Source organism: Rhamphochromis sp. 'chilingali', assembly GCF_963969265.1.
Source record: "Rhamphochromis sp. 'chilingali' genome assembly, chromosome: 2".
Lineage (NCBI taxonomy): Eukaryota > Metazoa > Chordata > Actinopteri > Cichliformes > Cichlidae > Rhamphochromis > Rhamphochromis sp. 'chilingali'.
The window spans coordinates 10,238,034-10,445,145 of NC_137930.1; the positions used below are offsets into that span (position 1 = coordinate 10,238,034).

The 207,112-nt window shown below is 40.8% G+C and overlaps 6 protein-coding genes and 1 long non-coding RNA gene across 8 annotated transcripts; 3 read left to right on the forward strand and 4 right to left on the reverse strand.

The window, feature by feature from the left end:
* Positions 1-16,166: 16,166 nt before the first annotated feature.
* On the forward strand, positions 16,167-31,196 carry det1 (DET1 partner of COP1 E3 ubiquitin ligase). The gene is made up of 9 exons (XM_080861822.1): positions 16,167-16,339; positions 16,958-17,280; positions 17,433-17,699; positions 17,791-18,003; positions 18,086-18,309; positions 22,158-22,287; positions 24,852-25,042; positions 28,229-28,420; positions 30,359-31,196. Exons 2-9 carry the CDS (start codon positions 17,032-17,034, stop codon positions 30,546-30,548), a joined length of 1,656 nt encoding a protein of 551 aa, XP_080717948.1. The 5' UTR covers positions 16,167-16,339; positions 16,958-17,031; the 3' UTR covers positions 30,549-31,196.
* Positions 31,197-40,587: 9,391 nt separating this feature from the next.
* On the forward strand, positions 40,588-51,290 carry map1lc3b (microtubule-associated protein 1 light chain 3 beta). Its single transcript, XM_080874841.1, has 4 exons — positions 40,588-40,846; positions 44,058-44,113; positions 48,670-48,776; positions 49,419-51,290. Exons 1-4 carry the CDS (start codon positions 40,807-40,809, stop codon positions 49,594-49,596), a joined length of 381 nt encoding a protein of 126 aa, XP_080730967.1. The 5' UTR covers positions 40,588-40,806; the 3' UTR covers positions 49,597-51,290.
* Positions 51,291-52,391: 1,101 nt separating this feature from the next.
* Positions 52,392-80,606, reverse strand: zcchc14 (zinc finger, CCHC domain containing 14). Of its 2 annotated transcripts, XM_080868522.1 has the most exons (14): positions 79,216-80,605; positions 76,878-77,102; positions 68,278-68,506; positions 63,788-63,858; positions 63,575-63,646; positions 63,073-63,137; positions 61,142-61,314; positions 59,525-59,561; positions 58,902-59,415; positions 58,664-58,761; positions 57,219-57,316; positions 56,754-56,906; positions 55,276-56,520; positions 52,392-54,647 (listed from the first exon to the last, which is right to left on the reverse strand). In XM_080868522.1, the coding sequence occupies exons 1-14, from the start codon at positions 79,708-79,710 to the stop codon at positions 54,592-54,594; spliced, it is 3,531 nt and encodes a 1,176-aa protein (XP_080724648.1). In that variant the 5' UTR covers positions 79,711-80,605; the 3' UTR covers positions 52,392-54,591. The 2 variants fall into 2 exon arrangements, with proteins under 2 accessions (XP_080724648.1, XP_080724649.1); XM_080868523.1 differs by lacking the exon at positions 56,754-56,906 and having other exon boundaries at positions 79,216-80,606.
* A 1,695-nt stretch (positions 80,607-82,301) lies between these two features.
* Positions 82,302-138,335, reverse strand: jph3b (junctophilin 3b). The gene is made up of 6 exons (XM_080874892.1): positions 136,342-138,335; positions 117,907-118,393; positions 116,364-116,729; positions 101,159-101,283; positions 97,923-98,899; positions 82,302-84,549 (listed from the first exon to the last, which is right to left on the reverse strand). Exons 1-6 carry the CDS (start codon positions 136,721-136,723, stop codon positions 84,469-84,471), a joined length of 2,418 nt encoding a protein of 805 aa, XP_080731018.1. The 5' UTR covers positions 136,724-138,335; the 3' UTR covers positions 82,302-84,468.
* Positions 138,336-149,364: 11,029 nt separating this feature from the next.
* On the reverse strand, positions 149,365-159,706 carry klhdc4 (kelch domain containing 4). The gene is made up of 13 exons (XM_080876655.1): positions 159,495-159,706; positions 159,222-159,313; positions 158,099-158,177; positions 157,296-157,394; positions 156,779-156,915; positions 156,561-156,653; positions 154,982-155,144; positions 154,817-154,895; positions 154,510-154,718; positions 152,024-152,237; positions 151,726-151,914; positions 151,349-151,465; positions 149,365-149,585 (listed from the first exon to the last, which is right to left on the reverse strand). Exons 1-13 carry the CDS (start codon positions 159,591-159,593, stop codon positions 149,413-149,415), a joined length of 1,743 nt encoding a protein of 580 aa, XP_080732781.1. The 5' UTR covers positions 159,594-159,706; the 3' UTR covers positions 149,365-149,412.
* Positions 159,707-180,812: 21,106 nt separating this feature from the next.
* slc7a5 (solute carrier family 7 member 5) lies at positions 180,813-195,773 on the reverse strand. The gene is made up of 10 exons (XM_080871066.1): positions 194,823-195,773; positions 193,163-193,288; positions 187,299-187,404; positions 186,946-186,990; positions 186,720-186,843; positions 185,732-185,835; positions 185,479-185,575; positions 184,934-185,083; positions 182,495-182,672; positions 180,813-181,333 (listed from the first exon to the last, which is right to left on the reverse strand). Exons 1-10 carry the CDS (start codon positions 195,415-195,417, stop codon positions 181,278-181,280), a joined length of 1,581 nt encoding a protein of 526 aa, XP_080727192.1. The 5' UTR covers positions 195,418-195,773; the 3' UTR covers positions 180,813-181,277.
* A 545-nt stretch (positions 195,774-196,318) lies between these two features.
* On the forward strand, positions 196,319-200,355 carry LOC308389591. The gene is made up of 3 exons (XR_013970310.1): positions 196,319-196,836; positions 196,958-197,976; positions 198,570-200,355. It is a non-coding gene; the product is annotated as an uncharacterized lncRNA (long non-coding RNA).
* The last annotated feature ends 6,757 nt before the right edge of the window (positions 200,356-207,112 follow it).

Below are 207,112 nucleotides of genomic sequence, written 5' to 3' on the forward strand. Positions count from 1 at the left end.
AATTGGATTCAAGAACTCAGTGGGGAAGCATCTCACAAATTTATAACGTTTTACCTGCACATGGCAGTATCCAGTTTTTTGTTGTTTTTTTTTAATGGTAAGATTCTTTCAATTTTATTTTTGCCGAATAAATGTAAAAAAAAAAAAGCATTTTGAGACCTTTGCATTGTGCTTTTTAGGACTCAACATGTTGCTTGAAGGCTTTCTATTGTCATCTTTATTTATAAAGCTGAATATGAGATTGCACTTAACTACAGTTCAGTACGCTTGAAGTAGGTCCAAACATAATTTCAGGGAGACCTCCCAAATTTATAATTCTGTGTTAGAGGGTACACAGGGTCCCGTTAGCATGGCAACCACAACAAAAAAAAATCACACACTCCCACACACACACACACACACACACACACAGACACTATCATGTACATATTGTTCACCTACGCTCTCAGTCACACAGACATTTGCACCCACACGCTCAGCATGAACTCCTCCTGAAAATGTAAACTAAAAGCAAAACTCATATAAATTGTTGATTGACTAACTGTGGGTCAAATATAACATAAAAAAAATTAAACAAGCATTTGTTTGTCAGTTCAGATTCAGGTAAAAAAAAAATTTACTTCCTGTAAGTTTCCTGACAGAAACAAGTCCTCCAATCAAAAACACCACAAAGGTGTTTTATTAACCCAATGTCACGGATTAACTGTTAAAAATCACTGCTATCGCTGCAACCAAGTGAAATTCTTCCAGTAGGAAACAAGAAACTAAGGGAAGTCTCCTGTGATATTGTCCAACATTTCCTAGAATTTGTTCATTAAAATTAATTCACCATGACTTATCAGTATCCTCAAACTTTGGGAACAAACCGTTCCTTAATTATTACTTGAATCCTCAAGCTGAGCATATTGGCTGTTTTACTGGTTTGAAACCTAACAAGATAAATGAGGGACAGAGCAGACCGAAATCGTGATCGCTGACCAAACAGCAATGACTTGTATGTGGTGGGTAGAAACATACCCTGCTTTAGCATTGTTTCTGACTGATGTATTTAGTAAGACTTAAACTAAGGAGTGTGGAAGCTCGTTTCTGCCACTGAGATGTTTTTTGGTTTACAAACTGTAAGCCAGAGTTTTAGTTATTTTGAAATTCTGACTTACTCAGAAGTAACAAAATTTTGAGTCAGCAACTTAAATGTTTGAGATGCCAAACTTGGAATTTGGGGGTAACAAAATCAAAATGTCAATTTAATGCTGCCTGGCATTTTTTTTTTATTATTTTATTTTTGCTATGAGAAAACAAGTTTCCCAGAAGGAGACCATAAACTGATGATGAAAATAATCAGCTTGAGTGAGCAGTAGCAATGTGTTCTCTTGGGCTTCTGTTTGAGGAGTCGCTCCCTGCTAGCTAGCACAAAGATTCATAGTTCAAAGTACTTTTGCATGTGCTTCAGTTTCTAGACACAGATATTTAAAAGTGACATGATTTTTCTCCAGTACTGGGTTGTTGAACTAATAATTATACAACTAATGACAATTTTAGCTGTTCTGTTTTCCATGCTAATTACAATGAACGCAATTAGCTTACAACGTTAAGCTAGGACGACCACCATGTTAGCATACGTGCTAAACTTTGGTAGGTTAACGCTGTCATTTTGCAGTGGGGCACAATGATGTGCATGAAGACATGCTTCCAAGTTTAGAGTAAACAATAAAGAACAGTATGAATGGATTTTTAAAGGTGGCTTGTAGTCTAAAGTGGTAAGACTAGAAAAGCGCTCTATGAATCCAAACTCTCTTTTAGCTCTTAGTCCAGGTATGCCTTTGTCTATCACCAAGATCAGGCTTTAATAATATGAATAGGCTGTAATGTATCAATACTTACCCTTTGTTTCATGTTTTCTGCTCCTGTTTTTCCCGCTGAAACAGGACAATCTGAGAATTAAAAAAAAAACTGTGCAGGCACATAATGCAAGTCTCAGTCTTCATTCAGTTGCCTCATTTAACCTAACTCCACACCTCACATCTAGACTTAGCCCTAATTTTAGCCTGAGCCCACCACCCAACCCTTCTGTTTTTTTTAAACCATTGTTCAGAAATCACCTGCATAGACAAATAGTGAGGCACATGCACAAATCCACACAGACAATTGTAAAAGTCCTGATGTTTTTAATCATCTGTGGGGCCCCACCCTGCCAGATAAGCGTCTTGTTACGTGTCTGTAAAGAGCAGTAGGGAAGGTAGAGCCACCACGGCAGATGGCCCTATCAGTGTTGGGTAAACCAGCGGCCAGCGAGCCGTGTTTGGCTTAACGGCCTATAAGTAATTCATTGTGTTCACTGAGAAGGAGCATCTGTCGACCCCTCAGCCCCTGGAGACGCACACATACACACACACACAGTTATGCATAGATGCATAGATAAACATACTTACATGAGCATTGGGTCACATGCACAAATGCAGGTATACCATACACAGTTGTGCACACACACACATAGGCACATGGGTTATTTGTAGTAGGCAGTGCAGGTGGCTGGAGAAAAAGGAGAGGTCTATGTTCCATGTGACTGTCTCTGATCAGATAACCACCACTGATCTTAGTTAATACTCACTAAGAACTCATTTACCTGCTAAAATGAAGTCAGGTCTGAAAACAGAAGAGGGAAAGTGAGATGATGTCGAGAAAAGGAGGCGGAAGAAAGACAGCCGTGCGCAGCTGCAGCTCGACAAGAGAGCCTGAGCTTAAAAGTCCAAATACTGGATTTTATTTATTTATTTTTTACACTAATGGTTCAGTCAATTTATGTTGTCTGTCACTTACAGTCCTTATTGAATAAACTCTTGTACACTCACACCTCCCTTTCATGTTGTCGTCTCAGCCTGTAAACAATTTTATGCTTCGACAGCCAGCGCTATTATAATAATGACATGCAAAGGCTATTCCTTTTGACACAAACATCAACTTGTATTTCATTTCTTAATTCATAAGCATGGCTGATAATACCTGCAGCATGGCAAGCTGGAGCACTCTGCGATGTGATAGTAATTTCATAAATTGCTTTTAATTGGAGTTGGAGGCTGAAAAGACTTCCATAAGCTAGATAAAACAGAGTGATGGTGGCTAATAGATGTAAAGGCTCTTAAATAGGGACATTAATATAAACAGCCTGATGTCATGATACAAAAAAAAACCAAACCAAAAAAACTGTTTAAATCTGATAATAACCTTTTTTTATGTTAAGTGCTGCACTCTCAAATGATAACTAATCATACTATTGTTATGTATTTATTCTTAGGGACCTTTTGTGAAGACAGTTGTTTTATATAGAGACTAACCATATAGTAAATGAACAATTTTAGACTCTGATTTTTATTACTCAAACAAAATGCAAATGTAGCAGTTGCCAGGTGGAGAAAAACCAATGTGGGCCAAATTCAGCGGTGGTTAATCACCAACGAATGGGAGCAGTTCCAAAAGGTGGACTGGCAACGGGCAAAATCCAAAAACTAGGCAAAACAATTCACACAAATCACAATGAACTTGAGAAAATAGCTGGAAAGTTGTACTATTATATAAGGTTCACATTTTGTCAAAGGCAGTGAAAGTTATAGAAAACAGTAACAGAAAGGTTCTCTTATAATTACATCATTTGAAAAAAATAAGAACATTGCAATACGACAACTGGAATTAACAAAGTAAAATGAGTAAGATGCTGTTTTATTCTCCTTGATTTGTGTGCTACAGTACAGCATGACAATTTACCATTGATTATCTGCAGTAAGCTCAGCTAGGTAATCTAAACAAGTAATACAGTCTATTTATATTCAGTTAGACATTATATATATGATAATTTGGTCCCTGTTCTTTTAGCATTTATTGTGCTTCAAGAAGAACTGTAGATGGTAAATTCAGCCCTAAATGTTAAATCAGTGTTTGGACTTGTTTTAACATCAGAAATTGTTGCTTTCTCCACATAACTTTTGAATATAAATATCCTGCTTTTTAAGGCGAATAATTCCATGCAAATACCCAGTTAACACTGCTGCTATGTTGCTGCACGTCCAAGTAATAAGAACTCTCTTGAGAACCTGTCGACACTGGATCTTAAAAAAGCAAACTCTGCCGTTTTGCAGCTGCTCCCATATAATGCAGGAGGCCAGGGAGGCAGATGCAGGGTGGGATATTATACTATACTATAACATGTGCAACTGGACATGCTTTTCAAAGCTAGCGATACAACACAGCAGAGTTACTTTTACAAATACCATTTCCAAATACTGCCAGTGACTGATGGACATGTTCTTAAAGCGTGGTTGTTTCCTTCAGCTAGCACTCCACCAAAGGAATAATAACAGAAAAGTGGCCATCACTCTGCTTTTCAGCTCACACTCTCAAATGGCAGAAATTACAGACCTGCTTCGGCTCTAGCCGTTGAGACGCGGCTGTAATGTGTACAGCCGCTCGGTCCCCCACCAAGGCCATTCGCCCCTGACTGAATTGGGAAAGTGAGAGGGTAGTAAGGCAAGTTCAGGTGACCTTTTTAAAGCTCTTTCTTTGAGCATAGTCTCTTTTTCTTAGGGGGAGGAAAATGGCACGATAATTGTGTCCCTGACTTTTCATCCTGCGCAGGTAACCTCAGTGAGGGAAAAGTTTGACCCTGTGGAAGGAACTGGCTGCGTCCTGTTCATGATCAGTACTGCCCTGATGTCTCGTGCTTCTTCTCTGCTCTGCCCACAAACACAATGGAAAAACTGGGACGCATGCCTATCTGAGGAAATTATAACTGTCATTGTAAGATGGCAATTTCCTGGTATATGCAACAATCAAGAAAAATCAATGGATAATTGGAAGTTTTCACATTACATAAGCATGTAGCCTGGTACGTATACTGCATACTGACAAAGAAGCACCAGCTGCATTTTCACTATGCTTCCTTTACCCCCCTGTGCTAACCCACATCTAAAATTATGCCTCAGTTGAAGAAAATTGAAATTGAAAATGTGGAACATTTAGCAGGAGGGTTCCTCATAACCAATTACACACGAGAACCAGAACGCAGCTTCCCGAAGCCGAGGAGTTATTTTCGGCTAAACTAAATAACAGAAGGTTGGAGAAAATGTATGATTAATTGAGAGAGATGTGGAAATTAATTAAGCTTAATCCCCCCCCCCCCCCCCCTTTGAAAAAAAGAAGAAGTCACGTTCAAAGATGATTTTTTATTTTTTATTTTAACCAAGTATCTGATCAAAATTGTTCATGATGGATAAAAAAACAAAACAAAAAAACAAGTGGAGACAAATTCTGTGGTAACCTAAACACTTCTATTTATTTATTTTATTGTATTGTCTAAATGAGATGTGTTTGTGGGTGGAAACAAATTTTCCACTAAATATCAAAGTAACACTTGGCCTGTCCCTCCCCACGCCGCAGGCTGGATGGAATTTGTGTGGAACCAAAATCTTGCAGCAGGAAACACACTCAGATTTACAGCTTCATGTCAGTAAATGTGTCTTTTATCACATGTGCTAAAATACTCTTTGTAAACACACCCACACCTTCAGCCACGAGGCCGAGGGTAGATGGTGAGAGGCATTATGTATCAGAGTGGGTTGTAATTTATTTGATTGCATTTTGCTCCCAGGTTGAAATCAGCAGTGTGCTTTTATTTTTCGGTTTATATGTTCTATTTTTGTATCTGTTGCATTGCATTTATTTTTATTAACAACACATATCACTGCAGTCTTCGTGTAGTTCAATCACTCTTTATGTTAGAGTGAAAAGTGTGACTTTACACTCCCAGCCTGTTGCAACAGATAGGAAATAACTGTGCTCTTTACTGGATGTTGTCTGTCTGACAAATATAGAGTTACCAAAGAAAGCATCACTCCATAAAACACCAAAAATAGCTTCCAAATTGCTGTTTATTTATTATACTAATAGTTTATTCCAGCTGCCGTACTTCAGTTAATGTGACTTTTTCCCTCTGTGTGTCAGACTAACTTTGCACTCTGCACAGAGATTTGAGGACATGAGGAGCTGCTTTTAAAACAATGTGTGAAAAACACTTCTGTTTAAAAAATAAAAAGCTTTTTTCCATTTATTTATTTATTTTACACCAATCATTTGAAATGTTTGCTTTGGTTCGATTGACAGTAAACATACAAATCAGCTGCTTAGGAGAATTACCCGACGTATGACTGATTGTGTACGTGTCTTTTCAGTCTCTCAGTTAGATCCAGCCTTCAGTTGCCACACCAAGATGAAAAAGGTGTAAGTGGGATTTTGGCAGGTGGGGGAACCCTACGATTGAGTGTAATGTGGTATTAATTTGTGAGTGCTGGTGGATTAGGTAGAAAGATGTGATGCTGCTTTCAGCCGACGTCTTGAATTCAAGAAGATCTGTGCAGATGTTTCAGATTTACGGCTGATTTCCGACATATAAGACTGGCATAAAATTTAAAATTCAGCAAGTGAATCTAATCAGCATCACCTTGATTATAAACTTGTGTTTGCTAACCTTCCTGTAATCTTACATTGAACACCATCAATCCAACATGCTGCATTACCACAAAAGAACCCGCTTAGCCTGCACTAACATGCCTATTACAGTATTTTCATACAACTTCAGAATCAGAATCAGAATACTTTATTGATCCCTGGGGGAAATTATTTTTTGTTACAGTGCTCCATTTTAAACCAACATTAAGACAAGACAGACAATACGCTAACTAAGAATAGTACAATATATACATATATATACATACATACATACATAAGTCACATATATATATATATATATAACTTTTGCTTTAATGCAATTTTATCCAAGCTTTGAAGGATTTCTTTTTCAAAAACACATCACGTATAGATCCAACATCTTATTTAAAAACTCTAAAATGAACTAGAACATTACAGATAAGCTTTAAATTTCCAGTTTATGAAATGCTGTTTGCTGAGCCAGGCCCCACCTTTGAAAATAATCTCTCATCTTCCTCTCCTGTCCGGTCTTTCTCTGCGTCTCAGGGGACATAAACCTTTTTTTCCTCTCTCTTCCTGTGAAATACAGCAGCTGTACATTTAGCTCACAGACACACTGTGAGACAAGCTGTGCACAAGTTGCTAGTTGGACTTGTTTGAAATTACCTGACACTTAAAATATTACTCCCTTTACGATTTCTTCTCTTCTGTAGTTCTAGCCAGATGCTGAACCACAGCTGTGACCACAACTTTTTGCAAACGCATCACAGGGACGAGAAGGAAAAAGGGATGTAATGAGCGGGCTGTGGGATGTCATTATTTTCTTATTACCGTGCAAGTATCTTCATGCCATCACTGGAAGCAATGCCAGGCTGCAGAACACAAAAAATTAAATCATTGGACTGTAATATGCATTAATCAGATTTTCTTGTTCATTAATTGAAGGCGCTGGAATGCCGCCCACTTTAACCCCTGGTTACCTCCATCTTTACATGCAGTCCATAGTGGTACTCACCTCGGTGATCAGCTTCTCCTCCATTGTGATACAGATAACCTGCACCCTGCCTGCTCTATCAGGATGTTTTCATATGGTGGTTTTATTAGCTGGTTCTTGAAAAAGTTAAACATGAAGCCTGACTTTTTAAAGGTCAATGCAACCCCTGAAGTTTCTCCAGGCCTGCTTTGGGACACCCTGAAGGCTTACACCCGTGGACTGATTATATCATATTCAGCAGGCCTGAAGCGGAAAAATCAGATGGAACAACGGAAATTGGAACTGGAATTGCACGAACTGCAAGCTAAACATAATGAATCACCTTCAGAGCAATTAAGGAATGAAATTCAGGTGGTTAAAACAGCTTTGGAGGCACTATTGACAAGAAAGGCTGAGAAATCTCTTTTCTTCATGAGGCAGAGGTTATATGAGTTTGCTAATAAACCTAACCGCTATCTGGCCAATCTTCTTCATAATAAGGGTGCTGGTTGTAATATCCCATGTGTTAGAGACTCATCTGGTTTACCTAAATATGACAATTTAATTATTAATGATACTTTTAAAACTTTTTATAAGCAGTTATATACCTCCCAGTTTAAACCAACATTGGAACAAGGTATGCATCACTTCTTCTTAGGACTAAATTTACCTAAAGTTACTGAAATCCAAAGGGATGATTTATGTAAACCTATAACGCAAAGTGAAATTTTGAAAGTTATTCAGATGCTTCCAAATAACAAAGCCCCGGGTCCAGACGGGTTCACGGGGGAATTCTTTAAGAAATTTAGTAAGATTCTGACTTCCCCACTGTATAAGATGCTTCTGTCCTCTTTTGAGGCAGGCACTCTCCCCCCCCTCCTTAATGGAGGCTAATATTTCGCTAATTCTGAAGAAGGGGAAACCTCCAGAAGAATGCGCCTCCTATAGGCCTATATCTGTTTTAAATCTTGATTTGAAGATACTTGCTAAGGTCCTGGCTGTACGTCTTGAGCCAATACTACCTTCGATCGTTGAGAATGATCAAACTGGTTTTATACGAGGGCGGTATTCCACACATAGCGTGAGGCGCCTACTTAACATTATTCAGCACTCATCTTTGTTTAACCCTGAGGCTCTAGTCATCTCACTTGACGCTGAAAAGGCCTTTGACCGTCTGGAATGGCCGTTTCTTCTTTTCACACTTCAAGAATTTGGTTTAGGTGACAACTTCGTTAAATGGATCCAGATCCTTTATACTTCCCCTCTTTCGGCAGTGATTACCAATGGTTATAGGTCAGACAATTTCAGTATTGAACGTGGCAGTCGACAGGGCTGTCCGCTGAGCCCTTTGTTATTCGCCCTGGCTATGGAACCCCTTGCCACAGCCATTAGGAAGGATGCTGCTATTGAAGGACTCTGTTTGAACAATTCTCAACATAAGATTTCACTTTATGCAGATGACGTCTTAATTTTTCTAAATTCTCCTGCTCACTCAATTCCTAGATTAGTTGCGTTAATTTCCCAATACGGCTCCTTCTCAGGCTACAAGATCAATTTTTCTAAAAGTGAGGCTATGCCCCTCTCTGTTCTAAATGAGGTTGATCCAAACATTTCTCAGCCTTTTCGTTGGTCTCCCTCCGGTTTCACTTATTTAGGGGTAAAGATTTCACCGAATCTAAAAGAAATGTATAGTCTGAACTACACCCCTTTAATTCAGACCATCAATCGCGATTTGGGTAGGTGGTGCAGCCTCCCTCTGTCTCTCTTAGGTCGTATTCATCTGGTCAAGATGAATATCCTCCCTCGCCTCTTGTATTTATTCCAGATGTTACCGCTTGCTCTGTCCAAAAAGGTTTTGTCAAAATTAAATGGTTCAATTATTTCTTTTATATGGCGTAAGAAAAGACCTAGGCTGAGATACAGTTTTCTGTGTTTGCCTGTTCAGAAAGGCGGTCTTGCCGCTCCCTCCTTCCCACAATACCTCTTGGCTGCACAGTTTAAATTTCTTACAGAATGGTTTATGGACGATCCGGATTCCATTTACCTCAGCGCTGAGTCCGCTTCTTTAAAGGGCATTCCGTTGCGGAACCTGCTATATATTTCCTCAGGTAAAGCCACAGTTCTAACACAAGATAATATGGTGCTAAAGAATATGCTCGTTATTTGGCGCAAAGTCAGGCGCCTGGAAGGATATTATAATTGTTTCTCCCTTCTTACTCCTATTCATGAAAACCCTGACTTCTTACCTGGTCTTCAGGCTGGTTTTGCGGACTGGTCTCAAAAAGGGATTAATACAGTGGGTGATCTTGTTCATGAGAACTCTCTTCTTACTTTTAATCAACTGAAAAGCAAGTTTGGTCTGACCAATAAGGATTTTTTGAAGTACTTTCAGGTAAAGCACTATATTACTTCTAAATTGAAGGATTTGAATGGAGGGTTTGGTCTTTCTCCTATAGAATCACTCATGGTAAAAACTACCCAACTAAAATGTATCACTAAAAAGATTTATAACATTCTCTCTGATCTTAGAATGGATAACTCTAACAAAATCAAGGGCCAATGGGAATCAGACGTAGGCGCTATAGATGCTGAAGCTTGGGATGAGTTGTGTTGTCGTCCTTTTAAAGCCTTGGCATCTAATTCTATTTGGGAAAGGCAGTTTAAACTTATAAATAGGCTTTATATTACACCCGAGAAGAGACACATAATGTATCCAGCTTTGCCTAATCTCTGTAACAAATGTCAGTCTGCTGTTGGTTCCTTTTTTCATTGTCTGTGGAGCTGCCCTGTTATTCTACAGTTTTGGAGATCACTTATAGACAAGCTATGTACTATATTTAATTGCCGACTGCATCTGGGTCCAAGGACTTGCCTGTTAGGACTGAACGATGAGCTACCTGCCGGCTTTCGCAGCAAAGATCTCCTTCACATACTGCTGCACTACGCTCGAAAGTGCATTATGGTACTGTGGATTTCTGATAAGGCCCCATCTGTCAACCAGTGGCTACAGTCTGTGATATGTATCATGCCAATGGAAGCCTTCTCTACAGCACTTAAGGACAAACCTTTCCTTTTCTATCGCATATGGGACCCTTTTTTGGCCCACCTGAACACTCCTTCTGCTCAGAGGTTGAAATCGGGCTTACGGGATTTAGCCTGGCAACAAAGGGACGATTGTTAACCTTTTTCATTGTTTATTAATATTGCTGTTGGCTTTCTCTTTCTGCCTCCCACGTCCTGCTATACATGTAGATGCATCTTTGTCCTGTGTATGTATATGCTGGTGACTGCTGTTTTCCTGCTTTGCAATTAAAAGTTCAAAAAAAAAAAAAAAAAAAAAAAAAAAACGTAATGAACATCTGCATATATACAGAATGAAAAAAAAAAAAACATGAAGCCTGAGATGCATACAGTACATGTGAGTCCAGTCTTAGGGGTCTGGTGGCTCCTTAAGCACCTGAGCATGTACCGGGTTTGGTTCGTTGAGCAGTCCGTGCATAAAGGAGACACACAAAAGTACATCCCTCGCCCATCTCTCCACTTCCACCTCTTACACAGTCCGGCAGCTTACACTTTGCAGCACTGAAGAGGCTGCAGCAAACTGGTCCACCATAATGCATTTGTGATCACTGTAATTTCTCAGAAAAAAAAAAGCAGAAATCATCCACTGTCACAAAAGACATGAAAAGTTCAGGTGCATAAGGATTGGAAAGTTACAGTGTTTAAATGTCCTATTGTGCTCTGAAATTACACTGGATCGAAAAGTTAAAAGCTTTTGTTAAATGCCAAACACACTTGTCGAAGTTAAAAAAAAACAAAAAAAACAAAAGCTGGAGGAAATGGTAAAACAATGTATTTCTCTTTGCTCCCAAAGATTCGAATAACCTTTTCTAAGTGCCATTATATAGGAGCTTTATCAAGCCAAGGAATTTGCTCTATAGTTTTCATCCACATGTCCTTTAATGCAAATGCTCTTTTAAAAATTTCTATTATAATGATGATAATAATGGCAAATGCATTTTGTTCAGCGCCGTTACTTTTTTGTGCCAAAAACAGGGTGTCCTTTCCCCCTTAAAAAAACAAGTTTGTGCAAAAGTCTTACCCTAGTCGTGATTTATTTATATATATATATATATATATATATATATATATATATATATATATATATATATATATATATATATATATATATATATATATATATATTTGTACCACTATGGACTGCATGTAAAGATGGAGGTAACCAGGGGTTAAAGTGGGCGGCATTCCAGCGCCTTCAATTAATGAACATCTGATTAATGCATATTACAGTCCAATGATTTAATTTTTTGTGTTCTGCAGCCTGGCATTGCTTCCAGTGATGGCATGAACATACTGGAACAGGAGCTGGAGATCGACCCACTGACCTTCTGATTGGTAGATGACCTGTTGTACGACCTGAGCCACAGTCTTGCTTTCCGTGTTCATTACAAAATCAGTTTTGGATGTCCAACACCAAAACATGTCAGAACCTCCACCATGTTTTACACATGTACAGACTCACTGCTGTACCTCTCTCCTGGCTTCCTCCAGACAAAATAATGATGATTTGAACCAAAGACTTCAAATTTTCATTTATGACCTTCATTCATTGCATCACGTGTTATACCTCAACCTTTCTCCTGTTTCCCCTCCTTAGGAATGGCTTCTTAACAGCGACATACCCACTGACACCATTTCATATGAGGCTTCACTGAATAGTAACTGGATGGTAGATCAACTGAAGGGGCAGATGGATGTCTCAGGTCCTGTGTTGGGCCTTTACTGTGTTTTTTCCAATTTTTAAGGACATGACTGTCAGATTTCCTCTCCTGTGGATAGTTTTTTAGGCCTGCCACTTCTTCTTTTGTCCTCTTCTTGTCCCGTTTCATCATATTTTTTAAGAATACGCTGCACATCAAGTTCTTAGTAACTCTTTGGGAATCAGAGAGTGCAAAAATACTATTTTATGTCTGTCAAACTGTGTTTTCTTTTGGCATTTCTTACAGATTCAGCTAAATAAATCCAAACAAACAATGTGCTTTTGTAACAGGCTGTGAGTAATAAGAGTGCCTAAAATTTTGTTCTTTGCAAAATTATCTGTTATGTGCAGTTATGTACACAACGCTAGTCCATCCCTTGAGTTAGGTGTCTTTTTCATGCTTTAATTATTCATGGGTGAGTGGTAAGAGTTCCAGATTTTCCAAGTCTATGTTGTTGAGTGGCTTAAACAAACAAAAAAACATTCTAAAAATGGTCGGCTACAAGGCCTGGACTGAAAATAAGTGAAAAAGCAGCAAACACACATAGAAAAACTCTGATAGAAATCCAAGACCATTTTAAACCATTGAAAGAAAATCTGCCTCCTTTCGAAGCCAAGTGTAAAGAAATGAGGGGTGGCTCAAGACTTTTGCACAGTACCGTACATTAGAATCTTGTTTTCTTACTCCCCATCATTTTCCCCCAGTCTGCTGAAAAGAGGACAATTTAAAGTTTTCACATTTCTTGAATCTGAGGTAGGTTGATTGTGCCGAGAGCATGCAGTTAAGAGCAAAATATCTGTGCTGTTTCACCTGGAGAAAGAGATGTGGACAAAAGCAGGAAAAATAGTGACCATCCATTTTGAGCTGTAAAAAGCCCAAAGGGATGAAAAAATGATCTTAAATAAGCACTGTGTCTCCTCGTAGCGAGGCCAAAAAAAAGTGTATAAAAACACTCAGATGCACACTCACCATCTCCTCTCTACTTCATGGGCTGATGCTAAAAGCTGAGGCGAGTGTCCTGTGTACTGCGCTTTATTAGAGGGAAAATAACAGAAGAACAACCATAGCATGGTACATAGTTCCTATTTTGAATTACTCCCGTGTGGATTTTTTGCTGCAGCACACAAAAACCTGTATATATGCGGGCGTGTACAATTTTCAGGCACACAAACGCGGGCGCCGCTCAAACACGAGCGCTCACGGACGCAAACACCACACATACAGACACACGTCTTCCACATCTTGAAGCGAAGGTTTAATCAGACATAGCTGAAAAGGAAAATGCCATTAGATTTTAAAGTGGATAATTTCACATTCTTCTCTCCATTCATTTTTCGTTTTTCTTTTCAAACTGGCCTTTTATGCCCACTACATGTGCTTTTATGGAAAATTACAACATTTAATCGAGACTCTTTGGTCAGAGATAATTGCACAAAGAACCATTAGCAGTCTTCCAAGACCAATGTGCTCTGAGCATTTTTCTTTTTCTTTTTATAATGCTATTCTCCATCCTCAAGAACATGCCTCATTGAAAGAGGATAATCATAATTTAATTATCTATCATTATGGGGAGCAAAGCACAGGTCACCTTGGGTTCACGTATGCTACGTGCTGCTATAAACAAATCAGTTAAATGACATAGGCTAAACAAACAGGACAGTTATATACACTGTAGGTTCAGTGGCCAAAGGTCTGTTGTTTTTCCCTGCCAATTTAGTCAAAGCAATTATAATCATGTTCAAAGTCTTTGGGAGCACTTGCTCCTCACCTGCAAACCCACCTACCGATCAGCAAATTGGCACTTCAGTGAAATCAGCAGGTGTGCATTTGGCTCATTTTTGGCCACTATAAGGTTCTCATCGAAATGCAGTCCACTGCAATTACCCACTTAAAAATGAGTTCAGTGAAAGGATACACTGGGATGCTCAGAAAAATGAAGTAGTAATGGTGGGACAAAAATATCGATACCGACTTCCTCTCGTAGTTCGCTATCTGATGCTAATGTCCGCATTAGCACGTGCAGAATTATCAAAAGAGTGAGCACCAGACAGGCGGGAGCTAACTAAGCTGAAGAAAAGGAAGATGCTCACAGAAGGAAAGCAGCGGGCAGCGGGGGAAAGCAAATCAAAAAGCTGATAAAGTGATTTTTTTTTAATCTATATGAAATGTTAGTGAGAGAGTATGTTCCAAATCATGCTAATAGGTTTTCTGAAACAACAGGCTATTGAAATAAAGTCACATTTAAAAATTTTTTAACATGATTTATACAACCACCGGTTTGTTTTGGTGTTTGTGGTTTTGGTTTTTTGGATTGTGTATTTGTTTTTTGTCAGTGGAGTTTTTTTGGAGTGCTGGCCCCACTAACATTAAAGGAAAGTGAATTTAAAAATGTGTATTAAGGACTGAAAGTTGGACTTTTTGATTAGTAATTTAATTTTCTCAGTAAAGTTTTCATTGATAAATGTAGGTATTTGTAAACTAAGCCTATTTGGAATTATTGCAAAAATGACTTAATGCCTTTCAGTCAATCTTTAAAATGAGTAAAATACAAAAAGAAATGTTATAGAGTACAAGGCACTATATTTGCTTCTAAAATACAGTAATGGTAAAATAAACAGCACCGTTTTTTATTTTGTTGCATTTCCTTTGTTTTTATCTAGCTGGCATTGGAATATTTTTATACTTCAGCTTGTGTTGTTGCTCCTTTTGTTGCTTTTGACTGCTGATCGGCCCCTGTATGTTTTCTATATTGTTAATAAAATTTGGGGAAAAATAAACTGTCATTTGATTAAAGACATTTAAGTTAAGTTGGCTACACTTTAGCTTATATAGTGTAATCACAAACGTGTCATTTGATAACAATAATCGATTTATTTATTTATTTCACAAAGGTATGTCTGTTACTGCCATTTAATAATTTTTAAAAATCAAAGTGAACTTTGTGTTTTAATAAGTAGCATTGGTATTCTGTATAGTAAAATCTTACAATGACAAATATAGTACTGTGTACTCTGTCACTTTCTTTTTTTACATTTGTTGTTACTTTACTTATTTAATGCTACAAAGCAGTAAATAAGTAATTATGTACTGCTTTGTTTATGGTGATTACTGGCTTATTAAATCATGGACAGTATCCCCAGTATAATTTGACAGGAAGACAGCAGTAAATCAGATATAAACTCTTGCAGAAAACCATCTCTGAACAAACAATGATTTGGTCCTTCTTGTATCAGATGGGCTACATCAGCAGAACACCATGCTGGGTTTCCCTCCTGTCAGGTAAGAACAGAAAACTGAGGATACAGTTTGCACTGAGTCACCAAAACTGGTCAGTAGAAGATGGGAAAAATGTTGTCTGGCCAAATCAAATGGCTTCCACAGTCACCAGATCTCAGTCCAACAGAGCACATTTGACATGTGGTGGAACACAATTTGCATCACTGATGTGCTAGTACTACCAATAAAAATGCTACAACTGTGTGACGCTATCATGTCAATATGGTCCAAAATCTCTCAGGTGTTTCCAGCACCATGTTGAATCTGTGTCATGAAGAATGTCATGAAGAATTAGGGCAGTTCTGAGGGGGCCCAACCCTGTATTAGCGATTTGTACCTAATAAATGTCAATGAGTGTACACTGCATTACATTTATTAGAGGGTTATGACATTCTCTTTTCTAGAGTCTTGCAAAAAAGTTGTTAAAAACCAAATAATTTTCAAGCTTTTCATGTATGCTAATACATCTGTATTAGGGCAAAGATCTGAGCAAGTTTTCTACACTGTACAAAAGTATCACTACAGCCATGTCAAAGATTAGCTTTGCACAATACTCTTTGCAGTCCCTCGTTGTCACAGACTGCAATATCCTCCTTCACCTTGGAAGGACGTGGGGGCGCTGTTTTAAATGGCAGCCCTTTGGCGTCTGCGGTCTTCTTCTACGTTTCCTGATAAGCTGTCTAACAACAAGCACAGCGGCTCATGAATCCAGAGACTCCTCGGGCTTTCTGGGATTTGGAGAAACGTGGCAGGTTACAATGGCTGAATGAAATTATTTTAGCGTATGCGAATAAGAGGAGACTCACGTTGGTGGCTAGTTGTGAACGCTTCGGAGGTAAGTTAAACTCGATCTCGTCAGCCAAACTTAACGCTGTTGCTAACACAAGCTGCTGGACTTGGAGAAGACAGAAAGCTTCTTTTTAGACATGCAACAGTTTATTTTTATTGATCATTTTATCAAACGTCCAGGTACGCAATTTACGTTAAAGGCTCAAAGAAGGCGCAAAAAAGAGAAGAAACCATGTCTTACAGATGGTTTACTTAACTTAGCCCATTCTTTATATGTCGTATGTTTTTCTTAAAATGTTAGGACCCATTTGTTAAGTTTGCTTTTTGTTAACCATCTGTGTTGTCCTAAATGTGACAGCTACTGATGGTATGGGCCATACGTGGATGTTAAAGTGAAATAATCACTCTTGTTTTAGTTTGGGCATATATCTCCAAAATCTCACACAGTCTGTTTCACAGGCCTGAACATGAAGACAGGAAGAAAATTTAAAGGTTTTACAAGTTCTTGGATTGCGTAGTTTGCTATAGTCTATCTTTCTGTCATAATAGCAGGTGCACATGTAAAAGTAAAACTCGCCATCTCTAAAACTTTGACACTTTGACAGATATCAAAACCATTTAACACTTTCATCTCTCACTTTCCCTTAAAACACACATGTAACAGGTGATGTAGCTGCTTACCTGTAACTGCTAACAACCCAACTACCTACTGTGAGGGGGTTTAAGAGTCAGACAACTATGGATGAGGACTTCCCAACCTTGAAACCAAGACGCATCCAAAATCAGAATGTGGTCCATCGTCTTGAGAAGCGTAGGATCTGCTCCGGTCGACCTGGAGCTCACTGGTACCGAGTGCGCTGTTTCCACCAGAACCTGTTCCCCAACTTCACTGTGGTTAATGTGGAGAAGCCACCCTGCTTCCTCAGAAAATTTTCACCAGATGGACGTTGTTTTATCGCCTTCTCCTCTGACCAAACCTCCCTAGAGGTAAGAGGAGACAAACCCTCTATTATTTCACATTCCCTAAACCAAATATCTTGTGTGATTCTTATCTTCCATCTGGTCCAGAGTGTAACTCACACAGTCTGTTGAAATACGAAATTCACCAGAAAATATTGTTGTTGTTGTTCATCATACAGATATACGAATACCAAGGCTGCCAGGCAGCTCAGGATCTGCTTAGAGGCCAAGAAGGAGAGACTCTTCTCACCACCAACGATCAGCGCTCCCTCAACATACGAGGACGCCTGTTTGAGCGCTTTTTCTCTTTGCTCCACGTTACAAATGTGGCCTCGAATGGAGAGCACCTGAACCGGGAGTGCAGCCTCTTCACAGACGACTGCCGCTATGTCATTGTCGGATCGGCTGTTTATGTTCCCGAGGAGCCGCCCCCATTCTTCTTTGAGGTATCAGCTTAGTAAAAAATTTAAAAAAGGAAGATGCAGAAATGATTTATTTTTCTCCTGCTGCTCCTTTCATCTACATTTCTCCCACCAGGTGTACCGCAACAATGAATCCGTGACTCCCAACCCCCGGTCTCCTTTAGAAGACTACTCTCTCCACATCATCGATCTCCACACTGGTAGGCTATGTGACACCAGGTCCTTTAAGTGTGACAAAATCATCCTGTCACACAACCAGGGCCTCTACCTCTACAGGAACATCCTGGCTGTGCTGTCGGTCCAGCAGCAGACCATCCATGTCTTCCAGGTGAGTGCTTAAATAGCATGTTGCAGTGATGGGACAGTCTGTGATATAAAGCGTTAATAATTTGCTTTTGTGGCTGTGTCAGGTGACTCCAGACGGAACTTTTCTGGATGTGAGGACTATCGGTCGGTTCTGTTATGAGGACGACCTCTTGACTCTTTCAGCTGTTTATACGGAAACTCAAGCTGAGAATCAGCCAGGCTTCGCCCGTCTGTACACCGACAAAACCATCAACTCCCTCAAGCACAGACTGTTGGTCTACCTCTGGAGGAGGGCAGAGCAGGACGGCAGCGCCACAGCCAAGAGGAGGTAGTGATCATGTTGGATCAGTCGACTTGAATGAACTGCATATAGTGACAGAAAGCCCTTTACAGTTATTTATCTCTAGTACTCACTTACTTATAACTTAAAACTAAATCCTCAGCCACATAAAACATTAGGGTGGAGAGCTTCCTGTTCCTGTGCAGCATTTCCTGCAGAGATAATAATCTTCTTCTCCAATATGTTGTCAAACTGTTGACAGACTCAAACTTTATTGCCTGTTCTGCAGTTTTGATAAGCTGAGTGTGGTGGCATCAGATCTCCACCTGGTTGTGGTTAAAATGGTTGTCTAACTTGTAGCAGATGTCGAGAGGGGGTGAATAACTGTGAGCTGCTTTTCTAGACAGTAGAGGTGGAATCTCCGCTAAGTGTAATTTGCTATTTGCTTATTTATTATTAAGTTTGTATGTGGGGAAAATGCTGCTGTGCACTGCTAGGAGAGCAAGATTAGGCACTTTTGAGTGAAAGGGATGTCAAGCTCAAGTTCAAGGGCAATCTGATATTGTATATACTTCAATATTTAGACCCAATTAATTTATATCCAAACAGCCAAATATTAAGGACCGCTCCATAATTTAAGATCTGATAAAAAATAACCTTTGTTGTGGAGAATAATGGCATACAAATGTGGACAGGGAAAAATGTATATCTATGTGGATATGCTGCCGTGGATTTGCGGCAGATGGCCGCCCCTCCCTGAGCCTGGTTCTGCTGGAGGTTTCTTCCTGTTTCCTTCCCACTGTTGCCAAAGTGCTTGCTCATAGGGTCATATGATTGTTTTTGGTTTATGGTTTTTCTCTGTATGTGTTATTGTGGGGTCTACCTTACAATATAAAACGCCTTGAGGTGACTGTTGTTGTGATTTGGCGCTGTATAAATAAAATTGAATTGAATATGCTGACAGAGCCTTGAGGCCTTTAAACACGGACACTAAAAAATCATGCAAATGTTTTGTGTGTCACAAAGATCTTTCAGACTCACCTGTTCCTAATGCAGCTGTTCACACTAACTGCATAATTTAAAAGAACAAATTTGTGGCTTTTTTTTTTTTTTATCCTTTCAATATGCGAATAAACCAATCGGACCAATCAGACCACTGCATTTGGCAACAAGCGCAGTTATAACTCAAAATGCGGACTGCCACTGAATATACATTGATATGGAAATGGTAAAATAACGCTGTTATAATCCTATGTTACCTTAGACACACAGCTAGATTCTGCTCCAGGACAGTTGGCTGTCTGAAATTATTTCTCTGCCTCCTTAGATTTGGTCCTAACTCTGCCAACAAAAGCTCAAACTGCACCACTGACATCCTGACATATGTACGCACTTTTCATGATGGGTGTGTTTGCTTGTATGTTGTTTATGGGTTCTGCATCTACTTCTGGGAAAGCACACCAAAGGTGGATGTAGAAGGAGCTGCGAGTATAGGACTCGCCGTGTTTATGTTCTTCTTCTTCAAACGATAAATTGTTTGTGCCATCTCTCAGTGTTGGATTTTGCTGAATATGGAGAAAGAGCCCGATTGTCATTCACTCCAGCCATTCTTCACTCACTTATGTCCTCAATGCATGCGAGGCACTCCGCCCTTCTATAAATGGGCAGCAAAAGATGGCAGAGGAGAGAGAGGCAAAAAAATCAGATGCTCAGCCGGATGTTGAGGAGGCTCCACATTATTGGATGTAATTATCAACTCAAATTCCATTATCAGAAAAATAATTCAATTTTCTTGATTATTGGTTGCCATATTTTGTATCTCTATGCCTGTATGGACGAATAAGAAAGCCTTTGTTGTCTGCAGACGGAGTTGTACTAAATGTCATCACAGGTTGTGATAGATGTTTATGATTGTTTCCAGGCTCTCTAATGAGAACATTTCTTTAATCTTAGATTAACTTAGAGTAAAGATTTTGGGGGTATTTTAATTTTGGTTCAACGTTAAAATCAAATGGTATGTATGGCTTTGGAGAATTGTGATGCGCATTTTTAAACTTTATCTATCAAGTGGTTGATTTGAGTCGTAGTCAGTACTGAAAAACTAATCATCAGCTGTAGCTCAAATCTGAAGCCTGAAACAGCACCGTCTTATCTCTTGGCTGTCACAGAGTGACACAATTATCTCCAGTTCCTTGGCATGTATTTTCATCTGTTTGTCAATTCCATTTTGAATTTTATACAAAGTCATGGATGTTGATTCTGATCTGAAAAGTAAAGCCATTGTACACTCGATGTATACTATAATTCCCAGAAACTAGGGCTGGGCCATATTATACCGGTATAATGTTGGGCAACGATAAGAAAATGAAATATTGCGATAGAATATGGGTCAAACGCGCAGGGCCTTTGTTTTCATATGCACATGGCAGAAAAAGCATGGCGGCGACGGAGAATGAGGAGGGCAAAAGCGGATCGTTGAATGAAACAGATGAACCAGAATTGATTTGTAAAATTGCTGCAACTTCAGTGTGGAACTGGTTTAGCTTTCGTCCGTCAGATACACAACAAAGCACAATTTTTGGTAGAGCATGCTAGCGGGCCGTCGTCATTACCGTGTTTTTTGGAAAATACGGCACACTTAAAATCAATCCTTTGATTTTTCTGAAAATCGACAGTGCCCCTTATAATCCCGTGTGCTTTATGTATGAATTCTGGTTGTGTTTACTGACCTCGAAACGATTTTATGTGGTACACGGCGCTCGAAAATCTGTCAAATGTTTTAGTACGACTTTGCTGAGCTACGAACCCGCACCGCTTGATGGATTGTCGGAGCATTACGGCTATCATAGGCAGGAGCCTCGCGGAGTGATATATGCTGTGCTTCAACATAATATTACCGTATTGTGTGTGTATAACTTCTTTTTAACCTCAGTGGATATTATACATGGTTATGCTGAGGATATGTCGGCCAGTTTCCACTGGAAATGCCTTTTGGTTAAACTGTCAGCAAGGAATTTGCGTTTGCACTGTTAAATTTTTATATTACTTTAATGCACAAAAAACAGCTGCTTGTTTAAATAAAGTTGTGGAGTTGTAAAATATTTTGTCCAGTGACAATTATGTCGTCAGTTCTATCGTTATCACAAATTTTCAAATGTATATCACGATAAATATTTTTTGGTCATATCGCCCTGCTCTACCAGAACACCTCCCTCATTGCTCCTGTGATTTGTTTATATCCCTCTTCACAATGAGTCACATCAAGGCGCTTTATATTGTATAGCAAAGATCTTACAATATCAGAGAGAAAACCTCAACAATCAGACATTTGTCTTTTGAACAGGCACTTGGGGACAGTGTGAAGGAAGAACTCCCTTTTAACAGGAAAAACACTCAGACAGAATCAGGCTATCACTGAATTCATGCATGTTTTTCTGATTGCCAGACAGATTTAAAAAGAAGTAGGGGCGGCCTTATACATACATGGCACACATGCCATATATCTGTTTAATTCGTATTCGTGTGACCTTTACTGCATGCCAGTCCACTTCTTTTTCTACCCAAAATTTCCTCTCTGGCTCTTCACATTTACTGTCTAATAAAGTGTAAGATGGTGACTGTGTTAAATTTAAAAAAAGAAAGAAAGAGCAGACAAATATTCATATTTAAAAGTTAAATTAAATTTGCTTGGCAAAATTCTGACTTGTGTAATTGGCAAGGTTTTTCAGCTCAGCTTATTTAGTGTTATCTTATTTTCTGTGTAATGCTGTGTGAGTAAATTAACTGCTGAAGCACTGAAACTCTTCATGATTTTGTCCACTGTGCATCTATGATTAATTAAAGGCCATCCAGCATGTAAGTTTCCTTGTTTGTTTGTTTTGGGGTTTTTCTCGCAGGTTTTTCCAGTTTTTTGATCAGCTGAAACGTTTAAGGATGTGGAAGATGCAGCTGTTGGATGAGCATCACCTCTTCATCAAATACACCAGCGAAGACGTGGTCACGCTCAGAGTTACCGACCCCTCGCAGGTAGAGAGAGCACACAGAAAATATGATCTGAGTTTGAATTCCTCCCTCTCCTCTCTTTGTTGCTTTCCCCAGCCTCTCTCTCTCTGTCCTTTGTTGTTTGTGCTGTGTAACAGGAATTCCTCTTTCAGGTCTCCAAGGATACGCTTGTCCTACAGATTCTGTTCAGTTCTGAATTCACTGTGGCAACAAATAGACCTAATTAATGCTCAGTTTATTTTCAAGAAATGTCACATTTGACTTCTGAGCTAATCAGCCATTTTTAATTTACCCTTGAAGTAGGGCTGCTCAATTAATCGAATTTTAATCACGATTACGATCTGGGCTTTCAACGATCATTAAAAATGACTGAGCCGATTATTAGCCCCTCCCTCATTTATCCGCGACACCTTAAAGGCCGGTCCGTGAAAATATCCGGTTGTTCAGTGATGACGCGACGAATCCTACTTCCGGGTCTAAAGTAGTCTGCGTTTAATATGGCTTTTGTGTTGTTAACATGTTTAATGTTATGTATTTTCTTCTATTTGATCTCAAAAAGCTCCTAAAACAGTCAGCGACCACTGTTGACCTCCCTCGGCTTTTATTACCGCTAATCATTTATTTAAGCTCAGTTTTTAAAACCTTACGATGTAACTACAGCCCAGCCCATGCAGCAGTATATGAATGACTAACCTCGTATTGTGGATGGATTATCTCAGTTGTTCTCCTGGCTGAAGTTTGGTCCTTTTACAGCATCCTGCCATGCGATTACATTTGTTCCTGACCACCGAGAACACTCACATTAACTTTTATCGAGTGGAAAAAAAGTTAGCTTGTTTATATTATGCTAACATAGCTGTGTCGCTAGCGGTCACGTAGCACATCATTATATACCAGCTAGCCCAACTTCAGTAACCCTACAAACGTCACTGCTGTTTAGTTTTCTGTCTTCATTTATGCTGGAAGTGATAGCAGAGCTGTACGTTTTAATTTGTTTCCAAAACCCCGCAGTCAGGACATGCTATATTGTATTTAGATAGAAGCTAGCGAGCTAACTCCCTGCTAACTTCTAACTCCGTTAAATGTCATAAATTCCGTTTTCATGGATGCCTGGATGTTAAACTCAATTGTTACACCTGGTAGAGGAGAAGGCTGATCATTTTATTAAAGATGAAATACTTTAGACAGTTTTTCAACTCTCAGTAATGCCATAGTGATCGTTTGATATATGGACCTGCAGCGGAGTTTAGACCCAGACACGGCTAGTGACGTCAGACTGAACAACCGGATTGTCGGGCATAAACTGGTCCGTGGCGCAAAAAAGGTTGGAGACCGCTGATTAAGAGGACCCGAGGGAAGCTCGGAAAGCTAAGCAGAAGTTATTTGGAGAGTGACTGCCGTTGGTTGAAAAGAGAGTTTAAAAAAAAAAAAAAAACTTCAGTGGTGTTGCACACTATTTTATATTATTTTTTTAAAGTCATTGTTAACCCTTTAAAGCCGGTCAGAGCAGCACGCTCCGTTTTGCCTAACTATTTTTAAATCCCTGTAGAACCTGAACCGTGTAAGCTAGCGCAATAATTTGTTTTGCATATGAAACCGGAGGAGTTGTACTTACATCTTATGCCATCAGCTTGTCCTCGGTCATGGTTTCCTTCCACATATAGCTTTGCAAAAATTGCATAAAAAGCGCTTGCAGGAACAAAAACATAATATTCCAGAAACACGCTTTGCCGATCCGATCAGCTGTTCGTAACACTTCCCACAGTGAAATGATGCACATGCTGTTTTCTTTGCAAATTTGCATCATAGGATTGTTTTTTGTTTTTCCTGCAGTATATAAAAATTGGTGTATCTCCAAAATAAAACTATGAAGACACTCAAAATAAATTTCCTGTGGTGGGAAACTATTTTTTGCAACTTTATTGTATTTAAAGTTTTGAGGGATAAACCTCTTAAATTTCTCCAAGTAGAAATATATGTAAACAAAACAAAAGCGATTTTCAATTTTTTTTGTAGTTTATTGCACTTTTTTGCAATTTATGTAATTACTATGGACTTAATGCATACATATTATTAAAATATGGGCTATAACAGTTGTATTGATGTATAGCAACTTGAAATGCTCCCACAAATGGCACTACAGCATGTAAAAAAAAAAAATAAATAAATATATATATATATATAAGCTCTGGTGGACTTGGTTCCATAGTAGGTCTTAAAGGGTTAAATAAATATCGTCAAATAATCGTGATCTCAATTTCAGTGAAAATAATCGTGATTATCATTTTTGCCATAATCGAGCAGCCCTACCTTGAAGACTTTATAAACATTGCCATATTCAACTTGCAGTGACCCTGTAATGTAAACATGCTGAAGCTTTCAAAGCTTTAATGATGCTAGAATGAATGTCTCGTGTCTGACTATGTTTTTTTTTTTTTGTTCTCTCCATTAAAGGCCTTGATCATGGTTTTGAAAAACATAGCTACATCAAAGTATTAATTACCGATTAAATTAATTAAAGTAAATAATTACAGAATGATTTGTTGTGTTTCTCTAAATTTCCACTCCCCTGTTTGGATCTCTCACAGCCATCCTTCTTTGTTGTGTACAACATGGTGTCCACGGAGGTGCTGGCTGTCTTCGAGAACACCTCCGACCAGCTGCTGGAGCTGTTTGAGAATTTCTGCGACCTGTTCAGAAATGCTACCCTGCACAGCCAAGCTGTCCAGTTCCCCTGCTCTGCTTCATCAAATAACTACGCACGGCAGGTCCAGAGAAGGTACCGACTAAAAAATAAAGTGAAATGATGAAAAAGTAGCCACATGGTGATGATTAACAAAGTCGGTGCATAATGCCAAAAACTACATTTTATCTCATTTGAAGATTTCTGCCAAAGTGAGTCTTGCAGATTAGGCTTCAGTTAAGATTAAGATTCTTACCTTAGACTGTATATATAAAACGGCATAAGCCACCATACCATCACAATCTAGTTTTGGACTCTTGGAGCTGTTTTTTAGCATTTTGATCACTGCCATATTGGTTTCTTCTATAACCAGAAGTAACCATATTTTGGACAAGATGATGATAGATCATCTAGCATTAGATAGCTAAGTTGCCATCTATTTCTAACGTGCCTGGTTAGCGAATACAGATTGTATTGGTCTAACAGAGAGACACAGTAACAGACAACAGTAACAACTGCACCACACAGTAAGCTGTATTATTTGGTGGATAATATACCAGAAGATGACATCAGAGATTGCAGAATAAATCTCGACGAGGCCAGGCCAATGATCGCAATGCATGGAAACGGGTTGTGAAGGAAATTCGACAACCATTGGCACCCACAGCAGCGCATGAGTCGATCCAGACCTAATGCCAGCAAGGGATCAAAGAAGAGAAGAAAGATACCAGAAAGCACCAACAGTACAAATACAACCAGTTCAGTGACTCACATTAATGAAGATGAGGCCAAGCTACGAGCTATTAGCTACAGCTCTCTGTCAGTGTATAAGACATTTACCCACCATACAGTTGTTATGAAGGAAGAAACTGTTCATACAGGCCAAAACCACTTTTTGTTCCAGGCTGTAATGTTGGCATTAAAAAGCTGTGAATCAGGTCTCTGGACGTGTCATGACATTTTTATTTGTATTTTTATTTAATTAGCCACTATCTGTGTTATGTACCCATAATGCTATCTGTGGACACTGCTGCTAACCAAGCTTACTAGCATTAGCTGACAACTAGTCCAAATATATTCATGTTTGTCTTCAAAACCCAAGCTATAAACAGATGTTCCTAATGCCACACAGCATCAAATGTCAGGGAGGATTTTAAGACAGTGGTCAGGAAGTGAAGCAGATCAGCAACGATCGCCTAAAGGAGGGAGGAAAGGAGTTTTAGGACTTAATCTGGATATAGAAGAAAGACATTAAGACGGTTAGTGTGGCTGGAGGAACTGTGATTGAATTTGGTGGTTTGACTGGCCAGCATAGGTGACAAAATCCTCCTGTGGAGGGTAAAGCAGAATGGGGTGGCAAGGAAGGGCGCTGGAGAAGGAGGAGACGATAAAGGATAGTTTGAGTGAGGAAAAGAGCTCAGAATTGGATTTTAGAGTGGTGAAAATTGATGTCAGACAGGAGGAGGGGAGAAATTGAAAGCTGGTGAGCACATTCCGCAAACCCGATTTGTACCACTTACAACTAGAGATGGACCGATCCGATATTACGTATCGGTCCGATACTGACCTAAATTACTGGATCGGATATCGGAGAAAAATAAAAAATGTAATCCGATCCATTAAATATCACGAAAGCACCTCGCAAAACTTGCAACACGCTGTAACTCACCTCAGAACGTTAGCAGTCGGAGCAGTATGCATCACGTGATAGAGCGGCTGTGGCATGCCGGACCTGTTGGTGGTCTGGATAGCATTTGGAGCTTCGCTAGCAACCCGGCATTTCATCTCCGACAAAGTTATCCCCGAGAGAAGTAAAGCAAGTGTGTAAGTCCATCTCTGAATGTTTGTAAAGCATTCCTGCGTTAAGCTTAACAAGCGACTGCCTCTCGCTCTCCGGCTGCTACTTCAATCGTGAAACTGCTTAAATGATCAGCTGATCGGCTTTTCTGTCGCGAGTCCGTCTCTCTTGTTTGTTTTTGGCCCACTTTGCACCAGAAAGAGGAAACCAGCGGCTGAACAACAGCAGCACGTTTAAGCTTGATAAGCTGTTGTTAGAATTTATTTAATATTACTTTCTACTCCAGGATCTTTTTCTACGTAGCTGACGCTGGTAACTGTGCAGGGGCGGATCTAGCAAAGTTTAGCCAGGGGGGCCGATAGGGCATGAACAGGGAAAAGGGGGCACAAAGACATACTTTTCTTTCTTATTCTCATTTAAAATGTCGAGCTTTTAATAAATAATTATCTGACACCCAAAGTTTTAATTTGATGTAAAATGAATAGAAGTCAATTACTGTATATAGTGACTATTAAGTCTAATATATACCCTAGTAAGCTATAGTACTTTTTACTTTGGGAAGGTACCATCTGTGCAGTCTGCAATTTTGTTGAAGAAAGATGTTGAATCTATTTAATATTTCTTGAAAAATAATTGATTTCTGTGCATTTTTTTTTCACACTGCATCAAATTAAGGTTGATTACGTCGATTAAGCATCATGAGGTGGCGCGTGAGGGGTGGTTCCTTATTTTTTATTTATTTATGTTTGTTGTTGCTAGGAGTTGGAACCCTATTAGTTAGGTTGCTTAATATTTACGCTAAGTACTCTTTAAAATACCAGAATAGGGAGGATGGTGTAGGTCTAAGTTTATTAGATTGATCAGTATTGCTGAACTATGAAATATTTTTTTTGTATACAGGTATAACAGAATAGCTTTAGTGTAGTTGTTGTTTTAAACTTGAGTATGAACTTGCAGACTTGCAAAATGCAGCAAGATATTTTAAAAAACAGTTTTGTTGATTAAAAAACACTATATCGGATTCATATCGGTATCGGCAGATATCCAAATTTATGATATCGGTATCGGTATCGGACATAAAAAAGTGGTATCGTGCCATCTCTACTTACTGGCAGTGAAGCCCAGTTCAGAGGGCTTCAGTCTAGCACAAGCCAGGTAGAGTGAAACAGACAGGCCGGTAAGACTGGAGATAATGTAGTATGAAACAAAGTGAGAGCACGTCTGAAAAATATGGATCCCGAGCTTAGAAGAGTGAAGGGAGAGAGGAGGAGTGAGACCACTGAGTCACTGCTGAGTGCTGGAAATATATAGTGAGAGTTTGGAGACTACAATTTATAAGAAGTTCTCAGAAAAGTGTTTTTTATTTTAAATGCCATTTATGGAAATCTATTCAATAAATGGGGAATTTGCACATAAACTCAGCTGCAGTGGAAACGAGACAATTCAGGATCAGCTAATGTTGAGCTGTCTGTCTGCCGCTTCAGATTTAAGGACACTATTGTGAATGCCAAATATGGCGGCCATACCGAAGCGGTGCGTCGGCTGCTGGGTCAGCTGCCCATCAGCGCACAGTCCTACAGCAGCAGCCCTTACCTCGACCTCTCCCTCTTCAGCTATGATGACAAGTGGGTGTCAGTTATGGAGAGGCCTAAGACCTGCGGAGACCACCCCATCAGGTATGGACTTCATCAGGATGACCAGTCCTCTTGTAATCTTAATGCGTGACGCGATTCATGCTAATTAATGTCCAGAAATTAGGCTTTCTCCTTCTTGACTGCGATTTCCACTACTATCTTGTTTTAATTTATCCTGATTGTTTTTCATTTACATATTTAAAGAAATCCAGTGCCAAAGGACATTTTTGTGTTTATAAACGTAATAAATAATTGTGATAAACAATTGAGATTAACATTTTTTTGACCAAATAATTGTGATGGTGGTTTTTGTGCCGTAATCCAGCAGCCTTACTGACTATGAAACTTGGGTAGTGATGTGGAGGACACACTGTCGCTTAACTAAATGGTTAATCAGCTGTAAATTAAACATCAACGATTTCGATAAAATGTTCTGGAAAAATGCAAAACAACCAAAATATGAAAGAAAATTTAACAAAACTTCTCACATGGTAAATTTCTTTTTTTGTTAGTTTAGAAAAAAATAATCATTTGAGGCCATTTTTGTTGTTCCCACTGGCATTATCTTTATATATCCCAGTAATAAAATGAAAACATAGGCGTGAAAATAAAACATTACTCAAGATAAAAAGGGAATGGCTCAGGGATCTCAATCTGTCTGGTTAGAAACCATAAATCATTGTCAGCCCATTTCACCTGTGTGAGTAAATGAAGTGACAACAGGTGCACTGCAGAATGTGCAACAGGCAACGCACAAAAAGGCAATGGCTTTGCAGGTGCTGGCCATAGACTACTGCGGTGTCCTTATATGTCCTGACTGATTTTTCTCCAGTTCTGCTTTTCGCTGGTTCGCAGGTTGCCCAGGTAGTTCAGATCCTCCAGCATGGCGTGGTTTGCTCTGTTTCCTATCATAGTCTCAACAGTGTGGAAGAAATGCAAGGATACAGAGACAAGAGGGAGCTGTTGGGGCTATAGAAGGCCATCAACACAGCAGCAGAAACCAGTATTTGCTCTTTTCTGCGAGGAGCAGCACTACCAGACCCCTACATAATAACCTAAAACGGACGGCTCACGTGCCATGTGTCTGACCAAACTGTCAGAAACAAACTCCATGAGGCCACAGTGAGAGCCTGGTGTCCTTCAGTGGGACCTGTGCTAACAGACCAGCACCGTTCAGCTCACCTGGCATTCGTTAGAGAGCACCAGAGCTGGCAGCAGTAGCAAACTTACACCTGTGTTTTTCCTGTCATTACACATCAAAATGTCTGTTGTGGAGAACTTAGAGCTAAAATCACATCCGCATCATTTCTCTAGATTTACCATTCACTGACCTATCAGCAAAATGTAACAGACTGTTATTATTTACAGCGTATGAAATCATTTTCAGTTATGCACTCTATACTGAAATCATTAAAAACAGCTGACTGGCACGCTCTGGCCAATAATTATAAGAGTTGTAGAGGTGCCTTCATAACCAGCTTCGTTCAGTTGTAGCTTCTGTCTTAGAGGCGCTGGATGCGGTGATGTGCGTGCCGTTATAAAAACCGCTGTTAGATCAGACACTTTGATTCAAAAAATATGAGAATTAGCAAATTTTAAATTCTTTAATGTTGAGCTGTGATATGCTGTCACACCAGTCAATTCTTAGTAAGACTGGAGCCAAGTGCAGAAGAAACATTCACTGAAATTTAAAGTCATTTGAAATAAGCAATGGACACTGTTGTTTTCACAGCTAGGCTATGATTGCCTGACCCATTATTAGGGCCATTTGTCACCTTTTTTTTTTTTTTTTTTTTTAAGCTTATCAACTGATTAGCAAAATTATTGACAGGTTAATCAGTCATAGTCTTAGCCGCTTGCTCCCCAAAAAAGATGAAAGAACAATACTTTGGATTTTCATCATAGAGCGTTCTAGAAAAGAAGAGACTGGACTAAATGAGTTTAACGCCGCTTCTGTGTCTCTCATCTCTGACCCACCAGATTTTATGCACGTGACTCCGGCCTGCTGAAGTTTAAGATCCAGGCGGGCCTGCTGGGACGGCCGGTTAATCACGCTGTGCGTCGCCTGGTCGCTTTCACCTTCCACCCTTTTGAACCCTTTGCCATTTCTGTCCAGCGCACCAACGCAGAGTACGTGGTCAACTTCCACATGAGACACGTGTGTGCGTGAGGAGCTGGCGTAAAAATGGACTCACACTTGGAGATAAACTGCGGGCCTGTTGGGCTTCTGTTAGCAGCTACTGGTGACAATACAACAAACATGTCCTCCATCGGGAGGCACAAAACACTTTGTTCTCTTAGTCGCCGTCTCCTCCTCCAGAGAAATCAGCAGCCTTCTCTCTGCATTCTTCTCCTGATGGAAACCACTGTTCCTCTCCTCTTTCCCCTGCCATCACGCAGCACTCACTGCACCTCAGCCCCTCTTCTCTCTCGGTGAGAAGGCTGCAATTCTGCCATTTCCCTTTTGCCTTCTCTTTGCCCCTTCCTCCACCAAACAAAGAGCGACCTGTAGGGAGGAGAGGGTGGAATAAGTGTAAATGGAGATGTGTAGAGAGTGATTGATGTGCAGCTGAGGTGGGAGCTGTAGGTAGCCGGACCTCTTAGAAGGAACCAAAGGTGTTTTCTTTTTCCTGCTGTGCACATTCAGGTCCGAATTTCTTATCCAGTCGGTGAGCAGCAGTCAAGAAAACTTTTTTTTTTTTCCTCACATGGATGTGGAAAGAGGTCATGTTATTTTAGATTAGTTTTACAGTTTGTTTTTTAATTTACATGCTACTGTTTGTATATATTTTATGGCAATAAAATGATCTACATTTTGGGTAGTGTGTGTGTGTGTGTGTGTGTGTGTGTTTTTGTGTGTGTGTGTGTGTGTGTGTGTGTGTTTTTGTGTGTGTGTGTGTGTAGATTTAAGCAGCGTTATTGTCCCCTATAAATAATTGCCCTGTTTATTCTTTGCTTCAGATTCTTCTATATGAATTCATTTATTCACACACTTTAGAGTGCAGAAACAAGTAATCTGCATCGTTTCTCCAAATGAAATTTTCTATATTTTTTCCTTTTTCATCTCTAAACCTGAACAATTTTTTTTTTTTTTTAACTAGCTGTGCCTTTAGAGGCTTTATAAAGCACCAGAAGTGATGCTGGCACTCGTTGGACCTGCGTACAGAGAGCAGACAGGACACAGTGTAAGTGTCATCATATTTAATTTGAAAAGCTGATCCCTGCAGTCTGTTCTGCTGCACTGTATGGGATCATAACGATGCCATGTTATACCCACTCCATCTGTTCTCCGCACTACAGCGCTGGCCATGTTTTTAAGCTTAAACGTATCACTAAAATGCACGGATACAAACAAATCTACAAATATGCAAATTAATTAACACCTCTCTCCTCCTTCCTGGCACTGATATGAACATGTAAAGGCAACAAGGCACACACCGAGCCAGCTGCGGAGAGGTCACAGTAGTATGGAAAGCAGGTGCTGAGGGATTAAGTGTTCTCATAGCCTCTGGTTACACGTGGACATGGGAAGCTTGTGTGTGTGTGTCTTTGTCTGACAGACGGACTAAAAGGGCTTCGAGGGAAAGGGAAGATGGATGATAGAAGCAGTGAGCAGAGGAGTGACAAAACGGTAGACTGATACTTAAGGAGGCTGTGTTATGTCATTGTCATTATAGCGTGTTTGTGTAAGCTTGTGTGTGACGACAAGCTGTGATAATCAACTAATTACAGGAAGAGCACGCAGCGGGCACACACAGGCCTACATATAGGAGGACACAATGTGTGCTCTCCTCAGCTCTCGTAACAGATTCCTTCCCCCTCGTATTCTCCGTGTGTTTTAAAGCTTGCACTGACAGTTAGGCTGGAAATTGACGCAAGCTCTATTTTCTGCACAGATGAATTAAAAAGCAGTCAGGTTACTGTGGTGCTAAAGTTACAGTCTTCAGTGCAAGCAGGGAAAATAGATGACTGCATGAATCTGACGCCTCCCAGTACTTACTACAATGACAGATGTGTTGTATCTGTCTCCTTCCTCAGAATCAGGTAAACACAGAGCCTTCTCCCTGACCTTGGTTGCTAAGGAAACATAACCGCTCTCTGCTTGGTAACCTAGTCTTTTCTAATTACTGTTGTCTAGGCAACAGCGCAACCAATGTAATCCAGAAAAGGCCACAATCCTAAGTGTTTCCTGTTGCAGCACTAGTCTTCACAGATCTAACTGCACACAGCTGCATTTAATGTTTCGGACAGCAGAACCCAGTGAAAATGTGCAGGCTGGTGCAGCACTGTGCGTTACTCTGTTGTTTAATCTGAGCCCTTCACTCCATGTTCAGTGTGGTTCACAGCAGTCACAGATGCACAACGACCAGATTCTCTACATTTTTTGTTTTGAGGTGATGTTATTTTGTTAGCTCATCATCAAAGCAAAAATGATTCAAGCTGTGTGCGCTTTGGGATGTTATGAAAGCATTAGGAAATTCATGCACAGAGATGTGTTTCCATCACTCCAGAGTACGTTCTTTCTTTTGTTTCTAACTCGTGATGTAACCCTGATGCTGCCCTTAAACCACGTTTTGCACCTCAAACTGAACTGGACCAGCCTCATGTCTTCACAGGACTCAAGTGTGAATGAAAACTTGAAGTTTAAAACACATTTTGAAGATGCCTGACTGTACACAACGACGGATTCCAAAGTTCAATATGCAAAATAGAACTTATAAACTTTGATAACTATTAAAAATGTTGCACCTAAGAGCAAATAGGAGTTAATAGCTCAGGTAGATTTGAGGCCAAACCAGAGATATGGTAGTAATCGTCATACAAAGTTCTCCACTTTGCTTGTGGTCAAAATTGGTGCTTCCAATTCATTAAATGTTTTAGGACTGTACACCTCCTTCCACACTCAATCCCTAAATGTCTATACTACTGGTGGATAAATGAGAAGAACAGCAACAGCAGGTAATATATTAATAAATGGTGAGATATTTATCTTAAAATAAAAAAAATGGATACATTGTTAAAACTAAAAAGATTTTAACAAATGGTTCAAATAGTTCGCTTATAATAATTAATACAGCATTGGACAGATTGATGGCTAAATGGTAAATAATTAACTAAAAGGATAGAGTTAGTTTAACTTCCAAAGATTAAATCTGAAATCTGACAAGTGGCAATCGGATGCTGGATTTTCTTTTTTTTCCTTCTTTTTTTGACAGGACAGGGAAAAAAGCTGTGAACTACAAGTGTGGGGACTTTCACATATGCACAGCTGGTTTAGAGAACTGCAAAAATGTAACTGACATGTAGAGGAGGAATGAGATAATTGGTGCATGAGAAAAGATGGATATGGTGTCTGGTCCTGTTTCAGCCCGGGAGGCTGTTAGTCAAAGAGAACATAGCTCACTGCACATATCATACAGGCATGTGAAAAATAAACTCTTCACAGGTCTCTATGCAGTCCTGTGAAAAACTAAGTACACACCATACACACCATGATTCAGTAGCTTGAGGAACCACCTTTAACAGCAATAACTTGAAGTAATTGTTTTCTGTATTACTATCAGCCTTTCACTTGGTTGTGAGGGAATTTCTTTACAGCGTTGATTTGATTCATTGATGTTTGTGGGAATTTATTTATGCACAGCTCTCTTAAGGTTCTGCAACATTTCAATCAGGTTGAAGTCTGGACTTTTAACTGGGCCATTGCAACACCTCGATTTTTTTTACTTTTCAGTCCTTCTGCTTGCTTGAGATCATTGTCCTCCAATTTGGGCCAAACTTTAGCTGTCAGACAAGTTGCTTCACATTTCTCAGGAATACTTTTCGTATTCAGAGGAGCTCATGGTCGACTCAATGACTGCAATGACTCGATGACCATATTCTGGGGCCAAACATCTCCACTTTGCTCTCATCTTTCCAAAGGACATTGTTCCAGACGTTTTGTGGTTTGATCAGTTGCAACTTTGTAAACCGAACTATTGCTTTTCAGAGAGGCTTTCCTTTATTGTTTAATTGTAATGTCATGAACATTAACATTTAACATGTTCTGAGGCCCGTAATTTTAAATTTACATGTTTTTAGTTGTTGTTTGTTTGTTACACTTTCTGGGAGTATTGCACAATCTGGTGTTGAGGTGAATTTGCTGGGACATCCACTCCCAGGTTGTGACATTGTGTTAACTCACAACTAAATGATCCAGACCAGAAAAGTGCCAAAAGTTCTGCTTTTACAGAGTTGGTGATACTTGCTTATAATTAGTTAATATATTTACCCTCTTAATTCCTATAGAAGCAGTAAGGACATACAGGGAGTGCAGAATTATTAGGCAAGTTGTATTTTTGAGGAATAATTTTATTATTGAACAACAACCATGTTCTCAATGAACCCAAAAAACTCATTAATATCAAAGCTGAATGTTTTTGGAAGTAGTTTTTATTTTTAGCTATTTTAGGGGGATATCTGTGTGTGCAGGTGACTATTACTGTGCATAATTATTAGGCAGCTTAACAAAAAACAAATATATACCCATTTCAATTATTTATTTTTTACCAGTGAAACCAATATAACATCTCCACATTCACAAATATACATTTCTGACATTCAAAAACAAAACAAAAACAAATCAGCGACCAATATAGCCACCTTTCTTTGCAAGGACACTCAAAAGCCTGCCATCCATGGATTCTGTCAGTGTTTTGATCTGTTCACCATCAACATTCCGTGCAGCAGCAACCACAGCCTCCCAGACACTGTTCAGAGAGGTGTACTGTTTTCCCTCCTTGTAAATCTCACATTTGATGATGGACCACAGGTTCTCAATGGGGTTCAGATCAGGTGAACAAGGAGGCCATGTCATTAGTTTTTCTTCTTTTATACCCTTTCTTGCCAGCCACGCTGTGGAGTACTTGGACGCGTGTGATGGAGCATTGTCCTGCATGAAAATCATGTTTTTCTTGAAGGATGCAGACTTCTTCCTGTACCACTGCTTGAAGAAGGTGTCTTCCAGAAACTGGCAGTAGGACTGGGAGTTGAGCTTGACTCCATCCTCAACCCGAAAAGGCCCCACAAGCTCATCTTTGATGATACCAGCCCAAACCAGTACTCCACCTCCACCTTGCTGGCGTCTGAGTCGGACTGGAGCTCTCTGCCCTTTACCAATCCAGCCACGGGCCCATCCATCTGGCCCATCAAGACTCACTCTCATTTCATCAGTCCATAAAACCTTAGAAAAACCAGTCTTGAGATATTTCTTGGCCCAGTCTTGACGTTTCAGCTTGTGTGTCTTGTTCAGTGGTGGTCGTCTTTCAGCCTTTCTTACCTTGGCCATGTCTCTGAGTATTGCACACCTTGTGCTTTTGGGCACTCCAGTGATGTTGCAGCTCTGAAATATGGCCAAACTGGTGGCAAGTGGCATCTTGGCAGCTGCACGCTTGACTTTTCTCAGTTCATGGGCAGTTATTTTGTGCCTTGGTTTTTCCACACGCTTCTTGCGACCCTGTTGACTATTTTGAATGAAACGCTTGATTGTTCGATGATCACGCTTCAGAAGCTTTGCAATTTTGAGACTGCTGCATCCCTCTGCAAGATGTCTCACTATTTTTGACTTTTCTGTGCCTGTCAAGTCCTTCTTTTGACTCATTTTGCCAAAGGAATGGACGTTGCCTAATAATTATGCACACCTGATATAAGGTGTTGATGTCATTAGACCACACCCCTTCTCATTACAGAGATGCACATCACCTAATATGCTTAATTGGTAGTAGGCTTTCGAGCCTATACAGCTTGGAGTAAGACAACATGCATGAAGAGGATGATGTGGACAAAATACTCATTTGCCTAATAATTCTGCACTCCCTGTACTTACTGAGCACATTCAAAGTCTGTTAGTGTTTCTGAGTCATAACTATAATATGAACAGCACTGTGTGAAGTACAAGTCTGTTTGTTGCACCTTTCTGAGCAAAGTCACCATGGTGCACATTGACAGGCTAATAATTAGCAATAGCAAGAGGCTGTAAAGTTTACGTTTAGACATGTTATTTAAGGGACTGTGTGAAAATTTATCAGGAGTTAGCTTGTAATGTGAAGGACGCAGTGGACTCATATTATTTGTATGTTCTATAACCTGATAGATATTTTAATGGGCTTGGAGATCTGCTGAAGAAATATCATATTTTCTGTCTTATGGATAATTTATTTTAAAGTTAATAAATAAATATAGATAGATAATTTTTGTAATTTGGGGTCAAACTTGGAAGTACTGAGTTGGGTTCAGGAATAATTTTCTCTACTTTTTTATTGATTAGTGGACAGATATCAATTTCAAATATATAAAATAAAATATTCTTTTTGATTAATTATGGAGCCTCTCAAATGAGCTCAACTTCAAACTTTAGACATCAGATGTGATTATGACACAACTTGCATTTAATTTTATTTATATAAGTGTTCTTGTTCTGTTTCACACACCATATATCTAATGACCACGTCCACAGTCTGAAACCTGGACCGAATTTCCTGATGCTGTGTTCCACTGAAAAGCTTGAATGCCAAAAAACAAAGGAGGCAGCCACTTGAACGTGGGGCTCAAGTTTACTACAGACTGGTGAAAAACATCAGCGGGCTGGTGAAGAAAAGAACAGATAATCATATGGATACTAGGTGAGTGGGGGAAAAAAGGTCAGAACAGATTTACCAGGAGGGGATTTCATTATCCTGTGACATATAAAGAGCAGACTGAATGCCCAATGATGAGAGAAGGGCCACAGTTTTATTACACTGCAGATGACTGCTGCATTTCTCAACTGTATTACTCTGTTTTAGTCTCTTACATAGCCATGTTTTCCTTCTTTTAAAGAACTATAACTTGCAAATAAGGTGGTAACAATGTTCTGGTTTCTCTAAATAATCATACATACATAGATAGATAGATAATGTGAACCGACAGTTCTTCTTGAAACTGGCTGTCTCTACTGTCTGTGCTTATCTTTCTGAATTAATATAGTAAATCAATGAGGTTTAGAGCCCACCACACAACCTCTGCCTTTGCACCTTTCATATCCTTCATCTGTCATGTTATTGACCACACTCATATTGTCCCTCCTTGTAACATATAACACTATAACAGTGTCAACATTTCATATCACACAAATTAGCACTTTATCCGTCTGTACAGCAGACTGAGACTTTGCGAAGGCCTCCTGGTGAGAAGCATGAAATCACACCACCACCACCTAATGAGTGGGGGGAGCAGGAAGGAGGTCCAAATATTGACAGCTAATACTTGATTGAAAGGTCGGGGTGTCCCCCGGCTCGTAGATGTGTGCTCACACACACCTTCATGCGCTACAGCCGTCTCTGACGTGCACAGAGAGAGGTGGATGCCTCACACACAGTCCTCAGGCCCGGCACCCTGCTGAGACAAATACACAGCTTGACTGTAGGAGATCATTTCTAACTGACTTCATTTCTGGCCCAGACACACCCAGTTGGGTGCCAACACGTACACATACACAAACACTGATTTGTCTTCATCCCTATAACACAAACACACCTGACTGAGCAACGGTTGGGGGGTTTCAGGTGGAAGTCCGCAGGGAAGGTTTCGCAGTATGGTCGACCTAAAAATATAAAGTACTGGGAGGTACTTTGTGGATAAGCTGTAATCCTCTGAACTGGGAAAGAAAGATAAGAAACAACCTCTTAATATGTACGCCTTCATGCTTGTGATAATATGGCATAAAAAGTAGCGGAGGGCTCTTCCGATATAAGATTTATATTATTACAGTAAAAGGAAAACTGAGTGTATTCACTTCAGATTCAGCTGGAAATACAGAGCGTCGATATCCGTGAATCCAGCGCTGTTCGCTTTCACGTTACAATCAGCAACAGGTGATCAGAGTTCTCCACCTGCTGGACAAAAATAACACCTGCAGCTTCTTCTTGATCTCCTCGGTAAGTAATCGGGTACTTTTACCCAAGCACTGCATTTATAGGCGCTCCTAACATTAACTATCAAATCACTTCACTGCACGCAAAATGACCTGTTGTTACTTCGTGGATCTGACATCTTCATGTATGTCCTCGTCTCACAATTGTGGCAGCAGCTTTTGTAAAACCCACAAAAACAGCTAAACACGATCCTACTGCTAGAGGCTGAAAATGTAACCTTAACATAATGGCTTCTTCATCCAGGTTAGGTTTGGCATCAATATATACTAACAGTGACAATCAGGTAATTGGCGCCTGGGCACAGACATGTGGCCTCATCAGGAAAACCCATCAGTCAAATATATTTAGGGACGTTTTCAACTGAAAAGTGATTGACTGAATTATTTTTGTGCTTTTATGATTTTGTTTTGTCTCTTTGTTGTTTTTTTCATATCTGTTTTTTTTGCCTGTAGCAATCACATTTTCTCTTCCTTATATTTAGTTTTCAAAATCTTTTATGGTTATGCTCGCCCTTCAGTCTGTAGTATGGTGTCAGTTTAGTACACACTGTTTACAGGGGCTGTGGGTTTATAACACAACAGATACATAATAATACACCATCACTACAACAACTGAATAAAGTATTATATGTGTTGGAAATTTTGTTGTTCATATGATTTGGCTGATTTGATGTGTTTTAACCACAAGATGGCACTAAATGTTGTGGCTATTAAAGCAGTGGTGGAAAATCTATTTGTAGTCTTTACAATAAGTAAAAACTCCATTACATCTGTTTGCACTCGTTCCTTTTGTGTAACATGGAACCAAAAAATTTAACACTTTCTGAAAAATTCCTAATGTTTGACTTTCTCCTATTTTGGCTCCTCCACAGTTACAACATGCTTGTTAGTGTACAGTACCAAAGAAAAGGCTGCAGAGGTGCAGCTGCTGACTGAGATGATAACATTGCATGCGTGTGGCAGGGATACATACGATTCATCAGTTAATGTTATGGTGATTTTTCTAAAGAGGTATTCTTTTTCTTTCTTGTCTCGTGTTTGCTGCATGTGTTCTGTATAATTACTGTGGATTACTGAATAATTTATGTGGATTTTACTTCACTTATAAATCAGCACGTGCTCCCTTAATTCTTTTAAATAAATGCTATGGATCAACTACTTAAAAGAGATCAGACAAAGCATTACTGGTATGAGAAAAAAAGGAGGAGGAGCAGGTAAACCAGTTTTTCAACAGGGTTGTTAAAAGACTGAACCAGCCTTGTGGTTTCTAGTGTCCCTCCTTAGAATACCTTTCTCCAGCACTACAAGGCCATGAATGGCCGTCTCCTCCCACCAACACTCCCCCAGTCCCTCAACAACAACACTGAAATACTTCCCAGAAGCAGGAGGGCACCTCCACTCATTTCTCCTATGTTCCTTTTATAGACTGCTCCTCTATATGCCATATACTCATCAAATCCAGCTTTCCTATACAGTTCCATGTTTTTGACCTCTCTCTGAGGCTGAAAAAGATCCATGCTTAAGAAGTCCCCACAACTCTCAGTAACTTCAGTGGCTTTTATGTACAATGCTATGAAGTCCTTCAAAAGTCAATTCTACAGCACTTCAAGCTTTTGGTATGTAAATATTTGGACCTGCTGAGGTGTGTGGACTAGAATGGCATCATTGTGAAGGATGCTTCACAGAGCAGAAGTGTTCAAGAAGTATGGTCATTAACACCAGATAAAGAGGACCTATTCTGCTCATTTCCTGCTCTATACTCCATTGGAGTAGCGTACACTTGCATTCTTTTTCTTTTATACTGGCCTCAAGGGCCCAATATAAAAGAAAGGTCGTCGACTGTCTGAATGGGGCTGTTTTAGCCCCCTAATCCAGCTTTCTTCCGATGGGCTGCCCCCTGTTAAAAATCTTATTATTATTATTATTATTATTATGTTAATTTTTTTGTAAAGCGAAAATGGTCAGATTTCTGAAACTGAAGATAAACTGTTGATATACAAATTAAATTTGTGGCCATTTTAACAATGTTTTCTTTCCATAAACATTTAAACATTTTATTTTATTTTATTTTTTGATAAAATAAGCGTATTTTTTTTAATTAAATCATACGTATTTTTTAATAGGTTGGTTCAATTTTAAATATCGTCCGTGTGGAGACAGTGGCCGTTAGGGGGAAGAAAAAATAAATTAAAAAGAGGAGGCAGAGGAGAGGAGAGGGGTGGTGCGTGACGTCATGGGTCATGTGACTGGTTTGTTTTGCTTGCTCCAGCTCGCGCTGACAAAAACAGAGGCAGAGGAAGGAAGCGACGACATCAAACCAGATAGGAGCTCATCTCTATGCGTTGGTGTGTCGCCAAGAAGCTGCCAGCACCGCGGACACGGATAGTTTAATACGTTGTTTTTAGCTTTTATATCGCTGCTTCGAAACAGACACTACCTCCGCCTTCACCTACTGCCAGCTGACCGACTTTGGTGCAACATGCCTTCAGAAAAAACCTTCAAACAAAGAAGGACATTCGGTAGGTCTTACAGTTTCCTAATTTTAACATGTCTCGCTCTGCTTTTCCGCCTTGGGTCGTGGGTTTTCGGTTGTGCCCCGAATTGTCCTCTGAACTGCCCAAAAGTGAATCACAGCGTTGGCGTGCACAGGCCAGGTGGGGGTTAGTTGTTATCCCCGTGCCGAGTATCAGCCTACATTTTGTCAGACTGCTTCTACTTTCTGCTGCTGCTGATTAACAGAATCAGCCTCCTCGTTGGGCATGTGCTCCTTTTAACTTATAGATGAAAGACAGTTGCTTCCACTCGTGGACTTTGAGCTTTAGATGTAGACGAATATGATGAGGCTGTGAGCTGCTGGCTCGTGTCTCTGTAATGTTTACTTGTGCGAGAGCAGTGCGAGGAAAACAAAGTGGTGTCGAAACGCAGGGCAGAGAGAGGAGAGCTGCAGGATTGGGGGATGGGACAGTTTGTGGAGGAAAAGAAAAGAGTTTAAAAGAGGAGAAAATGTAAAACTGCAACTGAACACGTGGAGTTTACGTGTCCTTCTTTATTTTCTTTCTTCCTGTTTTTCTTTTTTCTGTTTTGGTTTTTGGTTTTGGTGCACAGGCCATATAGCCTCGATGCAGAGGATACTTTCACTTGTGTTTCCCAGCCAACAGAGCTAAATGTAAGGCCTGCAAACTCACTGCCGAGTTTCCATAACGCAACGATTATTTAACATTCTTATCCTGTTTATTGGGTTTGCTGCTTGTAACAAAACAATGAAAATCATAAACTAAGTTCAACAGACTTGATGGCCAGAACTTAAAAATATGGAACTTTTTTTAGTGTTGTCGTTCTAGTTTTTGTTTGGTGTAGTTAGTTTTGCTGCTAGAATTTTGAACATCTTTTCAAATCATACGAATTATTCAAATTTGATTTAAAAATAGCATTTTTATCTCAATGAAAAGATGAAATTTGGATGAATGTATTTAATATTTAAATAAAATAATAATGATACCAAAGAGTGACGTTATAAAAGTAGATAACTTTTTAACTTATGTCCGTATCATAATTACTACCTAATAAACAAAGATGTGTACTTGCTGCCTTCAACGTTAGAAGTATGTTTCCCAGCATGACTAAACATGCATGTGCTTCATGTTATTGGTCTAAATATACACAAACAAAGCGTGTGCGTTCCAGCCTGCTCTGACAAACGTGTTATGTGTACATATGATGATGTTAAAGTTGGCATGAAGCTGTGACAGTCCAACAAGTCTGGTCCAAAAACTACTGGTTAACGTGGTCATGTGAAAATTTTTGTAATATTGCCATTTCAGAAACAGTTTTGTGTGTATACATGAATGTTTACTCAGTGATAAGGGTCACTAGCTGGTAGTCATGTTGCCTTTTATCTAATCTTTGTGTTACTGTCCTCTGTGGACAGAATAATCTAGCCCCATGTGTTTAGTTTTGTTTTTTAACATAAATGATCCGTTACGTAGTTACTAGGCTTGTCATAGAATGACTCAGGAACTTAAAGGGAGTTTCCCAGTGTCCCCTTGAGGTAACTGACAAATTCCCAATATTACATAACAAAGATGTATTTAAAAAGCACATCCTTTTAACCTCAAAGTCATTTGCTTCCCATTTAGTTGGTTTTTCTCTCTCCCTTCTTGGTCTGGTCATGAGAGACTGACGCATGCAGAACTTCCTTGTTTCTGATTGAAACGCAGTTATGGAAAAATGTAATAATAGAATTTTTTTTTTTCAGTTTTAGCATGAAAATAAACATTTGTGTTTTGGCCGCAGCATGTTAATCAGTTAATTTAGTTAGACAGTCTTACAGTGGCCGCACAGTTTTCTGAACAACAACTTCTTTCAGCGGTGGGTCACAGGGACACCAGAGACTCAAAGCTTCAGTTTTTTTTTTAATTGTCTCTACTCGACTCCATTCAGGTAATTCAAGGTCCAAAATCTGATGTTTAGTTCAAGTAGGTAGTGCTGCTGCAAGTAGAAGGTGATATTTTTGGTCATATGTGCTGGTTGTAGACTGTGTGTACAAAAATTATGTTGCCACCTGTTGGTTTTGGACTAATTTTTATCCCTGTTTTCTGGAGTCAAAAGCATTAGATGACCAGCTGACGCCAACAAGCTTGGTTAGCAGCTGTATCTATAAGCTGTACAGGTGCAGTGCAATGACATGCATATCTGCTAACCATTGCTAATAAACAGACCAATTAATAGTAGAATTTCAATCCAGTCTTTGGGTTATCACTGTGAAGAAAAAACCCAATTATTAGTTCTGCTTTCAGCCAAGATTTCCAAGGAACTAGAATGCACATGTCCGATAAACGCACACAAGATTTGCAATCCCAGTAATCAGTGCAGACTTTGAATAGATAATAAGTGGATCATAATTTTTTGCCTAATGATCTGCTAATCACTGCAGAACAATGCTGTTGCACCATGAGTGGATTTTAGAAAAGCCCATCTTGTTTTCACTCGAGCGCTTTACCCCAGTAAGCAGTTTGTTCCCGTGTGATTCTGTGCTCCATGTCTCTAATCCTACTTTTTCTTTTTAATTGAATTGGACCTATTATGGTTTTCGTTATGTTCTTACATGTATGCACTGTTAAAATAGTGGTTGCTCATACTGAACGTGACTAAACTTTCAACTTTGAGGCACGTGTGTACAAGTTTACCCTGTGCTCTGAAAACGCACTCTGTTTCAGACATTTTTTTTCTGCTCTTGGCTATGTATGATGTCAGTAAGAGCAGGTATCAGATAATATGCTCAGCAACAGCACCCACCTGCTGCCCTCTTTGTTTAGGACAGCCAGTAAGGATTCCTAAAACAGCTTGTACCAAATGAGAGAAGACATATTCTAAACTATAGATCTGTCTAGTACATAAAGCTTACCGGTGTTATGAATGTTTAACGGGACGCTTTTATAATCTGTTTCAGAAATTAGTAGGCAGCCACTTACAGCTGTGACATTGTTTGGTCTGATGTGCATCACCTCGCAAACCTGTTGAACCACAGGTTGTAAAAACAGTCACAGTCACCTGATACGAGAACCAAAGATATTATTGTGCAGATAGGGATATGTAAAACAAACAGCATGCAAATAGGATAGGATTTGCTGCCAGCTTTTTTCTTCTTTTTGCCTTATTTGTCATTGACCGTGTTTGTCTTTTATCAGCTCATTCCGGTTGATGCCCACTGACCTTTTTTCTGCTCCACAGAACAGCGAGTAGAAGATGTCAGACTGATCCGGGAGCAGCACCCCAACAAGATACCTGTGAGTTCAAGTACATGTTTAAAATGTCTGAAGCTGACAGTGATGTTGGTGTGGTTGTGGACAAGTGTGATGTGCAAAGCAGCACACAGGAACTTTCCGCAGTAGAAAATGTTACCGCATATTTCCTGGTTGTAGCTCACAGCGACTGATGTCTTTTTGTCTGAAAGAGCTTTCTGTTCCTCGATGGGATTTTCCAGTCGACTCTGTTGGAGATGCATTTATCATTTTAGCAGTTGTGATGTAGCAGCTGTTTTTTTTCTGGAATGTTGTGTTAAAAGTGGTTGCAGCTGCATTACCATGTAAGTGGCCAGCACCTCTTAGCAACCACCAATAAACAAACGCACACCTCGTGTTTCACCTGCTCATTTTATCAGTGAGATAGAGTATCAGCACAGCTTTGCACCTGTCGTTTCATGTAAGGGCTCTTCTCGTCTGTGTGTTTGTGCATGCTTCCTGTGTGCTCCCCGGGGTTATAAACTGCCGTGTCACAGTAAGTATGAGACCAGAGGCAGATGTGCTGTGTCACTGTAATGTAACTCCACCCAGACAGCCACAGTGGAGCCTGAAGGAGGTGGAGAGGCAGACTGCTAATAGCTTTCACATTAGGGTCAGACTCAGTAGTGTCCTGCTTTCACAATACACAGGGGTCAGCACATGTCTAAATACTTCAGGTGATATAGTAGTCTCGCATCACTCTTTCGCCACATTTCTTTATGTTTTGCTGGGAAAAGGGAAATGTGTTCAGTGATTTTAGGGCTGCACGATTAATCATTAGAAAATCGCGATCTCGATTCATACTTATGTGCGATCTCATTTCCAAATGACAACGATTTAAAAAAAAAAAAAAAAAAAAAGACAACGACGATTGTACCGCATTTTGATCCGGGACGTAATCTGCATGAAAACAAGCGCTCACTCTTCCTGCTCAACAAATGACAAGGGCGGAGCCTTATACCACCTGATACAGAAACTGTGCCGTGTGATGCTAAAATTAGCAGGGAAAAACAACGGAGAGCACGTGACAGGAGAAAATCCGTCCCGGTCAACCACCCAAACATCAATAACGGAAACCTCATACCCTATACACGCCGAACTCCCGCAGGCACAAAGAAATTACGGAGGCTATTATCACCTGACCAAAGATATGGCTCCCATCAACACTGTGCAAAACCAGGGATTTAGGAAAATGATCAACACCCTAGACAAACGCTACACAGTGCCGTCCCGCAACTATTTTTCTATTGTTGCACTACCTGCTCTATACACGCAGCGCCGAGCAACGGTGGAGACGGAATTTCAAGCAGTACAACATTTTGCGGCAACCACAAAACGTGAGACATTTGCTGTTTTGATGTTCAGTTTCAACTGTTACGAAGTTGATGTGCAGTTAATAAGTGCAATAAATATTTATATTGGAAAAGAAAATCGTTAGAGAATCGTGATCTCAATTCTAAGCCAAAAAAATCGTGATTCTCATTCTATGCAAAATCGTGCAGTCCTAAGTGATTTATTGAAATGTGCAAACATATGTGTAAATGGAAAACAGAGTGTAGAATTCTACTGAGTCCCATCTGTCTTTTCAGGCCAAGATATGACTTTTGGGATCCTCAAAAGAGTGTCCTTTCAGGTGCAGGTGTACAGCAGAGTGCTGTCCTGTTGAGGTGGCCTCCTACCTGCTCTGTGTCATGCATTTGTGGAGTGATTGTTGGGTTTGGTTGTTTTAGAACTGAAGGCGCTTTTTGGACTTTGCTCCTCCCTGCGCATGTTGAGGTTTCGCCCTGTTAAAAGGGAGTTTTTACTTTCCACTATCAATTGCTTGCTTATAGGAGCTTATCTGATTGCTGAGGTTTCCTCTGTGTTATTGTAGGATCTTTACCATGCAATATAAAGCGCCTTGAGGCAACTGCTGTTGTGATTTGGCGCTAAATAAATAAAGTTGAATTAAATTAAAAAATTGTAAAATGTCTTCATAAACATAAAGAACCCACTTATTATCTTTTCAAGCACTTGAAACTGCCACGACCTGGGTGATTGAGAGCCCACACAGACATGCTGCCTGCAGACAATTTTAAATTATAAGTTTCTTCTGTGCAAATATTTGAATTACCAGGTACTTTGTGCAAGCAGGAGCAGGTTCAACTGTGGGATGAAATCCTCTCTGGGAAAGCAACCGAATGAGCTCTGGCCAGTCAGCCAGCTGCACAGTAAACTTTTAAAGACTGAAGAAGTTGTGCACTAGTAAATCAATCATGGATGACATTGGCTAAAAATAATAATGAAATGCTCTTTAAAAAATTATCAAATATTCATGGTCTGTGTGGAAGCAGACAAATAGTATTTTGTTATCTGAAATAATATATGAACCAATTACTTTGAAACAAAACAGCAAACCAATTTCCAATGTCCAAAACTGATTGCAGCTTCATTTTCACTTGCATTGCTTGATAAACAGCCCCTAACACGACAGTATTGAAAGTCTGGAGAAAGAAAAACAGTACATTTTCTCATCTGTGAGGCTTAAATATTAGAATGTCTTTATCTTGTACTTACTAATAAAATATAAAGTTAGGATTTCTGAACTAAACAGCTGCTCTAACCTTTTAACTTAATTCAAACAGTAAAGTCAGTCTACACATCACTGGCCTGTGAAAGCAGCCTTGTCATTGTCTTGTGGCACTTTCAGCAGAAATGGTGAAGAGGTTTACTGAGGCCGCTGCTTTTCTGCCCAGATGAAATGCATTAGCATGCCAAGCGAAAGCTGAGGAAGCTCTGGGTCAGCAGGTCTCACTGGATTAGTGCTAGAACCCCTTAGTGCTGTGGTCTGGACTGTAAATCTGAAGTTTCCCTTTGTCAACAGGTGATCATCATGCTGGTATTATACTCACTTCTGGACATGCATACAGACAAGTAATTGTTCTCATTAGACTGTTTTCCAGTTTGCACTTGGTGCCCTTGTAGTGCAGCGTCTGCACACTCACAACTTATCGAAGGGCACGCAAGCATTCACACAATTTGTGTTCATGTGATGATAAAATGTAGGTCACTCAGACCCAGGCAGCCTCTCACACACTCATGGACTTCTGTGGGTTGCACTGGGTGGGTCAAGCATGTAGGACACTCACTCAGTTGCAAGAATTTTGTGTAGCTGACGCCTGTTCTATCACACAGTCCGCTAATGTTGTGTAACGTCAGGTCGCAGTTCATCAGATGTTTGCGTTGTCACAGGGGCCTCCGCGGGGTAGAGTCTACAAACCTTCAGTGCTGTGGTGCATGGCTTCATTAGTACCAATGTGATCATTACAAAATGCCATAACTTTTTGAAGGGTTTTCCTTCGCAAATACATTCGCTCTGATTGGTTAGCTGACCCAGGAGAAATATGGCAAAGTTGGTTATGTACTATAACCTTAACTATATAAGCTCTAGTATAGCCGTAACCTCGTAAGAGCTGTTGGTTTGTAACAAAAACCAGAAGTTCAACCAGGTTTCAATCAGAATCCAACAAAGGACACAAGAAGATTTGCACTGGACTATTTGTGGTTTTAAACCATGTACCATCAGACAGTGCGGTGTTGCCTCGGTACATTTAAGCAACACTGAACAATAACACACAATAACACCATAATATTGGTTTTTCATTTCCTGAAACGCGAGTGCATGAAACATCTTGTTCACTCCTGCAGCCGACAACAGAACATTGTTTGTGTTCTGCTCACAGTGAGACATGTTAGAATTAGCAGCTTTCCTAAAGTGGAAAGAGGGAGTAATGCCTGCTGCTAGGCAGGCTCTAAAAAAAGAAAGAAAGAACAGTGTCTACATTTTGAATAAGACACGTTAAACACAGAGAAGTGTCTTAAATATTTGCGTAACAAACGAGGAAAGTTGTGCTAAAAAAACACAACCCCACTGCTATATTAGTTCTCCACAGCTATCCAGTCATTCATCATCATTGTCACCCGAACTGGGCTGGATTTGCATTCTTGTTTTCCCTTGTAGTTGCGCTCCATCAGTTAAAACAGCTAATTAAGACAAAACATGTGATCGGAAACTAAGATTGTGAGTGCGGCCTGAGTGACAGTGATTGGTTGTTTTTTGTTAAGAGAAGCTTTGATTCGTTGAACTTATAGGCCGCTTCAGAGCGTTAAGTAGAGGCTGACAGCCTTTGTTTAATCAGCACATCACTGTGAGTTAAATTGGGTTTTGCCAGCCTTTAATACAGAGTCTGATTGTGATTCTTTCTGAAGTGGAGTCTAATCCTGTGGGTTTGAAACCCATCTTACATATCTTAGTAAAACAATGGCATTCCCTTTCAAGTCTAACGCAAATCTTGATCTAGTAGATGTGGATTTAGATTCACAGGGACCCGACTGTGAGGCAGAGAGCTGTGTTCTTTTATTTAACCTCTCCATCTGATATTGGCAGCTCAAGCTTCCTTATTACATCTCACTGGTCTCAGACACACAAAGGGCACAGGAAATGCACCATTCATGGAAGCTGACCAGCTAAAAGAAGAAAAAGAGGAGAAATGAATTGCTGATAAAGTTTTTGCCTCCTGCAGGTGATCATTGAGAGATATAAAGGAGAAAAGCAGCTCCCCGTACTGGACAAGACCAAGTTCCTGGTGCCAGACCATGTCAACATGAGTGAACTCATCAAGATCATCAGGTAGACGCTGACCTCTTCTCCCCTCCTCACCATCTCTCCTTTACATTCATCATTTTCTCCTCTTCAGTTTTGTTTGCTTTTCTTAAATATCTCCAACTCCTCTTTTGTCTGTCTTTTCCTTCACTTTCACTTCTTTTAATTTCCTTTCATCTCCTCTTTCTTTGGCTTTCCCTTTTCCTTTTTTTTTTTAAAAAACGTCTTCATCCCTTTTCCTGGCATCAAATTTCCTTTCTTCTTTCTTTCATCTGTTTTGCATATTTGTTACATACAAAACATATTTGCATATATATTCTTCTTACTTACTCATTCCATGTTCTGTATTTTTAATGACCTCAATATACCAAACCTTTGTTGCACTTTTCTGAGCTAGCAAACATATGGATGGATGGATGGATTGAGGGAGGAAGGGATAAATAGATGGATGCCATATTTTTTCCATATATTTCCTTTTCTCTTTCTTTCAATCTCATATTTTATTCACTCTCCTTCCCCTTCTTTCATTTCCTTTCACAAGTTCTTTTCCACTTCTTGATTTTATTCCTCTCCTATCCATAGTTTATACTTAGGATATTTTTTCCCTCTCACTTTCTTCTATTGTCTCCCCTTTTTCTCACTCTTGTCATGTCTTTCATTCCCCACCAGGAGGCGCCTCCAGCTAAACTCCAACCAGGCTTTCTTCCTGCTGGTTAACGGTCACAGTATGGTGTCTGTGTCGGCCGCCATCTCTGAGGTGTATGAGCGAGAGCGCGACCAAGATGGCTTCCTCTATATGGTATACGCCTCCCAGGAAACCTTCGGCGCTGCCACGACTGCCCAGTGAACAACCTTCCTTCATCCCTCAGTTTCTTCTTCCACTGGACCCGGCGACTGGACAGTTGTAGTTTTTAGTTTCCCCGTCCCCCCTTTCATGTCTCTTGTCACATTCTTTTGAGTATTAACTGTAAGAACTAAAACACAGACACAAACTGCTAAATCTAAACACAGCATCTGATCGTCTGTCAGCTCATTTTGGTCCTGGTTATTTGTCTGTGTGCCGCCACTCTCAGTCTGTAGCATAAAGCCGCAAGGGGTGACCAGAAACAGCAGAGTTTAGGTAGAGAGATCCCCACCCCACCTAAAATGTAACCGACTCAGGCCAATAAGAGTCTTTCCTCTCTGGATAAATCCTGTCCTCTGGCATTTACATGTTGATGGCATTTTCAGTTTCCAGTGTTGTGGCTAAACGTCTCCTAGGCTGTATTTATGTTAATGTATATATAAATTTCAGGTAGTGATGTTACATAAAAAGGTGGTGAGGCTCACCACTTATCTGTGTCTATATATACATTAGACAATGAACAAAGCCAGCCTTCTGTTGCAGTTAGAAGATAAAGCTTGGGGATTTCTTTTGCCAGAGAGATTTGAAAATTAAGAAGAGAAGATCCTTAAGCGTCACGTGTCGTCACATTCCCTTCACGGTCTTCCTTCTTTGCCGTTTTTACACCTTGCTGCATTTTGTAGTCTGAAGCATCCTCGCTGTATGATGTTAGGAAACTGCTTTGCTCTTGAAACAGATGATTGTAGTCCACCGAAAAGAGAAAAAGAAAAAAAAAAGATGCCTCGTTTGTTGGTGTACAGATATTGTTGACTTTGAATATAAAAGGGGTTCCGATGTGAGTGTAACCAAGTTGATTTTTGGACACACTATAAGGAGCGTGGTCTGATTGCACGAGTGACTGGAGGATTGATGGTGTTGCTGGAAGGAAAAAAAAATGCAGAACAGGGGAGGAGTTTGCCATGTCCTCATCCTTTTTTTTTCTTTTTTTTTTAAATTCATTTTTTTGTTTTTTTGCAGAAACGATGATTGGAGAGAGCAAAACACAGGCAGGTTCACGAACATCGTGTCTGGCTGTGGGTTTTTGTTTTTTTTCCTTTAACCCACAGGGCTGATTTTTCCCAGAGCTGTCACTGCTGTTCAGTTTCACTTCACTGAATTACAACAAGCACTGTCACTACAGGGGAATTTAGGAATTTACACCTGCCCAGTAGGTTTTTAAAGGGCGGCACTCTTTCACAGATTTGAGTTTTAGCTGCTTTATATCACAGTATTTTTATCTTTTTGGTTCCTTTATTTAATAGGCTTTGTTTTTTTTGACTGTACGATGCGTTGCGACTATTCGCTGTCTGCAGTACAAATAGTTTAAGCTACTGTGTGTTTGTAACAGAGGGGTGGAGCATTTGTGTGTGTGGGTGTGTGCATTGTCCTTTCCGCCTGCTCCTCTGTTTCACACACATCCACATACAGCAATATCACACAGCCTCCTTTATGTATTTATGTTGGTATTTTGTAAACAATAAAAGGAGGGAAAAAAGGTTCCTGTATTTTGTTTTGTTTTCCTGACCATTAAACCCTAAATTGACTTCATTACTGCTACATATGTGAAAGGACAGCATTAAAAGGTGATGCTGTAGTTTAAACAATAGAATGCCATATAATGACGTCTGTGCTTACATGTCCAACAGCTGATCACCGATTTGTATAAAAGATGCACATAAAATACGTGATTGCCCGACTGACTAATCACCTTGTCTGTTGCTTGTTTTAATGCTGAAGGGCAACCCTCTTCTGAGTTCTTTACACTGAAAATCAATTAGATTGAACCAGAGCAGACAGGATCATAGCAGTAACAGCAAAAATGCCAAATGTTAGGCAGCTTAGAGAATTCTACTTTTAAATACCACAAATAGGAACCACAAATAAGCCTAAAGCCTTAGAGTAAAGTGCCCTAATATAGTGATACAATATTACGAGATAAGATGGGGCCTGATTATTTAAGACCTTGTATGTGAGGAGAGGCATTTTATATTTGATTTTGGATTTAACGGGGAGTCAATGAAGAAGTATGCCCTCTCTTTCTAGTCCCTGTCAGTACTCTTGCTGCAGCATTTTGGATCAACTGAAGGCCTTTCAGGGAGTTTTTAGGACATCCTGATAATAACTGCATAAAAGTAATTCAGCCTAGAAGTAATAACTGCATAAACTAGCTTTTTAGCATCACTCCGAGACGGGATGTTTCCAATTTTTACAGATATTCCACAAATGGAAGAAAGCAGTCCTGCATATTTGTATAATATGTGCCTTGAAGGACATATTCTGGTCAAAACTGGCTCCCAATGTTCCTCAGTGTTACTGAAGTAGTGAAGAGTTAGGATCTGGTTAGACAGCATGCTATTCAGCTTAGGTAAATCCTTCAAATAACTAGAAAAACAAGATTTTGTACTTCCTGATAAAACAAGGAACAGACAATACTAAATACTGCCAAAAAAAAAAAACCCCAAACAAACAAAAAACAGCCAGTGCAGATATTCAGAGGACAATGGAAAAAGATGTGAAAGTGACTCATACCTTTGACTGCATATAAATGCCGATGCATGTCTTTGACAGTCGCTTAGCCAATTACCGTGGAGCGTGTCCACTGTGTCATCGTCATGTTTCGAAAAGCTAAAATGACGGCAACAAAAACTTTCAGCTTGAGGCTCCGCCTTTTGTTTGTTTTTTTGTTTGTTTTTTTACACATTGTATTGTACATAAACATTCACCTTCAACCTTTTAAGGATTCTCGGAGCAGCCGGTCCCATAATAAATAAGCCACACAGGCACTGTGATAAAAGGGAGAATCCAAAATTATTTAATTTTAAGCCATAAAAAAATCTTACCAACAAAGACCTGGGTAATTAAGTCCAAACTTTCAAAACACACAAATATTTTAAAAGCATATTTAAACAAAGATTTTGGAACATGCATGCATCAAGTTACCAACATCCTTAAAGAGTAAGTAAAACCTACAAAAGTGGAACTTTTTCTGTCTACAAACCATCTCTGTTCTTTGGTATAATCTATATAAAACAATGACAGGATAAACTAGCAATATAAAGAAATTTCCCTCATCTATGTAACTAATGGAATAAAACACAGAACAATTTATTTTACATTATGAAAGCGAATTGCCGATACCTCAAACAAACGCGTACATACTTAATGTTCGGATTTCTTATTTTAAATAAACACCCCACACATCCCTGTGCTGTGCCCTCCAGGGGTACAAAGAGAGTTTCATCTGAAGGACCAGCTGTCCTTGTGTCTGTGCAGCTCTGGGTCCAGCTCAGCAGCTTCCCACCCGCCCAACCCCACCGGGTCAAAGACCCGAACACAGAAGCACTTCCTATTGCTTTCTTAAAATTCCAACATGCTCGACATACTTAGACCTGTACAAACAATGTACAAAAGAACAACTCCCGCTTACACCACAATTATGAAAAGAGAAAATTGGCACTTTGAATGTTCGTCCTGATGTAAACCACATGATATTTTCTGATTGTCGTTGCTGCATTTGTGCACAGAGGGTCATTTCGCCCTCTGGCATGCTCAGAGGTAGAAAGGCTGCAGATCGCCAAGAAGTGAATAAAAATGGCTGACAGGTCCCCAATGCATGCCACTGCATAAAAGCCCAACTAACATGGAATTTGAGTGATGGTGATGTTATCTGCAACCAGAGTCTGTGCAGTACCCATCAGGGGTGGAAACATGGTATTGAGGTCTAAGCACAGTGCTCTTAAACATCAAGCAACCAGAAGAAAGAAGATGCTTTCCAGGCAGTCCAGAATTCACAGCAGCCTACAGACCCAAAAATGTTACATATGAGGGGTAAACATGTTTCCACCATGTTTTTCATAAAACAGTTTGAAACCTTAGATATCGTTCCATTTTCTGTTTTGTATATATGGGTTTAATTATTAGTAAAATCCCTTTCTCCCCCATTAGGAAGGTCTCGGCACTTTGAGACACTTTTTGGCGTTCATCATTTTGATTTAAGGCAAGTCAGCAGTGGAGAAGAAGTTATTTAGCAACACTTTCTTTTAGGAGAGTCCTCAGTCAACCAATCAGCATGCATTAGCAGAGTCCTAGCATTTTATGGGTAAAAACAACAGCGTTGTAAAAAACAAACAAACAAAAAACTAGAGGACATAACTGGCAGTTTACTTCAATCAGGCATATTATTAATGCTGCATTTGTGAAAACTAAAATAAAGCATGTTCTTCTTTGTATAGAAGCAGGTGAAAATAATTATTTTACCTATTTAGCTCCCCTGGGTTTGCAGGAAGTGAAGCTGTTCCCTCTAGATCTGCTCTGACGTAGCCCAGCAACCACCACCTCCATTGTGCAACTTTACTGCAGCAGAATCTGAACTGCCCGTCTTCTACACTGGTTGGGTCGTTTGCTTACCATTCGAATCACCCATTTAACACAAACTTAACTTCCTGAAAAAAATTCCAAAGTCCCTCAAGATGTGTTAGAAGATTCGTGCAGAAAGTTCCTGTGTACACTTCCTGAACAGTGGCCAACAGGTGGCTCAGAAACTAATTAAAAAATCAAAACAAACTGAGCAAATGGAAAAATGAACACTCAAACATCACCGTGATACAATACGCTTCAAAGAAACTATTTTGGTAGTCTTGGATGAAGTGCTGTGTGATAATGTTTAGCCAGCAGTGCTGAGAAAAAGGCATGCACTCAATACCACATGTTCATCCCCTGGTTGTTACTTTGGTTGCACATTACATCAACCATCAGATTTTCCATCTTTACATACAGACTCGGGCTGAAGATGCACAACAGACACCAGTTTTCCTCTTAGATCTCCAGTTGCTGAAGGTGGTTTCCAGTTCATGCAGTCTGTGTTTGTCTCCTGTCCCTTTTGGGGTTTTTTTGTTGGCTTCAGCAGGACCACGAGGTACAGTTTAGTCTGGAGTTCAAATCCAAAGCCGCCTCTGCTGCTTAGTCTCCTGAGTCCTTGCTGTCAGAGTGAGGTGTGTACTTCAAGCGAAATGTCCCTGAGAAACACAGCAGAGTTGTTAAAGTGATGCCTTGGAGATGTCCCAATCTATGGCATCCCAAAGGGTTCAAAATTATATAACTGACACATGACATTATGAAGGAAGTGGGTAAAATATGTAAATGAAGTCACAAATATGTTTTTAGACTCTTAAAATTTTAAGTAATGAATGAGAAATTTATTCAAAACAGATTTTAATTTTTAGTAACATCAAAATCTGTTTTGAAATATTAAATTATACTGAAATAAAGAACTCCATCTCACTAAACAGGTCAAGTTTTACTTTTGTATATTACACATCATCATTTCAGTTAATCCAATTACACATTCAAATTAAATTTTGTAATACCTATAATTCATCTTACAAATTCACCATTTTAATTCCTGCATAATTGTTATACTTTTGTGCATTTGGGCACAGTTTGCAAACTAAATCGTGTGAAGAAAACGACTGAAAACTGAAGTAACATTTGTTAGAAACAAACATTTTATATTTAAATACAAAATGAAGTAGAAATATCAGTTATTATATTCTCAAATGTACTGTCCTTAAAGCCAATTGCATTTATAAATGTATATCACACCTTAAATATGGTATTTTTCACACTCCGTACTCACTGACTCACCTTGCTGTGTCGCATCCATGGGTGGCTGTTTGCAGTCCTCGGCTCTGTGTCCGTGGGCACCGCAGTTATAACATGACAGGTTCCCTGCTGTCCTTTTTTGCCCACTGTTTCCCATGATGCCATGGGGCTGGTAAAAGCCGAACCCCTGCTGCTGGTCATGTGACAGCGGGCTGTGGCGGTAGAGGGGCGGCGGTACCATCATTGGGTAGGAGAATGGTGCAGCGCCTGTGCCGGCGTTGCTGGACGATGCTATCAGGGGGCTGAGATGGAGCAGAGGACCCAGGGTGAAGAGTGAGGGCCCGGCTGAGAACGGCTGCAGGTAGCTGGCTGCGGCGTATCCAGGGAACGCCCCGTAGGCGCCGCAGTTCCCTCGACAACCGCAAGAACTGCAAACACATACGGAAGGACTGTGACCAGAACTTTGATCCAATGAAGAAGCAGAGGAGGGCGAAGGAGAGGGGCTGGAGGTATGCTGGGGTGGGTAGTAAGTGTTGCCCGGGACTGCAGCCACAGGAACTGTGCTTGCTGTTGCCATGGGAACATAGCTACCTCCACCACTGGAGCTGCCAGTCTGAGAGGCGGATTTTGAGGAGGTGCAGGAGGAGGAAGCGGAGAAAGACGCGAAGGAGGATGAGGATACAGGGGGGTAAGAGTAAAATCCAGATGGAGAAGGGGAGGAAGAGGATGAGAGGTGGAAGTGGACAGGGGGGTGGGAAACGTGGTGGTGGCTGTTGGAGGTGGAGGTCAGAGCGCAGCTGGTTTCTACCATCAGACTAACACCACCTCCCGCAAGACCACGACAAACCACAGAGTCCTGGAGTCCAGACGAGCCATCCATGTTGACCCTGGAGAACAGGTTTTCCCGTCTTACCCCCACCCCAGCCCCCACCCCGAGCCCTGAACTGAAGCTTGCACCGGCCACAGGAAGGCTCGAGCCCAACGGCTTAGTCCGGTCCTCTGTGGCCAGCGGAGGGGGCCTTGGCTTGCGAGGGGAGGTGAGGATGCGTGCTGGGTTTGAGACCGGGGAAAGCAGCGTCTGTGGGTAACCGCCCTGTGGGTGATAAGCAGATTGCGGGAGGCCGAAGGGGAGGTGGGAGGAGCATGTGGGAGGAAGAGGAGGAGCTGGATCGGTTTGGACGGGCAGAACCTGGGCTGTGGGGCGACTGGAGCCTGTCGAGTTCAGAATGAACATGCAGGGCCGATCCTTCTCTGGACCACTTCCTGCTGTATCTGGAGCCAACACACCTGAAAGAGATTTGTGTTTATATAACATTTGCATATATATTTGGATATAAACGGTATGGAAAAAGCAAAAGTCTCTAGTTTTGCGTCATTGATCTTATCGTTTTAACAAACTTCTATTTCTAATTTTGTTGACCTGTTTCTCCTTAACGTCAATCTAGACTTTAAGAATTGTTCTTCGTAAATCGTGCTGACGCGGTTTGAATTAATTCTGCAGTCGTGAGATAAAAACGTACGTCTGTGAATGTCTCTGGTCCTGTCAAAGGTGGAGTCGCAACTGTGTGGGGTGCGAGGGGAGCAGGAAGAGCTGGAGTAGCCCGAGGACGAGCTGCTGTCTGTGGAGACAGGGTGGTGGTGCGGCACGGCGTCCACCTCCACTCGCAGTTCTCCTGCAAAACATTTGAATACAGTTCAGTTCTGAACTGTTGTAATCCTTCCTGGGTCCAGTGAAGTGAGTCTGCTTCATTATCTATATCTAGTACATGTCTAATGGAACCTCATAGTTCTGGAGCACGTTTATGAAACCGATTTGAATTTGAAACCAAATTTTCTTGGAGAGAAGAGCAGGTCGGCAGCTCGTGATGACCATATTATTACACTCCCTCACTATGACATCATAAAGACGCAAAAGGGAAACATTTAAAGCAATCTGAAGCCTGAGAGTGATTTGGCCATACTTGGAAACAACCCTGCTCTCTTACCTGCACCGGAGGTGGAGTGAGCTGAGGGTCCCATGTGACTGGAAGGCGTCACCCTGGCAATGCCACTGCACGGCCGCTTCTCCATCTTCATCTCCCTGCTGGGAACACGCAAGCATTCGAGTCAGAAACACAGTCTTTATCAAGTGTAGCGAATACTTAAGATAAGTATGTACTATACTGTGTTTATTAAAGGTCAATGAAACAGACACATACGGTGGCTAACTAGACACCCAGGCGGTAACAGTCTAACAAGACTCAGTTGAGGAAACCAGCAGCCATGAGCAGAGAGGTCAAGACCTAAAGCCGACTGACTCATTGGCTTTGTGCCATCATAAGTGGACTAAGTGAAGTATTTTCTGAGATCCTTAAACAAAGGAAACATGCAGCTTCCCATGTGTACTTCTTTTAGATAGCTCTTTTTGACCAGAAATTCTTTCCATCATGTTCCCACACCAAAAATGTAATATTCTCTCTGTGAGCATTAGGGACATCCTAGCAACTTGAGCCACTTGTGTGCATCTTGAATCAGTATTTCAGCCATGAACAGTAGAGAGCAGCAACTTCCTGATAGCCCAGCTAGCTGCTTCTTACACACAAGTTTCAGCTGTCGTTTAACTAAGCTTCACTGAAAGAAAATATAAAGGACTTTTTGTCTAGAAGCAGGTGCACTTATTTTAATCATAGATCTTCATTCACTCCTATTTATTAAGGACTATCTCACAAGCGCCCCCTGCTGTGCCCAGCTGAACTGCAGGCAATTTCTGTGCTACAAAAACAACTAGTGTCTTTTACTGACCACATGGGGGAGACATTACCCACTTAACGTGCTCCTCGGGTCTCAGCTGCACCTCTACAAACACAACTATCTCTTTGGAAAATCACCACAGGAACTTTTCCATTTTCTGAGTCTTTTTCAAGCACGTACACACGCAAATACACAAATCGCCTGCCTAATGGGAACCTGTTGATTCTGGGAATGGAAACACAGCTGAGAGAAAACAAGTTCACGCTCAGGTGTGCGTGTGCATCCGGGGTGCGCAAGTTCAGATGCTTGTGTACTTAAATCAGAGCCTGTGTTTTTGTGCTTCTGCACGTAAAACACATCTTATCTCTCCGGCCCACCCTCAGCTGGTTAACCATTGATGCTGTATGGACCATTGGTGCAGGATGTTTACCGGGGAGAGCAGCAGCGGGTCAGTCTGTTTGCCAGTTGTTAAACAGGGTAAGGCATCAGTCAAGTCAAAGAGGTGATTTTGGAAAACAACTGAACTGCAGAATCAAAACTATCAGTGCCACAAGCACACAAACCAACTTCGGTCTGTATACTAATATTGGAGATGGTAGAGAGACAAGTTTGTGACAAATCTGAGTGACTTCTCAAATATTTTCTTTCTTTCTTTTTTTTTTAAAGACAAAAAAACTGAATTTTTGTTATCTGCCCTTACTCTGCAGACTTTTGGAGTTCTAGTTGGGTCTTCAGTTTCTTCTTTGCTCCTTGGGTGAGGTCGTACTTGTTCAGGTCCTCCTCTGTCAGAGCTAAAAACTGCAATTTATACAGAGGAACAAATTCAGAAGCTTTCAAAGAATCAAAACGTTGATCAAGAAATATGCAAATACATTATACATGCACAGGAGTACGACGTTTTATACACACAACGTGATGTAATCTAAAGATGTACCCACCTCCTCCATGGTGAGCTGTTTGAAGACGGGGTAATACTTATGGAGGCGGAGCCTGCGGAGCCAGTCCAGGATGCCGTTCTGCTCTGGCGTATTAGGCTGAGACTGGGAGAGCGATTGATTATGGGACTGGGAGCGGGACTGTGAATGTGAATGGGACGATGGTTGGGAATGGGACAGGTGCAGAGTCTGAGGCTGCGTACTGGGCTGGCTGCTGGTTTGTGCATGAAGGTGGTGCTGGGAGGGCTGTGGGTATAAATGAAGCTGACCATGCTGAGGATGCGGTTGGGAGGAGCTGTCGCCCCCGCTTCCTGCAGAGCCACGTGCTGGCAGGGCTGGCACGGGGGGAGGGAGAGAGGAGAGCTGTGGGGAGTGCTGGGGAGGAGGAATGGAAGGTAGGAGAGCCGGAGTCGGAAGAGGAGGGGAGGAAAGGGAGGACAAGTGAGGAGTGGAGCGAGTCAAGATGGAGTTGTGGGTGCTGATGACGGGCTGGACGCTGGCCACTCTGTACACCACCCTGAGAGACAGCAAGAGCCAATGAGCGACGTTGGTACAAGTGCACTTCTAAGACTGTACATGTAGATGTGTTTTAATGCAACGAGGTCAAAGAGGGGCAAAACTCGTACCTGTTACCTCCTTTGTACTGCATCATACAGCCAAGATCTGTGCAACAGATTCACAATACAAACCATCATCACCATCAGGCGATAGTCACACAACACGAGGCTAACAGTCCACAAAAATCTGAAATGTCAGTCAACTGGGCGAACATTTAAGTAGTAAATATATAAGATTTATTTTATTTATCCCAAAATAGTTATATTCACTTGTTACAGCAGAAAAAAATATTAAGCATAAGATACAACAAATATCTTAAATAAGAGCTAGCGGATATGCAGGTCAATAAAATAAAATAAAATTAGAGAACGATGAGAACAATCAGTATTATATGCACAAACAGCCATAATGATAAAGCTGAGTTAAAATGACTCACTGAATTTAGTAAAAAAAATGGCAAATCTCACAATGATGAAGTATGTTTAAAGGAGTAAAAGTAAGACTTATAAACCTAAGAACATTATTTAAAAGCATGGTGGTGGTAGCATCATGCTATGAGGCTGTTTTGCCAGTGATACTGGGACAAAGTGGATGGAATAATGGAGCGCCTCCTCCAAATTCTCAACAGCAAAACAACTGCAATTTGGACACAAGTGGGTGTTCGAATAGGACACTAATCCCAAACACTCACCGAGACTGGTTTTGGAATGGATCAAGCAGGTGAACATCAAACCTCTCAAACCAATTCTACCAAGAAAATATTCAAATGTCCAGCCAGAATAATACCAGAAGCTTGCTGATGACTACCAAAGGTCAAGGTGCAACTTGACAAAGGATATTTAAGCAAATACAAGTGTATGTATATATTTGAGCCTGTGTATTAGAGAAAAATCCAGAATAAATTCAAACAGTTTTTTTAAAGATGTATGCTGTACAATCATCCCACCATAGCAGAACAGTTCAAAGGAATCATTAAAAGCCCCAACATTACCGTAACATTCATGCCCATGACGAGTGTAGGTACATTTCTGATTGCACCTGAATGGACTAAATATATATATGTAGGCAAAATGTTAGAAATGCTGTGAAAACATGTCCTTATAGCTAATTCCAACTGTTGCAGTCTGTGCAGAATTCACTGATGGGTATGTTTGTGGAGCAAAACCGGACACATTCATTTTAGCCTTGCTTCTCCTGTGAGTCTGATACCCACTCACAGAGGAATAAACACATGCACAAAGTACAACCACACATAGAAACACACTGCACTGGTGGCTATAAATACCCTCTGGGATGAAGTCACACTAATAGATCGAGCACTCACACACACAGCAACATGAGGTCACCACACTCTAGGCTTCCCAACACAAACATGCCATGCTGAATTCCCACACCGGACTAAAATAGACTGCGTCCGCGCCCTCCAACACCTCAGAGGCACACACTGAAAATCCTGCCTGCAGTCTCACCTCCTCACTACAACCAACCAGGGCTCAGACTTGCAGCCTTGTCCTTTCCATTACCTCTCATTCCTTTCTCATCCCCAAAAACCGAACACAGGCATAATATCTTTTATCTTGCTGTTCTTGCCTTTGATCTTTCATCATCGTCTATGAATAAGAATGTCTCCGCCTTTATATCTCTGTTGCTTGCTATAATTTTTTTGCAATGAAATAATGACTTACTGGAGCTGGAGGTGAACGGGCAGGATGGAGCTATAGGAGAGGTTGGTAGTGAGGATGCAAGTGGGGAGGAGAGGGGTGAGGAGGGACAGTTGGGTGAGAGAGGCCTGGTGGAGGTAAAGAACAGCTGGACACTTTGGTGCTGGAGGACATGGCAGGGCAGGGCTGTTAGACACCTGAGTGGGACAACAGAAAGAAAAGGAAATGAAGTGGGAAGTAGATTAAAAGCTAAAGGAATAGATGCTCTGCTGTCAGATTTAAACAAACGCATATATCTAACTGCAATAGGAAGAAACTTTAACATAAAATCTATATTTGTACAGACAGACCTAACATTTCTAATCTAAACATATCTCTGGTCTGTTTATAAGAAAAAGCCACAGGGTGCCTTTAAAGCAGTTTTGCCAGGAAAGAGTGAGACGAAGAACAAGCAGAGGACAAAACTTTATAACTTGATGGGCCTTTCAAGCGCAGGTGCAACAATAGACTGAGTTTTAAAAAGGCACTGAGCCATGTCAGGAGATTGTTTATGTTTTTGTAGACAATAAAAAGCCAGAATGCAAAACATTTGGATCTGTACGAGGATTTCAAGTTGATATGTTTAGACGTTCACTTATCATCTATTAACAATATGTTAACATCCTGAAGTGCTGCCAGTATTTTATGTGAATTTGGAAAACTAGAGTTTACATAGCAATGCTTCACACAAGACTTGTTTAGGCTAGCATAGTGATGGATTATACTGTAAGAGTACTTCTAATACATTAAGGTTAATTTAACACGAGTAGCTTTGCTAACCAAAGTAAGATACTGTGCAAAAGTCTTGAGCTAACCCTCATTTCTTTATATCTTGCTTCCAAGGAGCCAAGCTTTCTTGTAATTGTATTTTAAGCAGTCTTGGGCAATAGCTCTCCAGGCTTCTGAAGGTCTTTTAAACAGCTGGATTACACTAAAGTGTGAAATTTCTCACTGTAACTTCTGAAGCTGATATGAATTATCACACTTTTTCTCACAGACTGTAAGCTGAGGCTACGTCTACACTAATCCTGATAAATTTGAAAACGGCGTTCTTGTCTAAAAACGCTCCACATCCACACTATCGTGGGGCTCAAGAGTTGGGAGTTCGCCTTGTAATCGGAAGGTTGCCGGTTTGAGCCCCGGCTCGGACAGTCTCGGTCGTTGTGTCCTTGGGCAAGACACTTCACCCGTTGCCTACTGGTGGTGGTCAGAGGGCCCGGTGGCGCCAGTGTCCGGCAGCCTCGCCTCTGTCAGTGCGCCCCAGGGTGGCTGTGGCTACAATGTAGCTTGCCATCACCAGTGTGTGAATGTGTGCGTGAATGGGTGGATGACTGGATATGTAAAGCGCTTTGGGGTCCTTAGGGACTAGTAAAGAGCTATATAAATACAGGCCATTTACTATCGTTTTCGAACAGTTGTTCATCCACACTGACACGACTGAAAACGCTTACGTTCCTGTATTATGCATGCGTGAAACGTAAGACGATTCGACCTGTGTCATTTCTCTCTGCCGCAAAATGTCGAGGAAAAGCACAGAGTTCTTTAAATGGACTGACAATGAGGTGGAGTTGTTGCTGCGAGTAACTTTGCAAGTACAAAGTTGCAAAAGCGAGTGAGAATTAAAGAATTTGAAGAAAAGCTATCTGGAGCATGTACAGACTGATATTAATCTTTAATAGGGCTGTCAAAACTGAGAGCAAACAAAACAACTGTTGTATAATGCCCTCCGCTATCTTTGTTTGATTGGTCACATGACTGCATCATATGACTAAAATGCATCACTGTTTCCGAAAGCCTCCGTTTACACAGTCTACACTGTGACGCGAAAATGGTGTTCAAACGAAAATGTGTTAGTGTGGACACGGCCTGAAACAAACAAAACACCACCTCAAAAGGATGGGGGTTCTGGGACTAACCTGGGATCCAGTTCCATGGACTGAGGCGGGAACTTCTCCACTCCATCAGGAAATGCTCGTGACAGCTAAGTGAGAAACATTTTTTTTTTTTATAAAAACAAAGTAAATAGAGCTCTTTGTGTCATTACACTGCTATGCTGATGATACCAAGCAATGCCTGACTGTTCAATCGCAGCTGATGATTTCTTAATTTATAGGCACAGTTGGAAAAGGTCAGGCTCATAAGGTTTAATGTGCACCTCAAAAACACAAAAACATCACAAAAAGATTTGTAATGATAAAATACGATATTTATCATGTTTTATGAGAAAACATAAAACATTTTTTACCATAAAATCTAGAATTACACCAATCGTGTAATGATTGATTTGATTTGATTTCAAACAAAGCAGCTCTATCTCCTACTCACTTTGAGACACATATTAGTTTTACTGTGCAATAAAAAGTGCCTGAATGTAACTCGGGCTCATTTTCATTCGTGTGTTGAAATGTTGGTCCTGACCTGAGTCAGCAGCTCTGCTACCTCCTGCTGAGTTCTTACAACAGATACTACCAACCCATTGGTCCAGCTAACCTGGAGGAGGAGAGGAAAGGAATGGGAAGAAGGCAGTGAAGGAGTAGGGAAATGAGGGGGAAAAATATTTAAAGAAAGTCTAAAAAAGTTAGGAGTCAAACAATACATGCCGGCATGTACTCATATTTATAAGGTACCCACCTCAAAACTATACTCGCTGGAATCTTCAGGCTTGTGAGGAACTCCTTTCAGCACCACCCTTTCAATCACCGCTGAAAGAAGCACAGATCGTTCCGCAGATGATTAACCACATGTCACATATCTGAGACAGCTGCTTCAACACATCACTCACTCGGGGTTGATACTGTAGGTTTCAATGGCCTAGAGGAATTTAAACAGAGCTTACTCTCGCAACATGATGAATCAGAAAAGGACAGAATGACAAGCTAGAGGTGAAGCAGTTTCGAGTACTATGGTGTCACTGGGCCTGTTAACTACATTGTCTCAGCAGAAAAGTCAAAGGTCAAGGGTTGGGGTGAATGTTGTAGCGAGAAGTTTAGCATAAGATTGCTGAGAAATCTCTGTGACTACTTTCTTTTTTTAGCTCTCTTTGTATGAAGTTGTAAAAGAGATTATCCCCCTGCAACAATGAAACGTTTAAATGCTTAAAAACAAAGTAAAACGCTGTACAACATTATATAAGTGTTATCATCTCTTTATAGGAAGGTTTGTAGCTACTTTAGATTTTAGTCCAGTTTATGAAAGTTTAAAAAAGTGAAACTAATAGTCAGAAAGTTAGTGGTGAAATGAGAAAGACTATCTCACAAGAATTTAATCAACAGTTATTGTCAGCGAGGCTTATTTAAATCAAAAACAGCAAACATTTCTTCTCTTTCTAAATGTGAAGAGTTTCTTTCTTTTTTCTTTTAATTCGTATAATTAGAAAATGAATATATTTGCAGCGTTATGTGAAGAATAACTGAATCTACCAGAGTCCAAGCATCAAATCAAATATGTAATGCTGGCACTGTGGAATATCAGAGGCTATAAAGCCTCTGATATTCCACAGTGCCAGCATCTGTGTTACATATTTGTGCAGCATTTTCTATATAAATAGAAAATGCTTTCATTACACTAGCACCCAAAAACTATTTCCTATTAAAAGACAGAAAGGAGAATAAGACAACAGGCCTGAATTTTCTGACGGTGAGTCCTACGAACTGTTTACTGGTTTTCGGTTTTGGTCCGATTTGTTCTGAGATTTTAGAATCTGGGGCTCTGATTTAACATCCAGTGAATACTCTAAGACCTTGTTCATGCCTCAATCAGGGGATTAAATCCAAACTCCATTTTTCACTCCACATAAGCTAAACAAACTCCCAGTTAGAGGTGGACAATAAAGACTTTTAAAGTAAAACCACAAGTATGATGCTGGTTTTACTATAAACAAGATAAATGCTTACAAAAATACTGCAATTAAACAGTAAGTAAATCTTTTTGCCTCACATCAGCATTGAAAACATCCATCCATCCTCTTCCCCTTATCAGGGTTGAGCCTATCCCAGCAGTCATAAGTACACCTTGAACAGGCTGCCAGTCTATCGCAAGGCTAACACATAGAGACAGACGACCATTCACACCTATGGGCAATTTAGAATCACCGGTTAATCTAAACCCACTAACTGCATGTCTTTTGACTGTGGGAGGAAGCCGGAGTACTCAGAGAGAACCCGTGGGGAGAACATGCAAACTCCTTACAGAAAGGCCAGTTGGTGGATTCGAGCTCAGGACCTTCTTGCTGTGAGGCAACAATGCTAACCACATGCTGTCTGCATTAAAAAACACTGACACAAAAAACAGTAAAGCTGGCCTCAGTGATAATACTAATCATAGAGAGTATAAAAGATGGACGTCACTTCAGGTTTTGAAACGTAAACGTCTTTTTAAGGGTCACTAGAGTCTCAATCATTCACTCGTTTTGGGTCATACTGCATTGAGCTTAATTTTGATTAAGGCTGATTTAGGCTGATTCCTGCTTTTCTTTATCAGAAAATTGGGGTCATTCCTGAGCCCAATCAAATAATAAATATAACTCTACTCATTTTATCCATAAATTAGATATAAACTATGAATACTGTCTTATAATATAGTTCAATTTATGAAGCGCCAAATCATAATAAGGTCTCAAGGTCCTTTATATTGTAATGTAAAGACCTTACAATAATACAGAGAAAACCCCAACAATCATACGACCCCCTTTGAGCAATCACTTGGCGACAGTGGGAAGGAAAAACTCCCCGTTTATAAGAGCTTCCCCCGCAAATGCTTTAATAATGAACTACTTGACAAATAAATAACAGATAACAGATTAATATAAGCAGCTGACTCTCCGGTGAGTTTTTCATCGTGCAGAGGAACTGTAACTCCATGCTGTTGGACTGCAGGTGGCGACAGTAGTCCTTGTTGTGCTTTGCAGGCTTGGTGAGCTCATGCAGCACCATACGAACCAGTTCTCCACCTGATTATACTCTGTTGTGGATACATCCAGCTGGAGATAAAACAGCCAAGCAGTTATTCCTGTTATACTTCTTTGAAGACCACTTGAAGCCCATCACCTGGGGACTTGCTTCATTGTAATGTAAAGTCTCTGCAGACGAGTCTGTTTGGTCCTGAAAAACACTGGCAGACATGTGGACATCTGCACACACACTTGAACTCTCCATCTGATGATGATATTTACATCTCTGGAGAGGAAGCTGTATAATATCGAGGACTATATCCAGTAGGAGAACACAACACTGAAATGGCCTCAGGGTAGCTGATTAGCTAGGTGTCATTTTCTCATGTGAAATTAAAATGTTAAATTACTGGCGAGCTCCTAGTAAACACACATTAGACACACATATTTTAGCAGATACACCCATGCTATCAATTTGAAACTCTCACGCTGCGTTGTTCACGATTTATTGCATTCACAAACTTGGGTGTCCACGCTGACCTCCCGACTAGGAGGGTGACAACAATACCCCACCAACCTTTTACAGCTGAGGGGTAAAGAAAAAAAGAATCTCTCTCCAAGCAAATTCAAATTGTGGCAAACTCTGTGATAATGCTTTGAATATTTGCATATGTGCACACATGTTGGGTTTTTTTGGTCTTCTTTTTGTTGTGGATACATGCCTCAGGCACAGTGGCAGGTTAGAGCTGCTCCACCGCTGTTAGATCAGAATTGGGTTGAAAAAGTTGAAAAAGACATTGAGGTGCATGTGTGTGTGTGTGTGTGTGTGTGTGTGTGTCTCTACATGCCAGGCCTTCAGGTATTGATTTAGGACAATTTGAAACTGCACCTACGTGCGGAGACAAGCAGTGAGGAAGGAGGAGACATGAGCAATATACAGAGAGATAAAGGAGTCGCGCATCTCTCATCACTCTGTCGGGAGTGAGTTGGCAAGCAGCTGTGGAAGGCCTGCCATTCAAACTAATCTGGGCTGCCACACACACACACACACACACACACACACACACACACACACACACACACACACACACACACACACACACACACACACACACACACACACACACACACACACACACACACACACACACGAACCATGAAACCCAGCAGTGTCAACGTCCCGATGAAGAGTCTCATTTATCCACTGAGGAGACATGGCACAGATAAATATCCTTCATGTGGCCTCTCGGTCTTTATTACTTTACAGTTGCAAAAAATTTTTTTGTGCGAGCCAGAAAACATGCTGCAAACCAACACGTGGCCTACTCCGTCTGGCTAGAAGTGGAAAAAATGCAGAGGGAAAATAACAGGGAAGGTTTCACTGTGTGTGTGGAAATATGCACAGTTCTCTGCAAGTATACTGAACACACACAGTATGTGTATGCTAGGTGTGTGTGCGTGCACGTTTTCTGCTGGTGACAGCTATGTGGTGTGACCATGATGTAGAGAGATAGTTGAGTATTGTGTTACGGACAGAGGCGAGCACCCGCCCTGTAGAGATTCATCCCACCTTAAACCGTACCGTACACCCCAACACACCAGCTGCTCACTGGGTGACAATGTGGCTTTAAAACTGTACGACAGCTCTTTGCTCCCCCAGCTTCCTGTGAAACACTTTCCTGATTATTTTATGGTCTCAGTCGGTATTTTAAGGTCTTATTCAAGACAACATGACATAAACATTTTAAATTCAAGTCCCCACTAGAGGGAGAAAGCACCATAAAGGAGGGCATGCCCAACGTGACTGACAAGCTGCTAACCTGTGAGCGTGCACAGTCTCTTACACCTAATCATATCTGCTCCGCATCTTTATAAACATATTTGTGGAAGAGGATGCGCAAGAAGGATATATTGCTGGGTTTTACCACAATATAAATGTTTTTTTCTACCCGTTTGGCGATAGTACCGCCCACCCGAGCCTGAAACCAGGTGCATCTCCACTGCAGCCTACACACACCTGAGCCTTAGGGCAGCATTCTTTCAGTGCAGTCAAAGTGTTTAGATGTGCCAGCATGTCACGTCTTGTTTGGCTGGGTTTAACTGGGTGTATAGCGTGACACCCAGTTAAACCCAGGGGGCAATATATTCATACATATTCTTAAATCCATGCAGTGGGTCAGAAATTGGGCAATTTAGAAATGTAAAACACAACTTTTTATTAATGCCGGCTCACCTTTTCCAGAATTCCCCTGCTGGCTCTTAGTTGCCGCATCCTGACTTTTCCCAGCAGGTGGAGAAGAAGGCAGATGAGGGGGCGGCAGAGGAGGTGGTGGAGGAGGGGGAGGAGGAGGTGGTGGTGGAGGACGGAGTTCTTGGTGGGGAGAAGTCAGGTCCTGGCTGACTGTTTGGTCTCCTTGTCCCAAAGCAGCTCCTAATACTGTGCCGGTCTCTCTGGTCTGGCTCTGGAGGGGCAGAGGTGAGAGGTCACGACCACAGAGCGAAGATCAGAGAGAAGCAGTTACAGTTCGGGTAAATATTTACTCCTCAGCTTTAGCCATGGTTGGTAACCACACTGAAGCATGACAATAATTTACTACCAAAGAAAGTACATGACTCACTGTCACATGACTGCCATGACCCACACATTTTCGGTCTTATTTAATGAAGCTCGTAGCTTTTTTTCTTTATATATTTTCTTTCAGACGATACACAGCGAAATAAAACAGAGTTCAACTGACAAATTAGAAGTTTGAAAAAGCAAACAGTGAATCAGCTTCCTCACAACGCCCCCTCCCTTGAGCTGTCGCCTTCACGGGCTCACAAAACACACGACGTTCGACGAGCATCGAGATGGATGCAACGCTTAAAACTCTGTGCTGTCGCCGCGCAAACAAACTCTGAGCGATGCTCTCTCTCCAGCGGCTGGCACGATGCTAAAACCAAGTGAGGAGAAAGATCTGGCAGCGCCAAGCAAACCAATATTTAACGAGGCCCGTCGAATGAGAGGGAGTTCTTATTTATAGCAATGCCCTCGAGGGGCAGTAGTAGGGAGGAAGAGCTGACATCCAAACATCTACTTAAACTGGAGCTGCTGGCTGAGCTGCTGCTACGACTGCTATGACGAGAGACGCCCAAACAAAGCTTGCTAAGCTACTCCGCAACATGCAAACTATTGCATGTTGGTCACATATGGATTATTAAGTTATTATGAAAACAGTTTTTCTGGTAAAAGTCATTTCAGTTATGTTTAGTTACCTTTATGTCCTGAATGCCTCAGAACAAAGTCCACAATGCAAGCCAAGACTGTCAACTAAGTTAAGACTCGTTAAAGCCACTTTAATCAACAACGATAAATACTTCAGATGAACAACAGATGAAGTGATTGTGTCTGACATCAAAGGGCTTATCTTAAGTGGGAAAGCATAAGAGACTTAATACCCAACTCTAAAGTATTTTGAAGTAGTTTACAGGGATGGCAGGAAGCCATTTTCAGCTAAGAATCTGCAAACAAATAGCAGGGAGGACAAAGAAGTTAAAGAGTGTAACGTTCGCCTCAGGAGCTGCTTCAGATATATTAAGACTGTATATAAATAATGGCCGATGCCACTGTGGACTACAAGCCTTGAGTTTAGTCTGTGCCCATCAACATATTTGCTTTTCAAGTCTAAGGTGACAATATCTGTAAGAGACCATAGAGTTGGAGGGTTATTGGCTAACGGTAGCATTGGCAACCAAGGGGGCGGGGATGCTATTTTAGGCTACCAAAAAAGAAAAAACAGGCTTAAAACACAATGTAGTTACTAGCAAAACTTAGCAGACAAATTTTGAACAGTGTCTCTTGGCATAACCAAAGCTGAACAAGATGAAACCTGTGCGACGCTAATTACGAGCAGCTTTAAGGCTCCCTCACAGGGAACTGAGGCTAAATTATGAGTGTTTATGAGAACAGCAGTTTTGGCATTTCCATGTTGGTCATTTTCTTCAACACAAGTGGCTGCACTTGGTTAACACCAACGCAACCCCGATAAACAGAATAAATATTAGACATGCCTTCATCACATGGCCTTTGATGCTCATGCTAATGTCATCTGCTGGACGTGAAAACGGGCGAATTTGTGCTAACAAGCTAGTCGTAAAAATGTTATAAGGTGATAACAAATTAATGATGGGTTTACAGCTTAGCTTTGGAGGTTGCCTACAGGTTTATGGAAAAAGAGAGGAAAAACATTTCTATGATTACAACAGATCCTCACCAAGTCTGCTGTTTATAAGGTGACGTTAACGCATGCTTTGGTGAAAGCAGAACTTTAACATGCACCATTCCTGCGCTACAAACTGTCAGCCTCGAACACAAACAACACAGTTTGTGAATCCCAGCAGAACCCTCGCGGTTATGAAATATTACCCCAGCCCAAAACCAGCTTTGCAGTCTGTCAGGATAATGCACTGTTTACGTGTTTAGCTGGAGAACTACGTTATTCTTTTGTGTACACAAAGCAGGGAACTCACAGCTGCTGAAGATAACTGAGTCACAGAAGTTCAATCACCAGACTTGAGGCTGTTGTTAAGTCGTTCTTCCCAGTAAAATAAGTTATTGTGTAGTAACAAACCAGTTAACACCCTCACACTCGCCTTTATTTTAAGGTCCTGCACTTAAGGCCAAGGAGGAGTATTTTCAAGTCTGAATTGACGGGATGATCAAACACCCATCAGACTTTTCACTTAACCAACTTAATTCAATAAAAATGCCCTGAGAACCATCCAAATCCATTTAATGGGATAACACTGTAGCCCTTATTGAGGTCAAGTCCTATTTGGTAAATAAGGTTACAAATAAAGGTTTTTTCTTAAGTATGACCAGGAAATGTATTAATGCACTAAAAGGAGAAGTACTCATAAGAAAAATGGTCCCAGTGATTGTTCTATACTTTCATAGAGTGTTTACCTAGTTTACTATAAGCTGCAGCTAATGCTAATGGCTAATGAATTGAATCAGAGAATCAATCCATTTGTATAGAATTATATTAAAAAACTTCCCCATGAATTGTCATTTTGAGGTTTTGCAGACACAAACAATGCAACATTAACTTGACCCCCATTTTTGGACATGTGACAATCATAGTGACAATGTAGGATCAAGTTAATGATCTGGCAACCACCTGTTGCTAAGGAAAACGACATATTCCCCAAATGGGTGGCAGAAACCTCCTTGTGATTCCTTTGGTCACTAGCATATTGCTGCAGTTGCAATTTGATTGGGAGTTACAGACGTGTCCACAAACACTGTCCAGCTACTCTGCAAGCTGCAGTGAAACTGGATATGAAGACGTTTCACCTTCAAAGTAAAAGCTGTCCCTTATGAAACATGTTGGCTGCAGATTTATTATTGCCCGACTAGTAGTTAGCGAATATTTGCAGACAAACATGAAAAACTACAGGCAATCAGTAATCGCTGTTCAGGCCTCTGAGTTCCCTAAACTGTTTTTTTCTAGTATTGGATCTGGATGATGTCAGTTAGATGGGCTATCTACAACATGGTCATCTCGGGCCCTACCCACATCCTGTTCAAACCAATCAGAGGGAGGGTGTGTTCTGGTTTCACAAGGAGGATAAACTGAGGTTCCAGTATGAGGTAAATAAGGATTACTTTGAACTGTGAATCATGCAAAGCTACTGTGATAGAATCCCAGAATAAAAATGTGAAACTGTAAATTAGCATGAGAAGTTCATTTTAAGTACAGTAATGTGAAAAAAAAAAAAAAAACAGTGGGAAGCATCAGCTCTTTAACTGCTGTTATGTCTCCCGGTTCCTCGGAAATTCCCCTTATAATGCTGAGTCATAAAATGAAACACAAAAAGATTAGTGTTACGAGACTTCAGCTGATATGCTCTGATGATTCTTCAAAGGGAAAAAGCCAAAACATACTATAGCCTAAAATCAAACAGGCGGTAGATCTGAAAACAATTAAGTGTGCTACTGCCACATCCGCATGCTACTCGGCCAACTTCTGCTCCATCTGCAGACTGCAAGTGAGGGGACGGAAACTCAGACTGGAGGTACAAGAAGCAAAAGCAGCACTCACGAGAACAACAAGAATAAGCAAGATTATGAGGCAGGAAAGCAGAAAAACAAGGAGTGTGGAAAGAGACCTTCCAAGTAATTCAAAAAAGCTGCAAGTAGCACAAAAAAAAAACAAAAAAAAAACACCCTCCTGAAAACTGTAAAACTCAGACTGGGAGCTGACAGCTGCCCCTCCTCCCCCTGCATTCAGAAACCAGCTCGACTCTGCTGTTAATTCTGACACTAGCTTTGTTTTTATAGACGTATAAAGCTCTCATATAATGAGGCAATTATTCAGGTCTGTGCAGGACCACCAGATGTGGGCAGCATACTGCATTTGCTGTTTATACCAATGAGCAATTGCTGGATCCTGCTGGAGAAAATCAAATTCCCGACCACTGCTCCCTCCCCGGAGTTGCTCAGAATCCAGCTGCTTTGTGTTAAAACGAGATCATGAAAGTTGGCTTTAAATCCTGGAGGAGGAAAATACTGGAGTGGCACTAAGGTCTGTCCTATGTGTAGTTGAGAAAAGCAGAAATGCTGTTAATCTCACTAATAACAGTTTTTCTGTGCATTCTGTGAATTTCCCAACAAACATTCATTAAATTCAATCCTGTTTTTAAAGCTTCATTCATTTTTGGCCACTTGGGGGCAGTAGATCAAGTTGTAAACAAAAGAGCAACAAGTTAGTTACCTGATGATTGCAAACAATCCGAGTCATGTTAGCTTTATTCTCTGTAGATGATAAAAGCTGCACTTTGGGCCTTTTCACACCTAACTCGCTTAGTGTGGAATTTTCTTTGGCATGAACTGAAAATTATAGGTGTGAAACTTACCACAGACCATCAGGCACCAAACAGCCAATCCTGAGACTGACAAAGAGCTGGATCAAACTGAACCAGGGTTTAGTTTGTTTCCAGTGTCAAAACACTCTTGGATGGTTTGGAATTTTGGACCAATGACAGGAAGAAGAAAAAGGGGCTGTCATCAGCACTAAAAGAAAAGAAATGAGCCATGGCAGCAGAGGTAGGTCATGTAAAGTCCTTCAGTGTGCTCACATAAGCTCTTTGAACTAAAACTACAAGGATAAAATCTATGCAGTGTAACAATAAATAAATGAATAAATAATCATGGTATGGACTTTCAGGTTCACCAACTAGTGGTTAATTATGTAGTTGAAGTTTGATGTCAAGCACACCAAAGAACTGTAGCATGCATTGGTTTAAAATGTCTTTTTTATTTCAAATAATTCTGCCTCTGGAAATAAAGTTGATGAGAGCTAAAAGAATAAATAAAAACAAAATAGGTTTTGGAACACACGATCACTGGAATAAAGGTGCTGCACCAAAAGCTTCCTTGTGCTTGCTAGCAGACTGCCACGATTTGCCTCCAGTTTGAATGGAATACACCCACTAGCACTAGCTAGTTTGCTAGCAGCGCAGTAGTAATTGAAAAGTTGTGATGTAAACTGAAAATGGAGACAGGTCGCCTTCAAAAGGCACTACTCTTACCTTGAAGGCAAACAATCTCCATCTTTATATGTGTCGCACATTTCAGTTTCGCCACAATTTAGAGAGTAGTTTGCAGAAGAGTCTGCATCTTCCATGCAGTCTGCAGAAAAATGCACATTTTTCCCTAGCAACCAGCGGTTGCCAGTTGGTCTCTAGCCCTTTGCTACTGGGGCTTTAATCACTTGAACCCTACACTGTGGTGCACAAAAATGGCTGACAAGTTAGCGTCACATGACTAATGGTCATGTGACAACAAAAGCCCCAAGAGCATGCTGGCAGGCTTAGCTTCAAAAGCTCAGCAGACACAGTGCAGTTCTTATTTAATCTGTGCACAGCATTAATTCACTATATTAGTCTTCCTATGCAGCAATAACCTGCAACATCTATGTTAACACTGCATCAATCAATAAACCACCCACCAGGTGGAACACACAACACATTAAGTCTCTGTTTAGTATAGATATAAAGACAGAACAGCAGTCTTATGCTGTGCAGTTGTAAAACTGAAAGTACAGAACTGGCTTTAATAGTTTTGTTGTATTAATTATGAGTGTACAGCAGCTGTATTAATAGGCAGTACTGTTTGGGGTTTTTTTATTGTTTCTTTTTAAGAGTTACCAAAGTATATTAGAGCCATAACCTTTACATATTAATAAATTCTTAATGAAAACTCATATTAGTGCAGATCAGAGCTTTAAGTTAAGGTTTTGTGCATTTTCCCATACCACTGATTATGTGGAAATTTGGTAGTGGTTACGTGTTTTTGTGCTCCTAGCATCGTGGCTAGCATAAACCCTGCTTTCAGCTATTGTGTCACACGTGGCAATCCACACAAGGCAGCAGCAGGCTCAGCTGAAAAGCTGCTATAATGTAGATAATGCACATAAAACGCCATCATTCCCTTCAGAGCGCCAAGAAAAGGAAAGACAGACAGAGAGAGAAACAGAAAAGAGGAGGGAGAGAGAGAGGGAGAGAGCATTTATAACTTCCTGGGGATTCACTGGAGAAGCACACACACACACACACACACACCACAGAGGGTTGATTTCAGCATAGAGAAATGTGCTGACCTGCACTAAGCAAGAGCCAAGGGCAACAAAACACTAAATACAAACGCTCCTCTCTGAGCTGGGTACTTTCCCTTCAGTGCTTACACATGTTTAAAACGGAGTGTCTGCCTGCTTCTGAGAGAGCGTATGCTGTGTGTGTGTGTGTGTGTGTGTGTGTGTGTGTGTGTGTGTGTGTGTGTGTGTGTGTGTGTGTGTGTGTGTGTGTGTGAAAGAAAGAAACAAAGTACCCAAACTACACATTTATGATTCATTTCAAAATAATCCCTCAAATCTCTGCAACACTATCTCAGTTGTTACTGTATCAGCTGGTTAATGAACCATTTTGGGAAATCTCCTCCAACAGACTCCACCTTTCATTGCAACACATCCAAGCTGACAGACCACATGCTTGTAATCATTTTAGCACCAATATACAATATTTATGGCTTTATGAGTGTTGTTAAGAGATACTGTTTGTTTTACACAAAGTGCACTTTTCCAATTTCTAATCATTTGTCACTGGATGGGGTTTGGTCCATCCTCAAAAGCCAGGTTGACGGTTCAAACTCCTTGTCCTGCTGACTTGAAAACTAGAATATAACTGACATGAAAATTGATAACACATGTGCTTGATTTCCTTAAATTACTATGCAAAAGTCTCAAGCCACCCCCCTCATCTCTTTATATTTTGCTTCCAAGGAGCTAGACGGTCTTGTCATGTTTTAAAGTGATGTTGAACAGTATTTCTCCAGGCTTTCACGTTATTTGTTCCCATTTATTTAGTTGACTCTATAAAAAAATGCCAAAGACAACAGAGTTTGACGGGCATAAAACAATATTTTTTCACAAACAAGGTGAGAGCTACTAGTGGAAAACATGACATGTCTCAGCATGGTGTGCTATGTGTCCTCAGAAAATCTGAGCAACCTGGACAGGTGGAGGACAAAATAAGTAGCAGGCCTAAAAAAGCCATCTACACCAGACGAACAGTATCTGAAAGTCATGTCCTTAAAAAACTGAAAGAAAAAATCCAGCAAAGACCTCAAACAAGACCTAAGAGATGCATCTGGCCCTTCAGCTGTTTGACAAGCATCAGAAATGTTCTCAGTGGAGGATGGCTGTGACAAAGCCATTCTTCAATTCAATTTATATATCGCCAAATCACAACAACAGTACCCTCAAGATACTGTGTATTGCAAGATAAAGAGACAGAAAACCCCAATAATGAAATGACCCACTATGAGCAAGCACTTTGGTGACAGTGGGAAGGAAAAACTCCTTTTTAACAGGAAGAAGCCTTCATCAAAACCAGGCTTAAGGAGGGGCGACCGTCTGCTGCAACCAGTTTGGGGGTGAGGGGAGGAAGACAGGACAGTCAGATTTTGATCCACCATGCAATGCCATGTGGAAAGCATCTGCAGCTTCAAAAAAGTAAAAGTGCAAAAAACACACAACGGGACACTATCAGTCAGACTGGCCTCCCCAGAGCCCAGGCTACAACATTAATGAAGCAGTGTGGGATCATCGAGAATTCAACATAAAGGCAGCCAACTTCAGTCTGTGTTAAAGAATAAATGTGATCATATCAAACAACCTGTTAAAATTATACAAACTCTGCTTTTGACTTATATACTGTATTTCACTGAACCTATTTGCCATTTTTCTAGCACAATATTAAGAAACTGTATATTGTAACGTGTTCTTTCACAGCTTTCACCCTCTTTGTTCAGCTCACAGTGTGTATGAGGGTTGATGTGTACAGCCCGGCACATCAAGCCAAAGAAAACGAGCTAGGATTAGCTCGACTGGTCTCAACATGAAAGATATATTTTATGCCTTGAGCGTCAAAATAATAACATTCCTATGATAAACCCTGAAGCTGCATTTAATAAGACTGTTATATTTATTTCCAATTGCTGAAGTTAATAAATAAATATTTGCTGAATGTTTAAACTTTAACAAGTTGATATAAATCTGATTGATATTGTGCTTATAAAAAGAACATTTATCATTAATTAGTTAGCGACAGGCTAGCGACCTGTCCAGGGCGTAAATCCCTCACCCGGAAGTGAATGGATGGAAAGTTATAGTTAAGTAGGCGTTCACAAGGACAAGTTCGCGTTTGGAGGCAAAACCCCCCTCCCCCCAAAAACAAACTCAAATACATTTTGTGTTTGAACTGAAGCTTGGTGTAGTGTTAAACTATTCCTACCTTGTGCCAGCAGGTGCAGTGTGTGAGGCAAGCTTGGCAGGCAGACAGAGGCAGGTAGGCAGCGCTGGCATCAGGCAGGGAGCAGGCAGTGGGAGACAAGGGGGACAGAGGCAGGGACACCGACTGACGGTGATAGTGGTGATGCGGCTGAGCGTAACAGATGGCAGCTCGTTCACCGCTCGGCCCTGCAGCTTGAGTTTCTCCTCCTCCTCCTCCACTGCTTGCCTGGAACAACAAACACACACAGTACCAGGGTGAAGAGCACAAATATGACTACCTGCAACATGCTGAGTGACAGCGTGATCCATTTATCTATTCATCTCTGGTCTGCACAGGACACAAAAAAGAAATGTGGAACTACCCTCCTGCTTATTTGTAGGAGATTTTCCATCATAATGGAAGTAATTAAATTAAATTTTAGTCATATATAAGAGTTTTTCTGGGAGGAGATGTTTAACTGTGAGATTTTTCTGAGAGAATGTGGAGATACAGAAATTCTTTTATTGCTGCCATATAATCTGCATCATTATACCTGCATTAATAACATTCTTTACAGCATTATTTCATCTAATAATATTTCTCACAGTATTGATACTGCATTACAGTTGTTTATTGAAGATGTCCATTTGAGGATCCTTCCATTATGTTAACTTTTATTACAAGTACGGTTAGAAGTATTTTATACACATTGCATATCTGTGCTTATTTTGAGTTGATGTTCAGTTCATTAAGGGTTTTAAGCTTCACTGGCGTGACTGTCCAGGTGATACATGCTGAGGGAAACTAGAACATAGAAGGATAACTGCAATGCATGCTTATAGTACATATAATACATATAATCTAGGAATGTGTCTGGCCTGAGGCCTCAACTCATTTGGTGTCTTAATATATTTTATTCTACTTGGTAACAGACAATCAGAGTCAATAATTAGGGCTTGAAGTTTATTACCTTGTATGGAAGGTGTTATAGAAAAGAGAAGTTGTATGTCTGCTTATAGCTATTAAAGATGTACGATTAACTGTGACTAATGTCTGGAACCTATTTTAATCTGTCATTGACGCCATGGGGGGGCGTGTACCCCACTGCTTTATAAGTGTCCACAACATGTATTTTGGTCAGAAGACATATGTTGATGTTTTCTCCGGGCTGTTAATAAACTCATCGTTTGATTGCACTTTTCTGGGGCTTCCGTGGTTTGTGACACTGCTCTACATTGATTGATTTCGCGACAGAGAATAACATTGTTATCACTAAAAACGATAAACTAATTCCTGCTCCTCAAAACCTTCAGTTTGCAAAGGACAGCCAATCCCAGCAGAGATAGCTTAAAGAGATTTTAAACGGCTCATTTCAGATGATTAAAGATTATCTTCAATTTTAAATGAAGCAAAGTAAAAAAAAAAAAACAGAAAGAAAGAAAGAAAGAAAGAAAGAAAGAAAGAAAGAAAGAAAGAAAATATTGAGCTTGAAATAAGCACAGGTAGCTCCTCTTCAATCTATTCAGCACTGATAACCCACCACTTGTTGCTTTCACCTACAACCATGTAATTTACCTTGTTCAGTACTGAACAGCACAGACCAAGGTCTGTAGCATTCACAGGCAGCCTGTCATTTACAGTATCTCACCTGTAATTTGCTGCATAGGTAACATGAATGTGCTGCACACCTGTAACCAGCTGGTGTTTCACTTGCTGTAATCACACTTTCTTTTCTGACCAGAAGAGAAACCCTCACCTCTGGCCACGCACCAGTAATAACCCTGGATGGCGAAGCTGAGGTGATCTGAATTTCCATTTTCATCTTGTTTAACTATTTTTGCAGTGGATAATCACAGGATCTTAGTAAATCCCTCAACTGGACTTACGTTATGTATTTGGGTTATATCATTCAAACTTGGTACTGTTTTCTGAAGTGCCTTTCACTTCCTCTTTTTGAGGAACCACAGAAAAATCTCACTGAAAGTCTCTTCCTCTGTGCAGGCTTTTTCCATCTGATACATAAACTGAACCTCCTGAACAGCTGTGTCAGCACCTAAGTGGGAGAATTCAAGTGAAATAGCCTCATTTCCTGTCTGATAATTGTGCATTTTCCCTCCAGAAGTTAGATCCCAGCATGTTTTGCCAACGTTTCTTGAAACAGTTCTCAGTCTGCCAAAAAAGTTGGCACACGATTTCATATCACACTCTGTGCTGTTTTAATGCACCATCTGCCAATCAAGCCAGAACTTCCTCTGACACGTCTACCAATAAATACGGCTCTTGTAAACAAATAAAGTGTGAATCCCCCTCCCCAACTAATTTCTCTCCCTCTGAAGGAGTTATAGGTGCACTTTCTCACCTGCAGGATGTCCTGGATCTGGCTGAGCTGCTGCCTCAGCACCTGCTTCTGGTGGAAGCTGAAGGCGGGGTGGTTGGATGCCATGGTGAACAGCAGCAGAAACTGCTCCTCTGTCCTCCCATCGTTCAGCGCCAGGCCGTAGTTATTGATCACCGTGTCTATGTGGGTCAGGGTCCGGTACAGGACCCCCGCAGCCTCCCGGTTGTCTGAACCGAGCAGTGCGAGGGACACCAGCAGCTTGCTGCGCACCACCTCATCTGTGATGTTGGTAAGGCCCGACAGGTCGACGGGGTTGTTGGCTTTGATCTCCGCATCCCGTAGAGAGTGGTAGTCCTTGCGAGCCAAGTCCTCCAAGCACGAGCCGAGGAAACGGAGCTCGATGGGGACGCAAAGGTCCAGCAGGCCGCACAGGAACTCTGCCCTCTGGGCTGAGTTGAGTGAGGAGAACCAGCGGTACACCCCCTCTCTGTGAACACAGCTCTGGCTCTCCACCATCCTCACACACGCACTCACACTGTATGTGGACCGGTACAGTAACTACAGAATTCACTTTAAAAACGACTTGAAGGGAGCGCGCTCGGGTGTGCGCACAAATTGCGCAGGCGTCTTGGCAAACTCAGTCCTAATTTACCAACTTAGGTTTAAGCGGCTGTTTGCCACTTCAACGTTCTCGGTGTTTGTCTGAGAGCGGCCGCAGGAGTGAAATTTAACAAGCAACAGTCGTTTCCTTTGTTGTCGGAGCAGAGACGACACCTAAGCAGGCCTTCCCGAACCAGAATATCCCCAAAGTCGTCTCACATGGAGCCAAAGTGGACTGGTCTGCATTCACCACGGAGCACGGCAGCCCAGAGTCCCTCCGCCGTGTCCCCCTCCGCCGGTCGGACCGCGGACCCCCTGACGGCTCAGAAACAGTGGTTGCACAAAGGCAAGCGAGATCAAAACACACCGCCCCATTCAATGATACCCTCAAACACACCGAGACTTTTTGATCCGAGCCGCCAAGCCAAAAGGCACAACAACAAGCCCTTCCTGTAGAGTTGCTCCACCGTCCTCATGGCTTCCCAAAACTTGTACGAGGAGCCGCGGGCACCAGCCAAAGACTGCCGGATTTCAAGTTTGTAAACACAACTAGTAGATCCCGAAGCTACTGCTGGTTACCAGTGGAAATACCACGAGAACATTTCTTAGACATTACCTCATCAAAAGCAGCTGTGGATTAAAAAGAAATCTCACTGACGACTCTGGAGGCGTTTTTTAAAGAAGCCATGAAGGAATTTGGTGCACATTTTACTTCTAGGTTCTTCTCATTCTGCCATGAATCTTGGAAGCGAGAAAAACAGCTGTATATAACATTATCCCAACTCTGGTAACAAGACAAACCTACCACAGAGAACGGTCTGCTCTGATTGGCTGCGAGAGCTGTCTTTAATCGAGGCTCCTCCTGCGATTGGTTCAGAGCGATATCCGTTGCCCTTTTATTCCACATCTTTTTCTCATGCGTTCATACTCCGCTTAGTTATTAGGTATTTAAAGTGCCAGACACACACTCAACTGATGCTTCCAAGGCAGTTTCAGCTTCATGGAATAAAGAGAACTGCAACAGTTGTCTTTATTCCAATATCGAATCAATAATCTCCACGGAAGAGAATATGCAGAATAGTAGTTTCCTGTCAGTACTGGTTCACTTTTTTTTTTTGGGTAAATTCGGGGATTTTTTTTGGTAAAGTTCCCTTTAGTCGTTTATTTAGTTATTTATTTCAGTATGGCATCATCAGTGTATTTAAAAATGCATATCATGACTTATAAACTGTCACTTTTGAGGAAGTCCTGGCACAGTATTTTACATTTCCCCTCCACTTAGAGGTGAGTTTTGCTAATAGTTACTGATATTTGAGTACCTCTGAGCAGAATGATGTGTGTTCAGAGTTTGATACTACTTCATGTGCCTTTAAAGTCGTGTGCTGGGAGTAAGACCTGAGTTAAAGATGTGGGCAGTTTGGTGTTCTTCTGAATGAGGCTGCAGTCGTCAGGGAGTGCAATTTAAGTGTATGGCGGTTGAACTGGCATTAATCTTTGGGAATGCACCATGTTTTTATCCCTTGTGACCCGTCCGTAAATTCATGTCCCACAAAAACATTTTTTTTTAATTTATTTTAGTATATTAGAATCTGGTCATGCTGTTTTGAGCTGGTAATGTGTCCAGCGTTTCCCCCCTGACTTTCGCCCAGTTTTAGCTGGGATAACTATCACTTAACTACTTATCCAACTTAGCTAAGTGGATCTGGTCGTCTCAGTGTGAATGTCAGGACCTAAGACTTATAATAGGATAAATCAGGTTTTCCACTTCATGTCTGGGTTCCTTTTTTCCTTTTAACTGTTGTGGCGGAACAGTGTATATATTTAAACTTTACAGCCTTTTTGGTGTAGTTCATATATAGGTCCAGAAGATGGCAGCAGATGGCTATGCTGATGCCTGCTGCAGCGGCACATTGCCGACGGACGTGGTGTTGTGTCCAGCGTAATATTTGCCTCCTCACAGATGATAAAAAATGTACACACACCCTAAAAGTGCTGCTTAAATTCTGATTTACGTAATAATAAAATGCGCTAACTCTAGTGCACTGTGTCCCCTCACCTCGCCCTACAATGTAGTTCTAATCTTCTTTCTCCTCCACCTGCAGTTCTCCCTTGCTCCATCGTCTCGACTGTTTCAGCACATTAGTCTCTATAGGTAAGCCCCGCCCATAAATAAAGACCCCGCCCTCTGCTGACGGAGGAAAGGTCTAAGGTTGCTATAGTAACCATACCCCTCCCTCCCAAGCAGGTTCTGTACCACTCCCTCTCTGCATCAGGGATGCTGCAAAAACTGCACACACAGAAAGTATGAAAACACAACGCAACGCAAAGAAAGAGAGAGAGAAACCAAAAATACAGGAGCCAAGTCGTTTTCTTTCAAACACTTTCATTATTTTTCTCCACACAACTGAAAAACAGAGTAACTCCCAGAAACGGAAAGAAAGAAAGAAAGAAAGAAAGAAAGAAAGAAAGAAAGAAAGAAAGAAAGAAAGAAAGAGGAGAGTGAAACTATAGAGAGAGAGAGAGAGAGCTTGGCATGCTGTAGCATGCTGCAGACTAACGGGGTGGTGCAGGGCATCGTCACCAGGCTGATGACATACAGCAGAGCTTCTAGACCGAGGTGTTGTCAGAACATGGGGAAACGCCAGAAATGAGCCTACAGCCTGAGAAACGCTGTCGGACAGAAAAGCAACAGCAAACCTCTCTGCCCCTCCTGGAAGTTGTTACTGATGGTGAGGGTTTCAGCCATCCTGCCATCCGATCATGAGGAAGGAGAAGGACGAGCAGACACGCACATGCACACACACACACACACACACACACACACACACACACACACACACACACACACACACACACACACACACACACACACACACACACACACACACAGATGTTCATATACGGTACTCTCTGAGCAGTCATGTGCACACATGGAAAGAAACAGAGGGATTGTACTGGGCGGTTTGAGAGAAATCCAGTTGATTAAAAAGCACGACAGCTGTCTGCGACAGTCTTGCGTGTCAGTAAGCGTCTTGCTCAGCAGAGGAGAAGTGAAGGAATGGAAAGGATAAATCCTCACTTGGCGCTGGCTACTGCTTACTACAACAGCATTGCATCACCTAGCTCCAACTAGGGACTTCAATCTGTGTCGCTTAGTTGAGTAAAATCAATGAGAAAGAGGCCGCTCTCCAAACTGTGCTCCTGTCAAAACCTAACATGTTGCTTCTGAAGCTTCTGAAGCTTCCAGATTCAACGCACAACTAAGATATTACAGCACATATGCATGCATTGTTGTACTTGGATCAATTTGCTCTACAAAAGCAATGCAGTTGGGCGACTAGGATTTTTTTCAGACATCTTGCAAGTATAGTATAAAAGATGTTGTCATTATCTTCAGGTTAGGTTTTAACAGAAGCAGTCGGAAAGCCGTATTTGTGAGGCTTCGATGGAAGCGGTATTTTCCTTTAAATACCTCAGCTGGTGGTACAGCAGGCGCAGGGCTCTGCCAATACGCTGTGCTGTGAATGTCCACCAACTCAGAGGAAGTTCCATCCTTTGACCGGTGTGTGTGGAGGTGGGGTTGAGTGGGAGGGAGAGAGATGGAGCGAGTGCAGCTGTCAGCTGATGCTAGTCGGCTAGATGTTGCTGTGCGCCGACTCTGTCCTCGTGAGATGCTCTTGTAAAGTTCATGAACAGCATGAAAGGCCACTGTGCAATTTTGAGACCACACACACAAACACACACACCGTCACACCTACACACACAGGCATACACTGTGATGGCAAAAACATCCAAGCTTGATAGAAACTCGCATTTCACTGTGAACATGATATCCAAACATGCTGCTCCTCACACACAGTATGCGATAAAAATTAACCAGATAAAGAAGAAGAAGGATGGGGTAAAAGCAATGAGAGTGTGTGTGTGTGTGTGTGTGTGTGTGTGTGTGTGTGTGTGTGTGTGTGTGTGTGTGTGTGTGTGTGTGTGTGTGTGTGTGTGTGTGTGTGTGTGTGTGTGGACAGCGCATACACACTCTGCAGCTCTTGAGTGTGTCTCAGCCAACACAATGGAACATAAGCACACAACCATCAGTAACAACACCGGGGCAGGCGGAAGAACCAAAAGGCAGGAGTTTTAGAAAGAAGGGGAGGAAGGTTACAAAATAAAGAACATATCCATCAATGTATTGTACATGAGAGAAAATGTTAATAAATAAATTTTAAGTTACAAATCTGTTGAAAACTATGATTTGAAGATGAAAAAGTCTGTCTGGTCAGTCCTGTCTGTGCACTTGCTGTAAATGCCAGCTGCAGCTTTCGTGCCTGAGAATCAGGCAGCCCACTCGAGTCTTGACGTGAACCTCTGAAGCTCACTTAAGTCCAGTTTCTGGACTATATTATCTCACTGCAGTCCAGTCATCTGGACTGCTTTACCCCTCCTTTGTCCACCCCTTTGGGCTCTGCACTTCAGCATTTCTTCCAGGACGGCCGGACCAAGCTCTGCTTAGTTTGGGTTAGCCACCTTTAGCCCAAATGAGGGTGGAGCCTTCCTTGGTCCCAGCTGGTTGCAGTAATCTCACCAGGAACACGAAGGGGCAGCAGATTCGCCGTAATACTCATATGAATTTATAGTTGTTGTAGCATAGGTGGGCTGACTCTGAAAGCGGTGCTGTCTTTAAATAAAAAAGTGGATAAACAAAATAGCCACTCCAATGTTGAGCAGAATCACCATGACAACCAGGATGGAGCTGTATGCCTGCGTGGGAGAGAAAGAGAGAAAAGAGAGAAAGTGTCAATAATAAAGACACACACACACACACAGAGCTCACAATAGAGGCTGTTTTCAGTACATTCAACCTGAAAACCACTCACATTTATATTCATCCTTTTATCTCCTCAGATATATATATATATATATATATATATATATATATATATATATATACACATACATATATATACACACACACATACGCCTTGAGGTAATTGTTGTTGTGATTTGACGTTATATAAACAAAACTCAATTGAGCTGAATTTACAGTGGTGCACTTTCACCCATCTCTAAAGCCCTAAACTCACTCCCCAGCAGGATATGGCAGGTTTAATTCAGCTTCAGCCAATATGACAGAAAGTGTGACTTTGGTCAACAAGAAAATGAGAATTCCTGGCATCAGCTAAAATACTCTAAGGCTTGGTTGAACTGGAAAACCTTTTCTTAACAGTGCAAACCCTTTGGAGGCTATAGTGGAGATCCTGTTTTCATTATTGCCATATTTTTAGTGCTCACACGTGATTGTCTTAAACAAAACAGTATTCATTATTCTTCTGTTTATCCATTCATTCATTTTCTTATCTAATTTATTCTTGTTCTTTTTGGAAACTGTGTTATTGCACTGCTCACTGCATAACTGCCGCTGTCAGATGAATTCTGGTATTTCATCAAGGCATATTACTAGTTTACAAATCCTGTAGTTCTGGGATTTTCAGTACAGATCATCTTGAACACACAAGTGTCAAGTTAAATACAGTGTTGTGACATTTTTGAAGACCTAGTCCTAAATCTCTCCAGGACAACAGAAGGAACTTGGAATATCTCTGCTTTTCACAATAAAAGCCCCTAGTTAGTTATGGTAAGTTACCATATTCATTAAGGTATGTTGGACTGGCACAGTAAACAACTCCCAGTTAAAGCGAGCTTAGGATACTGACTTAAAATATGCAATACATGTTGGTTTCTTAATTTAAGCATTTCTCTCAAAGACAAAATTTCAATATCAGATCATGGAACTCTTTAAACAAATGTGAGTATTTTGTTTTTTATACTATTCTGCTTTCCTCTAAAATATATTTAAAAACTGCTGTTAATTTGCTATTTTATGATGTTGTAATAAAAGTCTTAAAAAAAAGTATTTTAAGGTCTTTTTTGTATCCATCTCTAAGCTCAGAATATATTGTTTACAGAAGAATAATACACACACATACACCAACTAATACAATATTATTACTTTTCATTCTTGTTATTTGATTTGCAGTGGAGGTGATACTGGAAAACATGACACACAAAATAATATGTTATCTAAAATATCCATCCTTTCTTTTCTTCTGTCGTTATCAGGGTCACAGGGGGGCTGAGTATATCTCAGCTGTCATCAGTGACGGGAATAACAGCGTTACAAGCAACGGCGTTACTTTTTTCAGTAACGAGTAATCAAACTAATTGCTATTTCTATCGTTACACCGCCGTTACCGTTACTAACAAGAAAATGCGGTGCGGTCGCGTTACTATTTTTCAACAAACAGATGGTTGAAGCTGTGTTCAGCTTATCGCGTCTTATATCAGTTCCACTGAAGTAGCTGTCTACGTAAGTAATCTGGGCGCTACAGTGATTAGCAGCTCCACGCGCTCCCGCAGGCAGCAGTTACTTTTTGGCACAACACCTGGAGCTGAGGGGGCAAAATAATCGCATGAGTGCTGCTGTTTGACTGAGAAATACTAAAGTTGTCGTGGTAAGCCAATCACATGACCACTTCAAGATGACAAAGCAACAAGGTGATATATACCAGTTTTTAAATTGTGTCAATAGGCCACGTAAAGCCAGAGTCATGATAAACAATATATACGCGGCGTTTTTTCCTCAATAGTTTCGTCACGTTTACTGTCTAAGGACAGCGCAGCGAGCACTCTCTGCTTATGAGCAAAAAAACTAAAAACAAAACAAAAATCAGCCTGTTCGTGTTGATGGAAAAATGTAACATGTCGACCAATCAAAAATGATATGGCAACATGACATTTGGTTGTTTAGGAAGAGGGGGAAGTTTTAGGAGTGACGGCGAGAGAGAGAGAGAGAGAGAGACAGCAGAAAAAGAGAGAGAGCGAGTTTTGAGATGTGACAGATTTGCGACGTTTAGCATGTTTGGAGTGTGTAGTTAATGTGTTGTCTTGTGTAGTTAGTGTGTAGTGTTGTGGATAGTTTTGTGTTGTGTGTCAGAACAATGAGGCGACTGCTGTCTCCAGGTAGAAACAGGAGTGATACACCTGCTGTCAGACCTGCAGGTATCAGGCTGTGATGTTCTCCTTTATAGTGGACAGAAATTATTTTTTTGGAGTGGCACAAATAATTTGTGTTGCATCTTATTGAATGCAGAACAGCTGATTGTTCTGTAAATAGTTTGAAATGGTTATTTAAAAAATCAAGGTAAAAGGTAAATGGATGCAAATAACTTTGTTGTTTGCAAAACTTGTGCATAGGATTTTTAAAACTGACAATTTATATTTGCATTTAAAGTTATGAAATATGATTCATTAAACATGTTTGTGGTTGTTACAGTAAAAAATATAACTTTTTCTACTCGGATTTTATGGGTTTTTTTTTGTCTGATTTTAGATCAATTGTGTTAACACAGTATGTCAAAATGAAAGAATAACTGTAAATTCAGACACGTGAGGTTGTGCTTAAAAGGATGATACCAAACAAGGCAAAGTAAATAGTTTTTAAAGGTGAAATGTAGAGGAAACATCAAAAGTAGTTAAAAATGGCCAATTCTACCCTGGACCCCATGGTTAAAGTTTTTTTTTTTTAAAGTAACGTAATAGTTACTTTTTAAGTAATTAATTACTTTTAGAATCTTGTAACTCAGTTAGTAACTCAGTTACTTTTTTGAAGAAGTAACTAGTAACTATAATTAATTACTTTTTCAATGCAACTTGCCCAACACTGCTGTCATAGGGCAAGAGGCCAGTACACCCCAGACAGATCGCCAGTCTGCTACAGGGCTAATACACACAGACAGACAACCATTCACACTCATTGGTAATTTAGAGTCACCAATTAACCTAATGCCACTAACTGCATGTCTTTGGACTGTGGGAGGAAGCTAGAGTTGATGGAGTTAAACCCAAGACCTTCTTGCTTTGAGGCAACAGTGCTAACCATTGCACCCCTGTCCATGTAAAATATGTAACCTAAAATAAATGTCACAGAAAAGAAACAATTTGAAAGGGCCAAGTTGCCTTTTTGACCAGCAGTACTTGAGAAAAGACCAGCAGGAGTGGTGATGCATGTAAAACTCCAAAGACAGCTATTGGGTTTTACTTACATAGCTTCTGTTAACTGTTTTAAGCCTACCAGAAATTTTTGTGATCTCTTTGTTGCCTTGCATTGTGTTACCTGTCTTCTTGTTAAAGACTTTCAATAAACACAAACAGGAAAAAGATCGAAGGCGAAAACTGCACGTGAATATAAATACTCCATTTCTGCCTTTATCGAACAAGGAAGCCTAAATTCTCTGAGAGAGTGAGGTCAGAGGTGAAGCTTGGCTGCACTACAGAAGCCTTGAGCTGGTGTCACTGTGGTGTCTTGCTCAGTGACACTTCAGCAGATGCTTGCTGACAACCTGGGTCATGTGGGTGAAGGCCAGTCTTTCTGACCACCTGTACGCTGTGGGTAATTATGTGCAAGTAAAACGAGTATATCCACTGACACGACCACTTTTTGTCTTTTGCAAAATAACGCACTGCACTGGCATTAGCACACACAGAGCGGATTTTTACTCTTAATAAAAGATTTACCGAAAGAGGAGGACCTGCAGAAGACCTATGGTTTTAATTAAGTCTACCTCTGAAATAATTTTAACAATCGCTGCAGTGGGAGAGGGAAAATAGGACTCCGTGAACCTCTACACACACTTATTAAGCTGCATTAGTGCAACACAGTTGTAAATGAATCCGTCCAGAGGCTGCAAACAAGGTTTGTGCTGATCAACACAGCGATAGGCTTATCACAGATCCGTGTCATAAATTATTACCAGACCACAAGTGGATGATTCATCTGATGGCCTGTTTTTGTGTGTTTTATTTAACCTAATTTATTTAAAAAATGAGGTCCTTATTTGTGTTATCACACCACTTGATACTAATGACTTCCATATTGACACCCAACTTCTAAGAGCACCCTTTTAAAAAAGTGGGTACTTGATTATATAATAGATTGGCCTTAAGTCTAATTCCTTCATTGGTTCTGGAGAACGTTTATTTGTAACTAGTATTTTCAATTAGTAAAATATATGGAACACACACCACAAACATATATCTTCATCCGCACAATATTGCTAAAATTAGAAATTTCATGCACTGTTTTCGCCAAGGCTGGACTATTCTAGTTTCTAATTATCAGGCTGCTCTAACAGCTCCCTACACAAACCTCAGCTGATCCAAAATGCTGCAGTGAAAAGACTAACGGGTACCAAAAAGAGACAGAGCATATTTATCCCACATTGGGTTCTCTTCATTGGCTCCCTGTTAAATTTAAAATCCTTCTCCCAACAAAGAAAGTCTTAAAAATTTAGTCCCATCATGTCTTAAAGATCTCATAGTATCATGTTATCCCAACAGAGGCCTTTGCTCTTACACTGCAGACTTTTTTGTACTCTAAGTAGAATGGGAGGCAGAGTTTTCCGCTATTAGATCCCTCTTCTGTGGAACCAGCTCCCGGTTGGGTTTCAGGAGAGAGAAACTCTCTCTAAGCTCAAAATAATACTAGATCAGATGACCATCAGCCATGTCTTAATTATGCTACTATGGGCTAAGACTTCTGAGGGACTTCTCATGCTGCACTGAGCATTTCTCTCTGACTCCTAGCATGTTTACATCCCACTTAACTTTTACCTGTGCTCTCCCATAGTTCGTGTTTTCTCTCCTGAACCTGTTCGCTCCCAGAGCCTGGTTTGCCTGGAAGTTTCTTCCTGTTCAAAGGGAGTTTTTCCTTCCAACATAAAGAACATTGACATGACTTTTATTGTGGACTGGTCCAGTATAAATAAAACTGAAGTGAATTGGGACTGAGCTGGATGCTGTGTGCCTCTCAAATGAATAGCTGCACTTTGTGGAAAACACAATTACTTGCTATCATGCTGAGAGTTAGAAGATTGATGCAGCTGTACTATCTGTGCACTGAAAACACCAGCTAGCGTGTCTACATTACAATATGTTTTGGTAGTAAAAATTTAGCATCAGTATGCATGGTGCATTCCAAATTTAGCCTCAATAAAAAAAAAAAGAAAGAACTGGACTTTTGTTTGAAGTCTTGTTATTTACACCATCACGATGCCCAGCCTGAAAAAATTAGTTTTTCAGACCTGAAATATTAACACTGGAGGACACAACAATTAAATTACCGTAATGTTTTTAATTAAGAGAGTATCCATATAGCTATAAAAGTCTGCATTAAAGGCACTCGCTTGTTGGTAGACGCAACAAGTCACAATACGACTGTTTTTATCCGTCAAACAGTCCTACACGGCATCAAAGACAGAGGTTCTGATAATTAAAGCAGTGATTCAGTTTTGAGGTGACTTTGAAAAAATCCTTAACACAAGCACACAACATACGCCCCAAGCTAGTAACCTTGGTGTGCGTTTTGATCCTCATCTGAATTTTGAAGTGCACAGACAAAATATCGCAAAAACTGCCTTTTTATCATCTTAAGAAATGCTGCAAAAGCACAGCCATATCTCTCCCACGCAGATACAGAGAGACCTGTTCGTGCTTTTATCACTTACAGGGGTTGACAACTGTACTGTAATGGTTTCTTTTGTGGCCTATACCAAGGAAGATTTGGATGAACTGCAGAGAAGCCAAAATGCAGCAGGTGTGCTGACCAGGATTAGCAGGAGAGGACAGATTATTTTCTGTAGTAGATTTGTCTTTTTCTGCTTCTAGTTTACTTTAGTGACTGATTACACGTCTATTTATGCTTTTTATTACACATTCCTGCTAATTTTTCTTTCATCTGTCTCGGGCTTTTCACCTGTTCCTCCACAATCTGCAACTAAGACTAATAAAGAAACAGTCTGGGATCCTCCAGAGGCAGCTAATCTTAAAGATATTTTCATCGCTTGTCTCAGATGTATCCGCTAATATGCTTTTTATTTTTAAATGTAACTTTAGTTGTTTACTTTTTAGATATCTTCGTCATCGAGTTACTAATGGTTGTTGTAGGACATGGGCCATGGGGATGCAGCTTCATGTAAATATGAGCCTATGGGATGCACAGAGGTTGGCTTCTGTGTTACATGATGCTGAGTTGATGTTCTTGAGTGACTATTTCAGTCCAGAGTATTCATGTTAGAGCAGACACGGTAAAGAAAACACATCTTTTTTTAAAGTAATTTTATTGTATGCATCTTTCTGTTGCAAACTTGTACGAACACTTCATGGACGGATGTAAGTGATCAATCGACTGATTGATTTTGAGGGCCTGTGTTTGTGCTGCTGCACATCTGCATGCGGAAGGGGCCCCGGTGTCCATTCCCATGGCGTTCTCGCTGTGTATTTATCTGAGTGTGATAGTATCTGTGCATGCTGTGAACCTGTCTTACACAAATCTCACTTGTTTCTCTGCGGCTGCAAACACACAAACACACACACAAGCACCCTACCTCCACCCCCCCCCCCCCCCCCTTTGTCACTGACACGCGCCCACTGATTGGCGCCGTTGGAGCAAGGCATACGCTGTTCCCTAGCAACAGAGCGCTGGTTAACCAATAGGGGGCCGTCTGTGAGGATGGGGCTAGTTTGCCAGTCTGCTGTTACTAAGGTGCAGAGAGGATTGCTGGGGTTCTGTGTATCTCTATCAGTGTGTGTGTCCATGTGTCTAAGGCTTTGTGTTTGCATGTAGCAGGTAGCAGCACACACTGAACTGATGAGCAACCGGCCTCAGCCACTAAAGCCATCACACTGCTGCAGAAAAATTCTGATTAAAGTGAGCAAGTTGTTTGAGGAGCGAGGAACTGTATTTAGCAGTTTACACACAAGCAAAGTGAGAGTGCGAGAGGGAGAAATGGGGTGCGTCCTTATGTGCTCAGTGAACGTCTGCGGCGTACGATGTGTGGTTTTCACTTGGTGATTTTCCTGTTGCTTTCATTAGCTAATGCCGCGACCATATTATCACCCAGGATTAGCGTGGATGGGGCCATCCACCAGCCTAAGTCAAGATGAAGCCAAAAAATTATATTACAGCAGCATAATCCCTCCCCGCTCGCTCACAGTACAAAAAAATCTTTCTTTATTTCATAAGGTTAAACCTTGTGCCTCTCCACCCGGATTATCTTAATATGTGGGATAACATTGTGTTATGTCACTGGGGATGGGATGTATCCTCATGACAGTGGGCAACAAATCCTTTTAGTCAAATCAATGTGTGGCAGTGACATGACAGATATGAAAAATGCTCCATTCAGCTGCTGTCCACTGATACTGAAGCCAAGTGGAGAATTTCATGCTAAAATTCCGAGTAATAACTTATATTTTATGTAAACAACTTTATATGAAGTCAAATTGCTTAATGTAAAGTGTAATGGGTCACTTATGTTATACCCAAAGTTGTTCAGTGCCTTTTGGCTTCATACTTACTTGCATAAAACGTGTTTGAGCAGCAGAGTGTTTCCAGGAAATAAAAGTTTGATAAAATCTCTCTTTACTTGCCCAGCACTAAATTGCAGGCAAAGTTAATGAACAGCTGGTGAACTCAGAGCTACCATTCCACTTTCTTTAGGGTTCAGAAACTAGATTCAGTTCAGACTCGAGGACAGTAGAGGGCGCTTGGAAGATAGTCCTCAGTGAATAGAAGTGAAGGGAGCTAAAAGGCTATAAAGACAAATAAGGTATCAAAACAATCTAAAACCAGAATAATGTTTATTTTCTACATGCTTTTTATGAAAAAGACAGATACAATTTCCAGAAGAAATGGTTATTTTTGTAAATATGGCAGGTCCATGAGTCACTAACTTACTACAAGTCCTGTAACTGTAAGAGAATGAGTGTTCCTGACGATATCAGAGCTTATCTCGTTACAGCGTTACAGAGTTATTAAGACATGCTGTCTGAATGTGTTCATAAAGGCCCTGAACCACAGACTGTACATAAAATATGGACTTGGCCACTGTGGCATCACTTAAAGCTGCTCTTATGGAGAACATCATCTTGGCTTTTATGCAGCTAGCAGTCGGAGTGTTTCCACAAGAAGGTGAAGTGCTACATTATCAGCAAATGCTACACTGGTCAACAAGCATTTTTCTACTTGTGCTTTTACAAATTTTACTTGGTGACCCCAAAACTGACAACTATTTTTTATCTAGCATCAACAAAAAAAAACATTTTTTCTTTTTGTTGTTGTTATGATCTTCTAGTAATTGGATAACTAGGATGACCAGGTGGGAATGCTGATGCATTTTAGCATTTAAGAGTTACATTTGGTCTCCAGGTTTGGTCTTTGTGGATTCTGAAATTCATGAACTGATGCGTGAGTTCAAAAAAAACTGAAGCCAACTACATCAGCAGCATAGGACGGATCCGTGCAGGTTGTCCAGAATTTTCTTGGCAATCACAGAGCAGAGAATTATGCTGAGCTTGTGGATAACATGCTGAAATCATATCAGCTAATGAGTGCCAGACTGTCACTGAAGAAGCAGTTTTTACATTCTCTTGTTGACTTTTTCCCACTAAATCTAGATGACAGCGATGAGCGTGGGGAAAGATTTAATCAAGATATGAAAGTGATCGAAAACTGATATAAGGGAAAATTTAATTTGAGCATGGTGGGTGGCTACAAAAATACTCAGTACCTCAAACATCTTTGAGCGCACATTTAATTTTGAGCTAAATAGACAGAAACACGCTTTAATGCATCTCTGAATAAAACACCTCAAAAAAATTTTGCCAGGAAAATTTCAGCCATAGTGTTAGACATATATTATATTGATTAAAGTTTCAAAACGCCAATGATGTGTATCTCAGTAGCATAACATAAAAATAATCTAATTTCAGCAACCTTTAACTTTAATAGGTTTACATGCATGTGTTCTTAGAAAAATTCAACCCCATACAGTAAAGGAAAAATTATCTGCAGAGACTTTAACCATTGTTTTAATCACACACTACATACAGTGGGGCAAAAAAGTATTTAGTCAGCCACCGATTGTGCAAGTTCCCCCACTTAAAATGATGACAGAGGTCAGTAATTTGCACCAGAGGTACACTTCAACTGTGAGAGACAGAATGTGAAAAAAAAATCCATGAATTCACATGGTAGGATTTGTAAAAAATTTATTCGTAAATCAGGGTGGAAAATAAGTATTTGGTCACCTCAAACAAGGAAAATCTCTGGCTCTCACAGACCTGTAACGTCTTTAGTAAGAAGCTTTTCTGTCCCCCACTCGTTACCTGTATGAATGGCACCTGTTTGAACTCATCATCTGTATAAAAGACACCTGTCCACAGCCTCAAACAGTCAGACTCCAAACTCCGCCATGGCCATGACCAAAGAGCTTTCGAAGGACACCAGGAAAAGTATTGTAGACCTGCACCAGACTGGGAAGAGTGAATCTACAATAGGCAAGCAGCTTGGTGTGAAAAAATCAACTGTGGGAGCAATCATCAGAAAATGGAAGACATACAAGACCACTGATAATCTCCCTCGATCTGGGGCTCCACGCAAGATCTCATCCCGTGGGGTCAAAATGATCATGAGAACGGTGAGCAAAGATCCCAGAACCACACGGGGGGACCTGGTGAATGACCTGCAGAGAGCTGGGACCAAAGTAACAAAGGTCACCATCAGTAACACACTACAACGGCAGGGAATCAAATCCCGCAGTGCCAGACGTGTTCCGCTGCTGAAGCCAGTGCATGTCCAGGCCCGTCTGAAGTTTGCCAGAGAGCACATGGATGATACAGCAGAGGATTGGGAGAATATCATGTGGTCAGATGAAACCAAAGTAGAACTTTTTGGTATAAACTCAACTCGTCGTGTTTGGAGGAAGAAGAATACTGAGTTGCATCCCAAGAACACCATACCTACTGTGAAGCATGGGGGTGGAAACATCATGCTATGGGGCTGTTTTTCTGCCAAGGGGACAGGACGACTGATCCGTGTTAAGGACAGAATGAATGGGGCCATGTATCGTGAGATTTTGAGCCAAAACCTCCTTCCATCAGTGAGAACTTTGAAGATGAAACGAGGCTGGGTCTTCCAACATGACAATGATCCAAAACACACCGCCCGGGCAACAAAGGAGTGGCTCCGTAAGAAGCATTTGAAAGTCCTGGAGTGGCCTAGCCAGTCTCCAGACCTCAACCCCATAGAAAATCTGTGGCGGGAGTTGAAAGTCCGTGTTGCTCGGCGACAGCCCCAAAACATCACTGCTCTCGAGAAGATCTGCATGGAGGAATGGGCCAAAATACCAGCTACTGTGTGTGCAAACCTGGTAAAGACCTATAGTAAACGTTTGACCTCTGTTATTGCCAACAAAGGTTATGTTACAAAGTATTGAGTTGTATTTTTGTTATTGACCAAATACTTATTTTCCACCCTGATTTACGAATAAATTCTTTACAAATCCTACCATGTGGATTCATGGATTTTTTTTTCACATTCTGTCTCTCACAGTTGAAGTGTACCTCTGGTGCAAATTACTGACCTCTGTCATCATTTTAGGTGGGGGAACTTGCACAATCGGTGGCTGACTAAATACTTTTTTGCCCCACTGTATATTATTTATATACATTCATTGCTCCAAAATGACCAGAAAAACTGGTAATGCTACTAAACAGGTGGACATTAACCTCTCCATAATCTTAATTGGTGTGGTTAAGATGGGCATTTTGGTCCCTCACATTTACTCTTTTTTGGGGGAGGTCTCCACTTGATCTGAACAGCCACACTGGAAGGCAGCGTGAAAAGGTGGTTGTCATTAAAGCACTGATGGGGATGTGATGGCATTTAGCACACATTTTCAGAAAGTCTCACTGGGGACACACTCATGGTGCTTTTTTGGCTAGTACACACAAAAAGTGGCACAAATAGTTGAGTGATAAATGAAAGAAGAGTACTGTGGCGTACAATACTGCAGATAACGGGTGACACAAACACCTTTAAGGGTGATGTCACCCTTAAAGGTTAGTTGCCTGGATCCAGCCACTCTTACTGGATTGTATCATGTCATCTCAACAAGAACAAATTAATTTGCTGAATTTCATGCAGATGCTACATGATTTAATTACGTTCACCATAGAAACATGGAATTATTTAGTTCAAATTACAAGTTTGGATCTTGTGCATGTAACAACCACCCAATTTCATTTTTTGAGTTGACTCACGAAATTCACAAGATCACGTTAGATGTCAAACCACTGGAAAATCACTGGGGTTACAAGAGGCAGACAACCACACCGCGTGTATGCTGTTACTATTTCTTATGGTTTAACTTGTCAGGGACAACAACATAAAGCATCATCAAGCATAGCTTTCCTACTTTTGTTAAGTCTGTATTGACAGATTAATGCCGTGGTGATTCGTGCTGTTGCCTCAGAGCAAGAAGATCCTGGGTTCAAATCCACAATGTGGCAAAGTTTGCAGTGGGTTCTCTCTGCGTACTCTGGTTTCCTCCACAGTTAAAGGGTAACTGGTTATTCTAAATTACCCAAAGGTGTTGAAGTGCAAATGGTTGTTTGTCTCTGTATGATAGACTAGCGACCTAGTGTGTACCCTGCCCTTGTTACCCTATCACTTCCGCAGCCCAGATAAAGATAAGGAGATGGGTGGATTGGAAGTTGCTGTAAATCCGTTGAATTCTTTTGTTGAACATTATGTAATATGAATACAACATGTACTACAGACATAAGTCACATTTCATTCATTCAACAAGATTATCGTTGGTGTAACAAACAAATATTTTAGTTCCTGTAACAAGACTTTTGATGTGCCAAAGTGTTTAAACAATATAAGATGAATTTAAATAAATCTAATTAGACTAACGTGGTACAAACATGTTGATTGAACAAAAATCAAATTAATTGAATGTTAATGTTAATATTATGTTAAACCTACACACATATATCGTGTTGACACAACACAACCAAGATGGATTAATATAACATGATTTGTTTAGATGGAATATAAGAGGCAAGATAAAATTACGTTCATCCAATGAATTATTTTTTTGAGTGCAGCCTTTCCAGATGTTGTGTTTTTTTAAATGGGCTTGTTTAAGTCATGATTTATGTCATGACTTTATTGAGACAGGGCTGCAGAATCCTTCCGACAGGTTTAAACACAGTATTATATGAAGTTAAGCTTAAGCACATTAAGGCAATTCTCCCAAACAGACTTAGTGGAGGAACTGCTTCCACACATATATAATTACTGAAACAGGTCTGTATGTTTCTTTCACATGGCCACATCCACAGGAATACGACAGTATTTATTAAGACGACCGGATTCAAACCAGAGGAAAGGTTTGTGTTACTGTTCAGTAAAACAAATCAAACTAATTAAAGAAATTGCTGACTCTGCCAATCTGCTCTGCAGCTGTTTGTTCCTGAGAATAATAAAAATGCTTTCAGCACAAATTTATCAGCACAAAGCGTGATAATAAATGAGAGAGCTCATCACGGTCAATGTGCATCAGGCACAGCATATGGCCACAAAATGCACAGAAACCAGAGTGGTGTACTATTGAGCAAGTTTGGCATAGGCAGGATTTCTGGGAGCTAAGAGGTTTAACTAATCTTAACTGAAGCCCAAATCATACAAATTTATAAAACTCTTGCATAAAAGCCCTGTGACAGACTGGTGACCTGTCCAGGGTGTACCCTTCCTCTTATCCCCTGTGCCTGGGAATGGTTCCAGTCCCCCCTTCCCCTCCCCCGGATGGATGGATGGATGGATGGATGGATGGATGGATGGATATTGCATATAGCTGCTTGTGTCCTCTCTCATGCAATGCAACCACACACACATTACCCCAAGAAAACTACTTATTGTTGTTTTCAAGGCAAGGAACATAAGAGCTGAGTTTTGTGCCATCAGAGGTATTTGTGTTGTAACAGTTTAACTTTCAGGTCTGATTGCAACCTTAAGATTTAAAGCTGAAAAAAATGGTCTGAAGAATCATTAATCTAACATTATAGCAGTCAGCTGTTATATTCCAGTGGCTAGTGAAGCGCAAGTGATGATTTAGACGTTAAGTGCCAGAAATCAACAGCTCTGTGGGGAAAAAATCCCTTGTGCCGTTTTGACCTCGTCTTTTAGAGCTGGTAAAGTGTCGGCGTGTAAGAGAATAAGACGGTCTTACCGAATTGCCTTTGCTCTGTGTGAGGCTGTGGTCCTGCTGCATCGGTGTGATGGGGGAGGATTTCAGAGGGGGGGAGAGGGTGAGGTCCCGGCGCAGAGGCCGTGAGTCCAGCTTCTCCCCCTGTCTGTCCAGCTTGTGCGCTGAGTCCTTTCCCCCTTCCCTCCCCTCTTTCCCTTCCCTTCCCTCCCTCCCATCTCGGTTCTTATGCCTCTGTCGCTGTACGGCGTGTGAACGCCCCTCTCCGTGACCGTGCCTCTCCTCCCCGTGCCCATGGGGCTTGTGGGTGGTTGAGTCTCTGGGCTGTAAAGGCTTCATCTCCATCTCGTAGTTGCTAATTTTCTCCTCGTCCTGCTCCAGCAGCCGGCCTCCCCTGCCGTGCACGCCCCTGTGGCTGGACGTCCAAGAGGCAGATGAGGATGACTCTGTCCACCTGGCCTGTCTGTGATTGGAAGAGCTGTGCTCCCGCGACTTGTGATTAGAGGAGCTGTGTTTGTGTCCGTTGGTCCGGCTAGTGCCTCGCCCACTGACCCCACCTCCTTTTGACAACATTCCCCGTCTTTTGTCTTCACTCCAGCTGTTGGCCCGTGGATACTCCCCCTTCCCTCCTCCACCTCCAACACCTTCGCCTCCCACACTGCCTCCCTCCATCAACACCTGAATTTCTGTCTGCACCACCCCCATACCTTTCTCACCTCTTTCTCCCCCCTCCCTTCCCCTGTCCCCATGGTCCACTGCGCTCTGCCGGTGGAAACGGGCACTCTTGGTGCGTTGCGACGGCCGGGCAGGTGGCGGCGGAGTGTGGGGTGGCGAAGACGAAGGCGGGCTGAGATCAGGGGTTGCAGCGTCGTTAGAGGGGTCGTCAGAGGCTGCGCTCTTCACATACAGGTCAGGACTGTCGGCCGTACCAGCGCTACTCGACAAACCCTCGCCCTCCACTTCACTGGACACTTGACGTTTGGGACGCTGCACTTCCATACCTGCAGAAGACATCAGAAAGGCATTCAGGATGAGAAGGAGGAGATGAAGGAGTTTTACTTGTTGGAATTACCCAATCTGGGTTTCTAAATGATACACCAGTATCACTGTAGAAAAAAATAACATAAAACTTATATAAATAAAAAGTAAGGGCCTGTTGTAAAAACATGATGGGGTTAAATCTTACAATTACATAAAATATATCATTGCAATTCCAATTATCACATGCAACTGTTTTAGGCTGGTGAGTAAGTGTGACAACACCCACAGAAAATAATCCCACAAGTTGCACAACACTGCATAAAATCTCGTTACATGTGTAAAAATGACTGGGTTAGAGTGGGGGCTGAATTTAACACTGTCAAGAAAACAATACAATTTTCTTTAGACATTATGTTTGCAGTGTTTTCCCTACTCCATCTGCTTACAGGATTAAAGCCACTGGGCCAACAGAACTCTCATTTCTCCCACATCACCAAGAAGCCAAAGAGGAAAACATAATGATCAAAGCAAAAATAATTCATTTGATTTAATTAATTTGTGCATGTGCAATGTGGGGTAGACAGAGCACAGAGCACATAGGAGAGGAGACAGAAGAAGAAGAGAAGGGAAGTCATCAGACGACTGTAGCATTTATGGTACAGCAACCTCCAGCTGCTCCAGTCAGCATGTTGAAGTATTGTTGGGCAAAATACTGAACCCCAAATTCCCCCGATTCAGTGTATTCATTAGAGTTTCAGTGTATATGTGACAGAGGATAAGTGCTCAAAAGCCCAGAATAAATGAATAAATGTTTGTGTAAAATGTGAAACTTTGGCTTGTAGTAAAAAAGCATTATTAAGTAAGTCTCTGTTTGTGCAGATCTTTGGGATTGTGGGAATTTAACAACACAAAAACACCAAAAAGCTTGCAGTGTGTAGCCCAATCACACAGTATAAGAGATGGTTGTAGGTAGATGTCACCCACTGGTTTGTCAGGTTCCTTTTTGATGACTATATAGGTCAAATGCTGACTGATTAAAAAGCTGGCTTGAACAGAAAAGAGTTGATGTCAAGATCTCTGCGAGCAGTAAAGACTGTACAAAACATTTTTCAAAAAGCATTTGTGTAAATTGCAAACAATGGTTGCAGTATTTGATAAGTATTTTTTGTAAATTATGACTTTTCTCCATAGCAGCCCCTAAGTGACAGGCCAACCAGGACACTGCCCCCTTCTGACAGTAAATAGCTACAACATGGGCACAGCAACTACGGACAAGCCACGCACAAGCATGCCGGGTTTATGGCTAGTGTATCACATTTGATACATACAGTTTTTGTGAGTTTTTGAGACTTTTACAAAAATAAATAAATAAATAAACTTAAAAAAATATCACACGGTAAATTGTGAATATTCTAGCTACTCTCCATGTTTTTCTGAAACTGTTACGTAAACAGTGAACAAAGCACAGTAGGGAGTTCTGTGTCTGCTGAAGGACTTGTGCACTGCAGCAGTTTCCCTCCACTCAAAGTCCACTTGATTAACATTAACAAATCAGCTACATGGCGCCAAAGTTGCCTGGCAATGCCTTCCAAATAAAAAAAAAATATGTCAAGTATAAAAACACAAGCCATCTCACTGATTTTTTATAAGCCTGTTTAAAAAAACATTTACAAAAATTAAACTGGGAGGAGAAGAAGTGTAAAGATCCTTCCATAATCGATCTTCTCATCCATTCCACCTTTACATCTTTCTATACAGTCCTTTATTTTTTGTCAGAAAGCAGAAGAGGCGGCAACAGTAAGGTAGATGATGATTATCAAAACAGGTTATCAAAACAAACATCCTGCAAAATGTCAGCGCTGATGCTTGTTGACAAAGATGCTCTCACAACTCTGTGTGTGTGAGGTTTTTTTTTAGCTGTGCGAAGAAGCAGACGAGCAGAATTGACGGCAAAAGAACAATCACTGTCATCTCAGCTCCGTGTGTGTGTACAGCGCACGGCATGAAGTCACTGTGTGCGTGTGTGTCACGCTGCATGTTGGACTGTGTAGGCTACCTGCAGCGTTCTACAGGTATGAGTGACAGTTGCAGAACCGCAAAGCTGGAGGGTGGTTGGCGTTGACCTTTACCACACACACAGCTCTTGATGTGTTTTGTGTGTTCGGGGTGTATGCTTACGTATTGCTGCCTGCTTGGCTTGGTTTCTGGATCTCTATAGAGACGGATATGAACATGTGCTATATATAAAATTTTTAATCAGTGCATGTATGGTTGCCCACCATTTCCTGGGTGCTGGAAAGAAGGGGAGAACTGCTTGGCAGTGACCCTCGCGATGCGACTCTCTTCCTGGGCCTTCTGAGCTGCTGCTACCGCCGCCTCAGCTTTACCCTGTGCGTGAGCCGTCCTGAAACACAGAATAGTAAAAATAATAACTTTAATTTATATAGCATATTACAAATTTTCTGAGCAAATTTTCTGTTGCTGAGCATTTTGACAGCAGCAACTAAATGAAGCAAACATTTGAAAAAAACGCATATGAGGACAGCTAAACCATAGTAAAAGTAAAAGAGAGAGAAACGGTTTGGGAAATGTATTTAAAAAAATCAGGAATGTTTTTCCCCTAAAAATATATTGAAATATGAAACTTAAATATAGTAACTGACTCAGCCCACTCAGCCCTGACTGTAACCATTGTTCCCTTCACTACATTCTGGTGTATATGGTTCATGAAAACCCTTTAAAGTCAGTCAATAAAATCTTAAAATCTATTTTAAAACATACCAGTTTAACATAAATGAATACAGCACAAAAGGCCAACTTTAATCTTTAATCTTTAAGGGGGACCTATTCTGCTCATTTCCAGTTTCACGTTTTCATGCTTGGACTATACTAGAGCACATTTGCATGAACTACAGCTCAAAATTTCAATTTAATTCAGTTCTATTTTTATATAGCACCAAATCACAACAGCAGTCACCTCAAGGTACTTTATTTTGGACAGTAAAGACTCTACAACAATACAGTGAAACCCCAACAATCAAACCACCTCCTTTGAACAAGCACTTGGTGACAGCGGGAAGGAAAAACTCCCTTTCAACAGGAAGAAAGCTCAAACAGAACCAGGCTCAGGGAGGAATGGCCATCTGCCACAACCGGTTGGGGGTTAGGGGAGAGAGACAGGACAAAAAAACCCCAAAAAAACCACACACTGAGGAAATCGAGCCACAAAAATAATCCTTGATCCTCTGGTGCATCTCCTCAGCTCATCCACTAGCTGGAATAATCAATTGTGTCTCCTTTCCCCTTCCTTCAATCAACCATATTATGATTGGCAGACCATTGCAAGAAGAAGGTTTGACCAGAGAGTGGGTGGGGCTTTTGCACTTATGGCTTCAACTGTGCGTACAAATAGACACAGTTGAGGCTATAATTCTTTTATTTTTATAAAAAGTTTGTAGAACAGTGTTAAGTAGGAGTTTTTAGCTATACATGTCTAAAAATAGGGAATATAAAACAGTGCAGTACATTAGAGGGAGATAAGGAAAAGAATAGAATAAAAGAAAAACCACTGTCCAAAAATACTGTAATTTTAAAAAAGTCATTAGAAACTGACCTTTCGAACAATAAAAGTGCCAACAATGCTCCACAGTGTTTCAGTTTTTCACTGATACAGGGGTATTTGTGGCTGAGCCCCGGCTTATTCACACAGCACCTACAGAACACACCAACTTTGCTCCATTAATTAGATCCCGGTGTTTGTAGCCCAAAGGGTGATGTCGCACTGTAGTAGCTTGAACACTTGCATAGTTAAAAGGAAGGTTAAAATCTGTTTATTGTCACAGTTATTCTAAACAGGGACTCCCTTTAATAGATTTTTTTTAAATAAACATTGCTAAGTATCTAGCTCATTATATAAAAAGCGAAGACACTGTGAGCAACCTTTTTGGCTGACTGTTTCTCAAACTAGCAGAAAAAGCCAACAGCAGTCATATTGGGCATCACAGCATCACGGCACATTTTTACTGATTCTGTACCTTCCTGGAAATCCAATGGAGGGATTTACACCACTCTTTAAAAAAAAAAGAACTTCATTTAGTGCTTTAAATGGCAGAAAGCGCTGTCTGACACGCATGTCCAAAACCTACTATAACTATTTGAGTGGTTTGAAATCTGATAACCAAGAAAGTCACAACATAAGACTGATACGTTTTTCATATTCAACAAACCATTCAGTAAGGCCTTGCCCTCTGTAGTTACTTTGCTTCTGCCACTTTGACATATCTTGCATTAAAAGAAATGCTATTCTGCATACCTTGGCTGTATGGGTATTTTCCCCCAGAGAAGGTGGGTTATCTGGGTTTCCAAGGCAACAAATGTTCATATTAAACATGGATAAAGTTTAGAAAGTGAGGTCAGTGTATGTACAATTTCCCAGAGGAACCCACCTGAGGGATTAATAAAGTTTTATCTTATCTTATCTTAAGTATCTCTCTGAGCCAAATATTCAGTTCCAGGCAGTTTATTTTCCTACTGTTGGCATCAGCTATAACCACAGAAGCTCCACCCACCTGCTATTAAAACATTTTGCTTTGCTCAGAAGAAAGCAGGCTTAAAGGCTGTGCTTTAAAGAAGAGAAGCTAAACGATTAATTTTAGAGAGTGAATGAACTGAAGTGCTGCAGTATAAGACAATCAATGATTACTTTTTGAGATGTGAATCATGCACAGCACCTCTAGTAAAGTCCAAGAATTGAATAAATAAATAAATAAACTGAGGTGTAAATGAGCATAATAGAGCGTCTCAGAGCCAAGCAGGTGATTTTTGTCATTTTTACTCTGTGCAGAAATTACGTCTAAGTAGGAGAAAATTTATGAATGCCAAAAAAAACACAACTGGAGAAAAGGTCATAATGCTTTGGTTGTATAATAACATTTTTCCTGTCATTATGGAAGCTTGACTAACACACCTACATCAATCACATCACTGCTGTGCCCATATAAAGCATTTATTCTGGGGTATTCTTATTAACAGAACCGGCATTATTCATTTTGTGTTTATATGGAATCTCTTTCATAAAAGACACCTGAGCCAGAAGGTGACAAACACGCGCAGGCATCAGCATATTACATGATACCTCAAACAGAAGCTGCGGAGGGACAATTACTACAGAGCCACAATATGATGAGATAGCATGCATTCATCTGTTTACAGGCGCTGTAATCTTCTGCTTGAAAATGTGTTTACTATCACAAAATAATTCATCTCACTGCCTCTCAGGCTGTCAGGCTTTTCACATCCCCTTCATCTCACTAACAGCCTCTTTTTCAGTCTCCTTTTTAAAACCACTCTCTCACTCTTTCTGTTATTCCTCATTTTTCTTTTTGCCTCTCTCTAATTGCCCCTGCCTTCTTTATAACAAACCCCTTTTCATGTACCTCTTGTCCCACCCTCTTTTCTTTCTCTCTGGTAATATCAAATAGATCTTTTCTCTCAATTACAACCCTCCTCTCCCCATCATCTCTATATTTCCATTCACCTATCTTCCTCTGTCTATCCAAGGGCTCTCCACTCGTCTACAAAAGCGTCTCCATCCATCCCTTTTCCCTCTCTGGGCAGTAACAGTCTTGATGCAGTGTTGCATGTCGATGGCTATTGATTTTTTCTTCTCGGCCTCTCTGTTTCTCTTTTCCCCTCTGTGGACTCTCTGCCAGCATCCACTGTGTCAGGCTCACAGCATACACAACACCACCATGTGAGTGCACGCCTCCTGGTTGTAAGGGAGGTGAGGTATAAAGAAAGGGAAAAGACTGTTTCCTTAATTTACACAGCATAATCAAGGATAGTGCTTTTTTAATAAATAAAAAAATCTTCATGTGGTTTAAATGTCACGAACACACAAGCCCACTCTTAAAAAAGTCTCTCTGTCTAATTCTGTGTCATCCTTTCCTCCACAACTTCCTGTCCTGCTCCCGTCTTCCCAGGGAACAACCTGTTTCTGGATGAATCAACTGCCTGGAGAGAAAGGAGCTGCCTTTTCAAAGAGGGCTCGATTATACAACACAGCATCCTGTCCAAGAGAAGACGAAAAAAAAGAGCTACAGATGGAGGGCAGGAAGAGGAGAGGAAAGGAAGCAGAGCTGGAGGGAGGTGATGAGGAGGAGGGAAGGAGGACAAAGGACAGGTACAGTGTGAGGATGGAGAGTGAAGAAGATTGGTGTGAGACTGAAAGAAAGATTGAGTTAAAAGATGTTACATATTCGACGTTACCAAATCACTGTCGGGTTAATTGTGGGAAGGAGGATAACCAGTGGTATCCTAGTCATGGCAGGAGTGGACAGGAGGAAACAAGCTAGCACTGTTGCTGCTATATTTTTATGCAGACCTGGATTTTAGTACTATCATAGTCTTATCATATTCAAAGCTCAGTTAAGAAAATAAAAATAAATAGGATACCAAAGGTTTTGTTGTGCTGTTGGGAAACGTAGCTGACCGCAGTTCCAGATTTCAAAGTAAAATTTGAGATATCAAAATAAAAGGATGACCAAAATGAGCAAGTCGGACAATCATTCACACTCCCATTCATACCTGTGGCCCATTCAGAATTGTCAGTTAACCCAATCCATGCATGTCTTTGGACTGTAGGTGGAAGCAGTCTGCACAAGAACAGGGACAACATGCAAACACCACATAAAAAAATAAATACAATGAAAAATAATTAGGGGCAGCTTGCCATAAACTTGAAGTATGTGTAAATGTGAGTGTGAATGGCTGTCTGCCTCTGTGTGTTAACCCTACAATAGACTGGTGATCTGTTCAGGGTGTACTCTGCCTTTCAGCTTTTGAAAGTGGCGATAGGTTCCAGCACTCCACCCTGTAGGCCTGAATTGGATAAGTGGAAGAAAATGGATGAACAAACAATGTGTTAATAAAACACAGCAACAACAAAACTGACAATAACTCTGCTGAGAAAGCAAGGAAAACTGTGCTCACGTGTTAGTGACAATCACAACAGAGGCCAGCCTGAAAGCTTATCCTCATATATCACCTATTTAACATCATACTGTAAGACTTCAAATTAGCATTTGAGACAATAAATTAATCAAGAAAGTTTTTACTGAGGTCACATATTGCATGAGAAGTAGATATATTTCCTAATACACGTCTATATAAATAAACTTCTTGTTGCAGCCGGAGGAGTCGCCCCCTGCTGGTGTTAAAAAAGAACAAATTTTAAAGCCATTTCAGCATCGGCTTCACTTTGTAAACATGGACCTGTCTAAACCTGTCTACATTCATCATTTGTATACAGTCTATGATCTGAAACAAACCGGTGGCCTGACTTAATGCCAGACAGCAAATCTTTGGGTTTGGGGCTGTTGCTAGGGAACAAAAAAGCAAGTTTCTCAAAACGTATGATGGCTACTACAGATACAGTATCTGCACCACAGAGGTTGTGTAGAGCACCTGCTGTGCACAGTAGTGCTAAAATAGATCCCTAAAAGAAAGAAATAAGGCTTAATAAAATATTGTATATTCATACAATCCCCACCCCCACATCTAACTTACATCTCGGAGACACCTTCTAAATGTTCCTTAACTGACGGCACACTTTGAGAAAGCCGCATTGATGCTTAAAACGTGACACATTCAGAGGACACTAAATGAGCAGGGATATCAAGGCCAAAAGGACAGGCGAAATAATAGGACAGGGGACATGAGGAGAATGAAAACAGAGCGATGCAGGAGATACGGAGGAAGACAACAAAGTGCAATGAGATGAGGTTAGGAAAGAGACAGGAAGAGAAAGTCTAATCCGGGGCTCACGCTCTAAGCTCCTCCATCATCTCTGTCATCGCTCTGAACCAGTTGATGATGATGAGGATGATTCATATCTCACAAAGCTTTCCGGTTTGCATCACTGCTAATAGTGTGTGTGTCTGTATTACTCATGTTGTGGGGATATAAATCTGTCTAAACAGTGCCGGGACTCCAACAAAAACAAGCCCCCATAAGGTAAATCTGTCAATTTCAGCATGGACACTTCCGCTGTGTCTCAGTTGGGATATTTCTGTTCCTAAACTTCCACGTATGGAGGCCAATCCATAACTTTTAGTGTTCCACTGTGGGTTTTTTCTATCCAGGCATGCTTTTACGGCATTGGGATTTCCACACTTTGCACAGAAGATGTCAACTTGTCTGCAAATGCTTGCTAGCTACTAGCTGAGCTGGAGTAAAACAGCTTTAAAAGCCTTAAAACACGCCAACCAGAAACAGAGACCAGTGGTTTCCAGGAGGTCACTCGTCTCTAGGCCTGTGTGACCGTTTCAAAGCAGCTCTTATCAGCCTTTAGCAACGACTTGCCAGGAAATGCGCATTATTCCCTTGTGACTGGTGCTTGCCGAGTAGTCACAGGCAGTGTCTAGGCCTTATTTATTTGACTCTATATTGTCACACATCCAAATTGGTAGAGAGAGGCTAAACTCATGCGGTTAAGCTGTCGTGTGACTGCAAAGCCCCAGTACTTCATATAATCATGCTCACAATAGTAAGTGTAAATACTGGAGTACACAGTATGAAATACAGTTTTGGATTAAAGTTAGAATAAATCACCGGCAAATGAATGTAAGTCAGTGTAACGCCCTGTGAAGTGATGGAAACTCAATGTGTGTGTGTGTGTGTGTCTCTGTGCTGAACTTTAGGCTTACCAATGAAACGAGGTCACAGAACTTCAGCGACTGGAGTCCTGTGACACAGTGAGTCACTGGTGTGTTTATCTGGTACTGACTAATCACAGGTAGCCTGATGAGAAATCAGTTACATCAGCACATGTGACAGCAGTAATCAGGGCACATGAGCTTGGTATCGCACACACACACACACACACACACACTCACACATATAAACAAATCTGGGATTTACTGTAACATCAGGCACGTGGACAGCTGACCCTGAATTTCTACCAGCTGTTGGATTCTCTTCAGGAGATAAACCTGACCCCTGACCTCACTGCTTGCTGCCCTGCCTTTAGGAACAAGTAGGATGTACATTCAAACTCAGCCTATGGACAATTTTAGACGCACATACACACAGCAAGAAATCGACGAAAAAGGGCCACAAATCCTCACACATTGTGCTTTCATTTTGCTCAAAGAGAACTGAAGCAATTATCCTGTGACTGTTTCACCTCTCAGGGTTTCTCCTGGTGTTCCACAAGGAAATACCCTGCTGTTCTGTTCTGGGACGCACACACACACATACATACAGAGAGGCTGTTCTGTGCTGTGCTACATTGCTGCCCGAATCTGGGTTAGACATTTCTGTGTGTGTGTGTGTGTGTGTGTGTGTGTGTGTGTGTGTGTGTGTGTGTGTGTGTGTGTGTGTGTGTGTGTGTGTGTAGGAGAGCGGAGAGCTAGGCCAGGCTAAAACTGTATGTACAGTTAGGTTATTCTGGGCAAGTAAAGTTGTGCCGTTATCCTAAATCAGCAACCTGCTCTGAGCAAATATTTAAAGCATCACCACTTTGTTACTCATCAAATGAGTAAAATCTGCATGTTACCTCAGCAATATGCCGACAACTTCATGCTCCAGTCTCAGAACCCTGATGTTAAATGATGAAAAACAGGCCAAAATAAACGTACTATACTAATAAATTGGACTTTACCATTTTGTTTCCACAGAAGCATAAATATATATATATTTATGCTTCTGTGGAAACAACATTAAATGCTTAATACATCCTGAATTAGGTTGGAGCATTCACTAACAACGCAATCAATTGACATCATGATCTTTTAATGACCCAACTCAGGATGATATGTTTACAAATCCATGCTTTCAGAGGGGTTTATTGTCATATTGTTGCCCCTTACTGCCCTTGAGCTGGCACATCTTGCCCACAGCTTTGACAACAAATCAGCAAACCAAAGAACCCCCCCACAGTTTTGCACCTATGTGCCAGTTATGTGTGAATAAGTGATTTTAAAATGCCTTACTTGTATAAGCTTCTACATGTTTACTAGAAAATGGTTCTTTCATACACATGTTTACCTCTCTGTGTAATTTCCTGGGCCAAACATAACCAAACTGTGAGTAAGAATGAAAGTAATCAGAAAGTAAAACCTAAAGGTAAAAAACTGGTTCCAGATGAGTCTGGGATTTCAGGTGTGTTTGTGCCAACACTGCCCTTCCTATTGTGGACTGTGGGCTTTGTAACAGTGGAAACACTCAATCACGCTAGAGTAAAAATAGAACAACAACCTCCTTATGACTAGGAAAAATCGGTTGTTGCCCAGTGATTGCATTGGATTTATTTTGCAGTCCAATTACAAGTATTTGCATCAACTGTTTTTGATCTCAAGGCAGTCAAACAGTTCTTCGACTCAGAATGACTGCTTGATTCAACTGATTGTACTCTCATTATACTCCTATATTCATTTATATATACTTTCCCCCACAATCCTTATCTGGTCATAGCACATAGCTGAGCTTGGTTCTGCCAGCGGTTTCTTTCTGTTAAAAGGGAGTTTTTCCTTCCCACTGTTGCCAAGTGCTTGCTCAAAGGGGGTGGTTTGATTGTTGGAGTTTTCTCTCTGCTATTGTAGCTGTAGAGGTTACTCCTGTTGTGATTTGGTGGCAGATACATAAATTAAAATGAATTAAATTGAATATTAAGTGCCAGTGCCATTTTGCAGTTACATTGTCATCCTGATGAAACTACGTCCCATTTTGTGGAGGAATCTTTGAATCCCCGTATAACATCTATGAGGTTCTAAGGGGCTGCCACGGTGATGCAACCCCGAGATCATCTCCAGCTGAACTTAAACAAGGAACCCTTTAAAAGCCATGTCAATGCGTAAATCACTAAATTATGGAGCCGTTCTTATTGCATTATTGTGAAGCACTTAGGTATACCTTTGGTTTTAAATGTGCTATATAAATAAAATTGTATTGTTACAGCTCAGACTGGACTCTGATTGTAAGCAGAGTCTAGAAGCAACCGATTTATGATTTTCACAAATTTATCAGTTTTTTGCCAACTTCAGTCCATTCAATCCCAAACTGTTAGCAGACGTTTTCCTTCTTCTTGACTTGTTATTGCTATCTTGATACATCAAAGTCATTTTGAAGGCAGCAATTGACTGCAAGAGGTCACAGACCTGGTTCCTTTGAAGCAACCATTTCAAAGGCAATGGGATCGCCAATCGTCCCACAGTCTACAGACATTATTTTTGCTAATGCGGTAGTAAAGCTACTTTCAGCTGGGGGTCACCACAGCAGGTAACTCCGCATTTGTGATTGTTTTATGCCAGATGCCCTATCTGATGAAACCCATTCAGAAGACCTTACATGAGTTTTTTCAGATAGTTGAAACAAACAAATACAGGTGCGGGAATCACAAAGTAAAACAGGAAGTACATGGGGGTTCAGACAGGAGGGGAGAGAGAGAGCACAGGAAGAACACAGCCATAACGGGCAGGGGAAACATGGAATAAACACAAAGAGAGACGAGGGCTCATAAATACACAGACGGGCACACAGGGGGTAAGAGTCACGAAGGGAAAACACTTAGGGAACAACACAACAGGACAACTCAGGAAACATGGCCTAAATAAGGAACGAAATACAAAAATACAAGAAACTAAGAATACTGGGCCAACATGGCCCAGGACCATGACATATTTAAGTTCACACACAGGTGTCCTACGTAGCAGTTTTAATAGATGAAACTCAACAGCAAGAGACAGCAAAAACCTGCAGAATGTTGGAAAAACAAAGCAGTTGTCCACGGGCACCACCTAGATTGCTAGTTTTGTGGTCACACTTGGGCTTCAATAAACACAACACAGCACAGATTAAAGCTACATGAAGATGTGTCTAAGAAGACAGTTGCAGCTCAGAAGGAAAACACTCTACCAGTTTGTTTCTTAAACACAACCATGACACAAGCTACAGACTGGCCACTACCATTAATCTAATTTTAAGTAAAGATATGCCCAAACGCCTGCAATACCGTAGTTTGCATTTAACTCAAAATCCCAGCACACATTGCAAAACTATTTATATTGATACGGATGCCTAGTTTCGGTTTTGTTCCAACTGCTATCATGCAAAAATTTCATTTAAATATTGTTTGTGTCAAGATCTGGGTTTATCTGCTTTAAGCATGCATAAAGTGGCACCCTACTTTAAACAAGGACACTCCGTCCCTCCTCAAAAATAATTCAGGCCTACCCACTTGTGCATGAGCTCTTGCCTTCCAAATATTCAAGCACAATTTAACTCAGCATTCATTAGCTTAACTTTTACGGCATTAGTCTTTATTCCATATTTTGTGTCTTAGACCTGCAAGATCAAGCTGCAAAGCACCGTTTCCAACCACACAGCTACATTTCATGTTATGTTAGAGACTTAGGATAAGATTTTAGGTTGTATTTTGGATAAACATATAAAAACTGAGGTATGACTGCAACAAAGAACAGAATATGCGACCTAGAATATATATATATTTTTAAAAAGAGTTCAGAAAGAGTAAAAATGAAACTGGTGCAAAACACAGAATTAAATGGTGACGAGGAAAGAACAGATATAAACCAGGAAACCCTGCGAGTATGAAATGAATTATACCAATAATGAAATTTAAGTTAAATTGTTAAATAAGTCAGCATTTTATTAAAAATGAAGGAAGACACTAGGCTTAAAATTGGAATGTAATGACCTCTGAAAGCGAGAAAAACTTCATTATTTCAAAGTAAAAGTCGCACCACTGACGTCATTCTGTGTGGCAGATATTTTATGAAATTTAAAATAAAGTTTTAAATAAATATATTCTAGATATATTTTAAATACGGTGACTGAGATAAACACTGAATATTAGATGAATAAACTTTGTTTATTTGAACACCAATAACTAATATGACTATTTAGTGAACTGAAGGGATTTTTATGCCTTTAAAACCAAAAGTCAGCACTTTCAGTGTTTTACAGAGTGACCCAGATGTATCAGTCTGTGTCCAGAGAAAGGTCCACAATCTGAAGCCTAATTTAGCATCGACAGGTAAACTGGAAGCAAAAGTTACTCACCCATAACTCAACTAGCTACTACAGCAAACTAATGCACTTTTTTATTTTTTATTTTAAAAAATGGTCTCTGTCAAGTTGAGCATTTAAGCACAGTTAAATTCATAAAGTAGTTCTCACAAGAAAGATGAAACCATGGAAACTATGTGAGCCAACCTACAGTATGATGTTTTGGCCTGTGCTGTAAAAAGCCTACAAGTCACTACGAATGCAAATATATTGTCATCATAATATAAGAAACCGAGCGGCTGATGTGTTTGCTACCTTTAATTTGTTTTTCTTTCTTCTATGTACGTGACTTCTCAACAGTGTGAGAGGAATTAGTTGAGCAGCTGTAGCTCGCTGTGGTCACACTGCCCTCAGCGGAAGACCGTCAGCAGGACTAATAGGATTGGATCTTTACTTATTCAGCTCCTCATGCATGCACTCTACAAACACAGACATGTTCAGCAGCTTCATTCACGATCTACACAGGTAAGCTTATAAGCAAGAGCAGGTTAGTCTGTGAGAGAGTAATTCAGCCTCTCTGCTCTTTCAGGCGCTCTGCCAGTGTTGTTGGCATAATGCGGAAATCTGCCCTCACTTCTAATGGGTTTTTTCTCTCACTTTATTATGCCTTTTTCTCTTCGTCCCACCTCACATCATTTCTTTGACACCCTCTGGTGTTTTCAATATTTCCATTTTAACGAGCTCATCCATCTCAGAAAGCAACTTGACATCTTGCGGAAAATTGGCGATCTGCTCCTAAACGTATATGCTGTACATCATTAACAGAGTGCAAAACATTACTGCATTATTGATCTGCTCCAAGGTCAACTGCTAATCAGAAAAAAAACAGCTCAGACAGCTGCTTCACACGCTGACTGACACTGTTGTCACTCTGCAGCCAGCTGTTTCTAATCACACTCTTCAGTATCTGTTGTACAGAAGAAAAGGCGTGATCTGTAGCTATACAATACTAACATGACAACAAAGCATGTAAACACAAAGTCACAGACAGAGCCAAAGTTCAGATCTTCATATTTGGGTGAAGCACAACCAAAACTGAGAGAGGACAATGATCCACAGCCCCAAAAAATGTATGGATTATATATAAATTATTTTATGACCCACATTCAAACCTTTAAGATTAGAAACAGAAGTTGGAGGATGTTATAACTGATTACTAGGTTTAAAATCCAGGAAGATTCAGACATTTTTATTAGCCAATTCACTGCTCCTGTGTTCTTGTGTTGGGAAAAATATCTTAACTCAAAATAGTCAACTTGCACACACTAAACACTTATCTCACAGATATAGAGCAGAATCTGGCTAAGCCTTTAAATCGAAGCTTTAAGTTTTACCAGTAGTCCTCCAAAGCACTTTAATGCATTCCATTTTATAATAAACAAACAAACACAAAACCTACAAACTGAGCCTTAAATTTCTTAAGTCATCACAATGTTAGGCAGGTTAATGTGAGTGGGGCCAGAAGATCAGACACATTAATATAGGGACTCATGTGTGTGTTTAAGCGAGCAGGTGCCATCTTTGGGTCCGCTCCTCTCTAATACGTTCAAGCGTTTCGACCATGTGCTCCAGAAAGCATGAAGGCAACTTCTGGCTGCAAGAACAAGAGCTAGTTTGCTTTTCTGTGTTTGGCTCAATGACATGAAAAAAAAATCAAAAAGAAAACAGTGTGAACAAATCAGAAACAGTACGAAGGGTGTGAAATCTGTTACACAAATAACGGCGCCTCTGCTGTGCAGGCCGTCCGTGCAGTGTCAAATTCTGCATGTGGAGTTCATGAAAGACAGCACATACTTAGCCAGCTGACAAAATTTATGTCACTTAGATATATGTGCATAAATGCACAGATGCAGAACCCCTCTCTCTCTTTACATGGGATGTCACACTTTGGTACCAAGTCGATGCTAAATCTCCAAAATCACAGCAGGACTTTTCATAACATAGATGCTACAGGTGGCAAGAGATCTACATGGAGATGTTTGAGTTTGAGTTGCCTGATCAGGAATTTAACAACTTCATGTTTTTTAAAAGAATTTAAAGAGTTTCATCTCGTAATGGCTTTTTTTTTTTTTTTCATTTGTATTCCAGTTTTTTCCTTGGTACCTGTTATTTCCTTCCTGTCTAAGCTCTACAGAAAGAGTTTAAAAGCAGCAGCTTTGTCACCACCAGAGGTACTGTAGCCATACCCTGGATCCTCGAAACAACAAGGTCTGGACACAAACTAGGCCATGGGCCTACTTCTGATGAGTCCCCACTTGACAAGAGTATCAATGTGTATCTGTGGCTTCAGGTCCCAGGACAGCTAATTACTTTCTGTTTTGAGTCCTTAGCTGTAAAAAAACAAAACAAAACAAATAAAAAAACAAAAATTGTTCTATATTGCTGTCCAAAAGTTTCTTGCAGCTGTAAAGAAGGTCAGGGCAAGCCCATTAACATCATCAGACAGACTGCTCTCATTGTTTTAGCTGAATGAACTCAGTTTTAATGAGAATCAGCTCTCATCTCCATTCAGCAGAACAGCTTTATCAGAGTCTTAACAGCTCCAGATGGGCTTGTTTGGCTTGCCAATTTCAATCATTCTGTAACCCTAATTTCACCTTAACCTGAATATTATTTTTAATATGTCACTGATCTCAATTACATGGTAAAACAAAGCCATCAGCAATTGTTTTTAAGCAGAGGATGGACAGGTGAAAGACGGAAAAACAGCTGTTTTAAGATGGATTAACACATAACAGCACCCCGTGGATATAAACATGTTGATGCCTGGGCTTTTGAGATGCAGCCCTGGCACTGCCATCTTCCTTGGGGGTTCTGACTCACCCCAGGTAAAACTTGTTCATTTATTAAAGACGTGCCAGAACCTGGAAACACAGTTTTGCTATGAACATGTTTAAATTGATGTACCTAGTAAGCTGACTTAATAAAGAGGATAAAAGCATTGAGGCAATATAATGGACAAGTTGTTTAAACTATGGGAACCATTTTATAATAGTATCATATTAATCGTTTTAAACATTACACGTCCTGTGAGGTGCGAGTTTACTGCTTCTAAAGGATTCAAGAGAGAGTAAGTAGCAGCCAGGTGCTGCTAATCAGATTCATTTAAATAACTGATTATCAGAAAGTGTGAGCAACTCTGTAAAAGCAGAAATTTTGGCAGTTTGCTGGTCCCGAGCATTCAGTTCAGGTGTGTATTAACACAATTACAAAATCTTTCCAGTTATGGTCATCACAACAACTTCAGACCGTGCAACATTCAGATAAACGACGAAAAACCCAAGAGCTACATCTTACAGGCCATGTGAAATTTGTGACAGGAAAATAAGAAAAAGACTGAACAAATACGGCTTGTTTGGAAGAGCTCCCAGAAGAAAGCCTCTTCTCTCTGAAAAGAACACGGCAGCACAGCTCAGGCTTGCAAAGTTGCATCAAGACTTCTGTGGAGACGTCTGACCATAATGCACAGCACGACATTTGGCAAAAACCCAACACAGCTTATCTGAACAAACTCCTCACACCAGCTGTCAGCACGGTGGTGGAGGGCTGATGATTTGGACTTCGTCTTGCAGCCACCAACTCCTCTGTCTTCAAAGTATTCTAATCTGTTGTTAATCTATGTTGGCCAAAACTGCATCACGCAACATCCAAGCACAGCAGCAAATCTACAACACAATGACTGAAAAGGAAAAAAGAATCAAGTCGCTGTAATGACCCAGTCAATGTCCAGACCTCAACCTTATTAAAGGCTCTGGCAGGATTTCAGGAGAGCTGTGCATAAACGAACAGCAACAAATTTAAAGCAACATTGTGAAGAAGAGTGGGACGAAATTCTCTGATTTTTGGTTAGCATCCTCTGCTAACAGAAATGCAGCATAGTATAACAGATAATAGTTTTTCTTTGCCTTTAGATGAGAAAAAATTCACAACAACATTTTTAGTAAATATGCTAACACTTCAAGAAATATGCTATTAGCCTTATTGCTGATGATTACTGCAGAGCTGTAAATATGAGGAAGGTCAGAAAAGCAAAGCAAATTACAATCTCAGGCTCTTGGATTTGCTCTATAACATAAAAAAACGACAAATTATGAAGTTAGGGGGGAATTTCCCTTAATGACTATTTATTTATCGTTTTTTTATTAACACTTAGAGAAATTGCCTGATCAGGGCTGTGTGGGTGAGATTTGATTAGCAGTGGCCTTAAAGCAACCCCACACCTGGCATCATCTGTTGATTTAAGTATCACTAAATTCTGATTGGTGTATAACATAAAAAATGACTTTAAAAGCACTTTTTTTCAGATGAACTGTGCCAGCTTCAAACAACTTGAATTTTAAATTAACCAGGACCTAGAACATGACTTCATTAAAAGGTATCGCGCCTATAATTCCCTACCTGGAAAGAGCAATCTCAGCCTTTTGCCGGGCGATATCTGCTGCCTTCTGCGCTCCCTCCACGGCTCGGTCCACCTTCTCCCTGATCTTACTGGCTCGGAGGGGGATCAGGTTCTTCCTCTTGCCGCTCACCAGGATGTTCTGCTTGTACTTCCCTTCCTCTTTTGTGCCATCAGGAAACGTGGTGCAGCCATAGCCGTGCCGCTTGTTGCTGAGCCACTCCCCTTCGTACTGCAGCCCATCGGACCGCCGACTCACGCCGAATCCGGTCCGCTTGTCGTTCTTCCACTCCCCGCAGTAGGTCTCTGTTGCTGTGGCGTCCACATCGTCTTCAGCGACTGTCAGCTCTGTGTCTGCATCTCCAAGGCTGGAAAGGGTGAAAGGTTACATTAAAATAGTAAATAATCAATCATGGAAGGATCATAAAATGTTGAAATGAAACAGCCAGAGCCAGACTTCTGTGCCACGGTGACTATATTAAGAATATCTACTACTGCCAGCCATTAGGTTACGAGGTGGCGACTCAAGTCAAAATAAGCCGGCTCAATCCAGCATACCTGGAGTTTGACGCCAAGCACTTCCATGTAACATCTAAGCCAGATTAAGAAGCTGAAGTTCACACAATGAATGAAACTGGCATTAAACTTCTCCTCAGGCACCGGTCCAGTGGACCAACATACTGTCCTTTGACCTATAGTCTCCTTTGGAATGCATGCCAATCCATTTAAAGGCACTTAAGAAGAATGGGTGTTTGTTTTTTCCTTGAATCCCTGTCCTCCAAATGAAGGACCGGTCACTTCATAGTACGTCATTCCACTACCCTGCCACAGAGTTGATATCTGACTCACCACGTTGGACTAACCACGTTCCAAAGTCATTCCAGTCACAATCTTTCAAAGCTAGACTTCCTCTTGCGTGAATCAAGAAAGGAGACCACAGTAGGTGGTGTTATTTGTATGATTTTTGGTGGATAGACTCATGTTTGATTGACATACTTTTCAAGTAAACATTGCTGTTGAGTTAAAATCCTGCCAGAATTTCTTAGAGTGTTAAATGTCTGACTTTTACAGTAAATTTGAACTTTTCAGGGATAAATATATTAGATTGCATAACTAAAACATGACAACGATGATGGGTATCAGTATGATTACTGTGGAACTGGTCAAGGAAGGATCAGTTTTAGTTAACCAACACAGTATGCTGGATTTCTAAGGTTTATTTTGGGGCTTTTTGCCTTCATTTGATAGTTAAACAGTGTGGAGTAGACAGGAAAGGGCTGCAGGTTAGACTTGAACCCAGTCTGCTGCGTTTTAGTCATAAGGCATATGCATACCTGCTCAGCCAGTGAGCTAAACTGGTGCCCTAGTATACAGCGTGAAACAGGCTTCAAACTAATGAAAAATTATGTTTGAGAACAAAAGGTTTGGCAGATTGCCCCAAATTTGGATGAAAACTATATGTGCAAAAAGGTCTTTGTGGGTCTTTTATATCTGGTATCCTGCAGCAGCCCAAACCTACCACCTCTATTGTCCACGTGCCATTACCTGATGGTAGAGTTGATATCAGATGCAGCAGAGGACACGGTACTCATGCCAGCTTCACTCCTGAATGAGCTCTGTTTAGACCTCTGGGAGGCCAAAGAGCTCCTGGACTCTGACTTCCTCAGCTTGAGACCTGACAGGATGGATCTTCGAAAAAGCCCGCCCTTCCTTTTCCCCTTCAGCAGCTCAGCCTCGCTGTGCGCTGTCAGCACAAAACCTCCCCGAGACACCGCGGGGCTGCTGCCGCTGCTGCCTGTGCTGCACATGGAGACGCTGGTGGTCAGCGTGCCGGGAAGGGGGGGAGGTCCAGGAACCATTGCCCCAGTCCGGTCCAGCAGAGCTGTCCCATTGCTGTGCTCTGAACCGGAACGGAGAGAGTTTATGGAGGTACGAAGCGGGGAGCGGATAACGGCTGCCATACCGTAAGGGACGCTCTGACGAACTCCGTAGCCATGACGCATCCCGCCAACCCACTGACCCTGAAATGTTCCTGAGGGGGAAAGAAGAAAACACTGATTAGACCTGATCAAGATCACATGGAGATGCATAAACAAACAACAAAATCCCAACCACTGACAACAATCAGTGCTTTATGGCATTAATGAAAGTCATGAAGTGATAATAATTCGCACATAATGATTAATTTGTACACCTTTACTGTGTCGACTGACACTATAGTTCCCACAGCTACAGAGTCAGATACATAATGAATTCAAAAACGGGAAGAAAATGGATTTCTTTATGGGTTAAATGAGGGATTTCACAAGTGATCATTTCAGTCAGCTGTTATGCAAAATACTTACAGTCGCATTAATTAAAATGTGCCAAAAGGTGCTGCCTAGAAATACCTGTCGTCAACACAAAAGTGTTAAACTGCAGTTGTTATACGGGTGTAGGGCAGCTCAAGTTAAATCCCCATAGAGTTTGTTGTTAACATAATGTCTGAGACTGAGATCCCCGAGGCCTCATCCACCTGAGACTGTCTAAATAAGGGATTTAACCCCTTAACGCCTAATTTTTGTCAAAACTTACATAAACGATAAATTTTAATCAATACATTGCAAAAAATGTGGGATGTAGCAAATATGATAAAAAGATTAAAACGAATTTAAGCACATTAATATTTAATTGATTGTTTTTAATTGCCTGAATAAATGCTTAATTTTCAAAAACTTTAAATTTAACTTTAAATTTTCTGGCAACAATTTCACAATTCAGGCTTTAAAGGTTAATATCTGTCCCTAAATATGGAGTTCAGAGATATATACGGATGTGATTGCACTAATGGTAATTTAACTTGAAATGCAGCATTATAAATTGAACAAAATAAGTGAAAATAATTATTCTGTAATGAGTCTGAATGACAGACGTGCATGAACAGGAAGTCTTTCTGTAAAACGGTCACAATATACAGGAAGATAAGTAATGCCCACAGGATCAGCCACTCAGACTCTTTACAAGAAGAGCAGGTCCAGACTTTGTGTACAGGGGTAACTGGGATCTAACAATACCCATCAGCAGAAAGAAACATGTTTAGGTTTTGGTCTCTAATGTTAATATATCTGCTGATAACAGTGGAACTCAACTAAAGTCAATTAGTAAATAATGGACTGTAACTTAACATTGCTGTCAATTAATTGCTGGCAAGCCAGTGATCAAATTAGCAGGTGTACCCCCTTTACAAATACGTTAACAAACAAATATAAACAAACAAATGAAAACGAGATGGCGATGGAGGTTTCAATGAAACAATCCAAAAAGCCACAGCATGCTCTCCCAGGAGAGGCCATCTTTTGTATACAGTGTGAAATATTTCCAAAACCTACAGCATATACTACATGTAGACTCAAATGTATTAATAATTTCTCATTTATATTTGCCTGTATTTACCAATTTTGTCTCCTTAAGAAATTGTAGGAATGAAACTTTAACACCGTCACACATAGAGCAATTATGAATATCCATATGTTTAAGATTATATATATATATATATATATATATATATATATATATATATATATATATATATATATATATACATATATATATATATATATATATATATATATATATGTTTTAGACTCACCACCAAATACGAAATGAAGAATTTGAAAAAACACTGCAAGCCTGGCAAAAACCACCCATAGGTGGGAAGGGTTTTTTTTTTTTACCAGTAAATAGTAGCTATCAGCATGCACAACATCACAGCTTTCATCCTGCTAGCTGTCTGGCTGGGCTAGCTTCTCTCTGTTTTCTTTCTGCTTTGCTCTGCTGGTATCTTCACCATCGCGCACTCTTGTTTTTGATATTGAAGGAGAGGAGGCGTAAAGAGCAGTGAGGGGTTTGTGACATTAACACAGTGGGTGCTGCAGTTATGTGGTAAGGTGCACTAACCTACGGCTACTGTGACCCCGAAAGAACCATTTGATTTAGCAGAAGATTACTGAAGAGAGAGGGACGTCGGTTTTGGAGCCAAAAAGGTTTCCTGAGGTCAGTAAAAAAAACTCCTTAGCTCCATAGCTCAGCTTGACTTACTCATACCAAATATTAGTATTTATCTATAAAACCCTCTATTCTATGGTCTCTGGACTACTTAGTTCATTTAACCCAAAAATCCACATTTCAAAGTCAAACTAAAGACCTGAAATAACAATATAAAAACACCAAAACTACAATAGTTTCCCGGCAACATTTGAAAATGAAGGCATCTGCTTCTGGTTTTATTTCTCAATAAAGGCAATACAGACATGACCATTAAAGCATCATTAATGAGGAGTTCCTGAATGACTCAATTAATCGTTATACAGATGATAATGAAAATTTACTGGAGAACAGATTTAATCCAGTGATGTTTAGTTCATCTGTGAGTAATGAACACTTACACCACTTGCTGCAAAGTACTGATTTTTTGTACTCTCTGGTATTTAATTTAACTAATTGACTGTGAGTGCGAACGATTGTCTCTCCGTGTTGGCCCTGCGTCAGATTGGCGACCTGTCCACGGTGTCCAGTGGAGGCTGGGATAGGCTCCAGCCCCCTAGCAACCTGCAGTTTGGTGTAATTCATTCTGCATTTCATTCATTGCCAAGCATTTGTAGATTTCACTAGTTCCTCTTTTTTGTGTTCTCTGTGCTAAGGTGTTGGGAAGCAGTACAGGGGAGTGGCTTCCTTTTGTCACTCCCATTCATTCACACCATGAATCTGCACTGTCCGCATCCCTTGCTACATAACAGTCCCTATATCTCTGTGTTGCAGAAAAGTAGGGCATCTGAGTATGCATATGCATGCATGTGCCGTCATTCCTCTTTCTCTCTCTCACTCTCCATGGAAGTGTGTGTTCCAATAGGAGGCCAAGTAATCCATCCCGCCTGCCCATACCTCTGATGTAACAGCACTCTGATTCATTCTGTAGCGAACGCACTCGCTCAAAACCAAACTACATGACCATATAAGGACTGCAACCACATTCTCTGTCTCCATCACAAACACACACAAATGTTTCCCTAGTGGGCTAAAGTGTCGGTGAAATGGGAAGTGCTGAATGAAGACAATATTATAAGCCAATCGTATTCCAGGACACATGAGAACATGATCACACGGGCACAACAAGCACCCAGACGCCGCTTTCAAAAAAGCCCGTGTGAGCGGTGGTGTTAAATCTGAACCTGCCCCCACGAAGTGCTGCCTCATACCACCACTCACCCCCCCACACACACAAAAACAAACAGAGGCTGTGTCACAGACAGCTGGCGAGCACATCTGGCAAGGCCTTTGTAATCACATCAGCACACAGCTGTACGACCATATGAAAGGCGGATCAAAGAACACTCGCACACACATGCACAAACGAGCACCTGTGCAGCAGCTTGACGAGATCAGCATTTCATTAAATGGCCGCCAGAATGCTCCAAGGCCGGCGCAAGAAGAGCGAGCATCACCTGCGAGTGCGTGTTTGTGCTGACAGAGCAGAACGGAAATAACCCGCTGCTACAACAGGTCACGTTCATTTAAAAAGGCAGTTGTGTAAATGATTTTAAAAAAAGAAGCACCAGCCGCATCCAAAAAGGAAAAAACATACAAAATAAATTTTTTAAAAGTACGACTATTACACTGATTTTTCATAATGCTGCTCCTGTACACAAATGTACAAAATGTAAAGGAGTAACTGCTCACGGTTAAAAATAAAATTAGAATATGAAGCTGTCGGCTTCACCCACAGGTACTTAAAAACTCATTATACCAACACTTTCATTTATTACCAATCCACTTGAAGATATTTCTAAAAGAAAAAGAAAAAATCAGGGCCAAGCCTTTTGCTAATAACCCTTCAGATAGAAGGCAACAATTTAATGTTTCGTACTTCAATTGTCAGCTTTTGAACTACTGAATTTTTTATAGTCTGGCAAAGTTGACTGTAGTTTTGCATCAACCATACAAATATGACAATAAATGAGTACACTTCCCAAAATAATGAACTATCCCTTTAAATTAACGGTATGAGTAAAATGTGAAAAATGGGACAAGTGTTGTTTCATTTGCTGTTACAGTAAAACCTCCAAATATGAGGATTTCTTATGCTATATACAGTGTACTATAGGTAGTATGTAGTACACTCTGAGGGCCCATTCACTGTGCTGGACAGCTTGTTTCTGAGCTACTAGTGTACTAGTGTCTCTGTGTGCAGATCATTGTTTACAGCGCTGCTGTTTACAGTCCAGTTATTATAACAGATAAATATTTAAAATAGCTAACAACAAGCTAAACTGTGACATAATAATTGAACCAAGAAGTAACCGCTTCGGCACCGTCCTGCTAAGCTCAGTGTGTACGATGAGCACAGGAACCCAGAAGAACGTGTAAATGTTTTACATTGTCCTGTATGCCCTACACATTTATGAACCTGTATTTATCCCACATTTCTAAACTACTGGATTATTATTAGCTAAATTACATCTAGGTTATTACTTAACTCTGTGATTCATAGACTTAAATACACTAATATTTCTGTAAATACTGAAAAAAGCAGTATAGCACAATACAAGATATCAGCAGCTTTAAAAATGCCTGCTACATTGAATCAGCACCTCTCTATAGCACTAACACACTGAAACATTGAAACCTTCAAGCATGTAGGAGTTATTGAAGGCTGTGTTAACTGCAGCTGGGTGCACCAAAGAAAATGGCAAGTGAGTGTGTAAATGAATAAATATATGTGAAGCAGTATGTGGGTTTGAGCTTTTTCATGACTTCTTGGAAGCGTATACCACCCTCAGTCTGCCTGTCGCTCTCCATGGTGCTGAAAAATACAGCGTAAGGCAGCTGGCAGTGATTTACTGCAATATCACACCTTACAGAGTCTTAACTGAAAGCAAGTGCAGTGGGGTAACTGTACAGGAGTTTTCTGACAGAAGATACACTGGATTGGATTATCCTGCCGTGGCTGCACTGACAAAACAAACACTGTTGGGATGTCAACGCCTCAACCTCAGGAGTACAGTCGCAAGGAGAATCTGCTCCACAGCTCCCACGCCGACAAAATTTCACTGATTCTGCCTGGAAGCCAACGGGAGGCACAAGCAAAGTGGACTCTCATTGCAACTACTGCAGCAAGGACAAGGCAGCTGCGCGGAAAGAGTTAACACGGCGAGATCAAAGCTGCGGAAACATCACAGAGTCACAGCGATCTGATCACGCGCCAACCCCCAGGCTGAATTCATAATTGTCTCTTTAACAAATGCGCGTGTCTGTCCTCTGTTTCTAGGTTAAAAACCCTCTGCATTATAGGGTCTGTATTTCATTCACAGCAAACAGAAATCTTTAAAGTATTACTGGACTGTACACACACACAAAAAAAATGTGATTACACGGCTAGGTGTCTGTGATTCTTAGTCTGTGGTTCTTGTGTGTCCACATTATTGCATAGCAGACTACTTTACAACTCAAAGTATTGATTTGTGATGCACAGCACTTGCAAAGAACAAAACATGGAGCAAGACAAGCTGGAAGGAGCTCAAACTGGTTATTATATGAATTATAAATGTGTTGTTTTACCATGTCAGCACTTGCCCTTGTGCATATGAGAGAGATGGGGAGGGAGAAAAACATAAGACAAGACAAGGCCGAGTTTATCAAACACTTTTTCTCCTTTATGTTGCAGACACTCGGTACAAATGGCTGGTTGTTGCTTGTGGTCGTTGGAGTGAAACTGGTCACAAAGAGCTTTACGACTGCACCAAAAACCGATTGCTTTGGGATCTAGTAGGTTGCCGTGGTGACCAGCAGTTTGGAAGATGCTGACTTGTCGGCGAACACTTGCAAACTATTTTGCAGGGTAAAACAGCAAAACGTGCAGAATGTAAGCTGTGGTAGCAGAGATTAAATCTCACCAGCCGGTGGGGACGTTGTTTTCTGTCTTCATATTTTATGTGTTGCAGGAGTAAATCTGGACTTAGCAAAGCGAGAAACAGGCAGCAACTCACATGTGCTCTCATAGTGGAAAGTTGAAGAGCTTGAAGTCCTTGTCGTTTAGCCTCTCTGTTGCTTGCAAAGTTGTTAAAATAATTTCAGTCATCATTTTGGGGGCTTTAGTATGTTTTGGATTTATTATTGAAGGTGTTTTATATGAACAAACACCCTGTATATGGCTATGCAGCTGTAAGTTTTATTATGTTCTATCTGCTGTGTTTTCTGTGAGTGTTTCAGATGTGCAGCTATACTGTGCTTGTGAAAACTGCTCATCTACACTTGTTTTGTGAAGTTATATAACACTCTTCATGTCTAATGCATAGCTTGGCAGCAATTATTTAGCAGGCTTTCTTTTACATAATTTACTGTATGTGTGTTTGATGCTGGTTATACACCCATTTTAAAAATATTATTGTTAATTTCTGAAAGAAATTAACACGTTGTTTCTGTTTAGCATGCTGAAGGGAACGTCTTAAAAAAAGACATTACACCTGTGGCTTTTTGAAAACCTCTCAATCTGCTTAGGTCAGTAATGGCAGAACAATAAAAAGGGAAATTGCGTCTACAGTAATAAATCTCAGGTGGACAGATACGCTACAGATAAACTACATCTATATGGATACGCATTTCTAAATCATCGAAGACTTCCAGTAAGCCATCAGCAAGCTGGCTGCAGTCAGTGGTTGCATAAAGGCAGAAACTGCAAAAACAAGAGCAGAATTCACTCAGAAGGAAATGAATGGAAATGAGAGCTAAGCAAGGAAGAAACACGTTAGAAGCGCTTCATCAGCAATGTGATGCAGAGGCAGCCCTCGCTGAAGTCAACATCTATGAGGCTGTAGCAAGCCAAACAGAAGGGGGACGCATGAGTGCAAACCTCTCCCCTCCAGCAGATCCCTTAGACTGCACTAGTCAGTAGGTTAAGGATCACATGAAGCTGTCAAGCTACAGGACATGACAGCGTGCACCACATTTTTACCACTTAAGAAAAGAAAATGACAAGTCTGACTCTGGTAATAGACCCGATATGTCATACATGAAAAGTTTTTTCAATATATTTAGGCCTTCCATAGCACTTGAAACCCTCTCATCAAACATCTTCACAAGATAACTCAATATGTCTGACCATACAAGATTTGAGGTCCTGCTCAGCAGTGGTCCTCCAAGTTAGGTAAAGAATCCTCTGTGCACAGCAACGAGCTTTCCCTCAGTTTGGCTACAGTGTGGGAGAGGCTGGAAACGGCTATTTGACGAGGTGGATTGTTTTCTAAGATATTGAGTATGGATTTAAATCTTTCAGAGACAAACTGAGAGAGTTTGTGAGAACTACAATCCTGAGTTGCTATACCTGAACAGAACAGGTGAAATAAAGTAAACATGATAAAATCAGGATGTTTTACATTGAAGGTGATCTTTCTCCACTCGCGATGCACTTTTTCAAGTTTCACTACAACTTGGATAATGAACTGGAGAGTGTTTTCAGACACATTGGCATCTTCGAAACTACAGACAACCATGGAGTTTGCCAAGTGGTCTCCAACATGTCTCTAGATCTGTGTGACTGAAGTTTTATTCAAACTAGCTGAAGTCTAGCAGACAGTGGCTAACAGCCCCCTGTGCTGGCTATTCCCCTAATAATGCATACGTATAAGCTTTAATGAAACTTACATGGGTCAGTACTGTAACGGTTCAACCCCTTATAGCTTATATATCATGAAGGAGGATCATGATGCTTCCAGCCCAGGCAGTTGCTGTTCATATAACACTACACCATCCCAAGTGCTTCTCGGGCAAACTCCATCTACGCAGTTAGTAACGCATCAACAACAGTGCGGGGCAGACTTCCAAGACAGATATTTAGAGTTTCATGATTTAGTCAGCACCATTAATCCTCACTGCAAACATAAAACTTCTCCCGTTACATAAGCTAAAGCCTGCAGATGGGTTGTTGTTTTGGCTTTATAGAAGGCACATAATAGTAATGACCCTAGGAAAAAAAAGATAAACAACAAGTTACTGAAAACTTGTTTTTTATGGGCGTTTTTCACTAAAAAAAATGTTTTAGTTTAACAGGGAGAATTAAATCTTATGCATCAATCCTCCTTAATAATTTTTGATTATATTATTCTTATTCTTCTTATTATTATGCTATACAGTGGAGCAGTCTGTAGTGAGAAAAACTACTGAAGAGAGGCAAAGGGAGAGAGAGCCCTGGGGACGGTGCACGGACACATCGGCTGGGGGAGAAAAACAGCAACTACACAAACAGAAGGAAAGACAGATGGTAACTAAAGACAGGTAGACAAGAAAACCGACAGGCAACAAGCCAAGAAAAAGGGCAGTAAAGTCAGGCTGTGCAGGCATGCAGACAAACCCACTAAACTGGTCAAATCACTGAACACTGAAAGCAAGGAAAGTCTGTTCAAAGCTAAACCTCTTCCTGCCTAAATCGCTGTGTGGGACTATTATCCGTTTAAGGGATTTTGCTTGGGCCCCTTTTTTCTGTCTGAGTCTTTCAGATTGCAATTTGAGGATTATTCATCTGCTCAGAAATTTCATAAAAAAGGCTCGCGATAACGCGATGACATTCTGATGACCTGCACATTGAAAAAATGCCTACAATTTTCTGTCATCTTGTAACCAGTGTTTTGGTGATAATAGTTTATCCAACTATGAATGGTTTGGCAAAAAACAAATACTGTCATGTGTCCTTAACCTCAGTCAGTCAGATTTCTTTGTTCCCCATAAAACATTTAGTCTGTTTAACATTCTCATTGTTTGCATCCATGTTCGTCAACTGGTGTTCTTTTGTTCCCCATTTCAGGCTTGCATGATTTGCTTCACAGTCACTGAGTTGGATGTTCTGGGCTGTGAAACAGTCGGTGGGATTTTGTAAGACTTCAGGATCACTTTGCTTTTTTGATGCATTTATTCATTCGTTGAGACCTTCATGTGGATCAAATTGGCTACATATTTTTTTTTTATAAATGCATGTGTATAAATTACTTCCCATTTTCTTGTGCAACCCTTAATCAAATGGAGTTCCACAATCCTGTGCTAAGTTTTCAATGTCGTATACGTATGTGCATCTTTCTTACCAACAGAACACGCTTTACTTTCAGAAAGAAATGGTAAAGAAGAAAATGCATGATGTCAACGGCTCAATGAGAAAGAGCATGAAAAAGAAAAGCACAGTGGCCTGGCATTCATAAATAAACCAGCAGCATGACGGCGCTCTTACCAGACAAGTAAAAGATTCCTGAAAACCAGTGGAAGATGAAATACTGAAGGGGATAAGCAGCAAAGATCATAAATAACTCAAACAAGGAATCTGGAAAGGGATCATGACCTGGCAGCAACACGGGGAAGATGCTTTTCCTTTTACGTCAATACAGCAAATCGGTGACCTCATCAACTGTGCAAACTACCGTGGGATTACAATCCTATCCATACCAGGCAAAGTGCTTAACAGGATCATCTTGCACAGAATAAAGGAATTAGTCATCATTCAGCTCCACTGGGCTTCACAGAGAATAGATCCTGTACTAACCGAGATACTGTGTGACCACCGAGCAAGAATGGACGACAGCTTTCTGCTGTACAATTTAAAGTATTCATCACGAAAGGCAGCTCAAAAACGTGTCCAAAGAAGACGCTGTCAATTTTTACCTTGCTAGCAGCAACTTAGGATTTGGACATTTGGATTTGTCAGCCAGTACTATTAAGGTGACCTGGCATTACAGTACAATACCTATCAACAGATGGATGAGAATATAGTAATTTCATGTTCTCTTTCGTTTTTCCTCCTAAGTTTTCCCTGTCAACTGGTCCATACAAGAAGATGGCAGGTATTGAAAACCATTAATCAGTACAAATATAAATACTTCCTGGAAATGACGCGTTGCAAACCTTAACTAAACATGGTGAGATCCCTTTCTTTAATAGCTACAGTTAGATATAAGACTATCAGAATGACAGCACAGAATGATTTAAGAAAAACAACTTCAAATCAGATAACCAAGTCAGGGACACGTTTTAGGAGGCAGGCATCTCTTTTCCAAGGTACACACTTTCATGAATGTAAACATAGAGAGTTTACAACAAGGTGAAAATTACTGGTGACACTCAACAGCAAGGCCAGATTAGACATTACCAGAAAACATCTAAAATAGCTGCACAACCAAGATTAACTTGTACTCAAAAAATAGAAAGACAAAAATATGGAGAGGGAGAGCAACAGCTCACGATCCAGTGCATATCATATTATCTGTCAAATATGGGGGTAAGTATTGTTATGGCATGGGCATCTATGGCTACCAGTGGAAGCGGGTCAGCAGTGTTTATTGATGATGTGACTGTGCTATATACTCTGCTCAGATTCAGCCAAATACTGCAAAACTGATCAGACAGTGCTCCACAGAGCAAATGATTAATGACCCAAAGTATACCGCGAGAGCAATCCGAGAGTTTCCTAAGGCGAAGATATGAGATCTTTCACAGTCACTTGTTCTCAAGCCAACACTGGAGATAAAACTGGATGCAGACAAACAAGCAGACGCTGAAGCCGGCTGCAGTAAATGCCTGGTAGAGCATCTCAAGGGATGAAACACAGCATTTGTTGATGAGTTCTAAATTTCAAACAGGCACTACAGCAAAATATTTTCATCCAAGCGTTGAAAACAATCTTTATACTTAAAGTGGCATTAGTTTCTGCTAAACAATTCCTGATTAGTTAATGTAATACTTTAGTTAATTCCCTTAATCATAATCACATCTTGTTGGATTTAAAAATACAAAAAAGCTAATATTTCCCAAAGATGTATGGAGCTAACTATAACTAATACAGATTATTAGTAATAAGGTTACTGCCAACACAGTCAACATATCCAGTTTAGCAGTACTTGGGTCGCCCTTTAGCAAATACAGCAATATTAGACATTTGAATGCTTTTAGCAGTTGGTTGAGGGTGACTTCCTGACTCAAGGAATACTGCTACAGCAACCCAAGAGTTTCTCAAGACAAAGAAATTGGATATTCCTCAATGGCCAAGACAGTCACATAATCTCAAACCAATACAGCACGCTTTACAGTTACTGAAGACAAAACTGGAAGGAGAGACCCACGAACAAGCAGCAAGTAAAGGCCTGGCATCACAATGGAAGAAATTCAGCATTTGCTGACGTCTGTGACTTCTAGACTTGCATAACATAATTTTTAATTGTGTTAGTTTGTCCAATTACTTTTTTAACTTTTTTAACTTCTGGAAATAGGGACTATGCCCAGGAGCTGAAATTAAATTAAAGAAATTAAAGTCAGTAATTCATTCACTTGATTGTTTTATTTAAAATCCACATTAAAAAAGACCACAATTACAACAAAATAACAAAACCAAACAAAGTTTCCCTGTGAAAAAACCCTATGGACCTAACTTTACATTTGGCCTCAGCCATAAATGTAGTAATATTACAGTAAAGGCTGTAAAATGGTGAGATACCTACATGTTTTTTAGTTCCATTGTAGAGCCAGGATTAATCCTTTTAACAGCTTTGCCAGATGGACAATTGAGCTTTGTGACTTATATAATGTTTTTTCTAATCTAACCAAGTAGTTTTGGTACCCAGAACTAATCAAAGAGTGTGTGAATATGAAAGTAAAAAATAAAAGGAAACAACAATGGTGCCACACAACATCTTGAAACAAAACTCAACATTCTAAAAATCCCATGGGACAAAGCATACATCATCACTAACCCTCTAGTGACCTTGTTTGGATTTTTTAGGTGTTCTCTCTAAAAAGAGGAAATAAAATAACAAAGGATATCAATACTGTGCACTGCAAAAGAACAACTGAAAAATAAATAAATAAGAAAGGTATCTCACAACTTTAGGGCTTTTATTTTGAAAATAACATGCTTTGATTTGACTTATAACCTTCTATCATATTGCAGACCTCCCAGGAATTTATCTTGAGGACTTCCTGCTTTTACAGAAATACAGTTTACACAAATAAAGGTGAGCATGTCAAAAACAATCTATAGCTGCTAGAAATGCTGAAGGCAGAAATGAAAGGAGATGGCCAATCACATTCAATAGCATTCAGTTAACAAGTTAACTAATGCTATTAAAAACTACCACTAGCAAACCAACATCAGCAACTTTGCTAACAGCAAACCTACCTTGATAATGACATCAAAATAACATGATTGAAATATTTATTTATCTGTAAACAGCTTTAATCGTTGCTTATAATGTTTTAAACCAAAATGCATAACATCTGCTGGTTTCAAATGTTTCTTCATCCGAATGGACAGTCTAAGAATTGCAGGTAAAATACTGGATTCACCTGACTTGCATGACACTTCCTTTGAATTTACTTTCTTTCAAGGCTAAAATAATCAACAGGATAAGCCTCAGAATTTGGGAAATTTCAATATTTCTCTTTTTGATGAGATTTTACAAAGCAAAAAAATCTTAAAAATAAACTAATCATAAAAATAGACAGTAGAAGGACAGAATACATGAAACTAAGTTGAGTCAAATGAGAGGAAAGGGCTGTCTGAATATGCAATTCCTACTTGTGACTTGTCATAGTCACAAATAAGAGTTCAAACTGTTTGTGAATTGCTTTTCCCTTCCTCTCTTCCACACAGAGGCGAGAAGTGAAGGTTTTCCTGCAAACAGCAATCCTGAAGCTGACGGGGACTGAGACAACGCTCAGAAGACTTCAGCCGTGCTCACGGTTGTAAGCCTGTTAGGGTTGTCTGAGACCTCGAGCATTATCTTGGCCATGTCTAAGATAATTCTGTGTAATAAGTCCATTATATGCTGGTTACATGAGTTGCTATAGGGCATGAGCTAACTACATGGCCGACTGGGTGAAAGAAAGCAGAGTGGCACTTCTGACCGAAGTGATTCCTCCCACACACACTGAAAATATATTCTCTCAAATATATTCTTTTACACATGCTTGTTATTTTTCCTGTAAAATGCATGTCTCACTAATCAGCGAGCCAAAGGAAACAGGTTTTTGATCTCATTTGGCCCACCTACCGTTGCAGGGTGAGTTTAAAACAAGATAAGTGGATTTATTATTTATTATGCGGATTTATTATGCTTACATAACACGGCCAGAGCGAGAATAATTACAGCAGTGATAGCGGCTTTTAGCAGGCTAGCAGGGTGTGTTAATTTAGAACAATTATAAATCAGATTTAGCATATTTACCAACAGCTGGAGGACATGAGGGAGGTTCAGAGATACTTGTGAGCGGCCGCACACCTCGTGTGATTGAGCATCTGCCATGATATGAATGCTCTCGTGCTTTTTCTTGTCTTTTTGACATTTCATATTCACATAAGTTGGAAAGGGGAATTTTTAGGTCAGTTTGTACATCTCTGACAATAGCATATTCACCACTACTGCTGTAATCTCTAGCAGTTAGCATTGTTGTACACAGTGACAGCTGTAATCTCTCTTTGTGACTTCAACTCTCACTAAAGTGATTACTGAATCCGTCTACTGCTCTCTTTTCATTTTTCTACTCCACTCCCTCTCTCCTTCTCTCTCTATGTGGTTGGTAATCAGTCAGCTTAGCTCTTCTTCTCAGTAAACAACATTAGCCCGGAAGGCCAAACCAGCCAATCCAGGCTCGGCAGAGCCGGCTGGGCGGCCAATAGCAGCGAGGAACATCAAGTCCCTCGTGACACAGTGACCTGCTGCATGTCAGTGAGCATTGCTATGGAAACCCTACTGTACAGCGCAGCTCAGTGGAAATGCAGCAAATTGAGGGAGGGAGGAGAGAGGTGGGAGGAGAGGAGAGAGGGATGCTGGCAGACGTGGGAGAGTAACGAAGAGAAAAACTAAACAGCAGCGGTAGAGACGGAGGAGGAGTGTTTCCTAGAAATTTGGCATCAGGTGGAGTTGGAGGGGAAGTGTAGCTGACTCAAATTGCACAGCGTGTTTCAAAAGTATGTAGGCAGCAGAGCATCTTTGAATGCTGTGGCTTCTGGCTCATATTGCTCTGGAGATGACTGAGCTGTGAGTCTGTAAGGCAGATTTTACTGTGAAGCGCTCTGCACTGGACCGTATCACAAAACCAATGAAGGAAAATGATTATTTCAGCTTTAAGCTAAACATTTAAAATCACATTTAAGCTGTCTTAATAAGCAACAACAGTTAGACCTGGCATAGTTTAAGCTCGTGTTTTTTTCATGGAAATTAACAGCTATGGTATTAATTTTAAACTCCTATATCTTCTTCACAAACTTGGGTGTCCACGTGACACCAATAACCCTTTTATGGCTGAGGGGCAAAAAGGACTGACAAGTCCCAGGTTTTCTGACACTGTATAAGATTCATGTTCTTTTTTAGACTTTATTAAAGTTTTGCAGTCACATGACAACTAACTATGTGACGTTAACTTGTCCGATATTTTAGACATGTCACAATAATTGTGACAGTGTAGGGTCAAGTCATTCAGGCCCCTTTCACTCAGCCCTGAAAGCAGTGACGCCTCGTCAACCACCGGGTTCTCAGGATAAGTGTTAAGTGTAAGGATAAACCTTATTTGATACATAGCAGATTATATATATCGTGATTGCTAGTAATTTCCTTGGAGATTTACTTTCAAAATAAAAGTTTTTTGACTACTCTCCCTATTCATGACATGGACACTGTGATGTCAGTTCAGGATGTAGCCTTCGACTGCCGCTCGAATGAAAGTAGAAAAACCTGATGGACAGATTAACTTTGCTGCTTCTGTGAATACTGTCTGTATATTGAGCTGCACTTTATTTTCTGATAGCTTTCATGTTCTCTGAATAGCCTCTACTGTATCTTTCATTTGCCGAGAAAATACCTGTTGTACAGTCACTTATCCAAGTGATTGTACAACTTGGATAATGGAAAAAAACGGACTGAACTGTGCTGCATGTCTTCTTCCAAAGTGATGTTAAAACAAGTAATTTTTACACATTATTTATGCAGCATTTGCATTCGAAGAAGCAATTTACACATGTCAATATAAGTTTGCATTAGCACAGATTAGAAAATAGGAAAAGGATAGAACGCAAGTAGGAAAAGCTCACATTCTCTTTACACACAGACCGGACAGCTAGAAAATATCGTTTTTTTGGTGCAAACAACTTTTGGGCTCCACCAGCTTCTTCTTAGTTGACATTCACATTTATCCAGGCTTGGGAGGAACCCTAGGAGTCATACTAGCGTGTTACCCACTGAGGCTGGGATTTTGTTTCCTCCCAGTTTTGAACTGGGCATCTTTTTTGTGTGTGAGGCAAATGTGTTCATCACTACACTATGGAGGCGCTGATGCAGGTTTATAATTACAAGTAAAGTCAGGAACACATTCGGCTGCAGGAAGGCAAGATTCATGTTCGCATTTCTTCTTTGGTTACTGAACTATTTATCTTTTTCTGGTTATTGTTTTCTGTTTCTTAAATTCTGCACCAGCATCAATGGTTACTTCCTCTATTAAAACATATTAGTTTTATTACCTCACAGATCTATAAAAAGAACAGATGCATGCTGTTATAATAAGGACACTGTGTACTGTTGGAGCTAGATAACCACGCGTAACTAGGCCAATCTCTGCTGCATTTACTGTATGTGGGTTCAAATGATACAGTTACGCTCCAACATATCCCTCTCTGAAAGGCCCATTTTTGTCTTTCTCTTTCTTTCTTTAATGATCTCACTCGCCTCCTGATTAGAGAGTATCTCTCATAACAATCACGATAATCATCTATCCACCGAGTGAGCCATCTCTCAGTTTTCAGTTCATCATATAAGTGATCTATTCATCCATTAATCTGTACATCTGTTGAATCATCTATGCCTCCCTCTGTCAGTCCGTCCATCTGTCTGGTCATCTATCAAGCCGAATTATTCTCCTTTGTACCGAATCAACCCCTAAAACCAGTCTGGTCTGCGGATTTTATCGGGCTGCTCAGGACTGTGTGTGTTTGTGTGTCGTGAAGAGCAGTGTAATGCGGCCTGGTAGTTGTAGAGTTATGTAACGAGGCTTTAGCGGCACGTATGCTACTGTCAGCTCCATACTTACACACATACTACCAGATTTCATGGCTGTGCAGTTTTTGCACATGCATGCAATGTAGTGTATGCATGTGCAGTCACACCCACAGCGACTGAACTAAGTCACAACCTAAGAGACTCAACATGCAACTGATTTCATTTTCTAGGCAATTGTGATGCAGATTTGGAAGACTTTACAAATGAAAGAAGAAGAATCAAATGTATAATTACATGTTTTGCTTTTTCAAACACAGACATATTTCATGCATTTAAGCGACCAACATTTCATCTGGTGTCCCTAGCAGACTGATGGATGCTTTTGGGTGTTCGGCACAAATAGTGTGCTGATATTGGCTGTGTTTGTAGTCATGCTAGTGGCTCTTATGATTATCATTTCATCATAAAATTAAATATTTTGACACCTATTGGATGGAATAGCATCAAACTGTGAATGTATTTATGGGCTCCACAGATTTACTATGATAGTTTTTATTCCTTGGATCAAAATTCCAATTAAAAAGTATTTTAATATAGTTATTCTGGTCAAACTGGGGGGAGATAAGCCATATGCCACTGGGTTTATTGCTAATCAGTAAATTATAGCATGTTAACATGCTAATAAAGAATGATAAACAATATAAACGTTACATTTCCCTTGTCATAAAGATATCAGGATGCTGACTTTCGTATTTATTGCAGCATGTGACTGACTAACATGACTGTAGATGCGTAGGGCCAGTTTTAATAAGCAGGGGAAATTACTGTAATGGCTTAAAGTGGAGGGGGAAAAGCACCAGCGGGACTGGAATACTAATAATGTGTACACTGATGAACAGTCGGTTTATTTTTGTGCTAACCAGCAATTCTCAATCTGGAACGCTGCTGCCACCAAGGCTGTGTGGTAACTGCACACCATTTGGAAATCACAAGACTGACCTCCAACCGGTTCCCAACTTTTAATTTACTTTCTGATTGTTACTTTTCCTGGATAAACATTATTCACTGTCCGTGGTCCTGAAACAGGAAAAAAAAGAACAGTGGGAAAGATTTCATGTATTTTTTTGGGACTTTTTTCTGGCTTCAGGGGTAAAATTAAGCCTTCAAACGTCTGAAAATAAGACCCTTTAAAAGCTTGCTTAATCTCCTGAAAAGAAACACCAAAAATATAAGACTTACGAGTAGTTTTGGTGCATCTGGTATAACAGAAAAACATGCATTAGCAATCTATCTTTTCTGATAGCACTTTCCTCCAGCAATTCAAGCCCATTAATACAAGTAGAGAAAATATCCCTCCCTATAAAAGCAAATACTGCAGCCAGGTCAAGTGCAAGATGGATTAAAAACTTCTGTCCTATACAAACTAGTTCAAATTTTAGGTAACTAGGAAATTATGAAAAAGTGCACAAATGCAATGTCTGTCCTCTGTTCAGCAATGTTTTTGGGGCTTGTTACTTGGGAGCTGATGTCCTCTTCCATCCCTCTAACCTTTCACTCATCCCTTAAGACTGCGTGGCCTGAATTGAAGGACTCTAAATACACAGAGTGTCCTCAGCAGCTGAATTGAAAGTTGAGGGTTGGGAGGACACGAGGAAGAGGAGGAGAAAGACAGAGAAAGGAGGAATCAGAGACAGAAAATGAGAGCAAGTACATTTTCAAAAGCTGTCCTGGCGCGACCTCTTGCCTCAGCATGAGCATGCGTGATAGAAGAAAGGATGACCCTAGAAAACCTTTAGAAAAGTTCCTCCTACTGTGCATCTGCTCTCGGCCTGTCAATCATCAACCAGTAAGAGGCTGTTTTCACAGAGGACAGTTGTCAAATATCGCTCATTGACAGGAACTGAGTGGTGTGCCTTCTGCCACACGCAAACCAACTCCCAAAACACCCACAATGCATCTGTCCTTCTGTATCTCCTATAGTTCTTACCTCCATCCGAGTACGTCTCTGTTCCGTATCCGTCCTGCAGGCCGTTGTTCCACGTCCCTTCGTACTTCCCGCTTGTCCCCGTGCTCTCCCGCACGCCATAGCGTCCTTTAAAGCCATTCGTCCACTCGCCTTTGTACACCCAGCGGCCTTTATTCTCAACGCCCACACCGTGTCTCTTGCCCTGAGCCCAGGTGCCCTGGTAGGTGTTCCCGCTGGGCCAAGTGTAGACACCCAGCAGTTCAAACCCATGGGCCCAGGAGCCGCAGTACTCGCCCTGGCCTTTGGGTCCAGTGCAGATCCCGTGACCGTGCGCCTTGCCCTCCTCCCACCCTCCGCAGTATGACCCCCCATCGTCAAAGTTGAACCTGCCGCCAGTGGACATGCATGAAACAGGTCTTGGCAATTCCCCTGAAGCCTCGACAAAAAGAAAAAGAAAAGAAAAGAAAAAAGAAGGAAGGAAAAAGGACAGGTTGGTGCTAGAACCAATCCATGGAGCAGAGTTTGGAGGTTGGTGAGGGTAGGGGTAAGGAGGTGAAGGAGGGAGTGGGAGGGAGTGAACTCCCACACAAATCAAGATAGGCCACTTTCAGTTTCCCACTAGCTTGGTGTGGAAGAATTGGAAATGAGGTGGACTAAAAAAAACAAAACAAAAAAAAAACGTGGCCCCTCACAGCTGTGTCAGGGCTCTCCCGGCCTGTTGGGGAAAGGTAGCAGGTTGCTGTTCACTCCATCCTCTTCGTGGGCTCTTTGTAGCTTTGGCTAGCACTTTCCAGCTTCTCTGTGGCCTTTCCAGGTGAGAGAGGAGGAGAGTAGGGCCAGAGCTGCCATTATTCTCCCTCAGCAGAAGTTTAATCCATGAGGCAGCTCCGCCGGCCTGCCATCGGCCTGCCTACACAGTCTACGACACAAACGCAGAACTCTTCCTCCTACTCTCTCGCCTGCCTTCCGCTCAGGCCCACTCAATCTGCCACCTCCTACCTGATGATGCCTCCACCTCTCTGGGGTGTAGAGCCGAGAAGTTTTCCCGGTGGCAGCCCTTCAAACCTCCGAGCCTCCAGCATAGACGCCACCCTGATCAGCACAGAGGCTTCAGCTGGAGCGGTGACATGATATTTGACAAAAGAAGAAAAAAAAAAAACAAAAAGGAAAAAAAAAGATTCTCCTCCTCAGATTTTTCTTTTTCTCCAAGTCTGTTGTTGACGATCAGACAAAAATATTTAAAGTGAGACTCTGTGGCTCACACCAGACTTCATTCTCAGCTTTAACACACACACATATACTGCGCTTTGCTGCACAGCCAGGGATCGCACACATGCATAGAGAGAGGGAGAGAGACAGAAATAATGGGAAAAACACAGAATGTAATCTGCTTGGCTGCCTGTTTCGTCTGTCCTGTGGTGCCGGAGAGCAGCAATGCAGTCTCCTGCCTTATGCACGCATACACTATATGCAGGCACACACACATATGCACACACACTCCTTCTGACAGAAAGTGCGCACACACAGACAATGAAAATAAATAACTGAACTGATTAATTTCTCTTCTTCTATTCCCCGTCTTCCTCTCTCTCTCAGTCTGACTGTAGGTCTTTAATCCACTGCGTCCATAAGTGGTTTATCCTCTGCGTGGGCTGCCTTCAGATTGCCTGTTTGATTAAATACCATCCATCTATATGATCCTGTTAAGGTGCGCTCTGTCCTCTTCAGCATCGCCTGCTCGTCTCCATGTTTCCCTATGGAGTGCCGGCTGACGCACAGCCTGCCTGCTGCCTTGGTCTTACAATCTCTTCTCCTCCTACGGCTGGATCTCTGTAGCTCTCTCTCTCTCTCTCTCTCAGAAAATCTGCTCATTAGAGAGGACTGTTCCAATGCAGCCACAACCCCCCTCCTTCCCTGCTCAATAGCACAATCCAGTTCTTAAAGAGATAGAAACGCCACACACAACTTTCTATTGCCACCCTCATCTGTAGCTTTATTTTTTAGACTGTTTATCATTATCTCGGCTTATCTCTAATTTTATTGGCCTGAATACACAAGGGCTGGATGATGATACTGATTCTAAAAGTCCTGAGGATGGTTTATTCCATGTCATTAACTTTTTGTCTACTGGGTAGTTTCTGTTTGCCTTGTTTGTCCTTTGTGGTCTCTCTTTCATCCCCCAAAGATTCATGCCAAAATTAATCCCCCTCCCTGATCTCAGTGCTCTTCCTGTTAAATGGGAGCTCTTCCTTCCCACTGTTGCCAAGTAATCGCTCAAAGAGGATTAGATTGTTGGGGTTTTCTCTCTGACACTGCAGGCTCTGTAGAATATAGCCTTGAAGAAATAATCATTAATCCATCGATTTTCTTAACTATTTATCCAAATGAAGCTTATGCTTAAGTGCAATAAGGAAGTTTTGTATTTACTAATCTGTCTGCTTTTTAGGGTGTTTGGTTGCTAGTCTGTTCTTTACATCACTTCCACTTCTATACACTGTAGAGATGGATAGTATTTCATCAAACAGGCAATCTGAAGGCAGCCCACGCAGAGGATAAACCACTTATGGACGCAGTGGATCAAAGACCTACAGGGCTCGTGGCTCAAGAGTTGGGTGTTTGCCTTGTAATCGGACGGTTGCCAGTTCGAGCGCCGGCTTGGACAGTCTTGGTCTTTGTGTTCTTGGGCAAGACACTTCACCCGTTGCCTTCTGGTGGTGGTCAGAGGGCCTGGCAGCCTTGTCTCTGTCAGTGCACCCCAGGGTGGATGTGGCTACAATGTAGCTTGTCATCACCAGTGTGTGAATGGGTGGATGACTGAATGTGTAAAGCACTTTGGGGTCCTTAGGGACTAGTTAAGCACTATACAAATACAGACCATTTACACAGCAGAACTCAATTCTGACATTATCGCTCTAGCCCAGCCATCTTTCTGCCCTGGTTCTTCAAGCCAATCAGCCTCCACTCTGCATACTTTAAATCATACTGCTCATCTTTGATTCTCACTTGTGGCGCAACCCACCTCCGCCTAAACACAAGTCACTCAGTGCTCCATCCAAGCCTCCATCTTATCTTCTTCCCCACCGGTGCCTAGACTCTGATTATCCTTCCCTAATTCCAATCACTGCTGCGATTGTGTTCTGCTGTGATGGGCCATCAGAGGCTTATAGCCAAATAGCATTGTCTGTATATCAATAAACTTTCAGCTTCTTTTAAGGATCTCTCCTTATTGGACATATAGTTACGTGGGCTGGAGCCTATCACAGCTAATCCTAGGAGTTTCATTCAGTTCATCTGGACACGAGTTCAGTCTCACTTGACAGCAGATTCCACAACCCTATAAAAACGCATAGCTCCCTAATGATCAACACCAGCACCCCTACATAGCAATAAGTCATGAGATCAGATTCAAGATCACTGATATGCAAAGTTGTCATTGCCATTAATCACTGGCCATGTGCGCTATACAAAGAGAATTGATGAATGGCTGCAATCAAAGCATAGTTAGATGTTCAAAGATGTACTCTTAGGTCCACTCTTCAATTCAAAGATGATTGTTTGCTTATTACATAAACGGCCGGCTTGCCCTGGGGTGGACTAATTTCTGGTGTAGCATGTTTTGGGGCTTATAAACCACAGAGATCGAGCCTTTTAAAAATACACCCAGCTGACAGACACAGGATCACAGATATGGTTTTCACTCAGGCAGTTTTTTTCCTTTTTCTTCTGTCTTGGATCGCCTGGAGCTTTCTTTAGGTGTCTTCTCTACTTTGACAAATGCTCAGCTGGGATAACCAAATTTACCCAGATCATCTTTGATATGGTGTTCTTCTGCTTCCTTGGCAACTGTGTCTTTGGGGACAGTGTTTGCTCAGTGTTGCAGTTTTTTTAATGACACATAATTAGTGCTCCAGTGGATAATGAGAGTCAGACCTTAAATATTGAGCCACATGTTTTGGTTCACAGTTTTAATCAACTTTCAACTACTCACAATTATCAATGGTAATTCCCACCTATCATAGGGCTAAGGTTGGTGTACATCCTGTACAGGTTATGATCCGTAGCTGGGCTAACACAAAGACATACGACTCCACACTCTCAGGCTTACACATGCAGCCAATTTGTCATTTAACTTAAACCGCAAACCTTTGGACTGTGAGAGGTAGCTAGCGTACCAGCAACAAGTTGCGCTACTAAGAAATGCGCTAGAGATTTGAAAACAGATTTCAAGTAAATTTGTCGTCACGACCAATACAAATGCTGTCACATGGACTGTCACAAGTTAACTGTAAGAACACAACCAGGTGGATTTAGATGTGTTGTGTGGTTGTTGGCATAAAGATGCACAGGTGTGAAGCGTTAAGATGATGGTGCCATCACTGGGGATTTCACCCAGGAAAAGTGTTTCTCTGTGGGCTTAATGAGAAATTAATCAGAATCAGAATCAGAATACTTTATTGATCCCTGGGGGAAATTATTTTTTGTTACAGTGCTCCATTAAAGCTGTCTTGTTCCATGTTTGAATAAATCGGCAGACTCTTTTTATTCCTTACATGTCCACCACGTCTTCTGTGATGCTTCTGTATACTGCATGATTATGTTCAGCCCTTTGTATATTGCCTTGGTGTCGGATCTGTCACTAAGCTGGAAGGTAATCTGTTTCAATGGGAGCGCTGGGAGCATCCCATTATTGTTTTCTATTATTAGCATTTTTCATTTTTGTCATTTTAATTTCCTGCCTTTTCTTTATTTTTACAGACAGGTCGTCAGTAATCTCTCGATGCTGCCTGAGCCGTGTGCCAAACTTGCAATATGCTGCATATCCTGTCTTCTATGTTCCTTTAAAGGCGGTTGTGGCTCAGGAGGAAGAGGGTGGGTGTCTACTGTTAAGAAAGAGGGTGGTCCAAGCTCTGGCTCCTTCAATCTAGATGTTGAAGTATCTCTAAAGATGCCAAACCCTGAGATGCCCTGGATGCATCCATCAGAGTGTGAGTGTGTGAAGGTTAGGTTAAAAAGTACCTAGGCATAGAAAAAAAAAAGCCAGGGATGTGTATGTATTCTATAATCGATTTCAGTTTCTGCTCCATTTCTGTTGCAGATGTTAACATAAACAGCTCAAATTAATAATGCCTTAAGAAATCTGGAAATCTGCAGAGGAGTAATCAATTTCAGGCTCTCATTTTTCTCATATGTTTATCATCATAAAGCAACATCTAATCAAATCTGTCATAATGCAATCTCTTGAAGTAATGAATAACTCGGTGATGCATTACAGTTATAACTTTTTTCTTAAAAAAGGATTCCAATTTAATGATGAAATTCGATTAATCTACCCATAATAATATCAGTAATGCTCACTAGCACCTACAGAGGCTTCATGCTGGGTTCAGAAGAATCCGGTTTACTCTGTAGCAGGAGGGAGACACAGACTAATTAATGTGAAACACAGTGTCATTTAATTATTTCATTTAAGTGCATTGTGTGCTTAGCTAGAGTGCTTTTCTTAGTCTCTGATATGCAAACGTGTGTGGACCTGCAGCTGAAGCTGGAGCTTCTGAAGAACTTCAATGTACTGCTTGCATATATAAAACGTGGATGTGGCCATTGATTGGTTTTGGAGCCATAAGCTTTCAACATCATTATAGCTGTTAATTTCCTGGAGTCAGAAGTAACCATATGTATTGTTCAAAGGGTGGAGCGCTAAGTTATACACTAATACTAGTTAGCTCAGTTAGCAAACACACAGACACTCATATCTGCTAATTATTGATACTCAAAAAACTAATGAAATAGTTTAATTTTACTCACTAAAACTGAAGCACAATGTCCCTTGGACAGACTGGACCACACAACAGGCCGTTAGAAATCCTCCAAAAGACAACAGTAGCACAAGCACAGCATAAAGGCAGATTGGTGGCTAGCTAAATAGCAGAGCAGATTGACTACAGCTCTCACTATTGGGATACCCATAACTAAGACCCAATATCCAGGTGGATGAGCTATAAATAAAACTAGAGGAATACACTTTGGGTTATTTCATTTTTGGCTTAATTTCCTCAGTTCCTGTGGTTTTCTCGTGGTCTTCACTGAGGCTAAGCTAACTGCTGCAGAATGGACTAGAGATGTGGTTTTACCTTTTGTTTGTTTTCTTTCTTGTGTTTTTGGATGGGGGTATATTAAATGCTAAAAATATTAGATGTTTGTGTGCAATGGCATGTAAAGTACCAAGAAAAGCATTCCTTTTTGCTTTGCTGTAATATTTATGGGTGCCTTGCATGAAGTGCTGTACCAACTTTGGCCACTCCAAAGAGTTGTATGGCGTTATTTTTGTGCCACTATTCTGAGCGCACGTAAAAAAAAAATGAGCGCACGTAAAAGGAATTTGCAGGTGCAAGTGTTGCATTTATTTTGAGCTAAGAAAAGCTAAATTTGAGTGAACAAAATTCATTGCTGCATGCAAAAAATGTATTTCCGTGTTTGCTATTATCCACAAACACACACACACAATAGCAGCCCCTCTCGCTCAGTTTTTGCATTTGCGCTCGCTCGCTATGTGTTGCTTGCGCTCTCAACATTTCTGCCTGTGCGCGCTCAACTCTTCCTGTACACCGTTATATTTGTGCCACAAAACCAGCTAATCACAGACTTGCAAAAAAATCTGATTGGCTGTTTTGGTCTCCAACCAGCTCGAAATGACGAAACGCAATATCCTATTGTGCTATTGTATGTATGGATAATAGCAAACACTGAAATACATTTTTTGCACGCAGCAATGAATTTTGTTCACTCAAATTGAGCTTTTCTTAGCTCAAAACAAATTTCTCCTCAAAATGCAACACTTGCACCTGCAAATTTTCTTTTTACATGCGCTCAATTTTTTTTTTTTTACGTGCGCTCAGAATAGTGTCACAAAAATAACGCCATAGAGTTGCGTCTCCGAGTTTGGTTCCAGCGGGATTCAACTTCTTCTCTGTGATATTGCAGCCAAGACAGCTGGGGCTACGCTCCACTTGGCCATGTCTTTGTGTCACTTGTTACATAACATCACACTCAGGGTGAGGAAAGCGATTTCAATGGAGCATAAGCAGCTCACGAGGCAAGAGGTATGAACCACTGAACCTGCTGACATCTGAAAGGCTGCAGGTAGAGGAGCTGCTCCCGAAAACTTTGAAAACCATAAAACACTGGCAGACACTACAGAGCCTTTTCTACTTTAGATTCAGTTCTAACAAACCAAAATTGTTCTTTGCTGACCTTTTTGCTGACTCGTCCACTATGCTGGCCAGGGTTCGAAGCGCTGTTCTTTCTTCTCTGTGTGATTTCTGCCTCAAGTGTACCTCAGCGAACTTAACACCTCCAAGTGGATGTAATGTTTAATGCCAGTGTGGCTCATTTTCAATGTGTGATGTAAAACATAATACATTCACACCTGTGTCTCTCACTTTCTCCTACAAGACTTATCGCGTCCTCCTTTCCCATTCACTTTCTTCACACTGCTGTCCTTTTGCTGTTGTTGTCTTTGTCCTTCCGCATGGCAGTGTCTATGAGAGCTAAGCCAATTCTGACCCAGATTATGGTAATAAAATCACTGAGGGTAGGGATTAAGGCTTAGACCTCTAAACACAGCAGACAGAGAGACAAAGGTGGGGGAAGGCTGAAGGTGAGCAGGTGAGCGGGCAACAGAGTGAGACTGGGTTGGTGTGATTTCCTGACCACAACAAATGGATTAGGATTTAGAGAAGTTGGAAGCAAAAGAGTAACGAAGGTTCACAAATCCTTGACATCATTTGAACAGATTCAATTACAGCACTGGCTTAATCACGGATAATGTCATGGGGTGAGGAGAGGAGGAAGACTGAGTGAATGAAGAGGAGCCCTGAATAAAAGTGGCACTCAGACGGTGAGGGGTGGAGATTGGCCACTTCAACTCCAAACTTGGAGTACAAACAGGGTTCACATTAACTGCAAATTAATTAGTCAAAGCAAGACAGCAGATATTCATATTTTGTTATCTTTATATGCAGGTTGATGTAAGGATAATTTAGCTAAGTCCACAAGGCCCCACCAGCTAATTCACTCATTTAAAAAAATGTGGGACAAAGTGGGAAATGTCAGCAATGCTGAGCGGTAATCTTAAATTTTTATGTTAAATAATAGTTTATCCAGGAATGTATCACAGACTGTCACACCTTTGTTTAGTGATTAGACAGGTTAACCTTCCTCTTCCTAATAATAAATGCCTTCCTTCCATACTCACTGGGTAAAAGCCAGATTTTAGAAAAGAGCTTGTGCTGCGTAACCATTCATAATGTGGGACATTACCTCAGGATAATGTGGGACAGAGGAGAAGGAACACAAATGGTGTGGAGTCCCACACAAAGGAGGACATCTGGTCACTCTAGCTCCAGCCACATTTAAAGTTCTCATTTTATTTATTTCCAACTCATTATTTTTATTCTAGCTTAGCAAGACTCGTAACGCCCCAGATTTAAGCCAGCTTTGTTGTGATTGGCTGCTCCTCACAATCAGAAGGGTTTAATAGCAGGTAGGTGGAGCTTCTGTGCTCAGATGGCCATATTAGGGATATCTGATATCTGTAGCTTCAAAAGAAGCAAAGCACAACAAATTACAGTTTTTAAAAAAATCTATTTTAGTCTTTCTATTGCAGTCAGTGTGCAGTTGCAGCGCCTGTATGAAAACGGCTTTGGTGAGCATGGTTTCACTCATGTGTGTCAGCGTTATAGTGAGAATTATGACTCCTTAAATGCTCCGGGGATATAAATTTCAGCCATTAGGAATGTCAGAGGCCAGTTCCTCCATACTGGCTCAGACATTGATGGTAAAGTAAAGAAACCCACATCTGTCTCTAAACCCGTTTCTCCTCGCTGTTAGGCAACCTCATCCAGCAGCTCACTGTTTGCTCACAATCTGCTCGGTACATACAGTGGGTGATATCTCCAAGCAATCAATAAGAGTGCTCCTCTGCGTGGTCAATCATTACACAAGTGTGCATTTTTGAAACGACTGAATGAAAACCCTGCACGTCTATTTTTGCAATTTAATGTACAGCGAGAACAGAAATATCCAGAAATATCCCTCTGCCTCGAACTGATGCACTCACATTCTACAAGTTTCTGTCTTTCTCGCGCACACTCACGGCTGACGTATCTCTGACGACTGCACGCTACGTGCCCCCCACGTCAGCAGCACACCCCAAAAAAATCTCTTAAGTTATTTATAAAATCTTTTTTTGTACCGCAGTTGAAATTAAAAAAAAAGAGGGGTGGGTGGCGGGGGGGTCGCACTAGGGGAGAGGGTGAACGAGAGGAAGGCAGCCATCTCCTCCTCTATTATTCATCAGTCTCTTCTCATCCCTTGTTTGCTATGCTGACGGAGGATAAAATAGGTCACCCAGGGATAGGCTGGTGCTCACACGGTGACTGATGTCTTTCCTGACATCGTGCACTTGCCCTCTCATCCTTCCCTGCATGCCTCACTCCTCTTTCCTTTTGCCATCTTCCTGTAAAACACTCCGGCTTTCTCTCCACCTTTCCCTGCTCTTCTGCTCCTCCTCCTCAAATGCAGTCATTCCCCGGCTCAGCTGAGCTTGTTTGCTTTTCCCAGTCAAAGCGAGAGAAAGAAAATTTGTTGCCAACAGCCATCTGCAGAGGGCACACCAACCCAATTATGACTTTGGAATAAAAGGAATGAATGATGCTGCGTGAAAGTCCATGGAAATGGCACAAAAAGCCTCTTTATATCTCAAGCCTGATGTTCTAGGTTTTGTTTTTCTTAAATAAAAAAACCTAAACAATTTCATTTGACAAAAGTCTTCAGCTAGAGAGTGCAACTGTGGCTAGGAAAAGCGTGGTTAAAGTTTTGCTACACAGTGCAATCTAATTTCGATCTTAGGCTGATTTTGTTTTTCTTTTTACCAAAATTGGAAGCCTTAAACTGTGAATAGTTTTGTCAGAGGGATAACCTAGAGGCTTCTTTTTTCCATCTGGCTCACCTATTTTATGTCTTTATAAAACTTGCATGACCTATACGTAATATTACATTGTAAATGATTTTGGTTAGTATTGTGATACAGCTTAAAGTAAGTATTGTTCTTGATCTTAAGAGCTGTAGCTATCTTTGTTTTGTTTTTTTGGTTTTTTTTTTTTTTTTTAATCAGATTGTGTGAAATATTGTTAATGTCATTCAAATAGCATTATTCTGGCATTAACAATGTGAATCTACTTAATATTAAGACTTTATGTAAGCAGTTAGTATAGTGTGATAATCTAGGGTCATTAGTGCTTTGTTAAGTTGGGACACATTTTTTACAAAATGGGCTGGGAGTGAACAATGTGTAAATTCGAAACCTCTGCAAAAACAGGGTTGCTAAAACATTAGAGATTACACCACGGTTATGGTGGGGAAGTCTCCCTTGTCTTCACCAAGATTGTTTTTGTTCCCTCAAAACTTGGGGTAGCCTTAGATCACTTCTATCCTCTTTAAATAATGTATTACAGCATTCATTAATGCAGTATAGCTAATAGTCTGCAAGGTTTAATTCTTCTGTTTGTGTGGTCTACAGATAAAGGAGGAGTTCAAGAGAATAACCACTGTAAGCCTTGAATGGCTACACTTGACCATTGCACCCCAAAACTGATGGATGTCATTTTATCAAGGGGAGGAGCTAAGGGAGTGAGAATCAGGCAGATCAAGGACATGCTTCTTGAGGTAGGACAACTATTTAGACTTTGGGTAGCTTTGAAATGCACTTTGTTGTCAGTCACCCATGTATTTTATACTCACACTTTATTTTTTCTTAAATAGCACAATACAATTGAAACACGCAGAGAAGTAGCCATCTGCTGCCTTATCACTTTCCTTGGAGAGAAGGACGAGGACCTTTTCATGGAGTTTGGTGTAAGTAATTCAGCAGTGTGTGTGTGTGTGTGTGTGTGTGTGTGTGTGTGTTCCATTGATCATCTGAATTCATTAAGATTCAGTAAGTATAAAAGTCTAATCTATAATTCACTAACCTATTTTTTAAAATTTGCTTTACAGGGACACCAAAGAACTTAAGGCAGGTGATGAAAACTGCCATCATCAGTGACCGGTACACCCCTGGATCTAACCATAAGACTGCAACCATTGTGGTGGAGGAAACAAAAATAATGGAGGGCCAGAATTTCCCAAGGTGCTGTGTTTTGCTCATGGGCATAATATATGCTCTCAATCTGAGCTAATGCAAATATACTTTTGAAGTTGTTCAGAAGCTGTTCCTTGACCTTGATGGAACCATCATTATGTTAAAGATGTTGACTCTGTTTCAAAAATTGTTAACTGTTTTGAATCCTGTATGTGTAAAATTGATCTTAAAGGTGTTTGCTACATTGTGTAATAGAAAGATGCAAGATCTTGTAAAGTTTGGTAGGCATTGAAAGTTAACATTTACTGAACACTTGCATGGAAGTATTACTGCAACAAAATGTTTTCTAAGTAGATTTTTTACCAATTGAACACATTTGTTTCTGTGGTGTTAAATACATAAAGGCATATTCTATAACTTGGCTGTGATGGTATAAATCTAAATTTCTGGTTTATTTTCACTTTTTAAATACAAAGTGTTGAAATGCCTACTGTTAAAAAAATAAAAAAGTTATTTGATAAAAAAAAATGTTGAATGAATTCCTTTCTTAAAAGCTATTACAATAAAAAAAAAAAAAAGAGAAAGCTAAAATGATGATAATAATGATGAAAATCAGCAACTTAATATTTTAAATAATGAACTTTAAAAAATTGTTTTTGTAATTGCTGTAATTAATTACATAACACTTAAAAATCATTTCAAATAATGTGGAAAAAGTAATTGGAGGAACATAATTTTTATGAGTAAACAACTTAAAAATATGTTTTTAAGCTACCAAATATTACGTAAATGGTAATTCAAATCACCTTTGATTATGGAGGATAATTTAATTCCCGTAACTCAATATAGTTTGTTGGTTCAATCTAATTTCAACATAAGTTATCATAACTCAAAAAGACTAATGGAAACTGTTGCGTTAATTTTTTTTGTTGAGCTTAAACAATAGTTTTTAGAGTGTAGTCAGAATATTGATTTTCATATTTTTGCAGCGTGGCTTTATTCTGCATCCTCCCTGCCTTTCCACGCATGCATGGCCAGTAAGGCGGAAAGAGACCCAGCACAGAAAACACAAGTCATCAGTAACAGCTATGACACTGATTATGTTTGTTCCTATTTTCCTGACTCTGGCAAATAGAAACAACATGGACAGGATTGTCGGAGCTGCTGGAAGAATCATTGGTAAACAACAAACCACATTAGATGAGTCGGATCACACTGCCGTTTTAGGGAAAACTCTGTCTATCATTGTTGACCAAGAACACCATCTTTATTCTGATACTGAACTAACACCCTGAGGATGATGTCATAGGATGCCTCTAGCTACTAAAAAGGCGTAAAAGGGGTAATTTGTGCCAAATGTAATTAGCATACCAAGTAACAAGATGCTTTGTTATATTTCTATAGTTTTATTGAGGCTTTATGTGTGTGCATGTATGAATGTGCGCTGATTATTATCAGCATCTTTATTGTGAATTGATTTGTGAACCAAAGACAATTTCTTTTCTACTGTGGAAAATAAAGTTATTCTAATTCCAAGTACAACTGAGTTGGAGGTGGGTTGCATTTGCTCACTTGCTCAGCTACACTCAAAGACACGATAACATGTCGGCAGCAGTGTGTGAAACATGTCAGCATTAAATATGTTTTGGTGAAATTAATGAATTAAGTGATTTTATTTCAAATGAATGAACATTTTGACCTTTACAAACCATCAGTCATTTGTATTTGTTACTGTTTTCGTTGTGAAAAGTGAATGTAATCGATTCATGACTGAATTATTTTCCCCCAGACTGTTCAAAAGGCATTTTTGAATGTTATATAAAAGTTTACCCATTACAAAAAAGTTTTACACACACACACACACACACACACACACACACACACACACACACACACACACACACACACACACACACACACACACACACACACACACACTTCTGCGTATCCTGCTACTGGTCTTCATAGAAGACTTTAGCCATGGCGAGGGCGACCTTGGCAACTTTCTTGTCCTTGGCGTCGGAGCCCATGTTGGCACGTGCCAGTCCTATCCAGTACTGCTCTGTACGGTTCTGGTAATCCGTTACCGTCTCCCCCTCCTGCACTGCGGGGTGCTTTTCTTCATCTGGAAACACACAGTCAGGTGCAGATGTTAGACGAGGGAGCGCCCTGCATAATAGAGACACTAACGTTACTGAGCAGATGCAGCCACAACACAGTTGCATCTCCTCTTAAGTAGCCAGAGCTGTAGTTTATTAACAAAAATCTCTTTAGCATCTGTAAATACAACATTGGTAGCATTACCAGAAATGTCAGAGCTGATGTCTTTGGAGCTAGGGAGTAGTACAAGGATTATTGCTCCACCAAAGCCAAATCTGTGAGACTGATAACTCGAGAATTTAAAAATTAAACAGGTGTAGGGACAAAGCTGAAATCTGAACTAATCCAGAGTTATTTACACCTGGGTGCCAAAATAAATATCCCATTTGCACACATGCATATGCTTGCATTGTTGAGTTGTTTAGAACAGCCAACTGCAAAAGCAAAGCAAAAGAAACCTGTCCATAACAGAGAGAGAGGGAGACACTAATGCTGCATGTGTTCAGATGCTCTCTCTCAGAGTTAATATCTTCGTGCTGAGTATAGCTGTGGAAAGACCGAAAAATGGCAAGAAGCAGAGGTTAAAACACAGCTCTCTAACTTCCTGGAATCACCGCATCAGCTCAGAAATCCTGATTCAAACGTGGGAATGTGGGAAGTTGGGCTTCTGAACTCATTTCAATTAAATTCAGCCCAACAGCTTCTGTTACATTATCTCAGCATCAAGGCTGAAAACGTAACAGCAGTCGTGTGAGTAATTAAAAACTGGCGTGCACACTAGAGACTCTAGTCATGGTTCTTCAAATCTGGGACATTGCTGTAAACGTGGCTGCAGGTTAACTTCTCAGATTGTGACGAACACACTCCAGCCCAGCGCCATCGGCTTTGTGTGCTCTCAATGCCCCACACGTGGGAGCAGAGGTAGGACCAATAATGGAATATAAACATGTCCATTGACTCAAACACTGAAACCATACCTACTTCCTGCTCCTACCTACATTTTATTTTTAAGGCAATTATTGTTCTTTGCGCTATATTTATCCTACAATGGTCACTGCTCATTATTTTATAGATTAAGATTATTAATATACATATAAATCAATATGATTAACAGTATATAAAGTAACAGACATTGTTTTTCCTAGGCCAGTAAAAATGCACATGAGAATTTTAAACGTTCAAAAAACTTTCTAAACTGCCTGATACTGCACTGTTAGTATGAATGTCGTGACACGCTGCTGTGTGTGTGCGACAGACCAAGAATGATGAGATTAAAAACAGATGTGGTGGGTGAGAAACTCGATTATGAAATAACGTACAATACGGTATTGTGTAAATGTCTCAGGAGGAACTTTCTTGTCATTTTTTAAGCAACAGTTCTCGTGGCCTTTCAAAAACAACACACAAGTTGTGTCTGTAAAACAGTTTGACAGTTTCGCAACAACATGATTTACAAAAAGCTATTAGCTGAAAACGAGGTATCTCTCAGCACGGCGTGCAGTGTGTCCTTAAAACAAATGAGGAAAAAAACAAACGTATGCAAAGTAAAGTTCAAGATGAAGAAACATGATCTCGATGCTCATTTGAAAACATGAGCAGGGAAAAATATTAAAACATTTCACTGAAGTATTAATACCTTTATGAAGCTGCTGTATTAGACTGCAACAGGCGGTGTACAATATAAACAGATGTCATGCACATCCTGAATGGGACTCTGCACTTGTTGCTCATTATAAATAAAGAGAGCACATAAGTGTCGGCCATCGAAGAACCTGAATAATCTCTTGCCTTCCTCGTCCTCGCTTTCCTCTTCGGACTCCTCTTCCTCCCCCTCTGCTCCCTTCGCCTCCTCCTCTTCCTCTTCATCGTCCTCTGACTCAGACTCTTCCAGCCACTCCTGTGTCTCTGTGGAGAGACCATCATAAATCCAAATGAAACCTCACGCCCCTGACTCCCATCTTAACAGCACCTCTCTCCTGCGTCAGAGGATATTCAGACGTTAGCGCACACACGCACGCACACACACACGCATGCACGCATGCACACACACACACACACACACACACGCACACACTGGCTGCTTTAATTATGTGCGCTGAGCTGACGGATTTCGTTTAAGGCCTCTTTGTTGTCGCTTTTGGACTTTTATTGTCCGGCTGACTCACTTGGGTCCATTTCGACCAGAACCTCCCACTGGTCCATTTTGTGCAGGTCCAGACAGTAGAAGTCGTTCAGAGTGAACTGGCGGTCGCCCACCTCAAACATCCCCCCGTACAGGTAGAGCTTGCCTTGTCGCACTGTTGCCATGGCGCTGGACCTCGGGCAAGGCTCGATGAGCGGGGCCGTGGCCGAGCCTAATGACGATAAAAACAAAACAAAACAAAAAAAAGACCCTGAAGTTAGGTAGACAAAGATGCTGAGAACTTCTTTCCTTTAGTTTAGCACGAGTGTGTGTAATCTTGCCATCTTCTTCCTCCTCTTCCTCCTCCTCCTGCACCTGAGGACCAGGAATCACTTCCTTAATGGTCATCACTGTTCCGTCCTCAGTGACGATCTCTTTGATGATCTCAGTGGGTCCTTGAGGTGCCGCTGCCTCCTCTTCCTCCCTCTCCGCTTCCTCCCCCTCTGCCATATCCTTTTTCACCCTCCGCCGTTTCTTCTTCTCTGTCTTGTTTCCCTGGACAGACACACAAAGAAGAAATCAAATAAAACTGAGCACACAGAAAGTAAATGGTAATGATAAATGGACAGATTCTTATACAGCGTTTTTCTACTCTCCCAGAGTACTCAAAGCGCTGTATACAACATGCCACATTCACCCAATCACACCCATTCTCACAAGCGCTGTCTCTAAACTGAGTGCTTTTTCCTGACGACAATCAGACTCCGATGGATGCATCGGAGAGCAACATCGAGACTGGAGGAGCCAGGGATCGAACCACCAACCTTCTGATCATATCAATGCTCTTTGTTTTAAACTTCTGTTTCATGGAGATGTGCAAAATAACGTATATCAGAGCAGCAAGTGTCAGATGTGACGTAAATCCTGTAAAATCTCCAAATGTCCATTGAAGACAGATGCTGTACTACAGCTGGTGAAGTGATAAGAACACTAACACATCAGGCCAAATTCATCCACCGAGTTGGGTTGGGTTTGGATCTAACAATGCACAGGGAGTCATTAGTTATTACTAATCTCTGCTCTCTTCCACAGGCTGCTTTTTCTCCCGTCTTCCACCCCCCTCAGCCCCAACTGGTTGCGGTGGATGGCCGCCTTGAGGCAAATGTTGTTGTGATTTTGAGCTACATATATAAAACTAAATTAAATTGATGGCCATGTAAAGAATGCATGTGGACTGTGGGAGGAAGACAGAGTACCCACAGAGAACCCACACAGAGAGGGAGAACATGCAAACTCCACACAGAAAGATCGCAGCTGGCTGGCAGGTTTGAACTCAGGAGCTTCCTGCTGTGACAGCTGAACACTGCACCGTCATCCTGCCCCGATACAGTCTGCATTTCTTTATTCCTCTTTGATGTTGTCTTTTTTCCTACCTTCTGAATTCTGCATTGCATCAGCAGCGATGCTTTATAACTGAACACTAGGGCTGCCACAAATGATTATTTTGATAGTCGACTAGTCACCGATTATTTTTGCGATTAGTCGACTAATCAGATCATCATCCATTGGACGTACAGCGTACAGCTTATTGCACCAGCAGCATCTGCTCTTATATAACTATCATTAGCTTACAGCTTTAAGTGTTTGTGCTAACTAAAAATAAAGACAAGATGGTAGTTTATTAATTTTTAATGAAATTTGCAGATTGTTTCGGTGAAGTTTAATAAACTCCTTGCTTTCTAAAATATAACAGGACACCGGAGTATATTCTCCAGCGTCTCACACTTCTGATGATCAGCTGTCTGCTTGACAGTTTTAGCTGTGCAAAAACTATAACTTTAATCTCAGCCAAACCGATTTACTCAGGAACAAATAAAATACTAAAGAAAGCCAAACAATAACATTTTTAAGTTATCTAAGTGACTTATATATATGTTTAACCTGACTAGCGAAAGACGGCGGTGGGTTTGAAAACGATTTGCCGGGAGTCCGGTGTTCTCACGGCTCTAGTTAGCCTTGCCCCCGCCTAGCTAACGAGCTAGTGGGTAACAGACGTCTCCGAAAACGTCGGAGCGCTTTTGAAAATATGCGGTGTCTTGATAAACTGAGCAGATATTTGAGGTTTACACAGCTACATTCTCGCCTGAAAATATGTTAAACGTTTATTTTGTGACCCAGAAAGAATAATAAGAGTAAAGTTAAAACTAACTAGCTGCCGCCATTGTTGACAACTGCGCTATGAATTCTGGGACACAGCTTCTTCTTCTTCGGGGTTTAACGGCAGCTGGCATCCTTGTACATGCAGTGCTGCCATCTTCTGTTTCAGTCCGTTATTACACTCTTAAATCCTACTACTCATTCCTGCGTCCTTTGTGATCTTACAAAGCTTCAAACGATGCGTCGACTATTAAATTAGTCGTCGACGATTTTAATAGTCGACATAATCGTGACTAGTCGACTAATCGTGGCAGCCCTACTGAACACACAGCAGCATGCCATCAGACCCCCTCCTCTGCACTGGGCTACATATATGCGATACAAACTATGGACCAGATGAGCTCAAAGCTGCTGAATGTTTGTGATAAAGTGGATCTAGAAGGAAAGTATGAAACTGTGGCTCGACGTATTGCTTATGCTGAGCTATAATTCAGAGCCTTTGCTTTTATAGATCTCAATTTACTACTCCTTCTTTTATGCACACACAGCAATTATGAATGACACCACAGTGTATCAGTTTCCACACTCAAACCACTCAGATCTATAGGTGGAGGTAATTTCATCCTGGAAAGGACCACTCTCATCAGGACAGACATAGATCGTAGCTTACCCTGAGCACACCGGGGAACCAGCGGTTTTTCACTGTGTCATACAAGTACAGGTCATTGTAGAAGTCGCCCTCCAGCGACTCTTCCTCTTCCTCGTCACAAACCCCACCAAACAGCACCGCCCGCCCAGCTGGGCCCACCGCCAAGGAGAAACCAGAGCGAGGAGGGGGCTTACTGCCAGAAGGGTTCAGTCTGGACCACGACCACTTCTCTGCAGGACAGAGGAAAAGTCACAACATATACCACGAGGACAGGAGCAACATCGTTAGACTTGAATGATTTTGTCGTTAACAACTGAGTGTTGTGTACCTTGACCATCTTTACCCTCTCGTTTCAAAAGGAACATGTCAGAGTGGATGGTCCCCTTCTCGACATCCTTCTTGACCCTCTGCATGAACGCACACGCAGTTTAATCAGGCTGTACAACAAAAAAATGACAACAATACGGGGGAGGCTGTCAGACGACACACGCACCACTTTGGAGTATCCCCCATAGATGATGACGCCCATGCCGTCTGGAGTGGAGGTCATCTGACAGGCAGAGCGCGGGGAGGGGGCGGAGCCTGATGGAGAGAGGCGTGACCAAGAAAAGGTGTCCAGGGAGAAAGAGTAGACATCATTGTAGTAGATAAAATCCCTGCAGGGTGAGGAGGCAGAGGCGGGAGCATAAGGACACTGGGCTTTTACACTGAAAAACTGTAGGGATCCACAGATGCATCAGCTAGTGTCACTACTGTCGTCAGCAGCGGTGGATGTTTAATGAAATAGCTTGTGGAGCCACCCTGGGCAGCAACAATTTGAACTATTTTCTGTATGACTTTATCGATCTCTCACATCACTGTGGAGGAATTCTGGCCCACTCGTCTCTGCAACATTGCTTCAGTTTGAGGTTTGTGGGAATGTGTTTATAGATAGAGGTCCTCTCTTAATGCCCGTCTTTGACTGGGTCATTGCAGCACCTCGATTCTTTTCTATTGAAGTTATTCAGTAGCAGATTTGCTGCAGTGCTCAGGATCAGTGTCCTTTTGCACGACCCAGTTTCATCTAAGCTTTCGCTGTCGGACTGATGGCCTGACATCTGAATCTAGAATACTTTAGTACACAGAGTAGTTCATGGTCGAATTGCGCAGGTATGCTATCTTTAGTTTTCTCCAAAAGGTGCTAAGCATAGTCTAAATAGCTCTATACTTTGGTCTTGTCGGTCAAAAGTACATTATTCCAGAAATCTCGTGATTTGTTTAGATGCAATTTGCTGTCATGCCCTTTTTGGGGAGAAGAAGCTTTCTCCTGCTAACCCTTCCAAACAAACCACTCTTGTACATTCCCATTCTTATTGTCATGTCATTGCAGACTGAAATTGGGGTTAAGTTGCTGGGAAGAGTTTGACAATGTGTTAAACACCTGAATTCTCCAGACCTACAAAACCTGTGCTTTTATAGAGGTGCTGATTATCAGTTAATCAAAGGCATTTGACTGGAAGGAGTAAAGGTGTACTTAGTTTTTCACAAGATTGTATGTCCAAAACATAAAATTTCTGTCCACAAAAAGTGTTAATATGTTACAAGAAGAGTCTGAAACAAACACCGAGCAATGTCCAAATGCCGACGCAATCTTCTAATTTACTGTCATGCTCCTTATCTATTTATTTAACAGTAAAGGAACACAGTAGAACTTTAGGAGCAATATATTCTGAGTTGTATTCATGCTTGAAGTGATTTTCATTTACCAGTCCCCACGATCGACGAGTCAAATTCTGACACAGTTTTGAGCCGGCCAACATTTCGCAGCCTGATTAAACTTCCATTATAAGCAGGGGAAGGAAGATGTCTGCATAAACAGAGTGAGATAAGGAGGCTTGATGTCCTCAGATTGCTGTGAATGGTATATACGCAATCTCTTACACACGTCTTCACAAATTAATTAGATTTTTTGCATTTAATTTCAAATAATAAATGATTGATTTTCAGTGGATTCAGTTTCTTTGTCACTTCATCCGTTGCTGATATCAAGCAGACCGTGACCACCATGACACCTGTTCAGTGAGCCTGTTTACCTGGTGCTCTCGTGGAAACCTCCAAACACCAGCAGCTGCTTCTTGCTGAGGACCATCCGATGTCCACTGCGGCCCGATGGACCGCCCGGTGCCCTGAAAAGTAAAAACTAACATAACATCTGTACAGCAGCTGGACTTGAGACTCTGTATTTACACAATCCATCTATCAGCAACAACTTCCAATTACTGCATCTATGCTTAGCAGCCTTTGTACGCACTTGATGTTCTCCCAGGTGTGTGTAGCAAGGTGCAGTACCCAAAGGTCCTTGTAGTGATAGAACTGTTCCCCATTTGGAGAGGCAAACTCTCCACCAAACACCCAGAGCTGTCCCCCGCCCTGAGGAACTACCACCGCCTGAGTGGAGGAAAGAAAGGAGAGGGGGAGGAGTGAGGCGGGGGGGAAGAAGACGGCTGCAAAAACAGCACGAGATAAGACAGTTTGATGTCCTCAGATTTAACTGGTTCCCTTGTAAAAGGCTGTCTTGCTGTGATGATGTGCGATTGCTGATAAGTTTTAAAGTTGCCCTCTGATCTGTGCTACAGCAGACTGCCCCCTTGTGGCTGAAATGATAAATCACAACACTATGACAGCACAAATTTGACCCAGGTACTGGCTGTGTGGTGAAAAAGTGTGGTGTTTGCTGGTTTATCAAATGCTAAGAAACCCCTGAGATGTTTAGTTGTAAACTGTGTACCAAAAGACACTTAAGACTCTTCATCTGGGATGTTGTGTACCTGATGAGAACAGCGTGGTGGAGGAGGGTTGGGGATTTCTGATTTAACCCAGGTATTCTTCCTGATGTTGTAGAAGAACAGATCGTTGTACAGATACGTCTGCAAAAACAGAAAACCACAGCAGGGGTTTTAAAACTGTCCACACAAAATCAGCCACGGAAGCCTTAGGCTCATATTAACCATAGGCTGGAGAGATTTAAGCATGTGATGCTTGCAAATAATTATAAAATTTTTAATTCGAAATCAACACACTGTGAAAAAAATCCAATCAGAAAGCGGAGGGTTGTACTATGAAGTAAAAATAACCGGTGAGTGAGGTCTTTGAGCATCACAAAGACACTCTCTCTTAACCTGCGAAAATCACCTTGGTAACTTCTGTTGAAAATGTTTAGTCTCTACTCTGATTGGTTGCTAGGGTCAGTTGAAACACACAGCAGGTTCAAACTAGCATTGGCTGTCCTGACAGGTGCAGCAGCCTTTGAACACAAGATGGCCCATACTCGTTCTTTAGTGACACAGGTCGGTGTGATGACATTTGATGTTGTTGTAATAAAAATAATAAGGTGCAGCCCATGCAACAGGGAGAAAAATACATAGAAAAAGGTGCAAAAGTGGACTACCAAAAATACCAAATAAATAACAAACCAACACTGCAAGAAAAACAAATATCAGTGAAAAGAGTGTTAGATGAACTGTTTCGCTGTGTAATTAGCTGCTCATTCACACTAGGAGACATATACTGAAGGTTGGTACACACGACTGAGCACTAATGCACAATATCATTTATTGGACTAATCTGCTACCTTCTTTCCATTGAAGAATTCTCCTCCAAACAGGATGAGTTCATCTTTCTCAGGATGTGCAGAGAGGGATCCATTCAATCTAAAAAGCATGAAGAGGTAAATCATCAAGCGATTCTTCTTCCTGTTCACTTCAATAGTCCCCGAGTCTTTTCTTTAGCACCACAGTCTGGCTGAAATGTGTTGTTTTGAATACAATCTCTGAACTTATACTGGATGGACTCTGGTGAAATTGCACTCAGTGCACTCATTAACGACTCCGTCAAAGGATGATTCACATCCTTTTTTATTGATCCCTGAAGTTCTACTTTTGGACCGGCATCAAAATGAATGAATGAATGAATGAATTAAACTTTTTGTGTTTTTACTGCAGACTACGTGCACAGCTAACTAGCACATCCTTTGTACTGTGCAGAAGACTTGTGATGGTGTAGAAAACACTGGTAATAATGAAAACAAGTGGAAAGAGGCAGAAAAATGTCCTCACTGGTGCTAAACAGGAGCAAATCCCCCAAACTGTACTTTTTATAACATTGGAATAATGTTATAATGTACTAAATCTTTTAATTTCAGTGCATTTAATTTAATAAATAATGGATTTGTTCATTCATGACAGGGACTAGCAAAAAATTGAGTTGGCATTTCTCTTGTCTACACTGTAAGTCATTTGAGTGAATAATATAAAATCCAAAACTCTAAGTTTTTTTGTAATTTTGACCACAAAACTACGTCAAAACCACGATAAAAAATACAAAATTATAGAAAATTATATCTTTTAAAAAAATCAAAGGTTGGGATCTGTGGTTGTTTTCTATCCCTCTTACACACTTTCTTTTGCATTATTTTGGTGATTTCTTGTGAATTTCTGTCACTGTGCATTCCTTGTTGATGTTTTGCTTCTCTCTTTAGTCACTCTGTATCTTTGATTCATTCATCTCTTTACGCACGTTTTTTGTTTGTTTGTTTTGGGGTTTTTTTTGCCTTATTTTGGTGATTTTTATGTGCAATTTATGTTAATTTGCATCTCTTGTTTTGCATCTTTGTTTGTGGGTCACTGTGATGTTGCTTATGACACTGAATTTTATTTATATTTTCCAAATATTGAGCCTGACTCTATGTTTTTCACCTCGGTGATGGAGGCGGACACGTCGTCTCGACAACCTGGGTTTTCTTTGCGTCCAGACTCTGAAACTCAGCGATCAGAGCCTCCAAATCATCCTGCAGGCAGAAAAGGTTAAACGGAGAAGAAATCAAAAACGCCTTTATGTGCTCACCTCATATTAAAGATAATTTGATTCAATAAATAAATAGAATAAATAAATAATCTGCGAAACGTAAAAGGTTTGCAACAGGATAGGGCTTTCCGATTCATCCTATTTTACTTTGATTTAATTGTTACCTCTTCTCGTTTGGACCTTTTTGAAACCTTTTTCTCCATTTTGGCAGCTGTCTTCTCGGCTCCCTTAACCTTCTTCTCCTTCTTGCCTTTTTTCCCCATGGCTGCTCTATAAGCGGACAGTTACTCGTAAAATCTTCAGTTCTTTTGACTTCAGTGCCACATGGAAGCCAAAACAGCCTCTCACGCCGGATTTCGATGCTTTTCCTCTGACAACTGAGAGGTACTTCCGGCAACAAACCTGACGTCAGCACGCTGTTGGGATGTAACAGCGCCCTCAGTCGCGGAGGAGGACTACATAACCGATAAGGCGCTCATTCCCTGCCAAAATGAATCAAATAAACGCGTCCTTAAATAAATAATGAAATGTGACACTAATTAATTTATTAAATGTTTAATTAAGTCATTAATAAGTAACATATCAAACGCTTACAATGAAATTAATTGACATTTTATTAATTATTTGTATATTTAATTAATTATCTCCATTTTAATGAATGAAAGACACATTTAATTAATTATTTAATGATGTATACATTTAATTTATTTACTACACCAGAAAGCTCCAGAAATCCTTTTCTGCATTTTGTCTGTGAAGGTTCTCAGTCATCCAGGTCATCGTAGTCAAAGGAGCTTGCAAAGAAAAGCGTCTGGACTTCTTTAAGTTGCTTGAAGACGTTTCACCTCTCATCCGAGAAGCTTCTTCACACCTTGGCTCAGGCGATTAGAGGATCATCAGGGGGTCCTTTTGTCCCTCTGTGGGGGGATACTCCCACTAGGTTTATATCTGGGACTCTCCACCATTTGACCTTAGAACTGAAGAAGCTTCTCGGATGAGAGGTGAAACGTCTTCAAGCAACTTAAAGAAGTCCAGACGCTTTTCTTTGCAAGCTCCTTTGACTTTTCTGCATTTATTACTCCATCAATTTTGAAAGGACTGAACTGCCAAATGAAGCCCAAAACCACGACAGACCCTCTATCATGTTCTACAGTGAGTGTAGACACTCATTGTATTTCAAAGTTGTATTCATACTCCATAAGACTAAGTGCCATTCATTTTCAGTCCAGTTCTTGTGCAGTTTGACATACTTCAGCTTTCTCCCTGTTTTCTTTTCTTAAGAATGACTTCACTTCCACTGAGACCGTCACTGTTCAGCGAAAGGTCTCAAGCCCTGGATCAGTCTTTGCGGATTTCTTTTCCTATTTTTTTAAGTGACATGTTACTACTTTTATTCTCCAAATATCTAGTTTCCTCAAAATAAATAAATAAAACAATACACACATTGCTGAGGTATGCCAAATTTGTTTGGCTAAGAGCTGAATCATGTAGTTGGTGCAGGAATACTATTTAATGCTTGTCAAACTGTGGTATTTTTGACAATTTGTGTAACTACAGACATGGAAATTTGCATTTATAATGGATTGGATTTATATAGCGCTTTTCAAGGCACCCAAAGCGCTTTACAATGCCACTATTCATTTACTCTCACATTCACACACTGGTGGAGGCAGCTACAGTTGTAGCCACAGCTGCCCTGGGGCAGACTGACAGAAGCGAGGCTGCCATATCACGCCATCGGCCCTTCTGGCCAACACCAGTAGGCGGTAGGGTAAAGTGGCATGGGGACACAACAACCAGGACAGAGAGCCCGGGGATCGAACCGGCGACCTTCCGGTTACAGATACGCTTCCCAACCCCCTGAGCCACGGTCGCCCCATTTTTGTGACATGCACAAAGTAAAGCATCTGAAGATGCACTTTAAAATTGTTTCTTTGGAAAGTTGTCTGTTATGTGTAGACACAACACTGCTTCATCCCTTTAGCCAGGTGTCTTTTTATGCTTGAAACAAAAAAAACTTCTGAAAATGATCATGTAAAGATATAAACTTTAAAAGATCATCAGAAAGTCTGGAGAACTATTATTCAAAACCACCTCAAAAGTCTGGCTCCTTGGAAGCAAAGTAAATTAATACGATGGATGGTTCAAGACAGATAGCTTCTCTACTCCAAGCTCTACTGGCTAATATTGTGTAGGTCTTCATCAAAGTCTGGACAGGGCACCGCTCATGGAGTCCTGAGGTAGGTTTGGTTGATGCCTTTGTGGACTCCTTGTATGCTCCTTACTGTCCTGCGCAGTCCTGTTAGTCTTCAGAAACGTTTAGATAAAGATAAAATATAAAATAAACTAAGAGTAAATGTGCACCAGTGGCAGAAAGCTTTTGAGGGACACGTGTAGACAGTCACCTGTTTAACATCACGTGTCTGTTTGTCTTTACTTTGTGTGGAATCTCACAGAGAGAAACTAATGGCCAGTTATTTGTCAGTTAAACACCTCTGACCTGCCTTTGACTCAGGCAGCAGTGAAACAACATGTTGGCTGCAGTTTCTAATGTGATATTTATTCATTTACAGTTTTTTTCAATCGCTAACAAGCGCCTACCCATACTTCAGATACTTTTTCTAAACTCTTAACACAGACTCACACCTACAAAACACAATTGGCCAAATGGATAATTTTCTTCTCAAAAATACATTTTGTTAAATATATACTACCTCTTCATTTCAAAATAGAACACATCTTTCTCTGCACACACTAACTGTACAAAAACACTATAAATCTGACTCAAAATGAAATTAGTCTGTCAAAGAATAACACTTGTTTTCACTTCACAAGGTACATGCAGTCAAAGTACACCAGGTTTCAAAATACTGGCTATTATTGACATTACAAAAACTGCATAGACCTTTATGATTCAGTTTTACAGGTATTTGCATGCGAAACATGCAATCCACCATTTTGACACCAGAAATGTCTTGGTTGGTAACTGTATGTCCACATGTACAGTAATGTTCACATTCAAAAGCATTCCAGTAAAAAGCAAACAAGTTTCTGTTTCTTTACTGTTTACTACAGGAGGTACAGTAGAAACACGGTATGATAGGACAGAGAAAGTTCTACAGTATTGCTTACAGTGAACAAAATATCCATGAAACACACAAGAGCATTCTGAACAAAAAAACAACAGCAAAAAGCCAAGATAAAAAGGGGGGGAGGGGGAGGGGGGCTAAAAAAAGGCAAAAATTTGCATCTAATCCCTGCGATCTTCAGGGTTAGGCCACATGTTTTCATCAACATCACATCTGATGTTATCCAAGTCAATGCACCTGGGATAAAACCGCATGGTATGTCGGATCCACCCTTGGCAATCGTCAACTGTGATGTCCCTGGAGCCAGCATCCATGGCTTCAAGGAGGGACATCTGGTCATATGGCTGATGGTCATAAACCTTCCACCTCCATGCAGAAAAGAACTCCTCTATGGGGTTGAGGAAAGGTGAATAGGGTGGAAGGAAGAGACTTACCAGTCTTGGGTGGACTTCAAACCATGTTGTTATTGCTTGCGAGTGATGGAAAGCCACATTGTCCCAGGTAATTACAAAGGTCCTCATGTTTTCACCCTCCTGACCCTGCTCTGGAACCAGGCACTGGTGGAGATCATTGAGAAAGGCAAGCAAGCGCTCTGTATTATAGGGTCCAACCTGACATCTGTGAAGGAGTAATCCTGCATTTGCAATTGCTGCACACATGGTGATGTTTGCCCCTCTCTGTCCTGGCACATCAACTGTGGCCCTTTTTCCAATTACATTTCGTCCACGTCGACGCCTTTTGGCCAGATTGAATCCTGCCTCATCGATGTATATGAATTCATGAGGGGCATGGTTGGCCTCCAATTCCATAACTCTCTGAAACAAAGTTTATGTAAGTCATGTTATTACTGTATACCATACTGTACTGTAACCTAGTATTGTGTAGGTTACCTACTTGCAAAGTGCAAAGCTTATAGAACTGGACATTGGATTGAATATACACTATACCTGGACATATTGTCGTCGTAGCTCCTTGACCCTCTCACTGTTCCTCTCAAAGGGAACAGTGTAGAGCTGCTTCATCCGCACTCTGTGTTTGGACAATGTCCGCGTAATGGTTGTGAGGCTGATTCTATCGATATTGTCAAATATCTCATGGTCCGCCACAATTCTAGTTTGAATTTCACGCAGTTTTATTGCATTATTTGCAGTAACCATTTCTACAATGGCAAGCTCCTGATCATTACTGAGGAGCTTTCCTCTTCCCCCAGAGGGTGGAAGATGTTGCATTCTTTAGAAAGACAAAAAATTCAACATATGCATTACTGTATGACCATATTGACATGTCAAGTGAGAATAGAAACAATCCATGTAAAATGCAATACTTACCTGTTGGTTTGTTGAAAGATGCGTATAATGGAGGCAACCGTTGACCGCCTCAAATTGGGCTGCACTCTTTCACCAGCCTCTCTTAGTGAAAGACCATGGTTGATTACATGGTCAACGATAGTGGCACGAATTTCATCACTGACTACTGTTCTTGCAGCCCTTGGAATGCCACCACCACGCATTCTTACACCTCTACCTTGCCCTCTCCTTGGGCCTGCTCTTCTCCCTGGGCCCCTTGCTCCTACTCTTCCTCGACCAGACAATACAGTGTTTGTCTTTTTTTTTGTTTCCAAAAACATCACTCCTCAAGGTCTTGCCTTATAAACCCCACTGACTCTAAGCCAGAATGGAAGAAGCTGTGGTTGGTCCAATTTACCCAACATAAATCAGCTGTGTGTCAATTATTCAATTGTTTGTTTATTATCAGCTGAGATCTATTTTTGATATTGATATTGTTTTTGTACTAATATCATTGCAGAAGCAGAGGTTTTTATACTGTATCTAAGGTTTGGAATATTGTTTTTGCTATTGTGGGATGTTGTGTGTTAACATTCGTAGATACTACAGAAACAGTCCATAATTTTGTTGGGAGGTATAGCTTGTCTGTTAAGAAAATGTAAGCATTGTGGAAATGTGTTCACTGACTGCATATTGGGTGAACACGACATGAAATGTGTGAATGGTATGGCCACAACAGACCAATGCTGTGCTAATTGTGTTTAGAGTTTTGCAAATGTGACAACTGTTTGGACAAACGCTTGTTAGCGACTGAAAAAAACTGTAATATAAAACAAAAGCTGTAGGAAGGGCGGGGGGCAAGTTTAACGTTATTTAATATTACAGAGATGTAAAACCAAATTCGTATTGATTTTTTTTTCATAAAAAGTAAAAGTAAATACTTTTCTATTTTAAGTAAAAAATAATAATTTTTTATTAGGTAATTTTTTTTTTAAAAATCACACTGTGACAGAGACAATTTAAAAATGGAAAGCACTGCAAACTGTCAGAAGGGGACAGCTGTGTGTTTCTTTGCTCCCACGTATACCTTCCACAACCACTGATTAAATGGAAGTTTTATCTCTCATCTCCATCCCTTCTAATAATTTCCTATCCGTTCACTGTGATTAAACATAGAAGACACGACTGATAGAAGCGACATATTTATTTATCAAGGCCAGTTTCTGCTGCAGCTATCAGCACTTTCCAACCATCTGCCGGCATATTATGATATTCATTTTCCTTCCCAGCATCTATACTCACAAAAGCTCATTTGCACCCACACCTAGACACACACATACACACACATATACTCACTAGTATCAGCTGACTACAAAGACGCAGCACATGACTTCTCTGCCCACCACTCGCTCTGACTGATAGTCTTTGTTACTTTTGTGAGCAGCCGGGGTGTGTGTTTTACTGGGGTTCAAATGTGAACAAACGATGCCACTAACAGGAACACTGGATACAATCTCTCTTGTGTGCCGTTGTTGTAAATAGTAAAAGACACAGAGAGCAGTCTGTTCATAAGGAAAGGTTAGTAGACAACCTGAGGGACCACGTCTTACAGTTTTTTCTGAATGCTTAAACCCTAACTGTGATTCCTGTAGCACAATCTCTAAAACTATTCAGACTTATAGCAAAACCACTCACTGAGTTTGCAAAACTAAAAGCACAAAAACTGCTTTGCACTCAGTTTGCAATTTTGTAACACACACTTTGCAAAACTGTAGGCACAATTCACTGCACAACACTCAATTACCAAATTTCCAACACACTCCTAGCAAAAGTATACACATGTATGGCTATCATTAACACTAATTTGCCAACTGTCTTGCACACTTTCACATGTGAAAACTCTTTTAGATAATCAGTTCACTTTGCAATCAGCCTAAGCACTATAATACAGGTAAGCTGTGTGTGCGGAGTACAATGGAGGGAGCAGAAAGAGTGAGAAGTAGAGGAGGCCGAGGAAGAGGACGTAGAGGTGAAGAAGTAGGATGAAGAGGACGACAAGGACAAGGAGGAGCGAGAGGAAGACGAGGAGGGGGGAGAGGAAGATGAGGAGGGGGGAGAGGAGGATGAGGAGGGGGGAGAGGAAGGGTAGGAAGAGTAAGAAATAGAATTGCTGATGACATCAGAGCTACAATAGTGGACCGTGTAATCAACCGTGGAATGACCCTGAGGGTAGCTGGCCAACGGGTCCAGCCTAACTCGAGCCGCTACACTGTAGCAAGTACCATAAGGACATCTTGAAATGAGAATCGGTTAGTACAGTCACTTCGCACAAAGATTTGTAGCACTGCCATATGCCAATGAGAAACACACCAATACCACTGATGTAAAAATACTGAAATTGTTACTTTACAGAATTGCTAGATGACCAGATGCTGGGGGCAGAGGAAGCATGTTCACTGCAGACCAAGTAACCCATATAGTCATTATGGCGATTGCAAGTAATCCTATACTTGGAAATAAACACTTGTGTTTGTTTTGATGTGTTTGAATAAACACCAGTACTTGAAGTTTGGATCCCTCTATGCTTATGGATCTATGACAGAAGTATGAGCTCAAACTGACATGGCCTACCTTGTGCACGGAGAAAGCAAAAGTCAGATGTGTTTTGTATTCATACCATCAGTGTGCAGTTGGCGCATTGTGTGCTTAGTAGATGATGGCTTGTGTGTACTGTTTGATACGGAAACACCATTTTTACGAAGGTGTGAAGAGTTAATCTAGCTGTGTTTGCTTTTGCAAGAGAACTACAATGTTTTGATGATTGGGTGACAGGTTTTCTTATTTGTGTGAAGAGTTTTGCAAAATTAGCCAATAGTTACAAAAAATGTGCTTAAGCAATCAGAAAAAACTGTAAGCAATCAGAAAAAACTGTAATTATCTCCACCTCGGGCCATCGCAGGAGAGCATCACACATAATATCACACAGTTTCCAACCAGCTAATTAACATAAACTCAAGATGTTTTTACGTCACACTCGCTACACACTCACTACTGAAACATTTCACAGGAGTCATGTGAGGCTCCACGAGACTGGGCCTCTGAGCAGTACTGGCTTCCAGACCTTTGTAGGCAGGATGCATTTCAGCACCCAGCAGCCAAAGATGTGCCTTAGAGGTCTATAAGTGGTGGTGTGATCAGGATGATGAGGATAATCCTCAGTGCAACATTCTGGGTACAAGTGCAGCACACTGCTAAATGTGTTTTGTGTTAGAAATATGTTTAGAGTTTTGGTAAATGAGAGATTCAGATTTGCAAATGGTGTGCTAACCAGATGAATAGTGTTTAAGATTTTGGCAACTGTGGGATTGATTTGATGAAAGAGTTCTCATAGTTGACAGTTTAGGTTTTACAGTGGTTTAGCAATTCAGAAAAAGTAATGTTTTATTGTTGGGTCAAGTTTACATACATTGACTTGACTTATCACGGTTTGGATTTGTTTTATTTGAGCTAACATTGACTGTCTTAGTTGATCTTGGGCATAGACTGTATCAAAAAGATGGACAATCGGAAATGCCTTAAACCAGCATTCTTTTTTCAAAAGGCCAGCAGGGGGCGACTCCTCTGGTTGCAAAACGAAATTGAACTGTCTGAGAAAACGATCCTACTCCTCACTCGATCTGTGACATCATTAAACAATTTTTCTGAGAGGTTTATGGTCTCAGTCTCCAGTTTCACACCTTGTTTAAAACAACATAATCTTCATTTTGTAAATTATGATTCCAATTAGAGTAAAAAACAAACAAACAAACAAAAAAGATAAAGACAAGAATGCTGCAGGATAAGTAAATAATGTTGATCAGAGCATTAAGTCTTTATTCACGTCTACACCGAGATGGCGAGCACAGACTTCACAATAGGACTTCATCAACCGTGAACTTTTACCCTTCTTCTTAAACTCATTTAATTTAATATATTGGCACATCCTTTCTGAGAATCACTGGATCTAATTCTGCTTGATTCGGGATGATTTAACATAACTTCTTAACACATGTCCATGTTCCCATGTGACTCATCGCCCAGGCTCTGGGCGATGAGTCACATGGGAACATGGACATCTTCTCTTTGATGAACAGATAAGAACAGATGGCTGGGTTGCACCTGTGTCCCTCGCACACACATGCACAAACAAACAAACACCGCTGTGGCTCAGAATCATTGCGTCAATACTGCCAGCGGCATGGAACTGTTTGCCTGTTAATCTGAGAGTCTGGCCGTGACTGAAGCTGCAGGGAGGTAATAAAGGAGAGCTGTGATGAGATGATCCAAAATGTTGACAGCTGAAAAGATAGGAAATGACCCCTGCTGTGATTATAAAGGAGGCTTCAAATAGACGCTGCCGCGCACACGAACATGATTTACGACGTGTCATGGAAAACTGATATCATTCTCCTGAAACAAAACGAATCAAACAAAGCATTCATCTCATATATCTCAGTTTCTAACCCTAACCTAATCACAAATAGAATCAAGTTTTATTCTGAGCCCCTTGTTCTGGCTGTTTGTCACAGTTTGCCCTATGAAACATTTGTTCACTTGCTATTTTAACCCGACAGCACCTCTGAATTGCTCCACGACTGGAGACGGCAAAAAAATCGTCTCCTTTGTTGTTGTTGTTTCACGCCTCAGTTCAGGTGTTAACATTTAAACCAAGCACAACACTAGATTTGACTAATTTAACTGAAAGCAGCAAACTGCACACTAAACAATAGTTGCTGTTTTTTTTAAACTGCAGTTCCTCTAATGACCAGTTGAGGTTGGTTCCATCAACGTCCATATTTTAAATTCCTCAACTTCACCTGTGGAAATAATATTCTCACAGCTGTTAATTTTTGTTAATCTTGTTTGTTTTCTTTTTTTCCTCTAAGAAAGATTTAAATAGATTTAAATAATGTAGTGTGGCCACTTTGAATACAAGGACTGAAGAGCAGCTGATAGCAGGATGTCTGCCTCTGCGTAGAGCAGGGGTGTGCAACTCTACGCCTCAAGGGCCGTCGTCCTGCAGGTTTTAGATGTGTCCTTGGAGGCCATTCTCATTCCCAATGCGTAATATACCGACGATTTGTCACGTCCCGAGGAATCCCTATGATACGCGCTGGATTGTGAATGAAATCCAGTAGAATGACGCTCCCGGCGGTAACACACATTTCAGCTGTGTATTCCAGCCCTAACCTTAATCTTAACCCTAACCGTAACCGTAACCTTATCCCTAACCTTAACCACAACCTTAATCATGTTAGATAGTGTTTTCCAAAGCAATTCATGATGAGAAAGTAAAATAAATGTACATGTGTAGATTCAGTCCAAACAGTTCTCATGTTGCTTCCTTTTTCCGAACGCGTAACATACCGACTATTTGTCCCATAGCCTAATATGTTGCACTTGGAGAGTGAGAACATATTGGTCCTTGAGCCAACAAGCTGATTTAAATGGCTAAATTACCTCCTCAACATGGTGATGAACTAATCATTTGATTCAGGTGTGTTGGCCCAGGGTGAGATCTAAAACCTGCAGGACACCTGCCCTTGAGGCCTGGAGTTGGACACCCCTGGTGTAGAGGCAGGATTCTCAGAATGAAAGAGACTGGTTTGAGCTATTCTTGAACCATTTTGCTCTTTTCTGTCATTTTATATCCCTTTGTGCCAATTTTGTCCTTCTTCCCACTAGATTTCCTCCGTTGTTTTAAGTATCTATGTGTTGTGTTCAGTTATTTGTGACTATGTAACTTTCTGTAATTTTTTTTTTTATGAGGAAATGTACAGTTACATATTTAAGTTTAATCAGTGGTGTGAGAAGTACGGTGGCTTCACACTGTCTCGTGCCATTTATCAATGTATTCCTTAAATTATCGAGCTCTCTGAGGACCAAATTGTACCTTCAGACAAGTTAGTGAGATGTAAAACCTGACATGACTGATATGTCTTACATGTTACTCTGCTTATTTCCTCTTTCCCTGCCTTTCTTCCTGTCTTTCTCTACAACATAAAACATATTTTTCTCATTTTATATAAACAGCTTTAATTTGACATCTTTCCCCATCTGCTGATCTTAATCACATTTTTCTACCAAAAACTTTGGAATTTTATATTTCATCTACATTTCCACATTTTTTTTTTTTGTTAAAAGAATTCTGTAGTCAAAAATACATTTACTCTGCACTTGCACCTCTGTTCCTTTAAACTTCAGAAACAATAGAGAAAGACAAACACAAGTGAGTATTTGATCCCAGTGTTCCACCCAGTGGGTGTGTCTGTGTGTAATCCACTGTCTGCGGACATTTCAGCTTGTGTGTGACTGTTTATATGGGGAATTGAAAATCAGAGCTTACACCTGTGAGTGTTCCCCTGTTGTGTGGACTCAGACTGTTTGTTGAACTGCAGTCACTGCTCTATTGGGTTTCCTCTCACACCCTTTATCAGACGCCGTGGACTTGATGTACTGTTGTAGTTCTAAATAAAAGTGTGTTGCTTTACACAATGTACTGTACATTTGTTTATCAAAAGCAACTGTGAAAATAAAGGTTACTACACAGCTGTCGTGGCAACTTCAACGCAGAACCTTCATTTATTCAAATTTCTTCATAATACCAAATATTTTCATCATCAAAAGGTTCATATCACTCAACAACACACACATGCAGTACAGCATTCAGTAAATACATAAACAGCAGTTAAACACAGTGAGCTGGACTCACAAAAGAACTAGAAATGTCATCTTATGTTGGCTACAACATCTAGGCTGGTCAACGAAGGGAATGATCACAACGGAGTGGTGCCAAGTACCCCAGTTGTTTGGTTTTACCAAGCAGTATAAAACTGATCAGTGCCTATTAATGTTGTAAATCTGGCTATTTTAACATTGGAACGTATTGTGATTGACTCATGTTTAGAGATTCAAGTGGATATTAGAGGAACTGCAGTTTTTGGCTTCTGTGTTGGCTTCGTTTTTTAGGCTTTGGTGTTGCCGCTTGGTTTGGGGAGACAATTAGGGGGAAAAAAGGGGGGGGGGGGGGGGGGGGGGACACAGTATAAGACACAAGAAGCACTAGCAACACTCAAGATGTGAAATATTCTTAATACTTTAAGATTTAAACTGGGGCGGGGGGTGCTTCAGGATAATGGGGTGTGTGGTCCATTGCTACGAGAGATTCGGTCCCTGTACGAGCATTCAGGGCACAGCAGTAAGTCGGACTCTTTCCCATAAGGTGTTGGACTATACCAGGACTGCCCTTTGTCACGAGGACCTCTATGAGCAAGCACTTGGCGACAGTGGGAAGGAAAAACTCTTTTGTTTGTTTTTTTTACAGGAAGAAACCACTGGCAGCGCCAGGCTCAAGAAGGGGCAGCCATCTGTTGTGACCGGCTTGTGATGAGATTTTTAATGAAATATTTAGATAATTAAACACAAAAAGTCCACAAATGCATGTACCTATTCAAATTTATAGCAAATTTAAATACCATTAAACTGTATACATTTGGATTTGGTGAATTAACATTGATTATATAAAAGATAAATAAATAAATAAAAACTTAATGTAGCCTGAAATCAAAGAGATTTGAATTTAGTTGAATAAAATAATCTAAGTAGAGCTTAAATTCTATAAAATAAATGATTAAATCTTCCTTAACCAGCCATACACTTACTGCCGACTGCACCACATGACCGGCATCTGGCTGTTTCCCATGAGCTAATTACTGTTGCAGATACAACTTTTGATAACTGTGAAGTTACATGCAGGCGATGTATGTGATACATGAAATAAATGCAAGCACAGAACATCTTGTCGTATTCGCAGGAGGACGATGAATAGGAAAATGAAAAGGTGTCACAGTCTGGCTGAAGCTGACTGTGTGGGAGTGAGAAGGAGGACCCGGGTGCAGACATGGAAGGAGACAGAACTGAGTTTAAAGAAAAGGCGAGCTGTTTATCAGGCTGAAAAAACATAACTACAAAAACAAAGCAGGGCGAGAACTAAAACTAAAACCTAAAATGGGAAAAACTAAATTGTGACGACTACGACAAAAGTGACATGAACATGACTCTAAATAGGTGCATGCAAGGAACTATGAAGAGGTAACATGAACATGCCCTGAACAGAATCATGAAAGAATTTAAACCTGAAGTAACGTGGAGGGAGAAAAACAGACAACCTGACAAAGACTGAATGAAAACACACAGACTAAATACACACAGGAGGTATTCAGTCTGTGGAAACACACGGGGGAAACAGCTGACTGGAATAAACATAATGACGCCACAGGGGAAGTAAAACTAAACACGTTAATGGAAACACCAGACTCTTCAAAATAAAACATGAAACATGGAGAGACGTAGACATGACCACACGAGCAAGACAATTAGAACATAGAACATGCGGAGAGCCAAACTCACAGGCATAATTGAAAGTAAAACACTGAGACCACACAGAGGACAAGAAAAGAATCGTAAAAAAGGACTAGACTAAAACTCAAGGCAAACTAATAATAATACTAGAACTTAGCAACCTTTCAATATAACATAAGAAATCAAAAATACAAAAATAAACTCAAAATGATGGGTCACAGACCCAGATCCTGACAAAAGGATTTATAATAGATCCTTCTTAAAAGCATATAGATGTATGTGCCTTATCTCATCCCTGTTAATATTCAGACACAGAAAGCTATGTACGCTACAATCATGAATTTATTATTAGTATTAAGCAGTATGGATGTGATTTACTATACTATCATGTTTTGAGAGAGTGAGTACATTTGGGGATATTGTGTCCTTACCAGAGAGACAAAATATCTAGGGTTGTTTATGACTTATGGGGTCATAGATAAGAATATGCTCAGTCATCAGTGGTGATTTCAGGGCATTTTCAAGGATGCAAGGGAGTTCTCAAAGACAGGATAAAGTGTAAGCTGTCATATAATGCAGATCGCTGTGAGACTCCCCATGTTTGTGTTTTGACCCTCCTGTTACTCATTTTACAAGTCAGCCTTTGAGCTGGTCAGTATAGAAAGTCATTCGTGAAATGAATAATCTAAAAGGACGAAGAAGTGGAAGGATGGATATTTGGGCATCCTCATCCTGGCTGGGGTCTATAAGTCAAAGGATGAATTAACAGCAAGTCTCTGGGATGTAGAGATATATATATATTTATATATTTATATATTTATTGTGTCAAAATATTCTGAAGACTTCATTTTTTGGACCTGATAATTGAAAGACACTGTCAGATGAGAGATAGACAAGCTGGCAGCTATAATTACTCCATTAAAAAAAACATTCATAATGTAAAATACATTTTAAAAAATCAATGTCATGAAAAAATATTATATTGTATATGTAGGATGTTCCAATGTGCATTAAAAATGTTTCAACTGGAAAGTGAAAGTTGCTATCCCTCCTCATTAGAAGCTATGATCTGTTCGGCTCCCCCTATCCCTAAACATGAGTTTAAGAATCCGGTAGTCTCTGATACAATTAAACTCTGGACTCAGATAAGGAACGATTATGGAAGGAAAGAAGCTTCCATACTAACTCCACTCATGGATAACGCAACATTCACCCGATCACTCTCAAACATTTCATTTCTCCAGTGGAACCTCAAGGGGCTGTATTTAATAAAGGATTTATTCATTAGTAAGGTTTTTCCTACATTCCTTTTTTTTTTTCTTGCCTGTCCCGTTTGGCTCTTTTGCCATCAGAATTGTTGTCTAAAGGCGAAGAAAGATGCCCAACAGATTTACTTTACCAAATTGACCATCCCAGCCTTGCCGTAATGGTCCATTTGATTCACCTTTTATTGTTTATTTTATTTTCAATTGCTGAATACGAACGAAAGAAAGAAAGAGGGAAAGAAAAACAGCTGAGAAGAGGGACGGGGGAGAAGGGCAAAAAACAAAAAACAACAGAATAAGCAGAAAAAAAATGCATATATCGATCACCTGGATCACCTGCTGAGAAAGAAAAAAGAAAACAAGCAGAAGAGAACAAGAGTAATAGAATAAACAACATCACAATGATATATGGGAATATGACAGTAAATACTAAATATTAAACATTATTGTGCAGCACGTAAGATCGAGAGCACAGTGTGCTTTGAGGTAGGAGCCAAAAAGGGTGTAGTTTGTGGGTGTGATCACCCGTGTGTACACCTGTGAGCATGGACACACTTGTTTTTTTTTTTTAAAGGTTCCTTCATGTAATGATCTGCTAGAGGGTGTGGGGGAGCCACTGCCCCGTCCACCAGGGCATGAAGCAGGTATGGAGGAGATCAAAACTCCAGACATCCAGAGGCCCCCAGAACACAAGAGACCAAGGAAGACCAACAGAGGGGCAGCCGCGCCACTGTCCCAGAAAGAGCTGAGGAGAGTCCCAGATGAGGGGTCATTCAGCAGGCGCAGAGCAGAAGCCAGGGGGGGTTGCAGTGACGTGCCCGTGAGCTCCGCCGGCAGCCAGCTGCGCCTGAGTGACCGAGCCCCAGGCCGAGGGGCCGGGGGCACCCCACCTCCGAAGTGGCCCGAGCGAGCCCCAGGCTCCAGGCCCCGATAAGCGGCCGCCAAGGAGTGAGCCGGTGTATACCTGGACGCCCATCCCCGGACACAAAGTACCACCAACGCACCGATGTCTGAGGGAGTCCGCCACCGGCAGGGGAAGTGGTGGTGGGGGGAGATAGGCCTCCAAACCTTGGAGGGCCTGAGATGTCCCCAGAGAGGTGGCGTCTGATACCCAACCTGACATATAGACACAGACAAACAGGCACACACAGGTTTTTCCCACATTCCAGCAATTGCAAGAAAAATTAACTTGCATAGTAACGACTTCTTTAAATAGTTACAGATCAGAAGCTTTGTAAAGAGTCTCCATCCTTTCCAGATCGACCCCCAGACTCTACCTTAGATAACTTATTCCAGTTTGATCCACTCAAAAAAGGACTAATAACAAAAATTCACAATATATTGTCACAACTGGATGGAACTATTACGCTTGATCATCTGAAAGATGCCTGGCAGAAGGACCTTATGTAAGAATCACAATGGACAAAAGCCCAAGAAAATGTACATTCTTCTTCTGTATGTATCCGTCACGGACTCTTACAGTTTAAAGTGCTGCATAGACTCCATTTATCGAAGTTGAAACTGTCAAAAATGTTCCCCAATGTAAACTCGTCCTGTGAAAGATGTAAACAGCAACCTGCTTCACTGGCACATATGTTTTGGAATTGTCCCTGTATAACAACATATTGGAATAATGTTTTTCAAAACTTGTCTAAGATTCTGACAAAAACACTTAAGCCAGACCCAATTTGCGCTTTATTTGGAGTGAAGCCGGTTGTTGTAGATTTGTTAACCAACCAAAATAATGTAATACGTTTTGTGACGCTGCTAGCACGTTGTTTAATTTTACTAAACTGGAAGCAAAGAGTGCCTCCTATCAAATCAGCATTAATAAGATGTAATGAGACATTTGCAACTGGAAAAAATTAAATTCCTACTAAGGGGGAAGCTGGAAGAACGGTAGAAGTAGAAGGGTATTAACACAAAATAAAAGTCCTTAAATGGCACTGGGGAAATCAGTCAATACCGTAACATGGGATATGAAGGGAAATAAAAACAGAAAAAAGGAGCTGTAGTAAACTGAAAACAGGGAATAGAGTAAAACCCAGCTTTCAGATGCAGCTTTACAACAATAACCAAGAACCATGAAAAAGACCATGGCACCTCATGAATGGAGATCATTACATTTGAGTATATGCGATGGACAATAGATACACGCAATAATAATCTCACTTCAGAGAGTAATTATTTAAACTGTACAATATACAATATAGTTCTTAATGTGTGGAAGGTCATGGGCTTACCAATAAACTGAAACTGGAACTTAGTATGAAAATAAAAAATCTACTGTGGTGGTTCAGGTAAAATTACAAAAACTGTGTCATTTTTCAAAAACAAAAACTTACATTAAAAATAAAGAACGAGTTTGTTAGTTTGTCTGTTACAACAGAGTCACATATAGGAAGCAGTAAAAACACGATCTCGACCTACTAAAGTGGCAGTAAATTTTGTTGCAACCAGAGTAACTGAACGCTTGTTTTCACCCTTGCACACACACACACGCACACACTGGTGTTTGACCAGGTGTGCCATGATCAGCTCTGACACAAACACCTCGCTCCCTTTCTCAGGCATGGATACACAAGGTGAACCGAGGCGTCTCTGCAAAATATTGCACAATAGATGATATCTGCTTTATAGATTCTGCTGGAAAAATTATTTTATGAGCATTTTTTACAATACCCACTTGTACGTTTATGAATTTCAGGATTAGTGCGACATGCAGTGGATGTGTTTCTGCATTCATATAGGCAATATAAAGGCAACAAGATTAGTAGGAACTTATTAAAGAAAATAATCCTTTATGACTCAGAACACAAACTTGTAAAAACCATTCAGGAAGCTGAGTTCAGTGATCCCGCTTATCACCACTTGTGCTTATGCTACCATCAGCTGATTTCAGTTTGTATGTGAAATACAATAGTGTAAAATAGTGCCATATTCTGCAGCACTGATGTGGACATTTTATTTTTTATTGCACAAAAAGGCAAGAGTGCAATGGTGAAGTGCAAACTGCATCCAGGACAGAAACAACTGCATTATGCTGCTAACACAACTTTGGCTCTTTACAAGCACCTGCACAGGTAGCATGCTAACACTAAGCTAGCTAAGAACCCAGAGTGGTGATAAAGCTGAGTGAATGCTGACCCCAGCCCAGCAGCCAGACCCTGAGATCCAACAGGTAACAAAACTAATGAGCAGATAGTGTGCAGCTCCCGTTTCTACCTGTTCATGTTTTTAAAGTAGAATCACTGTGACGAGCGCTTTAGTCTGTTTGTGCTGGTTTTCATTTTTGCTGTAGGACTGTGGTCTGTCGGTTTATAGTGTTAAATGGTAATTATGAGACATTGTGTTTCAGGTCATTTTACAGAGAAATCTGAAAGTAATGTAGCAAGTAGTATAATGGATTACTTTCTCATGGGAGTAACTGAGTAACATACTGCATTACTTTAGGTCAGTGTTCTGGGTAATATGTGTAATACATTATTTTTATTGAGTAATGACCAAAACAGTGATCGGCACAAACATTTGATCATACAGCAGGCAACTGATTTGCAGGAATGTAATGTCTGTGCTGCTTAGCGATGGTGGTGACTCTTAAAGTGCACCCAAAGAGAATAAGCGATATTGATAATGGAATCGGAATCGCTAAATTCGTATCAATTCCTATTCCCTATATTTGACACTCAAATCTTTTAGTACGTAGAGAAGTTCTTGTTCAACTCAAAGATCACCCCTCCACCACCATGCTGACAGTTGCTATGAGACAACCTGTGTTTGGTTTTCACTGAATGCGTCTTTTATATGTCTTGCTGATAATCTGTCACTCAAGTGTATTTGATCAGCAGCAGCTGAGGGTGTACTTAGTTTTTGACACACTGCTTCTGCATTTATTCTTAATATTTGTTAAAAAAAAAATGACTCAATGTAATATGTCGTGTGGCTCACCTTAAGTTGTATATATCTAATTTTAAGACCTGCAAGAGATGACCTCCTGACATGTGCAACTGTAGAATACTGCTCTAGTAAGTAAGTAAACTTTATTTATTAAGCGCTTTTCATAGACAGGCAGTCACAAAGCCCTGTACACAAAAGGCTAAAATAAACAGAACGTTAGGTACCAATATAGACAATACAAAAGGTTAAATGTAAATGAAAGTTTAAGATTTCAAAATAAATTACATATCAGGACATAAATATTACTTCTTTGTAGTGTTGTACAGGGTTCAGAGGTTCAGGTATCCATGCCTTACCTTTACCACAAGCCTGTAAAGTGACCTCGGAGCCGTCATCCACTTCCACTCCTGGCTGCATTGCATGTTCTGAATGCTTGAGAGGATTATGTTTGTTTGAACATCAATCAGCTGTGTGTCATGTTAACCTTAAAGACCAAACATCCTGCTGTAATCTAGCACAACGGTTTACTGTCAGTACGCATTCACAGAACTATCCACAGCAGCAGCAACAGTTATTTAACACCTACATGATCTTTGTACCATTAGCTTTTTAACTCCATCTAAATGTTTCAGTGAGTGTCTGTTAATATGATTGTGTAGTATTTTGTAGTCTTGTGAAGTCTCTTTTTACTTTGTCCTGAATAAAAACAAAAAACACAAATTCTTACAAAAATAGAAAAGAAAAACTTGAAACAGCAGCACAGTCGTTAATGTTGCTTTTTAACCCCTCGTGCTCAAAACATGCCTTTCAGACTAGCTTTCAAAGTAAATGTAATTAATTCAACTAATTAAACGTCCAACATCCATTCAGCTGTAGTCTGCACACGGGGCCAAAAGCGGGGTGAAGGAATTTCCGACTTCTTGAAGATCTTTGACGGATGCTGGAGCACGTGAACATGGACCGGTCAAGAGTTTGAAAAGAAGCAGAGTGAAGCCTGAAGAGGCACTTTGCAGATATCCAACAAGCAGCAGGGAGACCAAACATGGCAGCCTCTTACTTCCTGCCCATCTACTCCTACCAAGCTGAATGAGAGGCTATTCAAGTGCTAAACAAAGGAAGCAAGCTTAAAGGTACAACCTGGATAAGGGGACCAGGAACCAGTGATTTGGTCTAAAAAAAAATAACTTTATCAATAAACAGCATTACTATTATTAGTGAAGGGTTTAAAGATGTAGATCTTCTAAGGTTACATTTTAACCATGTTTGCACCATGCTAGTCATACACCACTTTGGGGTTTTTTTTTTCCATGGAAATATCAACATGCTGGAGTTGCTCGTTTCCCCAAGAAAATAAAAAAAATCAAACTTTCTGTTGTTACGCTGGCCTCCTTTCAAAGTTTATACAGATGCTGCCAGTGTTACACCTGCTAACGTCAGACACAGGAGGAAGCACGCTGATGTCTGTGTGGCTGGTTTGCACAAGTCCAGCATGGAAGCTCTCAGGTGCTGGCAATGGGATTTTATGATTGTGTCAGCGTTTCTCTAGTTAATGTTTTACTACGTTTCGGGAAATACATTTATTGTATTAAAATACAGTAAGGACCTAATGTAATTTTAATAACAACAAATCATGCAGCAAGCCCGCTGCACATGGACGTCCTAAAACAAGGTGTTTGATCATGTAAACTGGAAATTTAAGGGTTAAATGCAGGGATGGGAAGTAATGAAGCACAAATAGTTCATGACTGTACTTAGGTAGAATTTTCAGGTATCTTTCCTTTACTTAAATATTTATTTTTTTTATTTTTTTATTTACTGTATGTGTACTTTATAGTCTTTATATTTTATCGGGGTTATGTTATATTAGGGTTGTAAAGTTGGCCGGAACGAGCAGAGGTGTGGCCTTGGTATGATGGCATTTAGCTATGGCTGCAGAAGGAAGAAATGCTTTTAACTGTCAGCAGAAGTGGCAAATAGCAAACTACAAATACTTCATTACTGTACTTAAGTACAGATAACTAAAAATTATACTTAAGTAGTTTTTCCCCCACCCTCTCTAAATTTTAACACTAATATCTGTACTTTATACTCCTTACAAATAAATTAATGCAAAGAAAGCTGAGAGGAGCAAACGATGAAAACCAAACAAAACAGAACACAAGACTGGAAAAAACCTCAAGATTTATTTGACAAGCACTTTTCACAAAATGCCCTGTAAACAAATTAGAGCGACTAATAATACACATCAAAAGTTTGCTACAAATAAATAAAGTTCCTACAGTCGCATTTATGTTAGTTTCTCCATCAGCTCTGAGCGATGGCTGGAGTGTTAGAAGGCTCTAACTCTATAACATACACATCACTCCTCCTGGATCCACCGCTGCCATGGTAACCTGTACTTTTGGTCCTTTTTCCAGGAGGAGCGGGGTGGACACTAATAATGCAGCTCTAGTTTTCTGTTTGTAACTTTTACTGTGCGTGAAATACAAACAAAAGACAAGGATGAAAAATGAAAAACTAGCAGTTATATTGTGATGTGAAAACGTGCTGCATCTCTCAACGAACCCATTATAAAAATAAAAACATCAAACTTCCTCTCTGACAGTCTGGGTATAACTAGGCAGAAACTCCTGTGTCACTTCACTTTAACGGTCCCAAAATACAAAAATGGAGCAGGGCTGCATGGAATAATTTGGAGGGGAGCATTTAAGCTCCATATGTCTGTGCCCAGAAAAACAACTATGTTACACACACACACACACACACACACACACACACACACACACACACACACACAAACAAAACTGCATTGTTTCTGTCTTTCCATTCTAACCTCGTGCTGTGAGTGTTACATGGCTTTACTGCAGCATGTAGTTGGAAACATTGCCTCAAACACTTTCAGTGCGATGGAGTAAAAGCAGCACTCTGGGAGCCAGGCTCAGTTATCCAACATATTGATCACTGACATCAGTGACAACCCCACCCCCACCCTAAAAAAAAATAAAAAACACAAAAAGAACAGCAGAAAGGTTGCACATTTTGACCCACTTTACAGAAAATACCATTTCCCATGGGCACTTCTGTCAAGCTTAACCACATGAGGATTTAAAAGACACTTCAGACACAGAAGTCCTATGAGGAATCAGTAGACTGCACATTTTTTATACTCGGAGATAAATTTAAGTCGGGCTTTGGTTAGCCAGACAAACGAAACATACATTAGGTTTAATTTACTGCCCGTTTACCCGATATAAAACCACAGCAGCAGGCCTACATGTGAGAGGACGTCAGCACTTTGATCGTCTTTAAATATTTCAAAAAAGGAAAAAAAAAAAAAAAAAGCACAGCCTCTGTTCAGCTTTGTGCACAGACGCACAACATGCCAGGTCAAATAACCAACACTGAGAGGCAGACAGATGCTTACTGTCAAAAGCACAGCAGCACAGACAACAACACAACACTGAAATTGTAAAGACTGCAGGAGCAAAACAGAGTGTGTAGTGATATCCAGCAACAACTTCCTGAAGGGAAAAGTTGTTGTTGTGTTTGTTTGTTTTTTGTTTATTTTGACAGCTGGTTCTGCATCATCGCCCACCTACGCTCACCTTCATCTGCAACGTAAAGGCACCGCTAAATACAACAGGTTTCTGGTGACAGCAGATTAGACGTATTCACAGAACAATTAGTGAAAATGTAAAAAAAAACAAAACAAAGAAAACCCAAAAAAAAAACAGTTCTTGTTTTATAAAAAGAAAAGAAAAAAAGAAACTACAAATTATTGACACTAAAAGGGTCAAATAACCCCAAAGAATGACGATGGCTGTTTAACTTCAGAGAGAGAGAGAGAGAGAGAGAGAGAGAGAGAGAGAGAGAGAGAGAGAGAGAGAGAGAGAGAGAGAGTGAGAGTGAGAGTGTGTGAAAAGCATTAACGGAGTTCAAACATCATCAGTTATGATATCTTAGCCCAATCGTCTTGGCCTTTTGGCTGAAGTAAAAGGGCAACTTGGTTTTTAGGACTGCTGAGGCACAACTTCCATGAACTTCTGACACAGAGCTGTGGTCGAGTCTGAAAAACAAACATCGGAGACGGTTAATCATCACTTCACCTAAGTTTCCACCCAAACAGAGCTCAAATACACCGACTGCATCCCAAGTCCCATTTATCTGTCCTTAAAGGCCACAGCGGCGTTCTTATTTCCACTCAGGAGAGCTATGAGTGAGGCAAACATGAGATCACCACTAATAAAAACCTTTAACAGGGACCTCCTTCAGATTTAGCAAACCGAGTCTAACCCTGAACCCTGAACTGGGTTTCAGGGGCCAAAACAGCTGAGGTCACCTGGAGTTAAACATTTAACTCAGCGATGAAAGAAAAAAAAAACTTGGATATAAATCAAGAGCAAAGCAAATGTTCAAATGAATGGAGCTGAAATATGAAAGCCTATCAGTGTGGACCAACACCATATCTTTCTTTACCCAACGTAAAGCCTTGAGATGATAAATCTGAAATCCTACCAAATTTTACATTTGATTGTTAAATGTTATTATTTAGCTGGAAACTGACAAGGACAAAATGCAGCAGCTGAAGAGAGAAATACGGATCAACACACCAAAGGTATAAACCTAAAATATTAATCAGCAGCAGAATGGAGGACAATTTTAAAAAGTTTCAAGAAGAAAAACTTGTCATGTTTTTATTGAACCTAGCATTGAAACTTTCACGCAGAATTTGAGATAAGTAAAAATCAACTGAGTTTATATTAACCTCATAGGACCTGGCGTCCACATACGTGGACATCACATTTTGGGTTATTTAGACCAAAATACTCAATTTTGCTCTACAAGGGCCTGATATCCACTTACAAGGACATTATACTGCTACTGTTCTATCAAAATGTTAAACAAATATCCTCATATGTGGCTCTTATTTTTCTTAAAAACAAAAATAAGGTAAAAAATAAATAAATAAATCTGGAAATTCTTTGTTTTTACATTCATCGGGCCCCAACATGCCCAAATATGAAAGAGAAATTAAAAATGCATGCCGTGGAAGAGTTTGGGTCTTAGGAGGTTAATGCACAAATTAAAAGCGCACACAAAAACAGGTGGAATAAAATGCTCCAAGTAACATATTCATAGACAAGGGGGAGGAGTTTGTTTTACTTTGTTTTAAAATAATTTTCCCCAGGGATCAATAAAGTATTCTGATTCTGATTCTGATACTTACGGATTCCATTTCGCAGCCACTTGGGTTTAGTCTGCCACCACACACCAATAAAATAGACGGGCAGTCCAGTGCCAATGATCCCAAAGCCGATGGCGCACTCGACTGGAGTCTTCCAGAAGGAGACGATGATAAGGAAGAGGCAGGCTAACACAAAGCTCACTGGTAGCAGAATGTTCACCTGCAGGGAGAAGCACAAAAACTCATAACTGAGTGTTTGCTGAGAAATAACGCCGCTGTAAGCCACTTCTGCATTGGCTCGATGTTTTAGAGTCAGCGCGAAGTGACCCAAAACTACAGTTCCTCCATGAGCCACTTGAGACAGGCTCGCAAAAGGAGTCAAAAGCTCCTAAAATACCCAAATTTGTAGCAGGAAAAAGAATATTTGCAATATGCTACAAAAAACAGTTATGACGTAAACTGTTTTACAACGTATCCACCAGGATAACTGAGCTACGGGTGTGTCTGCATTGCCCCTATGGCAGCTACAACATTAGCACTCCACCATTTCATCCACATAAGGTGGCAGCGGAAATGCTAACAAGGAAGGCTCAAAATCCAATCCTAAACCAATGCGGGACATCATGGTGGCTAAATCCATCATTTATACTCTATGCACAGAACCTACGGCCATCTTTTATATACAGTCGTTGTGATATCTAACCTGGCCAAGCTAGATGCAATAAGACAGGATGCTCCCTATTATGTATGCTAGATAAACTCATTTAACCACTAGTGTCAACTAATGGACTCTTCCATTAGCACCCTTCAGTTGTAAAAATCATCAGCCAAGTAAAATATCGAATCACCGCCACCGCCACCCTCACAGCTCTGGTTAGCTGAGGTGATAAAATGGGATGCCAGGATGTGGCAGGTGGCACGATTCAATAAAGTCTAAATCTTTCACAGATTGTCCTTATAATCTATGGTGGCCCTGAGAGGCCAAATGCACTGCAACTTAAGAAAACACCAGTAAATAGAAAAAACACAGAAAAAGCTCACAAAACACAACAGAAGTGTAAACGGCTAATAGCAAACATGCATCTACAGTATCTTATGGATTATCCAATTAAAATTACCTGCATCTTTTGCTCCCTCACAACACATAAGCTGTGAATGCGTCTCCCAGAAAATTTTAAACTGTTGTGTTTTGAAAGCTTTTGCAGTATTTTTACATTCGCTCATACTTTAAGTTTAAGCTGCAGTGCATTTGACCTCCCAGCGCCACTGTAGTAATGGTAAATGGCCTGCATTTGTATAGCGCTTTTCTAGTCCATAGGACCCCAAAGCGCTTTACACTACATTCAGTCATTCACCCATTCACACACACATTCACACACTGGCGATGGCAAGCTACATTGTAGCCACAGCTGCCCTGGGGCGCACTGACAGAGGCGCCCCAGGGCAGTAATAATAATCCCGGTAATAATCCTTATTACCGGGTTATGTTTGATAGCGTCTGTGCTCAATAATCATATATGCGATGCACATGTGTTCAGATGCATTTGGCCACGTAGCATCAATGTGAGTGGACACTGTCAATAACTGAGCTGTTCTTAGAACACTGTGCCCTATCTCTCCTACAAAAAGGAATAAATCTAACTGTGATTCTCCACTACTCTCATTGGCTGAACAGCAGGAATGTGACAGACAAAGAAAGGAGAAAGGAAAAGAGTGGGAGAGTGAAAGAGAGATGGAGGTCAGCAGGGACAGTGCCGCTCCTGTCCCAGCCACCCGCTTTCACACAGGACTGGACCAGTACATCCATTTGCCTCTTTCACTTTTCCGCCTCTGACCATCAAACACACACTCAAATTGTAACAAGGGTCCTCTGTGATGCGGAGAGTGCAGCGGTAGCACTCTTCCTCTTACTCACACACACACACGTTTGTGTTTCCATCACCTCAGAGGACATCACGGAGATCGTGCAAACCTACCCAAACCATAGCTAACTTTCCAAATCTGGACCCTAATTGTGAAAGCTTTCAACCTCAAATGTAACATTCAAAGACTTTTTTTTTGCTTTTCCCACACTGACTGTATAAACACATTCAGGTCCCCACAGCATGGGTAACACGAGTACACACACACACACACACACACACACACACACACACACACACACACACACACACACACACACACACACACACACACACACACACACACACAGCCAGCCTCAGCACCAGCTGACTAGCATCCAGCTCCCCTCCTGTCTTTTAATCTGCGATCAGTATCTGTTCATCTGCACTGAATGGATCTTTGTCTGTCGCTTTACACAAAGAAGGAAGATTTCCTGCTGCCAAAGCCAACTTCAGTGGGAGTCAATGATGACAAAGACCAAGAGAAGATCCATTGTTTTGGCCTGCCTGACAGACTAGTTCTCTCCACCACCAGCCACATTTTTTGCTGAAAACCTAACAGTTCTCGAGGCTGACTCACCTTTATTGGTCGATCCAGCTCAGGCTTCTTATAGCGGAGCCACATCATTCCTATGATTGCCATGGCGATGCAGAGCCAGTTGAAGAAGCTGAAGAAGTTTATGACGGAGAAGATGTCGTTGGAGAAGGCGTAGAGCAGCGTCATTAAACACTGGACAGACGGAGAGAAGGGAAAACATTACCTCTCTAAGTCTGGTGACACTGCCTCCAAGTATGAGATTTTCTGCATGCAATTAAATAAAGTAACTCATTGAAGTTCAACTGAGCAGGTGTAAGTTGCTAGCATGTTGGTATGGTTTGATTCTCCGCTGTGTAAGAGAGCAGCAAAAAGTCTTTGTTTTCAGAAAAGTTCACCTTTGTCCTTTTATTCAAAATTAATTAAAAATATTCTGTAACTGTATATAATAACCTATTATGCAGTGAAGTGAAGTGAGATCCCACAAATTAAAATACTGAAAAGACACGCACACTATTATTTTAGCTATGGTTTCAGAAGATGTACTCTCTTGCGTGCCAATAAAGAAAGTTAAAAAACCAAAAACATACAGTGAATATAAGTGAGGGGAGTGGGGTCAGCAGAGTGGGGTGGATCATTGACAGCAGACTGGGCAGGTGACCCTCCCGAGAACCCACAAAGAATAACCTGAGATGAATAGAAAGACACAGATATGTGATTAATCGCTGTGAAAAGAAAGATGAAGAGGCTCCGGGTGTTTCTAATCTTGACTCTTAACACTTGCTAATTGTGTGTGTGTGCGCACGAGTTTTTTTTTTAACATGGTTGGTGTGAGAGTGTTACCTGGATGATGTGAACAGTGAGCCGTTGACTGATCCAAAGCAGGACAGGCCTACAAACACCGGGATGATCCACGCCATGGGACCCAGGTGGTAGTTACCAAAATCCTGTAGACAACAACATCAGCAACATATATTCAGCATTCAGCAGCAAGTATTCACATCTTTGGACCCGTTATACCCCCCACCCAAATATACAGTGCTGCTAATTTCTTTAAGACAATTACAATCAAGACCGACTTCTTGGAAACTAAACATAAAATGGTCCCGGGCAGTAGTTTTCCAGGCTTCCTGAAGGTGTCTTAAAGTTTTTCTTTGGACACTGGCTGCCTTAAAATACTGCTGTAAAACAAGGTGGAGGCTCTGTCAGGGCAATGGCTTCATTTTTTCAAATTGGCAATGATCCCAAACACTATGCAGTAAGCACACCTGGATAGAAAAACACACTATCACTCATGAACTGGCCTCCCCAGAGGCCGGGCTTCAACATTATTAAAGTAGTATGCGATCATCCTGATAAAGAATGGAACAAAAGCCAGTCAGCATCTAAAGAAGAGCTTCAAATGTCCTTGAAGAAGCCTGGAGAACTATTCCCTAAGACCACTTAGAGGAATTACAAGAAAATTTCCCTTCTGCTTCACGCGTGGTTTTGGATTGGCTTTAACTCAGGAGGTAGATTAGAGCAGGTTGTATACTAATCAGAAGGTTGCTGGTTCAGTCTACTCCAGTCTGCATGTCAAATATCCTTCGGAAAGACTCCAAGGTCCTCTCCGAAGCATCTATTGGAGTATGAATGTGTGTGAATGTTAGATAGGAAGCACTTAAAGCATACCAAATACAGACTTTCAAGCTTGTTAGAACTGTACAAACTCTGTTTTTGTCTTATATCTTTTAATAAATCACCGAACCAATTTCCCATTTTCCTAGCAAAATATAAAGAAATGAGGGATGGCTCAAGACTTTTGTACATTACTGCAGCTCAAAGCACTCACCACAGCCACAGCCTCTGAGTTAAGCATCTGATCGGGGGAGAGTGTGGTGAAATAGGCCAAGTTTGTTAGGACATACACTGCTGTCACTATCGGCAGGGAGATGATGATGGCTCGAGGAAGGTTTCTGAGGAAAACGTACAACAACGGCAGGCTGATTACAACTGCGGACTTTTTGACTACTCCACATGAATTTTAAAGGTAAAAATCACAATTGTGATCAACTTACTTGTAAGGTTCAATCATCTCCTCTGTAACAAAATTCAAGTAGTTCCTGGAAACAAAAGAGACAACAAATAGGTATTGAACAGTAAAAAGCAATGAAGATGCACTGAACCTTTATTTTTCTGATATTTATTATTTAAAAGAAACATTAGTAATGTACAGTATGTTCAGTGTTATTTGTAATAGCCATTCATTGGACTTATCAGATGATATGTTACTGACAAAATGCCCCAGCGTTTGATCCATTTTCACACCGTCTCCAAGCACCAGGTTTAACATTTGAATTGAGGGAAACTGGATACAGGCAGACAGTGGACAGCAAACTAATTGCACAGCTAGGCTGATGTGTTAACTCACCAGCCACCGTAAGCAAACAGGCCACTGTAGAGTGCCAGGCCAATACTTCCAAACTCATATTTGGACCCCTTGAAGGAATTCTCTGGAAGAAGTCCGGCTGTATCACCTGGAGAAGACAAAAGGATTAGGATTTATAAAAAAAAAAAAAAAAAGCCCCAGTTTACCGTCTGCGCTATTGGGCCACGGGCAGGTTGACCAGTCATTCTGGCATAATACATAAAACACTGACCAGTGAATCCACAAGCCAAAGAGCCTTTGAAAGGGAAAATGTCTAATATCATGCTTAAATCCGCCCCACTATGCGGATCAGTGAAGGACTGCAGAATTACTGGAGTTAAGACCTGGCTGAGACAGTCAATAAGTAACCCAGACAGTGGCAAGGCTATGCGGGTTGACATAAGGCTCACGCAGCCTATAAAAGAGGCAGAGGTAAAAGACGAGGGAGAGGAGCAGGGGAAAGTCTGTGGTTAAGGATAGTTCAACTTTTTAACATTTGTGTCATTTCTAATTATCATAGCTCTATGAATCGCGCCTTCCATCCAATGGCATATGAGATGCTAACGCTGATATAAATGCAACTTGTTCCAGCAGACAGCATATGTATTTCTCTTCAAATCCTGAGCCCTTATGGGGATTTATCACATTCTGATCACTGCCTCTTTTTCCAGTCCTTCAGGTTTCTGCTGGTTGTAGGGGATCTGTGTACAAATTCCTGCTCTCCACGACATGCATTCTCATTCTCAGACATGGCGACGGTTGCTAAACCAACAGCCCCCGGCAGTGTTGGTACTGGGAGGGTTAGCCCTGAGCCAATGTGCAGCGTGGGAAACGCCCGATTATTGTGCAGCCTGGTCCAACGGACAGCCTCATGCATTGCTCCACCTCTGATGAAGCAGACAGATGTGTGGCCACAGTGTCAAGAGACCATGGCGCTCACTTTGAAGAAGTTTGATTATTTTGAACTGTGAATAATGCAAAAATATCTATTGCAAGAATAAAAGTATGGACTGATAATCTACATGATGGGTCCCCCTTAAGATGGATTGCTTTTAATATTTGAGACCGTTGTCGTCTGAGTTTGCCTTTAAATATTCTGCTGCATATTCCAGCATCAGTTAAACGTCACAAAGCAGCTTGCTCATGCTGGTTTGACATTTCTATGAAGAAGAATAGATTTTTTTTTTTTTTTTTTAAACCATGTGAGTAGCCACACATTGCACAAGTCATGTCATCCACCTCAGGCCTTATGTTGACCCGTGTCTCAACTCGACAGAATTCCTGTTAAACTCACAGCTTCTGATCAGGCTTAAAAATCAGTGCAATGGCCAATTTCATAGTAACCTTTACAGATTCCTATGATAGCGAAGTCTGACTCATCACAGCTCCTTTTGTTTTCCTTTTCTGATATGATATGACATTTTTACGGGACTTACTGACCTTTGATATTTAATGGGGGAAAAAACAAAACAAAAAAACAAACAAAAAACAACAACAACAACAACAAAAAAAAACAAAACACAGAAACTTAATCTTTAAGAAAAGCAACCAAATTAAGGCACATTTCTGTTAGATCATTCATGCAAGCCATTTGTGTGAATGATCCAACAGAAAAGCAACCAAATAAGCCTCTTTTCATAGCTAAATGATGCGTTTTATTTGAACTGATAACACTTAGACCTCCTATTATTAGGCATGCGTATGGTGAAACCTTTAAATCTTTGCCTAAAGTCAGAGTGGGGGACTTTCCTCACAGTTCTGTTTCTACCACTCATCACATTCCACCATATCGGTCTGGGCACGCTGACCCACCACCAGCTGGTCTCATGATACAGGCACCAGACAGTGAAAGTAACACACACACACAACCAAATATGCATGAACGACAGAGAACACACACGCAGCCGATAACTTGCCAGCAACACCTGAATGAACTAAATTCCTGCCTTTTTTCCATTCTGTGTGTAGAATCAGGGCACAAAGCACAACTCTGACAATGCACTCAAAGACACCTCTTTAGTTTTTTGATAAGCACACTTTATTTCAAGTGCATATTAGTTCTCTCAGTCACGCTCTTTACAACCACAAATATTGACAGATCATGAAATGGCAAAAATCGGTCAAGGTCTTTAGCACGCAGCTATGACAATGGTTTTAATCCACTTATTTATTGTAAGAAATATTAACCTGCTTACCTTATAATCATTTACAGTCACTTCCTCACGCAAAGAGTTCTCTACATTTCAGTGAGGCCCAGTACCAATGCATGTTGTTGGTGAGCAGATCAAATTGGCACAGATGTCGTCAGCTGTAACCCCGAGTCTGATTCCAAATACAGGGCCTTTCTACTTGTCATTCCCCTGCGTTCTTTCCCTTCATTTCCTGGCTTTCTCAACAGCTCCCTGCTAATAAAGGCTTTTGTGCCTTTATTAGAAGCTGCTGTGGTGTAAGCTTTAAAGTATCTCAACTATTCTTGTTTCTTCACATCAATACAGTGAATAGGCTGGTTTTACATCAGAAAATATGTTTCTTGATGTGGTTCAGACTCACAGTTAGCGGTAGCACATGGATTAGTTATACTGTTTGAAATGAGATGAAGTATTTGTACATAGGTGGGAGGTAACCACCTGTGAATCAGGTATGGTAAACAGGCTTTCTAGCAAACACGCCTTTACTTTTTGGACACCTTGGGGCAGGGAGAGCCGTGCTGAAGTGTGACCCAGCAGTGGATTTTCACACGAGGTTAGAGAACACTGGTTTGTGAGTGTAACTTTGGGTGTGAGCGGCTGTGTTGAATAATTCCTGTTACAGTCAAGTAAATGAAGACGATGGGAGGGAGAACTTGTTCTTACAGATAGATGGTCAACCTTCTCTCCGTTTGCTTCTCTTACAAACAGTGTGGGCGGCAGTCAAACTAAGAAGGCGGAGGCTTTATTGGAGCTAATCAGATTACACTGCCTTCTAATCTGACACTCCAGGCCTCATGAACAGGGCCCTATGTGTAAAGCTTCAGAGCCGTGCTTTAACAATTCCCATGCACTCACTAAATGCTTCAGAAAGCTAGAAATATTTGGAATTGTTGAATCTAAAGTGAACCCGTTAGTGCATGAGGTGCTTTCGAGGCACACTCAACCAGTCACGAGCCAGGGAGAGCTACAACAGAAAGAGGGATTATGCTTTCCTTTGTTGATATAATGACAGGCACATGCCTAGTCTTTCTAGAAGTCTATGTAATGTCAGACGTCCCAGGTAAACAGTTATTAGAAGCAGAGTGATGATTAAAGATCTTAAAATTGATTCAGAGTAGACACCAAACCAGAAATGACACTTGGAAAAGGACTAGAATAACAAATTGGTAGAATCCGTCCTCGTGTTTCATTTACAAACCAAAACAGACACTAGATAGGTGAACTTAGCATTCAGCTTACAGGGAACGGATCAGGAAGGAAAGATGAATGAAGCCGCAGAGTAAAAGCAGGTACAGCTCATGCTTGTTATTTACTTGAGAACACTTTGATGAAGTTTTCTCACACTACTGGGGGAAGAATTACTTTCAAAAGTATTAATGTAATTAACGGTATTGTGAGAGTAGAGCACAAAGGTCAGAGGCTGCTCCCTGCAGCTGCTGATGTTACAGATTCCACAGTTTGCTATGAATTCCCCACAGTTACTGACACAAGGCTGACACAGGTTTGCTGACATGAACAAAAACAGCGGAAATTGATATTTTGGCAACTTTTATCGAATGTTGTGAGTCACTGCAACCTTTTTACCTCTGGATATTCAATATTGGATCCATACTTTTGGTCGAGCACCTTAAACTAACAAACTGGGAAGTCACCTCAACTTTACAAAGATTTATTAACGAGTGCCGCACAGAACATCGGTGTATGAGTCGAAAATATTGGCTTTAAAAGTCTGACAAGGAGACATGCTGAACCAGACGCAGCTCTGGTTTAATCGACCGCCACTCAGGTGATCTCGGACCTATGATCTCCGACCTGTCATTTTACCCACTAAGCCTGTGCATCTGTGGCTCCAGTGCACCTCACAGCTCCAGCTGAACATGTTAAATTTATCCCAGTTTGGTTCTGATTAAGTAATCTTGCCCCATAACAGGATACCCTTGCTCACTTACTTCTGTGTGCAACAGTTAGCTGAAGTTTTACACCAACAATTTGGCAGTAGCGGCAACTAATAAGGGATCAGAACATAAACAGTGGATTTGGATTTGATATGAAAACAAAAAGCAGCAGAGACTGGCTGGTGCTGCAGTGCGCTGTTAACGTAATTTTAGATACACATTTATCACGAAAGAAACAGGCTGAAGTAAAGCCAGACTAAACCCAGTCTGCTTTCGGTGTTGTGTTTTGATGCATTTCCTTCATAATATTTTAGCTTATTTCCTTTTTTTGTTGTTGTTATTTTGAATGTGGACACTTGTGCAACTGCATCAACTTTGCAGTGCAGCTGCAGTTTTAAGTAAACCAGTACTGCCACAAAATCTGCTGAATTTCAATACATCGATGGAATATAAGGTGTTAGTGTGTTTACACTGACGTCAGTGTTTCATACAGTGAAAATACACAGGTCATGTACAGAGTCTAGAGCCAAAATAAGCCCTGTGGTCAATCTCCTTATACTCAGATGTACCAGCTCATCCTCATTCAATACACAGTGCTTGCTGTATTCCCTTTTATTGCATTTCTTTCTTACTATTTCTGTCCAGGAGAGCTACTCTGATCTAATGCTAATGATCTAATGTACCCCCGTTTTCCATTTTCCTCCGTCTCTCTCAGAGGAATACGATGGACAACAGCTTCATTGCGTGCAGGAAGAAAGCCAGCCATGAGAGCACAGTCTGGGCCATCACGACTTTCTTTTTAACACAATTAACCTCACAGTCACAGTCAGTTTGCCGGTTTTAATCTTAGACTGACTTTGAGGAAAAAGGTACACGACAACACTTCTTCAAATCTCTTAGCGAAGGAGACACAGATCCATTAAGTTAAGTAATCTAATTTAAGGATTTCCCCCTTGAAACTGAGATTACCTGCTTATGTAAGGGTTGATTGTGCCAGCAGGCGAGCTACTGTGTCAATGGAATACACAGCTGGAGTAAACACAGCTGAAACTTCCTGTTTTATGTCGCGTGGCACACAAACTGGTCCGTCAACTTCCTTGACGCTGATGCAATCACTCAACTCAAACTGTAAAGACTTTCTACACTGCCTAAATCATTTAAGGGAATCTAATAACAATATAAACGGAACATTAAAATCCACAGTTCATAAAATCCACATATTTTACCATGGAGTTTATTTACTGTTTAACTTTTGTAATGTGTGTCAGGCTCTTAAAGTAACCTTTTTATGCTTTTTAATTACTTTCTGATACACTGTCACGATGGTCTATCCTCTTATTAAACATGGACAATGTTTAATAAGAGCTAATGGATCAGTATGGTGTCACAGAGAGCAGAAATCCTTAATGTGGGCATCTCAGACGGCGAGCACGGAAGCCACACCCACCTGATGTTCAAACCTCCTGCTTTTTAGGAACAGCCAGTGAAAAGGAGAGGGAGGAAAAACAGACTGAGTGGGTTCATCAAGCCTGAGTATATTAGAAAAAGAGTGCTTTGAACTATAAATCACGGAGATGCACAAGTCCAAACTGTCAGCACGTGTCATTTGCATATTTGTGGCTACCTCAGCCCGTCTTCAGCCATGTCGGTCATTTACATTTTAACTTGTTAAAGGTGTGTCTGGAGGGATGGAGGGAAACGCTTATAAAGTGGGGGTTGGGCAAATAAAGCCGGCATAAGAGCAAAGAGGTGACGTGTGCATTTGTGTGCTTGTGCAAGGTACCTTGTCCAATCTTGACAAATCCGATGATGATGATGAGCGCGAGCGCTAGAAGCTTGGCTGCCGCGAAGAAGTCCTGCACTCTGGTGGCCGCCTTCACGCTGTAGCAGTTCACAAAGGTTAACAACACTGCGAAAGAAAAGGAGGAAGAGAATAAGACCACAGAGTAAAAGAGGCCACTGACACATAAAGCTTACAGGTGTGTTACACGTATAGGAAACCAATCTTGTAACCAGTCAAATTGCACAACTTTACCCTGTAATGTGTTTCTTCTGCTCCACTTGTGGGACCTTACAGTGAGTGTGTGTGATTGTACGTTCTGCTGTCAACATGACGCGAGCAGAGGAAGAAGTTACAGGGGTGACACATTTTAAGAGAATAAAGTCTTTTCTCCTGTACCCATCTGTCTTTTAAATGCCCATGTACCGGCTGGTGCCTACCCTATCCTCCATAAGCGCACACACGCAAAGTTGCTGCAGTAGCCTGTTAGAAGTGATTAACTAAAGCAGCAGGCCTGTTCAAAGCTCCTAAATCAGGTCGGGGCCACAATAGAAAGACGAGACGGCACAATGAGGCTCTGTATTTGAGAGACCAGGACAAAGGAGAAGGAGGCCAAGTACAGTACAGGGGTAGACACACTTTGGCATCCAGACCCACAAACACACACTAATGGCTAATACTTGGGCATGTAGCGTACACGTATATTCACAAACCTGAAGGGAACAGAGACACGCTGATCTGAATTATACAGATTCCAGCAGCAGTCAAATTAAACAAAACCTGGCACTAAAATAGACTTTAGGAGCTATGAATGTGCAGCGACCCTGACCACCTCACAGACACACACACAGACACACACACAGACACACACACAGACACACACACCTCTAAACTTATGTTCAGGCTGCCATGAAGTCTTGAAAAGAAGAATGAAGTGATGAAACAGGTGAGAATCCTGAAATAATTGCTTTAAGACAAAATAAGGTGTAAAACAGCCCAGTGCACATAGAAAACTCTCTGCACATCCATCATAAATGTGCGGCTGTTTATTAACTTAGACATGCGACACGGAAAACTGATGATAAACTACTTGTTTTTAAACCGCACCACTAAAACTGGGGTTAAATCATCTATTGGTGTATATTTGCTTGCATTTGATTTAATAAAACCAACTTACATTAAGTTATCATATCTAAGCTTTAAGTAATTAAAATGAAGGCATTTATTTTGATTTCTTTGCTGCTTATCACGTCACAGAAAATATTATTTATGATAAACACCAGGAATTATTTCAAAGCAATTAATTGGGTTATTTTTAAGACCTATAACCTGTGGGCAACCTACATCACCCCGGCAGCTGATGTAATATCGCCGCATTTTTTCCACTACTACACGCGCGCGTGTGCGAGTGCTGATGGTATCGCACGCGCTCCATAGGATGAGGCTTTATATATTGTGTGTGAGCATAGTCGTTCATTATCTCAGGAGGTGCCCACGAGGCACAGGTGTTTTTATAGTATAGATATACAGGAAGTGCAACCACAACCGCCTGCATAGGGACTCTCTCTCTCACACACACACACACACACACACACACACACACACACACACACACACACTAAAGTTGCATCATCTCGCCCGGTGCCTGAGCTCCGATACTCACTGATGCAGAGACAGGCCACTAGCTTGGCCCCCGTCTCCGGCACCGAGCACACGGGGAACAGCGGCTTCAGGAGGTAGGTGGCGAAGACGTAGGCGACGATATACTGGGAGGACGGCCGGATGATAAGCAGCTCGATCCAGAGTTTGAGGAATGCCGGCAGGGAGCCGTACACTTCCAAGATGTAGGCATAGTCGCCGCCGGACTTGGTGATGGTGGTCCCCAGCTCCGCGTAGCAGAGGGCGCCCACTGTGGAGAAGACCCCGCACACCGCCCACACTATGAGGGACAAACCCACAGAGCCAGCCTCCCTCACTACGCCTGTCGGCGTGACGAAGATACCCGAGCCGATGATGGTGCCCACGATGATGGCCACGCCGTTCAACAGCGTGATGGTCCTCTTCAGGGCGACCCCTTCCTCCGCTCCGTCTCCTGCTGTGACGTTGCCGGGGCTGCTGAGGTCGCTTCCCGGTCCTCCATCCTGACCGAAGCCCCCCCTATCACTGCCGCTACCCGGGGACAGCATCCTCTCAGTGACCTGCTTATCCTCCTCCCTGTCCACGGACGAGTTGGAGTTTCTCTTCTTCAGCCCTGACATCGCTGGCTGAGCTGGTTCCTCTTCTGTCTGCCGCACAAAGCTTCCCGTCTCGCCCCCCTCTGTCGTCAGTTTGATGTGCCGGTCGCTCTGATGCTCAGGCCGGCCTCAGCCACGAGGAGTCCACGGCGTGTCTGTTGTGTGACTCAGAGCGGCGTGCTTTCTCTGCTCTACTCTCTGAACGAATAAAAGAATCGTGGAAATTACGACGTCTCTTACGTCAGAGCCTATCCTCCATAAAGCCCTCCTTTATTCTTTACACCCCCTAGCGTCGGAAATCTGCTACTGCTCCGCCTCACCCCCGAAGCCCACACAGCACCCGTGGCTTTCAGGGACCAGATCACAGAGAAATCATGGGACACGGCCACCCCCGGGTAACTGTTCTGCGTGAAAGTAACACAACCAGTTTAAGGAGACACTAGAAGATGTTAGTGAGGGCATTTTTTTAACTGTATTTTCACAAGTTTTACAGCATTTCTTCTAGATGAAGGTCTCCACCACCCAGGGGCGGATTTAGAGGGTTGGCATGTGCCATCCTGAAATGATCTCTTGCCACCCCTAGTGTCACCCTAGTTTTTCATATGACATTGTTGTTTATTAAGACAGGTTTAAGATAAGGTAGCATTAACACTTTGAAGGTAGAATGATGGTGAGTGTTATTAACACACTGTGTGCCGCATCTCCAAAACGCATGACCGGCATGTGAATAAGCTGACATAGCAACAAGCTGCAGTCACGCTGAGTCTCTGAAAGTTTGGATTTCAAACACAGCTAATTGTGCTGAGAGTGATGAAGCTAGTTATAAAATACTCCAAGGATCTTTTCCTTTTTTAAAATATTATTTCGCATTATGTTCTGTAAAAAAAAAAGGGGGGGGGGGGGCGTATACTTTTTCACACTGGGTCATTTTGGACCTAACATATTTGCCACTACTGTTAAATATGTGATGAATACCTCAGTCAGGCTCTAGCCTTCTTAGTCTCTGTGTTGTTGTTTAATGTCTTGTTGTTGATACTTTGCAATAGGATATGTTAATCTCAATTTTAAAGAAATTGAGATTTTTTGAAATTGGGCCTGGGCTTGTCCATAGTGGACACTTTTATTAACCATGTATCCCCACAGTGTGCACACACTACATAAAACAAGAAAGTCTAGTGCACCACAGTAGTAAAAACTCATACTTACTTTCCAGAACGCACAGAAACCAGTTGCACTGGTTTTATGGTCTTGTACTCTGAGAGAAAATAACACAAGTGGAGTTGGTCCCACTGGAATGAGGACATGTTGTGCAATTTACAGACATAGTCATAGACCTGTCTTGCTAGATTTTCACTTTGCCTGAGGATGAGAAACATCATGAGTATAGAATTTCCGTCAACAGAAGCCACTGAAAAAAAGGGACTGGCCATCTCTTGGATTTATGTAAGCATCTTGCATGTATTTAACACAATTGCCTCATGTTTTAAAGATAAATGTTACTATATAGTGTAAAAACTACATGATATGCAGAAAGGGTGTATTAAATTGTTCATATCATGTTCAGGTGAAGTAAGTCAATAACTGTTAAATCTCGTGAAACCACGCGTGATTTCATCTCGCGGGCTTTGGATCGTGGTTTAAAAAAGGCATCCATCTCAGTCAAGTCGAGCAGCTAACTCTACGTTTTTGGTATGTCTTGATTTTTTGAATTAATATTTACCATATTTCAGCCAAATGTAGTTAACGTCTAGAGTGTCGCCATGTAACATGCTAAAAAAAAGAGCCGTTAGCTTATTTGCTGTTTTATCTGTTGTCAAAGAATTGGCGCTTTTTCATTTGAATTTGTCTTTGGCACAAGAGCCGTAATATCACATTAAACCTAATTACGAGGCGCTCATAACATAATTTGGTTTTCTGTGTGAATAGATTTGCCAACTGACTCTTCAGTTACATTGTGTATTTACTGCACCGTGGTGTTAGTGAGATTTTGGACATTGAACAGCTTTAGCTAATATCATCAGCGGCATTATGCTAGCTTACATCCCTACCCCTCCTGCCCTCACCTGCTGTCCTTTTGTTTTTGTTTTTGCTGCACATTGAGAGACGACCTCTATTCTGCATTTCACCAGGGGATGGATTGTGGGTTCAAGGTGTTATGGTAATGTTATGCATTAGGCCAGTAAAAGATTTTTATGCTGCATCCATTGAAACAGTCATTATTACCTGTGAGTACTGATTCCACTAAAATGATGCCATAATTTTTGTCATGCATTTACTGGCCCACTAAGAAAATTTTTTCTTTTTTAAAAAATGTATGTTCTGGAAACTATCCATCCATAAAGTTGATGTCAAACAGGAACTTTTGATATTGCTTTGTAGATGCTGGTGTTGCATGTTGACTGGTTTAAAAAGTCAAGAGTTTTTGTCTGGGATCATTTTCTTCTGTGCTACTGAAAAGTTCACAAATCTCTGTTTTCTTTCTTATAATACTTTAGAATGACATTAATGCTCAAAGGGAGTCTCATCAAAGTGCTCCGCATCTGTGTGAAAGACAATTGCAACATCTTGGTGCAGGAGTTCATGGTGAGTGTTTTATGAGTAGATTGTGGCTTTGCAACTTTTAAAAATGCATTTAGTTATCCACTTGATTCTCATTGGACTGGTTAGGACCAGTAGTCCTCTTTAATAATTTGAAGTTCACATGAGGCCTGGTAGTGAACTCGGCCGCCCCCCCTTGAGGCCCCACCCCCCCTATATTAGGGGTCACATCAGTGTGAAAAAACTTTAAATTTGTCATTCTAGTGAACAAAGGAAAATCCCACCAATATTTACATTAGCTTTTGTTTGGAAAAAAAAAAAAAAAAGACCAACAGCTAACCAAATTGTGGGGCTGAAAGTCTAAATTCTAACATCTTCTGAGTGACATAACCTGGATTTCTGATGGGCCGGTGTCTTTCTAACAAAAACTAATGTAAAGCATTTGAAATTATTATGTTTTTCACTCTCTCTTAGAAACTCTGTTAGACCATGAATGGCAGCATGGCAGGCCACTCTTTGGCTATAGTTATTTACTATGTTGCTTTGATTGGTTTAAATTTCTCTAACCTTAGAACTGGTAGATTCAAAAGAGATGAGTTTAAAAAGGAATCTTAAAGCAGTGTTTTGTGTTTAACCAGGACTTGACTGAGGCCACTGCACAGATTGAGAAAACCACAATGAACATCTGTCTCCAGAGATGCGCCAGGCAATGACTTTTCTGATGTTGGCATCATCATCGAAGGTATAGTAGTTCTTCAAGATCTGGATAACGTGACCTTTGCAGTAGCCATGCTGTTTGGACCTTTTTTTATTCCTTCAATATGAGTTACCCATCACAGCTCTGCTACACTTTTGAGGTGATTCAAAGGGTGGTAATGGAGTTGGATGCAACTCGGCTCTCAAGAAAAGTTCACAACTAAGACAAAACTGCTCCTGCAAGGAAAGCTCACTGTTATGCATGCAAGCTGATCAGCTCTAGGTGAGAGGAGATTTAAATCTCACACTTGTTCTGCTGCATTTTTGAAGCTCAATTCCAGGAACAGATCGCAGGGTTCATTTTTATATACTCTGCAACTGCCATGAGGACGAGCTGTTTTTTTGTTGTTGTTTGTTTTTCCTTTTACTCTGTACAAGTTCTCTGTTTGGCAGCATTTTTAAATTTCTCTTTGTATTGTTTCTTTCTTTTACTAGTGAAGAGATGTAGCATGAACAGTTATGCAGTCTAAATATCCCATATGGGTCGTGTGAAATGGTATTTTCAGTTTCATTCAGTTGAAGTAAAGAACGTTGAATATTTCTAAGTGTGCTGTTTTGAACCAATATGTCACAGTATGATTAGTGCTGTAATTTTTGACAGTCACTGTATCAATGTTATTTTTGCGTCTCTTGAATAAAGGTTTTGACCTGCAAGTGCTAATTTCTTTAGTTATTGGGGTAAAATGGGTAATGTTGATAGGAAGGTGTTTGCCAATTCAGTAACCTAATTTAATGTTAATGGAAACTAACATTACCTCAAATTGTTTAGTTATAATTGTTGTTTAACTGAATCTTGACGTCAGAGGCCTTAAATAGAATGTTTTGTATTGTTCTTTCCCAAGATGGTTACCTGTAACATTTTTCAAAAGAAACAGTCTAATTTCTTTGCTGTGATTGATTCCAGAGAACACGGAAGAACTGACATTATTTAACTGTTGATTTATATAGATTTAGTAGAGGAGTAATGTCAGTTTAATTCTTTACCTACTGTCAATGCAGTGAAATTAGACATGTTGTTTTGAAAGGTTACTGGTGGATGCCAGCAACCATCTTGGAAGAGAACAATATAATCTGTTATAAGGCCTCCATTTGAAAATTGTGTATTTGATACTAGAATATAATAGCAAAATGTAATTTGAAGATAACATGTAGTATTTAAGTGACCAAGTAGTATTGGGTAAAAGTTATTGAATGGTGTTGGAATAAAGTGAGAAAATTGTGAAGGATTAAAATATTCCAAGAGCTCAAATTACTTCATCAAAACATGTTTAAGTCACATTTTATCAACACAAATTGCACAGGTTTATTGAACATGAATAAATTGTGTTAATTTAACTCAATTGTTTAAGTTGCTGCCAAAGCAAAACATCTGTGTGCAACAAATGTCCACCATTGAATTAAGTAAATCCAACAACATATTTTTTTCAGTGCAGTTTCTATCTCTGTAAGCATCTAGATGTAAGTGAATACCAGCGTGTTGACACGTAGTACTCAACTCTTTTTTTTTTTTTTTCTTTTTTTTGTTAATGCCATCAGTGGCTTTTAAGTGGCTGTTTGAAGCAAGAGTGAATCAGGTCAGATGTGCATGGTCCAGAGGTCATACAATAGATTTGCCTCCATTTTCACTGTTTGCTTTCCAAACAGACCAGTTAGGACTCTGTGAATGTTTACAATTCATACACAGGTTCATTTGGGGAACACAGTGTACAACATCATTAAAAAAACACAGCTGAATCATCTTCAACACCATTGTGTTTATTCAGTTTGTCACGTGGTTTGTGCTCTAAAATATGAGCGGCATATCGTGAGAAGTACACTCAACAAAAATATAAACGCAACACCTTTGTTACTGCTCCCATTCCCCATGGGATGGACGTAGAGACCTAAAATTCATTCCAGATACACAATATAACCATCCCTCCCAAACAGTGGTCACAAATCAGTCCAAATGTGTGGTAGTGGGCACATCTACTATATTGAGATAATCCATCCCACCTCACAGGTGTGCCACATCAGGATGCTGATCTGACATCATGAGTAGTGCACAGGTGTACCTCAGACTGCCCACAACAAAAGGCCACCCTGGAATGTGCAGTTTTTTGCGCTATTGGGGGTCTGGGGACCCAGAACCGGTCAGTATCTGGTGTGACCACCATTTGCCTCATGCAGTGCAACACATCGTCGCATGGAGTCTATCAGATTGTCAATTGTGGCCTGTGGAATGTTGGTCCACTCCACTTCAATGGCTGTGCGAGGTTGTTGGATATTCGTGGGAACTGGTACACGCTGTCGTATACGCCGGTCAAGCACATCGCGAACATGCTCAATGGGTGACATGTCCGGTGAGTATGCTGGCCATGCAAGAACTGGGACATTCTCAGCTGCCATCTGCCCTGAACAATGTGAACCATGATTCATCCGTCAAGCGCACACCTCTCCAACGTGCCAGACGCCATCGAATGTGAGCATTTGCCCACACAAGTCTGTTACGGCGACGAGCTGGAGTCAGGTCAAGACCCCGATGAGGACGACGGGCATGCAGTTGAGCGTCCCTGAGACGGTTTCTGACAGTTTGTGCAGAAATTGTTTGGTTGTGCAAACCAATTGTTCCAGCAGCTGTCTGGGTGGCTGGTCTCAGACGATCTTGGAGGTGAACCTGCTGGATGTGGAGGTCCTGAGCTGGTGTGGTTACACGAGGTCTGCGGTTGTGAGGCCGGTTGGATGTGCTGCCATATTCTCTGAAACGCCTGTGGAGACGGCTTATGGTTGAGAAATGAACATTCAATGCACGGGCGACAGATCTGGTTGACATTCCTGCTGTCAGCATGCCAATTGCACGCTCCCTCATTGCTTGTGGCATCTGTGGCATTTTGCTGTGAGACAAAACTGCACATTCCAGGGTGGCCTTTTGTTGTGGGCAGTCTGAGGTACACCTGTGCACTACTCATGTTGTCAGATCAGCATCCTGATGTGGCACACCTGTGAGGTGGGATGGATTATCTCAATATGGCAGATGTGCCCACTACCACACATTTGGACTGATTTGTGACCACTGTTTGGGAGGGATGGTTATATTGTGTATCTGGAATGAATTTTAGGTCTCTACGTCCATCCCATGGGGAATGGGAGCAAAAACAAAAGTGTTGCGTTTATATTTTTGTTCAGTGTAGATGGAAAACAAGCTAAGCGCCTGTTAAATTCCCCCACATATTTACTAAGAAGAAAAGGGTCATCAGTCCATCAACAAAAGGAGAAGCATCAGGGCGAGGCATGAAATTGTGCATGAAAGTTTTTTATCTTTTTACACTGAGTGCCAGTAGGGACATGATGAGTTGGAGTCTTGTTTCAAGGTTGGTTGCATAGCAGGATCAAGGAAACTGAAGTCAGTCTACGGGATAACTTTATAAGTGCTGGGAGTAGATCCAGGATGGGCAACACCGCCACTGAAATCTGACTCTGACAGCAGATGACTGTCATATATACAAAATACACAACTGTGTTTTTGTGATACACACAGACACACAAACAAACACAGACAGACAATTTCCTGTGTTTAGAGCAGGTAAACACGCTCAAAATTGAATGATCACATCCACCCTAAAGGTGCACTTGTATATTTGTCTCGGTCGATCTGCTCAAAGCCTGCAGAATGCCATATCATAGATGCACCTTAATCCGTGTCTGCTGTGTCTGACTCATGTAGCTACGTCTGTCTGTCTCAGTTACCCTGCAGAACAGTTACCAAGACCCCCAAGAGACCTGGGAACAAGTGTAGCAGAATTTTATGGTCATTGTAGGAGGCTGATGTTCAGCTGACAGACCTCTGAAGTGGTGGGTGCTTTAAAAATAAAATAAACAGTATATTAAAGATGGACAAATTGATAAAAAAATGACTTAAACGTCCATTCTTTCTAACACCTTCAGGAAACAGTTTACAGTCTCAATCATTAGTTTCACATTTAACTGAGTATAAAATTATGCTTTTAAAACAGACTTGATTCTGTTCATCTGGACATAGCGTTTTCAGTGGGAGAAACAATTTGTCACTCATCCAAGTGACTTCTTCAGTCTAGAGACCGAAGATTGCCATTTCCCTTTCAGACGTGTATTTCCCACAGGTTTCCATTTACATCCTACCGACTAATATATTAGGAATAATGTCAGAATGAATTTAGAGGTTATTCATGTTGAAATTCTTCACATAGCACAGAGTTGGTTTACAGTGCTGACTCTGCATTACAATTATGAAAACACATTCCCACAACTGTCCCAGACATAAATTTCACCGCCCACTTCAAAGGAGCGAAAGGATTTTTTTGTCTGGGAACATAAAGTTGTCCCTTCAAGAGGGAGTACAGCACTGATGGGAAAAGGTTTGGGAAGCGAAGACGTGACAGAGCGCTGTGGGCGAGTGCCTGTTCGGCAGCTGTTTCCTGTTCCTTTTCAAAGGAATCTGAGGGTAGGCTGACCAATGAAATAATCAAATACACAATAAAATATACAGTCAAAGTCAGGACTGTTCAGTGCTTCCCATCATTCTCAGTGATACTTTCTTGCAAACCTGTGAGATATAGCAGTAGAAGTGGCATTTAATACACCTTCCTTGCTGTTGAAATGGTAGGTCACAGTTTTGCTGTATTAAGATTTAAATGACTTTTACATAATGCTTTTTCTTTGAACTGGGCACTTTAAACATGCATTAATCAACACTTGACTTTTACAACTGATCCTGTGAGATATGAAATTAGTCAACAGTAATCATGAGGCCTAAGAGAATAATTAACCAACTCAACAGTGGGAGCCAAATTGTTCTCAGCAGAAGGAGGTGGATGGTTTTAGTTCGAAAAATGTTGTGGAAAAGCAAATCCATGCTAAACAGAAAGGTTAGAGTTTAAGTTGTGAACATGTATACTTTGAGACTATAAACTTCTCTGAGTCTGCGAGGTGTTAGGTCAAAATTTAGCTTGTTCTTAAACATGTGCAGCAAACAGAAACTTTCAGTGGTAAAAAAAGAAAAGAAAAGACACTTCCCCTCTGGTAACTCAGGTAACCAAACTAGACTTCTTGAACATATTTTCTCTAGTGTGCCCTTTAGAACATTTTTAAATAAAATTATTTGACAAACACCATTACTTAAGTTCATAGAGAAATTCTGCTAGTGCCTTGGTAACCATGCTAGCTAATATTTTTAGTTAATGTTAGCAAGCATTAGCATTAAATGTTAAACAAGAAAACTTAAGCTGAAGTTATCCTGTTTAAATGTGGTCATTCTGTCTTCAAAAAGTCAGGACAGTGATACCCATCTATTCGAAAGCTAATCCTATCCTGTCCACCAGAGAGCTGCAGTTTTTTATAGAAAAAACTATTAAATTATCTAATGGCACTCGTTAGCCTATTGTTAAAGTTAGCTATTTTCACAAATAAAAAAAGTAAAATATATATATATAAAGAATAAACACAAAGTATTAAAGAATGAAAGAAATATAACGAAATTGAGTTGTTTTACCTGTTTAGCTGATATCAGTATATCTACTAATAAAGACAAACCAAATCATTCATCACTGTATGGCTCAATCCCACTAAAGTAAAAAAACAGACATCAACGTCCTTGAAGCTAAGAAAAATCTGTGGTTGCCTGATGATTTGATTAATTAATATTTTTGCGTCCATTTGCAAGTAGTTGCAGCAACCAACTGTTGTCCAGAGATTCACCTTGCAACACCCTCAACCTCTAGTCAACCACTTTAAGCTCAAGTTGACTGCACAGGTTACCTGATGGGTGGTAACCTGTCTCGAGATAATCCTTGACTGACTCAGACAAACTGCCAATGGTTTGCAAATAATTGCCAACATGGTGCAATCAACCCGAGTCAGTCTGCGCTAATGAGTCCAACTCATCTGCTTTGTGCAATGGGGGATTTGACTCAGCTGGTTGCCACCTCGGTATATTGTAGTTGTATTCCTACATAAAAGCAAAATTGCCTGAATATTGAGCACATATGTCATGTTGTTAAATTGCCATCATGCAGCAACTACGTTGCTATATGTAGAAGAATTTATTTTCAAATCTGTGAGTTTTGGCTTCACTTAAGAAGTTTGAATTTCTGTGTATGTGGACAACAAAATATTTGCAATTTTCCAGATTTATTTCAATTTATTGCCGTATTATCACAAACAGATTCGAAAAATATGCTGAAAAAACAACATTTTGGATACATGTGACATCTGGATATAAGGGACCAAAAACCACCAATGCATACTTTGAGGTGAAAATGTTACTTATTTAGTTACATATAGTAAATTATTCTACTTTAAAAAAACAAAAAAACAAAACAACCTGTCGTAGCAGATGACTGACTCTCCCTGAGCCTGGTTCTTCTGAAGGCTTCTTCCTGTTAAAAGGGCGTTTTTAATTTTCGTGGTCAACACCCTGAAATTCAAAGGGGCATGTTTGATTGTTGGGTTTTTTTCTGTATTATTATAGGGTGTTTCCCTTAAATATAAAGCACCTTAATCGACTGTTGTTGTGATTTGGCACTATATGAATAAAACGGAAATTTTAAAAATTTTATCATTTTGTCCGGAATTGCACATTCAGTGCAGTTTCTATGTGACATAAAAGAAGTTTCAAGTTTCATTGTCATGTACAGATAACAGTGTAGCCACATTTATCCATAATGAAATTCTTTGGCTTGTGCTCCTCAGCTTTACATGAGCATATAGAGAGTGTGCATTTACAGTGGGGCAAACAAGTATTTAGTCAGCCACCGATTGTGCAAGTTCCCCCACCTAAAATGATGACAGAGGTCAGTAATTTGCACCAGAGGTACACTTCAACTGTGAGAGACAGAATGTGAAAAAAAAATCCATGAATCCACATGGTAGGATTTGTAAAGAATTTATTCGTAAATTAGGGTGGAAAATAAGTATTTGGTCACCTCAAACAAGGAAAATCTCTGGCTCTCACAGACCTGTAACGTCTTCTGTGAGAAGCTTTTCTGTCCCCCACTCGTTACCTGTATGAATGGCACCTGTTTGAACTCATCATCTGTATAAAAGACACCTGTCCACAGCCTCAAACAGTCAGACTCCAAACTCCGCCATGGCCAAGACCAAAGAGCTTTCGAAGGACACCAGGAAAAGTATTGTAGACCTGCACCAGACTGGGAAGAGTGAATCTACAATAGGCAAGCAGCTTGGTGTGAAAAAATCAACTATGGGAGCAATCATCAGAAAATAGAAGACATACAAGACCACTGATAATCTCCCTCGATCTGGGGCTCCACGCAAGATCTCATCCCGTGGGGTCAAAATGATCATGAAAAAGGTGAGCAAAGATCCCAGAACCACACGGGGGGACCTGGTGAATGACCTGCAGAGAGCTGGGACCAAAGTAACAAAGGTCACCATCAGTAACACACTACAACGGCAGGGAATCAAATCCCGCAGTGCCAGACGTGTTCCGCTGCTGAAGCCAGTGCATGTCCAGGCCCGTCTGAAGTTTGCCAGAGAGCACATGGATGATACAGCAGAGGATTGGGAGAATGTCATGTGGTCAGATGAAACCAAAGTAGAACTTTTTGGTATAAACTCAACTCGTCGTGTTTGGAGGAAGAAGAATACTGAGTTGCATCCCAAGAACACCATACCTACTGTGAAGCATGGGGGTGGAAACATCATGCTATGGGGCTGTTTTTCTGCCAAGGGGACAGGACGACTGATCCGTGTTAAGGACAGAATGAATGGGGCCATGTATCGTGAGATTTTGAGCCAAAACCTCCTTCCATCAGTGAGAACTTTGAAGATGAAACGAGGCTGGGTCTTCCAACATGACAATGATCCAAAACACACCGCCCGGGCAACAAAGGAGTGGCTCCGTAAGAAGCATTTGAAAGTCCTGGAGTGGCCTAGCCAGTCTCCAGACCTCAACCCCATAGAAAATCTGTGGCGGGAGTTGAAAGTCCGTGTTGCTCGGCGACAGCCCCAAAACATCACTGCTCTCGAGAAGATCTGCATGGAGGAATGGGCCAAAATACCAGCTACTGTGTGTGCAAACCTGGTAAAGACCTATAGTAAACGTTTGACCTCTGTTATTGCCAACAAAGGTTATGTTACAAAGTATTGAGTTGTATTTTTGTTATTGACCAAATACTTATTTTCCACCCTGATTTACGAATAAATTCTTTACAAATCCTACCATGTGGATTCATGGATTTTTTTTTTTTTTCACATTCTGTCTCTCACAGTTGAAGTGTACCTCTGGTGCAAATTACTGACCTCTGTCATCATTTTAAGTGGGGGAACTTGCACAATCGGTGGCTGACTAAATACTTGTTTGCCCCACTGTATATTGAGAAGAAAATAACAGAAAACAGCAGTGGTAGTAATGTAATATAATAATAACAACAATAAAAAGGAGAGGAAA

Coding starts and splice junctions, on each gene's coding strand:
- det1 (XM_080861822.1), top strand. CDS start 17,032: ATGGATGAGGACTTCCCAACCTTGAAACCAAGACGCATCCAAAATCAG. Junction 17,700..17,790: donor CGCCCCCATTCTTCTTTGAG/GTATCAGCTTAG, acceptor TTCTCCCACCAG/GTGTACCGCAACAATGAATC. Junction 25,043..28,228: donor GCACGGCAGGTCCAGAGAAG/GTACCGACTAAA, acceptor CTGCCGCTTCAG/ATTTAAGGACACTATTGTGA.
- map1lc3b (XM_080874841.1), top strand. CDS start 40,807: ATGCCTTCAGAAAAAACCTTCAAACAAAGAAGGACATTCG. Junction 40,847..44,057: donor CAAACAAAGAAGGACATTCG/GTAGGTCTTACA, acceptor TCTGCTCCACAG/AACAGCGAGTAGAAGATGTC. Junction 48,777..49,418: donor GAACTCATCAAGATCATCAG/GTAGACGCTGAC, acceptor ATTCCCCACCAG/GAGGCGCCTCCAGCTAAACT.
- zcchc14 (XM_080868522.1), bottom strand. CDS start 79,710: ATGGTGGAGAGCCAGAGCTGTGTTCACAGAGAGGGGGTGTACCGCTGG. Junction 63,138..63,574: donor TAGCAGAGCTGCTGACTCAG/GTCAGGACCAAC, acceptor TTTCTCACTTAG/CTGTCACGAGCATTTCCTGA. Junction 54,648..55,275: donor CATGGATGCGACACAGCAAG/GTGAGTCAGTGA, acceptor TGTGTTTCTCAG/GGACATTTCGCTTGAAGTAC.
- jph3b (XM_080874892.1), bottom strand. CDS start 136,723: ATGTCCACTGGCGGCAGGTTCAACTTTGACGATGGGGGGTCATACTGC. Junction 101,284..116,363: donor GCTGAGATTGCTCTTTCCAG/GTAGGGAATTAT, acceptor TCTGTGTTTCAG/GACGGCTCACGCACAGGGTA. Junction 84,550..97,922: donor CACAGAGCAAAGGCAATTCG/GTAAGACCGTCT, acceptor TCTCCCACGCAG/GCATACAGCTCCATCCTGGT.
- klhdc4 (XM_080876655.1), bottom strand. CDS start 159,593: ATGGGGAAAAAAGGCAAGAAGGAGAAGAAGGTTAAGGGAGCCGAGAAG. Junction 156,654..156,778: donor CACACCTGGGAGAACATCAA/GTGCGTACAAAG, acceptor TTTACTTTTCAG/GGCACCGGGCGGTCCATCGG. Junction 154,719..154,816: donor AGAGGGTAAAGATGGTCAAG/GTACACAACACT, acceptor TCTGTCCTGCAG/AGAAGTGGTCGTGGTCCAGA.
- slc7a5 (XM_080871066.1), bottom strand. CDS start 195,417: ATGTCAGGGCTGAAGAAGAGAAACTCCAACTCGTCCGTGGACAGGGAG. Junction 187,405..193,162: donor ATTTGTCAAGATTGGACAAG/GTACCTTGCACA, acceptor TGTCTTCTCCAG/GTGATACAGCCGGACTTCTT. Junction 186,844..186,945: donor GAGATGATTGAACCTTACAA/GTAAGTTGATCA, acceptor CGTTTTCCTCAG/AAACCTTCCTCGAGCCATCA.